This window comes from Lonchura striata, chromosome 5, assembly GCF_050655825.1.
Source record: "Lonchura striata isolate lonStrDom1 chromosome 5, ASM5065582v1, whole genome shotgun sequence".
Taxonomy (NCBI): domain Eukaryota; kingdom Metazoa; phylum Chordata; class Aves; order Passeriformes; family Estrildidae; genus Lonchura; species Lonchura striata.
This window is the reverse complement of record NC_140707.1, coordinates 68,288,193-68,536,711: the sequence shown is the minus strand read 5'-3', so window position 1 is coordinate 68,536,711 and position 248,519 is coordinate 68,288,193. Positions and strand designations below refer to the sequence as shown.

At 44.1% G+C, this 248,519-nt stretch overlaps 7 protein-coding genes and 1 long non-coding RNA gene across 37 annotated transcripts; 4 read left to right on the top strand and 4 right to left on the bottom strand.

Moving 5' to 3' along the window:
• The first annotated feature begins 1,834 nt into the window (after positions 1-1,834).
• On the top strand, positions 1,835-7,036 carry SIX6 (SIX homeobox 6). The gene is made up of 2 exons (XM_021554488.3): positions 1,835-2,508; positions 3,662-7,036. The coding sequence occupies exons 1-2, from the start codon at positions 1,937-1,939 to the stop codon at positions 3,828-3,830; spliced, it is 741 nt and encodes a 246-aa protein (XP_021410163.1). The 5' UTR covers positions 1,835-1,936; the 3' UTR covers positions 3,831-7,036.
• A 39,095-nt stretch (positions 7,037-46,131) lies between these two features.
• On the bottom strand, positions 46,132-48,576 carry SIX1 (SIX homeobox 1). Its single transcript, XM_021554476.3, has 2 exons — positions 47,717-48,576; positions 46,132-46,738 (listed from the first exon to the last, which is right to left on the bottom strand). The coding sequence occupies exons 1-2, from the start codon at positions 48,274-48,276 to the stop codon at positions 46,450-46,452; spliced, it is 849 nt and encodes a 282-aa protein (XP_021410151.1). The 5' UTR covers positions 48,277-48,576; the 3' UTR covers positions 46,132-46,449.
• A 2,474-nt stretch (positions 48,577-51,050) lies between these two features.
• Positions 51,051-52,164, bottom strand: LOC146767431 (uncharacterized). Its single transcript, XR_014955831.1, has 2 exons — positions 52,025-52,164; positions 51,051-51,313 (listed from the first exon to the last, which is right to left on the bottom strand). It is a non-coding gene; the product is annotated as an uncharacterized LOC146767431 (long non-coding RNA).
• LOC146767430 (uncharacterized) lies at positions 51,800-72,355 on the top strand. Of its 19 annotated transcripts, none has more exons than XR_014955819.1 (7): positions 51,800-51,882; positions 52,484-52,533; positions 55,745-55,835; positions 57,569-57,653; positions 67,414-67,500; positions 67,847-69,115; positions 69,333-72,311. XR_014955819.1 is itself a non-coding variant. In XM_085580926.1 (6 exons), the coding sequence occupies exons 2-6, from the start codon at positions 52,491-52,493 to the stop codon at positions 67,949-67,951; spliced, it is 411 nt and encodes a 136-aa protein (XP_085437052.1). In that variant the 5' UTR covers positions 51,800-51,882; positions 52,484-52,490; the 3' UTR covers positions 67,952-72,311. The 19 variants fall into 19 exon arrangements, 7 of the variants coding, with proteins under 7 accessions (XP_085437052.1, XP_085437055.1, XP_085437056.1 ...); XR_014955820.1 differs by having other exon boundaries at positions 51,801-51,882; positions 55,748-55,835; positions 67,847-69,144; positions 69,253-72,311; XR_014955821.1 differs by lacking the exon at positions 51,800-51,882 and adding an exon at positions 52,207-52,261 and having other exon boundaries at positions 55,748-55,835; positions 69,333-72,355.
• On the bottom strand, positions 70,355-81,625 carry SIX4 (SIX homeobox 4). Its single transcript, XM_021554474.4, has 3 exons — positions 80,564-81,625; positions 78,545-79,233; positions 70,355-76,140 (listed from the first exon to the last, which is right to left on the bottom strand). The coding sequence occupies exons 1-3, from the start codon at positions 81,391-81,393 to the stop codon at positions 75,344-75,346; spliced, it is 2,316 nt and encodes a 771-aa protein (XP_021410149.3). The 5' UTR covers positions 81,394-81,625; the 3' UTR covers positions 70,355-75,343.
• A 923-nt stretch (positions 81,626-82,548) lies between these two features.
• MNAT1 (MNAT1 component of CDK activating kinase) lies at positions 82,549-200,312 on the top strand. The gene is made up of 8 exons (XM_021554535.4): positions 82,549-82,674; positions 116,572-116,724; positions 118,301-118,374; positions 126,692-126,795; positions 130,790-130,930; positions 136,282-136,407; positions 164,852-164,973; positions 199,159-200,312. The coding sequence occupies exons 1-8, from the start codon at positions 82,586-82,588 to the stop codon at positions 199,277-199,279; spliced, it is 930 nt and encodes a 309-aa protein (XP_021410210.1). The 5' UTR covers positions 82,549-82,585; the 3' UTR covers positions 199,280-200,312.
• Positions 200,313-202,286: 1,974 nt separating this feature from the next.
• On the bottom strand, positions 202,287-209,002 carry TRMT5 (tRNA methyltransferase 5). 3 transcript variants are annotated; one of them, XM_085580920.1, is made up of 5 exons: positions 208,873-209,002; positions 206,085-206,734; positions 205,659-205,783; positions 203,589-204,243; positions 202,287-202,578 (listed from the first exon to the last, which is right to left on the bottom strand). In XM_085580920.1, exons 1-5 carry the CDS (start codon positions 208,902-208,904, stop codon positions 202,514-202,516), a joined length of 1,527 nt encoding a protein of 508 aa, XP_085437046.1. In that variant the 5' UTR covers positions 208,905-209,002; the 3' UTR covers positions 202,287-202,513. The 3 variants fall into 3 exon arrangements, with proteins under 3 accessions (XP_085437046.1, XP_085437045.1, XP_021410140.3); XM_085580919.1 differs by lacking the exon at positions 208,873-209,002 and adding an exon at positions 207,706-208,432; XM_021554465.4 differs by lacking the exon at positions 208,873-209,002 and adding an exon at positions 208,391-208,432.
• Positions 208,565-246,379, top strand: SLC38A6 (solute carrier family 38 member 6). Of its 10 annotated transcripts, none has more exons than XR_014955816.1 (17): positions 208,566-208,760; positions 209,224-209,345; positions 210,050-210,123; positions 214,150-214,202; positions 217,069-217,108; positions 226,117-226,195; positions 230,632-230,714; positions 231,185-231,243; positions 235,449-235,514; positions 235,709-235,762; positions 237,284-237,363; positions 238,029-238,129; positions 240,134-240,258; positions 241,150-241,294; positions 241,415-241,509; positions 242,585-242,786; positions 245,607-246,379. XR_014955816.1 is itself a non-coding variant. In XM_085580921.1 (16 exons), the coding sequence occupies exons 1-16, from the start codon at positions 208,602-208,604 to the stop codon at positions 242,663-242,665; spliced, it is 1,416 nt and encodes a 471-aa protein (XP_085437047.1). In that variant the 5' UTR covers positions 208,566-208,601; the 3' UTR covers positions 242,666-246,379. The 10 variants fall into 10 exon arrangements, 5 of the variants coding, with proteins under 5 accessions (XP_085437048.1, XP_085437047.1, XP_085437049.1 ...); XR_014955814.1 differs by having other exon boundaries at positions 245,453-246,379; XR_014955815.1 differs by having other exon boundaries at positions 242,585-243,006.
• Positions 246,380-248,519: the final 2,140 nt, after the last annotated feature.

Genomic DNA, 248,519 nt, shown 5'->3' with positions numbered 1-248,519 from the left:
GTATTGAAAGCTTTTCCATCCCGCTAGCTGTGAGCCTCACATAAATGATGTAAATGGCTCGAAGGGTTTTTTTCAAGTGAACTGTGTAGATCTGTGAAAATAATATCAGGGTTTTCCGTCAGAATGAGCTTAGCACTGTACTGAGGCGTACCATAATCTGACCCGACACCTCCGACCATCTGCGCTATCTATCTGCCTTCTGATTTACCAAATCTTCACAAGCAAAAGACAAATTGTACTTGATACTAAAGAAAAGACGGCGAGCCTCAGTCCAGCTCCATTTCTACAGAGAAATGATTGGAGAAAATGTAAATCTGTTTAATTTCGGTCTACAGGCAACTAGCAAGGCAGCTTTCTTAAAGAAGAGAAGAAAGGAAGACAAAAACAATAGGAAAAAAAAAATAATTAGGGGGGAAGGAAGAGACAATAACAAATATCAAATTAAGAAGGAATTTTTTTTGACAAGCATTCTAGAAAAAAATACATTGCAAAGAGCAGAGGGGAGAACATATTGAGTTTAATTCAAAATATATGCTGCCTGTCCGAGCATAGTCCCTAATTCCCGGGAAGAAATTACCACTGAGCAGCTATTTGTAGAATAAAGAGTGGCTTCTTTATCATCCGCCTGTTCTCTACGGAAAATAAATCATATCCTCGCACCTCAGAAAGATATTTCATCCCACCCCGAGATGTCTGGAATTGGCCCCGCTGCTCCAAAGGGGCGGCCGGGGCTCACCTCGCACCCAGGTCGATCTCTCGGGCCACCGAGGGGGGAAAAAAACCCACGGGGAATGATTACTACAAGGTGATCAATATTTCAAAAGATTCCCGAAATCTGCTTTAAGTCGTTTTCCTGACCTACAAATGACTTCTCACTCCTCGCGACTATTCTCGGCTTCTATTCAGGACCATTCAGCCGAAAACAATAAGGGTTTAAATGTTAAAAAAAAAAAAAAAATTAAAAATAGCGCTTTTTGTTGGACGCTGGGCTCTTTGCAGATAATTCCTTGTCTTAACCGACATAGGAAGTCACCTACAGGGAGAAAGGGGAGAGTTTTTCCCTAAATCTCGGCTGTTCCTGAGGTCCTCCCGCTGCCTCCATTGTCAGTGACACCCCCAGCATCACTGTCACTGTTACTCAGCCAATTTTTTTATCTGATTTCTCAGCTCTGCCTTATCCCCCTCTCCGCCCGCGGGTGCGCGGAGCTCTGTGCGAGCACCACCGGGCCGGCCCCCGCAGCTTTACCGCGGAGGATGCGGGGCTCCCGGCCGTCCTATCGCTGGGACCACTCCCTCCAACCTGCTGCCAGCACCCTGAAACGGGAGCCCCCTTCCTCCCCCCAGCCTGCTTTCCCCAGGGCGGCTCTGCCCTGCCCGGGTCGGCGGGGCAGGGCGGCGGGGTCGCGGTCCCCGGGGAGCGGCCGCGGCGCCGCGGGGAGCGGGGCGGGGAGCGGGGCGGTGCGGGGCCTTCCGCCGTGATTGGCAGCGGCTGACAGTGAGTGGCAGCCCCGCCATGGAAACCCGGGAGCCAATCTGCCGAGCCCGCAGCAAATCAGCCGCTCCCGCAGCAGCGCGGCGGCGGCGGGGAGCTGCGCTCGTGCCTTTTCTCGTTTCCTTTTTTTCTTCTTCTTTTTTCCTCTTCTTTTTTTTTTTTTTTCCTTCCCTCCCTCCCCCCCAGCCCGCCCTCCCTCCCCGCTCCATCCTCCTCCGCCTCGCCCTTGCCCACCGCCCCCAGTCGCCGGAGCTGCCGAGCGGTCCCCATCGCCTCTCCGCCCTCCGCCGTCCCTCCCGCGGCAGCTCCGCCGGCAGCGGCGGAGGCAGCAGCGGAACGAGGGGCGGCCCGGGGCCGCTGCCCCTTCCCCGCCGCGGGGCTGTGCGCGGCGGCGGGCATCGCCGGGGGTGCGCGGAGCGCGGAGCGGAGCCCGGCGCCGCCTCCATGTTCCAGCTGCCCATCCTCAATTTCAGCCCGCAGCAGGTGGCCGGGGTATGCGAGACCCTGGAGGAGAGCGGGGACATCGAGCGCCTGGGGCGCTTCCTCTGGTCCCTGCCCGTGGCCCCCGCGGCCTGCGAGGCGCTCAACAAGAACGAGTCGGTGCTGAGAGCCCGGGCCATCGTGGCCTTCCACACGGGGAACTACCGGGAGCTCTACCACATCCTAGAGAACCACAAGTTCACCAAGGAGTCCCACGCCAAACTGCAAGCCCTCTGGCTGGAAGCGCACTACCAGGAGGCGGAGAAGCTGCGGGGCCGACCCCTGGGGCCGGTGGACAAGTACCGGGTGAGGAAGAAGTTCCCGCTGCCGCGCACCATCTGGGACGGCGAGCAGAAGACACATTGCTTCAAGGAGCGGACGAGGCATTTGCTGCGGGAGTGGTACCTGCAGGACCCTTACCCCAACCCCAGCAAAAAGCGAGAACTGGCTCAGGCCACGGGACTTACCCCCACGCAAGTGGGCAACTGGTTCAAAAACCGCAGGCAAAGGGACAGGGCAGCAGCCGCTAAGAACAGGTAAGTGCTGCCCGTCCCGGCCGGACACAGGTTCCCCCTTAGCGAGGCTTCGTCCCCGCCCGCCGGGGCCGGAGGCTGCGGGGAGGCGGTGCGAGACTGGCGGCAGAGGATGGGAGAAACCATCCCGGGAGATTTCTCCCCGGGAAATGCAGCCAGATAAAGCAGGAGCAGCGGGAAAACACTAAGGCTTTTTAATTACTTCGATTTAATAGGGGAGGATCCCCGCCCTGGGCTCCCTCTTGGCTGCCCTGGGGGGAAGCGGGACAGGGGGAGCAGGACAATGTCTGCCTGGAGCCACTGGCTGGAGCTGGCGGCAGAAGGGCAATGTTCAGGGGCTGAGCGGAGACAAACCCCCTTGAAAGTTTTGCCCGGACATATAAATACTGGTTTGAAATATGTCCATCCTGAGAAGAGCCAGCCATGCCCTCTGTGGGCTCTGCCACAGTCGCCGTGCCCTGCTCCTCTGCCAGAGCCATATGGGAGCATTCCTTGGGATCATGTTCTTGTTTCTATTATATATATATAAATATATAATAGAAATACAACGTGAATATATGTGTGTGTATATATATATAATTTTTAAAAATATATGTTCTGGAACAAAATCACGGCTCTAAATGAGCAGTGTTATCCCAACACTAGTGACACAAGCAGATGCCCTGGCTGGCAGGGAAGGGAGCAGAGTTCCCCCTTTATCTCCTCCCCAGGATCCCGGGATGGGGAAAACTCCCCTTGTCACCCCTCAGCCGGGCTGTCTCATGTCAGAGACGTGGGTACTGTCACCCGGAGCCCTTTTTTATCGGCTAAAGGAGTAAGTAAGGCCTACTGGACGGGAAACACCGCCCGGGAGCTGCTGCAGGGCATTACTGCCCCTGAGATGAGGCCCGGTTTGGGGGCAGGCTGAGGAGGAGTGGGACAACTTTCCCCTGGGTGTGCCAGCCGAAGAGCACGGCTGACCTTGGGGTGGGCTCCCGGTTTCTCAGACAGAGCTGAGGAACCGGGTGCCCACCCAGCTTCTCCTCTCTGGTATCGCTGGTGTGAGTGGTGAGAGCCGGAGGTCGGGGGCAGGTCGGGGGAGCCCCTGGGGGGACACCGGGGCTGCCGGCGGGTGCGGAGGGCTGGCGGTGATGCTGTGTGTGCCGGTTCCTTGCAGGCTACAGCAGCAGGTCCTAACGCAGGGCTCGGTGCGCTCGCTGCAAGCGGAGGAGGAGAGCGGCGGGGAGGCAGTGGGGGCCGCCTCCAGCCCCGCAGCCAGCCTCTCCAGCAAAGCGGCCACCTCCGCCATCTCCATCACATCCAGCGACAGTGAATGTGACATCTGACACCACCGCCACGGCAAAGCGGGGCGAGCGGCAGGCCCGGCTCACCGGTGCCTCCGACACGGCCGGAGCAGCGGGGCTGGCGCTGCCCGAACGCGGGGTACGGGGCGCTCCCCGCCCGCCCGCGCCTCCCTCCCAGCCCCGCAGCAGACTGCATTCAAAAACGTCGTTGAAATCGTTGTCGCCTTTATTTCGAAGGATTTGCGGAATTGATGCCTAAAAAGAAATCATTAAAGAAAGCCCAGAAAAAGTAAAAAGAGAGAGAAAAAAATCATCAAGAAACCGAATGCCAAGTTGCAAAATGTCTGAGCCCCTGCCCTTATCCCGCGGGGTTGTTTCATGTTGAAAAGACGCTGTTCTTTTGGTTGGATTTTGCTTTACTTTAAAGGGGTTTTATATATATATATATATAATGTTTATTTACTTATTTAAGGGATTGCTATGGTAGATTTTTTTCTATTATTATTATTAATTATTATTATTTTTGGCTTGTTCTCTATGTGCACAGGTGACTTGTAGAGCATGTGCAGGACGAAACTGTATGAAGCAGCCTAAAACTATAATAAAATATTTGGTGAACGACCCTCGCATCTGCTTTGAAATGACGGTGTCGGTTTCGAGCCCGCCAGTTTACGCAGAGCAGATCTCCGAGGCCACGGGTATTTCAGCCGCAGCTCGGCAGGAACCGAAGGAGCCGGTCCCCGGGACCGGGGGTGATGCCTTTGCCAGGCAGGGAGCTGGGAGGAGCCGGGATGAGGCCAGAGGAGCAGGAACGGGGCTGGCTGGGGATGGGAAGGAGGTGGCATCGCCTCAGCTTCTTCTCTCCCAAGGGCTGAAGCTCTGGAGATTATCGGAGGCGAATTTTCTGAGAGGAACGAGGGGAAGAGAAAGAAAAAAAAAATTATTGAGAGCAATGGTTGGGGCACAGTGTCGCCGAGGAAACTAAGCTTCCTCCCTCACCTGGCAAAGGCGAGGAGAAGATGGGGAATTAACTGTTCTCCATGCCAGTGAAAGGCCATAACGGGGGCTAAATTACCCCAAATCACGACCTTTGCGATGTGCCTGCGGCTGTCCCCACCATCCGCCTCCCTCGCTTTGTTTTGCGGTGGTTTTGCTGGAGGAGACCAAACACCAGGTCCAAGGAGCGCGCTAAGCTTTTTTTCCCCAGCAGAAGGATTTTATATTATACAATTTGACATTGATCTTTAAATCGCCTGAGCTGTGCTTTTTTTGTCTTCTCGGTCTCATCGCGTTTACTCCCCTGTCCTCAGAGAGATGCCTCCCCGGTAAGCTGATTGCTCGGCTCGTTTTATTTAGCAGCCGAAGCCTGGCACTGGGGGAAGCCGGGCAGAGCTGGCAGCGGGAGATGCCCCGGCTCCCGCTCGGCTCCGGCTGCCTGCAAGGAGCAGGGGCATTTCGGCTCCGTGATAGTTTAATTCAGTCATGCTACCTTTTATCGGGAGGTATATTCCCGTCTAGGCAGTGACTTTTGCCCCTCTGTCTAAGTTTGAATTTAAAACCTGGATTCAAGGCGTTTTCTCCCCCATGCCTAAATCTGCGTTCCGTCCCCAAATGCATGTGCCTGGTTTTCCCTGCAGACTGTTCCAGGGATGGGGCGGGTAACAGGATTTTTTAAACTGTTTTTTCTTGTCAGTTTACAGGCAGCTCTTTCCATGGAGGAGTGTAACAGGCAAATAATCTACATTTTAGGAGTGTGGAAGGGTTGGATCGCAGGGCGGGAAGCAGGGGCAGAGTAGAGGTCTCCACCTGCCTTTGGGGTACCCACCTACGGGAGGGTCCGGAGAGCATTTTGCACCCCAAACCCTGAGGTTTGTTGCCTGCTGAACCCCACCGGATTTAAGCCGCGCAAGAAGAGCCCGGCTGTGCTGTTTAAGCATCAAAGAGGTTGGGGTTTCACCTTGGGTTTGGGGTTCGCTGATGGGCAGCGCTTCCCACCCACGAGGTTGTTTTGGGAGCAAAAGCGGTGTTCACCCTCAAAACGGAATCTGCTGAAATACATCGTGTTCTGTATTTATTTATTTTCTTTCCCAGGAAATCGGCGAATTAGATTCAATTTCTCTAGCGGCTTCCGCGGGCAGAGTAGCAGCGCTTATTGTGGGGAATTAAAGATATAAAGAGAGCAGAAAGCACATGCGCTCAGCGTCTGGTAACGCGGGATTTCTTTCCAACGAAAAAACACCTGGAATTTGTTCAATAGGCAGCGGGGATGATATTGTCTCTTCCGACAGAGGGTTTGAGTGCCGTGAAGGATGCAGGATCTCCCGAGTGGGCAGTGGAGGGACCCTCCCGCGGGTGCTGGCGACAAGAAAACAAATCACCCCCTTCGGAAAGAGTGGCCGGGGCCGGGAAAGGAGCTCGGAGCTCCCGCGGGAAGAGCAGCCCCGCTGCCCGGCCTTGCTTGTTGTGGGAGAACGGGAGAAGCGAGCGTCTCCCAGCTCCGCTCCTTCCCCGCCGCAGCTCTGCGGGGCCGGGGCCGTGCGGCTGCGGCCGCGCCTTCAGTGCGACCAAATAAAAAATCTCCGTTTCCCCACCCCATACCCCTGTTTGTTGTTGTTTTCTTTTTTTTTTTTTTTTTCCAGCTGCCCTTTCCCTTCCCCTACTGAAAGTAAATGTCTTTCCCTCATGTTTTTCAGAATTTTTCTCCCCTAAATATCAGCCCAAGCCGTTGCCCTCCCGAGCCTCTGGTGGTTTTAAAAATAATAATAATTATAAACGGGTAAGAGTGAAGGAGCTTGTATTTACATTAAACAAAGCGCTCCGAAAAGGGTCACTAAAAAGTCTGCCTTGACCCCTCTCTCTCCCGTTTAACAAAGAAGGAAAATATTGTATCAAAAGTGAAGTGAATGGGGAAGGCGGAAAAGAGAAACAGCTTTTCCTCTCTTCAGCTGGGAAGGGGGGAGAAATGTTTGAATGTTTCCGTTTCTTTTGAGAAGCGGGGCAGCCCCGGGCAGGGCTGAATGGGAAAGTCTTGTAAGCGGGCTGGGAGGCTGTCAAACTGCTCAGAGGTAATCACTGCTAATGAAGGGGTCTCCAGCCCTCCCTGGGACAAAGGATGCTTACGAGTGCTAGCCGGGACTGAATACCTAATAAGTTTGCAAGGGGGGAAAATGAGTGAGCTGTCTGTAAATTGATTTTGTAAGAGGAAAAAAAGAAGAAAAAAAAAAAAAAGAAAAAAAGAAAAAGCAAAAGGCTTGCAGGTTGGGGAGAGAGCCTGGCTCTGGTGCAGCTGGGGGATAGAAGGCCCACTTATCCAGGGAGTATTGTCCCAGTCCCACACTGCAGAGGAGGACTGCTTGCAGGGGAAACTGAGGTGGAGGGAGGGCTGGGGGATGCAAGAGCCTTGGAAGAGCCACACCAGCTCCTCCAGGCCGGGGGTACTGCCCCAGCAGCTGCCTGGCCCATGCGGGTGCTCCCTGCACGCCCATCCTCACACCCAAATCTGCACAAGCCTTGCAGGGTGTTCATCCCATTCCCACCCCACAGCCCCATCCCACAAAAGGGACTGTTCCCTATTTGTTCTGCCACTGCCTTTTGCCCCTTGTCTAACCAAGGGGTTTTCTTTGCAGAACACAAAAAGGGGGTGTCTGGAAACCTACTGAATATCACACCACCAGCAGCACTTCTCTTGTCTGGGAGAGCTCCTGTACAAAGGGTCAGCTCTGGCTTGCTGGCCAGGAGCTGGGAGATGTAGGAGGGAGCTGGGTTCAGGGGGAAACACCCCTGTGTGACAAGAAGAACGTGTGTGTGTGTGTGTGTGTGCCACAGCTGTGGGAGACAGGAGAGTGAGCCGCATTTTGGACGTTTCCCGCATCCAATTAAGGGCTTGGGAGGATCAGACTCTCGCAGATCCAGTTACCCCTGGCCACTGCGGGGTAATACCGTGAGAGAGAGCGTAATACCCCCCGGCCGTGTCTGCCCCACCTCCCAGCAGTGCCAGCACCGGCTCTTCCATATCTCTGATATTTCTTTCCTCTCCAGAAGATCCAGGTGTGTTTGCTGGAGTGGAGATGGAAGCGTCAGAAGCCAAAGGAAAAGGCACCGTGGGGTGCAGGAGCTGCCAAACTTTGACCTGTCCTTTCCCTTGTCCCTTTCCCAAGGCTGCCCTCCAGCCCCAGCACCCCAAAGGAGCCTGAACCCTGGGCTGACCTTGGTGTGCCCCCACGAGGGGGTCCAGAGGGTAAGACCGAGCTGAGGATCCAGGGAAGAAACATTTCATCTTAGATCCTCCGAGGCTTACAGCACTTTGCACTCTATCAGCATTTATCTTTGGCACCAGGGTGACAGAAAAAGCCCGTGGATGTAGATTCCCTTCTGTCAGGACTGGCTGCAACACCCCCAGCCAAAGGCCAGGAAAAGGCTCCCCTTCCTTCATCACTAGCTGCATCCAATCTAAACTCCCCCAAATTGCAGAAATTCTCCAGAAAGCTAATTTTAACCCCACTGCCTTCTGAACTGCAACATAGACCTCTCTGGCACACACTTTCCCCTGCAAGAAATAGTTTGGAAGGAAATTTCTAGCTTCAAACCATATAGAAGCAAAGTGGGTTCACATATTTATCATCTCTGCCTCTTCCCAGAGGTAGCAGAGAGGCACTTCTGTTCCATAATCCTCCACACTTTGTTAATTTTCTCCTTACACTTAGCAGAGCTGGTGCCATTTCATCCCACTGGAGTCAGCCCACAGCATCAGCCACTGTTTCCACTATTTCTGTCCCAGAAATCCTAAAAGTTGTGTCAGTCACATACTGATCTCCCTGCAGAGGCTCTTCTCTTACTGTATGGAGTTAAACCCAGGTTTTTTTTATCTTGGGATTGTCTGACAATGCTGAGCTAAACCCACTTCTGTGGATGACCCTCACACCCAGCATGGGCAGGATGGGATCCTCACCCTCCCCACTTACTGCTGAGGGAAAAGCATCTCCTTTCCAGCAGTGCCCAAGGAGGTGCTTGGGGCTTGGGACCTCCAGGACTTCCTCCCCACCGGGCAGCCAAATAAATGGTGCCAGACAGGACTTGCAGCTCGCTATCCCCAAAATCTGGATTTGCAGCTCATTTTCAGGCAATCAGGACAGTCTTATGAGGAGGGTGTCCATATGGAGACCAGATTTATGGGGTGGTCTCTTTTTTCCTTATCACACCTCCATCCAGCACCCACTCCTGACTGGAAAACACCTGGCAGGGGTTTATCTCTTTATTGTCACAGTACAGACTTGTCACAGAGCAGGAAGGCACTCTGCCATGTCTGTGCTAGTAAATGACTCATCCTGATGCTGCTGCCTGCTGTTGGGGTGATTTTCAGCCCCCTCACCCTCCCAAAAAAGTGACTGTGTCCATGGGAAAGACTCTGCATGCCATGTTGGCCGTTGAGCTCTTCCCTAGGGATCGTGCGAGACAGCTCTGCCTGGTCTGAGGCAAACCCGAGCCAGGGACTCTTCTAACGTTTTAATAGGATAAGTGATGAACCTCAGTGCCCTCATATGCTTTAATGTACAGATACAGCCAGACTAAATCACTTGAGACATCCCAAACAGCCTAAAGGATTTAGACACATCTCTTTATTTCCATTTAAAGCTGTTCCTCTTGATACCTCTTTTTTTTTTCTCCTTTTTTTTTTTTTAGCAGCAAAGGTGCGAGAAGAGAGGTTATAATAATCTGGAGATAGGAGCAGAATGAAAGCATTTATTTGTCCTGATCACCCACATCTTATTTGCACAGGTCTCGGAAGTTCAACCCCTTTGAAAACTCCACAAAAGCTGGATAAAGGTTTCAGAGTGGAGCCTCTAAGAGACAAACAGCCACTGCTGAGATCTGCATGCACACACACAGGTATTGATCAGCAGAACAAGCTTCTCAGCCTTTATTCAATAACTCCATAGTAACCTCAATGGCACACTATTTGGGGCTTCTCTAGGACAAGCAGAAAGTTTTAACCCAGCACTACCTTCTCTTCTTCAAGATCTGCTGATTTCAATGAGAGCTCTACAGCAGGAGAGCAGGACTCAGGTTTTTTTCATCTTTTTTAAAATCTTTTTTCCAGACCAGCCTTTTGCTGGTCTGAATCTTCTTTCAATGCCATTAGAGGCTCCATTCAGGACAAAGCCATCCCTTTGCTCCCAATGTCACTGACTGAAGTGCATGTGCTTCTTCAGAAGCAATCCTTGAAATGCTTTCATAACACGTGGTTGTAATACCAAGGTAACTGAGGATGGAATAAGAGCTCTTCTTCAGAACTCTGTATGGGAGGGTAATTCCCCATTAAGTGTACAGTGAAGCTGCCACACACAGGGGCACACAGCTCCAGTGTCTTTCAGGCACCTCAAAGAAACACAAGAACACACAGCCATTCCTCAGGGAGCAAATCACTGTGTCTGCAGGTTGGAAAAAAAGCCTCCTCATAAATGTCTATCAGGACATTTATACTAGAAACTGCTCTTCAGGCCAGATAATTTCTTAAGTCAATTTGAAGACTTTATGGGTTGTTCTTCAAAATTACCTTGGCTTACACTTTCCCTACCACACCTTCCGCTAGTGCAGGTCATCAGCCGGTCCCTGGAGTCACCCTGGGGACAGATGTCCCCACAAGTGCCATGGGTGGGTTGATCTACAGGCTGCCGTGTGGTCAGTGGGAGAGAGCAGTGCTCAGGTGGGTGGCTCAGGGCACCTAATCCCGCAGTAATCCAGCCCTGTCAGTCAGGCTCTGTTGCCTGGAGAGCCGTGCCCACCCTCCTCCCCCTCTGTCCTTAGCAGCAAGGAGATCTAGGCAGTTTTAACCAAGATCATCTCTCTAATCAAGTTCACTGTCTGCCAAGGCTCGTCTCTGCCCATTGACCGCAGAGTGAGAGGAGACTCCTGAGGCCAGCGTTGATTTCTGTGAGTATTGTTCCCACTCAGTCGGTGATCCTTTTCATCCCCTGAGAGCCCCGAGTGCTGAAGGAGTGATGCAAACCATTTTGGTTGTTAAGCTTAAACTGCTGGAGTGTTTCCTGGCAGACTCGTGTGGCAGGTCACTCGTGGGTCAGAGGGACTTCAGGGCTCCAGTGGTGGGATGTCCTCTGCAAGGAATGGTTCTTGAAGCATCACTAGAGCCACATTGCCACTTAAGAGCACAAAGCTCATGGCTTCTAGGTGGATCTCATTGGTTTTCAACTTTTTTTAAGCTATTTTATCCAGTAATATTTCAATTTATTATTAATCTAATAAACATTCATATTACAGTATTTTAGCTGTTTTCTGACATTTTCTTTAGGTTTTGGCTCTGATGGAAAATCACTGTCTCTTTGCTAAAGAGGTGAGCCAAAGGAATTCTGCTAAAAATCTTCCCCACAGAGGCATCCTTGGTGCACACCAGATTCAATGGATATTGCTGTTTACATGCATCAGGTCTTGCCTTTCACCCTTCCTTCATCATACATTGGCTTTCAAGCATCTCATCTCAAAATTAAGTGTTTGTAAGACTGGGGCTTTAAGCAGATTAAATATTAAAAATGAAGTTTTTTAGTGCAGCCTCAGAGTAAAGCGAATGAGCTGCTCTGCCTGCAGCTTGTTTTTTTAGAGACAAAGTATTTGTTCTATTACTTATTGATGTTGCTAATTGCCATCTGAGGGTTTGGAGGGGCAGGGCAGCAGGCTGCATTGCTGGATGTGGAGTCCTTCTGAGATAAATGAGCTCTGAGAAGCAAAGCATTTGCTGTAGCAGCGCCGGAATATTTGCTGCATTTTGCAGTATGTGCTGCATTTTTGAAATAGGTGCTGCATTTTTGCAGCAGCACCCAGTGCTCTCCATCTCCTCGCAGAGAGAGAGCTGCTGGTGCTCAGCTCTTTTATTTAGGAAGCCACAAAATGCAGTTGCCTCATTTTAAAAGCCTGAATTTGAAAATGCTGACCCAAGAACTTGGGTTTGGGCCATGCTCAAATGCTTGCATGTTCACTTTCCTGAATCAAAACCAGATTCTCCTCCGTCCCTCATGCCTACATCCCATCACACTCATCTACACACACAGAGGGAGGAGGATCTGTTGGAGGGAGCTCTTAGTGTTCAGTCTGAACCAAATGTCCATTATGGAAATAAACATGCTAGAGGAAGAAAAAAACCACTGCATTCACATTGAATAGGTTATTACTTTACATGTATAGTACACAACTATTCATACAGCTGATACCTCTTGTGTTGGAGCATGAACATTAACCTTCTACAGTTCACCTTGGCTTGCAAACTGCAGGAATCAATTCTCCTAAGATGGATGTTCACATCTAGTTAGCTTTCTGCATTATCTCAGCTGGAGAGGTCACTAAAAATAGTTGTATAGCACTTTAAATTTTTAACAGGGAGACTTTATTATCGTTTAGATCCATCGTTGCTGCTTTACCTACCACGGTTCTTCCAGCTGAAATAATGCACAGAGCTGGTAGTGGCTAAGTGTTTTCAGAGTTCATGCACTGATGAGCAGGACAGCTTGGACAATATCTGAATTGCTAGCAACAGCACACTGAGCAAGCTGCATGGACAGTGTAACACTGGTTCAGTAAATCCTCACTGCTTCAACTATTTTAAAAAAATGCCTTTTTTTTTCCTGCTCTCCTGCACTGCAGAAGCAGGAGTGATCTGTCACCTGCTCCTGATCCTGCACAGTCACCTTCATGATCAGTAGTCCCCAGCCTCCCTGCAGTCCTGCTGCAGCCCGTGGAGTGTTTGTGGTGCCAGGCAGCATCGAGGGGCTGCAGCATCATGCCCACATTGTGTGGGACAGGGTGACAGAAGAAAGGCTGTTCTTAGCAGTGCTGCAGCATGATTTTCATTTGATAGCTTTATCTTTATTGCTTTTAACAATTTCCTGTGCTTTGTTATGAATAAGTCACCTTGCCAAGGCCCTCACAGCCTTCCAGGCATTACAGCTGGCTGTCTCGTGTCACCTCTGTGTGTCACAGCACGGGGCTGTAGGGATGCTTTTTGTCTGTTCAGGTTTGTTTGTGTTACAGAGCTAACCCAGTCATTGTGAGGTTTCTGAGTTTCACCTTCCAAACACACACACGTGAGAGCACAGTGCCTTGGCCCAGGGCCTTGGCCCAGCTGCTCACACTGGCATTAGTGATCTTGTTTTCACTTATAGAATATTTATTTAAGTCATGAGGGCAAGGCTCAGAGAAGACATTAAATGCCTGGCAGCACAAGCAAAGCACTAGAAGACAGCAAGAGTGATGGAGCAGAGTGATTCCTTTGTTACATTGCAAAGTAGGCATAATTAATTAATTGCTTTCATTTCTTTAATGAAATGGTATTAATTATTTGTTGCATAACTAAATAAGCAATACTTCCTTCAGTATTAATTGCTGAGATCTACATTGCATCTCACTGTCAATTCAAGTCAGAAGCAACACATCTCAAGACCAGAAGACAGGTTCTTGTTGAGTTCCATGGCCATTAGATCAAATCCTTCTACAACAGCATGAGAATACAACTCTCAGGGCTTTAATTACCTGGACATTAAAAACTTCACAACAAGATGCACAACAGAGTCTAAGAAAAGTCTTTTTCCACCCTTGCAATTTTGCATCATATCTCCAGAAGAGGCTGTGCTGCCAGGAACATCCAGAGAGTAGCTCTCACTGCTTTGGACCTTGGGGAGATGGACTACAGATGGTTCCCTTCTGGAGCAAGAAGGAAACTCTTGTGATGAGCATCAAAGTGGATAAAATCATAGAATCATAGAATGGTTTGGTTTGGAAGGGACTTAAAGACCATCCAGTTCCAACCTCCTGCCATGGGCAGGGACACCTTCCACTTTGCTCCAAGCTCTGTCCAACCTGGCCTGGAACACTGCCCCAGTCAAATTAAAATTAGCCATTTTTCAGAAGTCCAGGATTATTTTCAACTGCCAGCCTCTTCATCTTTGTGAGGGATGGAAGAAGTACACAGCTCTGGATGTTGTCTGGTTATTCCTGTCTCTCATTTCTGCCTCAGAGGAGTTTCAGAAACTGGCCTTTGAAAAATGAGCTACCTGTATCTTTTATCTTGCAAATTTTTATTCTCAAGAAGAGTCCTTCAATGGGTGCTGCTCGTAGCAAGTCAGGACTGATCATATCCAGCTGGCATTTCTGAGAAACCCAGGATGAAAGCTCCAGGTTCAAGGAAGCTGATGGACCTTTAGTCAGGGATACACCAAATCAACCAAACTTTTAGTAAAAGTCAGCAAATGCAGAAATCTGTGAGCTGAGGGCTTTGCTGACATGGTGGGTCAGTCGTGGCTCTGGTGTCCCACGAGGACAAAGCACACGGACATCCTGGAGTTGCCCATGCTCATGGGACAGCTGTGGCCACACCCTCACACCCCTGAGTGCCACCCACCCAGGGCACTGGGATCCCTGCAGCACTGAGGCACTGGAGGTGTCAGACCCCAAAATAACAGGACCACCAAGGTCCTGGGAGGATCCCCAGAGGGAGGGACATTTTGAGACAAAAAAGGATTTCCCACCCACGAATGTCCCCTTGAATTTTGAAAGCTTGTACCACCTAGAGCATCTCGTGTCTCAGCACACCTAAACCTAAATTAGTGGTGCTAATTGATTGTCACAGCATCACCTGTCTGGAACCTCTGCTATGAGTACCTTCTCTTGCATCATGTGTAAGAAAAAAAGCCAGCAAAAAAAAAAAAAGGCATTGTCTCCTGCTGTAACAGTCACCTATCTCTTAGTAGCATGTAACCCCCTGAGTTCTTGAATATTAATTCAGGGATTTTCCCATTTAATTATTAACAATGAAAGAATTGTCTGTTTTCCTTATGGATGTCTTCTGGATTTGTAAAATTTACAAACAGATGTAAAGGCCACCACACATGAGAGGGATCCAATGTTGATTAAAATGTGTTATTCACAGAGTTTATGGGCATACTGGGACACTCCATGGATAATGCATTTTTCTCTTAGATTTTTAGGGCTGCAGGTGAAAGGTTGAACCAGCTGGACAACACCCCAATAGCACTGAAAGCAATAGAGGATTTCAAAGGAAAGGAGACATTTTCTTAATGGGTTTTCAGTCTCTACCCTCACTCTATTGAAAGACTCCAGTTTCTGTGTCTTATCTCAGAAGAGCATTTTCACATTGAATTGCCAGCAAGGTGAGCATGGGAGTGCAGGTGCCCCAGTCCACGCTGAGTGCAGAGCATGGCAGAGCCTTGAGGGTGGCCTTGGTGGCACAGAGGAATGGACATGATGGTGAGCAAGCTGTGGAGGAGCCTCTGCCTGGTGTCCAGACCCTGACAGGCACTGTGGCACATTCAGATGTGTTTGCACTCCTCCTTTCCATCCACACTCCTCTGGGAGCCCCTCTGGGTGTGCCCAGGGGAAGAGGTTGGCACTGCCCCCCACATCTGATTTCATAGCCCAAAGCCAAGTGTTCCATGTCCCCACTGACATGAACAAGTCCCCTGGTGCTACTGCTGGGCAAAAATGGGTAAATTGAGGCTGAGGAGAGGAGGTGGTGCTGGGGCACACAAAAACCAACCAGCCCCCAAAGACCATCCCTAGACCTTTTGGGAAGGGGCAGCAGCCTGGATTAGAGCTAAACGGATTTGTGCTTGCAGGACCCTGGGTCTCTAATTGGGTTTTTTTTTTTAATTCCTGTAATCCTGGATGATTTGGAGCAGATGCTTTGAGATTACTGCTAGGGCCCAAAGGTGACTGCAGGAAAAACCAGGCAAGTCTGGCTGAGCAGTGCAGTGGGCTGGGGGTGCTGCTGTGCTTGGGGGGCTTCTTCTCTACTTAGAGGGGTCACAGCAGCAGCAGGGGTTGGCCTGAGCTGGGTTTTGGCCCTGCACCAGGATTTGGGGTTATTGGAAGTTGCTTTACTCTTTTGCTGGCGAATGATGTCGTGTCCCACAGCCTGCAGGTGGGGGAGGATGGAGCCCATTTCCCAGGAGATGGCTGACGGGAAGGACAAAACCATATGGAGCTGCCAGAGAGAATTCATTTTTCCTGCCTGCCCCTGGGCATGTGTGAAAATCCCCTGGGTGTTGGCAGCAGCCCTCACACCTGAGAACCCCACGTGAAGCTGTGAAGGTGCCCTACCAGCTGATCCCATGAGCCAGATCTTGCTGTGCAACCCTCCAAAGGATGAGGATTCAGCTGCTGTTGAATTTAACACATCAAATATTAGTAGAGACAGACTTTTTTAAAGGCAATAAGACAAAAGGTAATGATTTTAAACTAATGGGGAGTACATATGTGGAAGAAATTGTTTTTGCTGAGGGTGGTGAGGCGCTGGCACAGGTTGTCCAGGATTGGTGAGTGCCCCAGTCCTGGAAACATTTAAGGACGGGCTGGAGAGGTCTCTGAGTGTTGGAACTCAAAATGTCTCTCAGACATTCTTAGAGGTTCCAGGCCTTGGTCAGAAGCATTTTAGACCCTGGCAGGCAGCTGGAAGCAGCTGTGATTTTGAGTTTGAGCCATGGAATGAGTTACCAACTTTGGAGGTGGAACAAGCAGTCACAAAGGTTAGATAGTATAGTAAAAGTAGTTACAAAGTAGAGGGGAAAATTTTTTTAGTATTGTACAGGAGGGTTTAGCACCTGTAAAGGGGGGTTTTACTTTGTACATGGGGATCAGAAGTTCTAAGATGGAGGAAGGTGGGCTGATCCTGTTCTTCCTCCTTCTTCTTCCTTGCCTGCATGTTCTTGGTGATGTTGGCACTCACAGATTGGTTTAGAGTAGAAAAGCACTTGGTAATATAGGTAGTAGGTATTGGGGGAAAACTATAAACATATAATACGTAATATATCATATAAAAGACAGCAGCAGCCCTGGGTGGGGAGAGAAGAAGCAGTCGGGGTCAGAGAGGATGTCAGGGTGTGTATGTGCCTCTGCCTGAGCTCTGAGCAAACCACAGCAGCCCTAGAAGAAAATCTTTTAGATAATTAGCAATAAACTGCCTTGAGACTAAACAAGAGCTGCGGAGTTTTTTTGGGAGCACGGGTTGGAGGAGAAACTTTTCCACCACACGAGACCCCAGACCAAGCCCAGGGTTCTCACATCTGAGCAGCCTGGTCTAGTTGAAGGTGTCCCTGATCGCTGCAGAGGGATGGCTGGATGTTCTTTAAATGTCATTTCCAGCCCAAACTATTCTGTGATTCTGTGGAAACTTGCTAAACACAGGCTTGCTCTTGGCCTGGCACCACCCTGCAGCTCTTCTCCAGGGCTCTGGTGGGGCTAAGCAGCTCCTGTGTGGCTTTCGCTGGAGACACCAAGGGACTGCATTGAGCAGAGAGACAGCAAGAGGCATGGGGCAGGAGAGCAAGGAGCTTCATCCAGGGGATAACTCAAGGGATTGTTCAGCCTGGAGAAAAGGAGGCTCAGGGGGACCTTCTCACTCTCCACAACTCCCTGACAGGAGGGTGCAGCCAGGTGGTGGTTGGGTTCTTCTCTCAGGTAATGAGTGACAGGACAAGAGGGAATGGCCTCAAGTTGCACCAGGGTAGGTTAAGACTTAATATTAGAAAAAAATTCTTTGCTGAAAAGGTGGTCAGGCACTGGAACAGGCAGTGGTGGAATCACCATGTTCAAAAGGCATTGTGGATGTGGCACTTTGGGACATGATTTATTAATGAACATGCCAGTGCTGGGTTATCAGTTGGACTTGATGGTCTTAAGGGTCTTTTCCAACCTTAACAATTCTATGATTCTATGAAAATTTACTTTCTTCTATACCAGCTCAGGGAATTCTGAGAATATTTCAAAAACCCCAGTCTATAACCACCCTCTGCACGATGTACAAATTCATTGAGGATGATGCCTAAGAACACCTGGATTTTCTTGGCCCAACAGGACTCCACTGTCCATTCATTATCTCTTCCTTCCTTTGTCTCTTCACAACTCCAGGTAGGATGAGCTGGAGCCTGTAGCTGATCTTTGGGAAACAGCTGCCTAAGCTATACAAAATGTTAAGAGACTGGATCCAAAAGCAAACCTGTGTTTATGGGTTCCAGCAATAATTTTGCAAGTCTCTAATGCTGCAGCTTCAAGCAGCCATTTAGGCTAAAATCTCTTCCTCCACCTTAATTATTTAACAAATACCATACAAAGACATGTCATATCTGCAATATTCATAGCCTTGGCAGCAGGCTGAAAACACTTGGATTTGCACAGGGTTATTCAAGGTTTTCCTTTGAAGACCAGTAGATTTCCGTTGCTCCTCTGACACTGAACATTGCCATACAACATTAATAGCACATAACTGATGATTCATAGGCCATTTGTGAGAAAATGATGGCTCAGAGGTGGCTGCTGTAAACAAAAGCATATCTTATCAAGCTTAAACAAGATGTGTGTGCAGGCTGACTTGTATGAGGCAGAGATTAACTATGATTATTAGGAAATACAAGCCCCAAGCCAGGGAAGCACTTAAGCACAATCTTCTGCCCCATTGGCTTCCCAGAGCAGCCTCTCAAAAAACCCCTGGGACACTTCAGGGTGCCCCCAGGCTCAGTGCTGGCCCGTAGTGTGCGGGTTTTGGGACTGTGATGTCAGGGCTGCAATGACCCTCTCCCATGAAAGCTGCTGTGCAGGTGGATTGCAGCAGTGTCTTCCTCATGGGACAGGTGTTGTCTTCCTCCACTGCTTGGAAAGGAAGGGAAAAGTTTATCTGGTAATGTTAACATTAAATTTTTGGATGGAAAAACTTACAGCCAGGCAGTTCTATTGCTGCTTGGCAGAGCCAGCTGCTTAGAGAGGCTTTGGGTCAGGCTATTTAAAGGCACCATTGATCCTCAGCCTACTCCCTGCAGCCACGAATCTGTGGCTGGAAAGGAGTGAGACCTCAGATCTGATCTGGCAGGGAGCAAAGGGGTCCAGAACAGCCCTTCCCTGCAGGTGTGGATGAGGCTGGGAGATGTGTGTGATGGAGGAAGAGCAGAGCTGTGTCTGTGTCCCCACGTGCAGTGTCGGGCTCTGGAGCTGTCTTAGTGCCAAGGAAGGGCTCCCCAAGCTGGCACCAACCATCCCTGCACAGATCAGCCACACAAACACTCCCTGCACCCATCCTGAGCTGCTCAAGGCCTGGGCCAGCTCAGGTGGCAGCAGGGACAGGCAGCAGGAGCAGGGGGTCCCTGTGCTCAGGGAGGGGAACCCATCAGGAGGTTAGAGGATCAGCCAGAACTGTTGGGATTTTTTAAATTTTATTTTTCTCTGGATAGTATTTTTTTCCCCTGATAGTAATAGAATTATCATAGAATGGTAGTCATTTGGATTGAAAGGGACATTGAAGACTATTTTGTTCCAAACCCCCTGTCAGGGACACCTTCCACCTTGGAGATCAGGCTGCTCCAAGCCCCATCCAACCTGGCCTTGAGCACTCCCAGGGATGGGGCAGCCACAGCTGCTGTGGGCAACCTTGCCAGTGCCTCACCACCCTCACAGAGGAAGAATTTCTTCCTAATATCTAATCTAAATACCTTTTAGTTCTAATTCTCTGTTCATTTAAAACTACTCCCTCTGTTCCTGTCATTACCAACTTGTGTAACAAGTCATTTTCCCACTTTATTATAAGTCCACTTGAGGTATTAGAAGGCTCCAGTGAGGTCTCCCCTTCCCTTCTCCAGGCTGAACACCCCCAGCTCTCTCAGCCTGTCCCCCAGGAGAGCAGCTCCAGCCCTCTGGCATCTTTGTGGCCTCTCTGGACTCTCTCCAACAGATCCAAGTATACCTGAGACAAAGTTCTGGGTAATATCTGACCTCCAGTTCCCACTTCAACCCCCTCTGCCTCATTAAAGCCTCTCCCTTTGGTTCAGCCCCTTGTTCAAAAAAAAAAAAAAAAAAAACAAAACCAAAAAAACCACCAAAAAAAACCCTCAAATCTTGGTGGTGGTTTGGGTACCTGTGCTTGCTGTCATGTCCCACAGCCAAACTCTGACTTTTGGAGAGGAAAGTGAACTCTTGGCTGTTGGGGTAGGGGTCAGGGCAAGGTGAGGGGTGCCACCTATTATTAGTAGACATTTAGAATAGAGACTCAACAAGGTAAAGGCCTTTTGAGCCTCTGAAGTGGGGAAATGATGCTGCAGGTTTTGGCTTTTGTCTTTTTCAGATTCTGTGCTGCTTTAGTGTGTAGTTCTGAGCTTCACACTAGGGGATGGTGAGTTCTCTTCACAGAGTAGCTGGACAAAAAAACTCTATTTCTAGCTTGGGACCAAGAAGAGCTGACCCAAATTTCAGGCCTAAGAGTGGACACAACAATGGAATGAAGAAAGAAAAACAAGGATGGGATTTCATAAACTTAAGCTGTAACTGGACAATTAACTCCAATATACAAATGGACAAAAAGTTATTAAAGTGAGTCCTCGTGACCGATTGTCCATTTTGTGACCATTTTGGGTTTATTTTGGGTGTAGTCCTGGCTGGGCTCTTGTGCTGCCCAAGGTGGATCCATCCATCCTTTTAACAAATCCCTGCTTTATTCTTTAACTCTGCCCAGCCTCTGTTCTAGGTCAGCCTTCACAAGGCATCACCGCAGCTCCTGGAGCAACAGCTCCACCGTGTGAGAGCCAGGAGCCTCCAGGCACAGCTGTGCCTGCTTCATTATCATTGTCAGTTTGGGGTTTTTTTGGGGGGTTTTTGTTTGTTTGTTTTTTTTTTCAAGTTTAAAAATACTTTAAAAAACAAACCAACACACTGCCTGCACCACCACCCCCGCACACCGACCCACAGGGCAGCTTCTCCTGGGTTCCCACAGGAGAACCCAGAATTCCTACCATTATGGCAGGAATGGACAACATTTTGTTAAATATTGCCTGAATTTCAGCCTGCTGCACTGCAGTAATTCCGTGTGAGCCCTGCTGCTGGCCTTACCCCATGTCTGACAGGTCGCTGTGGGATGGAGCCTCCTGCTTATTCCCCTTTCCTGCTCCTGCCCACAGGACCAAGTCACCCACTTGTCATTTTTTTGATTTGGCTTCCAGTCTCTCCGAGGGCTGCAATGGTTTAATAATCCTGAATCTGCCTCTTGTCAAAACAGCCCCAGCACAGCAAAGCACAGAGCTGTGCTTGGTGTTTGCTCAAATACTCCTGCTCAGTCCGAGCCCATCCTGCTGAGGCTCCTCTCAGCGCTGAGCCCGGCCAGGCTTCACCCAGGGCAGCCCCAGAATGGTGAAGAATTTACTCCAAAAAGCTTAGCAGGAGCTCAGGCATTCCCCAGGGATGATATTTGTGGGGTAAGGGCTGGCAAACCTCATTTACTCCTTAAAAAAGTTTAGCAGGAGCTCAGGCACACCCCAGGGATGATATTTGTGGGGTAAGGGCTGGCAAACCTCATCTTCCAGCCTGGTGAATGGTGTTGTCCTAGAGCTGTGTAAAAATAAGGATTTCTGGGTTCACTCAGGCTGTGTTTGGTGTTCCCCCTCTCTGGGGATTCTTTCTGACTTTGCTGTCCTGTAAAAAACAAACTTGGCTCATCTGGAAACTTCAGTCCTGGCTCAAGCTAGGAGGTCATTCTTTTCTAGGGCTTTGGGTACCTGCTGCCATTCCCCATTGCTCTCTCCTGCTTTTCCCTCTCACCAAGCCCCTTGCTGCAGAGTTTTTGCACAGAGGGGAGCACATTGATTTCCTCAGTGATCCCCACAAATGTTTGCTGTCCGTGCCTGCCCTTCCCTGACGATATTTGATGCCAAACACCCCTGCAGCCCCAGGAGGGCATGGTGTGTGTCAGAGCCTGCTGACTCTTAAATGACAAACCCTTGAAGGACAAACCTTTGAAGGACAAACCCTTAAATGACAAACCCTTAAAAAGGACAAACCCTTAAAGGACAGACCCTTAAAGGACAAACCCCACAGCCTCCCTTCTTCCCTCTCCCCAGAGGGGCTCTGACTGCAGCAGATGCTGAGCCATCCCACAAAAGCCCTAAAACCTGTGGGATCCGAGCTCTGCCAGAGGAGCCCAGGTCTTTTAATGCCACCTTGTGGAAACTTCGCTGTCCTGCTGCCACCTGTGCTGCTGTCACCTCAGAACCTGAGAATTTCAGACTTTCTGTGCTGACAGACCCTGACCCCCAAGAGAACTCTGCGTTTGGCCTGAGGCTGTGGAGAAGGCTTCCAAAATTGAATGAGCACAGGGATTATGGGTGTGGAGTTTGAATAGAAGTGTGTGATATCACATGGTGGAAAACTTAGAGTTTAAGGTTTTAGAATATAGTAATAGATATAAAGCAAGATGGAGGTTTTAGGGGCTTTTAGAATATAGTAATATATATAAAGCAAGATGGAGGTTTTAGGGCCATTTAGAATTTAGTAATATATATAAAGCAAGATGGAAGTTTTAGGGCCTTTTAGAATATAGTAATATATATAAAGCAAGATGGAGGTTTTAGGGGCTTTTAGAATATAGTAATATATATAAAGCAAGATGGAGGTTTTAGGGCAGAGGCTGGTCCTTCTTCTTCACCTTCTTCTCCATGGGTTTGGGTGGTTTTGTGTAATGGGTTAAAAAGTCCTCATTGCAGGCACGGGTGGTTGTTTATTGGGTTAAAAGTTAAACTAGTTGAGGTGTCATTTCTTAAATGGACAGTTTATCCTTAAAAGGCTTTGTAGAGAGAGAGACAGGGCTCAATTTTTAGTTTGTTAGAGTAAAGTGCTGTAGAATTCAGGGTTTGTGAGACTGTGACAGAGATAGGAACTAACAAATATCTGAGTCCCAACAAAAAATTCCATTTTGCGATTTAATCCCGACCCTGGCAAAAAGAATTTAAGACCACCTGAGTGCAAGTGGCTGGGGAATATTTTGGGGTGAGGCTGGGTGCAGCTGATCTCACTGAGGCTCAGGTATGCCCAGAAAAGCAGCTCTGGAGGGACAAGATGTCAGGGCAGCACCTCCTGGCACTCAGTGTCACTTGTGCTGCCACCACAGCAGTGGCAAGAGGCGACAGGAGGATCCTGAGTCTTGTGTCACATCAAATTATACAGTCAGGTGAAAACAGATCAGCTGTTGGGCTTGTGGGTGCCTGCTCTGGCTTGTGCTCCATCCTCCTGTGGCAGGAGGAGCAGCAAGAAAACAGCTGCTCTCAAAGGGGTGGAGAGAGCTGGAGCGAGCCTTGGAAAAGTTTTAAGTGTGTAAACCCAAGACCCAAATTCATTCCAGCTCAGCAGCCAGCCAGCCAGAAAGGTGGAAATTCCTGCCCATGTTGCCAGGAACAGAAAATCCCCCATGACTGCACTGCTGGCCAAGCCTGCACTGGACAAGTCCTCTCCCAAGGAAAGGGGTAACCAGGAAATTCTCATTCTCCAGGTGAGCCCTTAGTATTTTAATATCTGGACAGGATCAAGTTCCTTATTAAATTGACTTACAGGTGTTTTGTGTTCACAAAAAAACACCCAGAAAAGAAGATCTGTGCATGCCCCATCCACTGCTGCTGTAAGAACTCCAATGCATCCCTCCCAGGAGAGCATCCTTGCCAGCAGAATACAGGCTGCAGGCTTATGGATTTATTGGAGGATGCCAGAGGGAACTCCTTCCTCATGTTGAATCTGGACAACAGCAAAGTCTGTTTATTTTTCTTAATTTTCCTCTGTTCATGGTTCACCAGGCTCCTGCTTTACTTCCCCCAGCAGGAAAATCTTCTGGCTAATCTGGCAGATAAATCAGTGCCTGAGTGGCTCTTCTCTAAAAGACAGGCAGAGCTCTTCCCTGACATCACACAGCATCAGACATCCCACAGAACAAAAAATTTGCACAATTTGTGCCTTAAATCTTTCTGAATATCTTCCTTTAAACCTATATACCCTGATATCAGCCCCCCTAATCCAAGCATCTTCATGTTGTTTTAACTGGGGAAGTGTGGGCAATGAACAAGGACCTTTAAAATCAGAAAATAAATAGAAATATTATGTATCTTGGTGTGTTAAATTTGTCTTCACCTTATGTTGGTTCTAAACTGGCTTACAGTTTAGAAATCACAGTAACTTCTAAAACAGTAAAAGCTGCAAATTAAATGACCCTAAATCAGGTACCCACATCAAATACAGCCTGTGGGATTAATATTCAGGTCATATTTCATAAATTGGCACTTTCAAGGTGCTCTTGCAGACTTGTATTACCACCTGGGGTACTTTGAAAGAGTAAAACTGTCATAGGAGGTCAGCAGCAAACTAGTGCTTGTTTTCCACCACTGCTTTGGGAAGGGGGTCCCAGGGATGCTGCTCTGCCATTTGCACGGTTGAAAAAGGGGATTTATTGAGAGAATGAGGAAATATCTGCTAAATTGTGTCCTGTACCATAAAACTTCTGTTTGGGTACCAACAAGTGTGAAATCCCAGGGAAGAAGTCATAACCAATGCCAAGACAAAAGCTGTGAAAATGTGACCCTCTGAAAAGTCAGGTTAGGAATTCTTTCCTAGCAGTGGTTTTCAACTTGATACAAATGTTATCACTTGAACATTCCTTGGTTTGTACCATTGGGATTGCCTTTGAAAAGGCATGGCATGATCTCATGTTTTCCTTTCCTTTAAAAACCTTCAGGGTTGAACCACAAATGGTATTTTCCTGTGAAATCCAGCTCCTCTGCCCAAGAGGCCACATAGATGGGCAGCAATACAACATTCCTTCCCAGGTCTGAGGGAAATACCTTTGCATTCATAAATTTAAACATCTGGCTGCACTGCAAAGTAGGTCAGAGCTCATCTGTCAGAGAAGGATTTTTCAGAGATACAGGGAATTATATTTTGTCCCTCCTGTGTCATTTATGCAGCAGCAAAATCAGAGCAGCTGTTCCTCCATCGGGGCTGGGAGGTGGTGCCTGTGCCCCGGGGGTGTCAATGTTCCCCTGCAGGGGAATTAAAGCCTGGCTGATCCCTCCCCTGTGTGTCCTGTGCAGGGGGAATGTGGCACATTGCTCTGTGATGCCACACCAATCTGCACCAGTCTGCTCCTGAGCCTTGGCAGGCCAATGGGAACAGGAAAACGTGGGGGGAAATCTGCATTTCAGCCAGCCTGTGGCTGCTGCTGGATGTTTGCACATGGGCTCCAGGCAAAGGTGTCACCCCAAGGTTTAGGTGGCATCAGGTGTGACCATGGCCAGCTCTGTGCTGACTTCTCCGTGACTCCTCTCCCTTTAACCTGAGCACCATTCCAGCCTGGGAAAAAAAGCCTTCCAAAAACTTGTATATCTACAGAAAGGGACAAGTTTATTGAAATAACAGTTGCTGGAAAGTCTCTCTGCTCTGGGCTGGGTGTCACCTCCATGTCGCTATAGGACATGTGAAAGCACAACGCGAGCCACCTGCTATTTGCAAGGTAAAGAAGAAAGTTTATTCTCTGACTCCGACTTTTATACTTTTCCAAAGGTGACATTGGATTGGAGAATGAATGGGCCACCTCTCCAAAGACATTGGACAAACCACTAGTACATCAAGTTTCTCCACCCCCATAAAAGAATGCCAAACAATATGTTGTTTATAGAAAATGTGTGGAAAAGCTTTCTAACAGAATGTAAACTCAGAAGGCTTTAGAAAAATCTTAAGAATCAGGGTGACACTCCACATCTCCTGGGTGTGGTCAATGGCACCTGGCCAGCACCGTGGCACCAGCACCTGCTGACATCCTGCCCCACCAGCACCTGCTGCCAGCAGACCCCACCTCCCGAGGCACAGCCAGGGTCTCCTGGCCAGAAAGCCACAGAGGGAACGTTCCAGGCTGTGATATGGGATGTGCCAGCCCCACTGCACTGCCCACCCCGGCAGCTCCAGCTCTGGTCCTGCCCTGAGCACTTGCACCCGTGCCCAGCAGCCCTGGGTCCAGAGCAGAGCATGAGCCATTTTTCTGCCAGAAAATTGGCAGGAAATAGCTCCAGTCCCAGCCTTCCAGAAATGGTTGTCCGGGTAAAACAAGAGCAGCAGGGTGTGAAGGATCCCAGGATCTCAACAAACAATTAATGATGAAAGAGAAAATGGGGAAATGTTTAAAGGGCAGGGAAAGCCATGAGATGGAAAAGCTGATAAAGGACTAATTTTATTTATCTTTAGAATTAAAAGGGGTCATAAGCAAAGTGTGCAGCTGAGCCTGGGTGTTACACCATCCATCTCACCCATACCACAAACAGGACAGGCTGCCATGCCCATTTCCAGCACCATCACTCCTCTTTGAGACTTCCTTTGAATATTTTTCCAAGGATTCTGGCACTGCCTCCATGCTCCTCACCAGAGCAGAGCCCCACTGTGCCTGCAGGAAGAAACAGAAGCTTCACTGTTGCTTCCCCAGCCTCTGCAAACACGACTGGCACAGGGCTCCTGGAATTGCTTCCTTTATTTCCACTTAGTGAAATACCCTGGGAGGAGAGGCTGGCTCTGCCCCCAGGCCTGTCCTGGCTCTTTCTCTCTCCTGTGCAGGCAGGACATGAAAATTTCATGGGACATTTACAGGCACGTGTGGGTCTTGCTTAAGGATGGGAAGCAGCCATGGAGGGGCCTCTTTGGATCAAAGTGTCCATGGAGCCAGCATGCAGGGATGCCCTTCTAGGGGTTGGAAACTAGAGAAGGAAAAGATTAGAACAAAAAAACATAAGATTTCCAGAGATGGTCCCCTGCAGGTGTGGCCATATCTTTGCAGGCCTCAGCTGCAATGAGTGATGGCAGTCAATGCATTCCCACCCGGGGAAAAGGGAAAATCCAGGTGCCTGGGATGGACATCTGCATGTGCAGGTGTGCCCCTCTGCCATGGAGTCCAAAGGGATGGCAGAGAAACCAGAGAATCAGATAAATGAGGCTTTTTTGTCCTGAGGAAGGGCAGGGAAGGATGTCTGTGGGCACACTGACAGAGACGTCCTGCACTGCACGTGATTTCCTAGAGGAGGATTTTTCTGAATGCAGAAAATCCAAATTACCCCAGGTTAAAACATGAATGAAACGTTTCCCATGGTTTTCTTGCTTTCGCCCCAAGCAGCAAGAAGGCTACAAAGAATCAGCCCTGCCTGCAGAATCAAAAACCCAACACGTGCAGAAAACTCAGATTTATTGCCAAGTTTTGATGCAGGAGGGACAGGACTCAGTGCCCGTGTAGTGAAACATTTACATTTCTTCTGCTGAATCAAATTCAGGCTGGATGTGACCCTCAGGAGCCCCAGCCCTTGGGGACAGACCCAGTGGGGATCACCATGCCCCCAGCAGCCCTGGATGGGAATCCCATCCCTGTGCATGGTCCGAGGGTGGCTGCTCAGAGTGCAGAGATGGGACCTGGAGCTGATGTCCACAGCGCCCAGACTCCACCTCTCATGAAGCCCTGCAGGCTTTGGCCTCAAGCTGATCCAAACTTGCCATGTTTTGGTTCCTTTCAGCCAACTGAGTGCTTTTCATTTTGATTTCTTCCCCTCCCTGCCCCCACCCCAAACGTAAAGATCCTTACAACTTGGGCCATTGTGTCAGCTGACTTTTCCTTCCAAAAATAATACTATTTTTGATGCAGACTCCTCAGTCTGCTCTGTTTTAACTCTCTCCAGAGCCCTGTAACTCTGTGTGTGCAGGGATGCCTGTGTGTCCTCTGGCTTTTGCACATGGAAAGAAAGAACTTTTCCCTACCTGAACGCTCGTTCCCATTACTGAACCTCTTTGAAGTGGAGCAATAAAAAGTCCCTGTGCCCATGTGCAGAGTTCCAGACCAGCCCTTTAATGTCTCAGATGCAGATTTCACTGTAACTGTACCAAAATTGTGGAAGGCTGCTCCAAATTATTGTATTGGTCTCATGACTGAGTTGTTCTTCAAATAAACACCTACAGATCAGAGAATGTCCTCATCCCATCCTCCAGCTGTGAGTGTCTCCTTGCTGGGAGCTCCCTTGCCCCCTGGCCATGTGGCTCTGGGCACCTCACTATCAGAAAGGATGGACAGAGAAGCACAGAGGATCACCAAAAGCATAAACTATATAAAAATCTGTGCCCTTGCACTGGAATAAATAATTTAACAAGGGAATCCAGGACATTTCTGGCAGTAAATGCAGTGTGTGCTGTGTTTATCTGCAATTAAGCAATAAAATACCCAGAGCCACCGTGGCTCTTTGATGTGAGATACTGCAGTGCCTTTTTCACACTGCATCACTTTTCCTCCCAGTGAGACAGAAAATAAAGCAAAAAGTCAGAGGTGGAGGGATTATTGTAACCCTGCAGGCAGTACTGAGGGCAAAACCTCATTCCCACAGGGAATGTGCACTTAGCACCCACCTCTTTGCCCAAAAGCACCCTCCAGTCCATGTCCCCAGATGGGGGGGCAGTGACAGACCTCAGTCATTGATGTGTTCTCAGCCTGTAGAAGAAACATCTCCTTCCACCTGCCTCATGGGGATGTGTCTCAGCTGGAGCCCCGAAAAAACCCTTGCAAATCACTTTTGGGTGAGCAGAGAGAAGATGCACAGAAACATCCATGTATGGGACAGTGGTGAGCATGGAAGACACAGAGCCAGATTTGGGTGTATTTATCCTCAAAAGGAAAACATTTTGGGTTTTAGTAGGCAGAGGCACTGACTGGCCCAGCCTGGTTTTCAAGGCACAACCACCCTGGCAACGAGGTGATGTTGACACGTGGGTAAGGCAGCTCCTAGATCTGTTGGAAATCCTCTCTGAACATCACTATTGTCCCCTGGAGTTCCTTAGAGATGGAATAACTCCTTTTTCCCCACTTCCTTCAGGCTGCTGCCAGCTCTTCTGCTACAGGAGCTGTTCTTACACCAGCCACGTTCCTGCTGGAACGTGCCCAAGGCTTCTCCCCTCCTGGACCAGGCTGGTGTCTCCAGAGGATGGTTTGGTCCCAGCCCAGCTCCATGAGAGCCTTTGCCCAGGCCAAACACAGAATTCTGCCCAGCCACAGCCAGGAGGCACCTCGGGAAAGCAGAAAAACAAGCAGGGAGAATAAACATCCGGATGAGGGCTGAGGAGGGAAAGCAAAACACTGAGGGGAGCCAGGAATAATAAGAACCAAAAACAAATAGAAAAGAGCTAACAGGAGCAACAGATCTAAAAATAAAATGAAAGAACAGCAGCAGGGTGGAGGGGCTGGGATATTTTGGAGTCTGGCAAAGCATGCAGGGTTTGTGGGGCTCAGATTTGCTGCGGTGGGGCTCAGCCCTGGGGCACAGCCAAGTTCTCCTCTCACTGCCCTCTCTCCCTGATTTGGGGGAGGATGGAGGGTGTAGGCTGGGACTCCCAGGGGCTGTTTGGGTGGCAGTGGTGACAGCAGGCTGCTCTTCAACCCTGCCACATCTCCCCTGGGGGCAAAAGTGTTTGCTGCAGTTGCCATCCTGGGAACAGATGTCCTACCCCAAACCCTCCTCAGCTCCCAGGAGAAGTTGTTCATCCCTCCAGCCTGCCTCTGTGCTGGCCCATGGTCTCTGGGAGGCAGGGGCCACATCTGCTCAAGGATTGTGGGGAGAAGATTTGTCTCCTGGACAGCCCAAATCAGTGATGTCCTTACAGGAAGGGAGCCCTGGTCATCCCAGAAATCCCAATATGTCTCAGCAAATCCTGCCAACCCAGAGCCATTCACTTGCTCCAACATTTATATCCAGAGGTGAAACCACTGAAAATCAAACTACTAAAAACCTATTTGTTGGTTCCCGTTCCCTGAACTCCCCAGGACCAGGTCATACAAAATCAGTAGGGACAAACATATTTTTTTCTTTTTTTTTCCCCCCAAAGAATTAGCTTGCAGAGGGAAGGTTGTGCCTGGCTGTCCCAGGTAGACAGGGAGCACAGGGTTCACAAACCCTCAGCAGTTTGGAGATAGACAAAAGTGGGTCTAATTCTACCCCTGGGAAGCCACAGCCAGGCAGGGACTGACCTCAACTCTCTCCAAGCTGACCATGGGGCTCCTCTGCATAAGGAACTCCCTTCACATTTCAGACATTTGTTTTTCCTTTGTGGTTACCCCCATTATCCCTGTTCTTAGGGCTGGGAATTTGCCCCCAATGCTCTCCTCACCGTGGCACCTCGTCCAGGTGGCATTTCCATGATGGCACCCAGGAGCTGCAGGGAGTCTGGGAGCATGCTGGAAGAAAAGAAAACAAACCACTTTGGCCACCTCTCAGCCCCTGACTCACAGTTCCCCTCTCTCAAAGGCAAGATAAGCTGGGCTGAGGCACTGCTGCCATCAGCCCCACCACATCAGACCTCCCCTTTCCTGTTCTTGGAAACCCAAGGGCTGCAAGTCCACAGCCACCTAATCAAAACCAGTGGTGAGTTTTAAAGATGAGGGGAAATAAAACCATTAAATTAGAAGAAATCAGTGTGGATGGAGAGCCAAGGAGGCCACGTGCCAGGAAAGTGAGCTGCCTGCCAGTTTGGCACGGAGTGAATGCTTGGCCTGTTGAGACAAAATGCCAGAGCTGGGCATGCTGAAAAGGCACTTAGCATCTCCAGGGGAAAAGGACAGGGATGAGGACCAGACAGAGCCTGAATGAGTCCCAAACACACACTTGAGTATGAGGATGGGCATGGGGGAGTGTGGGTCTCAGATTCAGTCAAAGGAAGAAACTGAGAGTTTCTAGCCAGGCAAAAAGCCTGGGAAAGTGCTGGGAAAGAATGTAAATAATTCTTTATCTCTCTTGTTTTTCACATTGTTTATAGTTAAGTTCTATCACTGTGCGTCAAGCACTCTGCACCAATGCTGTGGGTTGTTTTCACTTCAGGACCAATGGATTTGGTCCTTGTGGAGCTCTGTATAAAAGAGCAGGGTATTTTGAATAAACCAGAGTTTTACTCTCAGCAGCTTTCTGAGTCAGAATCTCTTCATTCCCATCCTGCCTCAACAGTGACAGGGGAGGATTAAGGCCTGTCCCCACCAGGGACCTGGCTGGTGTTTGTCAGCACAGCCTCATCAGTGACAATGGTGCTGCTGCTGTGGACAGGCTCCCGCTGAAACCAGAGCAAGGGACAGTCCCCAGCAGGAGTGCTGAGGGCACTGGGCTGTGGAGCAGCAGGAAAAGGCTCCCAGCAATCCTGGGAGCACAGCAACCGGACAAGGAAGAGAGGGGTGCAGCCAAGAGCAGCATGTGATGCACCAGCCCTAAGAGCCAGATGTTCAAAGGGCAGTGAAAGCCCCAAACCTTTTTCCTGTGCAGAAATGGGACACCCAAATCATCACTGAGTGCGTGTCCACCTGGGACAGCCAAGCTCAGAGTCTGCCCTGCACAACCTTCCCTCTGCGAGCTAATTCCTTGGGGAAAAAAAGAAAAAATATATTTTTTTTGTTACCCTACCTATTTTGTATGACCTGGGCCTGGGGAGTTCAGGGAATGGGAACCTGTTGGAATCTGTGGTTTTGGTGATTCCAAAATTGCAAAAAGTCTCTGTCTTTCTGCCCCATTGCCAAAGCAGAAGCCATAATTGGTCTGTGCTGGTTTCCAGGTTGTTTATTCTGTTTATCTCTACCATGTTCTGCTGCCCTGCCCAGCTCTGTCCTGCAGGGCAGCGTGTGGGGCTCTGCCCTCAGTGGGATGTGACAAACATTAAATACCAGAAACTCCCTGGACTGGATTTACAATAACGTGCCAATATCTGTCACCTACGTTGGACAGTGTGTCCCCAGCCTGAACCAACAGAAAAATGCCAACACCACAGTGAGACATGGAGGGCATGAAGAAGGAGAAAAAGGACAAGGCACACCCAATTTCCTCCATCTGGTCCCCTTTGGACCCCTCATCTAGAATCCTAAAATTTTACTTTTGCACCCATACCACACTTAATTATTGCTTATATCAAACACTCAGAGCTGGTAATTCATCCCGTAAGGTTGAAAACTTTTCCATGGACAGAGATCACAGCCAGTGTCTCTGGGGGCTCTGTCCAGGGGGGTTCCTGACCCCTGCCAGGGTCCCAGACCTGCCAGGGCAGCCAGAGGGAAGCTCTGGATTCCCACAGGAACCAACAACTCGGTTTTTAGTGGTTTGATGGGGATGCAGCAGCAGCCAGGCTCCTCACCAGAGGCAGAGGAGGTGGGAGCCCTGGCATGACTCTCCTGCTTCCCAGCCTGGCAGCGGGGCTGGCAGAGGGCTCGGGCTCTGCCCGGGCTCCGCTCCTCCCCGGCTCCTCCCCGGCTCTCCGGGACGGCAGAGAGCAAACCGCCCCGCTCCGTGGGCTGCCTTCTCGAGGAGCCTGTGAAAGGAGCAGCCACAGCCAAGTTTCGCCCTGTTTTGACTTTCCCCCTCCGTTCTGTTCGGGGTTTCGAGCGCAGGTTCTCCCGGCGGGGCTGGGAGGAAACGCCGGGTCCGGGGCAGCCGGCAGCTCCCCGGCAAGGAGAGAGGCAGGTCCCGGCTGGATCCTGGGATGCGACCGCAGGGACTGGTGGAAATGTGCTGGGAAAACAAAACAAAACAAAACAAAAAAAAAAAAAAAAAAAAACCCAACCAAACAAAAAAACCCAACAAAAAAAAAAAAAAAAAAAACCACAAAAAAAGAAAAAAAAGAAAAAAAACCCCAACAACAAAACCCCAAACAAACAAAAAACACAAAAAACCAAACCAAAACAAAAGAACAAAACAAACAAACAAACAAAAAAAAAAAACACACAAAAAACGCCCCCCAAAAAGCAAAAGCAAAAAAAAACCCAAAAACCAAAAGCAAACAAAAACAAAAACAAAACAAAAAAAAGGCAAAAAACCCACAAAATCCCAAAAACCAAAACAAACAAAAACAAAAAACCCAAACAAAACCAAAAAAGGCAAAAGAAAAAAAAAACACAAAAAACCCCAAAACAATCAAAAACAAAACCCAAAAAAAAGAAAAGGAAAAAAAGGCATAAAAAACCCCACACAAAAAACCAAAAACAAAACCAAACAAAAACAAAAAAGGCAAAAGAAAAAACAAACAAACAAACAAAAAAAAAAACAACAAAAAAACCCCAGCAACAACAACAACAAAAACCAAAATACAAAACAAAACAAAACAAAACAAAAAAAATTGATTATTTGAGTGAGAGTCTAATATTTTGAAGATGAAGTTTTTACTCCTAAAATCTCATGGTTTTGTCCACGTATTTCTAGACACCAAGGCTGGATGTGGTGAGCTTTCCCAGCAGGTTTCTCCTAAAATCCCCAGCAGAGGCTCCTCCACTGGGCCCTGCACATCCCAGTGTCTGGCCATACCCTGCTCAAGGATCAGCCCTCCTTCCCAAAACTGGGCTGCCTGGGAGGAATTAATGCATTTCATGCACTAACCCACACAGGTAGAAGAATAAAAAGACAAATATGGGCTCGGTGCTCTGTCCCAGATCTGCTGGGTCCTCTGGGCATTGCCTGCCCAGCTGCACAGCATCCCAGCTCAGGAGCTGACAGCACAAGTGAAGGGTAAACAGAGCTTTTCCATGGAAACATTTGTTCAACAAAGAATTGCAAATTTTCATGGTGAGTATCTGGTTTCCTCCAAACTTAATTGTTGTTGTTTCTGAAAGCTGCCCAGCCGGTCTGGATCTGGCTTTCATGAGCTTTTTTTTTCCCTAATGCTTAATTTTCAGCAACTAGGATATCCCTAGTATTTTTTTATTATTAAAAACAAAATTTTTCTTTTGTTTTTATTTTTTCTTTAGGTTTCAATCTTTTTTTTTTCCAACATAAATAGAGGCAACAGCAGCTCTTTTGGGTTTTTTTGCAGGGCACAAACTCTTTCTCACTGAGAGGTTAACAGTAATAATTATAGAATCACAGAATGGTTTGGGTTGGGAGGGACCTTAAAGATCATCCAGTTCCAACCCCCGGGCACGGGCAGGGACACCTTCCACTATCCCAGGGTGCTCCAAGCTCCATCCAACCTGACCTTGAGCATTCCCAGGAGTGGGACACCCACAGCTTCTGTGGGCAGCCTGTGCCAGGGCCTCACCACCTTCATAGTAAAGAATTTCTTTCTAATATCCAATCTAAATCTCCCCTCTTTTGAAACCTAGGAAGGGCCACTTCGATTTTTAGGCTAAGAGTTTGGAGGGGTGGAACTGAGCAGCCGCTCTGAGCCACCCCACATGGACACAGCGGTAATTCCAGGCTTTCCACAGAGGCGGCAAGAATGGGGGGAAGCTCCTGAAGGACACGTGTCAGCACAGAAGGAAGGAAAGATCGCGGCTGACAGTCCAGGAGGAGACAGGAGATGCCGGGGATGCAGAGGCGGCGGGGCCGGCGCGGCGCTGACGGCAGGGGGCGCTGCAGCCCCGGGAACGGGGCCGGCCCCGCCGCGGCTCCTGCGGGTCCCGCATCCCTGCGGGTCCCGCATCCCTGCTCCCGCATCCCTGCGGGTCCCGTATCCCTGCGGGTCCCGCATCCCTGCTCCGGCATCCCTGCTCCTGCATCCCTGCTCCTGCATCCCTGCGAGTCCCGCATCCCTGCGGGTCCCGCATCCCTGCGGGTCCCGCATCCCTGCTCCCGCATCCCTGCTCCCGCATCCCTGCGGGTCCTGCATCCCTGCGGGTCCCGCATCCCTGCTCCTGCATCCCTGCTCCCGCATCCCTGCTCCCGCATCCCTGCTCCTGCATCCCTGCTCCTGCATCCCTGCTCCTGCATCCCTGCGGGTCCCGCATCCCTGCTCCCGCATCCCTGCTCCTGCATCCCTGCTCCTGCATCCCTGCTCCTGCATCCCTGCGGGTCCCGCATCCCTGCTCCCGCATCCCTGCTCCTGCATCCCTGCTCCTGCATCCCTGCTCCCGCATCCCTGCTCCCGCATCCCTGCTCCCGCATCCCTGCTCCTGCATCCCTGCTCCTGCATCCCTGCTCCTGCATCCCTGCGGGTCCCGCATCCCTGCGGGTCCTGCATCCCTGCTCCCGCATCCCTGCTCCTGCATCCCTGCTCCCGCATCCCTGCTCCTGCATCCCTGCTCCCGCATCCCTGCGGGTCCCGCATCCCTGCTCCCGCATCCCTGCGGGTCCCGCATCCCTGCTCCGGCATCCCTGTTCCTGCATCCCTGCGGGTCCCGCATCCCTGCGGGTCCTGCATCCCTGCTCCTCCATCCCTGCTCCTCCATCCCTGCTCCGGCATCCCTGCTCCCGCATCCCTGCTCCTGCATCCCTGCTCCGGCATCCCTGCTCCTGCATCCCTGCGGGTCCTGCATCCCTGCTCCTGCATCCCTGCTCCCGCATCCCTGCTCCCGCATCCCTGCTCCGGCATCCCTGCTCCCGCATCCCTGCTCCTGCATCCCTGCTCTGGCATCCCTGCGGGTCCCGCATCCCTGCGGGTCCTGCATCCCTGCTCCTGCATCCCTGCTCCCGCATCCCTGCTCCCGCATCCCTGCTCCGGCATCCCTGCTCCCGCATCCCTGCTCCTGCATCCCTGCTCCTGCATCCCTGCGGGTCCCGCATCCCTGTGGGTCCTGCATCCCTGCTCCCGCATCCCTGCGAGTCCCGCATCCCTGCTCCCTCATCCCTGCTCCGGCATCCCTGCTCCTGCATCCCTGCGGGTCCCGCATCCCTGCTCCTGCATCCCTGCTCCTGCATCCCTGCTCCTGCATCCCTGCGGGTCCCGCATCCCTGCTCCGGCATCCCTGCGAGTCCCGCATCCCTGCTCCCGCATCCCTGCTCCGGCATCCCTGCTCCTGCATCCCTGCGGGTCCCGCATCCCTGCTCCGGCATCCCTGCTCCTGCATCCCTGCTCCTGCATTCCTGCTCCTGCATTCCTGCTCCTGCATGCACACACACTGCGGGTCCTGTGTTCACACACACTGCCAGTCCTGTATTCACACACATTCCCTATCCTGCATTCCTGATCCTGCATTCCCACTCCTGCATGCACGCACACTCCCAGTCCTGTATTCCCACTCCTGCATGCATGCACATTCCCAGTCCTTCATTCACACTTCTACACTCCTGCTCCTGCATGCACACGCACTCCGGATCCTGCATTCAAATCACTTCTACACTCCCGCTCCTGCATTCCTGCACCTGCACCCCACTCCTGTATTCCCACTCCTGCACTCTCACTCCTGCACCCCGCTTCTTTATTCCCACTTCTACACTCCCACGCCTGCATTCCCGCTCCTACATTCCCACTCCTGTATCCCCACACCTCTATTCCCACTCTTCTATTCCCACTCCTGCCCTCCCGCTGCTCTATTCCCACTCCTGCACTCTTGCTTCTCTATTCCTTCTCTTGTATTCCTGTATTCCCACTCCTGCATTCCCACTCCTCTATTCCCACTCCTGCATTCCCACTCCTGTATTCCCACTCCTGCACTCCCACTCCTGTATTCCTGTATTCCCACTCCTGTATTCCCATTCCTGCACTCCCACTCCTGTATTCCTGTATTCCCACTCCTGCATTCCCACTCCTGCATTCCCACTCCTGCACTCCCACTCCTGTATTCCTGTATTCCCACTCCTGCATTCCCACTCCTGCATTCCCACTCCTGTATTCCCACTCCTGTATTCCCACTCCTGTATTCCTGTATTCCCACTCCTGCACTCCCACTCCCAGCTCAGCACTGGGGCACAGGAGCCTCCCTGGCACCCCAAGCACATCCCCCAGGACATCCCCCACCAACCTTTGTGGTTTCACCCAGCACCAAGCAGTGAAATTTGGGATGTTATTTCTAAGCCATGTCAGAGCAAGGTGTCCAGAGAAATCCTGTGCATGGAAAGGTTTTGGTGCAGGGATAAGACCTGGAGCAGAGAAGCCTCATCCTCCCTTTGGCAGCTCTGGCTTTTTGGGATGCAGGAGGCTGAACTTGCCTGTTGCTTGTGCACAGGGAAAGCAGGAGGAGGGAAGCAGTCCGTAAAATCAAGGTAGCCTGGATAAAGTGCAATCACAAGCCACTGCAAACCTGTGGAATTGGGGCAAAGAACCTGATTTGCTGTAAAACCATGAATGTGAGCACAACATTTAAAGAAAAAAACCAACATCCTTCCATTAACTGTACTGATTTATGCCAGTAAATTTACACCCATCTCTCCAGTTGTACCTGCTAAGAATAAAACCAGGGATGCACCATAGCCTCTGTTCCATCCTGTAACTCCTCTGTGAGTTCAGGCTTTATTTTTAGCTTGGCTTCCTCAGGGCACTGTCTGATCTAATTTCTCCAGGGAGAAGATTTTTTCTGCTAGATGCCACCCTCCTGCTGAAAACCCCCATTCTCCCCAGCACTGCTGAAGGGCCTGACCTTCTCAAGCAAATTGGAAAGGTAAATGGGTCAAATTTGGTTCAAAAATTGGCAGCCAAATATATCAAGACCTAAAGAAGCATCGTGGGGTGAGATAGACAAGTGGGACACAGACATTGGAACAGCAAGTCAGTGGTTCTAGGAAAGGCAGGATTACTAGGGGAGGAAGGAAAATGGGATATTTTCCTGTTTCCTTGCTGTGATTTGGCTGGTGTGCCACTGCCAAGCTCTTGGTGACAGACTCCCAGGCAGTTCTCTGCGAGGGCTCAGTGCTGGTTCCTGCTCTTGGGTCCTGTGATGTTGTTTCTGGCCAGCAGCGGGTTGAGCTCATGTCTTGTAATTAGTGGGTGGGCTCGAGGAGACCACTGCGGCTTCTGATCTCTCAGGGAAAGAGAGAAAATAAGCAGGATTAAGGAATTTTAGTAAATTACAGGCATTTTCATTTCACATGAGCTTTGCCAGGAACATCAAGCCCTGCAGAAAGAATGGCCACTGCAGGACATGCTACCCATGGGCAGGACTAAAGGATTTGGTGTCTCATCAGTCACCCAAAAAACTGTGGATGTGTGTTTGTGTGTCTGTGTGTGTGTGCACATGCAGCCTTTCCTGGGCTGGCAGTGGCCCTGGGAACATGGCACCTCTGCAAGATTAAAGGGATATATCCCATCTGCAAGCAGAATTTTACACAGATTTCTATTTTATAGCAGGATTGCTGTAACTGGAGGGAGCTGAGGGATGAGATGTCAGAGCAGGGGGAGCACTGGTTCTTATTCATTTGTAGCCAAAACAGTCTGTTGAGGTGATAATACCACATGTGCAGCTCCACTCCTGGCTCACAGTTTTCCCTGCAGCAGGGAGAGACAGAAAGTTAGCCACAAATTCCCCTGGAAAATGCCAATTGTGAAGCTGCAGCAACTGAGCAGGAGTCATAGGAGTACAGGTAGCACTTGGAACTGCTTTTTATCAGGATCTTTGCCCTTGGTGTAGGAACTTGGCAAGGGGTTGGAAGCCAAACTCCCCAGCCTGTCTCATCCACACCCCCCACCCAGTTGACATTTCTGCTGTATATATTCACTCAGCAGCACTGAAAACTTGTGAACAGTCAGTACATAGTGCTAAACGCATAAAATAAACACAAATGCTGTTTCAGGTGGTCGTGTATTGTCCTAATTCTGCTTCAGGGTACAGGATCCGAGCATCCCATTCCCACCTGAGTGAAAGGAGTTCCATTTCCAGCATCACCAAGCAATCCCTTGCTGGCATTTTTCCTAAATAACTTTTTTTTTTTTTTTTTTTTCTGGAGAAAGGGGCTGGCATTCAGAGCAGGTGGGATCTAATCAGACTGTGGCTGAAGCACATGCCCCAAAACGGGTCTTTTAGAACTACAATAGAGACAAAACCTGCCACTATCTACTTTTTAACTGCAAACAAGGATCTAATCCTGCACACCTTGCTCCTGGGAATGGCTTATCAGGTGAGTTGTTCCACACAGTGGCTCTATCAGGTGCATTTATCTCCCTATGTACATTTACATGTATAGGAGATGTTTATGTATTCTGTCTCCTACTCAGTGTAGCCATTAATCATGTGCTGCTCCACCCAAAACACCTTAAAAGCGGCAATGGCTGCTTCCAGTGTCGCTCATGGGACTCTTATTTAAGGGTTTATCGCACCAGGGCTGCCAAATGCAAGTCCCCGACCCTAAAAAAACCCCAGGCTGTTCTCACTAAAAACCGGCGAGGTTTGGACCAGAGCCCGTTGCTTTTTCTACCATTGCTTCAGGCAACAATTGTCATGCTTGGGGACACCTCACCCCCGGGGTGGTGGCCTTTGCTGGCATCCCTGCCACGCTGCACACATCCAGCACCCACCTCCCAACCAGCCAAGAGCCTCTCTCCCCCTCTCTCCTTATTTCAGCTAAATAACCTGGCGATTATATTTCCACATGAAAGTGCCCCGGTGTTCAGGTGGACAATCTGACTCCGGCTGAGCCGCCTGGAATCCCTGCGGTTTGGATTTTCAGCAGGGAACAATCTTATCAGCGCAGATTGTACACATTGATAGGGAGCCCTCGGGTAGGGTTGCACAAGCACAGATTGCCTCAGCCGGGATGGGGAAGGCTCTGCTCGCTGGATTTATTTGTTTTCCCCACCGAAGGTTTCAGGTTCTCCCGGTGACCATCATTTCAGCTTTCCTTCCCTGCTCATTGTTTGAACACCCGAGCTTTCCTCATGGATCACTGGGCAGCAGGTCCAATTTAAATCTGGTCTCAGCTCCCGGACCTTTGTATGTTAGCTTGAGAGATTTCTCGCAAATAGGGTTTTTTCCCACCCTATCTCGCTATGATCCTGCTCTGTTGGAGGATGGGATGGGCCCCTGTTTGGGATGGATGTGATTTCCCCCTCCCATTTTGGCCTCTTCCCCTCCTGCCAGCTCCTCTTTCAAATCTGGCAGCTGCGTGGGCACCTGGGCTCCGATTGCAGAGGAGGATATTCGGTTTCCGTGGAGGCCACCAGCGAATAGCTGCGGCTACGTAACCCTGGCAGAGGCGGGGGATGAGGACAGAGGGGCGTCCTGAGCAAAGCCAAGCCCCCAAAACGTCACCCGGAGGAGCACAGGGGGTGCAGACCCGGATACAGGGCATCCAAGGACAGCACATCCTCGGTCCCACCCCATGGCATACAATGCCCTGCTGCCAGGACAGTCCCCTCGGGCACGGAGTGGCAGGGGCTGAATGCACCCATGAGACATCCAGGCTGGGTTTCTGCGAGGTTGCTGGGCACGGCACAAGAAATCACCATGCAAGTCAGGGTTTGGCTTTAGAAAATGTTTTAGGTTTGAATTTAACCCTGCAGCTGCTGCAGAGCCATTGTGGTGTCCACCGCGGGCTCCCCTTTGTCGTGTCTCAGTCCTATTCACAGATTTGGCTCTTTTTGCCTCTTTTCCTTCTGGTTTAGAGGATTTTAACAAATCCCCCTTGCACTGGTGCCTTCAGATCATGCATCACCTCTTTTTCCTATCTAGGGTAGATTAGCAAATTCAACACATCCATAAACCAGAAGGGACTACTGTGATGAGCTGGTTGGACATTTGGTGTGCTGTGAGCCTGGATCAAGGTGCTAAACACCTCCCTGAAAGTCATCACCATGCAGGGGCTTCTTCTCCTCCATCCTAAACCTTCCCAGCTAGGCTTGAATTCAGCCCTGAGTAGGAGCAGACTGGAGTGGGGTGGTGGGGGTGGCCAGCTGCTGACCATCCTCACTAAGATCATCACAGGCTTTGGCCACACCACTGTCCCCCACCACCCCAGTGCCAGGCTCCTATGAGGTGATGGAAATCACACAGGCCAGCAGCAGAGCCCCAGAGTCCTGTTGCTAAAGGTTTCCTCCAGCCCAGCCCTGCCTGTTCGGGAGTTCAGAGGCAGAGCAGAGGTGGGGATCTCTGAGCAAGCCTCCTGCAGCTCCCCATCTTCAAGCCCTGCTTTGCATTTGCCCTCCTGAGGGTTTTTTGAACCCAGTCTGGGTCACCCTTGGGACCTGGAGGGCTCAGAAGCAGATCCTGCACACAAGGTAACAGCCCTGGCTGGCACCAGCCCCTTGGCCAGCTTGTTGCTTTGTCTGTCCACTTCAGCAGGCACCGTGTCTCCTGGGGATAGCACAGCTTCAGCATCCCCTGTGCTGTTCCCCCCCAAGAAATAATCCCACCTCCTCATCAAGCTCCTTCTTGGCTTTTGGAGAAGTTGCCTCAAGGAGCATTTCTGAAAATAGAAACTCATAAAATCACATAAATGTAGAATGGTTTGGGTTGGAAGGGACTTTAAAGATCATCCCATGCGCAGGACACCTTCCTCTAGACCAGGTTGCTCAGAGCCCCATCCAGCCTGGCCCTGAACATTTCCAGGGGTGGGGATTCCTCCTGTGTTTCCCTGCCAGCTCCAGGACATTAGGATGATGTTAATTCCCTAAATCTGATTTGCTCTAGGACGGTGCTGCCTTTCTGTTGAACGAAGCATGCACAAGGGCAGTGTCTGCCAGCATCCCTGGCAGCCACAAAATCCCTCCTGTGCCCTCCTGGAGGGAGCTGCAGGTCCCTGTGACACCCACCACCCCCCACAGGGCAGTGGGAGCAGGGGTGGGGGGACACGGGCTCCCTTTGGGGCTCAGGAGAAACACCCTGGTAGTTTGCAGATGTGATTTCATTTTCCAATTGTTTCTAATTTGCTTGGTTTTTTTTGTTTGTTTGGTTTTTGTTTTTTTGCTTTTTTTTTTTTTTTTGTGGGGTGTTTTGGTTGGGTTTTTTTTTTTCAGTTCTAGAAAAGAGACAATTTCTTCAGGGAGTGTTAGCCACAAGCCTCATCTGGCATTGTTTTTTAGTCAATTGGTTTTGTCTCATATTAGGAATATTGTGTTACATAATGATAAGGTGGGGTGACTTATTATGGGGGCTATAAAGGGAGGCAGTGTGGGAGTGCAGAGCACCAGCTGCCCTCCCCACCCATCACCTGCCCTTGCTCTGACCTTCAGCAGGTCTGTCATCTCCCCAGGTCTGTTTCCCCTCCTGTAAATCAGGGCTGATCCACCCTCCTGCTATTATCCTAAAAGCTTTTCCATCCTGAAGTCAGGAAAAGAAGAATGTTTTCCCTTTTCTTCCATCCTGAGATGCAGGCACGACGGTTTCCCATACCTTCTCCACCACAGCTGAAATTCATCTGAGCCTGAGCAGATAGCAGAGCATCTCTATCCCTGCAGAGCTGAGCTGTGGGTGAGAAGCTGAGGCAGGGATGAGCAGGAGTCGCTCTGCCCACAGAGGTATTTTCCAAAAGCACTGGACAAAAGAAAACAGGAAACCGTAATTGAACTAAATCTGCCTCTTTAACCTCATTATTAGGATTGGGATTATATGCTTCAGAGAAAGTTCAACCTCTGTTTACAACTTGAGGAGATGTGGATGAACGCTATAAACCACAGGGAGAGAGGGAATGTTCCTGCACTTGGTGGGAAGTCCAGCTGGAAGGAAAGACAGGGTGGCATGGGAAGGGGGTTCAGCCTGGTGCCCTCCTTCCAGGCAGCATGAGGCTGCACTTGGGGTGAGCACTAAAAATCTCTGGTAATTTGCTCTCTGTGCCTGAAGATTAAAGCAAATTTTCCTTAATTTCCATATTTAAAACTGTGTCCACATGCAGCTGGGAAAGATGACAGCGTCTCAGGTTCCTCTGTACACTGCCCCCAAGCTCCTGCAGATCCAGCCTCTGCCACCTCTGCCCTCCCCACACTGCACCTGGTGCCCTCAGAAAACCTGCCAGGAACAGCAAAATCCATCTCTGGACACAGATTGCCACAGCCAGGATGTGCAAACTCTGTGTTCTGCTGCTGCTCGTGGCACGGGGCAGGTTGGACAAAGTGTCACCAGCAGCGTCACCCCGCAGCAAGCTCTTCCTTGGGTGCAAAATTCCTGACAGCAAAGCACATTGGGTGGGCAGACAGAGAGATTTCCCACCTGTGCAGCATTCCTGAGCTGCAGTCTGGAGAAAAGCAGGAGCAAAGGAGAAGCTCAGAGGTGAAGAGTTATCTCGGGGCGCGTGCTGACTCTTTTACAGAGCCTGCGGATCCTGAAGCACTTCAGGAATAGTTAAACAATTGTTAAATAGTACTTTATCTTCAGGCTGGATAACAACAGAAGCAGCCACTGGCTGCCCAGTGACAGGCAGCTCCATAAAACCACCTACCCAGAAGAGAGGGGGTTGGGATGCCTTGGCCTAATCCTGACAGTACCGCACACCTGGACTCATTCCAGTTGCTGACATTCCCAAACCAGTGTGCTTAAAATGAAACTCCAACTTTCTGGCTGTTCAGGCCTGGCTTGCAAAGACACAGAGCACCAATGTACCACATCTTGGCCCTGGGCTCCTGCAATTGCAGCTGGGGATGTGTAAGCTTTAGGGAGCCAGGCCTGGAAATGTTGGGCTTAAATCCACGGGCTGAGTGAGCATCCACTCCTCAGCAGCAGCTCCTGTGGAGGATTTGCCAGCACGTAGCCCAGGACTGTGGGGGCAGAGAATGGGACTCTACCTGGCCCTCGAGGGGGCTGGTGGGGAAGGGGAGTGGGCAGGAGCTGGCAGCAGAGACAGGACAGCACTGGCTCAGCATGACCCAGGAAATTAAACTAAGAGAGAGCAGGGGGCTGGCTTTCTCCTTGGGTATTTGCTTTTATACACTGAATTTCCTGCTTGGGGAATCTAAGTGCACCCCACAGCCCTCCCCAGGCTGTCCCAAAGGTGGAGATGGGCTGGGGAGCAGCGGGCTGCCCATCTGACTCCAACAGAGGAAGAAACGCTTACGGTAGAGGTGACCTTTCTAAATCCCCGCTTTGGACAGACATTTCCAATAAGTGCTGAAGAAAAGCCTGCCAGTTCCAGCTTTCTCAGCCTGCTCTCCATTTTCCTTCCATCCTCTCCAGGCTGAATTTAATCCGAGAAGGTTCCTTTGAGCTTTTGTGTGTTGCTGAGGGAGATGTGGGCGCACAAGGGATCGCGTTACAACTTTCATTTCCTGAAATGTTTGAGGGAACATCCAGGGTTTTATCCACACATCAGGCAAAGTTGAGGGCTCGGATTTCAGGTCTTGTCACTCAGCTGTCACCAAACAAATGAGGCTCTCAGAGCTGGAGATGGAGAGAGCTACCTGCTATTCATGACCCCAAAAGCAGGTGATCACTCATGGGAAAAGCAGGTAGAATTAATCATTCTGCTGTTCTCGTTTCCTCCCCTTTTTTGGCTGACCTGGACACAGTGTGAAATCTGTCCTGGGGGGTGAACAGGAGTGGGGGGGCGAATTAACTCCTTCCTGCCAGTGGAAATACGAAGCAGAGCTTAGCGAGAAAGAGCCTCAGGCTGCCTCCCCAGGCTGGCTCTGCTGTGAAAAGCTTGCTGCGAGGTCAAGCCTAATCGAGGAGAGCTCAACAACCTGTGCCTGGCTCAGCTCCAGCGCCTCCCTGCTCCTACCTGACAGCTGGCCAGAGAGTTATTTCCAGGGGGATGCCCTCAGCACCCTCCATCCCTCCTTGTTGCCAACCTCGTCCCTGTCCCTTTTGGGAAAATGGAGAGCAGGGGGTTGGGTAGGGCTCTGAGGCCGGGCACCTGAGGCTACCCCCGGTCTGCAGGTGTGTGCTGGAAAGGGGAATTTGGGCAAGGGGAGCATCCCATGGCATCTCCCCCAGCCTTCGCCAACCAATCCTGTCCGTGCCTACATGCAGGAAGTGCATCCTGCATGTTTGAGCTATTTGCTTTGAAAATAACTCCTGGTTTGGGAGTCCTTGCTTGGCTTTCCAGCCGCGCAGGGATGGAGCCCCGGGCAATATTTATCCTTCCTCTTCACTGAGCCTGTGGTTTGGGAAAAAAACGAAGCTGGAGCTTATCCATCCTCGAGGCGTAGAGTCCGCAGCTGACCCTAAAAACATCCTGCATTTCCCCGGGGGTTCCCCTTTTCTGCCCGAGGGGACAGGAGCGGCTGCTTTGTGACGGATCCCGGTGGAACTGGATGAGACCCCCGGAAGGTGATGAAGGTCCCCGGAAAGGGACGAGAGGGCGAGCCCGGAGCGGGGGCACGGAGCGTCCCGTCCTGTCCCCTACGGTCCCGCCGGGTTAGGCGGTAGGACTCGCCTCCGGTCCCCTTCCCCAGCCGGGCAGCCGAGGTCGGGGTCGATGCACACCAAGAGTGGGGGGTCCATGCTGCCCCCACAACGCCGGGTCTTGCCCCGGCTTCTTCTTGCAGAGGAGCGCGAGCAGCTGCGCGGTTTGCGCGTCCGTGCGCGGGATTTGCGCCCTCCGCCCGTGGTCCCACGGAGCCCCGCGGTGCCCGGCCGGGCGGGGGGTCCCGCAGGGCCCCGGCCGTGCTCCCCTAAAGCGTCGTGGGCGCGGGAAGCCCGGCGGGATCTCCCCCGAGGGGGCGGCCGGGGCCCGTCCGGAGGGAGCAGGGAAAGCACCGCAGAGCCCCGGGCCCGGCTCCCCCGCGGCCGGAGCCCAGCAGGGCGAGGCCGGAGCACGGATCCGCTGCCCCGTGCGGCCGCGGGTGGGGATCCGCCAGGAGCTCTGCAGCGGCGCCGGGGCCCGCCGGGGATCGAGCGGGAGGGACGCGCAGCGCTCCGGCCGGGCAAGACCCTCCTGCAGAGGGTGACATTTCTCCATGGCCCAAGACCCCGAGCACAAACACGGCAGCGATTTAAATAAACACGCACTTAATGATGCAAAACGCTAACAGAGACGACCGGCACCGGCGAGGCCCCGACGGGGCGGCCGGCGGAGCCCGGTGCTCCCTCCCGGCCGAGTGTCCGGCTTCCCTCGGGGCACAGCAGGCGAAACGGGTCCTCTGTCCCCGTCCCTGCTCCCTTACTGGGTCACCGGCTTCCCCGCAGCCCCGAGCCTCCGCTGCAGCCCGTGGGGAGGGGGAGAGGGTGGGCAGAGGGGCACGGGTTCGCCCCTGCAAAGAAAAGCGCAGCCTGAGTGTTCTGCCATCAGCGTTGTTTAATTTAGACTGTTTAGGTACAATAGAAAATAAACCCGAAAGCACATGCGATTTTTGGTAACAAATACTCGAGACAGGCAGCGTCATCCGCGGGCTCTCTGCAAGCCGGAGGAGGGAGGCGGCGAGCGGGCACAGACGGGAGAAGGCAAAGGGGAACTGGCGGTTTAGGAGGAAATGGCCGTCGACTTTTATTATTACTATTATTATCCTAATTTTTAGCCACATCGATGCATTTCACCACCAAAGACGAGAAAAGTGGGGGACGCGGGTCCACGGGAGCCCACTCAGTATCTGCCTCGCACGGCCGCGGTCAGACACAGGCACTTGGTAAAACTCTAATACTGCAGCTTTTGATATATTTTTTCCCACTCTTTTTTTTTTCTTTCTTTTTTTTTTTTTTTTTAAAGTTTAAACTACATCGAAATTTTTGGTAAGGCTAAGTATGAAAAATGTAAACGTAACTTCCCCTCCCTCCTCCCACTCTGCCACAGGGCTCAGTACAGTGATTCTCTCTCTCTGTCCCTTTCCCAGATCCTCGGGGACCGGGCCAGGCAGCAGCAGGGATGTGCCGGCCGACCCTGCCCCACCGCGCCCACGGCGCTGGGATTTGTTTGAATGGAATCGGATCCAGCAGGGGTTGGGGTTTCATTTTCTTTTTTTTTTTTTTTTCCCCTTTTACATTTTCTTTTACTTTTTTTTTTTTTTTTTGTTTAATTCCCGTTGGGACCAACTCGTTTGAACTCGAAGGGCTGATGAGGGTTATTGCCGCTCTCTGTGTTTGGCTACGTGGAAAAAAAAATAATTAAAAAATCGTGGTGATAGTGGGAGACGCTGAGGGGGAACTGGAGCAAGAGCCGATGTGGGGTTGTGTGAAAAGAGACGAGAGTCCCGTTAACAATCAGCGGGTGACCTGTAAAACCGGGTGCTGTCCTCTATGTACAACCCAGAGCCTCTGTCCCCGAGCAGAACCTCCTCCTCTCCCGATCCTCCGGCGGCCCGCCGAGGGCCTTTAGGATCCCAGATCCACCAGGCTGGACGTGAGGGGTCCCAGCAGCGAGTCCTGGAGCTGGTGGCCTTGGAGGCTGTGCGGGGTCTGGGATGCGGCTAAGCCGCTCAGGGAATAGCCGGAGCTCCTGGCGTGGCTGAGGTTCCCCTGCAAGAGCAGGACCGAGTTCTGATCCGGGCTTTGGGGAGGAGAAAACTCTTCCTCGGAGCTGGACATGAGGGGTTTGCTTCCATCCAGAGGCGAGAGTTGGTTCGGTTTGTTGGTGGCCGCGTTGTTGTTTTCCGTGTTCTCTCTGCGGAAAGGCAAAAAAAAAATAAATGTATATATAATCCCACCACGGGGATGTTAGGGCGGGCACGAGGCGGCGGGGATGGGCATTGTGCTAATGCCCACCGTAAATCCTTCGCCTTTAGTTCCAGCGTGGGAGCAGATGCTTCTCAAGGGGGGAAAAATAATCCTAAAAAAATTCATAACGGATCGTCCCTATTCCTTTTATCCCTCCTACAAATAAATACACTGAACAGCCCGGTAATTTAGGTGAGGAGGGAAAACTGGAGGAAGGGATTTTTTTTTTGAGGGGCCGTCTTCCTTTCTTTTTAATTAAAAATGAAAGTACGGCCCGCGGACGAGCTGGGTGCGGGGTTTTCTCCAGGCGGCTCGGTGGGGAGGCAGCTGAAGGAGATGCCCTCCGTGGCTCTCTGCCTCGCCGGGCCGAGCGGCCGCCTCGCACCGAGGCCACCGCGTCGCCTGCCGGGGTGGCCTCGGTACGGGGCGGCGGCTCGGCCCGGCCGGCGCGTCCTCATCCCGATCTCCCTCTGCTTCCCCCCACCTCGCCATCCCGGAGCTGCATCTCTCTCCTCCGAGCTCCGGAGCTATCCTGCCCGACCCGCGGCCACACGCGACCCGGCATCCCGACCGCTTCCCGGAGCCTCCGGGTCCGCATCGCTCCCGGTTTACTCGGGGAGGCAGGCAGCAAACAAAGGCGGCGGAGCGGCCTGGAAGAAGACGGTGGAAGCTCGTTGCTCCCCCAGGGCAGGTGAGGTCGAGTGAAAAACCCATTTGGGTTTCCACGGAAGGGGGAACCGCAACGCGGTTTAGGAGGGAAAAAAAAAAAAAAAAAAAAGGATTTGAAGGGAACCGTGTGTTTTCGTCGCTCCTATCCCATCCGGCTCCGGGTACTCGCCGCGTTCCCGGAGTAGCTCCCGGGTTCCCAAACGCCCCCAGCACGGTGGAGCAGGGAGAAAAGCGGAGAACGGAGGGTGGCACGTACCTTTCCTTCGCCTCCGCCGCTCGGTCCCGTTGCCTTCTGTTCTTGAACCAGTTGCTGACCTGGGTGGTGGTGAGACCGGTGGCTTCCGCCAACTCCCGCTTCTCCCGGGGGGACGGGTAGGGGTTGTGGGCGTACCATTCCCGCAGCACGCCCCGGGATTTCTCCTTGAAGCAGTAGCTGGTTTCCTCGCCGTCCCAGATGGTGCGGGGCAAAGGGAATTTTCGGCGGACGCGGTATTTGCCGACGGCGCCCAAGGGTCTGCCCCGCAGCTTCTCGGCTTCCACGTAGTGCGCCTTGAGCCAGAGCTGCTGCAGCTTGGGGTGGTTGTGGGGGGAGAACTGGTGGCTCTCCAGGATCTTGTAGAGCTCGCGGAAGTTGCCGCGGTGGAAGGCCACCACCGCCTTGGCCTTGAGGACGCTCTCGTTCTTGTGCAGGTGGTCGCAGGCCGGCAGCGACCAGAGGAACCGGCCCAGCCTCTCCAGGTTCCCCCCTTGCTGCAGCACCTCGCAGACGCAGGCGACCTGCTCCTGCGTGAAGCCAAACGACGGCAGCATCGACATGGCCGAGCGCGGCGGCGGCCGCAGGAGGACGAGGAGAAGGAGGAGGAGGACGAGGAGGAGGCGACGGGCACCCCGCGGGAGCGCGGCGGCGGAGGGGCGCGGGGTAGGCGCCCGCCGGGCCCGGGCCCGGTGCTGATCCCGATCCCGGTGCCGGTGCCGGCCCCAGAGCGGGGAGGCGCTGCGGCAGGCGAGGGCGGTGTGCCGGGCGAGCGGGGATGCTCGTCGCGGCGCCGGGGGGACTTTGTCCCCGCTCCGCCGCCGCCGCGCTTAAAGCGCCCGAGCCCCCGCGCCGCGCTGATTGGGCACCCCCGGCCCGGCCCGGCCCAGCCCGGACAGCCCAGCCCAGCCCAGCCCGGCCCGGCGGGCAGAGCCTCGGCACGGGCGGGCGGGGCCTGGCGGCGGGGACACGGCCCCGGACACGGCCCCGGCCGCGGCTGCGCGTCCCGCCGCCGCCTCTGCGCGGGTGCGGCCCCGGCGGCCGCGGGGGGAGCCCCGCCGCCCGCGCCCCCGGGCGCATCTCCGGGGAAGCCGCTGCCGGCGGGCTCTTGTCTTTCTTTCTTCCATCTTTTTTTTTTCCGCCCCAAAACTCCTGCCCCCCGCCCGCCCGCTCGCCGTCCCCTGCCTAGGCAGCCCGTATTTAATTACCTCCGAGCTGGGGATGAATAAATAATGCTTTGGTGAAGCGCTGAATAACGCGCGGGGCCCGTGCGCCCCTTCCTGCCCCTCGCTCTGCCCCGTTCGCCGCGGGGGGAGCCCGGCGGGTCGGGGCAGCTCCGTGCGGATCGCGGGCAGCGGCGCTGCACCCACCGGCGGCGCTTTAAATTAGCCTAATCCTCATTTGCACACCCCCGCTCAAAAGCAATTATTTAAAAAATTAGAAAACAATTAGGCTCCCTAAGCAAAGATAATCTATTGTCAGCAGGGAGGTGAGGACAATGCGGTGAGATAAGGGCAGGGCGCGGGGGGCTGGGAGTGTCTTTATGGCTGTATTTATCTTTGATTAGATAAGTCGAAGCCCATATTTTAAGCACACTCCAGAACGCTTTGGATTCAGGAATGAGTTCGTTCCGCGGGTGCTAAGAACCATCGCGGGGCTCTTTAAAACCTGTTTGTCCTCACTAAGACAGTCGGATTTATTTGACCTACCAAGTCGGATTTATTTGAGTTCACTGCTCCAAGTGAAGAGGAGCCGCTCCCGGCCGCGGGGCGCGGAGCCGGCGGCGCTCCCTGCCCGCAGCCTCTGCCCGCGCCACGACGTGGGAAAGGCCGATATTTTCCTAAATCCGGATTGTTGTTTTTCCCACGTACTTCGCGTCTCGGTGCTGTTTAAATTAAGCCCCTGCCACCCTGTCTGTACAGCGACTGTACTATGTCCGCTGGAGTCAGGGCGCTTCCATATCCCATGACCATGTGTCTGGTAATTTTCCCTTGCCATTTTATTTTAGTACTTATGATGTTGCAGATGAAGTCTTAAAGAGCTGCAATGTCCTCCCAGAAGGAATGTCTACTTGGAACAGATCCTTATTGACAAGGCAGCTGTGTGGGGACCGGAACGGAGCCTTAAACCCGGCTCTAAAATCAACTAATACCCTAAAGTCTGGAGCAAGTGCGCAGAATTATGAGGCATCGGCTCGCCCGCGGCCACGTCCTGGAGGAGCAGCGCCTTGCCCAGCCTGGGGGTCGGTTCCCCCATCCCTTATTTCTATTGTTATTAATTTTAAATTTTATTTTCTTCTTTCTAATGAGGGGCTCAGCTCGGGAAAAGCACGGACCTGAGGGTTTGTGACTTCTGGATGAGGAGGAGAGAAACGCAACGCGGGACTGGGGAAACCCCTGGGCATTGTAACGAGAGCGGGCTTCTCTTGCCCTCACAGTTCTCCTTTTTTTAGTTCTCTTTTTCTTTTTTTCCCTCCTGTAAAAGGCCGCCCAAAACAAACACTGTTCTTGCTGGGAATAAGCAAATTATCCCGATGTGGCCGGCAGAAGAGATGACAGACACGGGCGAGGGCTGAGCGGAGCCTTCCTCACGATTCTTGAGCGGAACTTTATTCTTCCCTCTCATCAAAATTCACATGAGGAGGGGACAGACCCGCCAGGGTCTACCTGAGAGTTGCTGTAGGCAAGGACCACTGAGCATCAATGTTCGTTAAGGATTCGGGGTTGGTTTTCCTAAAAATTAGGAACCTTTCATTTTGAACCACGGAAAGAGGCAAATGTACTTCCAGAACACCCCATCCCATTTAACCCTTGAAAAATCACAAAAGCAACAACACAAAAGAGAGTTTCGAGCCGCTCAAAAAATAAAAACATAAACAAGGAAGATGCAAATAAGCAAAACGCCACCGAACAAGACGACGGCACAGAGCTGCTGCCGCCGGTCCCTCTCGGTGCTTCCTTTGCCGGCGGAGCAGGAGCAGCCCGGCAGCATCACCCGGCAGCATCCCCCGCTCCCCGCCCGGCCGGAGCTGCCCGGGCTGTCCCCGCCGCCGGGGCCTGGCTCTCCGCGCCCGCGGAGAGGTGCGGCCGAACGAGGGGGCCTCCGCTGCTCGCCCCCATTGCCCGGGCACCCATCGGCTCTGTTTGTGCAGGAAATTCATTTATTCCCTTATTTATTCGATGTATTTATACAAAGCAAAGCGGGGATGAAGATGGAGCCCACGCAACACGCTGCGGGCTTTTTCTCGATTTCGCCAGAAAAATCAAAACAAAGCAGAAAAAACCTAAACCGAATACATCCCCCATTTCCTTCCAAGCTTAGAAATAAAGCTCTTCCCCAGTCAAAAGTAAAATTTAATTTTTTTTTTCTCTAGAAGTACGAGAATCTAGAGGGAACAAATAGCGCAACAAAATAAAATCAGCAGCGGGTTTTTGGGAGCCGCTTCTCGTCGGGATGAGAACCGGGCTGCAGGCTGGGAACCGGCGGGGCAGAAACACAACGCTGCCACTCGCCGAACATTTCGAAGGCGAAATCCAAAACCGACCCATTAAGTCAATGAGGTTTGTGTTGTAGAGGCTCCTTTCCCATCCACTTGCTGTTCTGAAAAATAGATCGCATTTCGTTATCTCGAGTGAGGATCTGCAACGTGATACCGGATCCGCGCCGCCTTCCTCGCCGAATGCGAGGCGCAGGGAGACAGCCAGCTTCCCGGCTTATTCCCCAACAATAAAGGATTTGTATTTTCTTTCTCCCCCTCTCCCCTCCCTCCTTTATTATTCTATTTTTTTAATGAGGAAGAACAAACCCCTCTCCATATGCACCGTTCTTCTCTTGCAGGAGCCTCTGGCTCGGCTCGCCTGCAAACCGGTGCGACCTTTAATTACTTGTTAGTAAATTACCCTCCCGACACCTGTAAAAACAAAGCCGGTGTCCGCGGGGCCGCTCCGCGTCCCTGCCCGGGCCCCGCGCCCCGGGGCTGCCCGGCCAGGGGGTCCCCCCGCACCCAGCGGGGTCAGGCCGGGCCGGGGCTGCCGGAGGAGGGCCGGCCCGGGCCGGGATGCTGGGGCAGGATAAGGATGAGGATAAGGCCTTCCCGATGTGGCCGATCCCCAGGGCACAAAGGGCTCTTTCTTCGCGCACTTACCGGGACATTTTTCAAAGGATTAGAGGTGATCACGCGTTGTTTTCTTCTCTTCGAGGGCCGATACGTCTTTCTGTCCCTGTCCCCGCACCTCCACCCTTATTTCCTCCTGCTTTTGCCATGGGACCCCCAGATGCCGTTCCCCCCCCCTTCCCTCTTCGCTAATGTACCTCCTGGATGCTGATTCTTTTAAGCTACGAAGAATTTCCTTTTGGGAGGTGAAACCCTCCAGCTCCTCCCGTTCAGAGGAAAGTGCTAGTGATGGTAATACGGGGTGACACTAAATAAACAGTTAAAGCAGGGCTGGAAAGATGGAGTTAATTATCCAGTGAGCTACATTTAAACCGAGACCAGGAGGGGCAGATTTGTTTTGGCGTAGGGAACCGAGAAGGAGACGAGCCACCGAGGTCTCCTTGCTCCTCTTTGGTGGCTCTTTAACTTGTTCTTGCTGTCGCCAGCCCGGGGACCGGCGTCCTTTGGCCCCGGAGGGGGAGTCCCCGGTTGGGACCCCCGAACCGTGGCCCGCCCAGCCCTTGGCCGCAGCGCTGGGAGTCTCTGTGCATGGGAGCAGGCGATTTCAGGGGACTCGGAGGCGATTTTTTTCATGTTTGTTTGCTTTTGTTTCCCAGAAGTTAAATGAATTCTCGTCCGTGCGGCTTGCCAGTGCCTCTGCTCTCAGGTAAGTCTGCCTCCAAGCAGCAGCCCTGCGATGTGCTTTTGTTTTTTAAATTTCCCCTCCTGCTTCTTCCTTCTTTTCCTCCGTTTTTTCCTCCCTTTCTTTTTTTCTCCCTCTTTTTTTTTTCCTTTTTTTTTTTTTTTTCCTTTGAGAAGTCTGATATTAATAATCCCCGTATGCCCCGCTTTCCGGGTCATTACGGTACTGCTGGTCTCTAATCAATCCTAATGCGATGGCAATTGGAGTCTCTGATGAATGCATCTCAGGTTTCTTGTAATGGCTCTACCACATTTTCCTGGACCTCCTTCTTTAACCTGAGATGCCAGGGGGACGTCTCCGTTCTCAGCTGCTGATTACTTCAAGATGTTTGGGCTGGTGTGGGGAGAGAGGGAGCGAGCGAGGCAGCCTGCCCCTGAATAATCTGGAACTGAATTGGATGAGCCATTTCCTAAATCAAAGGACAACGGCGGGGTTTAACTCCTTTTCTGCACGGAAGCCTGCGGCTCGCCTTCCAGCCGGCACGGGCTGTGCCGCCTCCCCCGCGCGTTCGTGTCCGTGTCCGTGACCGGCCCTCGGGTACAGGCGTGCGCAGCTCCCCGCATCAATTGCAGCCCCCCACTCAAAGGGGGAGACCCCCACCCATCCCCACCCATCTCCAGCCGCTCGCATGGCCCCAAAGCCCCCGAGTGCCGCTGCAGCCCCACCGCGGGTGGGATCCCCACGCCGAGGGGGGGAAGGGGCGGTGCGATCCCCCCGCGGGCGCGCAGGGACGCGCGGTGTTAACGCCGAGATTCGCTTTCTCCCGACGTTGTTTTTCTCTCTTTGCCCAGCGTAATAGCGTTTGCCGTAACGCGAGGCAATGTTAGCTGCAACTTCTGCCTCTTTCTTAATTTTTACAAATTTTTAAAAAAGAGGATACTGCAGCAGGAATTAGGCTGCGGTCAAACCAGGCATGGGGTTGCCGCGGGTTCGAGTGCTGCTTCTCTGCAGCAGCAGGATGTTCCCTCGGGATGCGGCTCCTCCGTGGGAGAAAAACACGCCCCAGCTGCCCCTCTGCAGCCACTCCTCGGCCGGCAGCTGGATATGTCCCAGCGCGACCCAACACGCGTGGGCAGCTTCGCCTGCGCCCCTACGAGATGAGGGTGTGCTGAGGGCGAGGGGCAGAATAATGTTTGGAACGAATAATTGAATCTCTCAGCGCCGGATGCGATGTAAAAATGGATCCCCGGCGGGAGAGCAGCGAGGGGTAAATGCAGCTCCTCCCCTGCGTGGGGAGGCAGCAGCAGGGTCGCGAGTGGGGTGTTTGTACTGAGGGCTGTGGGTGGGTCCCCGCTGCACCTCAGCGGTGCCACATCTGCCAGGAATGAGTCACTCGCAGAAGCGAAACAAACCGCGGGCGCCTTCCCCGCGCCGGGCGCTCGGGGAGGCGGCTCCAGCCCGGCCGATCCCCCCGGGCTGCCGGGGCTGGGCTGGGGGAGCGGGGCACCGCAGCCCCCGCCCTGTGACACCCACCCGTGTGTCACCCCACACACGCCACGCTCCCACCAACGTGCTCACTCCCCTACCTGTGCTCCTCCGTGTGCCCACACCTCAAAATCCACCCGTGGGCACTCCCCACCCGTGTGTGCGACGCTCCCCCTCCCCCGAAGGCAGTGTCCCGGTGAACTCCTCAAGTGGCACAGACACCGCAGCCCTGCGTGCTCACCGAGCCCTGAGAACGCTCCCGCAGCCCTGTGTGCACCAACCCACGCGGGTTCCCACCCCACCCACGCGTGCACCCCACACCCGCACCTGTGACACCCACCCACACTCACATGCACCGTCCCCACGCGTGTCTGGGGCAGGGAGTTCATGCGAGTGAATCCCGTCTGTCCCTGCCTTAGGGGATGGCTAGGACGGGGGCGCTGGACACCGGGAAAACTGCAAAATAACCCTTATTTAAAAAAGGAACTACAAAAAAAAAAAGAAAAAGGGCAGCAAGGGTGATGGTTTGGTTGATTCCCCCCCTTCCAATACATTATTGTAATGATTTCCATGCAAAATGCTTAGAAAAAAAAATAAATTGCATTTTGTGTCCTCCCTGGATCGAGGCAGGCACTTTGAGGGTTTTCCTCACTCTGTGACATCCCCCAGCACAAATCCTTCTCCCCACCTGGCCAGTGCACGACCCACACTGGGAGCAGGGTGCTGCCAGGGGCTGTGAGGATGGCAGCTGGATTGGGGACAGGGTTTACATCCCAGCCTCTGTTTCCCTGTGGGCTTTGCATTCAGGTACTGAACAAATATTTCTGTTGCTGGGGGACTGTGCCAGTTTCAGCTGTGCCAAGGGAAGAGGCACCACAACCCTTGTGGATGGGTGTGTGTGTGCCTGTGGCGGGTCAGTGGGCACCCAGGTGTGGGAATATGAGGTTGTGGGGCAGTGCTGGGGGGGGCCCATCCCACACCCACCGCCCTGGTGGCTTTCCAAGCTGGCTGCAAGGAGGGGACCTTTCACCTCTCATTAGTGATGCCATCAGTGGCTTGGCAGAGCAGAGCTGAGGTCATGTTACATATGGCACACAGTCTGTTCAGCGCCGGCAACGCCAGCTTTGAAATTTTAGAGAGGGGAAAGGTCACCTTGCGTAAGCCGAGGTCTGGGGGTCCTCCGGTCTGTCTGCGCCCTGGGTGGGTCTCCATATGCCTCTGTCGTCGCCAGCCTTGCTCTGTCTGGCCCTGAGAGATGCTCAGCCCGTCTTCTCTTCCATCTCCTGAATTTGCAGGCAGTACTTTTCCTTTTCCCTTACAGAAAGCCTCTCCCAGTGCTGTTTTTTTTCTCCTTTCGCTTCCCAGCAAAAACCTGTCTCTAACATCTGATTATTTTTTCAAACAACGCATAATGCAGCTTTCCAGGAGAAAATGAGTTGTCTCTGTTTATCAGCAGATCTCTCCAGACGGATAAGTTTACCCTTCTCAGACCTGGGTGTATAATTTCATAGACCTTCAAAAGTGTCGTGCTTCCATGGTGATTAAAACTCGCTCCTGAATCTTGCTGGGGCATTTCAGGTTTCATGCCACTGGATCTTAGAAAAGCACATCTGTACAGCCATATATCTTTCATCTGAAGGGCCAAAAGAAAAAAAAAAAAAAAGGCAAACCCAATATATTTTGTATTTGCAAAAATATGACACATTGCAATAAATTAATTCCTGGTGTAATTCACTACATTGAATTTTAGCAGGATCCTGTTGGAGCTTCATCTGGAATGGTTCTGGAGGTGTTGACTGCAGGGAAGAAGTTACCAGTTTCCCACGTATCACAACTGACAGGTAAGTTCATGCCCCTTCTCAGCCCCACTGCAGAATCTTATTTTGCACTTTGTTTTTTTAAATACGTGGGGCCTGATCCTTAAACTCTTCAAGTAACTTGGCCAAGAGTCTCTGGCATGCAGCTGTTGCGGGGAGATCTTCAAAAGGACATTTGCTTCTTCACAGGTCATAATTAAAAAGGCTCTAAATGAAATAGATGCTTATCTCGAGAATTCAGGAGAAGTTGGAGCTGAACCAGCATGAAGTGGATTTGGGATACACCTTTCTCTCTGCTCCAGTGAGGCATCCAAACAGCCAAATTAAAGGGAGCCTGATGTAATTTCCTACAAATAGGGCTACTTCCATGGATTTTAATTTTTAAGTAGGAATGTTCCGCCTTCCAAAGAGGGAATTTGGGAGCACACGTATGAAAAGGCATATTTTCAGAAACTGAGATGCTGCAATCTATTTATGTTTTTTTCTCATAAACATTGTTTTCCTAGCATGGGGCTAAACTGTGTCCTGGTTATTGAATGCAAATCTGCTGATTTAAATGGAGCTCACTGCAAGTGGGAACAGGACTTGGCCATCATTTTCCTCTGCTGTCTAATCACTGTAGTCTGAAGAAAAGCAACATATGTATAATGGTAGCTGAGATACAGGAGGGGTGGAAGCTTTCTACCAATGAGAACCACATTAAATAATTAATTCCCAATTGCCTTTCTACATTAGTGCTTTCAGCTATAAAAGCTGGTCAGCTTTGTAAGGCCCCAGGCAATGAAACATTTGGTGCATTGTCAGTCCAAAAGTGGAGGTAATAGATATCCAGCGTGGCTGGAAAAGTGCTGCTCTCCATCCTGCCATTTACATATTCCAGCTGCACAGCCTCATTCCTCATCCCTTCCTCTGCTTTACTGAAGTTTGACAGGACAGCATCTCTTCTCAGGTGGCTGCTGAAGAAGCCAAAAGTGTATTTATTCCATCAAAAAATGAAAGGAACTTAACGTCTGAGTCTAAGAATGGAGTGTACAAAGCTGATCTCTCTTATCAGCAGACAAATCTGACGTGTTAATGAGGAAAAGACTGAATCTCCCCCTCCTTCCCCATTTGCCCCCCTTGCTCCATCTGCTGTCCCCCAAGCCCAGCCTGTCACCTGAGGTCATTATGAGATCTTTTGGGCTCAAACGTCATCCGCAAGAAAGGTCTTGCCATGAGAAATGACTTCACAAAGCCTTTTGATGTGAAAAGCATCAGAGGCTGCTCCGCTCACCTTCTGAGATAAAGGTACCTGTGCGTGTGTGTATGAAGCTGCAGAAGAAAAGGAAGTGCTGGAATAAATTGCCTGGGGAGGTGGGAGATTCTCTGTTTAAAAACAGGTCTAGACAAACATCTGTCAGAAAATACCGACGTCTATTTGATCTCGTCTTGGAGCTGGGGGAAAGACTGAATGGTGCTGTCAAGTCCTTTTCAGCCCCAAGACAACACTGTTGTACAAATATATTTATATCTCCTCAGGTGTGTGTGTAAATGTATGTATTTCCACACTCTCAGGGACAAGCTCTTGGCCCCTGTGATAATTTGTGCCTGTGAATCTTGTAGGTTAATTGCAACCAGCTTTGGTCTCTCTTGGCTTCATAAATTTTGAGTTTCATTTATATTTTAATGTCCTTTGTGCCTCAAGTAGATCAGATCACAGTGTATAATCTACTGATTGTGTTTTTCTCTCCTCCCCTTTTTCTCATGTTCAAGTAAAGTTCCTTCAATTCTGGGAGATGTCCAGCAATTCCACATAACTCCCAAAGCACATCTGTCAATGCTGGTGGGGTTGCACTTCTTGAGGTAAGGTTGTGGTAGTAGAAACTTATTTTTACCATCACTTGTAATAGATGGGTGCATGGCAAAGTTGTTAGGCTGAGCATGTGGATAGCATGAAAAATTTGGGGGGTTTTATCATTATTTTTATACACAATCACTTTCCAAAGCATTCCTCAGCTTTAAAGACAATGTGGTCATGGCTGCTGCTGGCACCCCCATAATTTCCTTCCAAGCATGCAGACCTCAACAGGATCACTGAGCTGCAGGATGCAGTTTTGAGGAGTGTGTTGGCAGCTCATTTGTGTTTGTGCATGGACTGGGACACACCAAGGGCCAGGGCCTGTGATCCTCTACACAGCTTCCAGCATTAATTGTAAATACTTGCATTAAAATACATTTGAAAGGGTGTTTTTATCACTATGATGCTTCCCTACAGATGGGGTCCTGTGCAACTCAGTATTGGAGACAGAGGAGAGTGATAAAAAACTTACATTCCAGGGAGGTGAAAAACAGTTTTGCAGGGCTGAAGTGGAGGAAACTGTAGAGCAATTGTCCTGTTGCTGCCCCTAGACCACAATTACACCAAACCATGCCAGTATTCCCTTGCCATCCTGGTGTGTGGAAGCAGGAGATGCTGCAGCAAGTTGCAGAAATCAAATTCTATGATTTTGTAGCAGAAATTGAGCTCTGGATTTCTGAAGCCAAAAGCTGGGATGAGCCAGGCTGCAAAGGCTGATCTAGGATTTTAGCCTTCACAAAGTTTCAGAGGTGACTTCTCCTGCTTATCCATCATATCCTTCCAAATGATCCCTCCACAGCAGAACCCTTTGTGGCCACATTTGTGATGTCCTGGCTGAAGTCACCTGCTCCTGCAGAGTGCACTGGTGCAGCAGGTTGAACTCTGCAATGACCATGGAGGGGACACACCACTACTTCTGCCAAGACCACAGAGAGGCAAAACCTTTGCCCTGGGGACAGGCAGAGGCAGAAAACTCTGATAGTGCCTGAGAACGAGCAACCAGAGCTCATGAGTGTGTCCTTGGGCAGGGTTTGAAGAGGAGCTGAGAGTTAAATTCACATTTTGGATGTACCTTCCTAGCAGAGCTGAGCTCTCCAGCATGTTCATTCAAGGACTGTGAGCAGCAGGGAGGAGAAGGTGAATTATGAACTCCTTGGGTGCAGAAAACCAGAGGGGCAGCAGCAGGGTGTGCTGTGGCACAGGTGCTGATGGGTGTGGCACAGGTTTTGAACCTCAGGACAAGGAACTCTTTGCAGGCCAACCTCTAGCACAGCTTGGTCAGGCTGTGCAGGAAAGGCAGGGTGAGAGAGGGATGGTGGCTGTCCCCTAGAGCCACATCCAAGAGGAAAGAGGGGGAAAAGGAGCACAGGCTGGCTGTGAGCACGCAGGAGCCTGATGCTGGGACAAGGTCTCCAGCACATGGTGCTCTGCAGCAAGGGTGGTAGAAATCACACTCATTTTACAAAGGAGCTTTGTGGAAGTACAAAGGGCTGAGATGGGCTGTTCCCCTTCTCTTATCTCGCCCTTTTTTATTTTAAACACCACTTTTCCCAAGGTCTGCCTGCAGAGGGTGGGGCGGGCTGGACACCAAAGGCAAAATTCCTGTTTGCCCTTCCCAAGTGTCACATTTGCATGCACCGGAGGCATCGGTGTCAGATGATGTTTTGGGGGCAAGGCAGAAGAGGAAGGGGGGGATCTTCCCCCCATTTTGTTTTGTCCATTCCTTTTGCTAGTGAACCATTCCCACCGTGGCTGGGGTGGATTTTCTGATGCCTCTTGGGTTTGTTCTGCAGCCAGCACTTCTGATTCTGTCTGGCCACATATTGTATTTGGCTGATTGTCCCTCTCACTCTGAAAATTCCTATTTTTTTTGGTTTATTTTTTTCTTTGTGGCGTTTTAATATCTCACAACTGGCACCTTTACCAAGAGATTAAAGGTCTGTAAACAAAGAGCTGTTTTACAGGCAAGCTTTAACACAGGCAACAGGTAAGAACCACTTGTAAAAGAGAATTTGGGGAAAATTTCTGCAGTGTGGGTAATGCTTTTAAAATATCTCTTCCACAAAACTAGGTATTACAAACAATTCCTTAGCTAACACTCAAATAAAGCACCATGAATTATTCAGGTAATTTAAGGGAAACTAGGAGAGAGTGAAGCATTGTTGACCTTGAAAAGTTTCTACACTGATGAGAGAAAATTCAAATGCTTTTGGATGGGTGGTAGAGGCAGTTCAGCTGCCTCTACCTTTGGCTTCAGGGAAGGAAAGAGAAAAGCCACAAATCTTTTATGTTAATAATTTGTTTCGCACCCTGGTAGAAAAGCCATTGGAAATGTATCCAAGGTTGTGCTGGAACTGTCTTGGCACTGTCAGTCTGGCCTTTTTATTGAGGTTAGAGAAAGCACTTCAGGGCTTGGCCCTGGGAACTGGGGAGAGCTGGTGAAAATCAAGCAGCAAACAGACTCATGCAAAGAGCAGGGATCCCTTGGCAGGGAGACCATGAGTGGGTTTGTCCTACCATGAACTTGTGTAAAAGCTGTTTTAACTCAAATCCTTTCCTTTTAACAATCTAGAGCTGATCTTTTTCCCCTCATCACCTGAGAGTTTCCATGTTCTGTTCTCTATTAAAACCTTCTATCTAGTAAGTTCTGAGGAGCTTTTTTCCTGGCAGGATGTCCTCCTATCCTGCATCCACCCTCTCCTGCCTGGCACAACAGGCATGAATGCATTGCCAGGTGCCAGAAGGGTGCAAGGGCACAAGTCAGGAGTGACAGCAGCTCAGAGCCCTTCCCAAGGGCTGGCTTTGGCAAATTCCAGCCTGGCCCAAGGGCAAGGACTCCTCAGCTCAGGGGAACAGCGTGGCCCTGGCTCTGCATGGAGCTGGCATGCTGTGGGACAGGCTGAGGCTGTGGAAGGTGCTCGGTTACAAGGACTCCAGGACAGTGCTGAAATGAAGTGCAAGGGACAGAGTGTGGAGGTGGATTAGCTAATTAATGCACAGCTTAATTAGGAAGTTGGAGGCAGGCATGCAAGCCCTGCTCTTCTCCTCTCCTGGTTCTGACCCCTCTCACAGTGAGTGTGACATAGGGAGCCACTGGAGACCACTACAGGAAAAGTAAATATTGTTGTTTCAAGCAGAGAATGGTTTATTCTACAGCAGAACAGAGGTGCATTCTCTTGGAGAGCCCACATTGAGCTGGGTGTAGCCCACCCAGCTGCCACTGAGGCTGCTCCTTCTGCCAGGCACAAGCCCAGGTGCCAGGTGTGCCACCCTAAACCCACGGGTGATGAGAGGATGCGTGTGGGGCCGCTGTGAACACATCCAGTGGCTCCAGAGATGGTCCATCAGCTCCTCCCTGTGAGCAGCTCCTTTGCTGGTGTTTGGGCCAGTCTTGGGCCAGCTGCCCAGGGCAGGATGGAGTCACTGGGGTGCCAATGGAGCTGTGAGGGGCAGGATGCAGCTGGAGCAGGCAGAGAAGCCAGTGATGCTGGGGGAGAGGAGGGCACAAGCTCTGCCCTTCCCCACTGGAGCTGTGTGATCCTTTGTATAATCCCTTTAGCTTCGATGGCACCACGGTGATTTACAGCACTAATGCTTTGATCCAGAACACGATGGACCATGGGACACAAATTAAAATATAAGAGATGACTGCAAAGCACAAGTTTCCATTTGTGGCCAGCTATTTTGTGAAGACGTGACAGCAACCAGGTGTGAAGATCTTGCAGGAGATGAGGGAAAACCAAGCCAGTCCAAGCAGATTTGTTAGAATGTGAATGGGAGCACAGCAGCGTAAGTGCTATTAATAGGATTTACACAGATTAGTAAACTAATCTGTGCATTTCAGATTGGATTTCATATTATGGAAAAGAAAATTAAGCCACATACCACACAGACTTTCCAGGCAGTGATTTGTGAGAGTGATCTCTTTGCTGGTAGAAGTGGCTGCTCAGAAAAGTTGTGACAGCTCTGTTGGGTGGGTCAGTGACACCCAGTGGGAGCCCAGGTGGGGGGACAGTGTTGTAGCTGTGCTGGTGGATTTGGGAGACAGACAATGAAAGGAGCAGGTTGTTTAAAGAATGGCTTTTAAAATGCATTACCAGGAGGTAAAGCAGTGTCCAGCCTTGCCTGCATCACCACTGGTAAAGGGGTTGTCCTCCTGACAGCTAAAATGAGAAGCTGTGGCTGTCTCATCCATGGAAGTGCTCAAGGCCAGGTTGGATGGGGTCTTGGAGCAACCTGGTCTGGTGGAAAGTGGGGATGAGATAAGTTTTAAGGTCCTTTCTGACCAAAACATTCTGTGTTTCTGTAAAAAATAACTTTGCCTTGTTTGCATGTGGGCTGAAGAGGAGCAGAATTGGTCAAATATCACTGAAGTGGGGAGGTAAAGGGCTGTCTAAAGGGAAGGGCAGGGTTTCCTTGCTGTGCCCTGCTCCTGGTACCAGTGTGCAGGGACAGGGAGGTGGGAGGCATTGGCACAACTTAGGGAGAGATTGAGCACCCAGGAAAATTCTGAGCAGTCATCTGTGTAAGAAGAAATTTCATATATTATGTATATATAATATAAAATAATATATTCAGATTACATAATATAAATACATGTTACATATGAAAACATAATAGATATTATATGTAAATATATATTATCCATTTAAATAAATATTTTATATAAATGAATAAATAAATGTGTTTGATCAGTAGGCTCTCAGTATTTTGACTGTGCTATTCCAGGTGGGTGAACCCCAGCCTGGCTGTGCCTCTTGCCATGGAGGAGGGAATTGCTGTTACTGTTGTTGCACTGATGGGGAGTTATAAATCCAGATATTTAGGAACTGGACATTTGGTTCCAAGTGGTTAGCATCAGCTAATCTTGGGATAGTTACAGTTCAAACTGTCTCTGAGTAGGGCTTGAAAAACAAAGTATAACTCATCTTTCTCTTTGTGCTTCCCATTATTTTGCAAAAATACAAGTTTTTAGAACATTTAAACACTCATTATAGTCAAGACTGAAGGAAGACTACCGTTAGCCTTTCAAATTTCTGTTTTAGGCCAAAGTTTTAAGAGGCAGAATGATCTGAGCAGCCCAGTGATTTTTCTTCTTGCAACACCGTGTTAGGTTGCAACAGATAAAAATCCCAAAACTGATTTGGTTTGTCTGGGAGAACAAACATTTTTGATTTTTCCTGGGCCAGGGCTGAGGGTGGCAGCTAATAAAAGGCACTTCAAGAAGGTTTCTCTCCCTTTTCTGCCTCCTTTCCTGCAGCCCTTGAAGCTTCTTCTGGTCCTCGCTATGGGTGATAACTGAGCTGAAAACCATTTGTTACAACTGGGACCCATTTGCTTTGTGCTAATTCTGGATACACCAAAATGCAGTTTGGATGCAGACATGTACTGAGGTGTGGTGTGGAGCTGGGGTCTCCAGCAACCTGCCATGGAATGGTTTGTGCTGCCAGTCTTGAGAGCTGCCAGGAGCTGGATGCTCTGGAAATCCTGCCTGTGTTACACAGGGATGTGGAATGAATTTGCTTGAATTCCTTAAAAACAGAAGTGCTTTTACAGTGCTGATTTTAGGAAATGCATTTGTATGCTGCTTTTGGGGGGATTGTTTTTAGGTCAGTGAAATGTGTTTCTAACTTGAGTTATACTGAGTTTTTTTTTTTTTTTTAATCAGTGATTAGCTTTACTGATTATACTGCAATAGTCTAGAAAATTAATTCAAAAGCCTAATTTTGAGTTTATGGAAATATGGGCCCAGAGGCAGCTTTGACAAATATTCTCTTGAATTTGTAGAACATTTACTAGTTTTATTTCTAAAACAGCACCTATTTCATACCCTTGTTTATTTTCCTGAAGCGTCTTGTTGCACAAAGTGCTATCTGACCCAAAAGCTTGGAGAGCATGAGGTAACACCAGATTTGAGATAAAATGCAGATAGATAGATAGATGTGATACACCCAAATTTATATATATTCTGCTTGGAGACATTCAGTATCTCCAAATTTATTTCTGTGTTTTAAAACCAGGAACTTAAGAATGAAGTTGAGCAGGAAGTTGTGGCTGTAACTCCTTTGCCTACTGCCCCTCTCTCACCATCTACTAAATATTGCAAAGTCCATAAATTGTGAAAGTTGACAAATCAGATTGTTGCTTAAGTATAAGACTGAGACTTGGAGCCAGGAGATTGCAATCCTGCATTACCTGGAATATATCATTACTGACAGACTTGTTTGGATTCAATTTCTACCAGCTATAAAGTGGGATTCTCAAATTCTGTCGTGCCAGCCTCGTTGCCTTTGATGACATGATACTCTGCCTGGAAAGAGAAGAGCCATCAGAGGTGACACAGCTTGGCATCCACCAGCCTTTGGTGCTGTTCCATGCCCCAATGAACTGGGGAAATGTGATCTGGGCAAAGTCTCTGCAGGGTGGGTGGGAAATTGTTCTGAAACTCTGATTGTCTTGTGCTTCCAGGTCAAAATACCATAATCTCCTGATGAAAGTGGTTTCTTGATCAAGTGTTTCTACTCAGCATAGCTTTAGGCTGTGTTTGCGGGGACATCTTGGATTTTGGAAGAGGGTGTGCTTATTAAATACAGATGAACTGATGATTCTGCATGAGTTTCACAGGGTGGAGACCTGGATCCTGAAACATGGGATTTTGTGGTGCCTGTGCTGGAAGTAGAGTTTGCAGGATAGGAGGCACTTCTTTCACTGGATGTGGCTCTGGTCAAACCTAAGCAGGAGTGTTCTCTAGTTTTGGGCTTACATATAGCTCTCCTACTGCTTTCCAGTGATATGAGTCTGCTCAAAACAGCTGCTTATTTCACATTCATTTATTATGGCTTCTAGAAAAACCCTAATAACTTAGAATAAGACCCTAATAACTGAGAATAGTTAAGAGATGAACAGAAATAGGCTCTACACTGTACTTTAATCTGAGGGTCATGTCCTCCAGGGCACCACCAAATGACTATTCCTTGTTTGTCATGAGCATCATTCACCTTAATCAAGACTTGATTTTGTAACTCAAACTGATCAAAAATCCAAGTGAAAAAGACTCAGATCGTGGTGAAGAAATCTGGGAGGAACAGGAGCACTTCTGACCATGCACAGGTGAGCAATGCTTGCTCCCATTACTGGGTAACAAACACAGACTTGAGCAACTGCTTGAGTGGTTTCATTCTCTGGGGCTGACTTTTCCAAAGGAATGAGATGAAACTCTCCTGGCTTGAGGGTCAGGTTAACTCTGCCTTTGGTTTGCACAAGGAAAAAAACCCACAATAGCTACAAGAAGCTGAGTCCATAAGGGATTTACTGAGACCTGCTAACCACAGCAGGAGGTGCCAAATGTCCTGGCACCTCTGTACTGGGCCAGCAGTGAACTGTCCTGGAGGCTTGGCTGGTGCTGTGTGATCTCTGTCCTGGGACCAGGCACCCTGCAGCCCTGCTGGTCAGGGCAAGGCGACTGTGCCTGGAATGTGCAGCATGCCCTGTGCTCCTGGGAGCACTTCCAGGCCCTCCCTGATAAAGCCAGACCTTGAAATAGGCTGCTCTCAACAGCCTGCTGCCAGGTACTGCTGTTTTTGGAAGTCCTGGGTCCCACCTCATATCAAGAGATCCTCAGGGCTGAGAGAAAGAAGGCAAATGAGAGCAGGCCTTAAACATCTCACTTGGAATTTCTCTGGAGGGTCCTGGAGAGCTCACAAGCTGAAAAAGCCACACAGGGAAGAGCTACAAGGGCTCAGCTGAAGCTCCTCAGTGCTCACTGATGTGGAGGCTGGGCCTGCTGTGTTCTTGCACCCAGTCCTTGTCCTCGTGGGCAGATGTGTAAAAGAGAGTCTTATTTTCTGGTCTGGAGTTGATTGCTTTCTTGGCAAAGCTGGGGACACCAAACCCTGAGGGTGATGTAAGGGGTAAAAACACCTCAGTGTTTTGAAGCTCTGGGGAGAACAGCGCTACATTAGTAGTGAAGAGGAGGAGAAATGCAGTAGCAGCCCTCAGAAACTGATGTGACGCCCCACAGAGGGGTGTGATGTGCCTAAATCCTTCCACATGCAGGTGGTGTCACTTCCCTGGAGTTTGCAGCTCTCTCTCTTGCTGACAGTGTTTGAGTCTGCCTCTCCTCCAAGAGCAGCACTAACAGGGCAGTCAGCCCCTGCTGCCTCTGCTGCTCTTCTGCCACAGGCTCTGAGCAAGGGGACAAGAAGTTTAGCAGCAGCAGGTCAGAAATCTGAACCTGTGGTGGAGTTTTGGGACTGTGCTCTAATACATGTTGATTGCAAGGAAAAGAGGCTGCACCTCTTGCACAACTTCATAGTGGACCTCAAAAAAAAGATTTTTTTTTTTGGTTTAATCTGGCTCACTTCCACCTGCACACATACAACACAACAGATAATGTTTTTTAACACAGACAGCTTGTATATTTGTATGTGCATTGTGAATGTGCTTGGGATGCTGTTGAGTGTTGCCTTTTAGAAATGCTTTCTCATCCCCTGGCCTGCCTTGGTTTGATTAAGCAGCAGTAAATAGCAACATCTCCAGTATCTCCCTAGGACATGAGTAACACCCAAATTGTCATTTGTTCTCAATGTATTCTTTTAAGAAGCCACTGCCTTAGGACATGCAAGAGCAAGCACAGCTCAGGCTCTGGACTAACCCATCCTCATTCCTGTGAGCATTTCTCCCTCTCAGCTCCTTGGACTTGGTGGGAGATGAGTCAGACCTTTCTCAGATTGCCTTGATTTAGAAGTGGGTGGCTTTGGAGTCCTCCAGGGCCTGCTTGTGCATCACCCTGAGCTAATGATCCAGGCAGGAACAGTTTTTTGGAGCCTGAGTGCTTGGAGGCTTAGGGATGCTGCTCCAGGGCCAGTTTAGTTATCAGCAGGGCTATTGGTCGGCATGAGAAGGCGGCTGCAAACACAACAAATAAATGAAAGAAGGAAGCTCAGCGTTGGTGTCAGCAGCAAGTCCTCCTGCTGCTGTCATGGGACATTGCATCCGAGTGGGATCGGGCTCCTGAGGAGGTGGCTGAGCCAGTGGGCAAAGCAACAGGGGGAGTCAGAGACCTGGCTTTGTAACCTGCCTGTGCCACCCAAGCTCTGCATCGCCCCGGGCACATCACAGCAGCTCCGCTCCCCTGCTGCCTCCTCCCAGCTGCTTTTATTTCTGTGCATTTACATCTCAGGCAGTGCAAGGGATACCAGGAGCACCGAGCTCGCTGCCTGTCAGCGCGCAGAGCAGGGAAGAAAATGATGCGGTGTAATATGCAGGGAGTCCTTTCATAACGTCAGGTCTCTCACAAAGCACTTTGGCTGCCACAACAAAGCTTATTGATCAGCCTCAAGTATTCCAAAGTGTGTCTTTCTGCCCGAGAAGTAGCAGGATGGAGAATTAAAGCACTTACACGGGAGAATATTGTACATGAGTTATTGAGTAACCATCAGCACTGCTCCAGGGCTGCTCTGTTCCTCTGGACTGCATGCAACTCCTGAACATTTTATCTATTTTCTTCAGCTTTTGCAGGCATGTGCCAGCTTCTGTGGCATATAAACTAGGTGCTATTTTTATTGAATCTGGCTTTAATGCTGTAGATTTTTCACACGTGTGTTGGTTTTTTATTGTTGGTCTCATTCCTGAACTTTCTGGCACCTCTAAGTGTGAAATCGGTTATGTGCACATTGCTTGGCAGATGAATTCCTATTTCTGGGAATAATTTTCCTTCTAAAATGTATTTTTATATTACAAATGTGATCTGTATCCATATACCAGCCTAAGATTCCAGCCCAGAGATTTCTGCAGCCAGAGATCATCATAACAGGGGATGCAGCCTGGAAGGAGACCTCTGCTTTCCAAGCTGTGAGTATTCATATTAAAGTCTTGTTTTACTGACCCAACCTCTGCCTCTTGGAACAGCAAAATCCCTTTCTGATCTGGCACCAGGGAAAAAATCAAGACAAATATAGAGGATAATAAGTCCTGTCTTCCAGCATTTTCTCCCTTCCCAGCTTGTCTCCCTGCTAGATCAAGAGAAACTACTCATCTCCCCGAGCCTTCTTACCAACAGCTCCATCCCAGCTACTGCCTTGGCAGCCCCCCCTCCTCCCTCCAGCATCCCCAGGCCCTGTGGGAAAGGCAGGGGCTCAAGGACCCAGCTGCTCACCCTTCCAAAGGTGCTGTCCCCCCTTTCTCCATCTGTGCACAGGCTGCCAGGGAAGAAGGAACCGTGCCTGTGTGTGGTTTTCTCGCCCAGGGTGACCTGGAACACATCTGCGAGGAGCTCCAAAGTAGCAGGAATGCGCTCCGTTAGGACATGATTCATCCTGCATACCGCATGGGTGGCTGCTCGGGGAGAATTTGGATATTTGCATACGCTGCCGAGACCTTCCGCTTCTCGCTTGCTCTCAAACCCCTGCACTTCATCCAGAGCCCCTGTGGGGGCTGCACAGCCAGAAATCCCTTCCCGGGGCATTGGCTGGAGCCAGCCCAGCAGCGGTGGTCCTGGAGCTCCTTCCCCGCCTGCATGGTGAGGCACAAAGGAGAGAAGCTGCTCCCAGGCAGGTCGAAGGGTGCCTTTAGATCCTGCTGCAAGCACAGCTGGGACAGAGCTGCTGCCCGGAGATCAGTTTGGAATTCGGTCTCTGCAGGCAGGAAAATACCATCACAGCTCTGCTCAGGCAGAACCAAAGGCAGCGCCGCGAACACGGCTGAGCCAAGCGCCCGCTTCTGGGAAGGAAACAGGAATTGGGCAACGAGGCAATTGGCTCTGGCTTAGGGCTGCTCCCGGGTAACTGGATTATTTACTTCGGCAGCTGCAGATCGGATCAGCCTGGAGCAGAGGGGAGATGCTCCCCGGGCTAGGAGGGGACTCACAGTGCTCAGCCTGGAACAGAGGGGAGATGCTCCCCGGGCTAGGAGGGGACTCACAGTGCTCAGCCCCGAGCAGAGAGGAGATGCTCCCCGGGCTGGAATGGGACTCCCTGTGCTCAGCCTGGAGGAGAAAGGAGATGCTCCCCGGGCTGGAATGGGACTCCCTGTGCTCAGCCTGGAGCAGAGGGGAGATGCTCCCCAGACTGGAATGGGACTCCCTGTGCTCAGCCTGGAGGAGAAAGGAGATGCTCCCCGGGCTGGAATGGGACTCCCTGTGCTCAGCCTGGAGGAGAAAGGAGATGCTCCCCGGGCTGGAATGGGACTCCCTGTGCTCAGCCCCGAGGAGAGAGGAGATGCTCCCCGGGCTGGAATGGGACTCCCTGTGTTCAGCCTGGAGCAGAGAGGAGATGCTCCCCGGGCTGGAAGGGACTCCCTGTGCTCAGCCCCGAGCAGAGAGGAGATGCTCCCCGGGCTGGAATGGGACTCCCTGTGCTCAGCCCCGAGCAGAGAGGAGATGCTCCCCAGGCTGGAATGGGACTCCCTGTGCTCAGCCTGGAGCAGAGAGGAGATGCTCCCCAGACTGGAATGGGACTCCCTGTGCTCAGCCCCGAGCAGAGAGGAGATGCTCCCCGGGCTGGAATGGGACTCCCCGTGTTCAGCCTGGAGCAGAGAGGAGATGCTCCCCGGGCTGGAATGGGACTCCCTGTGCTCAGCCTGGAGGAGAAAGGAGATGCTCCCCAGACTGGAATGGGACTCCCTGTGCTCAGCCCCGAGCAGAGAGGAGATGCTCCCCGGGCTGGAATGGGACTCCCTGTGTTCAGCCTGGAGCAGAGAGGAGATGCTCCCCGGGCTGGAATGGGACTCCCTGTGCTCAGCCCCGAGCAGAGAGGAGATGCTCCCCGGGCTGGAATGGGACTCCGTGCACTTTGCCAGCGGAGCTGCGAGGAGGGAGCTGCAGCTGCGATCAGTGGGAAAGGTGGAGGAATGGTGAAAAAACACCAAGGTAATGTCTTAGTGAGGAAGAAAACAATGAATGTCATGTTTTCAGCTGTATCTATTAAAACAAACAAAACAAAGTCTCCGTCACCTCACCTTGCTTCCTCTGCCCTAAACACAGTTTAAAGGGACAGAAGGGTGTTTTCCTGCTGTGTGTGCAGGCTGTTAATTATCTCTAATGTACATATAGCTTCAGTGAAGGAAACCATTTCACCTGCACAGATTAGTCAATTTGAATTTACTGTCGTTCATTTTGGCATCAAAATCGTAACCAGGCAATCCTGGTACTTGGAACATGGATCTGAAGTAATATGGTAATGTGTTTAAATCCTTTATATCAGGGGAACATAACATTTCAAGCTGTTCTCAACAAGCTGCCAAAACCAAGTATGTCACTATGTGAAACATTTTAAAGAAAAATTTCAACAACCAGGAATTTAGAAAATACAAGTACACCTACCCAAAAAAGCCCCTGACATAGAAAGCATGCCAATGTCATGAGAACCACAAGTAAATACTGACTAGCAGGTGGAAGTAGATTTTAATAACATCTAACTAATTATGGTATAAATTCAGTTTGAGACACAAGTAGGCTCAGTATGAGGTATAAGATTTATGTTTTTTAATTTAGTATTTTAGAATTCCAACAAAACCCCCTCAAGTCAACAGAAAGTCTCATTCTTGCTTAAATAGGGTGCAGATCAAACCCCATGTAAGCACAGGAGTTTCTAGTTGCCATCACCTTTCATGATAAGTCATTAGAAGCCAAGCTGCTACTTCAGATTGCTTTTCCAACTCAAAATTCAAAGCCCACACATGACATCCAAACAGAAATATTTACACAAGATGTGTATAAATATAAAGTTTATTCAGTATAGTGTTTAGAAAAATAAGTTCACATCATCTCAGAATACAAATAAAACACTTAATTGTCCAGGCACAAACCCCTATTACAGTACAACAAACATACATACTTTAGATCTCTTTGGTTGGGTAATTAAGCACAGATATGTTTGATGATACACTCTGGGGCAGCATCACCTAACAGTGCAGTAAATTCTTCTTTATTATTCCCTCCTCTAACATGTACATTCCGCTTAAATTTAATATTTGTTGTAAGGCACAATAAAACCCATATTGGAGAAATAACTGGTTAGTTCTGGACAAACAGTACATGCAGCAAAAGAACAAACATCCTCTGAATGTGAATCCTGAAAGCCAGAAGATTCACCCCCTCCTTGAGTTCAGAAATTTAAGAAGCAAGTTTTAAATTATATGAAACATACAGCTAAGGTATAAAATATCCTTCAAGATAATAACTGTTAGGTGATACAGGAAGACTTCAGGCATCCTTGCTTTTAAAAATACCATTATTTTTGTTTTCAGAATTGTAAAATTACTATTCTTTCTGATGATTTGACATTCTTCTCAACCACAAGCACTGGGCAGCTCATGTTCCCAGAGCCCTGCACACATATCTCACATGATACTGGAGGGATGCACCCTCTTGTTCATCTGCCCTTGCTAAGGAAAGTGCACAGACACTGGAAATCTATATACATGAAAAGCTCCTGCACACACAGGGCCAAATTCCACCCCAATTTATTTAACTGAAAATTATTACTGAGGTGATTTTGCATTATTTGAAATTAGAACCTGTCCATTACTGTCATCAATCTCAGACTGAGAGCAGTAATGACACTTCCAGCCTCACCTCTGGGTGAAGCCACTTTCTGAATGAGTCTTCCTGAATCCACAGGTAGGGGAAAGCAGTAAATGGGAAGAGGTATATGCTTTGATAGACTGTGACTGTTTGGTTCTACCCAATGTCAGCCTTGTGCTCTGGTTTGTGCTGCCACTGTGTACTGGGCCAAATGCGTCCCTGACCTAACACCAGTGAAATGAATGGACCATATTCCCAGCTGGCAAAAAAGGACATTAAAGTCAATGGAAACGTGCTAGTTCAGCCCAGCTGAGGACCTGGCCAATAGATGTCTGTGATTTACATTGCTGAAATGTCCTTGCAGGTAAGACCACAGGGATAATGCTGCAAATAGTCCACACAGAGCATTCAATTCATCGTGTTTCTGGTTTTCTGCAAAGCTCTGGGTGAAACAGAGGCAGCTTTAATCAAAAGTAGTAAAGAAGAGAGGGGTTTTTAACATCGTGCTTTATAAGAATTTCCTTAGGCATATTTTTCAAAGCCGAGCCTGGGACTAGTAAAGCAGTAGAATTTGGCAATGTTTTCTGTAAGATTTCCAGTGGACTTAGAAGTTACAAACATATGTGGAGCTGAAATGATCCTTTACTCTCATCCATAACAGGGAGGAAGGGAAGAGAAGGAATGTGTATGCCAGGTAGACATACCTTCCATTTAAACAACAGGATGTGATAATAAGGGCTGTCTGTGGGGCCTGGACACTCACTGCCTTCCCATGTGTGGGAGACCAGCACCCAAATCCCCTAAACACCACGTAAAAATCCTTGGTTTGGGAGTCAGTGGAGCAATGCCTTATTTACAGCAGCCAAAGATCTGGCCCTGGACACTTTTTGGGGCTTTGAGTACTGTCTATTGAGAGCAGTGAGCCTGCCTGCCTGAGGGCCACAAAATAAAAACTTATCCTTGTAAGGAATAAAACTACTTATTTAAATTTCTATTTTAAACACACTGTACCGTGCAATGAGTCTTTATATTGTGCATATGTACCTGCAGAAAACATGAGGTTATAGCTACTTTATCTGGAGGGAATGACACTTATTTTCAATGTGAGAAAGAAAGAAAGAAAGAAAGAAAGAGTAAAAGATAATAGGAAGTTACTCGATATCTGGAAGACTAGAATAGATTAATCTCACTTTGTCCCAAAACATTGCTTTTATGTACATCCTCCACTCCCACTGCAGAGTGGGAAGTCTCCTATTAGAAGTACCAGACACTCCAAGAAACGTGCCACTGTAACAACATACACAGTTTTTCACATCAACTGTGCTGCAAAGCCACGGAATTCAGAGCCTCAGTAACACAATGAACGCAAAGAAGGAAAAATTAAAGTAACAGGTACTATTGTAACACCACAGTCTCTTCAGTTATGAGAGATGATCACACCAACAACTGCTCTGAAATATTCCCTAGCTTGCCTCCAAATACAGTCTGAGCTTCACAGACCAAATATTAATCCACCATCAACTCCTTCAGAGCCAAGTACACATTCTCCATTAAAATGACAGCGATATGGGGTATTTCTAATTTTCCAAATGGCTGAATGATTTCATGCAAAGCATATACAGCTACTGTCATCACCATCTTAGTTACATGGATGAAGAAGAGGTGGGAAACAGATTGCTCACGCTGGGGCCCAGCATACAGATAAACAAGCAGAATGGTTAGGAGAACTCTGGACTATCCGATTCCCTGCTCACGCGGAGCTCCCGGGAACGTCAGGGAAAGTTGTGCCAGGGGAACATACAGCTCCATGTCCTGCCTGTGATAATCTTTGCTTTAAAGCACTTGCCTCAAACACCCTGTTTGCCTGGGAGCACATGGGGACAGCCAACTCTGATGGGCTGCTCCTGCCTGCACAGCGTCAGCGACTCTGTACTCTGCAAGTGCTCCCCTTGCACACTTGTTCTTCCTTTTCCTGCCCTCTTCCCTGCAACCCTGGCTCACAGCATGGACCCCACTGCACACCAACAGAGCTCAGCCTCGAGGTTCCACAGAAAACCTTGCAAAATACGCAATATAGTGCAAAACTACAACGAGAATGCTGATGCCATGCCCACAGTGCACAGAAAAACCTTCATTCCCCAAAAGCTTTCCATGAAACCAGTTAAAATCAAGACAAACACATTGGGATATGCTACCTTAATTATCTTTCCTTTCAATTTTTTTTTGTCCTTTACAAGTGATCTTGGTCTGTCCTGAACCTGACTCAGAGCCCACAGAAGCTTATGAAAACATTTCCCATTGCCTTCCAAAAGCTTCAGAGCAGGCCCCTAATGAGGATGAACACATGCTTTAGTTGCTGTATATATTCACATTAGGATAAAATATAAAAAAACCAAACCCACCAGGATTAACAGCATGTCACTGTTGTACATCTGAATTATTCTTATTATTTTAAAGCTTTAAGGATGTGCTTTTCCATGCTACAAAAACTCCTCTGGAGGAAAGGTTAAGATCTGTTCCACCTGCCCAGAGCCCACCTGCTTCTGCTGTGCCCAGGGAGAAAGGTGTGGACACCCATCCCCAGCCAGGCACGGACCACGGCTGCTGCAGCTCCCACCACAGCTCCCAGGCAGCTTCTCCTGGGAGGATAAATATAAATACACACTCAACTGCACTCCTGGATGGGGGCCTTGCTCGAGCAGCAGCTGAAGCTGTCCCAAACATGGGGTTCCCTTCCTTGGCCTGCCCATCCAACTTTTCCTGCTCATCCCATGGAGCCAAGAGCTTCCCCTCGGCACAACCCTGCGGTCGGACCCCTCCTGTCCTGCTGATGTGGGGCAGAAGGAGCCATCCTTGGCTCTCTGCACTGCCAGGAAATGTCACCCATGAGGTCCAGAAGACTCTTAAACCTCCTCTTACTCGTGCAAGCAGGGACACCCAAGTCAGTGGGTCTACTTGCACAAGTAAGGCATCAGGATATGGCCCTGAGGACGGATATTTGCAAATCAGTGTTTTTATTCCTCTGGCCACTGTGCTTTAGTAACAAAGATAAGGCCACTAGGAAGAAAGGCACATGGAATTCTGTAAAAAATACACAAAAGGGTTCAACTAAATTGCAAATAACTAACAAAACAAACAAAAAAAAAGCCCTGAACACAAAGACAGAGGGGGTAGAAACAGTGACCTCCTGGGTTTGTGAGACTGGGAATTAATTTTCTAGTTTCAGTGTGATTAACATTTTACTTTTACAGTCTATTGCTTGAAAAAAACTACAAAAAAGTAAAACCTTGTCAGAAATAACTACGCTTACTTCCTGCTCAAACAATAAAATAAATTAAACAGCCAGAAAATGTTTTCCTTTTCAATGCATTATGTCTAAAGTGAAAGGGAACATAAACCATAAATAAAATCCATTGTACTAATTAAAAAAAAAGTCTCCTTTATAAGAACTGAAACAATATTTACATTCATACTGGATAGAAAGCTTCTGAATTGCATAATTAGAGTTTCAAACGATGCTGTTTTCTTGTGCACTGGCAAAACACTAGCTGTAGCATTTAGAAACCTGTACAGGATTGATGTGAGACTTTTGGTTTAAATGCAAGTCTGCTGGGAAAAAAGCAAACAAACCAGTAACAATATTATGATTTTGTTTTGTTTCTTAACCTCAAACAACATAAAAGTAGTCAGAGAGGTATCGTCTAGAGTGCCTTAGAAATCTCTCAATGCCCATGGACTGGAAGTAAACAGAAAAAAACATGTCTGCATTGTTTCTACCATTTTGGAGTGAGATTTTTGTTTTCCGTCTGAAGCTAGGAGTGTATACTTACTGTTAAGAGTATGTTGTACTATGGAGAGTCTAGTTAAATTTTCAGGGTAGCATCTGGTAGCCAAACCTGTACCCATTCCTCAGTACTTGCCCTGGCCATTTCCTTTCTCCTTTAATCTGCTTAAAAGAGAATACTGCATGCAAACTAAGTGTGGCAATCTAATTCCATTGCTGGAGATTCCTCTGTACATTGATTCAGACCACTTAAACGTTCTTCTGGTTTCTTTAAATGAAAAAAAAAACCACCAAACAAAAAAAACCACAAACACCTCACTAGGTGTTTGTTTGTTAGGGCCTCAACAGGAGACTTATCTATTAAAACAGAAAGCAAGAAAAGAAAGAAGTTACAAGTCTTGCATAACTTCATCCATTTGAACTGTCTGCAGTTTGGCAAGTTCTTTTTTGTCCGTTTCCAGTTCTTCACATACCGTGTCAACCATGTTACTCATAACATACTTAGATTTGGAATCCAGCATCATTAAATTGCCAGTTGACTTACTCTCAGAATTAGGTAAGAAATTCTCTTTGACATCGGGTACGGCTTGCAGAACCAACCTGTGCTCTCTGCCAAAATCCTGGTGCACTTGTGCAGGGGGGTGGCTGACACGGTCTCCACTTGTCGAAACGATTTCTCCAAGCACGGGCTGCGCTGTGGAAATGGACAACAGATCCTGACTGGTGATGAGGGGGCAGTTCTGAAGGGTTGCATAGTTAGTGTTGCTGATTGATATCACTGTAGAGGTACTGGTCACGGGTGAAGACATGGACTGGCTCTCTGAGATACCAGAGCTCAGTTCTGCAGCATTTAAAAGAGTTGGTGGTGTGAGGGAAAAATTATGTGAGGGCGTTACATTCACTAACGAGGAGGCCAGGGACTGGAGTCCTGCACTGGATATATTTTCAGAAGACATGTTGACGTTCAGTTGCGTGTTCTGACTGACTGGCATCAACTGAGAAAACACCAGGCTTCTTTCCAGTCCTTCTTGCTTGACAGATCCTACTGCCTGGCCTGAATTGGGAACGGTATAAACCACTGCACTCGGAGCAAGGGGGCTGAAGAAAACCTTTCCTTGCTGCACTGTTGAAGATTCAGTTGTAAAAGTTCCTCCATCAGATGTGCTGGAATTTGCAGAAACATTACCTAGGGAAAGGGAAGGAAAAGAAAAGAAAACAGAGATTACAGCTGGCAGAGTTATGCAGTCCTGGTCTTTTTCACCTTTGCAGTATACACATACACTAATATTTCATGTAACACTGAAAAGCAATTTTTGTAGCAGGTGAGAGAAAACTTGATGTAAAGAAATCAATGCTGTTAATAGAAGTTACTTCTAGAAGGTTAAAAAAAAAAAAAGTTTCTGATATATTAGATTAGGTATCTTTCAGACTCTCATTAAGGAGCAAACAGTCCCCAGCCATGTGACTAAAATGAATGTGCTTTGGCCTTCACTCGTTGCCACCACTCAATTTCCATCTAAGAATAGAAGCATGAAAAGCTATTAAAGATAGTTCAGTGACAGACTACAGCTTGTGTGTGGGAACTGGAGACACGTCACATGAAATCCACCGCTGCTGGGGAGAACCTGCCCAAGCCAACCCACACAGAAAACACGAAAAACCAGTTATTTCTATTGGTCTAAACAGGTAATCCCCAAGCACACAGCTCTATTCCCTTTCACCTTGCTTTATTGTGTTTTTCTAAAATCCTAATCCTACCACATCCACCATGCTGTGCAAAGTCATCCAGCACTGCCTGCCCTTGCTGAAAGCCGTGGCACTGCTCGTGTGATGTTGCAGTGAGCCAAAGCAAGGAGAGGTGGCCAGAGATGACCTGAAGTTGTTTTCACTGGACTTGCCATGTCAGTTGTCATTATGGTAATTCCTAAAATAATACTGGCTCTTGGGACCGAGTCCCACTTGGAACAACTCTCTTTCTCAAAAGCAGTTTAATTATAAGAGACTACAGTTAGACACAGCTGAATATTTTAGAACAGCACCAAAAATAATTTTTTATTTTAGTTCACTATTAATGTTGGTTGATCAATTATGATTTTTTGGAAGATGTTATGCATACAAGTAAACTAGAATAATAAAGCCAGGTAGCTTGAAGTTACTTGTCAGTATTATTTACTGGCTTACTTGAAATAGCCTGCAGCATGCTTCACTTGGGATAGGCAGCCACCTACCCATCCAAGACAACCAGAACCCTTCTCTGCATCAAAGATATGGTGGATCACTCTCCAGTAGGCAATCAGTATTTTTAACAATGGGAAAAATGGTCAAAGAAGAACTTATTATGAATCTTAGGCTTTTCAAATACAATAGTCCTACAATACCTAAAAGGACAGAACTTTCTCACCTTTGCTGGCTGTTAGTTTATGCCTTGGAGCACGTGGATTAAGTGGCTTTAGTAATTACAGGTGGCATTCAGACTAAATGTCTTCCCTCTTTAATCTTGCTTAAACTATGTGCCAATAACTTCCAGTGCCTGTGAGTGCCACATTTTAGGATGTTATAATTGTGCACCCATTTGAAATGTGGTTGCACAGCTTCAGTGTTTCTCCCTGAACTTCAGCAAGAACAATTCACACCCTACACACATTAAATTCAAAGAAGCATATGAGCAAAATTTGACTTCCATTATAGTATTCACAGCTCCTGAAGCCAGAAAGAATCATTCCAGTTTAATAATTTTCATAATCAAAGATAAAGTGGCCAATGAATACCAAAGATGTTCAACTGTGCCTTTTAACTGATCTGCTTCAAAAAAAGGGATCCAGAACTGGGTTTGTGCTCCCTGGGATTCTTCCTGGCCAGCTGCAAGATTCAGACTATGGTATGTTAAGACCAACTCGAAAGCAAACTTGGGGAGGAGCCTGCACACTTGGCACATGAACCTGTGATGACATATTTCCCTTGGACTGAGGGCAGTTTTATCCAAAGAGCCTCACATTCTATATCTACGAGCTGGTGCTTACTTCTATTGTTTCCATCAAGTTTAATCTTTCTTAATTATGGAACAGAAAATGTACAAGCAACTGCTTGGTCTTGTTGTGTCTACAGTAATTCAAAGTGTATTTTTGTGAAATGCCTTTGTTAAGTAAACAAAAAACCAAAACAACCACCACAAGAAGAACAACGGTAACAATTTCCAGCTGCCATAATTTTCATTTTTATGAACCTCCTCATTAAAAGAATTCAGTGGCAAACGGGGAATATTTTGAATTACTGAAACATATAACATTTACAGATATTTGTGAAGACTCCTATCACAAACTTCTGTGAACAGCATGAGATGAAAGGGGTGTAAATTACCAGACCTCCTTCCATGCTCTTAACAGAGGTGCTCAGCTTCATCTAAAGGTCTGCCCACAAACATAACCCACTATAAAGGGAGGCAAGCAGTATCCCTTGGTGTTCTGTGTGTGGCCATGGCTGAGACACTATGTCGATACCTTGGAAGAAAAGGATCACAGCTTCTAAAATGCTAAGTGTGCCTGATTCCAACTTTTTCTCATACCTCTTGCTGCAAGAGGCAAAGCTTTTACCTTGTGAAGCTGCCACAGAAACTGGAGGCAGCTGCAGAGAAGAGAAACCAATGCTTCCGTTCAGCAGCTGGCCATTTGTTCCTGAATTGGGGATCTGGACAATGCCATACTGGTTTATTTGGACAGGAGCAGTAAAAGTAACTACGGAGCCTCCATCCTGGGAAGCAGCAGTTTCTACGCCTTCCCTTTTCACCTCTGAGCTCGGTATCAATCCTGGGAAAGTGACTGGGATGTTGCTAGGGCTGAAGGCTGCTGTGGCATTGGGGACCGAAGCCTGAAGGAGTTTGAAGTCTTTAACATCTTCTGACGACGATGACGACAGTATGTCAGTGATGGACACCCCATTGCTCACAACACTCGTCGCAGTTTTGGGCGAATTTAAGGTAACAGTCTGCGAAGTGCCCACGCTGAGTCCATTGAGTATGACACTGTTGGGTCCCTGAAGAAACGAGCTACCATTGAGGAAGACAGGAGAGGTACTGGCAGGCATGAGGTTCCCATTCAATAAGACACCAGACGAGCTCAAGGCTATTTTAGTGTTTCCAAGCTGCTGCATGTAGACAGGCTCCATGTGCCCGGGAAGGCTGAGGCTGGTAACGCCGTCTGATGAGCTGGAGAGTGGATGGGGAGATAAATCCTCCCGCCCCTTACTGGATTCATCTTCTGTGCTAGGGTTGCCATCTGACTCGCTGCGGGAAAAGATGGAGAGATGACATTGCATTACCACGGCACACCAGGACCTCTGCACCAAGGGGGACTCCTTGCTTTAACACAAGTATGTGAGAGTTTCCACGAACAATTTTTTTTCTGTGTTTTGCCTTTACAAGGCACTTTAAAAGAATATTCAAGCCAAGGGAGGAGGTTTCTTAGACCAGAACACATCAAACCAAACACTCGCCAAAGGAGAAACTTTACAGACTGGGTTATGGAGTTGTAAATAAATTCCTCCACCCCGGCGACCGAAGGGGGCTGCCTGGGCCCCCCCACGTGTGAGACCGGCCGCGGCCATTTGGCAAAGCGCTGGGAGGTGAGGCAAGGCCGGGAAGCGCCGCCGGACCCTCGGGGCTCAGCCTGCCGCCCCCGGCCCGGGGGAAGCGGGAGATCCCGGCAGCGCTGCCCCCGCTGCCGGCGGAGGCACCTCCGGCCGTGCCGGGCGGCCGGGGAGGGACGGAGAGATGGGGGGCGGCCTTTGTGCCTCCGCCCGGGGCTGCGCCGGGTTTTTTCGCTGACTGGTCCGCCCTCGGCTGCATTTTTCGGTCGCTCTCCCCTCCCTCCCCCCTCGCCCTTTGATGTGTCCCGCGGAGAGGGGCCGCGGCGGCACAATCGCGCCCTTGGTTGAGAAATGCCTTGGGGCCCCCTCCGCCGGCCGCTTTCCCTCCTTCTCTCCCCGCTGCCTTCCTCCCCCCTCCTCCCCGCGCCTTCTCCCCCCTTCCCGTCCCTTCCCGGAGGAAGGCGGGGGGCGGGAGCGGGGAGGTCACCTCCACCTGCCCGCGCCCCCGCCGCGGGGCGGGGGGAGCCGAGCCCGGGCCGCGGGCGGAGCGGGGCCGGGGCCGCTCTCCCGCCCCGCGGCGCGGCCGGGAGCCCCGGGAACCGGCCCCGCTCCCCCGCTGAAACCCGAGCCCGGCCCGCTCCCGAGTCAGGTTTCAAAACAGAGGGAGCGCCGGGACCCCGCGCGTCCTCCGGCCGTCAATGATTAACTCTGTCAGGCGCGACAATTGAATAAAAACAAGGAGCGGGGGGAACAAACACCCCCGTCCCGTCCCCTCCCGGGAGTCCGCCCCGCGGCTCCCCCGTGCCGGGAGCTCCCCCGGGAGCGCGGGGCGGCGGGTCCGGGAAGTTTCCCCGCGCCGCCTCGCACGCCCGGGCCGGGTGGGTGTGTTGGGAACGAGGGAGCGGGGAGGAGGAAGGAGGGGAGGACGAGGCGCACCGAAGGTAAGCGCCATGTTTGCAAGGGAAGAAAGAGCCGGGAGAGGGAAAGGCAGGCGGGAGAGGGGGCGGGGAGGAAAAGTTTTCCCTCACCTTTTGGACTGGGTCTCGGAAGGGTTGCGGTCCCGCTGCCTGCGGTTCTTGAACCAGTTGCTGACCTGGGTGAGGGACAGCCCGGTGATCTTGGCCAGGTTGCGCTTCTCGGCGGGCGAGGGGTATCGGTTCTGCTTGTAGAGCTCCTTCAGCGCGTTGCGGGACTTCTCCTTGAAGCAGTAGACCGTCTCCTCGCCGTCCCAGATGGTCCTGGGCAGGGGGTATTTCCTCCGCAACCTGTACTTGTCCACCGCCCCCAAGGGTCTGCCCCGGGCTCGCTCCGCCTCGGTGTAGCGAGCTTTGTACCAGAGCTCCTGCAGCAGCGGGTGGTTGGAGGAGTCGAAGTTGTGGCTCTCCAGGATGCTGTAGAGCTCGGCGTAGATGCCCTGGTGAAAAGCCACCAGCGCCCGGGCTTTCATCAGGCTCTCGTTGCCACGTAGCAGATCGCTCGGGGGCAAAGACCACAGGAACCTGGCCAGGCGGTCCAGGTTCCCACCTTGCTGCAGCGCCTCGCACACGCAGGCGACGTGGTCCGGAGAGAAAGCCAGGGGGGTCTGCGAGGAGGAGGAGGAGGAGGAAGAGGAAGATGAGGGAGAGGAGGCAGCGTGGTGATTCCTGGCCAGGAGTTCCGTATGGAGCAGTACCTGTTCCGCGGCTCCCTCCTCGCCGGCGGCAGCGGAGCCTGCATGCTCCATGGGGAACTGGGCAGCGGCGGGAGGGGGCGGCGGCGCGGGCCCGTCGGGGGCTTCGGAGAGCATTTCCATTACATTTTCCTCCTTGATCTCTACCGCGATCACGATGTCGTCCGTGGCGGGGGAGGCAGAAGACATGTTTCGGTTTGTTTTCCTTTTTTTTTTTTTTTTCCGTTTTTTTTTTTTTTCTTGTGGGGTTTCTTTTTTCCTTCCTCCCTCCCCCCCCCCAGGTTCCCTTCTCCTCCTCTCCCCCCTTCCTATCTCTCTCCTCCTCCTGCTCTAGCCGATCAGGTTTCCCCCGGCCCCGCAGTGACCATCCGGGATCGCTGCTGTATCCCGGCCGCGCTCCGCCGCTCCCCCCGCCGCGACTCCCGCACCCGCCGCAAGACTATGTGGCCCCGCCCACCGCTGCCCCGGCCGCGCCCGCCCATTGGCTGCGCCGCGCCGGGTGGGCGGGGCTACGGCGTCTCCATGGCAACCGTCAATCAAGCGGCCGCGCTCCTCTCTCCGCTCCCCCCCCCCCCCCAGTCTCCACCTGGAGCCCCCGGGGAGCGGCGGCCCCGTCACCTGCGGCTTTCCCGGGAAGGGAAGGGGTTAAAACGCTCCCGGTGCTGTCTGCTGTCGCTACTGGGGCTGAGGGAGTTTTGCTGTGTCTGGGCCTCTCGCTTCAAGAAAGTCATTGAAGTGCTGGAGCGAGTCCAGAGAAGGGTAGCGGAGCAGGGAAAGGGTCTGGAGCACAAGTCCTATGGGGAGCGCTTGAGGGAGCTGGGAGTGTTTCTCCTGGAGAAAAGGAGGCTCGGGGGTGACTTTATCACTGTCTGCGACTCCCTGAAAGGAGGCTGTAGCCAGGTGGGGGTCGGGCTCTGCTCCCGGGCTACCAGCGACAGGACCAGAGGACAGCCTTAAGCTGCGCCAGTGGAGCAGTGGTTGGACACTAGGAAGAATTTCCCCGCATAAAGGGTGATTAAACATTGCAATGGGCTGTCCAGGGAGACGGTGGAGTTACCATCCCCGGAGGCGTTTAAGGATAGACTGGACGTGGCACTTAGTGCCATGGTCTGGCTGACACGCTGCTCTTTCCCGAAGTAATCGATTCTGTGGCTCCTGTTGGTTAGTCGTGGGCAAGCGCCCGCCGTCTCTCGCTGTTACAACGGGAGCTCCGGGGCCCGGACAGCCCCCCGGCCCCGCCGCGGGGCGGGCGCTGCCTCCCGGGCGGGCGGCGTGGGGACGCGGAACGCGCGGGGCGGCGCTGGGCGGCGGCGGGGCCGTTTGGCGGCGGCACCGGAAGGCGGAAGGCGCGGCGGGAGGAGGGAGGGGAGCGGAGGCGGCCATGGACGACCTGGGCTGCCCGCGGTGCAAAACCACCAAGTACCGCAACCCCTCGCTGAAGCTGATGGTGAACGTCTGCGGGCACACGCTGTGAGTGGCGCCGGGGGGAGCGGGCGCGGTCCGCAGCCCCGCTGCTCGGCGGGGCCTGGGGGAAGGGGTCGCTGCCCCGGCCGCTCCGCGGGCGGCGGCGGCACCGGCTCCGCCAGACCCAGCGGCGTTCGCCGGGCGGCTCCGGGCCGCTCCTGCCGCCGTTTCCTCCACCGGAGGGTCCGTGCCGGCCCGGGCTGGCTCCGGTGTGGGTTTGGCTGCCCTCGGGGCCGGCTCTGCAGTGGAATTCCCGGGGAGGAACCCGCGGGACGCGGCTGAGATCGGGACACGCTCCTGTCCCGCAGGGCTGCCACGCTTCGGCGTGCGGAGCGGGCAATGCAGGGAAAAATGCGTTTCCCATGGAGTTAAGCATTTCTTATTTAAAGCTGTGCTCGAGTAGTTAACAAAAAAGGTGTTTTGTTGTATTATTGTAGTGTGTTAGTTCTTCTGAATGAAGAGTTTTTTGCTGAAGGTTTGGTGCTGGTTTAAATGTTGGGAAATCCTCTTGCGAGCCTGTGCTGATGGTTAGTATGGTTAGTATTAACTCATTCGTGGTGTTTTTTTTTTGGTTTTTTTTTTTTTTTTTTTTTTCCCCAAGAACATCCATTACTTTTTCTCCCATCTCCCGAAAATCAGACCTTAGGTATTACTGCACTGGCTGTTGCTGATTGTAGTCACAGATAGTCTTGCTGATTTAAGTCACAAATAGCCCGAACTCACTCACTTTCAGATCTGGAGACCATCCTTAGTTAGTGTGGAAGTTTGGAAGGCTGTACTCTAAATTCTTCCTGGATGTACACCATACAAGTCCAGTCCTGCGCTAGCAGCCCTTTCTGTATTTTTTATTTTTGTCTTGTCGTTTTTCCTGTGATGTGTATGTTTTTAAACCACTTGTGAATTACATTGAAAAGATGCAGCTTTTGAGCTTTTGCTTGCCTTGCTGCATTGTTGTAGGTGAACAGGATGAAGAAAGTCAGTTGCAGGAAAGGATTTATCTTGTTGTCTTAGGAAAAAAGTGTTACTTGTCATTCTCTTCCCTGCTCCTGTTCTCTTCTTTTGCCATGAAGGTGTGGGAGAGGTGGCCTCAGGAGTGTCCCTTTGGTGACAGCAGTGCTGGAGTTCAAAAGGCAGCAGCCCCGTTTAGGCAAAGCTGTGCAGGTTTAAAATGATGCCTTGATCCTTCACCAAAGATCAAAGGAATGATCAAAGTGGTCCCCATGTGCTTTCAGGCTCCTCCAGAGCCACTTCCAGCAGAGGACAGCATGTCTCAGTTTGCTCTCCTGCTTTGCTTCTCAGTTGTTTTGGGCTTTTTTTTTGCAGCTGAGTTTTGCTTGAGACAATTAATGGTGTTTTCTGCTTTACTGGGTGCAGTTGCTGACACCGTGTTTGGGGTTGATGTTCTTGTCTTGCTCTTGTTTCGGCACCCCAGCTCTTCTTGTTTGCATCTCTGTGGCAGAGTAGGATCTCTGGGTTTGTTTTGGTTGTAATTAAGGACTCTCCATTGCAATGTGGTTCAAGTGTGCCACTTTTCCTCTGTGTTTTCCTTCCAAGAGCTCCCTCAGGGTTGTATATCTATTATTGCTTCCATACAGTATTAAAAAGCCTTCATGCTGGAAGTTGTTTCTTAGAAATGGTTAATAAATTTCCATAGTAACTCATCTAGAAGCTGGAAGCTCAGATGACCCACCTGAGAATGAAAGGAGGTAATTGACTTGTTCTCATAAATTCACCATATTTCAGTCACAAGGATGGAACATTTAATTAGCTTCCAAAACAAATGAGCTAACATAAGTTTCTGGTGGGTATTTATCCTTATTCAATCTATTTTGATATTTAGCAGTTGTTACCATTGAAAATGCTACTCCTAATTTCCAGTCTAAATTTATTTCCTATAATTGAGGCATGTAAGAACTCTACCATGAATTTTACACATTTGTGAACTCTTTATTATTTCTCTTCTATAGGAATATCTGCAATATTTTGAGGGCTTTCTCTTTGCTATTTTTCACTCTGAAGAAATCCCATTGCTTCAGTCTCCTCTCTTCAGTGATTTTTAATTTTTTTTTGTTACACTTGGGGCCTATTCTCACTGGGTTTTTTTTAAATCCTTTTCCACTTGGTTTGCATTTTGCTGGAGCTGAACATGATGTTCCATCTGAGTCCTTAGCACAACAGCCAGAATCAAAATTATTTTGTGTTCTTTTCATACCTGCATTTCATCCAGGCAGGCTGATGACTTTTTTTTTTTTTTTTTTTCAGTGATACATTTGTTTTATGTTGAGCATAAGCCCCAGATTCTTTAGCACTTTACCACTCAGCACATCTGTGGGCAGAACAGAATTCAAGCTTGCTTTCCATGTTATGTTGTACAGGTGATTATAATTACCTTTTTGCTCTGTTAAACAGTTTGTTACTTCAGTGACTGTGGATTCTGAGACCCTCCAGCCAAATCTTTGAAACTGTCTGAGATTGCTCTCTGTTAACATCCTGTTATTTTCCAATGTGTAGTCTGTGGACAGAATATCTGGGAGATATTGGAAATTGTTGCTTGTCACCATAAGAAATCCAAGTGAGGCAGAGCAAAATATGAAGTTACCTGCAGTAAGTTCATTGCTAAATAACTCTTCCCCTGGATGCTTTTTGTAACAGTGGAGAATGTGAAAAGATTAAAGCCATGTGAATGGGCTTGCTACCAATTTTCTCTCAGACTGAAATAACGATAGTTTATCTCTGGGTGTGGGTTTCTAATCATCTCTGAGTACTTCAGTATGTTCTGCTTTTGTTTAGATTATATGGCTGTCAGTTTAAGAGTGTCAAAAGTCCAGTTAAACCAAAACTATATTGTCTGTAGTTGCTGTTTTACTACCTATATTGTTACTGTGTCATTGGAGGAAATTATATTCCTTTGATACTGTTTGTTCCTAAGAAATTGTGTGTTGAATCTCATCTGTTCTGTTATCTGAAATATGCAGGAGATAGTTTTTTTTTTTCTCAGATTATTTTGGCATTTTCCCAGGATCTGATGGTAAGCTTGATTCTGATCTGTGTTTTCCTGTGTACTTATTTCTTGCTCTTTAGAGGCAGGTGCTTTAGTCCTTCTTTAGGTTGTTGGAGCTTAATGCAGAGAACAGAGATGATCCAAAACTTCTTTTGTCCGTTTTCAAAGGGTAAATATTGTATTTACCAGATTTGAAAACCTTGAAGTACTCTTAATGCTGTAACCCTGGATATAGTCCACAGGTTTATGGACTACACGTCCATGGGTTTATGGAAGCTCATTAAGCTGTCTGCAGAAGCACATTGCCTTTATGGTGCTTTTTGTTTGAAGTGTGCCGATAAATCTGCATGGAAAATTCAGAGCCGTGGCTTTGCTGGCTTGAGAGGTTTGGAGCAGTTGCTGTAATGCATTTCCCAGTTCCAGCCTGGGCTCCTGCTCCTTCTGCTGTGCTATGAGTTACATTAGCCAGCTAATCCATCTTACTGAGTGGAGATTGATGCAGAAAATGCCCCAAGTGCTTTGGCATCATCTGTTAGAGATTTTCCCTCTCATTGGAGAGTGGGTTAATGCGCTCCTGCTTCAGTTGCTCTTGCTTGCATTGCAAGCATTCTGAAGGAATAGTTTCATTTTACATTCAGCGTTGCCTCTTGGTAGTTTCTTTCCTAAAGCTTTCCTATTCTGTCAACTGTGCTGTTCACTTAATGAAGTGACCTCCAGTGATGTGATTTCCACTAGTGCAAAATACCTTGAATTTAAAAATATTGAGGAGCCTTTACTTGGCTGAGATGATTTGTCAATAAGCTTCAGATCTTTGTTTCATCTGGGTTTCAGAAAGCTTGTGGTTTTATCAGGAATTAATTTTATTCATTTTGTGACTCTGTTTTCCTTTCTGAAGGACTGTGAGAGTTGTCTTCTTATGCCTTCCGTCAGCCAGGTTGCTTCCACTTTCATGTTCTTAGGTAGTTCTTGCCCTCTGTTTAGAATGAAATTAGAAGAGCCATTCCTTTTATAATGGCTTAGTTTCCCCCCTCTTTTTTTTTTTCTTCTCAACTATTATATAGAAAAAGCACTTCAGAATATCTGAGAACTTATTGGGCAACACATGCCCTGTTTTTTCTTTCTTTTTTTACAGATGGTTACAGTGAAGGTTCTTCTTGCTATGAAATCCTGTGCTTTGGAGGTTTGGCTGTTCATTTTTCTCCTCTTCCTCACTTCATTCATTTAAATCTCATCTGAGGTAGATGCTATGTGTGAAAATCCCTGTGCTGGCTTCCCATCTCTTTTCTTTCTGTGACCTTGACCCTGCCATCAGATTGGTTCTGGATTTTGGCAGCAGCATGCAGGTACCATTTCTCCTCCCTCATCCTTTGAGTCTCTTCCCCGTGTCTGTGGCTTGACCCTTTTAGAAAACTCACAATGGCTTTCTCCCAGTGCTGCACCTTTGGCATGGGAGTTCTCCCATGGGCATTGGGGCTCTGGAATGTGCTCCTGGCAGAGTGGGATCAGAGTGCTGATAAGCACAGCAGTGCTGCAGTGGAGATAAGGGATGGGCAGGTGGCTGCAAGAGGATGAAATCAGACATTTGGTCTTTTATAAACAACCTTCAGGTTGGGATTTCACTGCAGTTTATTCCAATAGAAGCATGCCAAGCTTTACAATTGTGGGAGTGGGTTTTTTGGGGGGTTATTTCTTAGTAGTTTGTTTTCTTTGGTTATTGCTTCTTGACCAACATTGCCAAAAGTGTAACACCATGTGTTTTTGGCATCAGAGTCATGTTAAATAAGTCTTTTCCACTATAAATCTTCCTTGTCACTGGGAGGGAGGATGATAAATTAGCAGTTAAAAGTTGTTCTAGGATGGGACTTAGTAAGGAAATGCTTAGTTCAAGAATAATGAATGTCTTTTAAAGTTTATTTTCTTAAGTATAACAGAGGTTCAAGGCATCAGATATTTGGCTTTAAAAAAACTTTTTGTGCAGGGAAAAGTGTGTCTAATTATGGAGCAATGCTTCATTAAAGTACTGTAATGCATTAGTTTCTAAGGTGCACTGATGGCTTTGGTTTCTTTTAGAAGTTCACTCAAGAATTATATTCAAAATCCGTTGTGCATGCATGACAATTCTTGGTTTTTCAGAGAATTCCTAAAGTCTTTCCTAAGCATGCAGATGCTGGGTGCATGCTTGCCAATGGAGTTGTAATCCACCTGGCTTCACTTGAGACCATGAATTATCTTTTACTCTGCCTGCTTGGATTTCATGGCCGGTGTTGAGTTTTAGAAGGCAGGTTAAGCATATCCCACTGATTTACTTACATAAAGAGGAGAGGAAATACATCCACCCAAACCTGCATTAAAAAAACGTTAAGGTTGTTACTGCTAACAGGAGTGGGAAAAGAGATTTATTCTTGGCTGTAAACTTGGACCATATGGTCTCCAAGAAGGAGACACAAAAATGTTAGGTAAAAAAGGTGGTTAATTGGGATTGCTGGTTCACCTTTGTTATCCCACTGCCTTTTATAGGGAGCAGGAAGGAGCCATCCTGGCTTGTATAGAGAGGAAGTGTGTGTCTGCAGACCAGCAAAAGCAAAGAAACTCCTTTTCTTCCCCAGTGTCATGCCAGCTGTTGTGCTGTCTTGACAAAGTGTCTTTTTCAAGCTTGACACCTCTGGGAGACAAGGGCTGAGGGACCAGAGCAGCCTCCACAGAAAACTGGGAAGCTCAGTTTCAGCTGCTGCCAGTTTGGTGGTTATGGGTTTGTTCATGTACTACCACAGTCTTAGTTGGTAGCTGATGAACTTGCTTTATTATAAGCTTTTCTGGTTTCTTTCCTGTCTTGGAGAGACTTATGGAAAGGTTTCTGGGCTCCTTACTTAAATGTAGGATTTTTTTTCTCCTGTTCCCAGAGGGAGATGTATTTATTTCTCATTAATTTGTTAATATTACTTCAAAACGAACACAGTGTAAAAAAGCTGTCTCTAGGCCCAGCTTTGTGTTGCTCAGGGGAGACATCAGTTCACCAAGTTGTGTTGTGGGGATTCTCTAATCTGCCCTGCACCCTGTTAGGTGTTTCCAGGGATTCATTAAGGGAGAAGTGCATCCTTGGAGAGTTCTAATTGTGGTGTTAACAGGCTGCAATGTGAAGAAACAGAGGTTTCATTATTTGCCTATTTGTTTTAATGTCGGAAGCTTTTGGAGTTTTGTGGCTGTCAAATTCCCTTGGAGGTAGGAATAGGAACATCCCTGGTGAATTCAGGGGAATGGGGTCTCATGCCAGTGTGTGGGGCTGGACTTGTTGGAAAACAGTTTGGAATCTTCTTGTTTCAACCCCTTCCAAGTGAAAGGACGGCTTGGCTTCCTGCTGCATTCTTCTCTGCAGTGTGGTTCAACAAAATGCCTTTCTTCTAGGATGGGGGAAGCCCAGGAGACTGTGGAAAATAACATAAAACTGTATTTCAGCCAAGTGAATTTGAGTGAAGAAGTCTAAACTAGAGGTAGGCAGTGAAGATCTGTCAGATCTGTAACTTTTCATTTGAACATGTGGGAATTAGGGGGGCTTAAATATGCATTTAAATTTTATTTGGCAAGCATTTTTCCTAAAAAAATACCTTGAATGCAAGATATACAAGGACAATGATTCAGGGCTGTCATTTGTAAACATAAAGGTTGGCTGTAATATATATGATTTTTAGGCCAAAAAAAGTGTGTGGGCTTTGGAGCACAAACAAGTGTGAGTGTGGTGGTTCAGCCATGAAGTGTGGATTCAAGATCTGTGAACAGGCAACAGTCACAAGGAAAAGAGCCACCAGCCTTTGGTACTTACCAGACCCTTGCAGGAGCTGATCTGGTTTTTGGCAGAAAATTGGCTTTTTTTGGTCAGTTAATGCTGTTTGTACGGAACTAGCAGGTTGATGTGACTTGTGAATGGTTAGTCAGACATCAGAGGGGATGCAAGGTCATCTCTAGGAATCTGTGTCTACAAATGAGGTAGGAGTAGGGTGGAAGGAAGGACTTTCCTATGACACAATGTTAATTTAGTTTTTTTAACCATTTTGTTAAGCTGTGTGCCTTAAAAGTTGGCTTATCTCGGAGAGCAAATGTGTTTTGTCTCTGAGGCTTGTTTTTTTGCTGTTTTTACCATATCACACCTCAGCTTAGATTCCTGCATGGCAAATCCTTGCTTGTATGAAAAGCATGAAATGTTTGTTGGATTAAAGTGGATTGGGACTACATGCAGTTGAAAATCTCAACCAGAACAGAAACTTGGTGTGGTCCTGAAAATGCCTACTTTGCTTTGGGGAGATAAGTAATGAAAGCTATGTAAATGTATTGCATTCCCAATAATTTCCACCTCTGAGAGAATTCTCTTAGTTTCTTCTGTGTGACTTGGGAGACACATCAGGGAGGTTTTTACTCATTTTGTCAGATCTGCTATGAGACTTTAACTGATGCTTGATTGAAGTAATTGCGTAATCAAAGCCTGTCTGCTTCCTCAGAGGAAGAAGCAATTTTTTTTTTTGTGTTAAGTAGGATGTATTCCCTCTGAAAGAAAGCTTTTTCCTGACTTCTTAAGGGAATAAAAATCTAGGTCATCTTTCTTCTTTGTCTTTTTGGAGTTATTCCTGCTTTTATTAATTGGGATTAGATGCTCTTTGGATCCAATTCCATCCCATTAGTCTTCCAAAGTCTCTTCAAGTTAGTCATGGGAGGTGATTAAATCATTGCTGAAATACCCAAGAGGTTATTTCCTTTTGCCATCCAGTTTTGACAGTGGATATTTGCTTTTACATTTGGCTCTGAGTCATGGTTTTGATACTTCTGATGAAATGGTGTTAATGCCTCAGTTTAATTCTTTTGTTTTAAAACTGGCATATTTAGAAAATCTCTTTTCTCTGTTGAGCTATCAATTGCCATGTCTGCTTGGTAATACTTCTTGTCTGCTTAGCAAAGCTCACAGAGCTCTACTCTTCATTCTCTGTAAGTATTTTTGGAAATTTAAGTTATAGTTCTGCTTCTTGTGACCTTGGCAAAAGGAAAGCTGTTGCTTACATCCTGTCTCTCCAGTCAGTAAATGGAAAAGTAAATTCTTTTTCCTTGGTTCTGAAAATTGTCTGTTTAAATTTGTAGCCTGGGTTGGAGACTTTACAAGAGCATGCAGTGACAGAACAGGGGGAATGGCTTCACACTGAAAGACAGCAGGTTTAGATAAGTTATTTTAAAAAAAATTCCTTTACTGTGGGGGTGGTGAGGCTCTGGCATGGGTTGGCCAGAGAAGCTGTGGCTGCCCCATCCCTGGGAGTGTTCAAGAACAGACTGGATGGAGCTCTGAGCAATCTGTTCTAGTGGAAGGTGTCCCTGCCCATGGCAGGGGATTGGAATGAGATGATCTTTAAGGTCCCTTCCAACCCAAACCATTCTGTGATTCTGTGGTCCTGGAAGTGGGTTTGGGTGCCCAGCTTGAGGAGTGTTCCAACATGCTTGGCCCCTTCTGGTTTGGGTGAATGCTCACCCAAATGGTCTGACACAGGTGTGGTAAATCTCTGTGGTGGAAACAAGTGCTCCTCAAAAAGAAGGCAAACACAAGGCCTATTTAAGCAATTTCATATTAGATAGGTTTTTCTGTTCTCTTTATTTTTATTGCATCTACTTCATTTTAATTGAAGCCAATAATTTGTGGGTCTGTGAGGAAAAAAGACAATGGGCTTGCTTCTATGTGGTTGAATTAGTTGTCAGATGTTAATAAGCCATATGCATAGGTTTAATATTTATGAAATTAAGCAAATAGATTCCTGAGTCATTTTAGAAAGCATGTGTGTCTTGCTAACTGTAAATTCACAGCAGGGCAGATCCAGAAGTGCCCTGTTGCAAATGTCCAGAAGTGGCATTTGTGTGCATGCTCTTTGTTTGGGGCTTTGGTTGGTTGTTCCTCCCCCCTGGACAGCTGAAGGTGAAGTCTGAAGAAAAGGCAGGTCAACATTTTGGAAGTTGAATTGAATACTCAATTCAAACCTGGTGAGAAAATAAGGAAAATTCCCTGAAAGTCACGGACTGGCACACTGTGCTGAGCTTGCACTGGGGACACTTCAGTTTCCTGTTGCTGGTTCCCTCTCTTGGTTTGATGATATGCAGGGAACAGTGGATGTTTCCTCACAGACCACTCTGGCTGCAGTAAAAGTCACCAATAGTAGTCCTAACAGTGATCTGAATTTTGTAAAGACATTTACTTGGTTTCTCTTTTTTAAAAAATATTTTGCAATAATTAATTTTGATGAGACCAGATCTGAGAAAAGATCTTAGCAGGAGCTGCTGCTCTATGTGACAAAATTAAACTTTGTCACAGCTAAAATGATTTTTTGATGCTCTGAAAATGATATTGTTGTTTTTTTTAATATAATGTGCATGGGGAGAAAATAGGAAATTCTTGCAGGGTTTTTTTGTGTGGAATGTAGGTAAGTTCAGATCAGTGAGAACAAGATGGCTCTGTCACAAAGGAACAATGAGGAAGTCATCTATGTGATAAATATTTTGGCTTCAAATTGGGAAACATGAGGTAATGATTTTTGCTGTGCCCACACAGTTCTGCCTCAATGGCTGTCACTAAGGTTAGATTATGTCTAAGCATTTGCAGAATCCTGGGCTTAACATGAGCATGACAACTTTAACATTTTGGAAAAGATAAGTGGCTCTGCTGAGAGTTAGGAAACAGTGGGGTGAGACAGAGTGAGAAGAAATGTATTTTATTGATTTCCTCTTAAAGAAGGAGTGTTGAGGTGAAAGTTCCCAAGAATGTTGAACTCTTCCGTTTTTTATTAGTTCCAAGAAGTGTGACCAGACTGCCAATCTCTGCCAGGCTGGTGAAGGAGGACTGATGTTCCTAGACAGCAGAAGGCAAGGGAGTGGTTTGGCCAGTGTTGACACCTTCAGACTGCTGAGCCAGAATGGGAAGTGTTGGGTCTAGCTGGGCAGGAAAGTCTGGCACTGGGATTAGATATATTGCAAGAGCTGCCCTCAGAGCCAGGGTTAAGGAGGAAGATCTCTGGTCCCAGACAAGTACAGACAGACAAATGTTTAACTTGTCTTACTTGCAGGGTGTCACGTGTTTATCTGTTAAAAAAAAAAAAAGATATCTTTGTGGGGATTAGGAGTTGAACAGTCTCTAGGTGTAACTAGTGGCTAGGTAATCTTTACTGTGAGCACATGAATAGCCTTGTGTAAACAGAAGAGTCCAGATTTTTCTGGGAGTAGTGTCTGTAGACTTTAAAAAACTGAAAAATAGTCCTTACACACCCTGGATGGTGTCAGGAAAGACTGTCAGTGGCAATTGTGTAGTTTGATAAGCCTGTGACTGATGTGCTGTGAACTAGAAATGGGAGCCTGCCTTTGAATCCCCAAAGATCCCTTGTTTTAGGAAAAAAATGGAAAGTTATTTTTAGTTTTGGGGTATGGTTGTTTTCTGAAAAGGGAGAGAGGGAGGTTGACAGGACTGAGGGCAATGCCATGGTTGTTGCTGAACATTGTCAGCTGAGCAGGCTTGGAGGAATTCAGGAGCTGGAGAGAAACTTGTCTGTTGAGCTTAGTCGAGAAGTGCTGTATTTCTTTGAACTTCTTAGTTTCTACTCTTGCAACAAATTTTTTCCAAACAAACCCTTGATTTTTATTCTTTCTGCTTGGTTTTGGGGAAAGGTAATACAGGAGATGTGTGCAGAATTAGCTGCCTTCACATGGGCAGGATCTCAGGGATGTGTGAATGAAACGACCCCTTGGAGATTTGTTTCTTGGGATGAAGTTAGGGAGCTCAGATTCCGTGGGGTCTGGGGGGGAAATCTTTGCTGCCAGCTGACAGATTTTGGAAGGGAGCCTTCTGTTCTGCAGGGAAGGTGTGCCTGGGCAACACCTTGTGGCTCTGGTGAAACTGGAATGCTGGAGTGATCGAAAGGGGAGGCTGGCTCCCATTCTGACTGTATGACATCAAGGAAACTGCAAAGATCACAAGGGAAACTTGCCTAGAGAGAGGGACTTGACTACATGAGAAGTTGAATGATGACTGGGCTAGGGAAGGATTTGGGACAATCTTGGAAAACTCAGGAAAAACTGGAGCTCAAGAAGTGTGTAGCAGGATATGCAGTTCTTGGAGGATGAAGGCATGGGGAGGCCATGGCTGTGGCAATCAGAGGTGAGGACAGTGAGTAAGTGTGCTTGATTGTGGTGGAGGGCTTTAGGTGTCTAAATGGAAATTAGCCAAGCCTGGATACAAAAGTGTTGTCCAGGAGAAGAAGAAGGGTGCAGCAGGCACTCAGATCCTGTGTTCCCTCACTGGGATGGAGCAGCACCTGGGTGTTGGAGTTGTTTTACAGAGCCCTGGTGTGGAGCTGGCCGAGTTCCTGGAGTGCAGTGTTCTGCAGGGCCTCTGCTGTGCCCATGGGATGCCCCTGTGGAAGGGCAGGCTCTGTGCAACTGCTTCTGCTCTCCCTGGGAGCTGGGCTTTGGGCAGAGGAAATCCTATAGAGCACTAATGCTAATCGCTCTCAAATCAGGAATGTGAAATTTTGGGCATGCTTCAAGCGTTAATTATAGTGGCTTAATTTCCTTATCTGGTAATGTGGGGATAATGCTACCTCATGGTGGTTTTGAGAAGGTCAGTTATTTAATGCTGACTGTGCATGCCAAAGAAAACTGGAGAGGGGGAGAAAAACAATAAAATGTGTCGAAGCAGGATTTGAGCAGGGCAGAATAAACAAGGTCTGAGGATAAACTGGCATTGCCTCTGTGTGTTAGCTGAGTGTTGCCTATCCAAAAGGCTGAAAGAGGTGGGATCCTAACAAACTGGAAAGAGCAACCCCTCATCCTGGTGCCTGGCAGGCCATGCATGTTAACTGTAAGGAAAACCTGTAATGCCTGGGCCATATATCATGCAGGTTGTTAGAGGAATAACATCACATCCAGGCCTCTACCCCGCTGCCTGGCTTGGTTGACACAAGGTAATGTGTATTGAGGGGAGGAGCTGAGTAGCAGCATGATTGCATAAGCCTTTTTTCCAAAGGAAACTGGCTAGCACAATGTGGAGATATAATAAATTTATATTGTGGTGCACGACCACAAGAGGGATCAGACCGCTTGAATTTTCACTTTTGCGTTTTTGATTCTGCCTTCTTTTGTGTAGCCTGTGTTACATATGGAGATTTTAATTGTCTGACTTGCCAATGGTAATATGACAAATTTGGTTGAGTAGTGGGCTTGGCTATAGTTTCCTTTCTGTCTGTTTCTTGGCTTCAGTCTCTGCAGTAAAAACAAAGCTGCATTACTGTATGACTTTGATAAATAGATTTACAATTCTGCTTGCACAAGAAGTTATCTCTTACTGTTTGCTAGGTAAAGCTTCATTTCCCATACTGGTTTTTTTAGAGTGAGTATTCTAAAATGTGACTGTGCCATTGAGTTCAGATAAAATACAGAGCCAGTATTTTATGTGAGCTTGGTCATTCCAACCTGATTCTCTCTCCTGCTTTCTTCTGGAGTATCAGTTGTATAATTGGCAAACATATCCAAGAAAAATGCTGACCTGAAAGTGACTATTCCTTCAATATAATGGACCACAGTTACTTTCTCTTACACCTAATTAGTCCAACATTTTGTTTGAAAATCCATTTGTTTTCTAGGGAGAATAGAAAGATGCAAAGTTGCTTGAAGGAGAATTGTCCCAACTTCTTTCTACTGTGTCCTTTCTCCATAAATATAGAAGCAGCTCCATCATTGAAAATTTAATGAAGCTTTCATCAATATAATGCTGTGCCTCTTCATTCTCTGAAATGTATTAATTTTTAATGAACTTCTAATTCTAATTTCAGGTAACAGGAACGACTGAACATAACCATAAATCCAATTTATTTGTGAACAGTGTGTCCCATGTAATTAACAATTCCTTAAGTTGTCACTGATGACTTTTGGCTGCTTTTGATAATTTGGTAAAAATGTTTTGTTTCAGACCTTTATTTTTTTTTTTCTAATCAGCCTCAGCAAACAGAAGCAATGACCTTAAAACAACAAGGTGGTTATCCCAATGTCATATCAGAGTATTTGCATTTTACATTTAAAAAAAAAAAATCTTAGGAAGCCTGGGGTTAGTTCCTTAGTTAAAAAGTACAATAGTGGGAAAATATTTTGGGTATGTGGGAGAGCTGGTAATACTGAACAAAATATAATATTATGGATTATTAGTTACAGAAGATGGAAACAGTCTAGGAATAGCTGTGTAAATACTGTACTGCACTCTGGATGGTCTCATACTGGAGATACCTGTGAAGCATCCAATAATATTGCACTGCTGGAAGAAGTAACCAGGCTTGCTTGGCTTTTTCTTACTGGGAGTTAATAGTAATGCTAAAAAAATAGTATTGTTTACCAAATTTTATGCAATAATGACACCTATGAGTACATAATTACCTTTTCAATTAGCATAAGAAAGCATTAACCCTGAAACATTGTTTTGGTCATGTGAAAATACTTTATTGTTCTATCTGCATTATTTAATTTATGCTCCTTTTATTGTTTCTCATAATCATAATTGACATTTATCCATAAATATTTAATTTATGTTTTGGATGTTAATTGCAGAAAAAGGCCACATAGAATGTGATGCCACTGAGTAGGGAAACATAAAATTTAATAACCAGAAACATTCTCTGCTACACATAGTATTGCCTTTGTAATAATACAGACAGTAATGTAGAAAGAGGGGAAGGGATGAATACCATTCTTGGCAATGTGCAATTTTTTTGTTTTTTCTGTTAACTTCCTTGAAAAGAAATAGTAGTTTAGTACCAGGAGGAACCTGCACTTGCATGGCATATGTTTGTATCCTGATTTCTTTTGACAGTTCTTATTTTCTTACATTGATTTACTTAGAGCATTACACCCACAGGATGTTTTTCTTATATATTTTTATAAACACTTTTTAGCAGCTTCACAAATGGAAGCAGTATGCTGAGCATATTATATAGATATCCTGAACTGTTTCAGGTATGTGAAGCAGCCCCACAATTTTATCCAACCTTTAGTGAGACTTAGAACTTCTTGTCCTTGGTGGTCTCTCCTTGGTGCGGACCAAGAGGAGGTGTTGTGCTGGCCTCTCTTGGGAGGTGCAGCTCTGGGGCAGTGTTCTTGGCACTGCCAGCATTGGCACAGGCTTGGGGACAGTCCCTGAGAGCACAGGCAGCCAGGATGGGGCAGGGGTGATGCCCCTGCAGCCCTCAGTCAGCTCTGCCACGGGAGCCTTTGCCCAGGGGAAGGAAGCTGTGGGAAATGCAGCACAGCCTGTGGTGCACGGGGTTGTAATCCCTGCTCTGGATTGTTCCTCAGTGCATGGCCCTGCAAGAACACTGCTTTTTTACCTTTTGAATGCTTTCCAAAATGATTTTCAAGGCTTTCAGAGACTCCTTCCTTACAAGATCAGATCTGGTGTGGGCAATTAAATCTGACATGTCCTGAAGTAGGAAAGTGAATATTTGCTGTGCTGGTCTGTTGTAGAGACTTTACCCTGGGTGGTGCCAGATCTGTATCAGTGGTAGACACTTCTGCTGTGTGGAATCACTGAATGATATCCATATTTACTGAATTTATGATGGCTAATTGCAAAAAATCAATTTTCTACTTAGAATTCCCATTTCCTAGCTGTTTGGAATGCAGAGCACTACAACAGAAAAGTGGATGAAGGAACTGTGTTAACAAGGCTGTTGTTTTAAAAGACTGACTCAGTTCTTCAAGTGCTTGAGTGCCAGAATAGCCTCACTTGTGCAAGTAGCCCATAGAAATAATGAAAAATCTGCATGTGATGATTACTTTCAGGACCAAACCTCTACTATTTATTTTCACTTCTAAAAAATGTGCATCAGTTTTTCTGACAGTTGTTTTTCTGTTAAATAGTTTACTTAACACAGACAAACAGTTTATTTAAGATAAGTTGATAGTGCCAGACTTGGAGTTTGTCCTAATACAGTCACTTCTCATATTTGGCTTGGACTATTTACAGTAGAATCTGAAAGTGAATGAAATGAGGGAGAGGTGGAGGTTTGTGTCATTTGCCCCTCTGAATATGATCAGTTTACATTAAATGGCTGTCGCTCATCATCTTCTGAGTGATACCAGACCTTCTACTTGCCAGTCGTTGGTTTGACTGAGTCAGCTTTTGATTAGGGACTGTAATAAATACACCAATCCAACTTCATTTCATGACAAGAGAGGATTTTTTGGTGCAAGATTGGAGCAACTGCTTTAATAAAACTCTGTTTATCTTTCTTTCCTAATATCTCTAGAATTCTTTCCAGTTTCTTCAAGAATAATTTGAGTATTGTTACCTGGAATCTGTTGAGGAATGTATAGATAGTGCATAAAAGCTACATAGAAGCTTTGTCTTGGAGTTTAGCACCTAAAAGTAGAAAATTGCAAGATAAGGACTTGGGCTTAGTGTGGTTCCTCTATTTATATGGTAGGGTACTATTATTGACATAGAATGGTATTTTTCATCTTGTAGGATGTGTTTTATGCTATAATCACAATATTTTAATCTATTAATTTTTGGACATATCAAGCATATGCAATGCATAAGAGGAGCATTCATTTCTTCCTTTTCTTTAGCGTTCTTGATATAAAACTTTTCATGCCTGTGTATTTCTCCCGTGATATTAAAGCAGTGCTGCCTCATCTTAGGAGAAAAATCATAATTTTGAGAATTATGAGAAAAATCATATTGGTTTTACAGGGTCTCTACATTTTTATGTATGCTAAAAGGGGAATGGAGGTGGTGGAGTCACCATCCCTGGATGTGTTTAAAAACAGACTGGATGTGGCACTTGGTTTAGTTGAGTGTTAGGGCATGGGTTGGACTCAATGATCTTGAAGGTCTCTTCCAACCTTGTGATTCTGTGAATTCTGTGAACTTCTTTTCCATCAACACTTCATCTTCAAACACACAGCCTACTTCCCCAGCAAACAAAACCAGCCTTTTGAAAGGCTCCTGATGTCAGGTGTTAAGCTTAGAATGTGCCAATCCCATGAGTAGCTGCTGGGCATTCCAGAAAAGGGTGTTTGCATGAGTTAAGGAAATTATACTTTAGCTTTTCTGTGCAGCATAATTTTGGAATTTTTACAAGTTAGAGTGTTAGGGAGTTGGAATGGACCTTAAGGTCATCTAGCACCAAATCCCCCTTCTATGTGCAGGGATACTTCTGAAGGTCTTAAATTTTGTGTTACATTTACCTTTGCCAGGCATCTGTGGTCATACCCTTTCCAGTGGTTTTATTATTATTGCTTGGGCTCAAAATGTTATGGCTCTCCTCACACTCTGCTTCCAGCACAAATGAGCTTTGTTACTGGCCAGGTTGGTGTAAAATATTTTTATGCTTTGGACGTGATCAGACATCACTGGTGATGTATGTCTTTTATGCATAAAGACAACAGGAAGAGAGGTGGTGTGGTTAAGAGAACAAGTAAAAATTACTGGCTGCAGGAGTGTGTTGACTTCCACTTGAGCCTCCCTGGTTACTCCAGCTAATTAAAATCCAGGTGTTCCCTGTGTCACATGCCTGTCCCATCCTCGTGTTCCAACCTTTTTTTTTTTGGCACTGAATGGTGCATCAGTTCAGGAAGGTGATCCCTTTTAGGGTTTTAGACTAGTTATCAACTGAAATAGCTTCTTGTTCCTGGGCACAGGTAGAGGTTTCAGGGCAGATCTTAAACAGGATAAGCTACTGTAGGACTAGACTTGACCTTGCACTTGTAGTAGCCTTATTTGATAGCAGTAAAAATAAATATATGAATCTGTATGAGGTACCTGCATGTATTTTTGTAGATAACTCCAGTGCTGTGCCAGGAGAGTGCTGTCCTGTAGCATTCCAACAGCCTGAAGTGCCCGTGTAGGTGTGTGTCAGCCATGCAGAAAAGGCTTTGATCTCAAATGATCCCACACAATTTCCCCAGTCCCTACTGGGAGAGTTAAGATGTTTGTTTTAGTTGACAACCCCAGCTTGCAGAAGCTCCATTTGTCTTTTGCTCAAACACGGTGTAGCTTGGATTGGGATTTCACTTAAACAAATGGCAAGGAACTTCCTCTTCATGTTACCTAAAGTATGCTCCTGAAAATAAAAGGATCACTTGTGGATTACTGGAAGTGTTGCAATGTGACAAGAGCTGTGTTGGGGAGGAGACAACTTTCTTCTTGAAGTGGGGGAAGAGTTTTCAGATCTCTTCTTGTTTAGATCTTTATGTAGTTCTTTCTTTCAAAACTTGTGCAGGAATTTGGTTCACAGTGGACTTGTAATGTCACCAGTGTGAATGAAAAGATGGTATGAGAGATTACTCAGGAGGATGCACAGTATGGTCCTTCGTAAGTGTGATGGGTTTTGTTTGGCCTATTTTTCTTTACATAAATGAAAGTGAAGGTAGTACAAAGCAAAATCTATTTGGAAGCTAATAGCAATGGCAGTGAAGTGAATTTGGTATTTGATGTGTTGTGGCTGTTGTCATCAAGCTGCTTTTATTCTTCTTTCTCCCTTTTTTTTTTTTTAAACGTTGTTTACGTTGGTAGTAACCAGAAGACCTTTCGTAGGTCCCAACTCACAGTTCTCTGCAAGGAAAGGAAAAACTCTTGAATGAGCTGTAGTGTAAAAAGTAAACAGATTTGGGCAGGGCAGGTGAAGATATAGTAGGAACAAGAAACATTTTCCTCCCGAGTTACAGTTGATAGAGTTTCTCCTGCTAAAGTACTTGCCCAGTTTTATGCATGAGTTTTCAGTGCAGCTCCAGGATGGGATGGGAAATAACACTGGAATTAGAACTTCATAGAGCATAGATTTAATATTTGTGGCTTCTTATCTCTCTGGTGTTTTTTTTCACACCCCTCCACCCTGGAACAGAGGAGGGCAGCTGGTGTCAGGAGATGTTTGTGCATTATCAGAGAGATCACACATACGCAAGTCATCTTTGTCCCCATCTTCCTTGTCCCCTGCCTTGGGACAGCCATCCCCTACCTTCTCTCTGCACTGGTGTGTGCAGAGGGAGAGAAGGGCAGGAAAAGTCACGTCCCATCAGCGTCATGAGAGTACTTTGTGTCCCCGGGAGAGTTACACTTGGGGTCTTTTCAAAGCGGAATAGATTTTGTACAGGTGAGTCAGCCTTTTGTGCTAAGGGCCAGGTGCTTGACTTATTTTCAAGCTGGCATGCTAGGCCACACTGGCATTCATCACATTTGTAAACACTCCTCAGAGCTGAGGAAGGCTATTGTCTTGTAACCGGTTTTCCTTAATGCTCTGGGAGTGTCTGGCTTGACGCATTTTCCCCACGTGGCATCAGCAGCCTGTGAAACACAGAGGAAGCATTTCTGCTCTGTGACCTTTGCAGCAAAGTGGTCTTTAGGGAGGACAAGCAGGAGTGAGTGTCTGCACTTTTACTGCTGTGCCCAAATATGTACACTTCTGACTCCAGAACAGGGAGTCAAAGACTCCATGTCTCGGACCAGCCCTTGGGCAATGCAGTTCTTGTCCTCACTTTTCTGCTGTATGTGAATTTGATGGTTCACAAGTCATTCCTGCAGAGCAGGAAGAGAAATCTCATGGTTTTAGCAGTGGAAAGATTATTGCTGGTATTGGAGTGGAACAGAGCAGGCTGTGGTCTGTTGTGCTGAGTTCCATGTCACATTTAGGATCTTACTTTTTTGGATGAGTGTTCAGGTTTCTTTTTAGCGATCTAAGTCTAAGTAGTCTAAGACCTAATGATTAGTTTTTGTAGCATTTTTTTTAACAAAGACTGGAGAATATTTGTCTGTAGCAAAGAACAAGTGAAAAGTAGTTCCTGGTGAGTTTTTACAATATGTGTCATAAAGATGGCCTCAGTGCTGGGGCTGCTTGCAGAAGTGAATGTTGGGCTGTCCTGGACCCACATATGTGTTGCTAGGGAAGGCAAGAACTCCAGTTATATGGGATATATCTAGTACTTGTAATAAGTGTTTTCTCAAGTATCTGTGTTCTGCTTTTTTTCTTTTCTCCTTTCTGTTTAGGGGATTTTTTGTTTGCTTTCAGTAGGCCATTATCTTGAGGTGCCTGGTCTTGCAAACAGTAATGAACAGGCTTTTTGTTTACTGGTGATACCTGTGAGACTGTTCAAATAAGTATATGGAGCTGAATCCAGGACCTCCTTGAAGCCCACCAAATACTCAGGGTTTGTTTCCCCTTCTTCCTTGAGACCTCAATTCCCAGAGTGCCTCGAAGCTGGTTCACCTCTCCCGGTAGTCACTGACTGAAGGATTAGGCCAATTTTTTTCATAGTAATATAGACTTGAACATAGTCACATTTTGACATGTCTGAGAATGTACAAGGTGTGAGCTGTTGTTCAGCCACACATTTTTAGCTTATCAATGATGAAGTCTTGAGTGTTAACATACCTGTTAAATGGATATTTTAGGCATGTGAAAAGTGAATTAATTGTATTTTGTCAAAACCAAAGAAACTTTTTTGGCCTGGCCATTTAATAGACCGTTTAGCTTCACTTGAATCTGGTTTTGATAAAAGCTGCTGAGCAGAAATCACATGGGTTTGTCTTTCACTGTTCAGTGCTGTGAGGCAGGTGCTGGTGACAATTTGAGCTGTCAGACTTTGTGCTCAGAGTGACAATTGCTGCCTCACTAGCAGAACCTAAACATACATTATCTTATTAGTGCATTCACATCTTTATGCAATTAAACTGTATTATGTTTAAGCTGCCTCCACTGTGCACGTTCCCACAGTTTTAACAGTTTATCATTTAGAGCCCACGAGAATTTGACTGAGATTTAATTCCACCTGTACGGCCTGGGCAGCAGTGGAGTGTGATTGTATCTGTGTGGTTTAAGTGCAGCTGCCCTGAGAAGTGAGAGTGCTCCAATCTGTATTGTCAAGGTCTTCAGCAACCAGATAAGAGCGAATGACCAGCAGGAAATACTCCTTTGTGGGGGAGAGTTTTTGTTCCATGAGAACACTTTCAGATAAAAGGTGAAAATTGATCATCTTGGCATTCCCTTGCCTTAAAATTACTTAAGGGCTATTCAGCAAGGAAGTTTCCATACAATGTTTAATAATACGAATTTCTGTAGAAATGCCAGTATTTCACACATATCTCAGTTCTGTCACTTGGAAGTTTTGCACATAAGTACTTGTCAGTTCTGGAAGCTGTAATATATATTGCTGTTAAGGTGATATTTTGGGGTGGAGTATTTTTTTTGAGTAAGTATCTCTGTCCTAAAACCATCTGAGTTATGTATTCTATTTTTTAATACAAAATGGTTTTGAAGGCTCAGCACGTTGTAGCGGTTGAGATATGGCACTAAGCATAAAGAGCTATTGAAATGCCTCCTGAAAGGAGGGGAAAGAATATTATATCCCCAGGATCACTGAATTAATTTACACATTTATTTATTTCTAGTGACCTGGGCAATGCTTATTTGCAAGCTCATTAAGGTGTGTTGATGGGTCCAGTTTTGGGGCTGACATTTCCCTGCCCCTGTTTCTGCTTCACCTGTACAGACAGGGCAGTTCTTTTTCTGTTGTGTTCAGTCATCTTGGAATGTGGCCTGATCGTTCTGATTTCCATGACCAAAATGTAACATGTTTTTTTCATGGGGGAATTTTGTTAGACTGGTTAACTTGGTTCATTGGATTCAGGTTGTGCTGCAGTGGGTCTCACCAAACTTGTTTCACAGGGTTTTCCAAGTAAAACACCCACTATGGTGTTTTCTGCCCTGGGTAGGCTGTAAATGGCTTTTTCAGTTGAGCTGGAGTTGCTTTTCAGGTACCCGAGTTGCACAATGGCACTGTGACTCAAGGACCACAGCCTGTGTCCCTAACTGGATTCTTTTGGGGCTTTAATTGTTGTGTGCAATAGCCAGGGTGCAATCTTCAGTATCTACAAGCAATCCATCTTTTCCTTATCTATGGAGCCCTTTTGTTTTATTTCTACTAGTAAACCTGGCTTATGTGCTTTGTGAGATTAGGGAAGGTGATCACTTTTCTATAGCATCCTAATTTTTCTTGGAGAAAATGCTGGTAAACTATGGAATGTCTTACACATCTCTCCAGAATGTTGCATGTGGTTTTAAGGGGTGGGAGCTGCATGAATTGCCCTTTAAAAATTGAAAGTTAGGGAAGTAGCTGAAGTTCACGGGAATCTGAGAGCTTTAGAGAAATTAACAAAAACGTGTTATAAATAGCAGGAATATAAAATAGCAACATAAAATGATGAGACTAGATTTTCAGTGTGTTATCTCCTTAGAGACTATTTTTTGGTTAGAGGGAATTAAATATTTTGCACATGTGCAGCTTGCTTTGATAAGAAAGTTAGAGGCGGGCAGTGTTACATGGGCACCCCAAAATGTCAGGAATTGGAGGGGTCATTATTTTCTGAAAAACTCATCCTTTGCTTTATTTTGTGTCTTCACTGGGTCTCCCAATTGTTGGTCATCATGTATTTTGCTAGTGGCTATTTCTGGAAGGATCTATAGAATCAAAAAATCATGCATAAATAGATGTATTGATTTTTAATTTTTATTTTTTGAGTGTGTGATTGTGAAAAAATCGGTTTCATTATTGTGTACAGCTTACGATTTGATTGAGACTAGGAGCATATAAAAAGCATGAAATCCTGTATTTCAAACTTCCTAGAGTTGTGTGCTCAGGGGTGTTCTTATCTGATTTGTTTTAATTTGACTGCTTTAGTGGCACTAGATAATATCAAGCATTTATTGTGTGTGATTTATATAGATAGGGAAAATACTATACACACTTTCTCAGGCCAGGAACAATGTTCTTTACACATGACCTTTAATACAGTTGTGAGCCTAAATAAATGCTGCTTTTGAATATGTGCACAGATCCTGTATAATTATGGAGCCGTGTGGTTTATTATGAGAGAGCATGCAGCATTGTGGAGTGCTCCTCAGCTGATGTTTGGATAAAACAGATCAGCTCAAATATTGTCTGGAACTGATCACCTGAATCTTGGGCCAAATTTCCTTTTCCTTACTTGTTTTCAATGGTTCTTTAGTTAATGGGGGGAGTAGTGGGCTCTGGTGGCACAAAGCATATGGGTGAAGCCATGGAAAATGCTGGGGTTTGGTTCTGTGTGATATTTACAGCTGAAGTAGTGAATGGAAATGGAGAACTCTTGTCTTTCCCATTAACATTATGCAGAGGTAGGAATGAACAAAAATACTCTCCAAAATGAGTAAGTTAGACTAGTGCCACAGAGTGTGGCAGGTGGGGTTTATGCTGAAACAGGCATTCATAAACACTCTTCTAGGCTATTTCCACACATAAAAACAAGCCACACACAAAATCCCAACAATCTGTACTCTGAATTTGCTGTACATGGGGGGAACTTCACATAATGAAGAACAGATTTGTGGTTATTTATCTGACTTCAAATCATTTGACAACAATTTGATCATGATCATCTCACCAGTGTGGGGAGGCAGCTGTGTCCTCCTCCCCCTTGTCCCAGCATCTGCATCCTCTGCTGAGTAACTTCACTGGGGTGTTCTGCTTTGTGTGGTTTGTGGCAGAATGGGTACTGAGAGAAATACTAACAAGAACAGAATGTATTTTGTTAAAACTTTTCTGCTTTCATCTTTTTGATCTGCCCTTAATACGAGTTGTCTCGCTTCTTGCTCCCTCTGTACAACTGATTCTCCTCATTGCTTTTCCTACTAACAAACACTGAAGGAATAAATTTGCATCACAAATTTTCATTGTGATAATATTCTTAGAAATTTCCTGCAACTCTGAGAGAACAGCTCATGTTACTCTGATGAGTAATGTGTTTGCTCACTTTGTACTTTGTGTTTGATAACCTGTGAAGCTCCCTCCAATTTCACTGGAGTAGAGCTGGGTTTTTATTCCCACAATCTGTAGGAAATAATTGAGATGCCAGCACAGCTAATGAAGGCCTGACATGTTCTCCTTATTTTTAATACCTAGAAGTATCTGCATTGAATATGACCTTACAATTTAGCTTCAAAGAGTTTGCATGACATTCACAGAGTGGTTTAATGCACTAGAATAGCAGTTGCCATTTATTTTTGAGCTTGAGAAAGAAGCATTTTTTTTGAATGATTAAATTTAAAATGCAAAAAAAAAAAAAGTTCCCTACCATGCTTTGAGTAGGTCAGGATTTCTGCCACCCTTAAAAAGGAAATTGAAACCTGACCTGCTCAATGGCCAGGGTGGGATAGGGGAGGGTGGTTTTGGTGTGTTATTCCTTTTTCTTGTTTGTAGTAAGTCATAATATACTTGTTTTTTGAGATTAGTTTCACTGGCCACGTGTTGCGTATTGTAGGGTATTTCAAGACATCCCTGAAATATTTATCATGCTGTGTCCCACCAAGAATGTAATCTTAAGGTCTCCACTGTTTATGAAGCACAGTCTATATTTTATCTCATGCTGAGAAAAGATGTGATAATGGTTGTTTGGGGATTATGTGAAAATGAAGTGAGGAATGACCCTTAAAAATTGGTAGGAAGTGGGAGATTCCCAAATGAGACCAGGAAGACGGGAAACAGAATTGCTGCTGTGGGGTTTTTCTAATGAATATTGTCCTTGCACTTACAATGGGGGAAATTAAGGTTAGGGAGAGAAAGAAGCATTTAAAGAAAGTGCAATAAAAATCTGTTGGGCTACAGAAATGAAAGTTAAACCTGTAATTTGGGGAACTTGTTTTTGTCAGCAGTGCAGTTTCAGGGAGTGCAGGCACAGAGCCCGGGAAGGTGCCTGTGATGCTAAAGATCATCAGTGGATCAAAGGTGCTGGGAGGTGATGTGATGTGAATGAGCTTCAGGCACAAGGTAGCACAGCCACCTAAATGAGACACCTATTGCCATAGGAAATGCTTTACTTGGTTTTGGGTTCATTCTTTGCATCTCCTTTGACTTTCTTCAGGTTAAAAAAAGAAAGTAGATTACCAAAACATTTTTTAAAATACTTGCCTAGACTTATTTCTTGAAGGATTAATTCTGAATTTGGATGAAAGATGGCAATAAAGTGTTATTGGGTTGCATCTTTTGTTTTTCTGCAACTTAATGTTCAGAATAATTTGGGCTGTGCTCTGTGAGGTATTAAAGGAGTTCATAGAGATCATTCTTCCTTCTCTGATGTCCAGCTGTTCAAATTTCAATAGAAAAGCCAACAGAGATTTAGCAAGTCATTCTAAATGGTGCTTTAGGGCAGGGAATAAATAATGTCCTAATCAACTGAAATTTCAGTAGGGAATTGTGATATGATGTAAAATTACCTACATAAGTAGGTAATTTTAGTAGGTAACCAGAACACCCATGTGATCTCCACAGCAAAAATACTACTGAGACCTTCTAGTATTCAAAGCCTTTCGGTCTGTCTCACTGAAAAGGCAACAGCCTTGAAAACACTTGATTCCCTGAGGCTGTGTTGGACTGGAGAGGAGGGAGAATGATTTGTTCAGTCATGACCACCACCTTTTGCTGCAGAAAGGATTTTTTGCATGCTAGTAGCATATATCTCCATAACAAATTGCATGTTCTATCTGAAGTAGGACAAGCTGAGGATTTTTACTCCAGTTTCTTCTATGTGTTGTATTGGCTGTTAAGGACAAGCAGAATGGTGTGATCTTACCTTTTCTCTTTCCACAATGTAAAAAAATTGATCCAAGTGAATCAAGTTTCATCTCTGACATATATGTATTATGGGTTATGCCAAATAAGATAAATTACTTGCTTTTCATAGAAGAATATTAATATCTTGAATTTGGGAAGACTGCTTTAGACTGATGGCTGAGAGTGATTAGTGTTATAAGCAGAAGGAGCAGATGACTGAATACTGAAAAGAATTTTAAAGCAAGACAAGTATAGCCCAGATGTTCTAAGATGCACATAGTTTTAGCTTTTCTCTAATTTTTTTTCTTCCTAATTTATTGTTGTTTCAGGGTTTCAGTCATTAGAGCACATAGCCAGCACCATAGTTAGGACTGGAGATATCTTCTTTACCAAATCTGGTTACCTAGTGAAGACTATCGGGTCATCAACTCCTCCTCTTGTTAACTTACAAAACTTTTTAAAACTAAATAATGTTAATTTTTTAAACTATTTTTTTGTCCTGTTACTCCTGTTGATTGCGATTCCAGACCCCTGCTGTTGTGACTGATGAGAAATAAAATCTCCAGTATGAAATTTTACTCTATTGGTTGGACTTCTTATAGTTCAGTAACTTTTCCTGCTGTTTTTCCTGAAAAGCCAATCTTCCTAATCTTGTGGTTACCTAGCTGCCTTTTTGTGCATTTGTAGGATGAGCTCATCTGTTTTGAGTGAGATTGATCAGAACCACACTGGTCACCTCAGGTTAAACCTCACATCCTGCTGGTGACTTTTAAACACCTTGGATTCCATGTGCCTTTTCCTGACTGCCCCACATGGCAGGGGGACCACGAGGTGCTATTTAATTGCTATAGAGCTGTCACTTTCTCTACTTGATGCTCTTTAAGTGATGAACTCTCAGTGACTCTCTGATTTGTTTCAAATGCATGAATGAATTAATTTTTTTCAGTTGTGTTGCCTTCTGTTTTCTGTTGTGGAAGGACTTGGCTGTAAAGTAATCTTGTGTGCTTTGTGTAAAGTATTCTGAAATAATTTTTCATGGTCTTTTGGCTGGATTATTTTTAGCAATTCTAAAAAATAGCATTTACCCTCTGTCTGCTACCCCATGTATTATTGCATTGCTTGTGTTTTAACTGTTCATTTACTTAGCTTTTTAGAGGTGTGTTGCTCAAGCAACGTGTAGGATATCCTGAAATAATGATGGATACTTTTGGGTATTTTTTTCTCTCCTTATACTTTTGGATCAAGATAAACTAGCTGAGTATGCTCCAAAAGCTTTGGAGGAGGGAAGGAGAAATTGTAATAAACAGCACTGTGTGCCGTGGGAGGGAGAGAACAACTTTTTATGCCCTCCTACCCAATGGAAATCCCTGGGATCTTAGTTCAGGGGTCTTGTTCAAAGTGTAACCTGCCTGGGTGGTACATCCAATGGGAGAGTTTATCTGGCTGAAAATGAACCCGAAAAGTAACCCAAAAAATAACTGTGTGGCTGCACAAGTGTTGTCCTGGCTTGTGGGAGAGGACAGCAGGGGAAGGACTGTGCACAGCAGTGCAGGTTACAGCAGCTTCTCTGGCATTGGTGCTGACTTAACACTTAGGGATGCATTTCTGGTGTTCCAAAGCTGAGTATATAAACTCAGGGTTGTTGGGACTTCTGCTGCTTATCAGAATGGCAGATGATGTCTTAACCTTTGAGTTTGGCCCTTAATTTGTAATTAAATAAAAAGAAACAATTGATTTTATTGTATCATAAACTAAGATTTATGCAGGAGCTCCCACTTGGTCATGGTGACTTCTTCTTTCAGTCACTTCAAGCAAGTTTAGTGGTAGGGAGGACATCACTTTGTTACACTTTGTTTTTTGAGCACTGATAGGGGTTTCAGAGCTATCCAGGACATGGGTGATGCAGTTATTGCTCCACCAAGCTGTTTTTTCAGTTGTTTTAAATTGTGTGTACATACACCCACACTGTCTACGTATTTGAATAGCTTTGAGGAAACGGCACTGTGTACTTTTCATGCTTTGAGTCAAACACAAGTCTCTGCTCTTGGCAGGAATTTGGCTTGGTTCCTTCCAATAGCCAGGAGAGATGAGCCAGCATTTGGAGATCACTCAACAGTATCTTTATAAAAGATGGGTCAAGATTTTGATTTTTGAAGACTTTTAAAGCCTTGCATGTTTCCCATTGAGACCCCAAACCACTGTTGTATTTTGGAAGACCTTGGTCGTATACCTGGCTCTCTGACAGATGTGTCTTATCAATTTTATCTTACTCTGAGATTAGACATGAAATATGGGAGTGTCTTGTGACAAGCCCTCAGTAATGTGGTCAGGATATCCCATCATGCCACAAATTCCTTTTAATGTTTTTCCCCTTTTACCGTAAAGCCACATTTCCTTGTCTTGTTCCCACATGCCGTTGTTGCACTGTTAAAATATGTTGAAAAGACAGGACAGAAGGTAGAAGTCTTGTTTTAGTAAAAGAGTTCAAATAAAAGATCTGTTATGACTATTTTAGGACCTCCAAGTGTTTATCTTTGGTTGTCTATGTTTTAGTTTTTTTCCATGTGATTTCTGGCTTATGTAGGTGTTCGGTGTGATGGAGTAAGTGAGTGCTCTGAGTACTTGGGTTAGTAAGACCTGTCAGCTCTGGGGGCAGATCAGCCCATACCATGGTGCAGGACTTTCTCATGAAGTAAGAAATGGATATGGAGGGAGAAGGGAGCAACATATCTCATGTGGAGTCTGGTGTGAGATCTCACACTTGTTAATGATAAATGTGTTTGTCTTATGAGACAGTGGGTGATGTTGAGCTGGATTGTGTCTAAGAAAGTGCAGTTTCGGCAATTTGGACAGATGTGGGAGATTTCGTAATTGTGACTTTAGTTCAGGAGTGGTGTGGGAAGCTGTTGATCCTGATAAACTATTTAATTTGATATTTGTTGAGAACTCTGAAAACTTGCAAAGCTCTCACTGAAGGAAAATAAAACATAATAAAAAAGGTTATTGACACAGTTGAATTATTATTTTAGTGCATGTGTTTGCCCAGTAGACCATAATGGATTTGGAGTAGTTGTTCTGGTACACTGAGTAAATTCTGGGTCGGTTTTGGTGTGCCTAGTCATTGTGAAAGCACTTATTTCTCAATGCCACACAGCTGCTCTTGAAGTGTTAAGAATTGGTCTGTCAAGTACTGGCCTGTTGTTTGACCAAACTGGCAGAATGGTGCTGTAAGACATGTTTTTGTGATTGTATCCTTAATTGACTAAGCAGCACTGTGTCAGAAAGAACCACTTTTATTTAAATACCCATAGAAACATTATTTCTATACTATTGAGAGTTAATAACATAAAAGCATCTCTAATTTTTTTTTTCCTCTAGGGAAAAAAGAAAGGCTCATCTCTACTGGATAAAAGTGATTTAAGTTTTAACTTGTTGTAAATTCTCTTGTCAGGTCCAAGCCCCTTGAAATGTTTTTGTAGTAGAGATGTTCAAACACAATGGGTGGTGGAAATGTTTTTTATTAATTGACTCAGTATGTCTTTTTTTTTCCCTTTGAAATGCCAGTCAGTCAAGGCTGTTGTTCAGCCACTACCTGGTCTGCTTTATTTCTGGTGCAGCTGAGATGAACTGGTCTGTATAGCAGAGTATGTACATGGGAGTGTGGAAAATAGGGTTAACCGTGCCTGAATGTCTCCTAAATCTTTGAGATGTCTGGGCTCATTTAACCTCCTCTTTGCTGCAATATGGAGCAGAAATTGTCTGACAAAACAAAAATGAAACAGAAGTGGTGTGCGTGCATCCTTTTCCCAAAAGATATAAACAGTCTAGAAGGAGGATTGTGTTCTCAGAAGCTTGGCAGATGATGCTGAGAATTGACATAACACAGATATAGGCAGAGCACCAGTCTCTTTTTGCTTTTGCTTTGTTGCTTAAAGGAGAGAGTTCAGATCAGCTCTCTGGAGTCCTGATACTTTTGAAAAAAATGAAATGTTAGCGAAGCAATCTCCGAGATTTTGTGTCACAATGTGTGTGACTGGGCTGAAGAGAAGGGAGCTGCAGATATCTTATCAGCAGTGTTTAAAACCTCAAAATTCTCATCTGAATTGAGGACTTCCCATCTGAATCTGATAGAGCTGTGTTTCCTGCCTGAAAGCTGTGTCCTATTGCCATGATGAGCTGTAGTCTCTGCATGGCACGTGGGCTGTCTGTGAGACCTGTTTATTTACTAGTTGAAGACAAGACCCATTGTGTGGGTTTTTTGGCCAAATAAGGTTTTGAGAGCATTCTGAAGTTGTCTCCTCACAAGGTAAGGACAGCAAAATCCCCACTGGTTGAGCTTAGCAGAATCTGGACAGGACGGGGAGAGAGAGTAATTGGTATCACCTTCTCCCATCTCCCTCTTGTATTTGGCAGGGAAGAGATGGCCCAAAAAACATAGGCAGCAGCTACTGCAAATACTTGAATAAGGATTTATGGATTCCTGAAGCTGAGGTGTGAAAAGGAAGACTGATTTTTATCCCTAACTCCCTATTGTTGTCTTAAGCTCTGTTATTCTGAGGCTCTCAGAAGTGCTTGATATCACTGGAGTTGTGTTTCTCTTTCCTCTGCTTTTGGTCCTTATCCTGTAACATGAAAAAATGGCTTTAGCTGGGTTCTTTTAACTCTTTTGGTTCACAGAAGTCATGGTTGCTGCAGACTCCACGAAGAACCTGCCTTCTAGGCTGAGTCCATCAGCCCAGAAAATAAAGCTGCAAATGGTTGATGAGCTCTTGGCTACATAGCAGAAACCACTGTGACTTGTTAAATGTACTGAAGGCTGTGAAATAAACAGGTTTGACAGCTTCTCTCCCTAGACTGGGCTGTTCTTGCCTCAGTTCAAGAATCGCTGCTTGAGAATATCAAATTGTCTAATCCAAGAAGCCCAGGAATGTTTCTAGAATCATCTTTGATTTAAAAAACTAGATGCCATTCTGTAAGCTTTCTCATGTGTGTGTTTTCTGGTTTTTAATATTCTCTCCCCATAAATCAAGTCATTCCACTTCTATAAGTAAATTTCCCTCTGACATCAAAATTGAGGAACAAGTGAAAACACATCATTTTTGCTGATTCTTTCCACTCTTCTTGTTTGTGGCTCAAGTCTTTGCTATATATTGAAGACTGCATTATTTTTAATCAAAACTGTTTCTTCCATAGTAGAGAGGATGATTTGTTTTGTTGCTTTAAATAACAGAATCATCTTGGTTATAAAAGCTGAAGAAAGAGAGGCTTAGAAATTGTGTTTGATACTATTTAATGAGTCTATCTACTAAAAATAGACCATAAAGAAGGGTAGTAACTCATTCTGTAATACTCCTAGTCAACAGCAGAAGCCATACTTTTTTTTTTTTTTTACTGAAATGATTAATGGCTGCATATCTAAAGTTCTGCAAATTTTTGTAATGCTCAGCAGAATCTAAAATTTTGAGAGAATATCTTGTGTTTCTGCTGGTGAAAATAGCTGTTCCTTTAATCTGTTTTGTTTGCTCCCTTGCCAGCCAAGCTAAAAAAGTGAGCAGCACTATCAAGCTCTGCTAATGCTGTGAGCCATTTTCATCCTTCAGTGTCCCAGAGGGTTGATTCCTTGTCTGCCATCATCCCTGCATGAAGTGAATGTGTGCATATGTGAGGAATGCAGGATTGGGCACAAATCCTGTACCCTTTGAAGACACTCTGTCCAAAACAAACACTCAGTTCCCAGTCAGTGTAATTTAGTTGATAAATATCTTAACAGCTTTCTGGGGACGAACCTCTGCTTGTTTTCTGCAGTGTACCAAAAGCATTTTTAGTCCAATCCTGAAGTCCTTGAACATGAGCGCCCTTAGTGCTGTTTGTGCACTGATGGTGCCAAACCATGTAGATGTTTATTGTTTGCTTCTCCCAAAAATGTGGTGCTCTAGAATGCTCAGAGGATGGGCCTTTTGTTTAATATTTCATGGGGGTTGAAGAGAAGAGCAACAGATAAAACCACTGTGGATGAAATGAAAAAGAGCCATTCTAATGTTTATTGGTGTCAAAGACCAAGAGACTTTATTGTTCCTGGTTGGCAGTACTGATAGTTGTCTCTCTTGTATGTCCATGTGTAAGTCCTTGGGCATTTTCATATCTTCATCCTGATCACATGTTCTCAAGATACAAACTCAAATCCAAAAGGAAATGTGAGTATGTGAAGTAGAATACAGATTGCAGGGGCTGTGCAACCTTGGTGTGAAGAGAAACAGCAACATCACACCGTTAGTTTAGCTCTCCTGTGAGGCTGTAGTCTTCAGACAAACTCGGAATTGAACAAATGTATGGATGGGATTCTTTGAAATAAGAACATTTGTCATCATTAGCTTATATATGTAGCATATCTGCATACATAATACACATGCAAATGCAAAATTGCCTCTTTAAGACTCCTCATTTAATAAAACACAGTGCCATCTGTTTTGGCCCTGATTTGAAGGTGAATTAAGCAGGTGCTTTGGTGCTTTGCTCATTTGGAGAAAGCCACATATAATGTGATGGCTTGAAAGATGTACAGAATGGTGTCCTGCTTCCACCGGCAGCTCTCCTTACTGTAAGGCCAGTGGGGAAGAGTTGGACTTGGGAAGAACTGGAAGGCTCTTCTGAAATTACATGGTTTGTGTGCTATGAGGAGCTCTCTAATACCAGCTGTGGTGTTGGGGTGTCCCTCTGTGCTATTGAATGAGTTTCTGTGACTTTGGTGAAGTCACAGAAATTGCTACATGTATTTAATAACTAGCTAACTAGATAATCCAAGTGAAAAAGAAATATATTTTTAAATCTTACAGTGCAAGATAATTTTTTTCAAGTCACATTTTGAAATCTTTATTTCAAGATGTGAGCAAATTCATTAAATCCACCTTTGTAGCAATGGGCCTTCGTGGTGATGACACATGCTCTGACATTAGTGGTCTGCATGAAACCAAAGGGGATTCCTTGGAGCAGGGTTGGGAAAAATGGCTTTTTTCCCTTCCTCAAGAATCAGATGGAAGTGTGTGACTGACATTGCCATTGATGGCAGAGTGGCTGCTGTTTGTGGGGGCAAGGATGACAGATCTATTTGGAAGGGAGCTTGGGATCTGTGTGTATTACATCTGTCTTGAGATGGGAGAGGAGGCAGGATATGGAGTGAGTCCAGCTCTGCCCTTGACTTGTCCCATACAGCCCCCTTTGAATTCAGAAGGAATTATCTCCAAATAAATATAAGGGTGGATGTGCATGAGTGAGTGAGAATGCAATCACCTGATGTGGGATTCCCATAGTGAGGTGTTGACTCATCTTTTTATGTATGGAAAGCTATTTTGCAGCCTTAGAAACTGCTTTCAGTTGGGGAAGGCATTGAAGCACTTGTATGAAGTGCTTTTGCAAGGAGGGATTTTTTTCCATAGTCAAGTCCTGTGCAAACTTGAAGTGTCTTTGATTAAGGGAAGTGGGGAGTGAAGTAGTTTCAGGTGCTACTGTCTGTGAATAATATCCTGCACATGGAACCCCTCCCTTTTCTGTTGGTCCTTAGGCAATACTGTGATAACAAAACAATACAAACACCTGCACTTGGATCCACCTGCTGAGTTCTGTCTCTTTACTCCCTATTCTATAACTTAGGAAAAAGGAGGCAGGGACTTTTCTGTGCTTTGGCTGTGTTGAGAGGCACAAACAGCACGAGGTGCCGGAATAGAGCCAGTGAAGCTGTCCTTATGTTGGGCTCCTGCATGCACAGACAGGTTGGGAGAGGAAGGAGAAAAGCTTTTCCCTGCCTTGCCTGCTCTCTTGCATTTACTCTTGGCCCTCCTGTAGTGGGGACATAAATTGCTTTCATTATGTACATTATATTCATTTCTCATTATTTTTTGAGTCCATGTTCCAGCAGCTTCTAAATTTCAGGCTTAGTGGGCTAATGAAGTTTAATCGTTCCCTACCCAGAAAATTTGTATTTATAATTACACTTTGTTTAATAACTAAAGGAATTCTGGAGCAGGAAAATGTCCAAGTAAATTCAATATATTTGGTCTTTGACATTGGCAGCTGCTGTGCAAGTTGCAGGCTGAAGCTGTAGATCTCCATGTGTTAGCAACAACAAAAAAAGGCTTTTTTTTTTTTTTTTTAATTGTGAGATACAATTATGTTTGTTTTCCACTTTCTAATCTTGACGACAGAAGCTGGGTAAAACTGGTTGGCTCTCCTCATCTCTGCCTCTGTAAGGACTGGAACCAGTTTAGTTTGGGATAGGTCAGCAGTGTGAAAGTTTTGTTTAAGATCTTTCTCAACCATGTCAGTGTTGTTTCTCTTACCTTGTTTAGCTTTTGTGCTGGGTTTGTGAAGGTAAAACATGGCTTTGCCCTTAACGTACAACTGCTTTGGCTCCAATATAGCAAAGCTATAAATAGGCTCCCCTTTGCCTCCCCAGCAGTAGGAAATGACTGCAGCAGGTGTTGTCCTCTGCTAGAAATTTGCACATTATTACTACCCAAGTACTTTTTTCTTAAAATCTGCTTTCTTGTTGTGTGTTCTGCCTTTGTTAAATACCAACTGACTGGTCAGCAAGTATCTTGTTAAAATCTGAAGTCTTCATTAGGTCAAAGGTATTTTTGGTTTATTTCTGTGCAGCCTCTGTAAAGTTTATTTTATATACAATTTAAAAAGTATTACCAGAAGGCACAGGAGAGCTGCATAAAGCTGGTTGTTGACTGAAATAGTTTTGATTCTTTTACTTTTGCTGGGCTGGAGTTTAACTTAGGTTTGTTGCAGCAGTTCCTCTGTGACAGGACTGGCAGATGCTTGGATGTCTGCAGGCAAGATTTGTGTCCATGCTTGGATTGAGTTCTCCTTGCACTGCAGCATCAAAAAAATAAACAGGGTTTTTTGTGCAGTGAGGTGGTGCTTAGAGTGAATAAGGATATTACAGTCTGGTCCATGTGAAATGGGTTTGCTGCTGACAATAAACAGCTTCCCCTTGATCCAGACCCCATGATTTTGTTTGGATTAATGCTTGGTCCCAGCAAAGAGCTGGAGATGTTTGGGCAGGGAGAATCCATGTGTTTGTGCTGCTGAGCCTGTTCTGCTCAGGCAGGGTGGAGAGCCCTGGCCTCCTGCCTCTGGTGGGTGCTGCAGAAAGAGTGAAATCAGGGGAGAACTGCTGTGCAAACAGCAAAAAGGGGGCACAGTCCTGTGATTCAGTTCCTGTTTAACATCTGGGTGCCTTTGCACCCTTCTTTCTTCCACAGATGTGAGAGCTGTGTGGAGCTGCTGTTTGTGAGAGGGGCTGGGAACTGCCATGAGTGTGACACCCCCCTGAGGAAAAGCAACTTCAGGGTGCAGCTCTTTGAGGATCCTGCTGTCGACAAGGAAGTGGAAATCCGGAAGAAAGTGCTGAAAATGTGAGTGTCACCATTTAAAAGAACAGAGAGTAGATGTATTTCATGGATCAAAATTAAAAATTAACTTAGTAGTACAGAGGAGATCTTTTTTTTAAGTTGCAAACCATAAAACTTGACTCCATTTATCATGAAGGGATTTCAGAGAATCTGATTTTGTGCAACAATTAAGAGCTGAATTCTCAATTTAGCCTTGAGGGATTCCTTCTTAGCATTAGAAATTGTTGAGTGTTTCTATGTGGCCTTCTTTGGCAAAGACTTGGCTCCAAAATGGAGATGATTAGATATTGAGGGGGTGAACATGGCAGTAGAGCAAGAAACAGACCTTGATTGTTTTGTTCCCTGGGGACCTGTTCTGAGAGTTGAAGGCCAGTTCCCTTCAAAATCAAAATGGCCAAAAGAGTTCACATTGTTTTTTGCTTCACACAGCAATTGTTAGTGGAAATGGTTCCTTACAAGCTTGGTGTTACCAGTCTTTCATGCAGATTTGAAAGCTCTTGAAATGGAGATAAATGAGGTCTAAGATTGCATCTCTCTCCTTGTGGCCAGTAAGCAGCATTTTATAAGGAAAATATGGGAGCCAGTTGGTGTTTTGATAGAAGAAAATCTGATAAATGTAGCGATCCAGAGAGAATTGTGTGTGCCTAAGTGAACTTACAGGTAAATTATAAGCTTGTCAGCCTTTATCTAAAACTTGGTACAATAGTAAATGAATCATATGATGTTGCTGAGATGTGGGGAAACTGTGCCACTGAATACCAAGATGCTGATGTGGAAAGCAGTGATAATTTTGATGTTGGATTTTAATGTCTATTGAAGTTAACAGAAGTCAAACTGGAATAAGTCAATAAACATTGAATAAACATGGAAAATGCTTGGCCTGCTTGGGTTTGTCACATTAGTTTTTAGGAGGCAGAAAAAATGCCCCCAAATTGGAATATGGCCTCAATTCTTGGGATTTTTATTTTCCTGGATGTCACGGTCCACAGATCAAGCAGAAGCTCAGCTTTATATTTTCTTGGGAAGAAAGTCTGCCTGTCTTGACTTTCAAAAGCTGTCCATGTTCTAAGCCAATTGTCCCTTCATCTTTTTACTTTCTCCAGCTCTGAAGAGGTGAATATGAGTGCTGGAATGGTCTATTGATATGAAATAAGATAATTGTGTAGCATGTTCAGTTTGCTGCTGACATAAGCTTTCTGTTGTTGGCACAAAGCCAAACTCTTTTCTGATTGTTCTAGAAAAGCTTTTTTTCTGTGGGTGTTGCTGTTGTCTCTGCCTTTGTTAATTAAGAGGCTGGCTGGGAGTTACTCTGTCTTGGCCTCTGTGCTCATGTTTACCTGTAACCCTGGAAAAGCAATTGGCAAACAACAGGCAAAGATAGCACAGATTTCTTCCAGGTTGCCTCCTTTCCTTTGGAGCAGGCACTTCTGTCTCCCATTAAAGATTCTGGTCAGTCTGGGAGTCACAAAGCAACAGTAGATAAAACTAGATCAGTGCTTAATCAGCTTGCAGCAAAAGCCTTGTTGAATGGAAGTTGCATATTTCTGTGTTTTATAAATACTTTCCTCTTCTCTCAAAGATACAATAAAAGAGAGGAAGACTTTCCCACTCTAGATGAATATAACGATTTCTTGGAAGAAATAGAAGAAATTGGTAAGTCTTAATGCTTGAATTTTTCATGTGCTGTGCTTATAAGACAATAAGCTTTTATCTTCTGACTCAGCTGCCTATGAGAATGTCTAAGTTCAGTTTCTGTAATATGGTTTATCATAGTACCAGATTTTTATCTAATTACTTTTTTTTCTGGATTTAATCATATTTGCTGAACCGTAGGACATTGTTAAGTAAAACATTTTATCTGCCAGAGAAAAAAACACAATCCAAAGAGGAAGCAAGCTGGAAAAAAAAGGCTTGCAGGGGACTGTCAATGCTGCACTGGCAAAGATTAAACAAAGAGAGGAGAAATTGAAATTTTCATTATATCCCTCCATTAGCTTTATCTACCATGACAGAAGCCATATGGTGCCTTTCATCATTTTTGCTTCTGCAAGTACAGTAGTTGAAGCAGCTTTGAAGCTGATGACCTTACATACCACTGTGGTAGCATTTAATGTTTCTGTGCAGAAGGAGAAGGTTTAGGAACAGACGTTGATTTCTTTCTCTTTGGATTAGCTGAAGCAGAACTTTGCCCTTTGGGGAAGGGACAATGTTATCAACAGAGTTTATTTTCTTCTTAGTTAGGGTGACTTGTGATTTATGGTGGAGTGATGGGTTTTGCTTAGAAAAACAAGGATGTGTTCAAAGGAGCAACTCCTAAATGGTTTGTTCTTGGTTTTTATGAGCTTCTGAGCCTTTTTTTTGACCTGGAGGAAGAAGAGGTGACTTAGAGCTTGCAGGAGGGGTAGTAAATGTGATTTGAAGGAAACCGTGGAGATTACACTTTTCCTTCATTTTTCTCAAAGGAGCTCATGCTCCTTTTTTGCACTGTGGTGTCTTGTAGAAATGCATCCAACACACTTACTGCTGTGAGCAATGTATCATGTTTTTGTTGGCATCAGGAGGCTGAGGCTGGGAAACACCAGTCACACTTACATGGGTCCAGATATCTGGAGGAGATGATGTGGGTGTAGCTTTGTTTGTATATTTTTTGGAATGGCATGGGGGAAGGAGGGAATTAATAGAAAGAATAGCCAGAGGATCCTCGAAGAATCAGTGTGCTCATGGGAAGGAAAACTTCTTTTTTTCATGTAGCATTAAATACAATTTCCCACTTAACTGCTGTTGCAGGACTTTTCAACATCTGTAACAAGGGAGTTGAAGTTTTGCCTGAAATTGTCTGAACCTCATGAATTTGTGCAGGATGTTATGATTTTACAACTCTTGAGATTAGGTGGTTACATTGCAAATGGTTCCAAATCCTGTACTGGGAACTTGGTTTTAGAAGCAGCAGAAATCTGGCTGGTCTTAATAACCCTATGAAAAAAAGTTATTTGGGAATAATTATTTTAGCCCTGCAAATGCATAGTGAAAAAGCCTGATGGAGTTTTTAGGAATTGCAGTTAATTACCTGAGAGGAATATCTGAAGTTTGAAGTCCAATTGCATCCTAGTTTGTTCATGTGGCAGCCAGGGTGATGAGAGGAAAGAAGGGGTGCAGTCAGAAGACTCTTAATTTTCACTGTCAGTGAGTTAATTTTTGATATCCCAACTCCAGACAGATCCCAAAGGACAGGTTAGATTCAAAAACACCACTTTAGGCAAGAGTTCAAGCCCTGTTTGCTCTCCCTGGTGACAAAGCCCATTGCACATTTGTCTCCAAGCCCATCCCTGCTGTGGTCCTGGGCAGAATTCCCCACCTGGCAGTGGGGAATTTCCAGTGCATGTTGTGAATGGTGTGACTGAACAGTGTGTTAGAAGTCATTGACTCTGTATGATAATTACACACTTTACTGCTGAGAGGAGTTATTTCATTTTTGTGTGTCTCTGAACTCCCTGCTTGCTTGCTCATGTGGAAAACTGAGCTTCAAGATGGAAAAGAAAGGATGTGCAGGGCAGCTTTGCTTTGTGGAGCCAATATTCAGCAGACTTGCAGTAGCTGGTGGTGGTTGGGAAGGTTTCCCCTCTCCTCATGCCCCAAACTTTCAGTTTTTCTGTGAGAGGGTCAAAGTGCAGCTTTACCTTTTGTTTTTTTCTCTTTGCTGGAAGGTTTTGTTTCTGGAGTTGTTGTAGGGGTTTAAATGAAGTAGTTGTTTAGCGCAGACAAAATGTAACATCCTCCTGTATAGGTGTATTTCACATGACCCTGATTCTGATAGATTTTCCAAATATTCCAGGTAGGTCAGCTCCAAAACTAGCCATGGAATGAGACACAGCAATTGCTGACCTCATTTGAAACACATTTTCCCCCTTCATATCAGCTGTTTTTTGCCTACAGACTTTTCCTATTGAAATAGAAGAGTTGGATGGTGCAGCAACATGTGTGTGTGGGGGAAGGTCAAACAAACATTAGGGTAGTCACCTTTTAAGATTTCTATTATAAAAAACAGGTTTTTGAGATGGTTTAGAGTGCAGCCACTGAATAATGCTTTGGGCTAAAATGTGTTAAACAAGGCTTTAAATAAAAACCACATTTTAAAGCAAGTTTTCCCCAAAAGAAAAATCAGTTGGACAATTTGAGAACATTGTAAACACAGTTTGTTGTCATTAGCACTAGGAATAAAAATAAAATGAAAGGGTTAAAACCTGCCTTTGGAAAAGGTGTGGACAATGTCTGAATGAGTCAGGTCTGTGCCCATAGGGAAGAAGGACCTGGTTAAACCTTTGGGTCTTGTTACAAGTTGCACTTTGTGACCACAATGTGAATTTCTCTTGCTCTTTCTAGTTTTCTTCTTTCCCCAAGTATTTCTTCTTCCCCAGAGTATCTCTGGCCATTTTTCAAGCCCTGTGTGAAAGCTCTTGGAGCAGGACCCGCCTCCCAGCGTGTGCCTGGCACCTTCTGCTGGTACCTGAGTGAGGCCCCCAGGCATTACCGCAGCACAATGGTTATGGGTAATTGCTGCTTTTTAAAAAGCATTCTGCTCCGAAGGAGGCTGCTGTTATTTGTGTATTCCTGTGTCTCCCTGATCCTCCAGGACTTTATGCAATACTGGCTGCCTCTCAGAACACTTATCTGACAAGTGATCCTTGGATAGAAAGGGTTTTGTTATCTGTGATCACTTGTGGGTTGTACTGTTTATTGTTTTGTGGTTTGGTTTTTTTCCCCCCTCTGTGTGTGTATTCTCGAGGATGGTGTTGCTGGTCCTGACACAGGCAATAACCCAACTGGAAATTGGGCAGCTTTATCAAAGATCTGTTTCAGTCATCACACTGTTCCAGTCAAAATGGTCTGTCTTAGAGTGATGGGGCTAAGTGATTTCAGTCATTCATTGGTGTTTACAGCTCTTCTGGAAAAGTTGTTGACTCAGTAAAAAACTGCTGAGGATAAATAGAAATAATCATTGATACCTAACTAGACTTTTCTGGCTTAACTGTGGGTTTTCTTTTTGTTTCTGAGGATTATTTTGTTATAGTCCCAGAAATGTTGGTTGGAAAGGACCTGTGAAATTCTTTTCCATCTTTTCTCCCCCTCATTCCACTCCTACCCCTTTTAGGGGTCAGGCATCAAAAGCACCAAGGGAAGCTGCCACAGTAGCATGGGACATCCCAGGCAGACTGAGGATGAGGTTGTGTCTCCTTCTGTAGCACTCTGCCATTCCCAATCTGGGGTTTTAGGGAGATGTTAATTTAGGAGTTGTTTGTAGTAGGATGGGAGGAATGTTCTTTATAATGAACTAATGCTAATAATTTTAAGTCTTAATCTGAAACAGGGAGATTTTGAGGGACTTAGTCCTGTAGTGCAGTGATATTCATTCATACTGCTATGTCTCTAGACAAATTGTTGTGCCATTTAATTAATATTTTGGTCTCATTCTTTTTTATAACAAGGGAAATATTTCTCCATTTGTTGTAGAATTGTATAATGAACGTTGTTGTTTTGAAAAACAGAGAAAGTCCCTGTAGAGGCTGAATTTCAGAACTTGGTAGTTTCACCTAAATAGAATGAAATGTTTCACAAAAACACAATAGTCTTCCTGTTATACTTAACAGATGTCTCAAGGCAAGTCATTTTATAAACCAACCAATGTGAGATGGATAAGTAGATAAATAATTGTTGCATACAAAACAGCTTCTGTTTCTTTTCCCTGAAGGGCTTCAGGCCTCTTATATCGGCTTATGCTATATTTCAACATGGACAAAAATAAGTCTGTCTTCTCTTTGAAACCTTTTCAAACCAGCCATCTGCTTTGCCACTCATATTCAGATCTACACCAATATTTTTTTAGGGTAGGTGTAGCATATGAGTTGGGATTTTTAACTCTTTCTAGTTCTTCTAGTTCTATAATTTTTTTTTTGGAGTGATGAAGTATATTTAAAATAAATTTCTGGCAAAACTCAAAGCAGGCCAAATAAAAAAAGTGCTGCATAGTCCTATGTTAAAGTTTGTATGTGGAGTGTTAGCAACTGTGTTCTTTGGTTTTATAGTTGTTGGGTTTTAAATGCCAAGTAACTTGTGGAGGGGGCAAAGGACAAGAGAGGGAAATAATATCTTAATTTTTTTCTGTGCCCTAGTGGCCCTTGCAAAGCAGACTTGTCAGCTGTATTGTGAGGCTACAATGGCAAGAATTTGTATTCTATAAATATTGATGAAAAGACGTTTGAAGCTCATGAAAAATTTATTAGAAATTATGTTGAAAGATGTTTTGGCTGGCCGGCCGGCCACTGGTAACCATGCAGGGTCAAAGAGCAGCTTGTTTTGCTGGTAGGTGTTTATTGTAGGAGGGAAGATGCTGTTTTCATGCACTAAAAGGCAGCTGTTGACACTGAAGTTGATGGAGGCAGATCCAGGTTACGTGTTACACTTTCCATTGTTTTGCCTTTTTTTTTTTTTTTACACTTTTTAACACTCTTTTACACTGTTTCCAGTCTTGCAACAAAATCTCTTAAGTGTTTCCACTCTTGAAATGTGGACTAGTCGGTGTTGAGGAGGAGGTGTTTAGGACCAGGATAATGCTTCTCATCAATGGCTATAGATCAGTATTCTCTGGGACAAATTTCCTGTGGCTGTTGAGGGGGCTGGAAGTTAGAATCTCTGATTGCTGGTGTCCTACGATATCCTTGAGTGACAAAGCAGGATAAAATGGGCACAGCAGAGTCAGCATGGTGTGAGCAGATCTGACTGCTGAGAGGCTTGTGGCTGTGGTTTGGTTCCAGCCACAGCAGGAAAACAAGGGGGGATAAACGCTGCCACCATGAGCAGAGCAGTGGCTTTTCAGGGTGCCTATGCAGGTGGCTGCTGAAAATTTCCCAAACATTGATGCAGAAATAGATTTTTTTTTTTTTAGATAGATATATTGCTTCCTGTAAAGTACCAAAACGCACCCATTTTTATAAGCAGTTCTCAATAAAGGTAGACATCTACAAGTGATTAAAACATGCCTGCTTTTCCCCAGTATGAGTTTTGAATCTTAAGCTTCTTGTTTTACTGACCAAACTGTGACCAGTTGAACTTATTAAAGATAACTGAGAAAGAAGCAAAAAAAAACAAACCCAAACCCTGAAGGTTTCAAACAGCAGTAATTGCAAAACAGAGCTCATCAGCTTGTGGCTAGATTTATTTTTAGAGAAATATTCATGATGTTCAGGAGCCTAAAGGCAATTTGGCATCTCCTCATGTACCTGAAGGTGGCATCTGGGCATCCTGCTAGCACAGCATGGCTCATGGGCTATTTCTTTCTTGTGTCGTCATTGAAGAGTTTTGAGAGCTGCTGTGTGGATTTAAGTTGTAGGAAGTGCTGACATTGCCATGCAGCTGCTGTCGCTGCAGAGCCCTGGGCTGATTGTGTGCCAGCATTTTTATATGACACTTCTTCTCTGCCCTAATAGTCAAATATTAAAACTTCTTGTCAGTGGGCAACTGTAGGCTGGAAATTTGGCTGTCAGATCACCATTAATATACTAAATATTTAGACTAAAATAATGTTTTACTAAGGAGAGGTTGCTACAACCAAAAAGTGTGTGTTTGTCACAACATGAAATGGGAAAATATTATGCCTTTTGGAGAGGGAAAAAAACCCCAAAACATTTGGGATCTGTAGCTTGCTTCCAAAAACCAAGGAGCTGAACTTTAAATGGCTTGTTTGGGTTATGGTAGTGCCCAGAGGCCCCAGCTGGGATAAGATCAAGACCTCAGGGAGAAGTGTTGCCTGAAGCTACAGTGTGGAGATACAACAGGTGGTGTGTAGGAGAAGGGAACCTTTATTTCCCTTTTCCTGATTCTTACCAGTGGGAGACCTCCAGTACAGAGGCCCAGTGGTCTGCCCAGGAACAGTAGCAAAATTCAAAAATTCAACTCAGGTGTTGATTCTGAAATTCTTAAAGCACAAACTCAGCCATCTTAGATCTTCCCTCTGAACTGAGGATGGTGGGGTGGGGCTGGATGAGTTCAGCTGGTTCAGGAGCCAGACTGAACTGAAATGTTATTCCTCTTGATACTGCTTATGATTTGGAAAATGGGAAAAATAAATACAGGTGTTTTTTGGTTTTTGTTTTTTTCTTTTTTTTTGTAAGGTTAGGAAGTTCTTGAGCTGTATCTTGGTGAGCAATTTTGCTGCAGTTTGAGGAAATTGAGTATTTTTAATAAGAGCAAGATCATGTGGTGGTTTGGTACTCCTGGAAAGAAAGTATTCCTATTCCCATCTGTACCCTTTTATTATTTCCCTGGTACCCTCTCTGGCACTCAGCCCCTGTGTTGAGCCAGTTCAGGTTACTGGGGGATTTCTCTTGACACTGCAGAGTATCTAAGGGAGTTCTGGAATCAGAGCAGGAGAAAGAGTGAGGCCTGTGCTTGGGGAGAGGGGCAGAAATAAGAGCAGGAATGCAGCAATGAGCTGGGCTTGTAGAGCTGACCTGCATCCCACAGCTCTACCACTTTGGACCTTCCTGTTTCTTCTTACCTCCATTTGCTCCTGGCATTGATGTCTTGATGTTTCCTTCACTGTTCTCTCCTGGTTTGCCAGTCTGGGCTGCTTTTGATTTGGTTTGCCTGGAATCCTCCTAAGTGCTCTTTTCTGCCATGTTACCTGTGGGGAGGATGAAAGAAGGGATATGATGTTCTCCAAACTGAGATTGTTACCCTGATGAGTAACAACAGACTTCATGCTGCTTCCTTCTGTTCCTCTCTAGCAGCCTCACTGGTACAAATGACTTGGCAGTGGTGCTTGTGCCCAGGCTTGGCTTGGCCCTGGTTGCCTAAAACCCTGGGAAGAGAGAACTGAACCAAAACCTCCCAAGTGCCATGCTGGAGTTTCCACAAGATCCTCCTTCCCTTTAGGGTCTGCTGCTGCACGGTAACTGCGCGGTTGTTTCTTGTGGAGGATTTATCAATGGCAGCACAAATTTCCTTGCTGCTCTTGTAGGCATGTGACAGAGCTCTTGGAGGCTTTGAGTGCTCTGTGCTGGCACTGTTCAGTAGCTCTAAGGCCACGGGCATGAGCCCAGCATCCCCTAAGGATGGGGATCACCAGGAGACTTCCCAGTGATAATGGTGTTCAGTTGGAATTCACTTGACCCACAAGTGAACCAGTGACCTAGAGGTGAAGGGCTCAGGCATTGTATCAAATTGCAAATCATCCAAACCATCTACATCTTTCAAGCTGTTGATTATAGAAACTGTTCAATTTCTTGAGATATCCATGTGTAGATAATTGGGAATGTTGTGCTAAACTATGGAGCTTGCTGGCTGACCCTGCTTGCTCATAATTACATGAGATATAGTCTGTCACCATTGAGAGACATCAAAAGAATGTCAGTTGACCTATTAATCTGCAAGCATCTGCAGATTCCTCATAATAAAGGTAATTGTACATTGGTGCCTTTTAAGTTATCAAGTAATGTGAGGTTTTTTTTGTGTACCTGAGAATTCAGTCACTGTAGTCTTTGTGCATCAGATATTCCCTGTGAAATGGAGTGACTTAATTTCCAACCTTGTCTTCATATGCCTGTGTTTGGTCTAATTTAATTTTACAGGAATCACCATGTTCTTAGCTATAACTGCTACTTGGAAAGGTCAGTGTTTTATGAACAGTATGATGATTATTCATGTGTATCATTACAGTGTCACAAAATGGGATTCAAGATTCAAATTTTAATCTCCTACAGATGTGTAAACCTATGGAAACTCTTCTGGCTTTTGTTGAAGTGCAGTGACTTAGCAGATTGTCTCTGTCTTTATATGGCATGTTTAAATAGGTTCTGTTACTGCAATGTTTATATTTGGCTAGAAGGGATACAGAGCATAAGAATAGTGTTTCTTTGTCATAGTCATGCATGCTGACCTAATACTTTTGCTTTCTGTCTTTATAATATGTATGCAGTATTTAACTTGACCAACAATGTGGACTTGGAGAACACCAAAAAGAAAATGGAGCTGTATCAAAAGGATAACAAAGAAGTCATTCAGAAGAATAAGCTAAAACTGGTTAGTTAACTTCTCTCCCCTACAATTTTTATTCATTTGTATAAGAATTAAAGGATTTGTGGAGTACTTTCTTAAAACAAATCAAAGCCGAAAGCACTATGTAGAGTTCTTTGTATTTGAATATTGAGGTTGATAGCTGAAAAGTAGTTATGCTTTATTTTGAGGAGAGGGGCAGGCAGTAGAGCCTGTGTCTCATACATCACCACGGCATGTGTGCTGGCAGTGTCGTTGGACAATATCCAGGAGAGATGAAGTTCATTCCTACACCAGGACAATCGTTCCTTTCTCATCTGAAGGAAAAAAGGAATCCAGACTCAGACATTATGAAGCTCCCAGGAGAGAGTTGTAAAATTGAGGCAAAACACAGGCCTGGTTTATGCAAAAATCAAAATGAAAGATGTTGAAACAAACATTAAAACTTTTGTTCAAGAGCTGATAACAGTAACATCATGGATATTGTATATATAATCTGTATGCAAAACACAGGGTTCTTTGAAGATTCATTCATTAAATTATGGCTCACATATCATTTTGTCTTTAAAAATAAACTTCCATGCGTTTATTCCTGTAAGAAAAGTTTAATCTGTTAAATATTTTTTCAGCATAAAAATACACATTCTTATCAGTTCTTGAAGCAAAATGTCTGCCCAGAGGGTGACATAACAAGGGTTTGTATTTGTAATCCAGTTGCAGTAAGGACTTGCTTTCAAATCAGTAGGGGTGAAATCCTCACTCCCCTGAAGTCTGTGGCAAAACTCTGAGTGATTTCTTTAGCTCTAGGATTTCACAGGAGGAGATTGGAATCTGAAAAATGTTTGTTTGAACCTCTTCCTTTTAAAGGCAAGGAAATTTCCCTAGGGGTCCATCTCTGATCTGTTATCCTGTCTCTGACACTGTGCAATATCCTCTGCTTCAGAGCTTGAAGAGACCTGCCAAAGCTTTGGCTGTGTGTCTTATTTTACAATGGAGCTGCAGGCTCTGGGGTCACAGTGAGAACAGCTCTGCCTGCAGCCCACCTTCCCTTCAAGGAAGTGGCTCTGACAGCCTGTGCAGGGGCTGTGGGATGCTGTCAGGCAGCTCTGTAATACCCTGTACCCACTCAAGCCCCCAGGACTTCTATTTGCTGTGCTCCACAGTCCTGCTCTGCTGGAGGCTGGCTGCTGGAAGCTGGGCAAGCCTGTGTGAATCCAGACTCAAGAGCTGGAAACATTTCTCCTTTTTTATTTTTTTTTTCTTTTTTAACATTTGAAACACTCATAATTTCTTTTTCAACAATTGAAACATAATAATAGACTTTACACAGTGGTTATTATAGCATGATCTTGTCCATAAATTTCCCCCTCTTCTGAAAGTTGAAGTGTTGCTTTTCCTCTCCAGCCCCTCTAAGCAAGTTTTGGAATGTCTTTACTCCGTGAATGGTAAAAAGTGCTCTACTTTCTTGCTTAAACTTCTTATGGCCAGTCATTGTCCCTAAATTCTTGACTTAAATTTTTTCTGTCCACTGTAATAGGTTGCTTCTGAGGGATGTAGATGTTTTCTGTTCCTCTTGTTGTTTTTGTTACCCTTTGCCTGCTCCAGTGTGATTTGTGTTTGGCAAGCAGAAGGGGCCAGAATTGAATGCAGAGATCTTAATGCCTCTTGTAAAGGAACTCTGTTTTCCCATCTCTGCTGGAAATACATTGATCCTAAGACTGTTCTTCTCTTGTAGTTTAGAAAAAAAGTGAAGATCTTGGTGTTGTTGTAATTATAAATTGTTTTTTTAATACGTAGCTATTTATATACAAATTTTATTTATAAAAGCTTGCACCCTGAGTGGACTACAGCTTTTCCAGTGTTTCTGCCTTAAATATTTGCACTTCTCCAGTCATAGGGTAACTTGTTGCTTCCTACTTTATCACTAGATGTTTAATTTCACTGGCTGCTTTGTGCAGTCTTGAAATGGTTGTGTCTGAATTCTGTGATGTGAATGTGCATGTTTTCTTGATTAGCCTTTTCTGAATGTGGCAAAACATGATTTTACTTTCTATTCTTCACTTGTAGGCTTGAGATTACTCCTGGCTTCACTGTCATCATTTTTTCCTTCACATATTGGGACTGTGTTTTAGATTGTCTTTAGTCTGGACACAACTCTTGCTGCCTATTGAACTGAGCTCTTCTCTTTTACTGTTTAAAGAATTTGATATGACACGTGATAATTCTTCCATTTTCCTGTAGTCTGCTCTGGTTTAGGTTTGTTTATCAGTTTACTTATTTCAGACTATAATTTTTCTGGGCTGTTTCTTCAGACTAGGTCTGTCAGCACTTCCCTATAAGTTTTCTTCTGTTTCAGTGCAAATTCCAGGCAGTCTTTAGAGATAAATGTGGAGGAGCCTTGGAATGTCTCAAAGACCCCGAGCTCTTCTGTCTCGAAGAACTAACTAAATCCCTTAATTTTCAGACATAAATTCAGTTAGAAATATGGGGATTTTCTTCTTTGTTTTTTTCCTTTCATTAAATGCAAAGAGAGCCCAATTCCACGTGGTTGCTGGTTGGTGACCAGCTTTTTACCAGTGTCACTGCAGCAGTTACAAAATGGAAGCAGCTTCTGTTGGCTGGGTGGCAGGTGATGAGCTCTCCCAGGAGTAACTGAGCCTCACTGGGGCCCACTGGCTCAGTCTGTCTGGTGAAGGTATTTTTTGGGCATATTTTGGCTTTATTTAGGTAGCTGTGCTTTATGATGTGACTTTATGATTAGAACAAACTTTACTATGGTCTTGGCCTCGATAATGATCACAGAATCACAGAATAAGCTGAGTTGGAAGGGACCTGCAGGGATTATTGAGTTCAGTTCCTGGCCCTGCACAGCACCACCCTCAAGAATCCCACCCTGTGCCTGAGAGCATTGTTCAAACCCCCCTTGAACTCTGTCAGGCTCAGTGCTGTGACCAATGCCCTGGGGAGCCTGTTCCAGTGCCAGCCACCCTCTGGGGGAAGAATCTTTTCCTGATATCCAACCTAAACCTCCCCTGACACAACTTCAGGCCATTCCTTCAGGTTTTGTCACTGGGCACCACAGAGAAGAGATCAGTGTCTTCCCCCATGATGTTCTGCTGAAACTCCTTTCATCAATAAATCATCTGTTAAGTTTATAAAATTTTAATTATCTTACCATTTTTACTGTATCTCCTTTTGCTTTAGTATATTTGATGGAGAAGACTTGGAAAATGTTTCTTGTATGTTTTTTCTTGTACCTTCTAACAACCAAACTGACATTCTTTTGATCCACCTTCTTTATAAAATTGTTTAATTTTCCTTATTTTCCTCTGTCTCTGAGCCCTCTTCTGTTTTTTTTATTCTTTCACTGTGATTTTAAATACAGATTACCTAATAGTTTGCACATTAAAAAATACTTGCCAAGAAATAGATCTGTAACAAAAACTTGTCATTTTGTACTCGTAATCTTTATCTCATGTTACATGACTACAGTCCAGGTTATAGGAAAAATTCCTTGTTTTCTGAAAATGTGGTATTTTCGCTGTTAATGCTTAAATACTTAAAGATATAGGCTTCCCTATTAAATATTCATATATTTGTAATTTCTCACTTTTCTTCTACACCACTGATAAGCACAGTGTGCTTTGCAAAGAAGATGCAGCTGGTCCTGGATGAGTGGGATGATCAGGAACAGTATAGTGGGATCATGTTTTTGCTCAGCCTACATACATCATTGAGTTATAGGATGTGTGGGAGCTGAGAGGGGCTCACTTTAGAGTGAAAGTGTAGGGAAAAGCCATTCCCTAACATTTAAGGAGTCAGATCTGTCTCCAGAGAGCAGCAAGTCAAAAATCTTTACACTGGACAATGAGGAGGTAGAATAATCACACATAATCACCTTAAAATTCTGCTTTAAAAGGTAGATTTTGGCTGCTTTCCCCTTACCTGGCCTGCCTGGGGTCCCTTGGGGGGCAGTGGAGTTGTGGGGCTGCTGTGAGCTGATTTCTGATTTCCCTCTCAGACGCGGGAGCAGGAAGAGCTGGAGGAGGCTCTGGAGGTCGAGCGGCAGGAGAGCGAACAGAGGCGGCTCTTCATGCAGAAGGAAGAGCAGCTACAGCAGATGATGAAAAGGAAGAATAAACAGGCACTCCTGGATGATCTGGTGAGTAACCAAAGCAGAGGCTTTGAAAATACAGTAGCATTGACATTCATCTCTATCGCTGCTAACTGCATGGAATGAACAGATCTGTCCCTGTTTCCCTGTTTTGAATGTTTTGTGTTTCCATTCTCTCACCTGTTATTTATTTCAGTGTTGCAAACTGCTCTGGTTTTGGTAAGCTAGGGGCTGGATGAAGACTGCTTCTGGGATTTGTAGACTTAATTGGGCTCTACCACTGTTAGCTTGTTAAGCTGTTCTGAGTAGTGGCTGAGAGTCTGGTGTGTGGAAGCAAAAAGGTCATCAGGAGGTGTTCTTGACTCAGCCACCTGTGCAGTGGAGATGGTGGAGAGCAGTAACCTCATGAGTTATCCAAGCATTCAAGCATTGGTCAGCCCTTTCTCAGTCAGAGCACCTAAATGATTGGTGTTCCCCTTGTATGCAAAAATGAAAAGTTTTCTGCCTTGAGTGTGTCATGTTCTCTTACTGAACTTCTCCTGTACAAGTTGGTCCTGTTGAAGTGAATGAAGCTTGTATAGACACACAGAGCAAAACTCAGACTGCTTTTGGAAATTGTGGTTAATTTACTGATTCTGAATCTGAAATGCAATAATGTGTGGGCATAGAGAAACTCACTAAATGTGTTACTTAAACAGGGTTCACATCTCAATTTTTTTAATACAGATGTGTGTGCAGATGTGCATACACACACATTCACAGATTTAACACCCATGAGGACAGTCTGTGTACACACAGCCTGTGTGTAACCCTGAGGTAGATGAGAAAAAAGAAGTATGTATGCTGAACATGTGTTCATCTGTCTCAGCATCGTTTAAAGCTGCTTGGCATATCCAAATCATATTTTCTCTCTTATATCAGTGCATCTCACACTAATACAGTGATAATTCCTGCTTTGTAGTCTCAGTTCTTATTCAAGATACAGATGCTTTTCTACTTTTCCTGAAGAAGTAGAGTTCCTCTTTGAGCCAGAGCAGAAGGCACTGACATGGGGAGAGGATCTAAGTGAAGTTTAGGAGTTTCAGAGCCTCCTGAAGAGATGTCTTTCTTCAAGCCAGGGTTCCTGGCAACCTGTTACTGGTTTTCCTTTTGTAGACAAAATCAGAGGTGAGCAGAAAGGTTCTTGGAAAAAAAAGTCAAGCCTGTATCTTTACATCCAGCAATCTATTTTCACTTTAAAAGTAAATGTGTTTACTGTCCACACAATTAGGAATAGGTGGAGAAATTAATAAAAACTCCACTATGAGTTTGAATTTAATTTCTCAGAATATGGATTTAGAGTTTCTGACTTTTTAAAAATCTGCTCTAAAACACACTCCTAACTGACTAGAGACTAGTGGTTGATGTGTGGTTGTTTAATTTTTTTTTTTAACACAGCATTTGGTTTTACTGGAAGCCTTCACCAGGTGGCTTGCAGAAAGAATAGCTATAAATAGCCCTTAAAACATGATTAAAATAAGTAGTTTTAACTGTGATTACATATGCATTGCTATTAAAACATACTTTAATATTCTGAAAACAATATAAAGGTGATTTTTAAAGGCTGAGGGAGGAAACTGGACAGTTTCAAGTTGTGTCTCTGTTTCTGAAGGGGCAGTGTCAACTTAAATTTGAGCCAAAACTTGTTTTGTAATATTACTAAGGTTTATAAAACCAGCACTGAAGTGTTTGTGTAACGACTTACAAAGTCTCTGGAAAACCAGCAGTTGTTAAAGAAATAAACTTTTCCTATGGTCTCTGAAATCCCTCTAATGCTGTGCTCCAAATCTGAAAATGAAACTGATAATAAATAAAAATTAATTGAGAAATGCAGCAGAAGCCAAGCATAAGCAGCAGCAGTGTAAAGAAGTAACAAAAAAAAAAATCCAATATTTATGGTTCTGTGCTAAACCAAAAAGGATTAATTTCTGGCTACAGAGATACCAGAGGTAACGCCACTGACTCTGCAGGATTGTGAGAACACAGGAACAAGGGAATCTGACATTGGTTTTGAATCTTCTCCTTTGGATAGATCACCTAGTCTGTCACCCTACAGCCCACTGCTGGATCTTGGGAATTTTTTTTCCCAAGTTTACCTCTGCCACTGGGCCACAAGGAAAAAAAAAAAAAATTAAGACACATTTTTTGTGTTGTACAAGTAGAGATGTCAGGTATTTTCCTTGTCAGGAAATGAATTTTACCTTTGGTGCTGGAATCTTACAAAGCTGCAGATCTCATAGAATCACAGAAATGCTTGGGTTGGAAGGGGCCTTGGAGACCATCCAGTTCCAATCCCCTGCCATGGGGAGGGAAAACTTCCACTAGAGCAGATTGCTCAGAGCCCCATCCAACCTGGCCTTGAACAATGTTGGGACATCCACAGCTTCTCTGGGCAGCCTTTGCCAGGGCCTCACCACCCTCAGGAAAAAATTTCTTCCAATGTCTAATCTGAAGCTGCCCTCTGTCAGTTTGAAGCCATTTCCCTTGTCCTGCCACTTCAGGCTGTTGTAAAGAGTCTCTCTCCATCCCTTTTGTCAGCTCCCTTCAGGTACTGGAAAACCACAATTAGGTCACCCCAAAGCCTTCTCTTTTCTAGGCTGAGCAGTCCCAATGCCCTCATCCTTTCCTCATGGGAGAGATGCTCCTTCCCTCTCCTCTCCAAGTATTAGATGTGGTACTTGTGGTGGTTTCATATGGAGCAAAGGTCTCAATTGTGTGCAAGTGTTTGAGAATGCTGTACCATCTTCAAAGAGCTGATAATTTAGGTAGTCCAGAAACACAGAAAAACGTTTGGTGTTCTAAATGCTGCGCAGTGGTTTCTGGCCAGCCTGGGGAGTGCAGGGGCTCCTGCAGAAAGGACTGGACCTGGGGCCAAGGCTCCATGAAACCATCCTTGGCTGGGAACAGGGAGGGGAAGGCCAGTGTGAAGAGCTGGAGAGATCAGCAAGGCATCAGGGGGACTCAGGCTCTGCAGGCCACTGGAAAAGCAGTTTGGTCCTTTTTGCCTCCCACTACTAATTAGGGAATTTCTGTGTTAACTTTGTTATAGGTCACCTCTTTTACAATAAAACTCTCACTTTAAAAGCACAATACCCTGTTGTAATTTAGACTTGGAGTCTCAGATGCACTTTATGCATCGCTGGGAGAGCTACATGAGTGTTTTATTTTGGGTTGTTGTTTGTTTGGGGATTTTTTTTTAAATCTTGGATAGTCTCGGATAATCCAGGCTGAGTAAAATATTAAAGCACTTTCTTTATGTGCTGTACAAACTCTCTCACCTGTATACAGAGGATTCTAAGATGATCTCTTGTGTTTTATGGGACTTGCACTCTCCTCTTCAACAGCCCATAATTCTCAGGCATGAACACAATGGGATTGCAGCACATGGCAGAGGAGCAGGTTTTCCTTGGACTGTGGCATAGCTTGGAGCCAGGCAAAGGCGTTAAAGACGTCATATCCACACTTTCACCAGAACCTCAAGGGTTTGGAGACAAGTCTTCCAGAAATTATTGTGTATAACCAGCTTTGTTCATAGTGTAGACACTTTGTTTTCCCATACAGAAAATTGCTGGTATGGATAAACACAGGGCTGGAACTTCCACGTGTGTTAATAGTTAACAGAAGGGCTCTGTGCATATTCAAAAGGACAAACAATCAGGATGTGGTGCCTTGCTGGCACAGTGTGGGTTTCCCACAGTTGTGTAATCTGGTTACTGGTCATTGTGTGAACTCCTGGGAAGATGGTTAAAAATTTCCTTCCTTGAATCATTTTATTAGAAATGCAGTGAATATTTAAGGGGCATGAACAACAAAATGAACAGGAGAATGCTTTCCACTCTTCCCTTGTCCCCCAACACGTTAAATCTGGTGATTGAAGGAATTCAACATCCTTAACTTCTGCTGACAGCAGACAGCACATGCTGCTGCATGCAGGTTAGAGATGTACAACACTTGAAAGAAGCAGACTCTAAACTAGTGCATTTGTGGCCCAAATTTTCTCCAAGTTTTTCAGTAATTAGATGTCTCTACAATTTGGGTTTTTAGTATCTTCTCTCCCTCCTCCCAGCTGATCACAGAAATGCAAGTAGGATCCTGTGCCTCAGTTGTTGTACTTGTGATTCTGGACCAGATCTTGCCTTGTGAGATTTTTATGCTTTTATCTTGCATTCTAGTGGTAAGGCAAAGGGAATGCAATAAAATATAGAAGGGAAAGAAGACTGGAGAGTGATGTGAAAAGTCAGTGTACAACGTGACTGTTCCTCATGATCACTTCAGAGGATTTCTCTAGGTACCATAAAAACAGCAAGGCATCTTGTGACATTAAAAACATCCAACTTCTTACCTTGAACTGAATGATTTAAAAAAATCACAGTCCTGTTAATAAAATCTGTTTGATTTTGTGAGTAACAAATTTGCTGTGAGTAACAGTATTTGCTTGGCTCTTAGAAACAGAAGTAAATGTGATGTGTGAGGGCCTTAGGAAGAAAATACTGTGTTAGAGCAGTCCAGGAAGAATCTGTCTGAACTTCTTCCCTGCTCTCAACTTCAGGGTAGTTCTAGCCAGAAATTCTCAAGGATTTCTGTGTGCATGTAGATAGTCACATTAGTCTCTTAGAAAATTACTTGGCCAATAATTTCCTGACTCTCTCAAAAATGCACTTACATATATGTATGTTAATTATCATTCTGTCCTGACAGTTTAAGTAATTCATTTGCTTAACTATTCATTTTACTACTTTGTGTGTGTATATATATATGTGCGTGTATATATATATATATATATATATATATATATATATATATATTTAAAAATTGGCTGGCTTCCCTAAAAATAAGTTGCTGAAGGAGAAAATAAATATGCTGTTGGTTGCACTTACAATAGTGCCATTGTGCAGAGCAGAGCAAGGATCATTTCCAAACGGCCTCAGGTGAAATCTAATGGGAAGCAATTTCAAACTGGTCTGAGTTCACTGGTAGAAAGAATGTGTCTTAGATAAACATCTGATCCAAGTTATACTACTCAGTATTATTCCTTCTCTGATTAAGTTCTAATTTTTTTTTATTTTAATAAATATTGTTGCATTGCCCAGTTGGAATAAGGAGCCTGTTATATTGTCTTTAATGTGGATTCTATAAAAATGGTTGTTTGCAGGTTACTCTGATTTATGGGGTTGCTGCAGCTTTTTCTTATTACTGAAAATGATCGTTTTCTGTAAACTGTTTCTGAGGGAGAGGATACTTGGCATTCTCCTGTTCTAGTGATGGCCTTGCAGTCACAGCTTGCAGTTTAGAAGAATATGCAGTGTTAATTAATATTTGTTTTGGTCTAGGACTCAAATTTATTCCTCATATGTTTACAGGAGAGCTCTGATCTTCCTGCCTCTCTGCTCTTAGCTCAGCATAAGGACAGATCTACTCAGCTAGAAATGCAGCTGGAAAAACCCAAACCTGTCAAACCAGTCACGTTTTCCACTGGCATCAAAATGGTAAGATTTGCTTGTTTGGTTTTTTTAATGTCTTTCAGAAGATCAAGGATTTCCTCATGAAATTCAGAGGTTGTTTAAACCTCAGTTGCATGTTACATGAAATAGATTGTTCTCTTCCCATTACATAAGTTAATTAGGAAGTAATTGAAGAATTTCATCATTCTGCTAGTTGGAATATTGTGATGACCCACCCAGAAGGGTCATCACAAATATATGGAACATTTTTATCGTGTAGTTGTCAAAAAACAAACTATACCTCTTTCCATGTGAAGTTGTGGTGTCCTTGAATTATTTTTCTTGTTTGTGTACCAGTTCTGGAAGTTGAAATTTTTGAAGTTCAAGATTCATCTGTACTTTCTTCAGATTTATTTTGAGCACTGGAGTAATCTGTATGAGACTGACAATCTAGAAAATTATACCAAGGTTAAGGATTCAGTTCTCATTGTTATTTGGCTCTAGGAAGCAACAAGTATTTTTACAAATGTGTGGCAGCTGAAGATCTCTCAGCATTCCTGTTCTGTGTAATGACATGACACAATTACACATTAGCCCATGTACATAAATGTAAAGCTGGGGATAGGAGCACAAGTGACTTGTCTTTTCTGCACCTTGCTGGTTTTCTGCTTTGTATTGTTTTAAATATCTTTTTAGAGTTTTTAAAAATCCACTTTTTTTAGACTTTGTATTTTAGAATTGGTAATGGTAAACTGAATGTCTTGAAAATAGCCAACACTCTTTACTCTCCTCAACAAACGAAGAAGTCAGCAAAGCAAAAATCTGTGCATCAAGCTAGTTTCCTGTCAGTAATTAATTTATTTTTGCCATTAATATTTGTGCTGTATTCATTATCTGTTAAAGTGTTCAGTGTGGAATCATTTGCAGCTTATTTTTCCAAAAGCAGTGTCAGTTTTTGCAAGGCTGTGTGGATTGTTTTCTTGTTTTCCTGTGGTGTAAATTGATCTTCTTCCTATTTCTTTTAAAATCTAACAGTTTGGGGGAGAGTGATATGATTTGTGAGAGATTTTCTCTCTGTGTAGAAAAGCCAGTGGACAGAAAATGCCTGTTGTTCTGCTTAAAAATACTCTAAATGGCTGTACTTTTTCTTGCTGTTAAAATATATTGTCAGAATTTCTTAAAGCTGTGGCTTTTCTGTGGGAAAAGGAAGAAGATCAGCTTATGGATGTTATGAGGCCAGTGGAAGTATTTTCTACTTTTTAAAAAAAATAATATTAAATGCAGTATATGCTAGTGGGCATTTGAGATCTGCAGCCCTAAGTAAACTTCATCCAGGAATGGTGAAAGACTTGGATGAAGAGATTTCCAGCAGCAGGACATTTAAATCGTAATGTTTGGAATAATAGGGGATATGCCAGATAACTAATTTCTAATTCATCAGTGTTCAGAAAATGTAAATAGATAAATAATTTAATTTGTTCAATCTCAGGAAACAAAAATTTCCTCATCCTGACTGATCTTAGTCCTAAATGGAAAAAGATCTGTTTAATTGTACTTATTTCTATTAATGTCTTTCAACAGTAAAGTTAAGGATAGAAGCATTTGAAGTTGGTGACTACTATTTATGGAAAATGGATTGCATCAAAAAGTTTTCACCAACAAAATTACAGGTTTTGCTTAGAAAGATTAATGTTTTCTTATTTTCTTTACAGGTGCTTGACATTAAAAAAAAATAAATTCTATTACATGATAATAACAACATTGATACTCTGCATGATAAATAAAGGAAGTGTCTAACTTTTTGTAATTTTTGAAGAAGTTGCTTTCCCAGCCTGGGAATGTTTCTGTGGGTGTTCTGCTAGGAGGCAGCTCAGTGCTTGGAAGCAGATGTTGAATTTCTGTGGATGATGTGCAAATTTTCAGTTTACATGGCTGCTTTGACAAACTGGCCTCATTTGAATTAAATGTATTTTAGTAAGGCTAAATGCAAAATGAGAAATAGAAGAGTAAATAACAGGCTATGGGAAGAGGATTTGGAAGTTTAAGCAAGTAAACCAGTCTGACCCTCAGCCACAGAGTCTGTGGGGGCTTTGGGTATGTGAATAGTCCAGCAATAAATAGGAAAGGACTTCTCCTCCTGAATGCAATGTTGGGAAGAGTTGTGGACTGCAGAGTTCTGCTGGCTGCATTTTGAGTGCAAAAATCAGAAAGAATGCTAAGAAGAGCAACAGAAGTCCATTCAAAGGCAGAAAGATCTGTTCTGTGTGGAGCATTCTGCCTCTGGTTTAGGAGGTGGTTCAGGTTTTACACTGAGTACCTCCTTAGCACAGAACATGCCAGGTCTGAGCAGTGCAGCATTAAATGTAGCAAGAACCAGTAACCTTAGTTAAACAAGTACCATCTAACTAGGAGCTGAAGGAACAAATAGGACCTAAAGTTCACACAATGTTCTGCTGGTTAATTGGTCTCACTGTTAAAATTGCCTCTGGAATGCAACAAAATCTCAAATTCTTGATGTTTTCAGATTAAGATTAGGATTTGTCTTGGAAAGTTACTGTAGTTATCAGATGCAAGTTTGCTGGCCTTGGAGCAGGGTTAGTTTTGTGAAAAGCAATTCTGCTCATTGCACATGATCCATGAAGGTGGGTTCTAGTGACAGTGTAAGGTGAATTCCCACCTGGCACTCACCTCAGGACATGCTTGTTTGCCAGGCTGAGTGTTTTTCTAAGAACCTGAGATGCTCAGTCCACTCCTTTTGCGTGGGTGTCCACGTGAAGTGGGTGGAGTTTTTCTTGTGCTCTTTGTAGCTGCTTTGGCTTTGTTCCCCTCTAAACCATGGGGTTCACTCCACTCCTCTTGGTGGGGGCAGCTGTAGGGGAGTCCTGAGAATTTCTTAAGCAATGCAATTCTAATTAATGTTCTGGCACAAGAGTTCTGCAAATTCAGGACATTTGTGTGAAAAGTCTGTTTTATGCCCACTGTCAGAGGCTTAGCAGTGCACATTTAATGAATCACTATGTATGTCCTTCCCCTGAGCTTTTATTTTTTCCTAATAGTTTGGCCACTGACCTTTTCTGATGGGTGTTTGCCTCTAATTTTGTTTCAAAAGAAGGGAAGCCAGATAGAGCTAGCTGAGCTGCTGGCTGATCTGGAGCTGGTGTTTACACAAAGGCTATGAAAATATGCCACTTGTGACAATCCACTGGGGTTTTTTCCAGCTTAAACAGAAGTGTTTTTCCTTGATCAGAGATGTTCTTCTGCCTGACTGCTAATCAGACATGTTTCTTGGTGTCTGAGATAGGAGCATGTCCATTCTAGTCTCCTGGGCAATGCTCAAGGAAGTTGGCTCATTTAAGGTGTCATATTAATGCTGTGAGTTCCTCTGCTTGCAGGGAGAGGAGGGAATGTAGTGTAAGCTAAGCAAGAGCATCCCCTATAGCATGAGACAGACAAATAGCTCATGGGGACAGGGTCTCCTTCACTTTTCCTTTTGTGAAATTCCTTTTTTCCCCCCTTCCTTTCAAGTGCAAGCAGTTTTTCCTCTGTAGTCTACTCTTCAACTTCTTCAGTAAATTCTATCCTCTGTGCACAAAGCTTATATTCCAAATCCATCAGTTTGATTTACCTCTTTGAGTAGAGGGAGACAGTGCTGCCAGGCTTTTTTCCTTATCATGTTCATCATATTAAGAAATATTTTTTTCAGCACATCTGAATATTTTAGAACAGTCTTACTAAATCCAATCTCAAATCAGGGTAAAGCTACAAAAGAAGCTGTAACAATCTTAATTGCTGCAGTAGTGCTAAAAATGAGATTTCTTGTCAATTGCTGTACTTCAGACTTCAGCAGCTGTCAAAAAGAGCACAGTTTGAATTAAATGATGTTTTCAGCATTTCTAGGGCTTGTCAGGAGGTGCAAAACAAGGTCTGGCAAGAGAACCATTCTTCTGTTTCTTGGTGAATGTAATGACCATTTCTGGTTGTCAGGTAGCTTTAATGTGGGGCTCATTTTAGGGTGTAAGAAAGATGCTCCTATGCTCCTATATATTGCAGACAAATGGCAATTTGCAAATGCAACAGGAATGAATTGTGTTACATGAATTTAGTTTCCTTCTTATATCTCTAGTGTTTATAGTACAGTAGAAGGCTTTTCTAGGTCTGTGCTTTACCTCACCATGGTGGTTCAAAAGTGCACAGAAGTGTGGATTTATTTAGCTCCTCCTCAATTTGTTCAACTGAGAGCAAAGAACCTTTGAGTCTGTGGCTTAGCTGTTTCTATGTTTGTAGAAAATCTGAGTGCCTTAGACTGGCTCAGCTTGTGCCATCTCCAGCACATTTCGAGCTGTGTGCCTGTCCCTTTTCTGTTCCTTCCAGTTCTGTAATGCTTGTTTTCTTATTTTTTAAGAAAATAAACATTACAGAACTGGAAGGGCTGTCCTGGACTTCCCCCAGCCTCCCAGGACACTTAGCCTCTAGTGATGGTATTTTTGGAGTAATCTCTGAAGTTAAAAACTCAATTACCTCTAATTAGATTACTCAAAAATGATGGAAAACAACATAGGTGTCCCCTGGTTTGCTCCTGCTTGGGGGAGTTTACCTTCTTGCCTTTTATACCCAAATACCTCAGAATTAAGGTAATGCATCATTGACCTTGCAATTCTTATAATTTTTGTTTTATTACTTAATAGCAGTGGGAATATTTATTAATAGAACCATTAGCGTGGAGTGCTGTACAGGCTTTATCATTACCAAGATGGTCCCTACCAAAGTGAATTTGCAGTTTAAATAGATGTGTCAGGGAAGGAGGGGAACTAAATGCCCAGAGGGGATGTTCTCACCCAGGATTAGCCAGCAGAGCAGTGGAGGAAGAAGGAATAGGATCCAGCCATACTAAATTCCTAACCTCGTGGCTCTTCCGCTGAGCCGGGCTCCATCTCCTGTCAACAGCACCCCTGAATGGCAGCGAATTAAGAGTGAAATATCTGCTCCAGCTACTGCTTCCCTGTCCAGCTCACAGCAGCGGTGTTAAATATAACTTTGTGGCTCTGAATATTGCCCAGATTTATTCCAGTTCTTGCAGTTTCAGGTTATTAGTAGCTGGATGCTGGGGAGAGCAGTGTGCAGCCTGGAGCAGCCAGAGCTTGCAGGAGGGAGCAGTCGTAGAACCAATATTTCAGAGGAATGGATTTGTGTCAGACACAGGATGTCTAGGACACCTCAGGAATGTGTGTTACCACTAAGCTGCACATAACAAGTGTTAGGGAAGAGATTTTGTGCAGTCTTACACTTGCAGTATTATTCTGAAGGGAAATAACGTTCTTATTTTACGTTATGTGGAGCTATTTCTTTTAAAACATTGACCTCATCAGCTCAGGTCAAATTAACTGTTCTTTATTATTGCCTTTTCCTGCAATATTGCTTCCTGTGCAAACAACTGCTCCGCGGCTGCTCCTGTTTTTCAGTCTGTTTCTTTTATAGCTCGTGGAGCAATTATCCAAAATCCTGTTCCAAACTCAAAAAAGTCTGTCAAAATAGCCTTTTTAATCAATTGTGCTCCTTCAAAGTTGCTTAGACATATGCCAGGTACTCTGAGGTAAGTGAGGTGCATGTCACACTGTGGTTTAGGCTACAGCTATTCTGCAGCTCCTGAGGGGGCCTTACTTTGCCAATTCTTACTGCTCTGGTTTGCTTGGTTGGTTTGTTGGTTTTGGTGCAGTGTGTTTTAGTGTGTGTGTGGGGGTTATGGTGGGGTTTTTTTTTGGGTGCTTTTAGTTTTTTCCTGAAGTTAAAAAATAAAGCAATCAAGGCTTCCTTCACTGTTAGCTCAGCTGGTCTATCTTCAGACTGAAACTGTTCAGATGGAATTGATTTCTTTGAGATGAATGCCAGTTTGAGTTTAATTGGTGTTTTGTTTTTAATCTTTGTTTGGCTCATACCATGCACATTTCTTTTTTACAGCTGGGTGGAATATTTCTCTCTTTGCAACTCTTGGTAGTTTAGAATCACAGCAAAATTACAACACTTACTTTCAAGAGTAACTAGTGTATTCAGGCATATAGATCCTTTTGTAATAGGCATATTTGTTTAGAGAACATACATGTAAAGGTAAAATTTCCAGTGGCACTGAGAATTCTGTGTCTCTGTGCTTGTATGTGGTGGCTGTGTCCCAGCTCAGACACTCTGGGCTCGGTGTTGGTGCCAGGGAGCAGAATCCCTTTCCAGAGGAAACCCAAATATCCCAGTCAGGGGAGTCACAGCACTTTCCAGAGGGTCTCTGGATGGAGTGCTCAGGGAAGCAGTGTTCCTGCCAAGCAGCTTCCCTGGAGCAGAGATTCACAGAGGTGCAGGTAGCCCTGGGACAAGTGAGATTCTGCAGTTGCTAAGCACCATTTCCTGATTCCTACTTAGAGTGTACATTCCATATTGCTTTAGCACTGAGTTTTTGTCATCAGTAACAGTGTCTTGTTTTTAACAATGAGCATTGATTTGCTAAGGAGGACACTATTTCTGAAAAGAAGAGAGGAAAAAGAAATCGTGGCTGCAAGATCCTTACCATTTCTGAGAATATGTGGATATAGAATTCAAATATATAAACTGAGGGACACCAAATATGCTGGAAGATATAACTCAGGTTAGGACTAACATGCTGGATTTAAAAAGGGATCCACAGTCCTGTTACCTACCTACTGCTCCCTTAAATCTCATAAGTTTATAAATACAATATGACTGCAACTTCCGAGTAGCTTGATGGAAAATAATTAGTAGTAGTAAATACATTTGTCATACTAAATCTCTAGCCTTCTGTTTAAATAAAGATGTTTTGTTAAGAGTCAAGCACATACATGCTGAACTGTGCTTTGAGTTTCTGAACTCTGGTTTTGAAGTGTATGCCAAATAAACTTTATTTAAGTGATCTGTCATCAGAATGCTTCCTGTGCACTCCAGCCCATGGACTGAAGTCTAAAACATTAATTGGGTTCTGGCTTTACTAAGTAATTACTGTTATATCAAAGTGCATAAACATTCAGCACATGATGTTGACTTAATGAATTTTGTTCCTTATGTTGGTAAGAAAATGTTTCTGGAGAAAAAAAGGCAAAGTAAATGACAGTATTTGTTATTTCCCCTCCCTTCATTTGCACAGCAATGGCCTTGGAAAAGGAGACTGTATTGTGAAAATACAGTGCTATGTCTCCCCATAGCTCTCTGCAGGATTTTAGTTTGGAATGCCTTAGGAAATATGCTGTAGTTGAAATGAAGTTGTTTGGTGGACAGACAGAATCAGAACTGCTTGACTTGATTGTTTTTTATGGTTGGGCTCTCTGATACTGCTCTGTTAAAATAATATTTGTTCATTTGCTTTAAGGCTCCTTTACATGGCTAAAGCAGCACATGTTTATGTACACATATTAGTATAAATACAAATTAGACCCATAAGTTTGCACAGCTGTAATGACTGGAATTTAGTAAATGAAATAATGCCAACAGTGTTGATTGTGCAGGAGTGAATGGCACGACCAATGTGCTTGTTGGTTAAAGTGTCTGTGGCCAGCAGTGGAGCAGACCTGTGATTTAGCTATCACTTTTTGGAATGGAGCTGTTCTTAGGTTAGGGTTTTTTTAATTATCTTTTCTTGAGGTTGGTTTTTTTGTGTTGTTTACTTGTTTGGGTTGGTTTGGGTTTTCATTTTGTCTTGTTTTGTTAGTGATTTTTAGTGTCCTGTTTGATTTTTGGAGTTGGCCAAGAGCGTAGTTACATGCCTGAGTCTTCCCCATCATTTTTCAGAGAACATCTCTGTGACATGCAGCATGTTCTGGTCCCATGTAAAGGCTCATAGGGAGAAAGAAGGATGCTGGAAGAGTTCAGCCAGCTTGTCATTTGCTTCCTTGCCTGTATGGGAGCAGGCAGTAGGACAGAACAGCAGAAATGGGCTTCTGGCTCTAATGTAGGATGCCCAAATTCCATCCCAAACAGCAGCCAGACCTGCCACTAGCTAAGATAGCACAAAGACATGTTGTAGAGTAATCTAGGGAAAATGCTATTTAAATCAGCCTGGGATCCTCCTGTTTCTGGGTCTTACAGCTCTGAATGTACCTTTGCTTGAGTAGGTGTTACTGTGAGCAAGAGGGAGGGATTTGACTGAAAGAAAGAAGGTGGCTGCGAGGAGAGTCCAAAAAAACAGCTGGCAGGGAAATAAAGAATAATAAAAAATTTCTCAATCATTGTTTGTTTTGGAAAGATTGTGCTTTAAGCACATGGAAATACTTTACACATTTGAGAAGTGCTGACTTCCTACATGCCTTGTGAAGGAACAGCAAATCATTCATATAATGTAAACACATTTATAGATTGTTCCAATATAACTTTTTTTCAGTGCTGCTGTTCTTTTTAACAAGATACAATTCAGTGCATACATGCTCTTTTGATGCTCTACTTTGGCCAAGAGTTTCAAACATTATAAACATTAAATATTAGAGTTTCTGCTAAATGAATGTTGCAAAGTTACTGAACCACACTTCTCATGCAAAAAGTTGTTAAACAGTGCTGTTTGATGCACTGTTTAAAAGTGAACCCATGAGAAAGTAGTGCTGGAGTGAAACAGAAAGAAATGGTTTGTCCAAAATTGTAAATATAAGCATTATGTCTTAGAGAGATGATAAAAAATGGGATCAGACAAAGTTCCTCTGTGAGGGTGGTATTTTAAATCAGGCAAGAAAAATGAATGAAAAGAGAAGCTGTGGTGCCAGAATTGCAGCAGGTACTTGTGAAATTGTAAAATCAAAGTGCTGCTTGGGGGCCTTGAGAGATCATGAGGTTCTTCCCCTTGCCATGAGGCAGAGCCAGGGGTACTTCATGTCAGGGACCTGTCCTAACCTGTTAAAGACTGATGAGGATGGGGGCTCTGCAATCCCCTTGTCAGCCTCTGGTAACACTTACTGCCCTTGCTTTTACATTTTAGGGGAAATTGAGTAACTGTGTTTCCTTGACCTGATACAAGCTCATTTTCTGCCTTGGTAAATGGCAGAAGTAAGCTGTTCTCTACCTCTTTGTAGGAGCTTCTTATGTCCTTGAAGATAACTATGTAAGGAAGACTTCACAGAACTAACTGTTTTAGACTTTAGGTCTTAAAAAAAATAGTTTAGGCACCTTAATTGTAATTTAACAATAAAAATATTGATTGCTTCCGCAAATGCTTGGTAGACTGTCTCTACTCTTACAGACTGGATGTGAAATGACATTCAGCTGAGGACTTTTTAAAGAGGAAAATTCTTTTAAAGAGAGCAGCAAGAACTTTTAAAGAACTCTAGTAAGATCAGTGAAGTGTTTGAAGCCATTTAGGGAAGCTGTAGTACATTTGTATGTATGCTTAGAAGTATGTGTGACCTTCCTGCCATGATCTTTTTTTTTTTCCTTAGCAGTTGTCTGCATCTCTGAGAACATCACATGTTTGCTCCTAATCCTTTCTCCTGTTGCTGCTGATCAAAGCAGTTCTGTGTCATTCCTTCATCTTCTCTGTTGTGTACCTGGAGGAGCCCTGGTGACCTGGAGTGGCAGAGCAGGGATGATGGCTTTGCAGATGGCTCTGAGTCAGCACTCAGGCCATGTCTGTTTGTCTTGCTCTGAGACTTGCCTATTAAGGCACGTGTGTGCACACTTACCTCCCATCCTGCTTTCACTCCTGGTTATTGCATTTCTCAATGAACTAGAATCCCATTTCTTGATGTGGAGTGTGTTGATCTCGCAGCACTGTTAAAAGATCTCCCATATGCCTGTATTTTATTCCTTCCCTGTTCTCAGAGCCATTTTAAGACAAATTTTGGGTAAGCACAGCCTACAGCTGGCTTTTCTGAAATTCTTGCCAGGCTTGGTCATACAAGGAGAGCCAAGAGGAGGATGAGGGATGGCCATAGTTGGAGGCAGTTGCTGGAGGAAATATGGCAGGGAAATCAGTAACAAGTGCTGGCAGCAGCAGTGGTATCCTGCTGCTGCATGGAATCAGGGCTGCTGGGGATGGGGAGCACAGGACAGCAGAGGAGACACACTGGGGAGAACACGGGGGGACATGACACCATCCCACTGAGAGGGGAAATTTGGGGCAGAGCTGGCAGAAAGGTGGGTGTAAGTGGGGTGGGAGTTTCTAGTTAGAAGGGCTGAGTAGTTTCTCCACAAGGTTGGGAATTAGAGGGGAGCTCTAGGACAGAATCTGTCCCAGAGGATTTGGGGACCTGGGGATCTAGTACTCATCCATCACAATTAGTTCCTGTATAAGAATCCTGTTCTCTGAGGTCAGCCAGGGTGGTGTGTGTGCACTTGTGTGGCTTCCAATGTGACACCCACCCACACACACGTGTGCTAACCAGGGTTCTGGCTGTAGGCAGGGGTGAACAGGCAGAACTTTTTTTTTGCAGCATCTTCAGTTTTGTCCAAGGTACACCAGCCTTTCTGATAAATTAATTACTAATATATTGATTTCTTATGAAGAAAAAAATCATCAGTGTGTTGGTTTGGGCTGTGCTGCATGTTTGTGCTTGTACCACCTATTCTGCACCTTAGTTCCTGCATAAGTGCACAAATTAAATGAATGTTTGCTACAGGGTCTTGGAGAAGTCAAATTTTGAGCTTTCAAAAGGCACATTTGTAAATCAAAAAATCATTTTAAAATTAAGATGTGTTTCAAAGGAGCTCTTGGGGTTTCTAGTTTTCAGTAGTGATCATTACCATCCAAGGTGCATCTGTATCATACTAGGGTACTTGAAGAAAGATATTTGGATCAAAGAGACTGTTTTGTAAGGAGACTTCAAAAGTAGTTTTCCTTAAAAATGTTTGTTCAGGTGCAGAGGGTGAGAGAAAGGAATATTGTTTGAGGCAATCGGTGTTGGACATCAAAAGGGGATGTCCCCATATATGTAGTGGTTGTCAGTCAGGGTGTCTCTGGTAAGGAATATTAACAGCTTTAGCTAATAAGGAAACAAATTATCTTCATGAAGAAATACCTTGGTCTCTGAAAGTTTGGCTTATCCTCATTCCTCTTAATATTTTGGGCTTGTTGAGGTTTTTACTTTAAGGGCAAAAAACATAGATAATATTGAAGTAGAGAAATGACTAGTTTACTTTATTGTTTTGCTTTACCTGAACACAGTTGTTACACAGGTAACTTCTGTATTTGGGGGAAATGCAAGGCTCAGGTGTAGCTTGTGATCCATTACAGTTCAGCAGAATGTGTGGCAAAGCAGTAAAATCCTCTGCCTCTTTCAAAGTCAGTAATAGAATGTTAATAGGCTGTGTTTTATGCAGGCTTCTTTTTTTAAAATATAAAGTACTAAAGAATATTGTGACTACAGAGAAAGCTGCTTTGACTCACTTAGACAAATGTGTGCTGTGGTATGGGCAGGAAATGGAAGGACAGAGAGCACATGTGGAACCATCTATCTAAATTAGCTGGATGGGGGCCAGGAGACTGGAACTTGCAACATTTGCCATGATTAGTAGAAAATGAAATGGTGGTTTCGTGTAAGAATAATGATTCTTGTATTATTCTGGGCTAGTGAGGTAGATCCTGCAAGATACAAATGGTGCAGAGTTTGAAAAGGTAAGTAGTTGGAGGGAGGAACAAGTGAGGGCTGTGCACAGGAGGAAAGCAGCATATATATATATATATATATATATATAAGTCTGAGGTCCATTCTCCTGTTTCATCTCTTGAAAGAGAGGCCTAAATAAATAGAGCATCACTCCCTTCTCCAAGGCCCAGAGAGATCACAGAAACGTGATCCTCTGCAAGTCAGTTAGAGGCAGTGCTCCAGGGGCTGGGCTGTGGGGACGTGCTGACACATCTGAAGGGGTGGACTGGGCACCTGATCCTCACCATCCTTGGGCACTCTGGGGCTTGGGGCTGCCTGTGTTTGGTGCCCTGTGTTTGGTGCCTGTGCTGCATGACTGGTATAAAGCAAAAAAGCTACATACATCCCAGTTTGTAGTGGTGATAACTCTTTGGGTTCAGACAAGCCAGGCTGGAATAATCGATCTGTAAATATTTGAAGAATTTTCTGCCCTTCTGATGGGGGTGGCACTGTCTCGGCCTTGCCTGCATACCTAACATTCCTCTTTGTGGTTGTTTACAAGAAAACATGATTAGGATTTTCTTTTGTTATGGGGGTGAAAAAGAGGGCTTGGCTTGAGAGCTAATGGGAGAGAACATAGAGGGGATTGCAGTGGGAGTTTCATCCTTTCTTTAACTTTATCCATTTGGTTTCACTTATGCACCTTAATCTGCTACTTGGTGGGATGATGCTACATTGAATTCCTGTTTAGGTAGAATCTGAAGCCTCTATAGACAGGGTTAGGCCAAGAATTTATCACATATCAGGCACTTTTGGAATATGGGGTAAAAGTCTCCCATTCCAATCCTTAAGGTGCAATTTGTATTAAAGCTTAATGTTGTGCCAGTTTAGTTTCACTGATAGTGTTGTGTACCGCATTTGCTTTGTGCTAATTTTTAACCTGTTTTGTGTCTGGTTAGTTAAGTGTATTTGAAATACAAAATTAAACAGATGTGTCACTTTAAAGTAATATAAATATTAATGAAGTTTGTTGTACCCATTTAGCTGTGTGTTGCTTTTAAATTGTAACCAATTTGAGCTGTAGGTGCCAGGTATAACTTTGGCATTGTCTCTCTGTCATGTAATTGAAAAATTAGATGACAGATTTTTTTTTTTTTTTAAATCCTGAATAAAATATTGGAAGGATCAGAGTTTTGTTTGTTATGAAGACCAAATCATAGAAGTAGCTGCACTTCAGTTTTTATTTGGTTTATTTACAAGGAGACAAAGTACATAGCAACTGCAGCTTTTCAAAATGTGAGATTTCTGCTGTAGGAAGAAAGCTGCTTTAGAACTGCAGATAGCTTATCTTTGTTGTTAAATGCAGGACTCTATGACCATGCTGGTTCACCTTCTATTGTTTTCAGTCCATCTCTTCTCACTGTTAGCCTCAGACTTAGAAAAGAAGGAGTGGGGAAGTGAATAAAATATAGTAAAGTAAAAACCACTGCTGCATGTTCTGCTTGGAAAAACTTCTGCCTGTAGCTCTGGAGCTGTGAAAGTGCAGTCTGGACCTGGGAAAGGCAGGAGGAGACTGTGTTTTCATGTATCTTTTGCACAGGGAAGTTTTTGCTGTTGTGCATTCTGTTATCTTTGGTTTTGCTGGCAGAAAAGGAAGTTGGAAAGGCGAGGAATGGCCAGCTGACACTTTGAGGAAGGGGAGAGGGAGCCCCTACCTGTCATGGCCTGTGGGTGATGGGGAGAGACACACACAGCAGGTCTGTCTTTCTGCAGTGGGAGGGATGTGCATGTGCATTGTCAATTGTTCATGACAGCTGACAGTGGGGGGAGGGAGCTTTTGAGGGGAACTCCAAGATTTGGATCAGGGAATGTGAGCTTCAGTCAAAATGCTTCAGTTGTGGTTAATACCAAGCGACTGCAGCTAGTTGGAACATGATTTTTGGATTGAAATATCAATACAACTTAGGTTGGGTGGTTTTTTTTTTTTTTTTTTTTTTTTTTTTTTGTTATGGTTTCCCCCTTCCCTAACAGGACACACATTTTACTGAAGAATCAATTGGAAAACCTGAAGGAATGTGGATGATGTGAATGTTAGGGTTACTACGCTCTCTGACCACTTTGACAGACTCACTGAGTTTATAAAATCTACCCCTTTAAATATTCTTTTATGCTTTTATATGTTCTGATTAATGGAATCTTGAATCTCTTTCTAATTATTTGCATAAGGTCACACAAAGTATTAAGCTAAGGCCACGGAGAACAACTTTGTAAATTCTTGCTGCTCTGAAATCTAATTAAAAACCTGCAAACTTCATCATTCATCATTTTGCCATAGCAGTATATTTCTTATGGAGACAGTCTAATATCCTGCAGCAACTTCATGGTATTAAAAAAATAATTAATGGACCCTTTTAGGGCAGTGTGTGTTGCTACAATGTAGAATAATACTTCAGTGTTATAAGTGAATGGTGTGCTAGGAAACACTAATCCCTTGTGTATAGTAACAGGAAGTATGAATATTACTTATTAATAATAATGTAAAACACCTTCACACACATGCTTTTTTCTGGGCATATCTACCTTCCTGTAAACAACAGCAAATTTTAATTACAGAAGATTGGTGAGAAGCAAGAGGGATTTGTGTGATTAAGATGATCTGTTTATTTAAAAATCTTCAGAAGTTGTAAGAGATGGAACTTAGCTGTATGTGAGGGATGAATGTTGTGCAATAATGCCCCTTCATTCCCCTTTCATAATAAATCTCTGCAGAGTATTCATCTGAAGGGCTGGATGCCAAAAAGAACAGGTTCGACTTGTCTGTGAGGATTTACACCACAGTGAAATGCACAACTGCTTTTGTAGAGGTCATTGTGAAGGTCACGGAGCCAGTACGCACCGCTGAATGGGAGCAGCCTGGAACAATGGTGTGAGAGGTGGGACTGCCTGAAATCACTGCTTAAAACCTCATCTGAAACGTAGCAATAAGCTGCAATCCTTAAAACACACGGCTTCAAAGCATGTAGGCTGTTTTGCAAGAAATGAACGGTCTCTTTTGCAGTAGTTTGCATCTCATACCCTCTGCTGAATGTGGCTCTGAGCTCAGAAAGCAAGTGTGTGCCACTTCCTGACAATTAACATTGAAATGACTGAGTGTGTCTAATGTAAACATCCTCAAACCATTAATAATTGCCTCTGTCCAGGTTTAAAAAAAAAACAACCTGGATTTAACTACCTGAAATTTGGCCCACCTCTTTCTTACAAATAAGGTCTGAGTTTGGCCATACGGTCACTATGTCTTTAAATAAAAGATGATGATCATTTCAAATGGCAGCCAGCCATCACTGGGGTTTAGTGCAGAGATTAATTAGTAAACTTTGGAATGCGCTACAGCAAATGCAGCTGATTGGCAATAGCATGTGGAGCAGCAACTGGTGGAAGGCTGGTGCTGCTGAGCAGCAGAGGTATTTCCAAAAAGACTTAAGGGTGCTGTGATGTGCTCTGCTTTAAATGGCACTGTGCTGATTGCATCAAACCACCAGTTCTCAGTTTTTGCAGTTTGGTAAATGCACAGATTAGAGAAATCTGGTGTGCATTTGGAAAGAAGGCAAGTTTTCTTGTGTTGTTTTGATAAGATGAGGTGCACCCCACGAATAAAGTGATGCCCCTGAACATCAGTTTGTAGGAATGGTGGTTTGTCTGCAGTGCATTTTATATTTTTTTAAATTAAAAAGAGAAATGTAAAATGCTAGTATAAGTATTATTCTAAAATGCACCAACATGATTATGGACAATTCAACAGTTATTGCAATAAGCTATTCCTTAGAATTCTAGTCCACTTTTTAAATTATACATATTTCTAAATATGTGTCTGTATGATTTATAGTTGCTTACTCTCTTCCTTTTAAAGTTTTAAATGTGTGGTTAGAGAAATTTGGAAACTTTCTCTGTAGGTTAACTTTGTAAAGAGGTTTGATCTATTTGCTATGGGTAATGGACCCCATTATGTACAGTCCCTAGTGCAACTATTTTCTCAACTTGTTTGACCCATAGGACTGGGGCCTAGATAGTGAACTTAAGGTGATTTATATAATAAATAACTAATTTTGAGATATTGCTTGGAAGCCAGATACACTTTTTAAAATCTATCTTAATAATATTGTATTAGTCTACTGATCCCCACCTTCATTTAGAAGGCGATGGTCAAACATCTGTTTAAACAGGTAAGAAAACTCACACAAATACTGGTAGAGTTTTGCTTTGGAAGTGCCTCAGGCATGTGGATTAGCTTGGTAAAATTCATCTGGCTGCCCATACCTCGAGTATTGAGCTAAGGTCTGCACTTGTGGACTAATGGGATCGCTGAAATAGTCATATAAATTTTTGATACAAACCTGGCGGAGGTGCTTGATCTCATAAGATATGGATCACCCTGGCTTTGACCCAGAAAACCCTTAAGCATGTGCTTTGAAACAAAGCAAGCAGGTACTCCTCTTGGCTCGGCTCTCAGCTCTGTGACTTGGTCCCTGTTGCAGTTCAGTCCCCAGGGCCCATCCGTGTTTCATGGTGGATCTGTGCACCCAGCAATGGCACACGTTGGTGTCAAATACCTGGGCACAACCTGCTCGACTTCCCAGCTGTGGGAGCAGTCCATGCAAGGACAGGGAGTGGAGACTGGAGCTGGGAGGGTGCTGGTTGTTGCTCTGGAGGCCTGTTTGTGCAAGCCTGTGTTTCCTAGAGCGTGGTGTTTATTGCCATAGGTAATTGCAGCGCAGCGGATGGGCTCAGTTTACGCCATCAGGTTTAGGCTTGCTTGGCTTTGTTGGACTGGACTCGTAGGCCACGATCCAGGCAAAGTCATCGGAATGTGACTGCTCCTTTGGCTTTGTGAGGCTCTTTGTGTGCTTGGAGCTGGGTAGTTCTCTAAGCTGAATCAGTGTTGCTGAATCTGGGTCTAAGCCCCAGGTAAGTGGATGATAAAATTTTCTGATGGCAAATAAATTTGTTTGCTTGACATGCCTCTAAATAATTCCCGTGTGCAAATGTGCACATGATTGAGGCATTACAGGATTGTGCAAACATTCTATGATAGTCTTTGTTTAAAACTGTTTAGCTCATGCCCTGGATTATTTGTGTTTGGGTGTATCTGTGTGTACACACACAGAACAGAAACCTTCATGCACACAAAGAGCATCTCATTAAAAAACGGCACTATTTGAGCGCTGCAATCAGCTAATTACTAAGGTGTGTTTATTTTATTCAAACTGCTGTGTGTATGTACAGTATACACATCCAAGTACATTGTAGAGTGTTATGAATAATTAAAAGCAAATTGTAGCCCTTTACAGAAGCAAATGTAGGTACATTCAGCAAAGCATTATCCTGTCCAGGCTGCTGGTTTGCTGTGACTCAACTATTGTATGAATTATAGAATGCTCTTTGTAGCACTCAAGGGCTGCCTCTTAGTATTGGTCTAAATCTGGGGTAGAAAAGATTAAAGTTTGAATTTCTTTGACTTGATAACAAACAGTCACTGCAGCTCCCTACTTGTGCTAATACCCTGGAACAGACCAGTGCAGGGCTGGGGGTTAGGTGATTTCATAAGGTGAGCTGCTGTAGGCTCTGGCAGGCTTTTGTTCCTTGTAGGTCTCTTGGTCAGTGCTCTGTCCTGGCAATAAATGTTTCAGCCAACACAGCAATGGCTGTGAACAGGAGATGTGGGAGAAAAAAGTTGATGAAGTGTCATGTTTTAACTGTGCCCTGAGATTAGTGTGAAACTGAAGGAGAAAACATGGTTTTCTCAGTCAGCTACCATTGATAAAAGTTTATGTCCAGAGCCAGTGCCAAGTTATTTAGGCTGCTGGTGATTTAAAGGGTGATTTAAATTTGTTTGTTAAAACTTTTTTTAAAGCTTGTCATCTTTTGCTGAAAATATAATTTTCCAGAGAGTTATACATATTAAACTTAATTTTATTTTTCTTGTCAAATCTTGGACAATTGAAAACAAACCCCTAAAACCCCACCCAGGATTATTAAGCCAAATGTGCCGTGAAAGCTTCTTGAACAGCTTGCCTTGGCACGCTGAAATTAATGTGGTTACAGTCCAGCCATGGTGGTGGTGGGAAAAATAACCTTCCAAACTGTCAGCACTTAGGAAAGGAGACACAAAAACCTATTATTATTCATATGTAGTGTAGAGTTTCTGATTTGCTCCCATTGACTTGAGTGATACGGTATCAGTTTCTGCGATGGCTGGAGCCGGGTTTGTGTTTCACTAATGAAGTGGAGCAGCGATGCAGATGCACAGTAGCCCAGTGTGGCTGGATGGATGGCTTCCAGGTAGATGGACACTGGGGCTGGCCAGCTTAGGAGGCAGTTTGCTGTGGTGAGCCAAAAAATCAGCTCTTGCTGGTGAGTCTGGAAGTGTTTGTGTGCGCTGTCAGTCTCTTTATATACTGGGGTGATTGCAGCACTGATTAGACTGGAAAGGCTTGGCAAATCCTCCTTGTGTGGGAAGCCCTAGTGCAAAAACTTGCCTAATTTTCTTTATTTAAATCAGTATCGTCCTGCTTGAAGCCTTTTGGAAAGCACATCTAAGTGAATGGTGTTTTATGTTAACACAATTGTTCACAATAAAGGGCAGTTTCATTGGAAAAGGGCGTGCTTAGAGTTACTTTCCACAGGTTCTGCCCTGTTACATGTGAAGGGACTCAGTTCTCCTGCACACACACATTGTCTTTTGTGAAATCTCTCCTTGAAAGATTTAATATCTTAAGATTTGCTCTATGATCAGCAATTCTTTTGAACTTGCAAAGAAGGAAGTGCAGATAACTTCAAATATCCATTTGAAGTCTGATTCTGAGGAATGCTTATGTTGATTTTGACCTTAGAATGTAAAGTTTGATCTGTCGCAAAACTGCAGTTTTCTAACAGAAATGTAAATACACTCTGAACTTTTTTTAGGTCCCTTTAAAGTGCGCTCTGTTTCCTGAAGACAGGGACTTTATTCCAGAGATTCTGGGTATTAGCCAGGGAAACCTATTTCTCTTCATAAGGCTCCAGATTCAGTAGCTGATGTCTAATCAGCAAAGCTCACTTGCATGTGCTCTTGTTCAGGAGACACCAATCTGTGGTGGTTTAGATTTGAATATAACATTTTTGGTAATTGTGAAACTTCATAGACTAGAGAAGGGTGAAGGGTGGAAGCTAATTGAGATGATTTAGAGTTTTATATAAGCACATAAAGCTGTATGTTGTCTTGTTGTGTTTGAGTTTGAAAAGTGCCTTTTAACTACTTTGACATCTCACTTTTATTCTCAAACATCTGCTTTAGATTGTTTGCCATAAAAGTGTAAGAATTAATCTTGCCCTCATTTTTGTTATTGCTACCAGAAACCAAACTATTTTTATTACTTCTTGTATAGGGATTTGGACCCTGAACTATTTTCAGAGTTCAGGAGAAAAGGAGTTTGTATTTTATTTTCTTTTCTTCTCCCCTCGTGCACCCTTCCTCTCCCCAAGCTCACAGGTAAAGTTAATTAAATAATAGTTTTTAGGTGCATGAAGATGTTCAGCATGGCTTGTAAAACTGTAGTAAGCTGTGCTGTACTTTGTTTGGTCCAATACTAAGAGTTTTAAGGGGATTCAAATGATCAGCTTATGTTGGTTTGTTTCTCAGAGCAACAGCTGCCCTGAGCCAAGCATTTGCATCATATGTGGAGAGCTTGGTACATATTTTACTGATTGGAAATAATATGTGAAATTCAAAGAAATTAAGACCTTCCTATATTATTAGTCCTTTGATTAACAAATCATCTTAATGCTTGGTTTTGAGGCTTCCTTTTCTCTGGGATTGCAGCTTGTTTGTGTTGTTTCCCAAGCAGCAGCCAGTGGCCATGGCCTGGGATGTCAGTGCAATCCCTGATCCAGCACGCTGCCTTTGAGTGATGCCTTTCCCCTGTTGGGTTTTATTAAATGTCAGAGCACTCTGCTGATGTGGCTCCATCCAGTACTTGTGCCAGAGCATACAGGAGTCTTCTCTTCCATAGTGGAAGGGTTGTTTTTAAGGCAAAACTATCTGTTGTAAGCCTATAGCAGAAAATACTCAGATATTCCTCCAACTTGCTCGAAATGCAATGTTTGTCCTGCAGTTGCTTTCACAGCAGTCTCCTTTTTCAGAATCTGTGGCAACACTTGTTTTTTTAAAATTTGAATACAAGTGTTTTAGCAAAAAAGGTCCACAATGAAACCAGTGAACAAGATAAAACAGATGAGGCATCTTTTTATTTTGTAAACAGATAAATATGGTTTTTCAGGGACTGAGTGTGAAATTGCCACGTGATTTTATCTGTTTTTGCTGCCAGCTTCTATTTTCTCTGAGATTGTAGATTTTTCATGGGAGGAACCATTCCTTTTTCTTTGTGTTAAAGATGCCTTTGATATTTCTGCTGGTGTTTCAAGGAGGTAGGAAGCTGTAGCCACTCAAACCAGGGCAACACCGCAGGCCACAGTAGTTCGTTCATAGGAGGACTTTTTGCAACTCTCTCAGGATCAGGCAAGGCTTACAAATAGGCTTCTTGGTCCTGTGAATTTCTGTGAATCCTGTGAAGGACTGGTAAAATTCAGGTGCCATGGGAAATAAGTACACACAACTTGAAAAGCTGTCATGTGTCTGTGGTTCAGATTTAAGCATTGTCTTGTTATACCCACTTAAAACTTAGGTGGAAGCTTGCATGGAAAGAAACTGAACCTCTCTGGAAGGAAAAAAGTAAATTTTGTGCAGATTAAAAATGCAGTTTCTTCTGCCCTAGGGAATTTTTTTGTTGAGTTTGAGAGAATTAATATGCATTTTCAAAGCAGTGCCATGAAGTGTGTGTTTTGTTTGCAGTGGGTCCCCTCCTGTCCTGGAAGAGTTGGTTCATGTTTACTTGTGTGCCCTTTATGCAAATGGAAAAAGGCTAGAAAGAAAGTATTTTTACTTTAAGTAATAATTTCTAAATATATTGCTAAACAGTTTTCAATTTTCATTTAAAATGTTTTACTAAATACAGGCCACAAATATTGTGAAAATGTATCATGTACTGCTAACGTCTGATACTTTTAGTTTTTTAACTTTAGACTTCAGTTTTTCTGAATTCCTTCTTTTTATCTTTTTGCCTGTTTCTAATAATTCACCCTTTCTGTTTTTCTATTCTGTTCATTCTTTTCCTTTCATCTTCCTTTATTGTCCTTTTCTTAATATTTTATTCCTTTTTTGTGTCTGTTACTATAAAAACTTCCTTACTTTCTCTTGCCAGATGATCATCAACCTTTAGCAGTCCCGCGTTAAAATCTAGCTATTCAAGGAATCTCACTTTATTTCTTCCCTTTATCAGGCAGATATAAGCCATACTGAATGTGATGTTCTGCATTTTTATCAATGTTTATCTGGGTCTAGGCTGGATGCTCAGTAAAACAGCGAATATATCTCTGACTTCCATACACACACACACAGAGTTATTCATCTTCTGCAGTCTGAGGTCAGCTTTCTGCTTTAGAGAATCTCAGGAAAGAGCAGATAATGGAGTACAGTGATGTATGATTCTTTATGAGCTGCTGTTCTTCAAACACAGCAGCTGGTTTTTACAGTTTCCACTGTTCTCCAGGAAATCCTAGATAATTTTCTTGCATAATAGAGGGATCATATTAGTGTAACACACAGCTTTAGTTGAGCAAAGTAGGAGCGCCAGTAGATTCACCTGTGCAGAGGCTCAGGCAGTTGTTGCTGGTTGATGAGCAATGCTTTGTGCTCTGACCTCCACTGCTGTGTCTGTCCCTCTCTCATTGTTCATGATGCACAAATTTGCATTTACCATTTATTCCTATTTCATGTCCCTTGAAAAATTAGGTCTTAAATGTGTGTATTTAAAACAATGTTATATTAAAGCCTTAAATCCTGTAATTAGACTGGCTATTGTTGATAGTTAATACTGTGCTTTGTTGATAGCCAAACCAAAATGACCAAGGCTCCAGAAGTCTGATGGTAGAGATGCAACAAAAGTTTGTTTTGTTCTGCTTAGTGTGCTGTATTACCAACATAGCACACTGAGGACTGGTGAAACAAAGTGAACAGAATATGGACTTTAAGTCACCTGTAATGAAACTTTTCTCTAAAAATGGGAAGAACTTGCAGCTGTACCCTGAGAAGGGCCACATAGAGTCCTGTAAAAGCTGCTGTAGGAAAAAACCAATACACGAGGTGATAGTAAGGTTTGCAAATGTAACTGGCATTCCCAGGGTGTCCAAATGCCCCTCAGCAGCCAGCTCATGGCGTGGCTCCTCAGCCCAGCTGAAGGTGTCCAAACAGGCACCAAGTGCAGGGTAGAGGTCCTGGGCACAGAACAAAAGGAGCAGAGGCAATTGAGCCATGTCTGGCACAGTGACATGCACAGAACTAATTTCTTGGGAGCTGAGACAGAGCTGGGAGGAAGATTGAGAAACCAGTGCTGAAAACCAGGAGTGTGACCCATGGGCTTATTAGTGACATGAAACTAATGTTTTTTTAATTCTTCATTCCCCGAAATAACCCTGTCTTGTGCACTGGGCTATCCTTTGAACAGTGGTGGGGATTTTGAGGAAAGCTTGGCAGATCCTGCCAGAGCTCTGGGGTCTCTGCTGAAAACAAGAGAGTGATTTGTTGCAGCAAACATCCAGACTATTCCCTGAATCCTGCCTGGGCTGCAGCAGGCAGTGCTGGAGAGGACAGTCCCAAGCAGGCACTGCAATCCATGGGCATGAGGAAAGGGCACCAGGCTTTTCTGTGGAGAGAGGAGGCACTAAATCCTGCCCTGGCTCTGACCCAGCAGAATTGTATTTGGGCTTGTTAGATGGACACAGGCTTTTTTCTGGGAGATTAGAGAAATGGGGCTTTTTGGCAGGAGCTTAAAGATAAGTCTGGTCAGGTAATTACTTATGTCAGAAAGTTGTAAAGGAAAATTTTGGAGGCAAGTAGAACTACCGGTGTGATTTAACCCATGTTAGTCCATGGTTAATTTTCCAGGTACCTGTTTGTGTAACAAATTGCATATATCTGACTGTCTTTGTTAACAGCTTCTTCGGGGCTGTTGATCTCTTGGCTTATTTCTGTCATTCCTAAAGAAAGCACATCTTTCAAATCAGTTTTGGCATTTGAAAATCAAGTTACTATGGAGGGAAAAAAAGGTCTAAATTTTGGGAGGTTGTTATTAAGTATCTGAAATCATCTACCACACAGAGAAGGGGGGGTTGGCAATCTTGTGTCTTTGATCTTGCCATTTGTGGTCAGATTCTGGTTTTGAGATCAACAGAAAATCTTAATATCAGTTCTGTTGCTTTCTGTCAGATCATTTGTTCTTTCAGTTTTGCTTCTGAAATAGCCTCATAATCTTTTACTTCTCATAATCAAGTAAATAAATTAGATTTATTGTTGCTTTTTCAAAAGCAGAGAGAGAACAGTTGATTTTTAAGTCTTTGAAAAAGCTTCACTGGCACAGGAATTTTAGGCCAACAAATAGAATTATACATTTTAGTTTGACATACTTTGTGTTTATTTAAAAAGGCTGTGGAAGACAGAGAGGGTAAAGGTTAAAATAATATTAACTGAGCCCTCCAAATCTATCAGTTTCATTCTTCTTTTCCTGAGTATTACTGTAGTCAAAGTAGTTAATCAGAATCAGAAGGCCACATTAGCATTGCTGACATGGATTTGTCAATAGTGAATTGAGAGGGTGGAAGCTGGAGGGGGAGAATAAATCCACAACAACCTAACTTCTGGCTCACACCACATCGTCAAGGCTATTTGCATTGATATCTGTAAGAAATTGTGTTAACATTAAATCTTTTAAAAAGCTGGATTCTGTTATGAGCTGAACAGTAAAATAGTTTCCTAAGACTGCTTATACTGAAAAATTTTTGGAATTTATAGTTTTGTTTTAATGTTTGCTTGAAATAATTTGGATAATTACATGCTCAGATGATGGTGTGTTTAAAAGGGTCTTTGTTAACCTCTCTGTCCTGCCATGTACAATGGAAGCGGTGCTGGGGATGTGTTTTAGCAGCATCATGTCCTGGCATTCCACCGCCCTCGGTTCCTCCTTGTCCCCTTTGGCCAGGCTCAGGAGAGTGACCTGACAGTGAAAAGGGTTAAATAAAAATAACATTGCTGCAAACGGACTTCATGAGATGTAGCGCGAATGTCGCTATTTCTGTTCTCTGACGTGTGCTGTGGAAGTGGGCTGATAGCAGACCTGAGCGAGTTCCTAAGCAGAGAGAAATTTAAAAGGCAAAAAGATTGGCTCCAACAACGAGTCCAGCTGCTCCTAGTACAGAAACTTGCCTTGTCTGGACAAGTTTTACTGACCCCAGTCTCTGGCTTCTGTCTCTTGCCTGGAGATGTTTTTGTGGCATAGCTGTTCCTCCTCTTTCCCCTACTAGTGCATTTTTGGTGTGAGTCTCTTTTCTCCTCCTCCTTTGCTCCTGAAAGATTTCTGGGAAGGCTGTCAGTTGTTTCTTTTTGCTGCCGAGGGAAGGAGGTGGAGGAAGGCAGTGTCTTTTTGGAGACACGGACAGGGAGAGAGGGCAGGACAGGAAGAAGTGTGAACGCTGCAACTTGGGCTGATATTTCTGTACTCTGTGCTAAAATAACCTCATTCTGCTAGCAGGGGAAACTGATGTACCTGGCATCTGCCACGAGTCCCGCCCCAAACCTGTGTGAAAGGTGCAGAGATACACTGTAATTTTGATGCTCTGATAGCCATGATTGTTCCTGAAAGAGTGTTGTTTTTGTTTAAAGTAAGCTCCTTGTTACTGCAGGGGCAATTCTTTGTATGTAATCCGTGGCTTTTCTTTTATTAATGCCATGTTGTATCACAATCTGAAACCAAAACTGGGCACTGCTTTTGTTTCTTTTTCGGCTGATAATTGTCTCAAACAGTCTATCAGCCAGTCAGTTTTATTTCTAATACAAAGACTTTATTCAACCCCACTCCCAATTTAATTCTGTATGTCTCTCATCTGAACCCATACAGCACATGAATAGAATGTCAGTTGCTCACAAATCCATTGCTGTGCAGGCTTTTATATAAACAAAGTCCTAAGGATAAGCAAATGCCTTCCTTCTAATTAGCAGCATGTTTTGTGGTTCCATACATTCCAGTAATAGACAGCTCTGGTGCCTAAAATAATCCCAGGGAAAACACTCGTATGCTGTGAAGATTGGGCTGGGAGGGAGAGGAGGCAGGAAAAAGTGTTGTCTGTGTTCTTGGAAGCCTTTTCTGTCTTCATTTGGATGCTGTCAGCTTCTTTTACACAAACATTACAGCATCCAAGGGGAATTAGAAATACTTACCCATGACCACATCAGATTTTAGGTTTGTCAGGAGAAAGCAATGCAGAAGCAGGACCTTGGTCCCACTGCTTTCATTTTGGTTTCAGCATGCTGATAAATGCCTCCTAATGCTGGAAAGAGGTAAAGCTAACTGTCTAGGTGGAATACAGGAAATTTAAAAGTCTTATCTCATAGCTTAGAAATGGGTTTTGGATCTGCAAAAGTGCTGTGTAAGTCCAAAGTAAGTTATTGTCTGTTGTGGTGTCTCTAAAGTTACACAGCAGCTTCCCTTTTATTACCAGTCTGTTTTGAAGTGGTTAGGGATCACTTGGGACAGAGAGACAAAAGTGGGATGCTTCTGGTCAAATGGCTCTTAACTGAGATAATAGTGGTCAAATTGGCCTTTTAACTTCAACAAGGTTTTTTTGTGAGTCAGCTTATCCCAGCAGCAGTGGAAATAGGAAAGGCAATGGTTTTGGTTTTCCTCCTAGCCTTTTGCACCTATGCCTTTTGGCCATACCCAGTTCTGGGACCTCACTAACCTGTGTGGGGGCTAAACAATTTGAAAGTCCGTAAGCTCAGTGGCCTGAAGGACAGACAGCCAAAGGGCAGGAACAGCAGCTGATCATGGGGCAAAATTTTTACCCATTGCTAAGTGGAATGTAATCCACATTGCCAAAGCACATCAGCTAAAGTTGTGGTTTTGGGAAACAAAAACAAATGAGCTGTCTCATACAGCTGCATGTCATACATCCTTGAGGTGCAGATCTGCTGGCTGCACACAAACCAGTGCAGTCATTTTGCCATGCAAATGCCATCCTGGTTCCTAATACTTGCACCTTGCCCCATGTGGGAGGTGAGAAAGACATAGGAGAGAGTCAATCTGATGAACCAGACACGAGCTGCCAGTATTTAATGTTGAAGATAATTAACTATTGCAACAACTTACCTAGGGGATGTGCCTGTACCTCTGTGATCTGAAATCTGTCTAAATCTAGATTGGATGCCTTTCAAAAGAAGGTATTTTGGCTGAACTGCCAGTCCTTGGGCTTCATACAGGAACACAAAATGTCCTGGCATATGCTGGGCATGATGTCAGACCAGCTCATGCGGGGGACAGTTTCTATAATGCAGCTCCTGTTCTGACATTCTGCTGTTCTCCAGGCCACCACAGTGAGTTGGTGATGCAATTCCACACAGAGAAGTCCTTCCCCATGATCCCTGTGCCTCCCATACCCCTTGGGTGCTGACCAATCAGCCTTCCCACCATTCCCTTACAATTCCTGCTTGGTCATCTGAGAGATAATGACCATCGTGATCCTGTGACCTCAGGCACCTTGGGAACCCCACAAAGAGGAGAAAACAAATGAAACATTTTCATCCTGTCCTCCCAGGAGCTTCCAGAGGTGGACATCTATAGCAGCATAAATAGTGGTGGGGAAGGAGGGCAGTGATGATCCCAGTCTATGTGTTGGGAGCCTTCCTGTGTCTCTTGGCCAATGCTGGCAGAAATTGCTTTCATTAACAAAGTGTCAGGAAGGCATCAGTGGCAAATGTGCTGACAGTGAGCAGCTGTTCTGGTGGTGTCCTCAAGGGATGGGGTGCCTGCAATCTGAGATTCTTCTTTTTTCCACACAGAAGTAATTTCCCAAAGTATTTACCATGGTTTTGATCTTTGCCCAAAACTGAAATTTCTTTTCTATGGCTGGAACAAAATTTGGATTGGAAAGGGCGAGACTCTTCACTCACCAGATGAGGTTTGACAAATGTAAAACATTGGTATGACTTTTCATTTGGTTTGGTTAGAGACAAAGATATTGCTAAAAATTCAAATATGAGAGTCTTATTTAATCATTACCCTCTTACAATGGGTGTAAGAGGCCCACATAAATATAGCTACAAAGTACTGTATTTTAATAAGCTTGGATACATTGTAAATTGACAACTTCTAGGATAATAAAAACCCCTGCTTTTATGTCCTAAAATATCATGAAGTGGGATTAAAGCTAAATTTTTAACCTTTCTTTTCCTACTTTTAAAAAATGTTGCAGCAATAGTTTGTAGTACAGAAATAAATGTGCTGGCCATGAGAGTTGGAGTGGTGCGTGGCTGACTAGAGAACGTTTTTCTCATCTCCAGGACACTGTCCCCATACCAATGTCAGCAGTGGCCTCTCCAGCCCCCCAGGCAGTGCAGAAAAAGCCTAAAACTCTTGTTTTCATCACACACACAGGGGCTGTTTCACTGGAAAACTTGAGCTGCTGATATTTCCGTAGAGATCGGCTTAGATCCACGATAATGCTTCTCAAGGACTTACGTCTTCAGTTTTCTTAGCTATTTTCTGCAACTCCCTAAACAAAAATATCTCTGCTCCAAATTCAGAAAGGTCACTGTCTTCAACCACAAATTTAATTAACAGCTTTCCTCTTCTCCAGACTTTTTCATTCCCCTCTTTAGTTAATTTTAACTCAGTGTCCCACATTAGGAGCCTGTATTTTCCACTTGAGGGAGTAGATGCTCAAAGGAGTGGCCCCAGGGAAGCTCAGCTCAGTAAGTGATCACCAGTGGGAGCCAGGCTTATACACAGCATTACACCATGGAAAGCTTCCCATCTCCTGTTTCAGACAAAATGTCTACAAAAACAATACTACTACTTTGCTAAATTCCTGCATTCTGCAGATGGGAAACTCAATTTTTACAGGGAAAGCCAGGCTGTTTTGGGGCAGCTCACGGTGCTCTCTCTTTTTGCTGCTGCTGCTAATTTTTGTGAGCACCATAGAATACAGTAGAAAATTGAAACTGTGTGAAAGATCAACAAATCAGTGTAGAATGTCACGCAGCAACATCTGTTAACTTTGGCTCTATCTCATATCCTCCTGACCCCCTCCTTCCCAGCTACAAGTCTCCTGTTTTGTGAGAGCCCCGAGTGACAGGGACTTGGAGGGGAGGGGTCTGGAAATGTCTTGCTGTTTCTCAGCAGTCTGAAGGTCTTGCAAAAGTACTATCTTGAGTGAAAGCTTAATGTTTGTGTGTTTCTATACTTTTAGTTATGAAACAAATGGGAATTTGCTGAATGAATTAATTGTATTGCTCTGTAAAAGTCTATCTTGAGAGCCATTATGTATGGGAGCTTACAAGGCCTGTGGAGAGAAAGGAAAGTGGCTTCCTTTTCTAATTAGGGCTTTCAGGAAATCATTGATTAGAGAATCAAGTAGGGTTGTTCAGAGACATTTGTTTGATAGTACTTCAGATAAATGAAATTAGTGCCTAATAATAATTTTCCTAGTGACACTGGAAGCTGCTGTACTTTCTAATGGTAAGCTTACCCTGACTAAAGCTTCTTCCCCCCATCCTTCTTGTCCAAACAATTATAGCTGATGAAACATCACTTCCAATCTGTAGGTCCCAGTAGAAAAAATGTAAATCTCAAAGGAGTGATATAGTGAACAGTATGCTCTTAGTAGGATGGTGTCTATCAGGACCACATTAATGCTTGTTCTTATATTGCATATAAAAAAAGTCAAAGGAAAACCTTGACCTTGATTATATGTAGGAATATTTTACTTTTTCTTTTTTTTTCTTTTTTTAACAGGGTCAGCAAATTTCATTAGCTCCCATTCAAAAGTTAGAGGAAACTTTGTATGAATATCAGCCTCTGCAAGTGGAGACATATGGCCCAGAAGCTCCAGAGCCTGAAATGTTGGGAAAGCTGGGGTAAGTAAATCGGCACATTTTAATTCCCATTTTCTGGCATTATAGCTGGGATTATTACCATCTTCAGATTGCCAGGGATCTTTTTCTTCTTTCCTTTTTTTTCAGGGATCTTAACGGAATATCAGACTTCCTGCCTAACCAACATTTTGTTTGGGTGGATAAGCTGAAATTTTTGGTCCTCTTGCCTTTATAGATCTATTGAGAGCTGGACTGGATTGCATTAGTGTTTTTAAGGTTGTCCTTGGCAGTCATAGTGAAGTAGCTGTTCATTTTCAGTTGCACAGCATTAAAAAATAAATAAATAAAAATCTGGGGCTTAATTTACCCAGCTGTAAGCCAGTAAAAATATTAAAGTTGGGCTGTTTGCCATGGAAAAGGGTAGATTTACTTGTCGGCTGCTGTCTACAGTCAAACTGTGTTTGTGAGAAATGAAGCACAGAGCTTAACTTTGTCAAAAAATATAATGTGGGGTTGGTCCAGCAGCTTGGCAGCATTGTGGTGTGCATCCATGTTTTAAATGTAGTTTGGGAGCCTTCTATGCCTGGGTAAGGGAGGTTAGGGAGTCTAGGAGTGATGTATCTGCTCTCTGCAGATGTGTTTGTAGCTGAAATGCCACCTGAAAATGGTAGCTACTGAGGGAGTGTCACCCAGCTCATCATAGCTTGACCCTCAAGGTCATCAGCACTTCCAGTGCCTGGAAAACTGCATGGCAGAACAAATGTGCAGGCTGGCAAGGCAAGAAAGAGTTTAAAAAAAATAACAGTTTACGTTTGGCTGTGCAATCTGGGAAAACTTGAGTACCGAACAAAGTAGAGGCAATTTAGTGTGCAATTTGGGAGACCACTGAAGTCCAAACAGGAATCCCATCAGTTCACTGGCATGGGCGATGTTGTATCTCGTCCAGGAAATGACAGAGGTAGATAGACTTAATAAGGTAAATAAGCAACCTAATGGTCCTTCAGAAAACTGAAGTGAGAACTGACAGTGAAAGCTGTCTGGAAGTGAGGCTGTCTCCATTTTTATTGTTTCTGTGTCCTCCTGATGCCTGTAATTTTTATTATCTGGTATCAAGCTTCTGCGACCAAGTATTAATTAGGAGTTTAAACTTGGGCAGTCTGCTTCGGCCTTGGCCACCTGTTTGGATGGAGCACAGCTGTGAGGGACCTCCAGTGCGAGAGGGGCTTGGAGGCCCCCTCAGCCTCATCACAAACAAGAAAAAGATGGCTTGTGCAGAGAGGATTCCCTTTGCCTGTGCCCCATGAATGCTGGTGTCCAAATCCATCAGGATCAGTCATCAATGTCCATTGCATTTAGTGCACCAGTTCTGAGGCAGCCCAACGCTTTGCAGAGCAAAACCCTTTAAAACCTGCAGTTGTGTCTGTGTGGGAGCATATTCCGAGTAGGGTTTGCTAACAATGCCACAGTCTTTCCTTGGAGACACTTTGAAATGTGCTATTTTCCTCCTGTGAGCAGGACCAGCCAGGCTTGTTGGGCTTGGCTCTGGAGGTGGTGGAGGAGCCGAGGGCTGCGGGGTGGCTGCGGCAGCACGGGGAGGCTCACGGCTGCCTGGCTGGCTTGGTGGTGCCCACCAGAAGAGTTCCTCTGAGTCCCGAGGCTGTTTGCCATTCCAAAACAAATACATCAATGCTGTGGCTTCCCAGCCAGCACAGCTCTAACCCTATTCCATGGGGTGTCTGAAATACCTTAAACCGTGCAGGGCTGTTGGTTTATATATTTGTGTTTCTGTGTTTATATGAACTCATGCGCATTTCCTGTTGATGATGAATGCTTAACTAACGCTCCTCTGTCCCTGCTTTGGGCTGTGCAGGCAGCTGCACACAGCTGCCTGGCTGAGGCAGAAGAGCTGGGCACAATGTAAACCTCTCCAGCTAAAGACTTTTAGTTTCCTGTTCATTTGCACTTATAAAAGGCCGTGCTGGATGGGGTTTTGAGCCACCTGGCCTAGTGGGTGGCATCCCTACCCATAGCAGGGGGGTTGGAACTACATGGTCCTTAAGGTCCTTTCCAACCCAAAGCATTCTAAGATTCTGGATGTATTTAGTTGTTTCTATTTTTTTTTTTCAATTTTAGTTTCTCTTCCTTTTAATTTTCCTGTTAAAAACTTTGTAGCCTGACATGTATTGCTGCTAAATAGTTCCCTCAATGTCCAGGCTGTTATCTGAGTTTCTGGAGCCAGAACTATTGCAAAGACAATTGTCAACTTCGTGACTTTGAAGTCACTTCAGGTAGCATAATTCATTGACTTTTTTTCTTAAAGATATGGTTTTTTTAATCTTCAAAACACTCAATACAATGAGTTTTTTGAATATTTCTTAATCTCTAACCTTCTGCAAGACCTGCTTTATGTTTCAGCATTTTTTTCTTAGTGAGTTGCTGTAATGAAGGACACAGCTGGCAAGAAGGTTTTAGCGAAGAGCAAGAAAAAGGGTAAATACTTATGGGGTCATGTAGAACATTTGTAAGGAATCTTTTATAATTAAAAAAAAAAAGCTTTTTAAGATACTTTTAAAATACTTTTCAAAAAACGTAATGAGCAGACCATAAACTTGATTTTGCATTTTTCCACTGCTCTTCTTATTTGCATATTTTGGAAATGAGTGAATTTATGTTTAAATTGTTCTTACAAATTTGTTTTCCATTTCCCCTGGGGATGTAAATTTTCTTTTTTTTTTTCTTAAGTACAGCAGAAAAGCATTAGCATCCTTGTGCATTTTTTGTTAGGGTGTTGGAAATCTGAGAATAATGAAGATTTAGGATTTCTTTTTTCCTTCAACACAAATGATTGGTATAATGTGTAGGGGTTGGTGTCCTTCAGTCTCCAATGAAGGTCACTTTGGTTGTTCAGACTCGAGGACCAGCTCATGCCTGTCTCAGCTGTCAGATGGAAACGTGACTTGGAAAAGGGGAGAGGATGTGTGAGAGCATCTCCCAAACATGTGGTGCTGCCCTTGCAGGAAAATGGGGTCTTGGATCACTGGAACATGCCCATCCTGGGGGTGGCTTCTGCAGCTGCCTGTCCCTCCACGATGACTTACAGCCCTGGGTCTGTGTGGCTTTGTCACTGCTCTGAATTACTGAAGTGCTCAGGGACGTGCCCTGGGAAATGGTTGGTTTGTGCACGGAGCTGGGGGCAGCCTGCTGATGGTTTGGAGAGAGATCCCTGCCTTATCAAGGGCTCTGCTGCCACTTCTGCTGTCACCACAAACTATTAGTTTGGACTGAAGTGGGAAGTGTCACCTTTTGGTTCAAATTGGTGCAAATCTGTTGAATTGCTTTTTGGGGAGGTGTGTGGCTGCAAGAGAGCACGAGGAGCACCTGGGTGCTTGGGCACTTGCTGCCAGTGCTTGGAGGTTTTCTTAAATGGGAAAAAAAGGCTTGTCTCTCTTAATTGTTTTTTTTTTCTTCCTGATGTTTTTGCTGAATATGCTGAATTTGTGTGGTTGGAGGTCTGCATTTTTCTTACTGGAAAACAAAAGAAATGAAAAATATAACAAACTGACATTCCAAGTAGCGAAAGAATAACACAGGATGGGGATGGAAAGTAGTTGTGTTGCTTTAAAAATGTATGTTTGATACATTTTGTAGTTTTGATTTTAAAGGAAAAACAAAACAAAAAAGCCCCAGAGGATCCAAATGATTTTTTTTTTGGAGGTCCTGAAGAATGTAAAGACATTCCTGACAGTAATTGTCTGTTTTACAGGAGTGGCCACACAGCAACCACCAAATTTTACAGCTGGGAAGAGCCATACACAAGCTACTTAAAAATTGACTATAAATTGAGAATCTGCTTATGTGATTAGCATTTTGGGTAAAGATATATAAACTTCATGACTCAAGGTTTAGAAGCAGACTCTAGTAATCCAAAGTAAATCATACTCAACACAGTGCCAGTCATATCCTCACCATTCTCATAAAATTGAGGTAATTTACAAGTCAGGTTAAAAATTTCTCTTTGCAGCAGACCTTGTAATCAAGTCAAGCCTGGTCTGCTTAAAATAAAATTGTGTTTCCTACTTAGCTTTGGAAAGATCCAAGCTGAATATATATATGGGTGTATATAAAAAAACCAAGTTTCCTCCAAAAATATTTTCTTTAGGGGAAAATGTGACTTCTCTTTGATCTATCAACTTGTTTTCATGTATTATCACATTGTTAGGAGCACCCTGGTTAATGTTTTGTTTAAACAAGATGCAGAAAAAGAAGTTCAATAGTAAACACTAATCTAATGAAGACAGGTAATATACTTAGATAAATTAAAAATTAAATCTGAATGTAATTTTAAGAGTTGAGGGGGTAAGTACTGAAGCAGAGTGGGAGTGCTGTAAAAATCTGTACATACAATGAATGGTTTTAGCCCACTGTGCTTCTTCTTATGAACAACTGGGTTGATTAATTCATTTTTTCCTAGTGTAGGACAGCTCAGGCATTTTAAATTTTGCATTAAGATGAGGTTGGGTTTCATATCTGTTACAGCTTTGTTAGTGTTTAATTTTTAACCTTCACTTCAAGTGGAAAATTTCTGCATATTTCTTTGTTGTACAGTGTTGTAGTGTAATTTGAAACACATGTAGAGTTCTGGCACTTAATCTAGAAATGACTCGTGTAACTTCTTTGCTGTCAGTCATTGTGATTTTTTTTTTTTTTAAGTGAGGCAATAGTCAGGATGGTCTCCAAACTATTCTTACAGCATAGCTGAGCTGCTCTTTGGCTGGATTAGCTTCTGCTAGAACCCTGTCAGTGTCTGTGTAGGGTTCGAGGCAGTGAAATAACTGAGAATTGATTTTGAATGGATGACAGAACTGCTGGGCTTTAAAAGTCCATAGCAGGTGATTTTTCACATCTGCTCTGTCACTGGGGTATGCAGATATTTCTTGAATCTTGGAAAAGGAGAAAAGCCACAAATGAAGGGCTGATTTGATCTGCTTTGGCCCATTGGGTTTGAACACTGAATTCATTCTACTCCTTTTAATGGAATCTAGTCTCTCAATAAGCTCAGTAGTCAGAGTCTAAAGATTGAGTAAGAGCAAGGGAAGCTTGTCTTGCTTTGGAGGGAACATAGAGGGCTGCACTCCTTGCAGGAATTCTCTTGGCTACCAAGGCATATGGTCTGAATTTCCCAGAGTCTCCTGTTGCAGGGCCTGATCCTCAGCCGTGAGATTTCTGTCTTCTGTAAAGTGTTTTGCATTGGGTACCTAATGAATGAGATTGGCAGGAAAGGATTATTGCTTTAAAGACTCATCTACAGTTTCCATACAACCTTTTATTTTTTGTTCATTTTATCATGAATAATTGAATAAAATCCCATGAATGGCAAAACAAGTACTGTGTGGGTACCCTTTTTTGGAATCATGAATATGGCCAAGTGTTCTGTCTCTCAACAGAACTGCCTGTAAACCATCTTGACCTGGTTTGATATAGAAACTGTCTGGTGTTGCTTTAGCATTCCACAGAAATCCTACAGCCTTCATTTTAGGATTTTTGGAAGGACACGAATTTAATATAGGGGAGGTAGATTAGCACTAATTTTTCCAGCTGAATGGAAATCAAGGAGTGCAGCCTTTAGTAAGTCTGAAATCTTACTGTTTAAGGAATCAGCTTTCTGGCAAAAAAGTCTATGAACATTTCAAACGACACCCCGTAGAATATGGTGTTTTGCATGGAGCTCTTCTGTCAAGGTCATTAGCAATTGAATATATTAAAAGTGGACTGCTTATGAAATGGAGAGTTTTGTTTCCTGTCCGCCCACCTGTGGGTACAGTGTGGGTTCTGTAACTGTAAAAGGTCTCAGGAGGGTTATGAAAACAGAGAATATGGAAAATATATAAAGAAATAAAGAAGGAAGCCTGCATATACCACGCAGTTTCTTACATGTAAAGCTGGCTGTAGCTGTGTGTTTACCACTAAATTAACCTCAAAAGCTGGCCCTGACAGCAGAATGTCCATGGTGATTGTTTTTGTTGGCCTTTGGCTTCAAAATTAACTCATCGATCTAACATGAGTCTCTGTGCTCAGAATACCGGTCTGGTAATGTTTTTTTACTTTTTCATGCAATCATGGAAAAAATATGTTTCTGCTCGAAGCAGTTGTCAAACAAGCTTCTTTCATCGACAATCAGACACAGGGCAGCTGAGTAAGGCTGTTTAGTCTAGAATAAATACTCATGAGATTACAAGGTCGCTGTAGGAAATGTAATTATACCATTTATTCCAGAATAGTCTTTCTGTAGCATGGGCTTGCCGAATACTAAATCATACATTCATTAAAATACTTACAATATGAAGAGGGGAAAAAAAAAATATCAGAGCCTTAACGGAATGGAGATTTGTCTGCAAACTGTGCTACAGGATCAAGCAGTAAATATTTAAAAATCAGGATGGTAACACTGGCTTTATTATTGAGAGTTTGTAGGAGGCAAACCCTGAGTTGTCTCTGCAGGTTTGGAGGCAGTGCTGCTAAGTGGGCAGCTGAAAGGTGTCAGGCAAAGCTGTCTGCTGATGGATTATAATGTGTCAGGAGGCATCCAGCAATTGTGTGGGCCAAATGCCCTATTTTCTGTGCTCTTTGTGTCTCAGCAAATCAAAGCCTTGTTACTACCAGCCACTTAAAAAGACCTGATTGTCTGTGGCAGTTCTTATCTGTTATTGAAAGCCCTTCTTTGCTTTCATCCTTCCCTCCATCCCCTGCATTGATATTGCTGTTGAAGTCTGGTTCTCTTGTGACTCTGTATGTCCACAGGCTTTCCTCCTTAGCTTTTGGTAGAAGTTAAATTTTAGGACTTCTGTTGCATCTCTGAAATGATGTGGTAAATTTGAGATCAGTAGTTTTTATGCTAAGTATTCTCCTTTTCTTTACATTTTTCCTTCCTTGCTTCTCCTGCACTCCATCATGTTGCCCTTTTTGAGTCTTTCTCTGGCTCCTTAGCCAGATGGATAATTGCACTGGGAATTGTGTGGTTGCCACAAGAAAAACAATATGTTTTACACATGCGGGAGAGATCTGTCCTGATTATCTCTCACTTCCAACAGCAGGGCCTCAGTGTCCTCCAGTTTTTGTAGTTCTTCCTGTGACAGAGCCCCAGATGCTTTCTTTGAGCCCAGTGTTATAGTACAGAGGCAGGAACACAGTGATGGGGAGCAAAGCCTGTCTGATGGAGCGTGTGGGAGCTCATGGAAATCCATTGCTGAGCTCCTCCTCTTCATCAGCATCTGCTCCTGCTCTGTGCTTGGCTGTCAGGAGAGATGGCACAGCAAGGACTTGCTCTGGGGCAGTCTAAGAAAACCCTGGGATTTTCTTCTGAAGGTTTATTTGGATGCAATAATCTTAAATTATTTAGTCTCAGATATACTTGAAGTAGAAAGGTAATGAGCATCCTATTTGAATTTGCCTGCTGAAGCATTTGTAAAAAATCATTGCAATAAAAATTTGGAAAGGAGGAGAGAGAGGCTTCCTAAGCCCTTCAACACTGCTGTTTAAGAAGGGGGGGTTATGTTAAATGAAAATATTTAGCCAGAGACAGCCAGCAAAATAGACTCATAAAGAGGAAAATAAACTCAGAAATGATGCATCATCTTGACTCTGACACTGATAAATACACTTGTAAAGCAGCATTCTGAATGAAAATTTTGTTCAGGTATCAAATAGCTGAAAAGGTGAGTTATTACTTTCCTTACATGGCAGAGGGAAGCATGAGGTGTTGAAGCTTTCTGCAGCTTTTGAAGCAGTAGTTTGTGATTCTTTAAACCCCTTCAGATGGCTTTTTTGAAGGACTCTCTAATGCTTAAAGCTTCTCCAAAGAGTGCTTAGTGGTAGCAATGAAGGATCTCTTCCTGAAGGAGCAGGTCAGTTGCCAAAGTCAGTAATTCCAGTGATAAATTTCATCCTATATATGCAACTGCTCTTAATCCTGATAATGATGGATGACAAGATTTTTAAGGTTGGGCTGGCAGTCTCTGTTTTCTTATTTTGATACTGATCCTGTAGGCCCTCAGATTAGATCATGCTGGAGGGAAAAGTGGAGCCAGAGAACTTTTCCTAAGAGTTAATGATATCCCATCGCAAGTGTGTTCTTCTTTATTTTTCCTCATTTCCTTAAAAAACACCCCAAAACATCCAAGTCTTCCACACCCATAAGAATTGGGATTTCTGGCTCCTTCCATTCCAGCAGTTTGTGCATCTGTCCCCAATGGTTGTCACACTTGCTGGAACAGCAGAGATTTTCAGGATAACTGAGATCAGAGCTGCTGCATGGGAGGGAATGGTTGGACAAAGAGGGGGGACCCTAAAAGTACCTTGACTGAAGCTCTTTGGATTTTTGAAATTGGAAGATGACCAAGGACAGGTTAAAGGTTGTTATCTCAGGTGCCTTTTGAAGTTAGAGACTTCATGTTGGGTCAAGGGGGCAAAATACATAATATGGCTTTCCTATCATGCATTATAGCTGTTTCTGTGTTTTTGTTTTGTTTTGTGTTTTTTTTTTTTTTTTTTTTTTTTTGTGTGTGTGTGTTAGTGGTGCTGCTTAGAGGGGATTGAGGAATTAAAATGGTTGGCTGGAGATTATATACACACATTTAGGAACCAATTTCATGGCTTTGGTTTTAAAGCCTTGCTTGTAGTTATTTGAAAACTGCTCTAGGTAAACAAGACATGCAGTGCCGGGCTTCCAGAAAGAATTGAGTTGTTCACTTCTCCCTCTTCCAAATTGAAGCATTTGAGTTAGGCTGTGTTTCTAATAACAAAACAGAGGTTTGAACATAATGGGACTTCACAGCTGAACTATTGCTCAGGCTTGGAGGTAACACCACCATATTTTTGTTTCTTTAACTGGTATTAAATGTAAAAACATAAATCCCTTTCAGTGGGAGAGGAGAAGGGGAGATGGTTTTCATTTGGCATAATTTCCTGTGAGACGTGGTTCTAAACAAGGCCCATATTTACACAAGACAATACAGTTTTACATGTTCTGGTATATCCAGCACGTTTTAAAATTGTTTAGCCAGACCCAGGTATTAAATACCTTCACAATAAATGTGTTTAATAAAAGTAGATGAAGTTTGAAATAATTTTTTAATAATTTTACAGTAGAAACACCAGTTAAATCAACCCCACTGCAGTAATAAATGTCACAAAATCAATTAATTATAGTTGCTTGCCACTGCAAAATCAATTGTGTAACTGTTCTTCTAAAACTGACTTTTACATTACTAAATCCTAAACACTACACTTCTGTAACTTGTCAGAATCAGGTTTTGGTTAATAGATATTTTCAGTGATGTAATGGGAACTTCTGGCATGGAGTCAGAATATAATGGACTGTGATTAATGTTTTAATAAGCACTTTTCTTCTACTTATGATGCAGCAGTGAAATGGTTTCCTGCTTAGATTGATAGAAAAGCAGGTGTGCGTACATACTTTATTCTTTCAGTAAGAATAAGTTTCCCAATGCTTCTGCTTGAAAACATTTAATATTTTTCCTTGAGTCAAACACTGCTGATCTGGGGGTTTCACTTTGTTTGCTTTAAATCCAGCTATTGCTGATATTTGTCAGCTGAAAGTGGAGGGTGCCATGGAAACCTATTCAGTACTTGAAGTAATTGCTTTATAAAAAAGGAAACTCATTAGTTTAAAAAATAGTTTTGATATATTGACATTTTCTTCAGTGGAAGGATTTGTTTAAAATAGTGTTGGAGTAATTTGAAAGTGTGCAAGAACACATACAGTGTTGAAAATATTAGCAGGTTAGATTTATTATGGAGGTTGATGTAATACACTTGCTACATCATGCTTGGTTACTTTTGTCCTGGAAGTAGTTGTGTTATTCTGTATTTTAAATATTTCTTTTTTTAGGAAAAAAAAAATTGATAAATAAGAAAGTATTTTAGTCACTGCTTTTAATGACCTATCAATCCAGATCTTTTACAGGTATAGCTTTTTTTTTTGCTTAGAGCTCAAGTCAGGTCTTGTCCTGTTGGTGTTTCTTCTAAGATGATGCTAAAGGTGAGCAAATTCTTCAGGGTCTTTGACATCCTAATGACATCTGGTGATGGTTTTGCACTTGGTCTCCACTATTCCTCTGCAGAGGAATAGATATACACACATAGAAAAATTATATATATATATATAACCACAGATCATGAGGACTGTCTTCTGAGGAAAACAAAGTCATCTTTCTTTCCTTCTCCTCTGTCCTGGTAGACTTGATAGGAACAGTGCATATACCTGTGATGAGGAGAGAGAAGAGGGTGAAACCTGTAGAAAGAGAGGTCCCATGTCTTGCTGGCATCATTCCCCTAGCCTGGATTGCAGGTCCCTATGCTCTCCACCTCTGAAAGCTGGGTGAGTCTTTCTGGAAGGATGGAAAAGGTGCTGAGGTCCTGGCTCCAGTGCAGGCGCTTTTCTCCCATCTCCGGACTCCTGTCGCCGTTAATTGAGATTCAAGATAATAGATTCTCCATCCCTTTGTTCTTTCCCCTAAACCTGGAATATTACTGACTCCTCTGTTCTCAGAAGCATCGACCCATGCTTTAATTTTTCCATCAACTTTGGAAAAAATGCAGATATCAGCATACTTGTGTTTTTAATATTTATTGAGAATTTACCAAGCAGCCTCTCTACCTTGGGTTTGTGCCAGCTCTCTCTACTGGGGTAGTGTCTGCCTTGCACAGAGGTTACTTATGGTTTCCTTTATTTGCTACTGCTGCATTTGTCTAGTTCTCCCTTAAAAAGATGCAGGAGGTGAGTGCTGGCTGCTATCTTTATTTTCTGACTCTCTTCCAGAGTTCATGAGGAAATGCTCCTGAATAAAGCCAAAAAAATTCTACACCTCTTCTCCCCTTCCTGTCATTAGAAGGTTCTCTCTCTCTTCCCCCTCTTTTTACATTTAGGCCCTGATGGATTGGGCAGACTTCTTGCTCTGTGGTCGTTGATTCTACTAATTGTCAAAAGCTATTCCAGAAATGAGAGCGAAGAGATTTTGCACTCTGAGGCCATCTCAAAACTTGGAAGCATAAAGGCTCTGCTGTTCCAGACTCTCTTCAGCACACAGTTAATTTTGGAATGAAAAGTCCCACAGATATAGAGTCTGCAAACAATCTGAAATAAGGAAACAATATCTTGCCTTTTTATTTTTTCCCTTGTTCCATGATGTAGGTGCATCCTGCTCTTTTTCTCCCCAGAAGCAAGGCAAGTATTGTTCTGAAGGTGTGAATGCAATGGGCAGTTTGCTTTCAGGAGTCTGCTGTGACTGAGCAGTCCCTTGCCTTGAGCAGTTTGGGCCATAGGATCCTTCTTGATCTTTTGGCTTTTGTCTAAGAACAGTCACTGAAGTTGTTATTTTTGTATTTTGCATTTATTACCTCTCTCTTTTCTGCTCACCCGGAAGATTTTTTAGTTCTGCTGTATTTACTCAATTTATCCAGGCCTTGGAAAAGCTTTGAGTAGGAGAAGAACACACAAAATTGGAGTTGCCCAGTTCTACAAACATCTGAGCAATTAACAGTGTGGTAACAGACCCTGGAGGTGACAGCAAGGACAGCTCAGTGCAGCTCCTTCCTCACCATTTTCACCAGTTCTCACAGTTAACACCTCCAGACTCCTTCCCTGCTTTCTCCAAAGAGCTGTAGGAAGTTCATATGTTGCTTGACTTGTTTCTGGCTCTGGTGTCAAAACACTAATCTGAAAAACTCCCATTGAACTTGTTTGGGTGCTGAGCATGGTAGGTTTAAAAATAAATAAAAGCTCCCCACAGGTCCAGTTCTGCTCCCAGACCTGGCAGAGGAATTTGTAGTGGCTTCAGTGGGACCAGGATTATACCTTACAGAAGTGCCTTTAATGTTCCTGCCCTTGGGCACTCTGGGTAGATACTTTCTTTTGCAACACAGAGGATGAACTGTGTGTGCTCCCAGACTCTTCCACATAATTGAGGAGTGTGCTCACATGGCAAATGGAGCAAAGGAATGCAGCTACCTGTCGGACAGAGGGTGGGCAGTGGAGCCTGGTGCTGGTGCTCTTCATCCCCGAGTTCACAGATATTTGGCTTTTCTGGGAGCTGTTGGCTGCTGGTTGATTTTCCTGTATTTCAAAACAAATGCTGAAAACTTGCCTGGAGCTCTCTGCTCAGATCAGCTGCCCATATGTACTACAGCAGCAGGTTTTACAGGCTGTCTGCCCTGGGAATTGAAAACCAGAAAAAGAAAAGAAAATCAATGTATTTCCTTTTAATGCTATTTTTGTCTCCTTAGAAAAAGACTATGAATGGGGCTAGCCAATAGATGAGATTTCAATGCTCGTGTATGGCTCCATTTCATGCCTTCCTCATGCACATGTGCATTGTTTCTTTTTGTTTTTCTTCTTTCTCCCATTGGTGCTTTGGTTCATTACATGAAAAATGGAAATATCTGATTTATAATATCAGCATTAGGTTCTGGGAAGTACTTGCTACTTGCAGTAGAGAGAAACACAAAAACAGAGGTGTCTGGGTGAAGGTGGTACTACAGGCTCCTGGTGTGTGCAAAGAGCAGTGCATCCTCTATTTTGGGCTTTAAAGGATGTTATTTGCAACAAATCCCAGGGTTTTTGTCGACTCATGACTTATATTTTGGTTTTATTCAGCATTTTTTTTGTCCTTTGAGGGCTCCAGCAGCTGAAACAGCATCGTCTTACCACATGGCAGTTTCAGCTGAGCCTGGTGTTTGAAATGGCAACACTGCTAAATGTTTGTGACTTGTTTTTAGAACACCATTTCAGCTGCCAGTTTCCTTGAGAAAGCAAAAACAATATGAAAAGCAAGAAATACAAATAAAGTAGAGGCTTTAAAATACTTCTGATGTACAAAAAAACCCACCCAAACCAAAAAAACTAAACACAAAACATGCAGAAGACATGCTAAATTTTTCAGAATTTCTTGAATATGAAAAACACATCTAAATAAGCATGTATGTTCCTGGATTCCCTTCACCTTTTCTCTAACTTATGATTGATTAAATTCTTTCTTAATGAGCTGTTTCCAAACATTTTGCTTTTCCTTTGATAAAAGGCTTGGGTGCTCCCAAAAGGATAGCTGCCACATGGTGAGGGTAGATATAGGGGAGGATGAGAGTTCCCCAAAACTCTTCTTCCTGACAAAGTGGTGAAGAAACTGCAGTGGTACCATGAATTTTTTCAGGGAGAGGGTAGGATTTAGGGTGCCAGGAATAACTGCTTTGAGGGGATAATCTGTGTGCCCAGGAAAGCTGTTTCTTCTGCTGGAATTATTTTATTAATACCTATCTTTGTGCATGGCTATGTGTGTTTGCAGATATTGTTGTGGATCATTTTACATTTACAGTGATAACTCCTTGGAGTTACTGCTGTTGTATTATTAGGTGTTCTGTATGTCTGCAGTACAGTGAGTTTTTCAGTAAGTACAGCTGAAGCTCAGTGTTTTGCCCCAGAAAAGAGAAGGTAACACTCAGAGCTCACTGCAGGAAAAACAGGGTGAATTCTGAATTCCTCTACTTTGATACTATTTTGTGTCTGTATCCACCTCCTTACCTCCAGGAGAAACCAGAGCCCAGGTTTTGTAAGTCAGGCACCATTTTCTGTGTTGTTTCCAGGATTAATTAATTTGTGGTGCTGTGTTTGTGTGACCTGTTCTTAGCTCCTGCCTGTGTGACCTTTGCTATTAAGCTGTCTCTAACTGGAAAAAGTCCATATTAGTAAGTGCTACGCAGATTAATTTGAATAATTTATCCATTTCCTGAGCCCCCTTAAATTTTTTGACAGATGTACATTCTGCAATGGGCGACTTTTATATTTTCTTTCAAATGGTAGATGAAAGTTGTTGAGTATCACTAGGATAAAATGAGATCCCTGAAGGGAAAATACCTCTTTGGATGATGAATCCCCATTTACACTTACTTCTTAAGAACTATCAGTGTAAATAATGCTTTTGTTTGTTTGTTTGGGTTTTTTGTTTGTTTTTTTTTCTGCATATGGTACTTAAAAAAATTAATTACTGCCTGCTTTTTTTATAAAGCTAAAGGTAAGCTTGCGTTTTTCATTGGGTGTGTCACTGAGGGGTGTGTTAATTCTCGGGGTGAAGAAATTTGAGATCAATATTGCTTCAATCCATAGGTCAGTGTAGGATATTTTCAGTGGCAGTCTATTAAATGGACAGGACATACAGTGGAAAGTTTTGTACTCCAGGGGGTTGAGGGATAATAGTTCTGATGCAGAAGGGAAGCTAAATCAGAAAGATGACACACACGACTCCTCTGGAAATATTAACAGATCATTTTCCTTAAAAAACCTGAATGTTTTCTGTACAGAAAATGAGGAGTTTGCATTGATACAGATTTAACCTCCATAAAGAGTTACAGGAAAATCCTGCAAAATTCAAGGTAAAGTTTGTGTGGCTTTTATATTTGAGATGGCTTTTAGGGCAGCCTAGGCTCACGTGTGCTCCAGCCTGTGCTGGAGTAGCACAGAGGTGGTCTGGGAAGAGCCAGCTCTGCTTCCCCTGTGGTGTGTGCTCTTCCATGGCTCCAACTGGTAGAACCTTTGTAGTACAAGAAGTTCTCACTCACAAAGGGCATCAGGTTAGCCTTTAGTAGATTTATGTGCCATAATATTATTTAAGCCTTTGAAAACCTGCCCAGCGCTGCGAGGCAGATAATGCAGTACTTGTATGGGGCTACTTCAAAGTGAGCTCCATGGAGTGCTGGCCCTGCTGCTGAGAGATCAATACAGTCCTGTGCTCTCCCCCTTCAATCACATCAACAGCCTGTCAGAGGTGATGCACTGCTCCACCAGCTCAATACAAACAGCAGCTTGATTCTGGTAGGAAAGAGATTTTATTGGACCAAACCCCTTTTCTCAACAGAGTGTTTGGTGTTTTACTTCAGAATAGGTCTGTGCCTGAACTGAAGTGACATTTTCTTCTGTGATGTCCTCTTCATTGCTGCTCAGGGACATAAAATCTGTGGAGTGTAAGTCCACAGAGACCTCGATGTTTTTTCTCAGTTATGCATCCAGTGAGTGCTCCCAGTCCCTGGCTGCCACCTGGGAGAGCTGCATTACTGGTCTGGCTGCTTTTAAGAGCTGATTACGAGGAAAGGCATTTTAGTAGAGAAGTGCTTTCATTCCTGCATTACCCACCATGCTGCTTTGTGTTCATGTTTTAACTGGAGAACTGCATTAAGCATGTTGTGTGTGTTACCCATCTCTCCTCTGCTGCCTTTAATTACAAGGTTTATACATTGATGTACAGCAAATATTAAATTGGAGCTAATGGGAGGTGGGTTTGGGCCCGAGCTCTAGTGCTTATACAATGTGATGAGATCTGGCAATTGACTTATGATGCCAAAGAGTGGCATGACGTGCAATCTAGTGGCATCACATTGAGTGGTGTTTCACATTGCACTAATATTTTATGTAGCCTTAAGATAAAAAGCTTGGTTATAACACTCAATGCATAAACATGCATATACCTGTTTATGGCTGTATGTTAAAGCAGTGGCCCACACTGTTTTTTAGATTTCTTGTTGCAGCAAGGAGCTTATATATCTTAATAGCACAAGAAATTAAGCAATTAAGAGAACAGAGCAGGAAAAATACCTCTTTAATTTTCTACAGATGTTTCTGGTGACTGAAGACTAAAGGAGTTTCATAATGAAATAGCAAATTGCCTGAAAGAGGTTAAACTTCAGTACAAAGTTAAGCTGTATTTTAATATTCCAGGGGAGTGTATACTAATAGAATAATCACTCACCTCTTGTCTTGCATCTTTTGAAATGACATAGCCATGGAACTTCCCTTTAAAGCACAGTAATTTCTATATAAGCTGTTTGATCTATCAAATAGGTGTAGGAGCTTGTGTCAGACTTGAAGAAGGGAGCAGATTCGGCTCTGACAGATGATACAAACACAGTCAAGTTAATTGACTTTGCCAGGGGAGAAAATTCTTCCTCCCAATTATGTCAAATGCCAGATAACTTTCCAGAGGTGTGGAGAGAAACATGCCTAAAGGACAATATTGACACTGCTTTTCTAGTAGGTGCTTGTTCTGCTATATTTTTAACTTTATTACTTAAGCTTTCAAGGATAAAACAATAAAATCGACTAGCTCAACTACCTCTTTGAGGATTCTCAGACCTCATAAATCCATTGCCCCTCTGTGGTCCTCAGGGTTTTCTGCCTGGTTTTATGAAGATAAAAACTTTCAGGAGACTCTGTGAAGCAGGGAAGCCCCAAGCTTCTTACTTTTTTGCCAGTGTTAGGTGTTCTGCTTTTTTGGCTTCTTATTTAATTTAAACTTTGTCAGAGTCAACAGGTTTCTGTCACATTCTAAGATTTTAGTATTTGGAAGGCAAAGGAGAGGACTGGGCTTTTGACTTTGTTTGCTGGTCCCATGTCAGACCTATAGCCTGTCTCATATATGAACCTCTGCAGTTTTGTGTTCCAGCACCACATGATTCTTTTACAGAAATTTCCTGTCAGTGGAGAAGGAGCCAGTGAGGCTGTCATGGTAGGGGTTATTGCTTGGAGAAATAAAACTCCCCTTCTCCACTCTGACACCTTTTCCCCTCTCAGCCCCGTTTTTGTTTTCAGTTCATGGGTTTTTCCACTGCAACTCGTGATAAGTGTTACTGCCAAGAGATGATAAATAAAATAAATCATAAAAAGGGATTGATGTAGGCAACTTTTTATTCTCTGTCACCTTCTTGTGAGGTTGTGATGGACAGCACAGCACTGGTGAGCAGGTCATGCACAACCCTTCAGTTTTGTTTCACAATGAAGGTAGAATTAGTTCAAATGTCCTTTTCTTTTGTGGCCCAAATCTACTCTATATAACTGACCTTGTTCAGTAACTCTTACAGCTTTTTCAAGAATATGTTGGTAAATCTGACAGTATTTACATTTTATGTGGTTGGGTTTTTTGGTTGTTTATTTCTGGGTTTTGCCTTATAAAAGTGCCTAGGAACATAACTGCAAGTCCATCCCTAGACACTGTACAACAGGTGAGAGTTGTGTGGAGCAGTCCATACCTCAACTGGAGGATGCCATCTTTAAAAGAAAAAAAGTTAAATCCTTGACAGTAAACTATCTCCCTTTTATTCCTCCTGCACTTGACTCTCTTCCTGCTAAATGTGGCAATACTGTCAAAACTTCTCATTCTTTTGGCTTCTCCCTGTCAGTATAAGTGTTCCAGACCTTTCAGTAGCCAAGAAATCCATTCTGTTTGTGGGTTCCAAATTTTTACTCATCCTTGCATCTGGTTTTGTTGCCTTAAACGCCAGATACTTTCAGATTGACACAATATTGATCACAGTTGCATTTGGTTAAATTTGAGGTTAGTTTACATGAGTCACTGATGAAATTGCATGTGACACTTTTTTGGACATCAGGAATTCATTATCTTTAAAATTATTTTTGAGAAACTTTATTCAGCCACTAAATACACTTTTATTAAAACAAGCCCTTACTATGCATAAGTGAGATTTGGAATCATGGTGTTTGTTTTTTCACATTTCTTGGAGTATGCTTTCAGTTTAGCTAAACTAAACACCATTCTATTTAGGGCATAATTTTAAGAATATTTTTGTAATTCTGGCAGCAAATGCTGTGACATTATAATTATGCCATAAGCATTCAATGTTTATCCATCATAAACTGGCTGTAATCCCAGTTCTGGAAAACAGCTTTCTTGTTGCTCTGGATTCTTCAAGTGAAGGGGCATTTTTGTCTGAAGAAATGATTTTATTAAGGAAATCCACCATTTGGGTTAGTTACATACTAAAGCAACTCAAAAAGAGAAATCTCTCTCCCCTTCTAAAGTCATAAATGATTTTTGAAGTTTTCTTGAAGGAAGTTCACTTTTAAGGACCAGTTGAACCAGCAGATACTGTTCAGAAACAGATCTTGCATTTATTAAAATATTTCACTCATTTGAACACCTACATTTAAAAAGGGAACTGGTTAAACCAATGCAATCTAAACTTGTTAACATACCTTTTAATTTGTGGGTTTGAAAGCCAAGCAGGATGCTGTGGTTCCCCCCAGGAGTCGATCCTGGGAGCAGCACCCTGTTCTTTCCTGGCTGGCTGGGGAAGGAGTGCTCCCTCAGCAGCTTTGCAGGTGATGCCAAGCCCAGAGCTCGTGCACCAGATGGTTGTGCTGCCCTTCAGAGGGACCTCGAGGCTGCAGAAACGGTGTCACAGCAGAATAAGAGAAATGCAGGGTGCTGCACCTGGGCTGGGATCACCCCGTGAGCCAGCACGGGCTGGGGGTGACCTGCTGGGAAAGCAGCTCCATGGAGAAGGGCCTGGAGCACCCCATGGTGACCAGGAGCCAGCAGCCTGTCCTTGTGGGGGAGAAAAGCCACCAGCCCCCTGGGCTGTGCCAGGCAGTGTCACCAGGAGGTCAGGGAGCTGGTGATGCTTCCCCTCTGCTCAGCACTGGTGAGGGACACATCTGAAATGCTGGGTCCTGTCCTGGCATCCCTGGTGCCTGACATGGGTGTGCTGGAGCACGTAGGGATTGGTGATGCCTCAGGTTTTAACTTTTCTATTTTTCAGATTCTGTACTACTTCAGTGTGTGGGTCTGGGTTTCATATTAGTATGAAATTCTAATTTCTCTTCACAGAGTAGGGAGACAATTCCTTCTCTAGCTAGGGACCAAGGACAAATGATCCAAATCTCAGGCCCAAGAACATAAAAAACAGTAGACTGAAGAGAGAAAAACAAGAAGGATGTGGCTTCATAATCTAAAGCTGTAATTGGACAATTAACTCCAATATGCAAATGGATCAGAACTGAGAAAAGTGAGAGGTCTTCTGACTTTCACTTCTGACTCATCCATTTTGTGACCATTTTGGGTTCAGCTGGGGTGTAGCCCTGGCTGGGCTCTTGTGCTTCCCAAGGTGGATCCATTGAGGCCTCCTATTAAATCCCTACTTTATTCTTTAACTCTGTCCAGCCTTTGCTCTAGGTCAGCCTTTACAAGGCATCAGTTCAGTATCTGTCGTGTGAGGTGAAACTGAGGGAACCTTCAATCTGGAGAAGAAAAGGCTTGGAAGGACTTTGTTTATGTGTGTGAATACCTGATGGGGGGCAGGGAGTGAAGGGGACAGAGCCAGGCACTCCTCAGTGAACCCAGTGAGAGGACAAGGTGTCATGGACACAAATGGAAATCCATGGAATTCCACTGGAATGCATTTGTCGCAAGGGAGGTCGAACATTGGGATAGGTTATCCAGGTAGTTTGTGGAGTGTTCCTCCTTGGAGATCCTAAAACTTGGCTGGATACAGCCCTGAGCAACCTGCTTGAGCTGACCCTGCTGAGGCTCCCCATGTCCCTTCCAGCCTTAACCTTCTCAGTGTCACTCTCCTGCTCTGATTGCACAGTGTGGTGAGAAAATTTCACCAATTAATCTCAGCAACAAGATATGTAAAACTATTTTAAAATAAAGATATTTTAAAATGAAGACATTATTTATTTCAAATTGATGACTTCTAGAGCAGAATCCACTAGGAAGTGTCTTTTTTGTCTGCAGGCTGCCTTTGTTATCTTAGTTTGTTTTTCCAGAGGTCTTAGAGGTTGCTTCACCAGTTTCTAAAGTGGAGTGTTGGATGCTGAAGCTGGAGTTGCCATCAGGTGTGGGCTTGGTAGCATGAAATCAATGGAGCTGCATTGGTGTGAGACATGATGAGTGGTACAGCTGTGTCACCCTGAGATTTCAGAGGTGATTGAGAGTGTTAAACTGCCTTCCTGTTCCTCTATATCCCTGTCAATTTTGTACTTTCACCACTGAGTTTAAACTCTCCAGGAAAAAACAAATCCTGAAGTACAAAGGTACATCTGCTCATAAAAGAGGAGCAAATTGTCAGTGTCCTGCTGGTCCCACTGGAATAGTCAGGCTGCCATGCACTCCCTTTTCTCCTCCTGGAGAGGGGGGCTGGGGTGGAGGGGGTGTGAGTCTCACCCAGTCCAGCTTTGCTGAGCTGTACTGTTAAACACCTTTCTCTAGCTCTTACTCAGGGTATGATACTGAGCTTGGGTAATGCCAACCAGATAAAAATTCAATTGTCTGTAGCAAACGCAGCAAATGGCATCACTTTGTTGTAGCAAAGAGCAAAGTGTTTGTCGTGCCTTTGATCTCTAAAGTGCTCTGATGTGGTGAGGTCATGTTGAGGAAGCACTAACAGGCCTTTCCTTGAATTTTGTATTTAACTTGATGTAAAAGGAAGAAGGGAAAATTGAATTGAATGTGTGCTTATTGTGATAATTAATTTCAGTCAACAATTAGCTTGCTTTTCAAAGCTCCTGCACGGTACTTGGTATTGGAATGGGACATTGGCAAATGACTTTATTAGTTTTCATTGAAAATTAATATGTCTGTCAGCTTTTCAGTGCAGGGTTCATTTTGCTCTTCAGATCGGTAAGACTGCTAGCTTCCCTTTCAAAACTAATTTTCTTTATTGGTATATTTGCTTATGTGTCTTTAATCCTTCCAGTTAGTGCTTTAGAAGATGTGGGAAGGAGAAGAATACTTGGTCCCTGAAGGTTGCTGTGAGCCAGGCACTGCTCGTATGAATGAAATATTTTCATACAGCATAAAACTTTATCTCAAAGAAAGTCTTGAGAAGTTAAAATAATGGTAAATGTTCTCTAGACTAACTCTTGCAAGGCCTAAATAGCCTGGCCTTGCTCCAGGAAGGCACTTAACAATGTGCTTAACTTTAAGCGCATTGAATATTCTTCCTGGCATGAGTGAAAAATCAATGAGGCTGCTCACATGCTTAAAATAAGACATGTGCTTAAGTGTCTTTCTGGACCTCAGCCAGAGCATTCAGCCTGTGAGATGAGCTGAATTCTAACTGTGGGCAAAAGCCAGTAGTGTTTCATTTTGCTTGTCTTGTGCCTTTCTGAAGAATGCATTGATATTGTCTGTGTTTATTTTAATTGGCCTCCATTTCCCATCTAAGCCCTACCAACTCCAAGGCTCTGGGAGTAAAATAGATGTGCAACTTAGGGCTGTCAAACAGCTTGTCAGGGGTAGTACTTAGACTGTATATATTGCTCTAGAGCAGGAACTGAACTTCAGAAAAGCTGGGAAAAGATGAGGTGAAACATGATTGTTTTCTTTGGTAGCAAAGGTTTTAATATGGAGAGAAAATGAAGAGGAGAGAAGAGAAGGGCTGGTGACACGTAGCACCTTTTCAGTTAACATAGTTGCTTCTTAGGAAACATTAAAGAATGCAGACAGATGCATTAATAATCTGCTGGCAGTGGCTGTGGCATTGGCAAATCAGCTTTCCTACCTGCTATTGATTTTTCTGACTCTCAGGCAGCAATTTGCAATGGGTGGTGTGATCTCTTACCCTCAAAATGGGCAGGGAGAGGAGTTGTCACAGCCAAAATAATTTTTACTTTCTAACCAACCCCTCCTGTTTCTTCAACAGCATCTTTTCCTGCTTAGATGACAATTTCCACTGCTGACAACTGTGAATGATAAAATATTCTATATTTAAACACAAACAGCCTCCATGGCTAGAGGTACAAAATAACCCTCCACGATGCACTGAGCTCTGTGCTGGCACCAGCCACCCCTGGGGAAGCACCCCTCAAGTGCTGTAAGTCTGGGGTGTTACTGCTTGGCAAGTGGAAAAGCAGTGCAGCCATGGGCATCTCAGAGAAATCTTTGCTGTCAATTCAAACTTACACATCTAAGGAAGCAAAAATGTCATTCTCCCCCTGCTGCTTTTTGGTTTTCAGCATTTAGACAGTACTTGGCTTTTGCTTTCCCTCTTTTGTGTATTTACAGCTTCCTTCTAACATCACCAGGGCAGGGACACCTCTTTGTTTCCCTATGGATTTGATTTATAGAGGATGAGAGAGAAACTTAGAGCAGTTGGAAAGAGAGTGGCCAGAATAAAGGAAAATGGAGCATAGGTGTTTTTTAAAGGGTTAAATATGTAAAACTAGAAACAAGCAGTTGAATTTTGCATTTACTTATCAAAGTATTCCTGAAAATGCACCTCCATGAGGGAGCAGCTGACATTTTTAGGAGATCTTTCCCACATGGAGTCTTGAGCAGTTTTGAATGAGTTTGTTTGTAGGTTGTTGTTTTTCTTTCAGCTGCAGAAGTGTATTTGCAGAAATGTGTAGCACTCCAGGCTGGGTTTCAAGTTGCTTCAAGGTAACTCAAAGTGTATGTTTTTATTATGTACTTGTCCTAGTAGCCATTTACTTCTTTAAACAGTGAATTTCTTTTTAATTGCAAAAAATCTTAATAGAATCACCTGTCACACACAGAATTTCATCTGAATTGAGTAAGATGTGATTAAAGGTTCAGGTTTAGAGGGTGTATTCACATTCTGGGATAGCTTAAATGGTGAAATAAAGTGTACTAGGGATATCAAAGCCAGAGTTAGAACTGGAAAATGGGATCTTAGAATTGTTTTGCTTTCAACTGTTTTCCCCTTAGCTTTTCTAAAATCAAGCTCAAGTAGTTCTGTGAGTCTATCTGCAGGTGTCTTCAATGTGACAGAGCCTTCTGCCACCTAGTGTTACTGGGAGCTCTCCTCAGCTGGAAAATTTATTAAATGTGAATTTTTATTAGCAATTTTTTTATTAGCAATCCCCACTGGTTTCTGGCCACTTTCTTTGAATGTTTAAAAAGGCACTTTCTGCCTTTTCAAAGGCAGTTTCAGAATCAGTCAGTAGGCACAACTTCTTTGGAGACAGATTTTGGGGATGCAGTTTGCAAGTTGAGTGGTTAACAAATAATTCATGGAGAATGTCAGCAGTTGTGGATGTCACTGCTCTATAACAACTCTGTTGGTATTTTCTCTTCTAAGTGAAACTAAAGGGTTCTGCCTAACTCAGAACACTCCTGTTGGATATCTGTGCTTCTGCTGTTTCAGAATATTGGATTAGACTGAAAGCAATAGAAAATTAAAATTAATTCAACAGAAATCATATTAAAAATTATTCAATTTAGACACTTAACTCATTGTCTTTTTGAAGAGTAAAATGAAGATGATCTATCATCACTGCATTTTTCCCCTCTAGAAATTCTACCAGGGCACAATAGAGAAGGACAATAAAATCCAGAGAATTTTACCCAGATTTCACAACAGAATTGTTAAGCTGTTAAAACAAAAAAATAGCCTTAATGATGATTTATATTTAAGCCAAATAATAATAGCTGACAGATAGGAGGAAATTAGCTAGGATTGAAGGAGTGGCTTTTCCCCCTTCATTCCCCCATAAAAATATTTTCAGGAGAACAGGGCAAGTCTCCCCTCCTCCCCCACCTGTGGGAGCTGTGCCAGCCCCGTGCCAGAGTGGGGCTGTGCAGCTCCTTTGCTCTGGGGGTTTGGGAGCTGAGCCCAAAGGCTGCACCTGCCTGGGGCAGATGCTTCTCATCTTCAGCCATCCCTGGTGTTGAGGAGAAGCCTCTCTCCCAGCTCCTGCCCTCTTTGCTCCCTCCCACCTCTTCCAGCTCTTCCTGGGGAGCAAACGCCAGCCTGGCTGGGAGCTGTAAACCTGATCTCAGCATCAGCCTGAACTGCTGAGCTGAGCAGCAGCAGCCAGAACCTGAGGAGGCTGAGGAGCTCGTGCATTAGAGCACAAGTCAGCTGCAAGAGAAAGCCACCTGGTTTTCACCTTCTTTTGACCTGAACAATCTCATCTTCTTTAAATACTGCCATTCAAGCTGCATGATTTGCTTTCAACAATTGCACTTTCCACATCCTGCCTGAAGAAAATAACTTTGGGTTCTTCTTATCTGAAATGAATAAGTGAGAGTTCGTAGTTTTTCATTTGAGATAATTTTTAGGTTTGGCAGCTTACTTATCTGATCAGTATCAGCAGCTAAAAACCCTCTAGAAATTTTTGTGCTATTTTATTTTGAGTCATATTAAGCTGGAATTGCCATATGATGTGAATTCATTTCTACTCAGTCAGAACAGAGGATGCTGTGTCACAGTGAAAACAGAACTGACTTTCTGCCTGGGGAAACTATTTCAAAGCTGAGGTTATAACCACTTTCTCTGTGTTCATATGTTTTGTTTTTTTCTGTCAGCAGTGATCTGGGGACAAAAGCAAGTCCTTAAATACAAGAAAACCTTTAAAAGCATTCTGCCACTTCATTTTCCAGCCTTGGGCCTGAAATCCAGCACTCCTGGGGCTAAAATACCTCTTGTATGCTTGGAGCCATCCTGGACTCTGCAGATGTGTCCTGAGCTACTGGGTGGCATCCCTGTGTCCATGGCAGGGGGTTGGAACTGGATGATCTTTAATGTCTCTTCCATCCCAAATCATTCTGTGATTCTGTGATACAATCAGGGCTGTCCTTGTCTGTTGCCTCAGAACTGTGCATCAAAGAAAATGTGCTAAAAAGAGGGAGAAAAAAGTGTCTGTGCATCTCCAGCCTCCTTCTGTAGGTGTTCCTGACTGAGTGCTCTGTTCAGAAATGGTTCCCTTTGCCTACAGATGCATAATTTGCATGGAAGCTGGTGCTGGAGGAATCTCTTTCATGTAGCTCTCCCAAAGCCCCAGTTCATCAATATGGATCTCTGGCTGTGTGCTGGGGGTTTCATGGTGCTCAGTGGGGTGTGTGGAACACAGAAAAAAAGGGAGGAACAGGAGGGAATTTTTATCCTGAAAGAAGAGTTTGTGTGTCCAAAAGAACTGTCTTTCAGAATAAAAGCTGTGTTCTCCCTTCTTGCCTGCAGAAGGAAGTTGTATTCCCAGAGCCCAGCCCAGGGAAGAAAAGACACAGTGCTGTCTTTAGAACTGAACTTGCCCTATCCTTACATAAAAAAGATAAGTTTATGAAAACAGTCTTGACTTAGGCAGAAAGTTACAGAACAGTGGTTAACTTCCTCAGAGTTAGAATATATATTTAAACACATCCATGTTCTTCTTGTGCCCTTTAGGCCCTTGTGCCTAAAGACAGTGTGTGGGAGGAAGTGTGGAGTTGGAGGACAGAGGGAAAGATTAAGAATTCGGAGATCAGTCTATGCCAAAACATTTCCACAACACATTAAAAAGAGAGCTGCTTTGCAATTACAGCAATGGTGACTTAATGGTTGTTTTAGCCATTGAAAAGGAAAAAAAAAAATCCAATATCACAGCTGAGAAAAGGCCCTTGTGTTCAATGCCATTTTTACCGAGGTCAAGCAGAGCCTAATTTAGTCACAAACTAAATGCAGCTGCAGCTCTGCAGCACTGCCAGGTGCGATCCGTGGCAGCCCTGCAGCGCAGCCCTGCAGCGCTGTTGCTATCATGCTGACATGGTAGTGTGGAGGAAGGGTTTTAGAAAGGCCTTGGGAATGGTAAACTGAGGAAAAGATACATTTCTGTATGCCCCATTGTTTCGGGAAAGTTTCGCTTCAGCATTCCTCTGTAAACCCCCTTCTCCCCACCCCTGAGCAGTTCCCATTGGACCTGACCCCTGGGGTGGTTCTGATGTTCCCAAGCTGGACACTGTCTCTATTGTTTAGACCTTATCTCTTAATTTTGCTGTATAAAACTGTATCTGGGCATTAGCCCAGGGCCTTTGGTCCCTGCGAGCGTTCAGGCAATATAATCTCTCTGGACAACATACCATTGGTCTCTCTGGGTCTCTTTATCTTGATCCCTTGTGGTGACTGAGGCAACGCCGGAGCTCCACCGTGCCAACCCAGCCGCCGCCTGGTGAGCCCAGGGCAGCGGGACCACGGCAAACCCCGGTCCCCGGAGGGTCCCGGGGGGCCGGGGAGGACCGGGGGACAGCGGCGAGTGACCCCGAGAGCCGCAGAGCGCAGCCCCCAGCGCGGGCACCGCGGTGTCCTTGTGCTGCTCCAGCGCTTCGCTTGCAGTTGCTGGAGCCCTTTCTGTGGGGGCTGATTGATTTACTGGATCTGGAAGTGCAGAGCTGGAAACCCGAGCGAGGGGAATGCAGCGAGCGCGGGGCTGAGGCCGGGTGTTGAGAGGACAGACAGCTGGCGGGTGACCTCAGGAAAATGACAAATGGGGCACCAGGTGCCCCCCGCTCATCCCAGCCCCTCTGGAGTTACGGAAGTCGCTCGCTGAAGGAAGGCTTCCTGTGAGCAAGGCTTCTAGAAATAAACACTAACCTCTGGTCACAGCTAAGTGCATGGGGGTAAGGAATGCCAGCGGCTCTTTGGGAAGGAGTTGAAGCAGAAATGCTTGCAGTTTAAAGGGGAAAAAAAAAAGTAATCCAAATGGTAGTGCCTGTGTGTATTTTGGAGCTGGCAGGAATGTGTGGTGTGGAGATGCGTGGGTGAGCAACAAGAAGGAAACTGTTTATACAGCACAGTCAGTGATGGCTCTTCTCTGACACGTGTGGAGCCATCAATAATTAAATTATTTTACTGGGATGTGAGGAAACTCCCCAGCAATCAAAGAAAGAGAAGCCAGCATGGAATTTATATAAAATATCCTTTACAGAGCTAAAACACGTGACCAAAAAGAGCTTGCATAGCCTTTAGTTTTCCTTTGCTTGCGAAGGATCCGTGCAGGTTCTGCTTTCCATTTCCTATTTTTATTCTAAAATAGGTGGTCATGTGCTAAAATGAGAACTTCCAGATAATCCTTATCTTGAATCCTCCCTGCAAAGCACAGAAACCTGTAACTTTAAACCTGCTGAGGATATTCCTCCTTTCTCTAAGGGTTCTTCAGTGGGGTTGTAATGTACTTCCACAGCTTCAGGGCTGTTTGTTTTTCTTTTCAACTAAAAAAAACCCCAACAAAACAAGATGACCTCTATCATCACTTAACTTTTGAAACTGTGTTCAAGATTTCCCACATAAGCTTAGAATCACTGAGTGCTCCAAAGACAGGCATTAGCTGCTCTCTTGCACTGGTATTCATATTTTCTAAGGTTGGAATTGTTATGCCTCATCTGAATGATGCTGCCCGATCAAATGTTAAGAAAAGCTGATTAAATGTAGCATTTGGTTGTTATCAAAGGGAATATGCAGACACCCACTGTGAATTGTGGGCTCATATGAGGGGCAAAATGTGTTTCTCAAGCATGCAGTGGATTTATACATGGGAATTCTTGTTGAATGTGGATCTCTAGCTTGGATAACTCCTCAGTGAAAAGAGGAGGTTTATTTAACTTGTGAACACTTGTAATATCTCCAGGTGTAATTGGTTTTACAGTTCCTTTTGAAGATGGAAATAAGTCAGCTTGCACCATTTCAGGGGTTTATGTCCCATTTCAAAGTAATTTTTGTATCTACAGGCTACAGTGCTTTAAGCTGATCGTCTCAAAGTCTGTGGTCCATTGCACTTGGAGTTTATAGACTTTTTCTACATGAAATAATTGTATTGAGGTGGGGCCTTCTTGGGTAGAGCCCTGCAGTGGGACTGGAATTGTCCAAACCTCATTTTTTTGGCAGTGCCTGCAGGTCCTGTCCCAGGGCTGCATCCAGCCTGCAGCAGAGGAAATGTGCAAAATGCATATCAGGGCAGAGGAGTACAAAGGTTCCTTTATTCTATAAAACCTTTTTCATCATTAGTTTCCTGTCTTTACACTTTAAAACATCCACTTCTTTTAAAATTATATCAGTTTCTGGGAGGCGGAAGGCATTTCTCCTTTTCCTTTGATCTCAATTTCTCTGCAGCTTTTCATCTTACCTCAAGGCAACAGCACTGGCTTCTCAGTTACTCCAAAAGCAAATGTTTATGTGTTAAATAAATGCAAGTACCTGAGTCTGGTCTCAAATCTATTTAAAAACCAGGGCAGCAGTAGAATTGCAGGGCTGGGAAAATGCTGGAGAACCAGGTGCTCTCTAAAACTTTTCTTCCTTTAAAATTCCTTTTCTGCCAGGAGAAGAGCTGGGTTTTTTATGAGGAGCACTGAAGGTATATTTTGAGGTAGCTGTCATAAAGAGATTTCCCTCCATTCCACTCGCCAATGTATTAGCTTTTCAGTGGTAATGTTTGGTCTCTGGGTTCTGGATTTTGTCACAAAAAGAGGAAGTTTTTAGGGAAAGTCGTATGGGAAAATCTGATCTTGTTCTTTTCCCCCACTGAGGAAAGCTTCTGTGACTTTGGGTCTTTGCATTTAAAGGTTTTTGTACTCCAAGGTTCATGACTGCACTCACCAATTCAGAGATATCTGTAATAAACTCTCTGAGATGGGTCACTAGATATATCTTACAGGTCATCTATGGGTTTCAGCATTAACAGAGGAAACAGTTTATGTGAAACATCAAATTCAAGTGCTGTAGTTTTTACATTAAACCCTCAGAAATTCCTTTATTGGTCCCTGCAGCAGCTGGTGAGAGAGAGCTCTGAGCCCCAGGGTGCTGCTGGGTCACTGTTGCAGCAGGACACTGGTGGCTTTGGGTTTCCAGGATCCAAAAGATTTGCCCTTTATATAAAGGACATTGTAAGGGAGAAGAGAATGGGGGAAAAGAGGGGGAAATAACTCATCCCTGATTTTTACCTTTGGAGTCAGAACTGGCATTATCAGCAACAGCTGTTTCATAGCCAATATCACATTTTGGGGCTTTTTTTTTTTTTTTTGCCTCTTTCAGTGTCTGCTAGCAGAACTCTGTCCTGTTCCATCTTAGCTGAGATGTGCTGTGGCAGACCTGCTTTGTTTTAATTTTAAAGTACTTTTTTTCACCACACGCAGTTTACACAGACTCCTGCCCTGAGAAAATTCTGACAGTGTTTGAAACAAATTGCTGTTTAGAAAAAGCAGATGGAAGAGGTTAAAAAAGAATCACTAGGAGTCCTATATTTCTTCTATTGATTTTCTGGGCTGGGACATTTCCTGTCTTTTTTACTGGGAAAGTTTATTTCTGGTGGAACAGAGTTCTTCACTCAGAAAACCTAAAAGTTCTAGGAGCTTAAACTCTTAATTATGTTTTTTTCTTAATCCTCAACTGTAACAAAAAGAGATCCATTAGAGACAGAAGGCATCTGCTTTTGCAGAATTTATTGCAAGATGAAGGCATTAAATTTCCTTGCTGGAAATCAGAATTGTGATGAGTAAGCGATGGTTCTGCAGCAGGTTCCTGGGGCAGGGGTGAGTGAAATGGGCTGAGCAAGTTTGTGGCATGGAGAAGGATCTGGCATTCATCTGACACCTCAGAGAGAACTTTCTGCTCACTAAGCCCTCAGAAAGCAGCACAGGGTTATTTATAATAACAAAGCAGCCTGGCTTACTAAGCTGAATGTGCACAGCACTGCTGTGTGCAGGTGGGATTGCTGGGGCTGCAGCAGCAGTGTCTGTGCTGGATCACTTGTCTTTGGCAGGGATTTTTAGTGGCCAAAATTCTGTTGCTGTTTTTAGAGTGACTTTTCCGTGTACCCCTGCACTACGGGCTGTGTCCAGTCCATAAGGTGCCATAATCTGGGTGAAAATGTATTTTTTATCTCCTTCGTCATGCTTGGCCCTGTTTTGACATCCACACTGATTGCTGCAATTGTGTACAGAGAAGCACTGGAAAAAACCCCAAACAAATAACAGAACTCCTTCAGTGATTAGACAGATTAGATAGATTTTCTCCCATTTTGTCTGTGGGGTGTGGAGGATGGAGGAGAGGAGTGGCAGGTGCCCAGCTGCTGCCAGGGCTGGCAGTGTGACCTTGGGCAAGGAGGGATTGGTTGGGCTCATGAGGAGCCCCTGCTGAGCTCATGGCTGCACTGAGCTGGAATTCTGTGCCAGAACAGGCTGGAGTTCAGCAGGAACTTCTGATACCAAATAGTGTCTGCTAAAATGGATGAAAATCTGTTTGTTTGTTTTTTAAATTTGAGGATCAGGCTTGTAGCTACTCCCTGGAACGATGAATTGCTGTTCTGGGTTTGAGTACCAGCTTTGTGCCTTGTGTTTTTGCCCTGCCTTAGTCATATTAGTCTGAGAGAGGGAGAGCCACACCATATTTGAACAACACCAATGCATTTCCTGGGGCTATTTAATGGAGAACAGCAATGAGCTTGGTTCATTTTATAAACAAATTCTGTTTGGCTACACGGACTGACTGTGGTAGAGCTCAGTGGTTCAGAGGAAAACAGAGCAGAGGAGCTCAGTTGTACCTGCTCAGGGATAGAGTAACCCTGGCCACACATTCCTCAGCAGAAGCAAGGCCAGACACAGTCCAGTTCCTTCCTTCTGATGAGACCCAGGCCCTGCAGCTCCCTCTGAGTAGCACAGCAATAGCTCATCCCAGGGATTGGTAAATCCAGTGAAAATGCTGCCTCCAGAAAGGCTCAGGAATGCAGCAGCCTATGCTACTGCCTTCCTAGTGCTTCACAGTTTTCTAGACTGGAGTATTTTGCTTGCTTTATGCAACTACTATTTATTATTTAAATGATGAATCTGGAAAATTTCAGAGATCTAATGTCTGCCCCATTATTTTATGTCATACTGCACATAATCAGATGAGCAGTAATAGAATAGAAGAAAATTATTTCTTTTTTTTTCCCCTATCAAACAACTTGTGAATGATTTTTCTTTTCTTCACTCCCATAAAATATCTAATAGCTGAAAAAAAATCTGTATGCCAAATACACAGTTCTTCCATATGTATCTCTAAGTGATGCATCTGCAGAAACACCTCTGGGAGTGTATTTGTCTTGGGTAGCAGGAAAATTGTGTGAAATAATCCCTAGTGCTGGTACTTTCAGTTGTGTGGGTGAAGGGACATACTGTGGGGTGGTTTGGGTTTGTTGTTTGTTTGTTTGGTTCTTTTAGTTTGTTTAGGTGGAGGTTTTTAGCTTTGTTTGGTTTCTGGTTGGTGTTTATCTTAGCCAGGTTTGACTGTGCTGTTTCTCCCTTCTCTCTGATTGTTTCTGACGTCTTTCCTGAATTTCTCTGGAACAAGACCACCCTGCTGAGCAGTGAGGGGATATTTGCCAGTGGCCCTGGGTGTTGCTGAGCTGCTGTTGGGTTCTCTGGCTCTCAGCAGCAGCAGTGCCAGGGGCACTGGGTTCCTGGGAAGGCACAGGGGGATGGCATCCACTGCCACGCTGAGCCCACGCAGCTCTCCACAGTCCTGGCCTGTCCTGGGAAGTGGTTGTGACACAGCCTTGGGAAAAGAGAAAGCACCAAGAAAACCCCTTCCCAGGAACAACCAGCTTGATTCTGAGCCTCCACTCCGAGTGTGAATTACACCTCTTTCCTTGAAAGCAGGAGGGTTTTTTTGGTTTTTTTTTTCTCCCATCCCCTCCAGGGTGATGAGAAACTGAAGGTCAGGAATGAGCCCCCCAAGGCTCATGAAGAACAAAATATGATGTGTTTTAACTGAAGTGAAAGCTTAATGGGGAAGATCAACATCCAAAGGCTGCAGCCAGGGAAAGGGGGCTTGTTTGGGCACAGCCCGAGGCAGAGCATAGGCATTGCTGGGAATGGGAAGTGTGAAATGGTGGGGCAGGGAACACACAGCCCTTTAGCCCTGCTCAAAAATAATAGTGCAGGCTTTTTTTTTTAACTTCAGAGTTTAGTCTGCCCTCAGTAAAAACAAGTAACATTAAAAAAATCTGCACCAGAAAAAGCAAACCTCTTTTTCCTGGTTTCTGCTTATAAGATTTACAGGTACTTAAAATAAACCTATGAAAAACAGACCCAGTGTGCTGGAATTTGCTAACTAGTGAGAGCAATTACCTCCAGGTCCCAAGACCTAACGGAGCTCGGCTTTTTGGAAATAAAACTTGGCAAGCGCTTCTTCCTGCTGCTGTTGTAAAGGTGTACATGAAAAGATGTGCTGACCTCTGCCAGAAACCCCAGGAATCCAGTTCAGAGAGATTCTCCTGTGGAGGGGATGGCTGGAATCAGGCAGCACAGATGGGGACTGGTGTGGAAAAGCCGGCAGAAATCATTCGCTTCTCATTGTGTGGCTTCAGCCTGGCAGGTTCTTTGCAATTGCCTGGTGGACCACAGTAATTAAATGGGTCAAGAGCAGTAAGTTCAGATACTTAACAAGAAAATAAAGACCTCGTTTGACAGCCAGCAGCCGGTGCTCGTTTCACAGGAGTGAGGAGAATTAGGGCAGGTTGTGCAGTAAAAGTCGATGGGAGCCTTTTTGGCAATGATTTTGTGTTGCTTCAGAGATCACCTCCCAATTAATTACAAGTGCTGCAGTGGCTGGAAGTCAGGTTTTCTTATGAAACTAACGCTCCAATTTCAGATGTCCTAGAAAAAGGGAAACAATAGACTCTGTTTTTCTCCTTTCAGTGATATATAAGTAAGGGAAGATAAGAAAAGTAATGAGAAAGGCACAACCAACCTTTGTTAATACTGAAATGTAAAATACTCCCGTTTCCACTGGACTGTTTCATGCATGAGGGGAAAATGAAGTTGTGCAATGAAATAAATATGATAGAAATGAAATTCAAGATGGGAACTGATTTTTGTAAAACTTTCTGTTTTGGAGGGTAGAGGTAGTTTCACACCATCATTTTGAAGGAAATTATTTGTTGTTGTCAGTGCCCACCATTCCTGGCTGGGGAAATGAGCTCCTGTTTCCCACAGCAGTTTTAAAAGTCCTTTGGGAAGGATGAGATCTTCCTCTTAAAACATTAAGGGACAAGTAACAAGAATGTAAAAAAAAAATATTTAAAACCCATAAAATGTGTTCTGCCACAAACCAGGAGATCTCTGCAGACCACCTCCCCTTGCAAATTAAGAGATGGGACCAGCTTTGTTGCTGTGTTTGTAGATTCTTTTCGACTAAGCACTGTTAAAAGGGTTTATTTTATTATTACTTTGTGTTCTCCTGCCTCTGTCTGTGCTGATGGGAACCAGTGTCTGGCAGTGAGGGCCAGATTCTGTCACAGCTTGGTACAAAACACCTCAACTCGGTCACAGGAGGTAAATTCAGTCTCAACTTCAGCATCTCACCAAGAATCCCTCAGAAACATTGCTCATGTCTGTGCATTGTAGTTATTAGGTGCAAGAAATACAGTTTTTAAAACTGTAATTTATCATTTTTCAGTAATCTTTCTCTATGCTTTTATGGCATCAATGGGTATGACTGTTTATTATGTCTTACCTATAAAATCTGACCTGTTTTATATACTCTTTATGGAAACAGTGTACAGTCATAAATTAAAAGATGCAACTGTTTTGGATATTTTACTGGTGGTCCTGTATTTTCCTGCCAAAAGTGCAGCTGTTTTAGGTTTCTTGGGATAACATTATAAAAGGCTGTGTGCGTTTTGCAAGTTTATGCTTGGATTGCCAAGCCAGAGGTGGAATGACTCAACCTTCCCAGGAGCAACATGTACCAAGTGAGGAATCAAAACAGCGGCTGAAGCGCCCCTGTGGAAAGCACTTGGTGTTTGTGGGGCTGTGTCTGATGGTCAGGACTGGAGATGGTTCTCATGCTGGTCCTGCTGGGCTGTGGATCTGTCTGTTTGATGGGGTTTTGGTGCAAAACTGGTGAAGAATCTCTCTTGTCCTTGTCTCACGGGGTGCAAGAGCTGTGGGGTTACAGTGTGGGATGGAGCCATCCTTTAGCAGGAGCTCTCAGCGTGTGTGGCTGGGGTGGAGCCCTTGGAAGGAGCCAAGGGGAGCCAAGAGTGGCAGTGCCAGCCCAGGCAGCGTGTTTGTGTTTCCATGTCAACTGCTGCTTCCATGTCAACCCAACGCCCTGGAAGGTTTGGGGTAGAATTAGACAGCTCTGCAAATGGGTCATGATGATAATGGGGAAGTTTAAAACCTTCTTTAGCCAAAATGATGGTGCCCTCCCACAGATCTATTTCCCTGGGTCAGTGGGCTCCAGGCACAGGTAGCAAGGAAAGGAAGCTCAGCGCTGTGGTCATCAGAGCAACCAGCACAGTCAGCTTGGAGGAGCGTCTGTCACAGAGTTGAAACCCTCCTGTTCCTGTGGGAGTGCAGGAAAGCTCCTGGTGGTGTCCTTGTCTTGGCAGGACCTGTGGGAGTGGGGAAATGAGCCACCCCCAGAGCGAGCACAGAGAACACAAACCCCTGGGTGCCCCTAACCCTGTGCCACCAGAGCGCTGCCTGGGGCAGCCTGGCTGAAGGAGCGTCATTGCTTTAACTCACAGAGGTTTTATCCCGATGTGTCCAGCGGGCAGTGGGCAGCTCCATCTCCTCGCTTTCTCCTAAAAAGTAGCCTCAACCTGGCTGTTCTGTGAACTGCAGGGGTGTTTGGTGTGTTTGCTCTGCTCTGAAGTGACGCTGCTCTTTGCTGCAGGTACCTCACCCACGTTCGAGCCGCCTCTCCGCAGGACCTGGCTGGGGGCTACACGTCCTCCCTGGCTTGTCACCGGGCCCTGCAGGACGCTTTCAGCGGGCTCTTCTGGCACCCCAGCTAGCCAGGGAGCAGCAGCCTGTGACCAAGGGACACCCAGCGGGGCGAGGAGCCACCCCCGGCAGCGAAGGCGGGGCAGGATCGGCCGGGCTGCACCCGCTGCTCTGTGCACCCCTCTGCTGCAAAACCAGCTGCATTTCAGCGTTAAAGGGAAACCAAACCCCCTCTGCACCAGAGCTGTGTAAAATGGTAGAGACATTCTTGTGGAGGGGGAAACTCGTTAGTCATGTGGCACTTTGCTGAGGGAGGCTGAAGCAATAAGCCACATCTAATGGAAGATGTGAATAACTCAGCTGTGAACTTGAGGCTTAAAGAAATACACTTGTAAATTTTTTTTTAAATAAAGCCAGACTTTAATAAAGTTTGTGGTTTTACTCTTATTGCAGGGTTTTATTTGCACAAGCATTTAAATGCCATTTTGATTATAACATTTAGTGTCAATATTCAAGCCTACATTTTCTTCCCATAAAACTAGTTTTCCCAGTTTAGACAAGTGGGTTTTTCCTCCTGCCAGCTGGATGAGACAAGAAACTCTGGAAATATGCTGACACAACTCTTGTGTGGGATCCTTCCTCTGTGTGTCACTTGGTTCTTACCTTTGCTTGGAAAAAAACCTTTAGCTCAAGGTCTTTCAGCTGAGGTGCTCTAGAAGCGATCTAAGGTGAAGTCACTGTCATAGTCACAATTGTGGGGTTCCCTTTTGGGGTTTGTTTGTTTGCTTTGCTTTTGTATGTTTGTTTTTTCCCTGTTTATTTCTATTTGCAACTTTTCTGTCATAAACTCAGGGGTTTCTTTAGGTAGGTACATCCCTTTGGCTTTGGGGATGATCCCTGCCACCTGATGTGATCCTTTTTGTATTCCTTGCCTGCTCCTTGTAATGGAGCCTTGACCAACTGCAGGAGGTGGGAATCTGCCCAGGACAGCCACCTTGGGCCATGTTTCATAGGCCACCTGCTCATAGATGTTGAATCCTGCTGAGGCGTGCACTAGATGAATGTACTTTTTCTATACTGTAATAAAGAGATGAATGAGATCTATTCCAGACTTGGTGTTTTCTTATTAGAGAAAATGGGAGGAGATGGCAAAATTCCCATTGCCCTTTGAAATCCCCTTGGTTGTGCCCAGAACAGCTGCTGACAAGGAATGTTACAGAAGGCAGAGGTGAGATCAGATCCTTCCTTCCTTCCTCCCCTCGCCTCCCCTCTGCCCACCCAGACTGGCAAAGATGCACATCACCAGTGATCTCTTTATACTCACTTTGTGCCCCAGGTTATGCCCTAATGAATGCAGAACTGCATATGCATATTAATATTTATGATTTCAATACACTCATTAACTTGTGTGTAGCGTGGCTATTATTTATTATGCCATTTCTTGTACACGGAACTGGCAACTGCACAGAAAGCTGGAAAACCCCTCGTTATGAGCATAGTGATGTATCTGCTGGACTAGTATCTAAACTGAAGTTGTGCTGCTGGAATGACACTGACATTCAGTCCTTCAGGGAAAAGAACTTTTACCACTTCAAATCCTTGCCTGCCCTGGGACACTGTGGTGAAAATCAGAGTTACATATTTTACAGGCTTGGCCCAGAAATGGTGATCAAAGCCTGGTTTGGATCGGTGCAGTGCTGCCAAGCCCTAAATTGGAGCTGTGAAGCAATGTGAAGTCACAGGGACCCAGTCTGTGTAAGGCAGGGATCCCAGGGTGGCTGCACCATTCCAGAGTGGTGGGGGGCCTTATCACTCCAGCACTCCTTATCACTGTTTGTGGGGGCCCCAGAGAACAGGAGCTGCCTTCAGATGTTTATGGAAAGGGGGAAGGCAGCAGCTGGAGAGCAGCAGAGGTGTCAGGAAACGGGACAGGCAGCGGAGCAGCAGCGGGGCCAGAATCCCAGCAGAGCCGTGCCTGGCAGGAGAGCACTCGCAGGCTGGGGCTGCAGGCGCTGCTGCTGAAGGCCTGAGCAGGAGTGCTCGGGCTCAGAGCAGGCAGGGAGGAACCAGGATAGCCGGGGGAGCCAGGACAGTCCCTGGGGATTGAGGAATGAGATCCTGCAGGAGCCCGGCTGCGAGCGCTCGCTCCAAGCAGCGGCTGCGCAGCCAAGGGAAGGAAAGGCTGTCACACGGAGCCACCAGCAAAACAAACCCATGGCCCTTGGTGGTGCTTGGGTGAGAACCAAAAATGCAGTGGGCTGCAGGCTCGGGGCTGGAGCCACAGCAGCAGGGCCAGGAGGGTGACAGACATCTGGTTGCTGGGCGTGAGCTCAGAGCTTGGGCTGAGGGAAAATATCTGAAACCGAGAGGGCGAGCCGAGTTCTCTGGCCAAATAAACTATTTGTGGTTGACATTGCCCAACAATAGTTTGGATGGGTAAGAAAAGGAAATCAAAGGCAGAGGCTTTTCAAATCCCTGCGGAATACAAGCAGCCAGGCAGAAAGATCATCCAGGGACTGCAGCAGGGGAGCAGGCAGAGGTGGGGAGGGCTGGAGAGGGCAGAGGCACAAAAGCCACAGGAGGACAAGGTTTCAGGAGGACAGAACTGTTTTTCAGGTGCTGCTTTCAGCCTGGAGCTGCAATGCAAGCATGAACTTTATCTGCAAATGTGCAAAAGACATTAAAGTATTTCTGGCTCTAACCGTGGGCAAACACAACATTAGGAGTCAACTAATCCCTAACTAAATCTTGGTGTTAAAAATAATTTTTTACTCAAAACCTCAGAATGTTGAGCTAACCTGATACCTTTTGGTATCTCAGGTTAAGCTTTTGAAAGGTTACCTTGCTTAAACAAGAGCTGTTTGTACATCTGCTAACCATAATCCAATGTTCTGAAACCAGAACATCTGTCAGGGAGAATCCAGGGCAGGGGTTGTATCAGTCACCTTCCCTAGACCCAACAAGACATTAAAGACTGTGTTTCCCACAACTTGCACATCATCAAAATGCTACAGCAGAAAACTACCCCAGGCCCTGCCACTGAGTTAGCACAGGGCATGAAACAATAGAGAGCAGGGAAGTACCAAAACAAATTTATTATAAGAGAATAACATTTTAAATTTTTGTAGTAGCAATTTCAGTTGTTCCCACAATGAGAAGAAAAGGTGACTGCAGGAAGCAAGGCTCCCAAAGGAAAGCTGCAACTCGATAGGAACACAGTTCTGCACCTTACTACTCAAGGGGTAAAACAGAGACACCCCAAATATCCTTTACACAAACTAAGGTAGTCACTATAGCTCTGGTCTTCAACTCAGTACCTTCTCTTCAGAAGAATCTTGGCTGGTACACAGACGTTTCGAGGCTGGTTTTGCTGGAAAAGGTTAGAAAAAGTAAGTTATTTAATGTACAGTAAACAGACTGACCTAGCACAAGCTCTGGAAAAGGGAGCTCTGTTAAGGGATTTAACAGGAAGAGATGAGAGTTAAAATTAGGATTAGCAGTCCCAAATGAAAACTCTTAGAGCAATAATGGGGGTCTCTACTGAAAGCCAAAAAAGACTCTCCAAAAACCTGTATGGAGCTGCATTTGACCTACATTTCAGAGCTACCCAACAACAGCATAAAAATAAGTTTCATGGCATTAAAGCTTTAAAAAAACCTCCTTTCATCCAGTTCATGTAACTGCAGATGAAAGCCTCCTTCTGCTCTCTTTATCATGTAGTGCAAAGCTCAAGGTCACTGAAACCAACCAGTTTCTTCAACGAACAATTATAAACAAAAAAAAACCACCCCACAAACAAGCAAACTCAGCACTGAAGATCACTAAGGGTATCTATGTGTCAGTTAAACTCAGTCAGGTACAGAACCTGGTTCTGCTGATGTGCTGACTGCAGACCTCACTGAGTCTGTGTGAGCATAAGGAGAAGGTCAGAGCTGGGACCAGCCCCTTGGAAGTGCACTGATCTGGGCAAAAACACAGCTCCAGTTTGGAAGGACTGAGCTAAGAGAGATGTGTGCTTGGCATTAGATCACAGAGCCACTGCATATCCTGCACTGGACGGGCCCACAAGGATCACCCAGTCCCCATCCTCCTTCAGCCTCAACCTGAGGCATAAAGGTCTGGTTTATGGCCTGTGGGGTGATCCTGTCCAGTCCACCATATTTCTGGGGCGGCTCATGCTGGGATCAGAGGAGCAGGCTGCTGTTAGCAAAGCAAGGAAGCTCTGCAGCTGCTGCACACGTGCAGGAACTCGATCCTGCCGGCCACCTCCGCGCTCAGTGCCACATCCACGCCACTGTCACACACCAGGAGCGGCCCACGGGGCTGACCGGGTGGGACCAGCCTGAAATCCCAGTGCCACGTGGGAGGTTTGCTCCTTACCTTCATCAGGGCAGGGCCTCTTGTAGAGCACGTCTGCTGGGATCTGGAAACTGAGGCACAGCATCTCCTTGTTGGGCGCCACGTTCCTGACCAGGAAAGTGGAGCAGCGTCCAGCCAAGGAGGTTCCCAGCGTAGCTTCCGCTCGCTCCTGAATGTCTCTGGCTGGGTTGCTGTGTTTGGAGAACCCATAGCAGTGCACAGTGGGAAGGCCAGCAGGGCTGCAGGGCTCCCCGACCAAGAGATGCCTGAAAACATCCAGAAACTCCACAGCCAGAGCTGGCAAGTTCATCACTATGTGGAAGGCGTTTTTTTGTTCTTCCCTGAGGAGCGGGAGCTCTCTGCTGAGCTCCTCCCTCACTGGGCCCCGCAGGAAGTCCCTGCCGTCCATGTTGAACGCCTTCACCTTGGTGTCCACTTTGTTGAGCCTGCAGTTGTGCAGGAGCCAGGTGTAGGACTCGGGGTTGAGGTCGTTGGCGAACACTCGGCACTTCCTCTTGGCCGCTGGGATGGCGAAAGGCCCGATGCCAGCGAAGACGTCGAAGAGAACGTCGCCGGCCCTCAGCAGCTCCACTATACGGCCGTGCTCGGTGGACAGGCGCGGGTTCCAGTACACTTTGGAAAAGTCCAGTTCATAGGCAATGTTATTTTCTTTGACCTGGAAGTCCAAAACATTTGCTTAAGCCTCTGTGTTCAAATTCCAGGCAGATTTAAGCATTACCAGATTAGGTGCCTTACCGAAAGGTGACATGTACATCAGCATTGTCCCACTGGTAGCATACGTGGATCTTAAATAGATGAGCTAAGCAATCAAATTAACTGATCTTAAATCTTTAACATAACTCGTCAGAAACAGCCATGTCCCAGTGTCAATCCCAATGGCTAGCTTTGTGCAGGTCTCAATCACCAGGTGGAAATAAAGCAGCAACTTAAAATGACCCTAAAAAAATCTGAGGGTTTTCAAGAGCTTTGTGGCTGGCTGACAGCCCTTTATTGAAAGCAGACCTTGGAAAGATGCCTCAAGCCCTCCTTTGTGAAGTGCACACAGTAAATAAGTGTCTGAGAATGATAGGCCCAAGAACAGGAACAGTCAGCCAAATTCAAAGCCACTGGGAGCCAGTTCTGCAGCTTGAAAAATACTGTATTTCATCTCCCAAGGTGACAGAGTCTGGAAGCTGATCCAAACCCAAGCTTTGGGATGACCACTATCTCAAGAACAGACCTGAAAAGGAACAGTATTTATTCAGATGAGAATGGGATGCAAGATAATACTCTCTTTGCACCAGCATGTGGAATTGTCTGATTCCAAGATTCAGTAACATGGGATCCAGATCTCGACATGGTTTGCTTTGCCAGCAAGAAACACCCTGAAGTGTCTCTGCACTCCTGGATGCAGCTCCATGGTGTGCCAGGTGTGTGGTGACACCATCTGCCTAATACTGAACTGTCACTGCTGCCTTGACAATCCAACAGCCTTCTCTGCATGAACAGGGTGTTCCACCAAGTCATTACACTTTTTATTTCATAATCTCATGTTTTCTCCTTTGAAAGTATAAAGCTGCTAACAGATAATAGAAAATATTTTTGTGGAAGCAGTGGCCAAGTTTCCATTTACTGACAAGAAACCCTATGTGAAGAACACTTGGCATTTACACAGTGATTACACCTGATAAATGTCAGAGCAGAGGAGGCAGGAGGTTTGTCTTGCTGCTGACAGGAGAGGAAAAAGGCAAAGGCAAAATGTTGCCTAAGTTGCAAAGTCAGTGAGATAGAAATTTCTGTACCAGCCACTGTACAAGGCATGGTGAAATGAGGAAACTGGATTTTTTTAGATCAAATCCACATCATTAAATCTAGGCTGTGGACTTGGAAGAATACATGCCTTCCAGATCTCTGTGGCTGAGTTTGCCCTTGGCAGACCAGGACAAAGGCATGCAGAAGTAACAGCCAACCCTTAGGCTCAGGTGTCAGGAAGGACACTGTGCAAAGGAATGGCCTCGGCAGCATCCCTGCATCACACCTCTCCAGAAGGTTCCATATTAAATTTAAAATACCAGGGGAAAAGGCCTGTACCTTGGTCACCAGGTTGTTCTCTCCAGCAAGCACTTCCATTTCAAAATTCCTGTATGTGCTGTCGATAATATTGGTTTTATTCACTACACAGGTGACTCCTGGATTTTTGTCCATTATAACCTGACCTGAAAGAAAGGGTGGGAAATAGTTATAGTTAAGGGACCAGGACCTTTTAATGTTTTACAACAGAAACAACAAACCTGCTGTTTACAGGTAAATTAACAGAAGTAAGTGTGTGTTGGAACCTCCCTCTAATGACTCAGGGCTGCAGCTGTGCCCTTTCCAAGGCACACACTTCACCCTGGGCCATGGCTCAGTGCAGTGAGAGCACCACAGTGAGAGGAGAGCTGTGCCCCTCAGCACAGCAACTTTTTAACAAAATACAGATGACACAAACACCTTCCTGAGAGGAGCTGCTTCACCCACCGATCAGGTGTCTGTAGGGCAGCTGGTGATCCCTGAGGTTCAGGTGAGCAATGTGGCCAACACGGCTGAATCCGGAGGTGACCTCCTGACCTTCGGGAAGGACGGCTCGCAGGATCTCCTCCGTCTTGAAATTCTCATAGCTCAGCTCCAGGTGGTACTTGGACACCTCAGGGTGGACATTGAGCTGTTTCAGGACCTGCTGCTCTGACTCTCCTAATGAGAATTCTGGTACTTTATGAGGATCCAGGATAACAAATCTGCTGTCCTCATCCTCTGGATCCTCCACCACCCGCTTGAGGCCGGGGCGCTGCAGTACTGATTGTTTTAGGGACTTGAGCACACTATGCACAATTTCTTTCTTGACTTTAAGAGCTGGAACAACCACTGTCCTTCTGAAAGCCTCTCTGTTGAGCACCGTCATCCCACGCACTCCAGGATGTGGCAAATACAGTTCTGGATTAGTTTGATCCTCCACCGTTTCGGGCATTGTGGATAAAGTATTTTTTTTAACTACTACAAAGAGCCCAGGTATTCTGCCAGAATGTTGTGCCAATAGCGTCCAAACTGTTGGAAATGATGTATTTGATGCAGCTGTCCTAAAATGATTAGTTTTCAGTAGTTTGGCACAGTATCTCAATCTCCACAAAGTCCTAGAAGAGAAATTATTCATTTTATAGACATTATGTAATCATTCCATTTAAAAGGCTGCAAATCACATGGATTTGCTGTTCTCTTAAACCAAAATTTCCATCTGTACCAAACAATCCACAATAGTTTAGTAAAAGCTCTTTATTATGAAATATATGCTGCAAATTTGTTATTTTGCAAATGTAGTTTTAGATTCAAACATTAACTGACTTCAAGCAGCAAGATAATCCCCTCCTGCCAAAAAAAACAATGACCTCTCTTTGTTCTAATAAATGTGAATTTAATGTCAGTAAGCCCAATGGAAAGATTTCTACTGTCTTGATCCTACTCCTGTTGGATTTCTCTTGTGCCTGGTAAAATTCATTACCAAGCAGTGGTTGCTAGAAAACAGATATTAGCAACAGTGGTCATGATCACTCTTTGGTGATTTCTGCCTCCCATGCCCCAGTGTAAGGAGTTCCATGCTCTGTAAGATCTTTGCTCCATGAGGTGCATACCAATAAGGTCATTAATTAAATGCAGTGTCCCCAGTAAGGTCCAGAGGAGCATCAGGAATGTCTGCTCCTGCCATTGAGCCCCGGTTCATCCACGTGATGGAAACCTGAAAAGTGGCTTTACACTTCTCTAAATGGTTTCCTCCACTAGAGACACACCAAAAGGGCCCAATTTTCTAACTTGGCACTGGCTGCTTCAAGGCAGGAACCAATAATTTAGATGGTGCTGGAGGCTGGCATGTCTCCTGACTTTTGTAAAAGCTTGTTTTGAGGGAGAGGCTCCGCCAGGAAACTGGTTCTGTTTCCTGGCTCCCTCAGCCCTGCCCCTCTCCAGGGTAACAGCAGGCTGTGTGCTCTGTCCCTCACAAACCTGCTGCGCCCAAACCCTGCCAAAGCTGCTCCTGCTCCCGTCCCCTGTCCCGCCCCAATCCCATCCCGGGCCGCCCACTTCCCTTAGCCAGGCTTTTGGCAGAGCACACCTCCTTCCGACAGACACACTGCATTCCTCTGCCTGCTGCACAGGAGAAATCCTCATCCAGAGGCCTGAGCATCCCCGTGCTTTTCCCGGGGTGGAAACGACTGGTGTGGTTCCCAGAGAATCAAATAGGCTGGAGCAGATTTCTGGGACCATGGAGTGGAACTGAGACCGAACGCCACCACCATGGCACGGGGTGGCTCGCCCCACCTTTCCTCAAACACCTCCAGGGCAGTGACTCCATCCTTCCAATGTCTGGGCACCCCTTCTGTGAGGAATTCCTTCTAATGGCCAAACTGAGCCTTCCCTGGCGCAACCTGGGGCCACGTCCTCTCATCCTGTCGTTTTTCTGGATTAAACCCCTAAAATAAAGCCGCCCGCAAGGCTGGGTCTGGCTGGAGGCGTCTATGGAGAGCCAGCACCCTTTTCCTCAGCACCACGATCCCCGATTATCCCGTTTCCCCGCCCCCGACTATCCCATTCTCCCCTCAGCACCAGATCCCCGACTATCCCGTTCTCCCCTCAGCACCACGATCCCCGACTATCCCATTCTCCCCTCAGCACCACGATCCCCGACTATCCCATTCTCCCCTCAGCACCACGATCCCCGACTACCCCGTCCTCCCCTCAGCACCACGCTTATCCCGTTTTCCCCTCAGGGAATTCTCTCCCCCCGCCCCCGCCCTCACCTCATGCCGGGCCCCGCGCGCCGCGCGCGTCATGGCCGCCGCGCCGGGCTGGGCGGGGCCGGCGCTGACCACGCCCACAGCGCCCCGCCCCTCACAGGCGGGCATGGCGCGGAGGCCACGCCCCTTGCGCGCGGCCCCGCCCACCGCGCGGCCCCGCCCCTGGCCCCGCCCCCGGCGCTCCCTCCGCGGCGCTCGGCGGGCGCGGGGGGCGATGGCGGCGCCGCCGCCTTGGGGGTCCGGGCGGGCCCGGCCCCTGCCCGCCCGCGGCTGGTACCTGTCCGCCCGCGAGCGGCGGGAGGAGGACGACGAGGACGAGGAGGAGGACCGGGAGACCGCCCCGCTGCTGCCGCCGCCGCCGGGCAGCGTGCGTGTGAGGGGCGGCGGGGAGGGAGCGCGCTGCGGGGGCTGCGCTGCGGGCTGAGGGGAGGCTCGGCCGGGCGGGACGGGGCTGTGCGCGGCCGCTCCGGGCAGGGGAGAGTCACCTGGAGCGGGGGGGATGAGCCTCTGCTCCCATCGCTGCTCCCGATCCCTGCGAGTCCCCGCTTGGAAGCGCTGCCAGGGGCACTGCCCCCGCTGCGAGCACGCAGGGGGAGCATGCTCCGAGCCTGGATCTTGCTCTGCTCCTTTTGCGCTCTGCTCGGAGGCTGTGGGCGTCTTGAGATGCTCACGGGGCGGATCGCGTGTGCGCAAGGATTTGTGTCGTTTTAGAATGAGAAGTGCGATTTCAGGTTAAAGAAGAAGTTGACCCTTGCCCCTTCCCTTGAATTTTCATTTTAGGAAAGATCAAAAGACCTCTTTCATTAATTTTATTCTTTTTTCTGTCCTTTTCACAGAGTTCTTCAAGTCGTGGTTCTTCCTTTGCTTTCTCAGTGTTTAACTTAATGAATGCAATCATGGGCAGTGGGATACTTGGCTTATCCTATGCCATGGCCAACACAGGGATCATGGGGTTTAGGTAAGTTTTCAGATTTTACATATACTCATTTTTAAGTGCCCCTTGTAGGTTTAAATTGAACAAAAATTGATTCCTGAGACTCCTGTACAAATCTGAGGAAGAAATGAATATATTGTGCTTTTCAGAATTGTTGATTAAGATCTTCCCCTTTTGGATTTAGTCATTCAGATCTGGCCTAACATAAATCATACCCAGACATTGCATTAAATTGCCACAGGGTGGCAATTTCTTGGCCATTACTCCTGATAGATTAATATTTTCCTTTCAAAACTCTGATCTCCTTTAGCTCCAGGAATGGGCCTTCTGGAATAGGATGGATATGTGGCTGAAAACTGTCAATCAGCTTGTGCTTTTGTTTGCACTTCCACTTGTTGCAAATGCTACCCTGTGGGTAATGGGGCCAAAGTCACTGGAATTGTCCCTTTGACCATTTCCTAAGCATTGATTTCTCTTCACTGGGGGATGTGTGTTTGTATATAGGTGCACACACAAACTCCCATGGTGATGGCCATTCTGTAATCCACACATCAGGGCATCTTGGCAACTATTGGGAAGATCAGAGACCACGTGAACCATAGTCAGCAGATAAAAGCCATAAAATGAGGAAATCCTGTAGCTTGGTTTTTGCAAGAGTAGCATTCTTAAAGCTCAAAAGTGCATTGTACTGTAAAAGTGCTTAATTGTGAATATTTTGTGGTTTTCAGTATCTTGCTGCTGATTGTTGCCAGCCTTGCTTCTTACTCTGTGTTTCTTCTGCTCAGTATGTGCACTCAGACTGGTAAGTGAAAAGGATTTATCTAACAGTGAGCTCTGAAATATTTCCTCAGTTTTATCACAGAGACATGACTCAGTATAAAGATTGCAGTTTACAGTTGTGTCTGATTGACTGACCTTGAAATACTTAATGTTTTTAACAATATCTGCCATTTAAAAGCAGGATTTTGAGTCTTTTTATGCAAAGCCAATCCCAAACTGACTGGTTTCTAAATTTTTATTTTTCTTTTTTCCAAGTAACTCTCTTATCTTTCCAGAGAGATCCTGTATTTCTGCAGCAAAATTATTTTGGTGCTGGCTGAACTTCACTAGTTCATTGTGTGCTTTTGCTTTCAGTGAATGCTTAAGAGCAATAAAATAGAAGCCTTTCGTTTTCCTAGGAGTAGTGCATATGTTTTTGTCCATGGTTTGAAATGGATACCTTTCAGGTTTTTCAATCATATTGAATCATCATTATTCTCATGGTGATTTATAGATGAAGCTTGCAAAGCATTTTTGATGCTGAATGAGAAGTCATGTTGCAGCCCTTGGAAACTGCACTGCTTTGAGGCACTTCAAACAGTCCATTCTAATACCTGCAGTCAAACGTGCTCATGTTTTAATTCCTGCTTCTTTTAATTACTACTGAAACAACTGAGTCCTTCCTTCACTTCTCCTACACAAAGATCATGTTGCAGCAGGAAGTCTCACTGCTTATTGTTTCCCTCTCATCTGTTTTCCTCTCTTTTTGAAGGTGGTGGGAGAAAGCTTCTGCTTCTTTCCTCTTTGGCTTTGTTTTCTTTAGCTGCCTTTGGTCTCTCAGATGATTGCTTCCTGATTCTTCTTAGATCTGCTGCTCCTGTCCCCACCTGTTGAGTGACCTTCTTCATACATTCTTAAAAAACACCCCTCAGAGGTAGGCTTATTTTTATGTTTGGTATTGTTGGCTGCTTGATGTTTTGAGATTAATTCTTAGGTAATTTTTTTTCTCCTTTTGGAGTGCTGCATGTTAGAAAGGAATCAGGACCTGAAACATGAAGCTAGAGAGGTACATGAAAAGCAAAAAAAAAAAAAGAAAAAAAGACACTTCAGGTAATTTTAATGGCCTTTTTAACCTCTCACTTTAGGTTAAAAAGTTCTGTATTTTATGGGCATTAAGTTGTATTAAGCTGTTGTCTAGTAAGAAAATAATTAAAGAGATTATTGCAAAATAAGGATTTAAGTTCATTGAAGTAAGAACAGTTTGGATGTTCTGAACTCAGAGGCCTGATATGCAAGAAGGGTTTAACTCCTCAGTTCTTGTCCAAAGGCAACAATCCACCTCAGGAATGCATTTTGATAGCATACAGCTGAAGTGTCAGGATGAAGAATTCCTCCAGTCTGAAACTAATAATTAGTTAGCACCTAATGCTGGCAGGTAGGATTTTCACCAGAACTATGTCTGGATAAGTTTGCTGGATTTATGAACTTTTGTCTTTTCATTTTTAAAATAAGATTTGAGATTATATTTTCTGTAATTCCTGTCAGCTATTGAAGTAATTAAATGTTAGGTAGCATTCCAAGTTTTTCCTTGGAAAACTGTCTTTAAAAGTAGGAACTACAACTTTTGTACCTTGACAAAGTAAAATCTCTGTACATGTTTGTTTCCAAAACACTTAATTAAACATTTTCTTTAAAAATCTATATTAATTTGTAAACAGTATTAGAATATTAAACTTAATCCATGGGAGAAAATTGGAAGGAAATGTTAGTATTTTTATATTAAAAACAAGCTAGAAAAATGTAAAGGTGGTGAAGAGAAACTGTTGAAAGGGTTTCTAAACTATTATTTAGGAAAGAGATGACCTATAAAACACTTTCTGAAAAGAAAGCACTAATACTAATTCCATTTTAAACAGAGGCCAGGATTTATTAAGCACAGGCATTTTAGTTGCAATCCAAAAATAAAGAAGTGGCTTTGGTTACTCATTTATATTTGTCTGGACTTTGACAAAATCAAGTGATTTGTGTAGACCAACAGGCTTAGCAAAAAAAATATTCCCAAGTGTCAAGTGTTTGAGTTGAGATTGGTTTAGTCAGTGTTTGTCCTGGTGTTAATTCAGTATGACCCGTGTTGTTTTGGGCTGATAAAGGCTGAGCTTACTCTGTAAAGCAGAGGAATTGGGAATTTAAGTGGGATGCACTTTGAAGTTTTGTGGCTGTTTTTTTCCTTTCATTTTAGGAGTTAGTCACAAATATTGCTGGTACTATACTTGCCCCTTCACATTTAAAGGGATAATTTCCATGGAATGTCAATAATATGATAAAAAACAAACTAATCAGGCAGAACTTATCTCTATGTAAATTGCAAATATTTTGTTCCATATATTCTTGAAATTACAAAAATAATTTGATCAAGTTCTAGGACTTCCCAGTGTTCATAGGACTAAACTGATTACAGAAACAGTTACTACAGAAAATATTCTTAAGGTTTCATATTGCTTTTTTGGAATTGTGTGGAAAATTTTGTTCTCTTTATTCATAACTCCTTATACATGTGTGCTGTATATTTATTACCATGTGGTAAAAACAACCTGTTCTTAAATATGTTTACTATTTTACTGATATGAAGTTGGCTACCTAAAATGCTTTTTTTCTCCCTTGTGATCAGCTACTTTATAAATGGAAATTAGGAAAAACACAGAGTAGAATCTAGTAAGACATATATTTTGTTTAATTATATTTGTTAGAGATAGCTGCAGGTTTATGCTGAACACTGAATCTGGCTCATTTAATTTTTAAATTTCATTTGTATTGTCATAGTGTGCTGGTGTCTGTAGTAGAGCGGAATGGGAAACACTACCCTTGAGAAAATCATAGGAGAAACTGTATGAAGTTTTGTTGGGTTTGGTTTCTGTTTGTTTTTGTTTAGTTCATTTCCCCTCTGGGGCACGGATCTGATTGTGTGCAGAAGTTCCATGAAATAAAACCACCTAAGCTTGGGCAAGTGAGAGGCTCCAGTGCTGTCCCCTGATCTCTGTGAGGTGCCTGTGTGTCCCATGCCTTGTGTCATTTGCTGCAGAGGCCGGGCTTCACTCAGGTGTGAAAAGCTCAGCTTGCACAGCTGGGCCCTCAATTAAGATGTGACAGGAGCAGTGTTGTACCAGACAGAACCAAGGAAGAGAAACCAAATGTCCTGACAACAGAATTATGTGGGTTTGAGATTAATTTTACCCTCTGAGGCATTCACAGCAGTTTTATCAAATCCCAAGAAATGAGGGGTGTTTATCAGAAAACTTTTCATCTTTTTGATATTGCTTGAGTTTCTAATAACAAAATACAGAGTAACAAAGGCTTTAATAGGACTTCCCCTCTCTCTGAGAAGGGATTGTTTTGAGCTACCAGCAATAATAGACGTGAGCTTCAGCTAAAACCCAGCAAAATTATACAGGAAACCACAGGCTGTTTTCATGTAATTATGTAAGCTGGGTGCAGGTAAGGGCAGGATTTTTGTTTTGCTTTGGGTTTTCTTTTGGGTTTTTTTAATAATAGATTTCAACCAAAGAAGTTGTTTACTTTCTGCTCTCTTGAAAATATATAGGGCCTAATTCTTAAAAGCTGGAAAGATTATAATATTTATATTTGTAGAAAGATGAAAATGTATCCTCTGTTGTCATCCTAATTTTAAAAATCTGCTTTTTAAAAAATAAAATACAGAAATATCTTGTATCTCATTGCTAATGCTAATTTTGTAATTCTTCACCCACAAAGAAAATCTTTGGGAGAAGGCAATTTGCCATTAAGGTACTAGTATTATATTTTAAATATTGTAACTACAAATATTAAATTGAATTTCTGAAGAATCTCTGAATGTTTGAGCATAGAGCTATATTTTGTAGCAGGACTACTGGTGTATACAAAAGCTATTCTGTAAGTAAAAAGCTACTATGAAATATTATTTTAATCCTGAATTTTATTAATCTAAAAAGGGGAAAAAAGGGCCAAGAATAGAGGTTTCGGGCTTTTCAAGTTAGAGATATTTTAGCTCTTTTCTTTTTTTCCCTTACCACAGCTGTCACTTCTTATGAAGACCTTGGCCTTTTTGCATTTGGATCAACTGGAAGGGTAAGTATTCATTTTTACCTGTTTTTCTTCTTGGTCGCATGCTTCTGATGTGCAAATGTTCTTTGCATAGTAAAGAGATGTAAATGGAATTAATAGTCTTTTACTGACACCACAGTATGCTGAAGAATCCCTTACAGCCTGAAGCTTTTCACTTGGTTTCAGTTTGTGTGTCTGCTCTGTGGAAGCCCAACTTTAGTTAAATTTACATTCCTTAAATGCAAGATTTTGTGCTGCTTTCCTGTCAGAGTGTTCACTTTCAGTTGTCTGCTCACTGGCAGTGTTGTCAGGTTGGCTCAAGGTTCAGATTTGATACAGTCCTGCCTCTGCTGTAAAAGTATTATAATAGAGACAGGTAAGTGATGAATTTTCTGTTGGTGTCTCAGCATTTCATAGGGATCTAAGATAAGGGATGGCTTTTCATGTCATTTCCACAACAGGAACAGCTAAGAGTACATATAATCATGTTACTTGTTACCTTTGGTTTAGTAAGCTCTTCACATGAATGTTTACTTGTTTTATCTCTTGATTATAAAAAAAACCCACAAAACCCTCAAACAAATGTAACCATACAAAACCACCATCAAACTTAAACATTTCTGATACAAGAGTTATGAAAATATTCACTATTATTTTTTGTAGTGTGTTTTAGAGCTGTCTTTCCTAGCACTGATGTTATGGAGTAACAGTGGGTGCACAGGAAATACTGCCTGAGAATATGCACATTTAATGTTATGAATTCTGTGCTTTGTGTTCCAGTTACACCTTACTGAGAACACGTTGTTACCACACACAAGTGTAATTTTAATGTTTTACTGAAACAGTACAGACTTTTTAAAATTAGTTTGGGTTAACAGCCTAGAGACTGCTTTTTTCTATCTAAATGTCAGAATTAAAACTGAGCTGTCAGGTGTTTGTAAGGCTTCCATTAGCATTAATAAGCAGTTGAGTGTAGTCTGAGGATCAATATTTATTGACCAAATTAGCAAGTGATCAGCCTCAAGTGATAATAAACCTTGATAATAGCAAGGAATAAGACCTAGTTGTTTTTTACAGGAGCTGTTCTGTACACATTAATCATGAGCCATTACTGAAAAAAGTCATTGAAATGTAGAGCTTAAGAAGAAACTAAAATGTGACTTACTCTGCCTTTGCCCTGAAGCAGGGCTGAACATACATAAACCATTCTTGGCAGATGCTTGTCTAATCTGTAATTTAAAAGCTTAAGTGAAAAGAGATTTCACAGCTTCACATCATAGTCAACATGTGTATTTTTAAAAAAAATTCTTCTTAATATACTGTTTCATTATTTTCAGTTTAAGTAATCCGTGCTGAAAATTATCTACCTTTTATTTTCAGTGTGCTTGGAGAACACTGGAATATTTCTGTGCTGAGAATCTGTTCTTTTGATAAAACAAAGTTCACCAAGCTTTCCTGTTGAGCTGATGTTTTCTGGAACAGTTGTCTTTGTTGCTGAAGCATCTTTGATATTTATACACTTTTCTTTAAACTTGCCTGCAAGACAGGCTTTGCTGCTTCTGAGTGTGTTATCTCAGACTTTTTTCTCTTTGCAATCCAGTACCACTTTAAGTCTTGTATTTGAGGTCTGCTTCCTGAATTCTTTGCTTCTAACTGATCTTGTTGATTTTTAGGCTTTTCTACTTCACCACAGCCATTCTGAATTCTGATCTGTCCCTGAATAGTTCTCATGTCAGTCAGGCACAGATGACTTTTTTTTTTTTTCCTTTTTTTCTCTGCAGCAGTACTTATTTTTCCCTTGTACATAGGGAGTGATAGTGCCAGGCCACTGTAGAACCTTGCTTGAACTGGCAACTTAGTTTGAGTAAACTACTGGTTAACTGCTCTTGAAGTAGAGCAATTACTCAACCTGGTGATTTCCTTTCAAATGTATTTTTCTGAGATTTGTAAGAATGGAAATACTCTGCTGTTGGAAGATTGCTGATTCTCCCTTTCCAAAGGTGTGAACTATTTGTTTCCATCTATGGCAAATTCCAAGATACTATTTTTTTTTTCTTCCTTTCCTTGTTGAATTTTGAACTGACTTTGAATAAATTTAAAATCTGAAATGATTTTCAAAAAGCTAGATTTGTACTTCTTCTCATTACTGTAGCTGAAGTTTTTTCCAAGTTGACTTAATGGCAGCACTCATTTAGGAAATGTCCTATATCAAGAAGAGCAGTGGGCAGAAAGAAAATGGAAGCTCATGATCATGGCATTTTAGAGCTGAACTCAAAAGAAAACATTGGAAAAACTTCATAGCTACTTTTAGGGTTTTTTTTCAGTTTGATTTTTTTTTTTTATTCAGACAAGTTTTTTAATTGCCTGTAATCATTTTTTGCTTCCATATCAGTCCAGTATGAATAATCACAAGTGCTAAGGAGAAGTCTATCTGGTTTACAAGTTTTAAAAAACAATGACATTCCTGACAGTCAAAAATATTCCAGAGTAAGGAAGTACACTTGAACTTGTACAAATCTCTGCTGTCTGTCTTTTCAGAGATAAATGATAATTTTCATTTGTATTCACCTGATGCCAGTTAGAATGCACTTACGTTTTCAGAGATTTAAAAACCTTCTCTTGGGCACAACAGACTTCACTGTTGCTTTGTCTCAGAATAAAAATGTGATATTTTCAGGAAGAATTTTTGTTTTAGAATGTTCATTTTAGATTGTGCTGGTTTCCATGTGTTAAACTCCTCACTAAGGAGAAGATTCCCTTCCTTTCAGGACTTGTTATCACTGCTACATCTGGTGTGTTTAAGATAATACACATGTGGTTTATGCCTGCTGTAGACATATGATTTTAGTTATACTTCTTACCCTTTCTAAAGAAATCAATTTTTTTATAGGTCCTTGTTGCAACTACAATAATTATCCAGAATATTGGAGGTAAGAGACTTCATATGCTCGATATTAAATCTGTGCCAGGCTTCAAAGCTCCACGAGCACCAAAATAATTAAAGTGTTTTTAAGAAACTGATTAAAAGGACTGGAAACTTAAGGGAAAGGCTTTTGTGATGGTGCTAAGCAGAAGGGCTGTAGTTGTGGGATAGATGGGAAAATTCTGGGGATTGGATTCTCTGCCTGTTGCTGCATCCCAGGATGTGGAGCACATCCTTTAGAGCTGCACTGCTCATTGAAAGGAGCTCAAGGAAGCAGCATCTCCTCTCTGCTGTTCTGTACATTTGTGTCTGGTAGCTGCATTTTATCAGATCATGTGTTTTGGGTTTTGCTGTTGGAACTGCTGATACATTTTAGTGATTTGTGCAGCAAGTGAATGTTTACTTAGCTATGATGTTTCATATGTTTTGCATTAATGGGAGCTTTCTTTTTTTAGCTCAGTAACTTATTTTTGGGGGAGTTTATCTTCCTGACTTACATCATGTGGGCTGTCCACTTCTACTGTTAGTTATTTTGTTTTCTTGGTACATGGCATAATAGCACTCCCTGTTTTTCTAATTGGACTCTTACTCAGGTTTGCTCACACACTTGATAGTCACTAAGTATTTAGAAATTATTTGTGTGAAAGTAGAACAGTTTGAAGTCTGATAGAAAAAAAAATATTTTTCTTTTGTTGTAAATGTTTTCTTTTAAATGTGGGAATTACCTGAAAGCTCCCTCCTCTGTTCTCTACCACCATGGGATACCCATGTTCACATACATCAGTAGAAGGAAACAGCATTCCAGTGCTGTTCTTCTTTCCTTTAAGATTACCTGTCAAGTCCAGGTAATTCAGTGATTGCTGTTTCTTGTCACTGTGTACACACTTAGGACTAGACAAAGTAACTGTGCTTTCATGACAAGATCGGAATATTATCTTAGACTAAAAGTTCCAATATAATAAAAGCTATCCAAATGAAATGGCTATAAAAATCCAAGCGTTAATTTTAGGCAGGAGTGACCATAGCACTTCCAAGATTAAGGACTATTTATTCATACAGGTTTTAGAGGATGTTCTGTAGCAATGAACAAATCTTTTAATTTCCTTTCCCGTTTGAGTGGACCTCTAAATAAACAGTACAAGAGAAGGATTGATACGGTGAGCAGGTTCTGGAGATTCTGGGTTCATGTACAAGATTTTGTTGTCAAAGTAAATATAACTCTCATTTCTTCCTCATCACAGTTCATAACTTCCTCTGTGCCATCCATAATAAACTTCAGTAACTCTAGAGCCCCAAACCATTGCATGCTGGATGCTGCAGTCCAAGTCCCCCATATCAGGACCAGCTCTGAAGGTCACTGTGCTGCAGGCTGACAGGCTCCTAGAAAAATAAGATATGAAAAGTTCTCTTCACTTCTCACACAGCTTTGACTCTTTAAAGAACTTCATGGAAAGAAAATAATTTGTCTTGTCTTTCTGGTCCTTCTGCAGATTTTACATGGGAAAAGTGTGGAGTATAGTTTGTCCTGAATGGGATCCACGCTGGGATTAAGTGTAAAACCTGGGCTCTGCCTGTCATGCTGGTTTGCTGTGCTCCCCTCTTCCTGTTTGTCTGGCTGAAGGAACCAGGAGCACAGTGCCTGTTGGGCAGACATCCAGACTCTGTGAACATCTTTGATTTCAGAGGAAGGCTAAAAATAAAATTGTTTTGTGTTACCTCTTCCATCATCAGACCTGGGTGCATTGCATCATACGGTATCTTATTTCAGAAGTGATTAGAGAGCATGAGATAATGAAAGATGGCTTGTGATTAAGCAACTTTACCAGGGTTATTGTCACTATCTGTATCTAGTCTGGGATTTTTTTTTAAGTTTGATCCCTTCTAAAAATAGCTGAAGTGCACAAGTGATTTATGTTAATTTGTGGTGGAGAGACCATTTTAGTGATAATTTTAATAGTTATGCTTTCCAATTTGTCATCTTTGTGTCTTTTTAAAAGAAAGCTTAATGTGCAAATTTGAATTTGACATTCTAATTGCATACATTCAGGGATTTGTGTAGATAGGGAAATTGATTTTTCTATTACCAGCATACCCAAGGAAAAAAAAAGATTTTTGTACAGTTACAGGAAAGCACTGATTGGTCAAGTTAAGGTTGAAGTTTTCAAGTACATTGTATGGAATTTTAATATGCATCTCTAACATGAGTATTCAACTTCTCCTGTAGCTTTTTAATTGTCCCTTGGAAGGTATTTAGTTAATCCATATAATACCAATCAAATACCAAAATCAATTAAAGTACCAAGATTAACTAAGGATGCACCAGGATACTGAGTTAACTTTTCAATATCCAAATGTAAATTAGAGTCATTTTAATACCCTAACTCAAAAGACTTCATAGAATATGTAGAGCTTAGAATGACTAAATTTAGAGAACATTAGCAGTGCTTTCCTTATAATGAATATGTTCTTGTAATGTCAGTATTTGTTAATGAGGGAAAACAAAAGGCTGAATGGGATGGCCAGTGCTACTAATTTTTACATTCAGTTTCTCAGTTTGTTGACCCAGTTCAGCAGCCCTTTAATGTAAACAGTCATGTGAACTGCCTTGATCCTGACAGGGCTGCTTGGTGTGTGGGTGCAAAGAGCACATGAAAAAGGGAACTGTCAAATTGCACTTCCTAGGCTGCTCAGGTTTGTTCATCAGCCCTTTCCTGTCCTGCACATCTTCCCTATGTCCCTTTCTCACCTGCTGTGAAGAAGAGGATCTTGAAGGGTCCCAGATGGTGTCAGGTGCCCTGAAAGAAGGGAGAGAGCCCTTGAGGAATTGCAGGTCTGTAGGCACACAGGGAGAGAGGGAGGCTGCTGTCGGAAATGCCGAGTTCCATGGCTCTGCTGGCTCTCCATGTCATCCTTCCCAGGAGCAGCTGGAGTTGGATGGATTCCCTGCCATTGTTTAATAGTGTTGTGCTTCTAGGAAGTGATGGATGAGGCACAGTGGACCAAAGCTGTGGCTGGGAATCACACCAGGGAAGTTCTGTGAGATTCCTAGGTGCTTTCTGAAGCAGGGGAGGAAGGAGGACAGCATTTTCTCCATCTAGAATTGTCCTTTCTGTGAATATGACTGAAAAGGAGGACAGTCCACAGCCATGTGCCCAAGTAGGACTCCTAAAGCGTGTGTAATAAAGTTAGAGAAAGGCTGATTTTTAGCAAGGCTGTGGAAAAATGGAGACAAACACAATAAAGTATTGCACAAGAGCAGCTCTCAGCCCCTTGCCAGCACTAAGAAATGCCAGCACCCAGGTCTAGCAGGAAGCATGTGGAGTTTTCCAGCGTGCTTCCAGGCTGGGGCTGCCATCAGCTGAAGGTCACTGCTGGCTGAGATATGGCTGGGCCCAGAGGGCCTGGTGGCTGCGGTGCACACAAACATGAGTCCAAACTGCTGAGAACAGAAGTTTAATCATTCAAAATTTATTAACAGTGGTATTAATGCTGCAGTACCACCATGGAGCTTAGGCGGTCTCTGTGAGGATTTTTGCAATATATTTTTTTTTCAATTTCTTCAAGGCAGATAACCTGCCTTGGCTTGTCCCCAGGTTGCTATTGCAGTTATTCTTTGGAATGAAACTTTACAGACAGCTATCTTACTTTTACAAAGAATTACTTATTTTCTCATATAAATATGGCTCAAATCAATGTAATTTCTATAACTGGTGCTTTTTGCTTTTTGTTTCCATATTCTGGAGATAAGGTGTCCTCAAAGGTACACACTTTTCTTCTTTGTAAGAATCAGTGATGAGGAAAAAAGCTCGTTCTGTGTCCCTGGAGGGATTTTTATCCTCGGCACTGCCTGAATGCTGCAGGCAGTGCCTGGAAGCGACAGGATTCGTTCCAATGGTGATGCTGCTCTGTAGATTTTATGGCCTGTTAATACAGTCAAGGTGACTGTATTAACACAGAGAGACCTTGCTGTGAGTGTAAGACACCCTAAATAAGTATTTATAATCGTGTGGGTCGTGTTTCTCAAGCTTCCCGGAATCAATGGAGAGGCATAGCCGCTGTGCAAAGCAGATATTTCAAAAAAGCAGCACCACCCTCTGCTGGCCTGGGCTGCCTTCCCGGGTGAGCTGCCGGCAGCCCGGCGCCTCGGGAGCCTCCAGCTTCTCCTGCGGGGTTCCACATCCCCCCCTCTTTGTTTTTCTGATGTAAACAGTGAAATATTTAACTTAGTTCCCCCCCATGTAAATATATGTATATATATATGTGTGTGTGCTTTCTGTGAGTGCCTGCTTAGAGGTGCTGTGCAGGGACTAATAAATCCCTCTTTTTATCAAGCTAAGTGGACATTTTTTAATTGCAAATTATTTTGTGTTTTTCTTTCTCTCTCCCCCAAGTTCATCCATTCTGCAGTTCAGTTCTAAAAATATTTGCAAAATTTGTTTCAAACTTAAATAAAGCAAGTATTTTTTCAGACTGAGGGGGTGTATGGGAATAACCTTTGTGTAATCAGCGAGAACAATACTCCAGAAACTTTGAAAATGAATGAATGGTGCAAATCATGGAGGAATAAAATAAAATAGAGCTTATTTCATGTGGAGACCTGCATCCTTAATACCTTAAGAAATTACTGAGCTTCCTTTAAGTATGGGAAATCTAATTCTGTTTTCAAACAAACTTGAATGTTTGTTTTCACAGCATGGTTTACTTTTGACCTGAAAGCCTAATTATCCTGACTGATTCAAAGTGAGGATTTCCAGTGCAGAGCTGCCTTAATTAAGGGCAGGTTTGTCAGCTCCTGTACTAATTTAACAAATGATGACCCATGCTCCTGTGTTTTCCTATTGCACTGAATGGAAGGTTTGATATTGTACAGCATATTAACCTCACTTTAAATAATAGGAAAAAAATTACAGAAATAGCAGCCTGCAGCTGTACTACAGAATGGATGTGATGAGCTATGTAGGAAACTTTTCTATTCTTTTAGCATAAATGTACACTTATAACTAATGAAGTTTTACCAAAATAAGTCTACTGCCTGTGTGTTCCATGTACAATAATAAGGATTTTTGTTTGTTTTTTAAGCTTGTCATAAGTAAGTCCAGACTAGTTCAGGTGAAAGTGAAAGATAGAAGGAAGAGGAAGCAGGGGAACAGAAATTCATCAGGATGAGTCTCTATAATAGAAGGACAAGCAAAGAACTTGACAACCTGTCAGTTGTTGGAATTCTCCATATGAATTCTCCATATGAACCAGGATTACATCTTGTGTCATATACTCCATTCTACATTTGTATTTGAAACCAAATCAATTATCCCAACACTCTTTTTTAAAGCTTCCACTAAGAGGACATACTAAGACCAGTACCTGCCCTCTCTTCTCCTGGGGGAAGTTTGGAGGGGAGCTTGTTTCCATCTTTGCACAGTGCTTAAAAATGCAAGACATCTTTATAGGGCTCTAATACCATCATCTACAGTGGCAAATGAGGAAAAGCTGACCAGGAGAGTCAGTCCCTTCAATGAAAATATTTCAAAGAATTCATCACCATAAAGTCTGTGTTCCTTACAAGTTTATTGTACATTCTCTGATATCCTTGCTGTGGACTTCAGCACTTGTTCTCTTTTTGGGTAGGATAATAAGAAAAAGTTACACTTTTTTCTTTTAACCAAACAGCTAGCCACATATTTTAAGTTTGGGCTGCCTCAGAAGAGGTATTTTGAGGACTACATAAAAAAACAACCTTTTCTCTAGCAAGTGTTTTTTCAGATAGGGGCACATATGGTCAGTACTAAGCAATATTAGTAGCACAGCACAGACATTCTGAATAATGCATGTATGCTGTGTGTATTTATAGAGTCACAGCTCATGCTGGCACTGCAGGCTGTAGTAATGGAAGTATAAAGCAATTACTATTTTATATTTTGTTTTTTCTGTCAAAGAGCTAATACCAAGTTTTCAGATCATAGCAAAGTGATAGATATTTTAAGAGCAATATTTCTTACTGCTTTCAACATGGTGCAAGTGTACAGAATAATAAACTAATAATATAATTATGATTTCTGCTGAGTTCTAGTGTGTCAAAACCTGTTGAGAAGTTTATAACTGTTCTCCATCAAGTAGATTTGGTGCATACTGAAAATGACTTCAAACATAATACAAATGGCAGATAACATATATAAATAGCAAATTCAGAACCTGAAAATTAGGAAGTGACCATGTGCAGGTTGCTCATACAGTTCTAGTTCAGCCCTTGTGGCATCCCCCTATTGCTGCAGCCTCAGACCAGGCCATTGCACAGGGTTTGTTCTGCAGGAAACACTTGTTCCTCAGTGCTGGAATGGGTGTCTCGTGTCAGTATTTCAGGGTAAGTCAGAGCACAAGGATGTTGTGCTTTTTGTTGTGCTCTCTTGTGTCACAGCTCAGTCTGTGGCTGTGTAATCTCCTCCTTCCGTGGCACATCAAGGCTGCCAAGGAGAGCTGAGGTTTCGTTTGTACAACACAACTTGATTCAGGGAAGTGAGGTACAGATTGCTATTTGGGGCAAAGGATACCTGACTTTTTGTCTATCACATTCTATGTTCTTGATTCCTCAAGTAGAAAAAGACTTGTCACATTGTTGTAGTTTTCTTGTTTTAGTTTCATCTTTCAAAACAAAACAAACCAACCATGTTCTTTGCTCACTCTGTAGTGTGTTGCAGAGTTACACAGTGGTCAAGTAAAGCTACAAGGAGTTGTTTCTCCTGAGGAGAATTAAAACTCTGTTTGCAAATTAACTAAAAGCAGAATTTTGCTTTTTTAACTGTATTAAGTATAGGCATCCTGCTCAGGTTTATGCACAAGGTTTAGATCTTGTTTAAGCAAAAACCAACATCCTGATGCTTAAATAAAATAGTTTTAAATTAGGGTTCCAACATCAGGATATAAATATAATTATTTAATATTCGTTAATCATCTTGTAGTACAAACAAGAAAATATAAAAGAATCCTACTGTGTGAGATTGTTTCCCACGTGTCCAGAGAAAGGAGGAAAGATGCATGCACAAGTTTCTTGGTGCAGGACTGGCTCCCTCCTTAGGAGTGGAGTTCAGTGAAATAGGACTCCTCTCAAAAACAAAGAGTGAGCAACAAAGGATAAGTGATCAAGTGATTAGCCAGAGGCTAATAGGAATGCAAGGGCAGAGTGAGAGATTGCATATTGAAGGAAATCTGATCTGGAAATTAATTTGAGGTTTTCTGCAGTGGATACTGCAAAAGAACTAGTTTTGAAATCTTTCTGAAGATTTCTGTAAGATTAACTATATGAAAATTCAGAGTTGCTTCTGTATAAAGTGTTCTGTCATACAGGAGAGAAGGCTAATGGTTAAATAAGGTTGAATTGCAACTTAGAGGAATTTTCCTTTCCCTCTTCCCCCACTTAGTTTTTTTTTTAAATTAGAATAAGTATGCAGCTGCTTGCAACTTAGCATGAAAAATTTACTTACAAATTCTAGTGACTTAGAAATATGCATGCTGTAATTCTCTCTGGTTGAACCTACATTCTGTTGTAGGAGAATAAATGAGGACAGCAGATAAATACCTCAGCACACACAGTCAACAGCTAAATGTCACTAAATAGACATAGATACTGGAAAAAACAGCTTTTAATGATGAAGAAGTGATTATTATTATTTAGTGACTTACCAAATGGTTTTAATTTAACCTTGTGGTAGGTAGATGTCACTTCATGTTAATAGAATTCTTTTTCTTTATTGGGACCACCTTACCCTTTCTTCAAAATTTAACAGCAACTGCTATAATACAGCAGTGTCTGAGTCCACACATCTTTTCTTTTAAGATTCAAAAAATTCCTTAGATAAAAAAACCCACACAAACTTATTCAAATATCAGCTTATGAAAGTTTTCTGGTTTGCCTTTTCAACATGTATGTTTTAATTTTAAAGCATGAATAAATACACCATGGTAAAATTCTAAAGAATTACTAAATACTGAACAGTAAAATTTGAGTACAACAGATGAGTTTTGTCAGGGATTGAATGTAACTAAGCTTTTACTGACACATTACTAAAATTACTTGCTGCTGCAGAATGGAAATTAGTTTCACTTAGGCTTTGATGCTCGTTGAAACTGTTTGTAAAGCTTGATTTTTTTGAGTAATTCTCTGCTGGTTACATAAAAAAGCAACATGAGCAGTATGTGAAAGTATCAGAACACTATAAATTGGGATTTAAAAACCCTCTCATTCATTCCTTTGATCACAGTATTTAGTGAAGGAGATAAATAGTGCTGTGAAGGAACTTTTGGATTGCTTTCTGCTGAATAGAATTAAAACCACTTAATTTCAAGTCAGTAATCCTGTAAGAATAGCTAATAATTTCTCCTCTGCTTCACAGTTCCTGTACAGTTCTGCACTTGCTATTATTGTTGGATCTTGTTGCTGATGGATTTGTCATGAGAAGCAGGGATCTGTCACTGATAATCCTCTTAGCTCTAAGGACCAAACCTTGCAGTATATTAAAAAACCCTTTCAAGTCCTATACTTGTGTTTGAATTTCTGTCTTATATTTCTTTAATACAACAGCAATGGAGCAACTATGAAAACTGAGTCCTTAAAAAACCCTATTGTATTGAGAGAAACAAATGTTATTTACTCTTATAATGAATAATGTCTCATAAAGAGGAAGGAGGAGTGCTGCAGCCTTATAGTCTGTCTCTAGCCTGTAGGTCTGTATTCCCAGGTAGAAGGGCAAGCCTATATATTATATTATTTTGCCTTTTAGTCCTTTGGATTATGTTTTCCTTGCTTCAAAACTCACATTGTAAGAGTCTCTTTGGAGGCATTAACTGACATCAGTGCAGTACTTGCAGCTATTTTTAAAGGAAGTATATGAGAAAATAAATTCTGGTTCTGGTGCCACGGTGTCTCACAGAGCTGAGATGTTCCAGGCGTAGCCCCGCCGGTCCAGCCCTGCTGGCTGAGATGCTGCTGTTCCTCTGCTAAATCTGTCCTGCTTCTGTTTGCAGCCATGTCATCTTATCTCTTAATTGTGAAGTCTGAACTTCCCGGGGCTGTTGCGGGGTTTTTGAGTGGAGCCGAGAGTGGGTAAGGAAAAATGCTTTGTGCGTTCTGTGTTTGTCTTGAAGAATAAAGGTGTTCAGCACTGCTGAAAGAGATGGGTGCTGACACTTCTCTGATCTCACATGTAAAATAAATAGTCATTTACATGAGTTGTTGGAATATGAAATGTATTTGGCAAGTGCAGGTCTTTTGCAGCACACACACACAGAGCGTGATTCTTTCCTCATGGCAATTTCCTATCCTACCACCTTAAAGTTGGTGGCAAAACTCCATCTACAGGAATCTCCTTCCTGTAATATTTTAAAAGGGGAAGCAGGAAGGTACTAGCAGGGAGAGGAGAAGAAACATTGCCCCTGCTGTCATGTTATCACTTCACATAATTCAAAATCACAAAAGAAAAAATGGCAGGCATTTATATGGAAATATTTTGTTGTCTTGCTCTAGTAATTGGACTTGTCTTGGGAAAAATGCCAGGTTTCCAGACTTGGTTTGTAATTCCTAAACTTGGCTCCCAGTAAAGAACTTATTTTTCGCAGTTGAGCTGTAAAGCTGTTTGTAAGAAGTGTGTCCCTCACATTTCCATTGGAACTGTCACAAGAAATCTTAAGGCAAACACTGCAGCTTCAGCACTGAAATACCTTGTTTGAGTTGTTCCATGCTCCTGTCATTCCTAACAGTGTATCTTGGAGTGCCTTACAGCTGTTTTTCCAAATTGCTATTTTCAGATGTTTTGAGCTCAAAACTTGCTCTGGATTGAAATGTGCTGAAATTGTCTGAAGGCTGTGTGATGCTTGTATTATTCCTGAATGTTGTGGGTGAATTTTAAGTGGGAAATCAGTTTGTTAAAAGGTACTTCAGTTGATTTTCTATTTTATCAGTTGCAACTTCTGGATTTTAAAATGAGTTTGAAAAATTAATTGTGGCTGTAATCTTGCTTTCTGTCTTTCTGCCCTCCAGGCTCTCACAGTTTTAGTAGGTTTTTTGTCAATTTTCTCTTTTTTTCTAAACTAGTACATTTTATGTCTGTATGTTATTTTTAATCCGCTAATGTATCTCTTCCAGCTGTGGTAGTTATCAGCTTTTCATTTGGGTGCTGTAACCTTCTCCTTCAAGCTCATACTTCAACCTCACTCTTCATATACAGTGGTGTTGAGCTGCTGCTGTATCCGCTGTGTGTATTCTGATCTGTCCAACCCCAAATTTAGCATCTAACATCTCTTACTACTGGTTTTAATTTTATGTCAGCTCTGTTTATGCAAAGTGACTTTTCTTTCAGCAAAGATACACTGTGAAACAAACAGCTTAAGAAAACTTCTGGTAGGTAGAACTTGGACGTTCAACCCTGTGCTGCTCAAAGGGTTGTTCTGTCTGAAAAAAGCACTGTGACAACTTCTTCATTAAGGTGCCTGTGGGATAATGCTCCCAACAGCTTTGTCCAGGTCCTACCTCAGATCTCCTGGATGTGAGCACTCAGGTTACAGTGTTGAACTGTTTATCACAAATCACCTGAGCTGTTGTAATCCTCAGTGATCTGTCAGCTCTGCCAACACCCATATTTCTTCCCTAGCTGAAACTACAGTTAGAGATGGGAATGAAGTTCAGTTTTGCATTTAGGAAGAGCTGAAATTGTCCATAGGAATCCTAACCACAGCTCCAGTGCTTAGGTGTTTGGCAGCCTGGTCTTATCGAGTTTCTGCCTCTGTAAATTGGAGTTCTTGCATCAATCAATGTTTATTTAACACAATTTCCCTCCTCTACTATTTGTCCAAGCAAATAGTTCAAGTGCAGTGGCCAAGCAGTATTCCAGGAACATGCACATACGCGTGCCCACATCTATATTTAATTTATTTTGCCATATGAATGGCCATAGTAGATAATAATCTTTTGTTTCTGTGTATTCTTTTGCAGATGTTAAGTGTACATTTTTACTAGCAGGCATTTTTAATGGTAGGAAATTGTTCAGCAAAAATAGATAATCAAATGCCAAGCCTAAGAAGCAACTTATTTATACAAAGGGCATAAATATTGAATAGTTTGATTCAACTTCTTTATCTGGGCCACTTGTTTCCAGATGGGATTGCACAACTGTTCTGTGTTTGTTAAGTCATTATAGAATTTGATACGCTTTCACTTGGTACAGCATTTATCTTAACTGTAGTTGGGATGTATCAAAAGTGTCAGTTAAACTATCTGTGAAAGTATTTTATATGCATAAACCTTCCTGAGCTGTACATTTGGGAAAGCCATTTAAAGAATGTTCTGTGCATTAAATTGTTTTTATAGGTAGAGGTTAGCAGGTGTGCGTGTGTTTGAAAGGCTCAGAGCCAGTCTAACACATCCTCATGTCTTTCTAAAAAACAAAACCATACAGTATAACACTTATTAATATTGAGTGGAGATGTTTCTGTCTGCATAACAAGAATTCCACATAGTTTTGATGACATGAACATAGTTTCAAATGAGGACCGTGTTAAAAAGTTGTAATTTGTGAGCCCTCTGTTAACATTTAATGACCCTGTCAGAGGATGTGATTGATGCAATTAAGTTGTCTTGCTTGTGTGTTGTATAATTGATATGAACTGAAAGTAAGATCCTAATTTAGAACATATGAATATCTTGTTCTGTTGAATTCAGGAATGAAATTAAAGCAATTTTTAAATGTCTGCTTTTAGTTAAAATATGGGGGAGGGAGCAGAAACATCTGCATGCCAAAGCTTTTTCAGCAGAGTCAAGGATTTATATTCTGTATTTAATGTTTTGAATGCTTTTATCATATAGGATTAAATTTACAGATCAGATTGATTTTAAAGGCACTATCAAAACATTTATTCTGCCTTTGGAAAAGAAGCGTATTTTACAACAGTACTTTGAGGAGAAAATTGACACATTTTCCAATAACCAGTCCTCTATGCAGTTTTTTGAGGTCTTTCTAAGTATACAAACTGGTATTCCAAAATGAAGCAGTGTACAAAATTAGTTTTTCTCCTTCATTTCCTCACTGCTGTTTTACTCTCTGCCTTCCCCCCTCCCCCCCAACTCACAAATGTTTCTTCATTTACCATAAAGTAACCAAAATTAATTTTCTGTCTGTTCTCCTGAGCTTGTGAGCCTTGGTGGCAGCTGTGGGTTTGGAATTGGGAGATTTAAACAGAGGTCCTGTACACATAGTGCATAAGCCTTATGTTCTCTGCCATGATGCTGTTCCTCCTACTCTGAACATCCAGCAGACTGGAAAGAAACAAAATCTTTAAAAATATATGAACAGTAAATAATAACAACATGAAAAGTAAATGCTACAGCAAGAAGCTGATTTTGGCAAAGTTGCTTCTTCACTGTAGCAGTAGCAGACAGAGCTAATAATATACTTTCTTAAGAATTATGTATTTTGACTAATTTTTAATATAAACATTGCCAGCTAATGGTTGCTTTGGATTTGATACAGTGAAGATGCCCTCAAACTTGAAATTTCTCTGTTCACTTACATTACATCTTTTCAAATAAGTCTGACTCAAGTGGCTCTCTATGACATACAGCAGTAGTTACTATACCTGTATGATAATTCTTCTTTAACACAGGTGTTATGGTACTTCCCTCATGATAATTTGAGGTGCTGCCTGTTTATTAGGTGCTAACCATATCCTGGACTAAATAAAGTGGAAGGTCAAAAGTCAAGGTGTTTATAGGTGGTAAAGTTGGAGGCTGATGTGCAAGATGTTTATCAGTACAGGATATGGTTATTGCCAAGTTGGGGCAGGCACCCTCAAGATGTTTCTGTTATTTAACTTATCCATCTGTGCTTTCCTCACTTTAGACATGGGATTTTGATGCTTCAAATAGATTTTAAATGTGTGAGGACTTAATGTGCTTCTACAATGCTTTTTTTAATATGTGTGGTTTTATGTATAAACATTCTACCAGTTTCTTCAGCATGATTTTTATCCCTTCTGTCCTTTACATTTTTCATGGATGTATGCAAGGAAGGGAAGCCCAGCATTGAGTGGGAATTGATGTTGCTGTTTCTTCAGGTGTGTAAATATGCAGCTCATTGTAATCCAGGTTTAGACACACACTGTGCTGTGTGAGTACTTCTGCTGGAAATCTGTAGATTATGAAACCCTTCCCTCTGACCCTTGCTGTAAATCAAGGCAGGGATTTGCATATTGTGCTGATGAGAATTATTAATTGGCTCACATCAGACCCCTGATCCATGCAGACACTTGCCTGTGGAACACTGCTTGCAGTGCTGGTTTCTTACAGAATGATGCTCTCCTTATTATCTGGGAGCTCTGTTTTATATCAGTGTAGAAACTAGGAGTACAAATTCATGTAAATAGCATGTGAGACAGGAAATTATTTTTTTCTTGTCCTAGTGGTTGCTTTGTCTAAGAGCACAGTTCTAAGTTAAACATATTTTTAGGACTCCTGAGCTTTGTATCAATCCTGAATCAATTTTCCAACAGGTCTTGGTACCTCGATGGGAGACTGCTGCTGCTGCTTACTTCAGTCTGCATTGTTTTTCCTCTTGCCCTTCTTCCTAAAATTGGTGAGTAATTAAAGGAGAGAAGCGAATATTATTCTACTTTAGTAGCAATTACAGTTGAAGACTTTAAAATCTTAATGGGTTATTTATTTATTTAAACTGGCAGGGGGCTGCTGGTGGTGGTGATTACTTAAGTTGTTGTAGTGTGTTCTGCCTTCCAGCCTTGCCTAGTTAACCTATTACTTGGGTTGCAGTAGTATTTTGTCTGCAATACTAAAATAAAATCTTTACAGCAGAACATTAAAGAGCTGCATTTACTTACAGCATGCCATTAGTGGTAAGCCAGTTCTAATTCTGCCCTACAAAACTACATAAATGATCTGTGACAGGCAGTTGGAATGTTGTTATTCTGAGTCCTAAGCCCCAGATACCAAGCACTGTAATAGAAAACATGCCTAAAATGTAAAGCTTTAGCTGTACATTAGGATCACTTTCCTTATAAATTCTCTTTTATTTTTACTGTTATTTTACAGGCTTTCTTGGCTACACAAGTAGTTTATCATTTTTCTTTACGGTGTACTTTACTCTTGTGGTAAGTTAAAAATCTCTGCACAGCTTCTTTTTTTTTTTTTTTTCCTTATTGTTTGAATGTTTTCATAAGCCTGTTTTGAAATTAATTGTCTTCCCCTCCCCCTTGTTTTTTTTATGTGAAATTTAGAATTTTCTTCAAGTTCAGAATGTGCTTGCTAGGACAGATTACATTGTTTTGCTGAGAGTAGGAAATGTGTATGAACTTCCAAGCATGTGAAAAGAGTTAAAATAATTATATTTTGGGATGGTAAATATAACAATTCTTTTTTTTTTTATTGTTTTTTTGCTGATGGTGCAGCAAAGAGAGCTGGCACTTACATTTTTGTTTCCCTACTAGGAGAGGAATGGAATTCTGTTTTCTTAACTTCTAACTATTACTTACTGCAACTAGTACAGCAGAAAATTTAATATACTCCAAAATAAATTAAATTTACATGTATAATGGAGTGACAGAGTTCAGAAAAAGGCAAAGAAAACTAGAACTTCATTAAGGCAGTTTACAAGATTCATTAATACGTCAATGACCTTATTCTCCTTTCCAGCTGAAAGGAAAAGTTCTTTTCTCTGAGCCATATGAGGGTTTTTGACCCTGATGTTCACCCTCTCAAGGCCCCTGTGAGGTAGATGTTTCCAAATATCAAAAGTGAGACCTGCTAGGCAGATCTAACAGAGAAAATGTGCCTTTAAGTTGCACTTTTTTTTCTTCTTAAAGGGAAAAAGTGTGTTAATGCACATGTGTAATATGTGGTACAACTGAGCAACTCTCACTCTGTCATCTATTTGAATTTTATTTGGGAGCCTGGCAAAAATGTTCCCTCTCTGCCCTTTCATTCTGGCTTGCATTGACTTGCATTTAGTACCTGTTTTACAAAGGGATAAACAGAGTTGAAGGCAAGTTGAACAAACATGCCAACCAGGAGACCAAGGCAATCCATTAGGAACTAAACCATGTGATAAAACCAAACTTCAAAGCTGTCAAAACATCTCCCTAGGGTATCCCTGGAGAGCTGCAGTGTATGTAGGACCTTGGGAAGTATTCTTTTTTAACTGAATATTGAGAAGCAGCCACAGCCTCTCCAGAGTTAATGGAAATTCATTTGTAATATTTATAAATTACCTTAACTTTTGACCTCTTTCCTAAAATTTATCTTTAAAAGAAAAAAAATGGTAAGAAAAAGCACTAACTATAATGCTGACACAGGCCTTTGGCTGAAGCAAGTTGCAAGGGTTTTAAAACCAGTTCAGCTCCTGGATTTCAAAGGGATTGTGCATGGATCTCTGAAGAAAGCTGTTGTAATGGGTGGGTGCATTTGAAAACAGCTTCAGTCCCTGAAAAAGCAAATGTGTAAGCAAGAATTGTGTGCAGCCATGCCAAGTTGGGATGAGCTAAACTAGATTTTAGTTTGTGATTCTCTACCAAAAAAGTGGTTACAAAGTGCTAATGAAGGAGCACAGAGTGCTGGATTTTTAATGAAATGGTTAAGTTTGTCTGCTTACTCTTGTTAAATGGCAAAGCAGCAGCCACAGTAAATCTAACTGAGGTCAAAATTTTAAAAGCCATTACGGATGTTTCCAGAAAACCAATACTCTTGACAGAATATTCCCTCTGACTTGTTCAGGCTCTGAAAGTCAAAGGCATTAAATGTGGTTTAGTTTTCATATCTAATTGCTTTGAAGTGGGTGATGTGTGCTGTTGAAATGGTGTTTTAGTTTGCACACTGTTAATTTCTGTGTGGCAGATATGTTTTAATTTGTTCCAGAAGAGAACTGTGTTAGTCATATGGAAGTGATATAATTATATTTTGCATATACAGTAATTCTGTGCCTTTTCAAGTGCACACCATCTGTTCAGCTTTTTGCCAGCAAGCCACAATTTTACTGCAGCCTGCAGAAAAGAGACGTCCTGGTCAGTCTGGTCAGGGAGTGCACTGAGCAAAGGGCTGGAGACTTCTTTGTTCTGGGTCTCAAATGTCCTCTGTGTGCCTCAGTATCTCCTCATTTAAAGCCAAAAAACTGGTTCTAGGCTTTACTTGCAAAAATATTGCAGACACTGAGGTGAGCTGATATAGGAGGAAAACAAGTACATGTAGCTATTAATTCAAAGCCAGATTCTGTGAGGTCCTGAGCACTTTTGTTGCTCAGTTGTTGAATACTTCCCTGACTTGAATCCTCAGGGAAAAAAAAAATTGTGATTGTTAAACTTTTCTGTTATTGCCTTCCCTCTTGCTGTATATATTGGTGAAGCATAAAGCCAGATTTGTAATTTCTTGTGTATGTAGAGGACAGCATTATTGATAGTTTGTTCAGCAAAGGTGTTAACGATTGCTGATGGTATTTGTCTAAATCTGTCGTTTATGTTCTCAGAACAAAATAACTTGCAGATTGGGAACCTGCCATATGCAATGGATGGTGTTATGCACAGACAGCCCCTTTGCTGAGTGCTGTCAGTACTGCTGGAATAAAGGGATTCCTGTTTTCCCTCTGCAGGATACAAAAAATTACTGAGAATAATAGAACACTTTGAGCTTCTAACTTTAATCTTTAGCAGTGTTTCTGGTGCGGGCTTAAAATAACCTTTTTCCACTAGAATCTCTCTTGATTTTTATGGTTTTTTTTCACTTAAAACCAAACATTTTTATACTCAAAAGAATGTTTATATGAAATAGGCTTAAAGTTCTAAAGGAGGGTTGTGGTGCCTGCATGACTGGTCAGCTAACTGGGATGTACTGCCAGCTTAAAAATCCTTTCCAGTTGGGGAAACTCATTAGACTACAATTAGAAACCCAAATACATTTGAATAATTAAGCAAGTGGGCAAATATAAATAGAGATTTTTAAAATGCACCTAGTACATTTTATTTTGTCTTCTTTTATTTCCACTTCAGTCTGTTCTTAATCTGTATTACATTTATTTTAGAAAAATGTTCTCCCAGCATTTTAGGTTTGGCTTGCCTGGTCCTCTCTCTGCAGTGTTTATATATATCTTTGCTCTTCAGCTTGCAGGAAATCTTCCCTTCACCACTGCCAGGCACATTTTATTTTCCCTAAACCTTGCCCTTCAGCTCCATGCCCCTTTCCAGTGCCTGTTCCAGCTTTAGACTGGAGTGGGGAGTTCTCACAAAGCTGACTACTTTGGAGTCTTCAAAGCCATCCCCTCTTTGGGTGCCTTTAAATAAAACCCAGGCCCAAGTTATATTTTAGAGTTTGGTGTTTGCAGGCTGCTGTTGAGCAGGCTCCCTCCTAGTTCCATACCTTGAATGAGTTGTTCTTGTGCAGTTTAAAACGTGTTACTGCCACAATGCACTCAGCCTGCTGTGTACCCACAGTTTTCTTTCCCCACATTTTGGCCAGAGGTAACATTTGTTTGTCTCTCCTGGCACTGATGACAAGAGGGAGCATCTAATCCTCTGGGAAACACCACTTGGCAGCATGCAAAGCGCAGTTCTCTGAGCCAGGAGAAGAGATCCCTTGCATGTTATTCTTTTTGTGAATCTGAGTCTTTAATTAAGTTTTTAATGATTTGCTCTAGGCTTCAAAAGAATTATAACCTCTAAAGCCAGGCAACTACAATAGGAAATTAATTAGGGTGAGGAGAGCAATGCAACTATCATTTTAAACCGGGCTCCTGAAAAAGGAGGTAACATTTCTTATTTTAATTTCCCTTTGATTTTCAGCCCTCTTACTTGGCAGTCCCTAAACCAGCAGGGAGTAGCTGAAGGCCCAATGACATTCTGGGACAATAATTGCATTTATTGTTTTTCCTTTGCTTTCTAGCCCAAACCATATGTTTCTGCCTTTTAAGATTAGCCCTAGGCTCTGCTCTATCTCTGTTGAGGGCTGGTGCGCTCCGGGCGCGAGGCTGGGCTCGCTAAGGCAGCAGCAATTCCGGCCGGGAGGCCCTTGCTGTGGAGCCCAGGGAGAGGGGCTGGGAGTGCTGCTTGGATTTCAGCTCATGTCAGAGCCCATTGCAGTGCCCCACCTCCAGATCCCTGGGCCATAAGGCTGCCAGCTGTGCAGGGTGAGCAGCTGGATGGAATGGCACTGACAGGCTTTTCTTGTCGAGTCTCCTTCTGGCAGGCCTGGTAATTTACTGGGGGTGTAGCTCCCTGCTGGGTGTTCCAACAGGCTGATACTTCAGCTATGTGTATCTCAATTGAAAACTGATTTTTAGGATATCATTCATACATGAAATATGCTGTCTCTGCAGGTTATGATTAAAAAATGGTCGATCCCTTGTCCTCTACCTCTGAGTAGTGCCATAGAGAATTTACAGGTAAAGTGCATGCTGGTTTGAAGTTCTAATTTTACTAGTAAACTGTAATGCTTTTTTACATTAACACTTTCAGAATGGCTTGCAATTTAAATTCCTTCTTTTATTAATCATCACAGAATCTGAAAAGTTTCTGTGGTTTGAGCTTATTCTTTCATTATGCCTTTTTTTTTTTTTTTTGCATTTGTATTTTACAGGTTTCAAATTCTACTGGGGATTGTAAAGCAAAGCTCTTTCATCTTTCAAAAGAGGTAATCTCTATTAACAATACACAAACTTAAAGGGGGGGTGGTGTTTTTTTAAAAATCGGGGTTTAAACCTTACCCAGGGTAAGCTGTCCTTGTGTAAAACTCGTTATGAGCTGCTGAAATATTTTCTGTACCTGCTGCCAAGTGCTATCCAGTCTCACTTTTTTTTTTTTTTTTAATATGAAGGCTCACTGTCCAAGTTAGCATTTATGAAAATATTTTGGAAATATGACCAAAAAAGAAGGTATAACAGATGAAACAGTGGTCAGCCTCATCATGCAATCAGACCAAGGCAACTTAACATGCCCCCAGCTGGAAGTTGGTGCTACTTGCCTGTGTGTTCTTAGCTCCTGGCAGGGTAGAGCAGCTTTCCTGACACTCCCTGGACCTAACCTTAGTTTTTCCTTACCTGAAGCTGATTCTTCAGGCCCAATGCAATCTTGTGCATCTCACTGGGTGCCAGCTCTGGTATTTGTTAATTAACGTGGCATTTAAATTATGTAACCACCCATCAAGGCTTGTGGGAGAGGAGGTGTCATGTAGAGCTCTGGTCTCTGAGAGGTGAAGAGGAAGGGAAAAAATAAATCTGTAGTGAGATCTAGGAGGGATGTGGCTGCATTTCTCTGAAAAAAACAAAAGTCCACCCTACCCTCCCAAGAAAAAGGGAAGGGAAAAAAAATGGTTGGGCAATGCAAACATCAGACAAATGTTATCTGTAGATCAAAGAAGAAATGGTGTTTGACCAGAAACATCTAATGTGAGATTCTGGCTTTTTGTGTTTGGAAGAATCTTGGGACTCATCTCTATTTCTTATTCAAAATTATCTTTATCAGTAGAAAGTGGCATATCTTTACCAGTATGGGCCTGATTACTTCAGCACAAAAATGTTTGTTGTAGTTCAGCTTCTTCCACTTGGCAATTGCAGTAAGCTGTACTAGATGATTCATCTATTTTATTACAGATTTTTGGAATCAGACACCACTAATTGTGTGGTTGCATCTTTAATTACATAACTGTCTTAAAACTTCAGATCCCAAAGCATGTTATATTTCCTGTTATGTTTTATCCACATTTTTTCTGAAGGAGTAATAAAATAGTGAGGTCAGGGTGAAGGAATCAGTAATTTGACAGGTAGCCATGGATATTAGAATTCGGAAAAATTCTTAAAGAATTTCACAAGTGATACACTGGCTCTGGGACATATCCTGCTCTTTCTACAAAAGTGCTTGGCTTCAGTATAGCCAGAAAAGAATCTTCCAGATTCTGGCTTATAGGCAGCATGACTTCTCTTGATTATGAAACTAAGCTGTGTCCACGTGAACTGACATGACTTGAAAAGGTTGAATTTTTGTCAACTGATTTAGAGACTCCATTTCTGCCTTGTGGAGATTTATCTCAAAGCATTAATTTGGAAATATTTCCACTGATTTCCAGTACTTGAATTGAATTCTGAGTTCATACAGATATTTTTTTCAACCAGCAGTAATAGAAAACAACTTACAAGATGTTTTCTTTCTATTTCAGAGTGCTTATGCAATACCAACTATGGCCTTCTCTTTTCTGTGCCATACCTCAGTCTTGCCAATCTATTGTGAGCTCCAAAGGTAATGTATGAACACATGCAATATTAAAATATAATTGCAACCTTTTTTGTAATACTTTCCCTAAATTAATCCTGAGTAGTTTTTATTTTTAGGTCAGTGCCATCAAACACTGCAGAATAAAGAACTTTCATGGTTTTGGGAAATGTATAGTTTTAGTCTGTACTGGCTTTTTCTCTCTTAGAGGAGAGAAAAGTAGCAAATGTAGTTCCATCATCAGTGTCAGGATATTTTCCTGCTCTGGACAATCTGGAGGAAAAAAAAAAGTCATTTGCTAAGGTACTTAAATAGTCAATTTTTATGGCTGTAACTGAATCTGCATTTGGCCATATCTGATTCAGTTTTTGACATAGATTCTGTTCCTGGCTCTGAATAGGTATCATCCTGGTAAATCCCAATTTTAATTTAAAAGAGTGGGAAGTCTAAATTCCATACAAGTGGGGGACAGTGTTAATTGTCTGCTTGAAAAGTGCTCTTTTAATAACCAGATTAAAGAAAATACTTTTAAACTTCCTAAATATCAGCACGTACCTCAGCAAATCCTCAGTGGCCTTAAATTAGCCCAATGCTTGCTTATGAAAGGCAAGGTACTGCATAGATTGTGCTGTGTTTAATCATCCTCAATACAGATAAAACAACACTGATTTCCTTTTCTTTCTCCATTTTAGTCCATCCAAAAGGAGAATGCAGAATGTAACTGTCACAGGAATTGGTCTGAGTTTCCTAATTTATTTTATGTCTGCTCTCTTTGGGTACCTGACATTTTATGGTAAGTGTATTCTTCAGGTATTCCTTAGAACAAAAGTTAATGATAAATGAGAAATGTCTTCTGCCTGGAATGCTTCAGGCATTAGTACACTTGAACCCTCAGATTTTAAAAATCCAAATGGTAGGCTTTGAGCTGGGTTTTCCAGCACATGCTTCGGTCTTGCATGCAGTTCCTGAGCCAGAAATGTGTCTGTTTGATACATGAACTGAAGAAGTGCACATTTCTTAGAAATGTTGTTGACATTTGATGAAGTAACTGTACCTTTTTACTGCCAATCAGAAGAGTGGGTGGGGTATCACACTTGCCCTACCAAATTCTACAGACATTTTAATTTGCTGTAGAATTTAAGTTGGCAGTGTGCTGCAGTACCAATTTATCACTCTACATTTGAACTTCTAAATACTTCTGGGTACAGATTTTTCGTAGAGTTTGAACATAGATGACTTCTTCTGTCTGGCATTCTTGTACTTGAGAAAGATTTCAGACCCCTTATGTACAGAGTGGACTTTTTTAAAAGGTCCATCACAGCCCTGGCAGAAGTGGGGTAATGATACAGCATACAGCAATGATAACACAACTACTTTATTGAATTTCTTCTACTTGCTGATTCTGTTGTTGTTTCATACCAATACTGTCACATAAATGCGTAACAGTCATCCATGAGGGTCCTTCTGATATCTTCTGAAAATTCTTGTTATGAGATGATCAGATGCTAATCTTCATTGATTGAAATTAATAAAACTTCTAAATAATTTAGAATTTAATAATTCTAGATAATACAGTCTCCTAATAAAATAGGAGGCTGTAAGGCAGTAAATAAAAGTTTGGATTAAGATTTCTTTTCCTTTCAGTTATTTCAGTTATAATTCTTGATTGTGGGGATGAGATGGTATCTGACAAAGGACCAAGAATATGTGGTTTCAGCATCTAATAATGCCAGATTTTTAGAGACTTTTGTACCTTTTACCCCCCAGGTATGAGCATGTCTGAAAATATTGCCTAGATATCCAGAAACTTTAGAAAAATTATATGGGGAGTCTTGAAGACCCTAATAACCTACTGGGCACTATTGCTGTTTCCTGACTGTCTCCATGAGGTTTGTTGGAGAACGTAAATTTAAGTGCAGCTCAGAGAGGTTCAGTAGGCAGTGCAGGGTACTTAACTGTCCAGATGAAATCTTAATAAGAAGGGGAAGAAAATAGTCCTGGAAGCCATCCCAGTTCCTATTACCTTTACTACCATGATTTCTTTGGGACCAGACCCTGTCTTGAGCGTAGCCTCTCAGTCTGTTTCACTGGGAATGCTTTGGGTTTTGATTTCCTTTAGTAACTCTAAGACTCTGGAGCCTGAAATGCTGGAATCAAGAGTGGATGTCTGTAAGAGAGTTGTTTTGTTTGGTTTGGTTTTTTTTCCTTTGCAAGCTTCTTCTTCTTTTCACTTTTCAGTTGTCTTGTTTAATTAACTTATTTCTTTAAACAGAGAAAGTCTGTTCCCTGTTCCTAAAATACCAGTCTGAGAAAATGTAAAACATTTTATTTTAAATTGGAAACAAAAGAACAGTTCCCTCTTTGAAATGAGGCATGTTTCATCTCTCTGTGGTTCAGATGATTTCTTCTGTTTTCTGTGAATTTGAAACTTCACAGGGTGACCAGACTTTGAAAATTTCGGTCTATTCTGAAGTCCAAAAAAACAGAGTTAAGATTTAAAAAAAAAAAAAAATCAGGGTAGCAGACCACTCTCAGTGCTCTGACTTTTGCTGTTAAATTTCCTCCTTTTTTTTATGCCGTCTCCTTCAAGTTTGTGATTTTTTTTTTGGCATCTTTGCCTTCAGCAGAGGCTCTACCTGGCCTTGCCTCCTGAGGTTTTTAATTTCCCTGAAAATTTTGCCTCCTGCATCTGCATCCCCCAAGCAGATGGATGCATTTGAATGTCACCTTAATATGCCTTGCTAATTACCATAGCTCTCCAGTGGTTATCAAAGCAATTAATTTGTCTTGTTTTCAGACAAAGTGGACTCTGAACTGCTGCAAGGTTACTCCAGGTACCTGCCCCACGATACCATCATCATGACTGTGAGAGCAGCCATTCTGTTTGCTGTGCTCCTGACAGTCCCTCTCATCCATTTCCCAGTGAGTATTCATGAGAGCTCTGGAGCTGGCGGGGAGCACTGGTCACTAATATTTTGCAGACTGCAATTCTTGAGTCACATCTAGTCTTGTGTATCTTATTCACTTGTCAAGTGATTGATCAAAGACCACATATTTGCATATGTTCCATGAAAGCTCCAAAATAACAACTAACCACTAAGCTAATTTGTGCTTTTGAGACAGATTTCAGATTAAAACTAGCCCAGAGCATTGTTTTTAATTTAGAGAATTCAGAACTTCTAAAGTTTATTTAGTTTGATTTTCTTTTCTCTTAAATTGAGTTTTGCTGACTTGGTTTTTCCTTTCTACATGCACGCAGTCACACACACAAACACACTTATACTTGAAACTCAATTTAATTGTAAATTAAAAACACATATAGACCTATTTCACAAAAAAAAAAAAGAAAAAACCAAAAACAAACCTAGTTTAGCTTATCAATAATGTGCTAGAATTGAAAATTTATTCTTTTAGGACCAAAAACTGTGCAGGCAAAACTCTGTGTATGGAAGCACTGTAGAGATTTTGTATCAGTTGGCAATATGCTGACATTGGCTACCAGGCATTTTCAAAGAGACAAAGCACTATCCCCCAGGCCTTCTGTTGTCCATCCAAAAAAGGGAGGGGCCAGTAATTTCTTAAGACTAATGCCCATGTGATAAATCTTGCTTTAATGGAGTAATAAATTACATTTTACACTGCAGAGAGACAAAGCATTAAACTATCACTAATCTTCTGGCATTTTGATTTTTAAAATGTTCTTTCACATCTGGAATGATGTAATTCTTAAGGTTATGGAATGGAGATAAGATCAGAAAGTATGTGTGTGTGTGTATGTATGTATTTACCCACACAATGTTTGTCTTTGTGTAGGCAAGGAAAGCTGTGTTGATGGTATTTTTCTCTCATCTTCCTGAGTCGTGGATTTGCCATATCCTTGTCACCTTAACACTGAATGCAGTTGTTGTTCTGTTTGCAATGTATGTGCCAGACATAAAAAATGTATTTGGAGTAGTTGGTAAGTTCTTGTGGTGGTTGGTTTTCTTGGGTTTTATTTTAAGTTGCAGAAATTCAGTATATGATTCTGCAATGTACTTCAGTCTTCTCTGAACAAAATCTTACTTTCTGTTTATTAAAGGTTCAACCACGTCAACATGTTTGCTTTTTGTATATCCTGGACTATTTTATCTTAAACTTAACAGAGAGGACTTTATATCACCACAGAAACTTGGGGTATGTTTTCTGTTTTCTCATCTGCACTAATAATATTTAAACAGGCTCATTTTAAATGCATTTTAATACACAGTGGAGCACACAATCCGAGGAGCAAAGCTCTTGTTTTCATTGCAGCTCACAAAATCTCTGAGCATTTCTTTCATCCTTCCTAGTAGCTCTGGTCTTTCTGAAACTCCTTCTTCACCAGAGCTTTTTGGCAAGCAGCATGTCCATGTACTGGACCATTGATTTCAGAATGTGCTTTTCCCTGTAGTTCTCAGATGTTGACTTTTAATCCAGTTTCTGCTCAGTTTTTACCTATTACTCTGTCTGGGCACTTGGGACAAAGCTAAACTGCATTTAAGTGCAACAGTTTTTGTGCTTGTTTTCTATAAAAGACTTCACAAAAATAGCCTTTTTTTGTTGTTTTCTTCCTTTTTGTTTGGTTTTTTTCCTCCTCTTTGTGGTTTCTCTTTTGTTGTAGTAGGTTAAGTTCTGGGCTGGAATTTGTGCAGGAGCCTGCTTTTTGCACTGTAACTGTCTTCATTTAACCACTGCTCAGCAGAGTGGCCAAAATGCTGACAAACTGTTTATACATAGTCTTTCTGCCATTCTTATGATTCATGGGTCTGTTCTTGTATTGACAAAACAGGGAATCTGAAAGAAAATCTAATAATGATGCCCTCTGATCATCTAAAGTCATGACTAGTTCCAGCATGTTTGGGGCCTGTTAAAAATCAGCAAGCTGCAGTCTCTTGAACTGTGGTTTTATCGTAATCTGGCTATTCAAAAAAGTAAAAAATCCATTGTAATTTTAATTGTATTTTGAGTAAAATACAAATCAATTTCTCAATTTGTCTAGAGTTGTAAAGGGCAAATTCTATTTTGTGCAGCTGGATAGTGTGAGCAGGGAGACCAGGCTGCTCCAGGAGTTCCCAGGAAAACTATCCCAGGCTTGGTTTAGTTTCCCACTAAATTCTTTGTGTTTGAAGACTGAGTAATTTGAAACATTAGAGATTATTTTATAAGACACTGTTTGTACCTGTTCTTGTGGACTTTCATAACATTAATTTTTGCCTTTCTTTCTTCACAGGCATGTGCCTTGGTTATTTTTGGTGTTTGTGTTGGCCTTCTCAGTTTGGTTCTAATAATTGTCAATTGGGTTAATCAATAACAACTATTGACACTGTCTGAACTGAGCTTCAGAAGACAGCAAGAACCAGAGAGGTGCCAGCACTGCTGCAGTGAGTGCTGGACACCCCAAAGGAGCACTGACCAAAGCTGCCAAGGAAGAAGTAATGCTCTTTTCAGCTCCATTACTGATGGTCCTTCTTTAATCTTGAGTCACTCTTCCGTTACTGGATAATTCATCTTTGCCATTCTAAAATATGAGTTTTGATGATATAATAAGGACAGGTAAAAAGGTGTCAAGAATTTCTGCAATGCAAAAATGGTTTAGGACACAAGATGAACAAAACAGAAACTTGAAATAACTTGTCCTTTCAAAACAACAAGGTGAATAGACATTACATCAGTCTTTTTGTGCATAATGTGATATATGCACATAGGATAGTGCACATTGTCCTAATCCTTGAAAGATTTCTGTTGCTTGACTAATTTCCAAAATTTCAGCCAGTTCACATTAAGAACTTGTTGATTCCAAGTGTTTAACCTAATTTATCCTAAGATGGATCCAAAGACCAACTGCCTTAGCTCAGTTTAATGGGCATGTCATGATAATACTTGTTAATTGTTTTTTAAAATACAGTTTTTCTATGTCAGCAGTCTTGAATCATCCTGATGTAATTTTTTAAATAGCAGACTTTGTCCATCAAGTATAATAGCTTTTAGTAGCATTTTGTTTTGATGTTTTCATTTTGCAGTTAATAATAGACATTTTTCAATTAATAGCTACTTTTGAGTAGTACTCAAATACTCAGTATTCCTCCAGGTAAAAGACTCTTTTTCTCTCATTCGCATTTTTACAAATCTTTCAGGTCTGAACTAAAGTGCTTCTATATTTTACATTCTTTTGTGTGTCAGAGAAGATTTGGGCTTAAAAGATGAACATCTGCCTCTGTTGAAAACAAAGGGAAATTTTACTGTTATGGAACCTTAATTTTACCTCAGATGTCTATGAACTTCCATGTAGTCTTTTATTATTTCTTATTTTTTAGCCCCCTGAATGTGAATGCAATTTTCAACAGCAGCTGGGCTTTGTTGGAAATGGTATTGGACACCCACAAGGAAAGTTCCTCATTTTAGTAGATTGAAAGCAGTGGCTGAGAGCATGGGGAGGTTTTTAGCATTTGCTTCTGTCAGGTGGGATCTGCTGGCCCTAAAATGGCCTTATCTCCTCAGAGATTTCATGCCTAAGGAAGCAATGGCTGATTGATCCTCTCCTGTCTAAAGGGGAGGAACAGCAAATAGCAGAGTTGGGATCACCTTCTCTATTCCTGATTTCTCATGCCAGCAGATCACTTGGCTTTCTCAGGGCCCAGAAGTTACTTTTCATTTTTGATGGATGGCCTGAAGGCACCCAGGTGGTGCAGGTTAGTAGTGCTTCAGAAATCTTTTTTGCTTGGAAGTATCCTTCTACCTAGGAGTTTAATTCAGAAACAGACACATGTGGTGAGGCCAGGGAGCGAGTTCAGAAATTTTGGTAGGATCCCAAAGAAAAACATCCCTGGAAAAGACTGCAGTTACTTTTATAAAAAAGTTTCTAGAAGAGGTTTCTTGAGTTCCATGTAATAGTTTGGCAGTACCAGAAACAGCACATCCACACTTGGCCAGGAGTTCCCAGTCCCTCCTGTGGCACTGGCAGTGGCTCCTGTCAGCATATTTACCCAGCAGAAAACCAAGGTGACCACGAAATGTGACATTATCTGCCTAAAAAGTGAACTTGCCTTTATTTTTCCAATTCAAACTCCGGCTAACCAGGTGTAGCCGCTTCCCTGCCTGTGGCTGCCCTTTGATAGCTGAATTTCGTGGGCTTTGTTACACTGCAGGGATTCAGATGCTCGTGGAATCTCTGGCACTGTTGTAGAAAACTAAATATATACCTTGTAAAAGTGTACCTTGAGTCAGCACTGACAGCTGTACATCAGGAAGCGATTTTCTGTCTGACTGAACCAAAACTTCTTTGGAAAACAGGACATCTTAGTTTGCTGAGAATGAACTCGGATTTTTGTCAAGACACTAGAATTTGGGAGTATATTAGAAATTTTGTGGAAATTATTTCTCATTTATTATCTGCTCTTGTAGAATACTGTTGAGTAGTACTGGTAGGTTACTGCAGTCACTTTTATTTTAAACTCTAACCAGTAATGCTTAAGTCTGAATACTTAGATTATCTGTGAGGGGACAGAAAGCTGGCAAAGCTTTGCTGAGCTTGTGCTCTTCCCTCCTCTCCCTGAAGAAGCTGAGTCTTCCCGTGCACTGTACTGCTCTTTTGTCCTTAGGCAGTTTGGTTTGTGTGCATCATCTTGAAAGTATGAAAAAAGTATGAAAAAATACCTGAAATACATTGTTCATTTTACAGTGGATTCCTGTAGTGGTGCAGAAATCATTACAGTATTGTTTTAATCCTTGGGTATTACCCTAACTAGCCTGGCTGCTGACTGACTGTCCTGATAGGTAGACTTTGGAATGAAGAATTGCAGTGTGTGAAGTTAATACTTGATGAGGATGAATGCAAGCAATTCACAGCTCTGCTGAGCTCTGTTACTACATTTTGGCTGCAGAAAGGAGAGCACAGGGGTTTACAGAATGCCTGTTATTACCTTTCATGTGGAAAAAAACTCTAGAAATGCTGCTACTTCTGAGTTTCTGAAGTTCGTAACAGAAAATATGGAGGGAGGAAGAGAGGGGCAGAGAAAGAATTTCTGTTCCCAAATTTAGAAGATATGAGTGTTGTCCACAGTGAAAAACCAGAGTAATTTATCCTTCTCATCTCCCACAGCTGTGTCTCTCAAGGGTTTTTCTACAATTGTGCACTTCCATGAAGTTTTTGAGCAGAAGAGACCTCCACTGTGGAACTCTCAGTTCATTTAAATGCTGACAAATATTTTCTTCATTATTATTGCATACATATATTTTTTCTTCCAAATTTCCAGATTTATGAATTTCAGTGATTCTACTTTATTGCCTGTCATCAGCATGTTCCAACCTTCTTCACTGAAGACTTGACAGGAATGGATGAAGGGACCCACAGCATTTCTGAACTCACTTGGAAAAGTTCCCCAGTTGAGCAGGAAGAACAATGTGAGAGATGAAAATTAATTGGTTGCCTTTGATTTATTTACTCTTTTTCTCTTATTTCCATTCCTTGTCCATTTGGAGGCTTCTCAAGTTTCAGCTGGACTGTGTTAAGCTGGGTGTGAAGAGTGGTTTTTGTAACCAGCATGGCAGGAAGGAGACTGCTAAACAACAGTGCTCAGAACTAGTATAATTGTAGAGTTCCTTTCCTAGTTGGATTTAATTTAACACTTTACCTGAAATTGTTGTTTTCCAGTTTATTTTGATGTTGAAACCATTCGCTGCAGCTGCTCTCCATACAAGAAACCTTTGGACATGTTTGCACTTACTGCCAGTGGGAGGGAATTTTCAGTATTATAAAAGTGCTGTGTAATTCCTGCAGTTTGTGGTGGTGGTCTTGGTATTTGTGTGCTTCAGTAGTGTTCAGCCATGGTTCATATGGAAATGGAATTCCCAAAAGCAATCAATAATGATCTGGATGAAAAAATTGCCCAGCTCATGCCAAACCTGTGTGTTGTACAACAGATTTTCTGTTCTGAGTTCTCCTTGCCTCAGAGTCACTGTGGAACAGCCAGAACATGTTCCAAAAAATGACCAGCAAAAAATAAAGAACATATTACACTCTACCCAATTGTGTGTGTGATCTCCACTCTGTTGTGCAGGTGATGCTTTGCAGCACATCCTGAAATGTTCCCAACTGCCCCTCCTGGGCCAAGCAGCTCCCAGTGATGGATTTTACTAATTGGACTGTGCTCTCCAGAATACCAGGATGCAAAAAATGAGAAATGCAATTATTGTCCTCCCAGGTATTGGTTCATGGACAGCAAACCTGCCTCTTCTGTGCAAATCTCTGAACAGGAGCCAGCAGAATTCATTTCAGAGGCTGGTGTTCTTCAAGAATCAGGAGATTGGAAGTTAACAACTGTAACTAATCTCAGTGTCTCTCAGCTGAAAGTGAATGCATCTAACCCAAATTTATTTGTGCTTTAGCTACAACCACTTGCCAGGTAGGAGCTTACCAAGAACAGAACTGACCCACATGTATGCATGATTTTTAGAGCTTTTGAAAATGTCAGTTATATTCAGGAAATGACAAAAAAAGCAGAGTGGAAGCTTGTAGGGCTATCAAAATTGTTTCTCTTACAAGGATGAATTCAGTGTTTTTCAAAATTTATTTCACAGCTCTGTGAAAGGGTGAGCAGCTGGCCTGGTGGTGCATAATGGGGTGAAAAACTGCTCATGGAGACCCTCTGGGAAGGGCCTTCTTGTTGAGCAAGGTGAGGGTCAGTCATGGGGAAGAGGCCATTTCCTTAGGGGGTAGCAGCAGAACGATGGCTGGCCAGGAGGGGCTCTGGAGCATGGATGTGCTTTTTGGCTATAAGTCACAGTGCTCTCCAATAGCTGTGTCCTGTGAGAGTAGCTCCAAGCACTTTGCAAGGGCCAGGGGAGTCCTGGGTATAAGCAAACATGGAAAACCCCCTCATTACTGTGCTGCTGGCTTGATTCCAGAGCTGCAGGAAGGTCCACACACATGGAAATGAGTACCAGCAACTCTATTTACTTACTAGTTTTTGCCCCAAGTGGAACTGGCACCGAAGAGCACAAATCCCAGCATTTTCCATGCAGTGCAGAATTGTGTCCTGTGCTGCCTTGGTTTTGTTGCTGAGTGTGTCCTGGCCGTGCTCGGCCTTTCTCCTGCCCCAGCATCATCCCTGCTTGCACATCAGGGCTTTGAGCCGCAGCCGTGCGACGCCAGGCAGCTCCTGGCACCTGGTTTGAATTTAGAGCTTGTTTGCACATGATGTCACACTTTTATTGTCAGCCCGGCCAAGGTCAGGACAGTTCATCTTGGGAAGGTTTGCACTGAGCCCTTACATTGCTGCCATTAATGCCTTCCCCTGATTTACATTTCACATTTCAAGCGTGATTTCATCAAAGTCACCAGGTGTCCGTGATGAACAGGGAGGTTGCTGCAGTGGCTGATCAGCCCAGGGTGCAGGACGACTTTTCTGGAGACTGGGTGAAAATTCCTGCTCCAGACATTATGTAGCAAATCACAGATGTGGCCAAGGAGAGTTAATGAGCCCTGGAGGCTCAGGGCTATTCCAGTCTGTTGCCTTTCAGGAGCCCATCTGCCCCTCCACAGACCAAAGCGAGACAGGGTTCCTGGGAGCCCCTTCTCTGCCCTCCCAGGGAGCTCCACTTCATAATGAGATTAACATGCAGGGATGGAGAAAATATTTGGGATGTGGTTATGATAGCACAGAACCTGTCGGGCTGGAGCTGAGGGCCTTGAAAATCTCAGGCCTTATTCTTACCTTGTGTCACTCTTAGCTGTTTCACTGTGCTTTGGGCTGAAGGTGGGGCTTTAGTGTAGCATTTCTGGGTTTGTGCAGCTCATGGCTATGAATCTCCTGTAGGAAGGGGTTAAAGAGTCTCTGTTTTACAGTTTCTTACAGGTCTGGGACTCAATTTTAGTGTTTTGCTCCCGGTTTTGATGAACAACTTTCATCCTTGTTAAAGGGAAAGATAAGTGAAAGCATGGGGTTTATTCACTTCTCTTTCTCCAAATATAATAATCAACGTTTGATTCTTTGGGCCAAAGCAGTGAGTGGAATCAGCTGCATGTTGGTGGGTACAGAGACAGCCTGGGCAGAAGCTGTGCCAAGGGGATCCTTGCTGACTCGTGTGCATGGCACTGGAGCAAACTTATGGAATATTCACCAGAATAACACCTCCTCTTGGTGCATTTCAATTGCTGCTTGTTGTGT

Excerpts from the sequence above, each read along its gene's own strand:
- SIX6 (XM_021554488.3), top strand. The coding sequence starts at position 1,937 with ATGTTCCAGCTGCCCATCCTCAATTTCAGCCCGCAGCAGGTGGCCGGG. Across the intron at positions 2,509-3,661 it reads GCAGCAGCCGCTAAGAACAG|GCTACAGCAGCAGGTCCTAA; the intron begins GTAAGTGCTGCC and ends GGTTCCTTGCAG.
- SIX1 (XM_021554476.3), bottom strand. The coding sequence starts at position 48,276 with ATGTCGATGCTGCCGTCGTTTGGCTTCACGCAGGAGCAGGTCGCCTGC. Across the intron at positions 46,739-47,716 it reads GCGGCGGAGGCGAAGGAAAG|AGAGAACACGGAAAACAACA; the intron begins GTACGTGCCACC and ends GCCTTTCCGCAG.
- LOC146767430 (XM_085580926.1), top strand. The coding sequence starts at position 52,491 with ATGAATTCTCGTCCGTGCGGCTTGCCAGTGCCTCTGCTCTCAG. Across the intron at positions 52,534-55,744 it reads GCCAGTGCCTCTGCTCTCAG|CAGGATCCTGTTGGAGCTTC; the intron begins GTAAGTCTGCCT and ends ATTGAATTTTAG. Across the intron at positions 67,501-67,846 it reads AGACCTCTGCTTTCCAAGCT|GCTGCCAGGGAAGAAGGAAC; the intron begins GTGAGTATTCAT and ends ATCTGTGCACAG.
- SIX4 (XM_021554474.4), bottom strand. The coding sequence starts at position 81,393 with ATGTCTTCTGCCTCCCCCGCCACGGACGACATCGTGATCGCGGTAGAG. Across the intron at positions 79,234-80,563 it reads TCCGAGACCCAGTCCAAAAG|CGAGTCAGATGGCAACCCTA; the intron begins GTGAGGGAAAAC and ends CTTTTCCCGCAG. Across the intron at positions 76,141-78,544 it reads TTCTGTGGCAGCTTCACAAG|GTAATGTTTCTGCAAATTCC; the intron begins GTAAAAGCTTTG and ends CCCTTTCCCTAG.
- MNAT1 (XM_021554535.4), top strand. The coding sequence starts at position 82,586 with ATGGACGACCTGGGCTGCCCGCGGTGCAAAACCACCAAGTACCGCAAC. Across the intron at positions 82,675-116,571 it reads AACGTCTGCGGGCACACGCT|ATGTGAGAGCTGTGTGGAGC; the intron begins GTGAGTGGCGCC and ends TTTCTTCCACAG. Across the intron at positions 118,375-126,691 it reads GGAAGAAATAGAAGAAATTG|TATTTAACTTGACCAACAAT; the intron begins GTAAGTCTTAAT and ends ATATGTATGCAG.
- TRMT5 (XM_085580919.1), bottom strand. The coding sequence starts at position 207,857 with ATGGTCCCAGAAATCTGCTCCAGCCTATTTGATTCTCTGGGAACCACA. Across the intron at positions 205,784-206,084 it reads GCCCTACAGACACCTGATCG|GTCAGGTTATAATGGACAAA; the intron begins GTGGGTGAAGCA and ends CCTTTCTTTCAG. Across the intron at positions 202,579-203,588 it reads GAGGCCCTGCCCTGATGAAG|CAAAACCAGCCTCGAAACGT; the intron begins GTAAGGAGCAAA and ends AACCTTTTCCAG.
- SLC38A6 (XM_085580921.1), top strand. The coding sequence starts at position 208,602 with ATGGCGGCGCCGCCGCCTTGGGGGTCCGGGCGGGCCCGGCCCCTGCCC. Across the intron at positions 210,124-214,149 it reads CAGTATGTGCACTCAGACTG|CTGTCACTTCTTATGAAGAC; the intron begins GTAAGTGAAAAG and ends CCCTTACCACAG. Across the intron at positions 231,244-235,448 it reads CGGTGTACTTTACTCTTGTG|GTTATGATTAAAAAATGGTC; the intron begins GTAAGTTAAAAA and ends CTGTCTCTGCAG.